This window comes from Micromys minutus, assembly GCF_963924665.1.
Source record: "Micromys minutus genome assembly, chromosome: 8".
Classification (NCBI taxonomy): Eukaryota; Metazoa; Chordata; class Mammalia; order Rodentia; family Muridae; genus Micromys; species Micromys minutus.
In genome coordinates this window covers 20,582,193-20,870,550 of record NC_137977.1, presented here as the reverse complement: position 1 = coordinate 20,870,550, position 288,358 = coordinate 20,582,193, and the positions used below count along the sequence as shown (strand labels likewise).

The following is a 288,358-nucleotide window of genomic DNA, read 5'->3' as shown; positions in this document are numbered from 1 at the left end:
AACTGGAACTATTTCTGGAGGTTTGTGGGGGGGGGATGGGGGAGGGACTGACAGTAGCCACCTCGGTGAGAGAACACTTGGAATCACAGTGAGTGTGAATTACAGATACAAATGCTTTGGGTCTGCAGATATGAAGAATATTCTGTATTAGCAAATAGAACACAGAATGTCTTGGTAGTTAAGACTGACCCTAACATTTACACAGGCTTCACGTGTTACTGAAAACAACACCTTTGCATCCCTCTTCCTGCTGTTTCCTGTCCCCACAGAATTAGTCAGCTGCACTGACCATTGGTCCCAGCACAGTTAGGCAGAGGCTGGTGTTTAAAAAGCCTCCCTTTGTAGTTAGTAGAGATGAGGTAGAGGGGTTGAGCCACTCACACCAAGGATGTATTAATTGGTCAGGCACACCACCTTGGCCAGGCTTGTTTTTTTAGTGAGCATTCAGGCCTCCTCTTCCTCTGGCAAACTCACTGTCCTCCTGCTTCCCCGGTGGATGAGGAGAAGACTCTAAATCATGAAATAAACGTGCAATGTTGAACGCTTAATCAGTTTCTTACAGTGGATTTTAAAAATCATAGGTGGTGTTTTATTGCCATCTAGTGGTCACAACTGGACTTAGCAGCCGAAATTTTATTTTATCTTTTTCTCATATATTAAATGACTTGTGGTCTAGATAATGAAAAATCCAGATTGTCTACAGAGAGTAACCAGAGGAAGGTCAATTTATGGGTCATTTCAGAATGCTTCCCTGATAATCTGTGAATCTGACTTTTCCAAATGAACACATGGGACTCGAACATAGATCCTAACATAGCATCTAAGGGCAATCTTTACATGATTGCTAACTTTTATTATGTACTGGACATCACATAATATTCTGAGTGCTTTATTACTGTTTTATTATCTCTATAAACCTCTTTGAGGCAAGTTCTCTCATGCCTAATTTTTAGAGATAACAGTAAACAATTTGCTCCAAGGCCAACACCCCACCCCAGGCGCATGTGCCTCCCATGTGTTCAGTGCAGGGTAAACATTTACATCATGTTCATTCGAGTCTGCAGTCCAAAGGTCACTAGTACTTTATGTGGAAAACATAGACTTCAGGAATGGAAGTTAGTAAAGATGTTTCTGAGAGGAGTGTCAGAGGCAGCAGGAACTTCAGAGTCCACCGACTCTGAAGTGAACAAGCCTGGGAAGCAGTACCCCTTCCTCCCCCCACCCCCCATGATGGGCCGTCAGTGTGAAGAAGAGTGGGAGTGGGCGTGGCACCCGGAATGATGTAGAGAGAGAAGGGCGTGCATGGATGAAGGAAAACTCAGATGGCATTGCTCATAAAGAATCTGACACCACATTAGGAAGTTAGAACGTTAGCCAGGTGGTTACAGGGAACACTTGATAATTTAAAACTTAACATGTACTGCTTTCATAATTTACCTAAAAGCAAGGTTTTTCCAATGTGGAAAAATTTGAAACCAAGAAAAGCATGAAGCTAAAAGGCTATCCTAAACCATGTTTTTGTTAATATTCGGAATGTATCTTCCCATCTTTACACTACACACAAACAATTCCACCCCAAATAATCTTATACTTAATAAAATAATTAAATTTTTTATAATTGTATCATAATGTATTTTATTACATTAAGTGTCTATGATCAATAAAGTATAAACACCCAAACAAAACTGCAATCATAAGCTCCTATTAGTAAGAATCATTTTATCCTTTGTATATATTCATATATATGTACATACATGTATGTGACATACTTTTAAAACTCATAGTGATTTTATTTAAAATCTCAGAAGAATAATTTATAAACTACTTTTGTTGTTACAGGTTTCTTCTAAATATATTAGGAACAAATGCATTTTATAGAAAAGTTTAATGGTTGCATTAGGTAGAACATCATTATTCAATTAATTTCATTTTTTAAATGTCCTTTTACTTCTGCACAGCTCTGTTCCTGAATATTCCATCCTGCTTTCTTGACCTACTTGCCTGTCTTGGTTGCAGTATAGCAGTTTTGAGCAGTGTAACTGTGGGCACATAATAGTCAAAATATAGTAAATAGTCAAATAGTAAAATCAGAGAACTGTTAGGGTTTTATACCTTAGCTCTCATGTCTCTTGAATTACCAAAGGAACTTTAGAATTGTTGTCAGTATCTAAAGTAGAAAAAAAAAGAAAAGACAGTCACTTGGGATTGCATTGTATCTGTGGATTTAACTGAGGAAGCATCAATAACTTTCCCATTTTTATTTTATTCATAACCATGTAATTATCTGTTTAGATTTCTCTTCTATCCCTGTGTTTTCCTCACACCTATCCTAAGCAGCGAGGATAACTGACATTGTACTTCGAAGTGAGCTTTCAGTTATACACATAGCATGTGGACTAGACACCACTGTATTTCAAATGGTTTTTATCACTCTCTAGACCTAGAAGATACCCATAGACACCACTGCTTTGTTCTCTGGTTTTTGTTCATTTGTATTTGTTTGAAACAAAGTTAATCATTTCATCTGTAAAAGCAATCTGAGGTCTTTGTTTCTCTTTCTGATTGGATGGCACAGTTGACAGAGGTTGCTATCTTAGCTCCCCATCAGGTAGACTCTCTTTCTCTAGAATTGTAGGTCACAATATTCCCTGGACTCTGTAACTTGCCTTTGCCATGGCATTTTAACCCTGAAACAGAAAAGTCACTAATGTAGGAGGTAAAATGGTAATTAGAAGGTTTTTTTTTTCTATTTTGCTAAAAATAGTTTCTCCCAAAGAAACAGGAAATAAGTCAAATTCCTTGAGAGATAAAAAGTAGCAAGCTTTTTTAAAAATAAATAGTTTGAGGACTTGTGTAGTTTTTTAAAAAGTTGATTTTGGAGTTTGAATCTCCACATCCCCAATTTAGCTTTCACATGACTGCTAGCAAATTCTGTCAAAAGAAAAATAATGAAGCAAGGTCTCCCAGGAAAATGAACAGGATTCAACTAATTTTTGAGGTTACTATTCCTGTAGCCTCCAAAAGCAGGAAAGGTACAGTAAGAAAATTTCTAACAAATCCTAATCATGAGCATAGACATGACTCTTACCAAATCAAACATTACAATATATCCAAAGGATAATAAATTAGGACCAAGTGCACTTTGTTGCAGAAACTGAAGATTGGTTTAACATCTGAAAATGAACCAGTATCAACACTTTGCTAAGAGAATAGAAATAAAACTAGTATAATAAGAACCTCAGCAGATTTACAAAATATCCAGCATCTGACACCGGTAAACATACTCAGCAAGGACACAATGTGTACGTCAGTCTGATAATGGGCACCTATGGAGACTGTAACACTACACTGTGCTTAATGTTGAAACATAAGTGAGATGGGGAAGCATGCAGAGACAGTGTGCTTGTATACACACACACACACACACACACACACACACACAAATCCACATGTGCACATATGCACACACACAGGTGCATGTGCATGTACACAAGTGAATGAATGAATTTTAACGTGCTTAGTTTCCTTTGTGATTTTTTTAGGGAAAGGGTGGATTATATCTAGACTTGTTTGGAGGTTTAGAGGTTTGGGGGTGTCAAGATAGATTTACTTTAACTGATTTCCAATGTACATCCATTGAGGTCAGATAACATTCTTTGTATGTCTTTCCTTACTTAATTTTTAAAGATTTATTATTTGTTTTATTTATATGAGTACAATGCACTCTCTTCAGACACATCAGAAAAGGATATTGGATACCATTACAGATGGTGTGAGCCACCATGTGGTTGCTGGGATTTGAACTCAAGACCTCTGGAAGAGCAGTCAGTGCTCTTAATCACTGAGCCATCTCTCCAGCCCTCTCTCCTTACTCTAATTGATTATAAACATAAATTAAATCTCATATTTCTAACTAGGTTGTATCTAACTTTTGTACTACTACAAGTAAGTTCTGCACAAACAGACCATACATTTAACCTCTGTTTTGTTTCTTTACTATTTTCCTAAAATCCTGAAACAGAAGTTTTAAATGAAAGAGTATTTATTTGTAATTTGTACATAATTACCTGGGTTGCTCTTTGTTTATATTCAATCACGTACAAATTCTCTTGTAGGATCCACACTTTTATTACTAGCACATTTTTAATGACTCAGACGTTTCTGTGCTACTGAGATACAAGGATATTTATAGCACTCTTACACGTTTAGACATCTCATTGTTCTTGAATTTGGGACAAATTTCCATAATGCTTGAATACATCCCATGTGGATGCTTAGTAACAAGACTGACCTCGTGAATACAGTGAGTAAGAAAAACTGTCATGGATCATATAGTAGTACTGAATAGCAGTGGGGAAATCCATTAGAGACTATTATGGTCATAACATAGCAATGCCTTCATCCCGAGGTTGTAGCATGTCAGACAAAGGGAGATGTTGGATTAGTTGGGAGAAACAGCAAAACTAGACTCATACTCATCTACTAATTTGGTTAGAACTTAAACTCAATAGTGTTAAGAGAGTATCACTTTTGGATAAAACCGTGCCTTCATTTTTGTTGTTAAAATATCTTTTCTCAATATTTGCACTTACTTATCAAGCAAGGAGTGGTTGTAACTACTCAGAAAAAGGAATTTGAATAGATGAATATATTGTAGAAAGCAACCAGAGGCAACATTTCTAAGGTAATGAAGACTAAAGTAAACGCATGACGTTTGGCTTGATTCTATTTAAGGAGTTCTTTTCACTCGGGATGTTCCGCTGTTTGGAATCACATACCTGCCGTAGGAAGACTTGGACAACTGAGCGCTATCTCCAATCTCATTGCGCTTTTTTCGGTGGCTGTCGGTAATGTTTGTTCTTACGGCAATATTTAAAAGTAAGCCTCTTTTGATGGCCTCATGCAATCAAAGAGAACTCACTGTGTCTGCCCTGAGATGCCCTCTACAGCATCTTGCCTGGCACGGGGCCAGAGCTTGCTGCAGAGTTCAGACAGCAGCTGGGCCTTTAGTCACAGCCTTCCTCGCCCTCCTCCTCTTTGTTCTCTCGTGTCACTCTAACCCGACATTTATTTTCAGTCCTAAGAACTATGAGCATGGTGTGGTGTTCACACCTGTAATCCCAATGTTCACAGGCAGGGGCAGAGAGATTACTCTGAATTTCAGGGCAATCTGGGCTATGACAAGATCTTGCAAACAACAACAAAAAGCTCTACGATATGCTCATAATTTCATATATATGCATATGATTTTGTGTGTGTGTGTGTGTGTGTGTGTGTGTGTGCGTATCACTTACCTCTTGTTTTAGCAGTTTATTTTGCTTTCTTTTCAAAATTCTCAAAGCAAACTGTACCATCATATTAGATTCTCTTCCAACCATTTGTATAAGCGTCTTTGTCCTAGATGTGAGGTAAATAATAGAGGCCAGTGAAGTAGCCAATTTCACCTTATTATACCAAGTGCAGAATTTCCATACAGCACCCAATAAAAGATAAAGGGCACTATGAGTCTTATAAATATCAAGAACTTTTCAGTAGGTTACCTACATGACTGCCTCGACCAAAAAAATCAGATCCACAGAAGTCAGAAACCACTGAAAATTGCTCAGAAATGGGTAAAGTACTGCGTTGCTGTCTTTTCTGTAGAAGCATTGTTTCTCCGCACAATAGAATGGATGGAAGGTGAGAGGGTATCAACTCCCTTCACTGAGCCACTCCTCCTTTCACTGGGCATCTAAACCCGAACTTGAACGCAGGGGCCTTAATGACCTACTTACATCTCACAGGCCTCACCCACTCACGTCACATCAGTACAACTTGGATTTTGATGTAGACACATTCAAACCAGAGTAGGGGTGATGAAGCAATGATTTTAAGTATATGTGCTTATTGCTAGCCTTCCACATTAACTACCAGCCCAATCTTTATGATCTACAGATGTTTAAATCTCTCTTGTGTCACATACACTAGTCATCAAATAATATTGACTCATCCAAATAACCTGAAGCTGTTAAGGACTCCGAGCTCTGCCTCGGTGACCATTTGTCAGCTGTCTGCAGTGAGGACACCGGCGGCATTTGCATCATGTCTTCCTAAGTTCTACTTAGTGTGCCGCCAGCAGCTCACGCTCTCTGGGTAAAAGCACAATGTGTGATCAGGCAAAATGAATATGCTAGTTTCAGTCTTCTCACTACATAATGGCAGTGACCCTGGAAATGTTTCTTACGCTCTGAGTACCGCTGTGTTGATTCTGCCTATATTCTCTTGAACCTTTAAAGGTTTGAAATCATGATAGTGGAAGTATTTGGCACAGATGAGTTCCCTTCCCCCACTGGAGTTAGATTTTTTTCAACTTGCTATTGTCTCAGGGGCTCATCCTTAAAGGAAGCATCAGAAATGTGGCAATGGATCAGCAGTTAAGAACACTCAATGCTCCTGTGAAGGGGACCTGAGTTCAATTCCCAGCGCCCACCTCAAGCAGCTCACAGCCACCTGTTACTACAGTTCAAAGGATCTGACACTCTCTTCCAGCCACACAGATGTCACACACACACACACACACAGAGAGAGAGAGAGAGAGAGAGAGAGAGAGAGAGAGAGAGAGAGAGAAATAGATTAAAATAAAATATATCTTTAAAAGAATACAGGAGGTCCCTTTTTAAGAAAAGCCATTATAGCTTCAATGTGTAATGAACATATTCAGTTGCAGAAACAGAACCTCTGGTGGTTTAAATGAAACACAACTTTTCTATGGGGGTCTCAAAATACTTTACAGGATTAAAAGAAAGGCTGATGGTACAAGATATAGATGACCTTCCCAAAACAAGTATAAGTCACATCTTAAACTTGGGATACCACAGATGTAAGGCCTGTCTTGTGTTTAGGGATCCTTCAGTCTTTTAACTGGGATGCTGTGGTTGCCAGGTTAGAATTACTTTGCTTTTACCAATATCTGAAAAGCCACCAGAAAAAAGCCAGGGACCCCTACATTACTTTCTTTTATTCCTTACCTTTCAGATATTTCAAGAGGTCATCTGATTGGCAGAAAGTAACTCACATAAGAAACATGGATACATAGAAAGTTTGAAATGGTCATGGTTTAAAGTGTTCTTGGGTCCAGATAAAAACCACACATTCTAAACATACATAGGAAGCACAGATGTTAGAGAAACTGTCATGAACTGTCCATTCCCAACCTCGATTTTCATCTTCTTTTCCAAGATAATAATTCATGTTATATCCAAGACAAACTACTTTAAAGTCCTATCTAGAGATCTCAGGCCTCAGAGTAATAGTAATTTACTTCCTTTATGCTCTATGTAGATACATGTGAGCCTGAAATCTCCTCCTCCTCCTCCTCCCCCTCTGCCTCCTCCTCCTCCTTCTCTTCATCATCATCATCATCTTCTTCTTCTTCTTCTTCTCCATCTTCTTCTCCTTCTCCTTCTCTCTCTCTCTCTCTCTCTCTCTCTCTCTCTCTCTCTCTCTCTCTCTCACACACACACACACACACACACACACACATACACACACAGTAACAGTATAAAACATTTAGCTATAAAAACAGAAGTATCAACATAGTGGCACATGTATCCTTGTTATATGTTGGACCATCTTTTGTGTATAAGCCCAGGACTAGTATAGCTGGGTCCTCACATAATGCTATGTCTAATTTCTGAAAACTGCCAGACTGATTTCCAGAGTGGTTGTACCAGCTTGCAATCCCACCAACAATGGAGGGTTTTCCTCTTTTTCCACATCCTAACCAGCATCTGCTGTCACCTGAGTTTTTGATCTTAGCCATTCTGACTGCTGTGAGATGGAATCTCGGAGCTGTTTTGATTTGCATTTCCCAGATGATTAAAAATCTTAAACATTTCTTTAGGTGTTTATTGGTCATTTGATATTCTTTACTTGAGAATTCTTTAAGTCTGTCCCCCATTTTTTAATAGGGTTATTTGATTCTCTAGAGTTTAACTTTACGATTTCTTTGCATATATTAGATATTAGCCCTCTATTGGATGTAGAACTGATAAAGATCTTTTCCCAGTGTGTTGGTTGCCTTTTTGTCTATTGACAGTGTCCTATGCCTTACAGAGAAGCTTTGTAAATTTATTTGTCACCATTTGTTGATTGTTGATCTTAGAGCATAAGCCACTGGTGTTCTGTTCAGGAAAGTTTCCCCTGTCCATAGTAATCTTATTATAATTGCCAGAAGCTGAATAGATCCCAGATTTTCTCAACAGAGGAATGGATACAGAAAATGTGGTACACAATAGAGTACTACTCAGCTATTAAAAACCGTGACTTCATGAAACCCTTAGGCAAATGAATAGAACTAAAAAATATCTTCCTGAGTGAGGTAACCCAGTCACAAAACAACACACATGATATGCACTCACTGATAAGTGGATATTAGCCCCAAAGCTTGGAATACCCAAGATATAATTCACAGACCACATGAAGCTCAAGAAGGAAGACCAAAGTGTTGATGCTTTAGTCCTTCTCAGAAGGGAGAACAAAATACTCACAGGACGGTAACCAATAGCTCTTAATTGAATTTAAAATCTGCTTAACAAGAAATAAACTGCCCGAGCACCCTTCGGCTCCCACCTGTGCTGGTGACCAGAAACCTGGTGCTGGACTTTATCACACACAGCCCACACCCCAGTTGCAGCTCTATACCCCATGTATTCTGACACGTCCAGGATCACAGAATCATAGGCTCGTAGGAAGGGCATGCTCCAGTCAGAGAGACAGAGGCCAGATAACATTAGATATAACCAGATGGCAAGAGGCAAGCACACGATCATAAGCAACAGAAACCAATTTGACTTGGTAACATCAGAACCCAGTTCTTCTACTACAGTAATCCTGGATACCCCAACACACCCATAAATCAAGATTGAGATCTAAATTTGCTTTTCATGAAGATGATAAGGGACTTTAAGAAGAACATAAATAACTCCCTTAAAGAAATATAGGAGAACACAATCAAACAGATGAAGAAATTGGACAAACTGTTCAGGATCTAAAAGTGGAAATAGAATCATTAAAGAAAACTCAAAGGGAAACATCCATGGATATAAAAAACCTAGGAAAGAGAACAGGAGTCACAGATGCAAGCATCACCAACAGAATACAGGAGATAGAAGAGAGAATCTCGGTGGCAGAAGATAGAATACAAGACATTAAAACAACAGTCAAGGAAAATACAAAGGACAAAAAGCTCCTATCTCAAAACATGTACAAAATCCAGGACACAATGAAAAGACCAAGTCTGAGAACAATAGGTATTAGAAGAGAATAAAGATTCCCAAATCAAAGGGCCAGCAAACATCTTCAACAAAGTTATAGAAGAGAATTTTCCTAACCTAAAGAAAGAAATGTCCTTTAAACACACAAGAAGCCTACAGAACACCAAACAGATGGAACAAGGAAAGAAATCCCTCTCATCACATAATAATTGAAACACCAAATGCACAGAACAAAGAAAGAATATTGAAAGCAGAAAGGGGGAAAAAAACAAGTAATATCTAAAGGCAGACCTATCAGAATTACACCAGATTTCTCAACAGAGACTATAAAAGCCTGGAGATCCTGCATAGATGCCATACAGACCCTAAGAGAACATAAATGCCAGCCCTGGCTGCTATACCCAGCAACACTTGCAATTACCATAGATGGAGAAACCAAGGTACTCTGAAACAAAATCAAATTTAAACAGTATCTTTCCACAAACTTAGCCCTACAGAGGATAATAAAAAGAAAGGTCTGACACAAAGAGAGAAACTAAACTCAAGAAAAAGCAAGAAATTAATATTTTTCATCACAAACCCAAAAGAAGAGAAACACACAAACATAATTTCACCTCTGCTAGGGACAGCATTCTATGACAGGGACTTCCAGCAGTGCCTAGAATGGGGACATCTCAGAAACCCATGGCAGCTCCTTGTAAAAAAACATTTGTTTCCACTTCTCCTAACCTTAGCCCTGGACAACAGCTGTATAGATTTCATTTGTGCGTGACTACTTTTCTGTTTGTCTTGGTGAGCATAATTATTCTATTATATCTGACTTTTCTATTTCTTTCTCCTGCTCTGGGAGAGTCTGTAAAACTAGATGTTCCTTGATGTAATGATTCCTGAACAACTGAGACACAGGGGCACAGCACAGCACAGTCCTAATGACCCATGTGTGTTCTCATCTGGGAAACAATGGACTAACTGCACAATGGTAGTTCCAGATTAATGTTTGACTTGCAAAGAAAGTGAAAAAGTTATTAGAAAATGAATTGAAGCCAACATTGGGACCCCAAGAAAGGAAAAAGTTATTGAAGTTATGAAATAAGCTTTGCACAACATTTGAGAATGGTTCCTGAGTAAGAATTTATAGGATGCATAAAATTATATACTAGTAAAACTAAGTCAAAATACTGGATTCTTAGGAGAGTCATTGTGTGCAATGTGCAGGAACAGAAAGCTGGAGGAACTACTGAGTTAAGGGTTAACTTGATTCTCTCTGGCCACGGCCTGGCAGATTTGCCCATGTCATTTATCATTAGAACTTCACAGGAAAATGCAAGTAGCTAACCTCAGAGCTCTGAATTCTGAAGTATAAAAAGTTAAAAGTTAAAGTTTAAATAATGATAACTTTGCAATTATTATTATTTTGACCACAGGCCTGGGAATAGAGGAAAGCTTGAAACTTTGGGGAACAATTGTAATTCTTAATTCTTTGTGGGATGTGGTTATTCTTTTGAATTTGATTTGGCAGTGATTATACAGTGTCTTTTTTCTATGTGCCTTTGGAGCATCAGTAAAAGACTGGGGCAAGAGAAAGGCGAGCGAGTAAGTGAGCAAACTAGTGAGCAAATGAGCGAGAGAGCAAGCGAGTGTGAGAGCATGTATGAGTGTGTGTGTGTGTGTGTGTGTGTGTGTGTGTGTGTGTGTGTGGTGAGAGAGAGAGAGAGAGAGAGAGAGGGAGGGAGGGAGGGAGGGAGGGAGGGAGGGAGGGATGGGAGGACGGAGGGAGGGAGGGATGGGGGGAGGGAGGGAGGGAGGGATGGGGGGAGGGAGCGAGAGAGAGCACAATATATGGCAAACCAATAGCCAACATCAAACTAAATGAAGAGAAACTCAAAGTAATTCCATCAAAATCAGGAACAAGACTAGGCTGCCAACCCTCTCCCTACCTATTCAATATAGTACTCAAAACTTTTGCCAGAGCAATTAAACAACAAAAAGAGACCAAAGGGATACAAATTGGGAGGGAGGAAGTCAAAATATCACTATTTGCAGATGATATGATAGTATACATAAATGACCCAAAAAATTCCACCAGCGAACTTTTACAGCTCATAAACAATTTCAGCAAAGTGGCTGGATATAAAAATTAACTCAAATCAGTAACCTTCCTCTACTCAAAGGATAAACATGCTGACAAAAAAAATTAGAAAAAGATACCATTCACAATAGTAACAAATAATATGAAATACCTTGCTATGACCCTGACTAAGCAAGTGAAAGATCTGTTTGACAAGAACTTCTACTCCTTAAAGAAAGAAATTGAAGATCTCAGAAGGTAGAGAAATCTTGCATGCTCATGGATTGGCAGGGTTAGTACAGTAAAAATGCCCATCTTACCAAAAACAATCTACAGATTCAATGCAATCCTCATCAAAATTCCACCTCAATTCTGAATAGAGTTAGAAAAAGCAAGTCTCAAATTCATTTGGCATAACAAAAAACCTAAGATGGTGAAAACTATCTCAACAGTAGAAGAACTTCTCAGGGGAATCATGATCCCTGAACTCAAGCTATACTATAGAGCAGTAGTGAAAAGAACAGCATGGTATTAGTACAGAGAAAGTCAAGTGTATCAATGTAATGGAATCAAAGACCCAGAAATGAACCCACACACCTATGGTCTCTTGATCTTTGCAAAATAAGCTAAAACCATCTAATGGGAAAAAATACAGTATTTTCAGTAAATGGTGCTGGTTCAACTAGTGGTCTGCATGTACAAGAATTCAAATTAAATCATTCTTATCTCCTTGTATCTCAAGTCCAAGTGGATCAAAACCCACTTTGATTATGCTTAAGTTGACTGAATAGCAGGCTGTGAGTGTTTAAGGGTGGTACAACATAGTCTGAACCCCCCTCAAGAAAGGTTTCCATTATTATAACAAGCATATGAGATAGTCAAAGTATTAAAACAAGAAACAGAAACAAACAAACAAATTCAATTGCATAGGCTTCTGGTTTCAGAAGTTTCTGTCCAGGATGAGTTGGCCATATTGTTTTGGACTTCTGCTGCCACATCATGGTGGAGGTGTGTGGTGGAGTAAAACTGCTCACCTTATACTGACATACAAAAGACAGAAAAGGGGGAATTGGCCATGATTAGACTATCCCTTTCAAGAAAATTTTTTTAGTGACTTAACGATTGTCCACTGGGTATTACCTCTTGATGACCTAAACAATGTCCTCTAGGCACTATTTCTTGATGACCCAAAGACTATCCACTAGGTACCACCTCTTGATGACCTAAAGACTATCCACTAGGTACCACCTCTTGATGACCTAAAGACTATCCACTAGGCACCACTCTTGAATACTCTACTATTTCCCAATAGTACCTCACTGAGTTCCAAGTCTGTAACACATGAGTCATTGAGGAACCTTCTATGGTTGCAAAAAAGTCATAAGCCAGAAAAACAGTTGGGGATCTGAAACCTACAGTAGATGCCTGGAACCAATGAAAGTATGGATTCTACCTTGTAACTCTATTACAAGTACACTTGACCAGAAGAGTCTAATTATGGGTGTATTAGAAAGACTGTCTGGCAGATGTCTCTTATTCTAGTCTATGGCATGTTCAGACAAGAGTCAAGGTTTGTTTTTCTATGAAAAATAAGTAGGGAAGAGAGTGTCAAGAACAAGTAGCCCTCGTGGCTATGTCGAGTGTCATTTATTGTAGAGGTCCTTACTGTCCCACAGATTTGTAGACTCAGAATACAAATACTCAGTGAAAGAGGGGAAGGGTGAGGTCAGAAGTGCAGGATTGAACGTGTGACAGGAGAGAACCATCCCTGTCACTCTGAGCTTTGCAATGCTCTTGTGCAACGTTGTTTTCTAAGTTGGCATCTTTACAAATGTAATTTCTGGCTAGGAACATTCATCCAGTGAAGTAATCATCCCTGTACGATTAACATTACAGCCAAGTAAATTTGTTCATTCTATATTTTTTTCTCCTGTTTTTGAGTCCCACGGTCTAAGTGTGTATTAAGACTCCTGGATGCCTATCAAATCTGGTTTTGTCACACTAAAATATTAAATTCCTAATCCTGCCTAAGAAGTACATTTTAAAGTAGAGGTGAGCAGAACAATTTATGTACAGGGTCAGATAGTAATAGTCCCTTTCAGTTTCGCAGGCGTAGAGGGTCTACTGCAGTTTGTCAACCACTACATTTCAGCAAAGAACCTGTTTAAGACAGCACAGATATGAACAAGTGTGCCTGTGCTCTAGTAAAACCTTATGTACAGCATTTGAGACTAGTTTGTCTCCTGAGCTACAGTTTGATGACTCTGAGTTTAGATAAGTGCAGACAGTAAATGTTATAAATACCAGCTTGTTCTCTTGTGGCATGAACTCTTAGTTGGTCCCTTCCCTTCTCTGCTTATAAAAGGTCCTCCCTTGTGCTGTTTTCCATTTGAGCCTACCCTTCCTTCTGCAGCGACTAAGATCATGTCGATCTTACTCAGACCATTTCTGAACAAACTATCACGTAAAATTTCTCTAACTTCAAACTCTTCTTCACAATGATGGCAAGTCGCTGCCTTCTCCAGTCAGTTTTCGTTTCGGCAGGGACGGCTGGCAGCCTTCCCCAGTGAGGTTCTCATGTGCTACATGTTTCCTGAGCACCTTTGAGCCCATGTGGCCTCTTACTCTCAGATGGAAATTGCAGTCAACCTTTGTTTTGTTTCAATCGCTAACCTGACCTGACAGGGCATAAGCTCTTATACTGAGAAAAAAATAGTATAGTCAATAAAGCTATAGCACATACAACCTACAGCATCCATTAGCCTGTTATGCTCCAATATCCCCAAAAGAGGAGGTGTATGAACCTACCTAGTTGTGAGCATGCCAAACACTCCTTAGGCACTTTTTACACTGAAGACATTACATACAATGCATTGATTGCAATCTTATTTATATAATGTCTAATGGTTATAATGTAATTTATCTGTATCAAAATATTTAAATAGGTGAATAAATATATTTGAATTTTCCTACTTATTTCTTTTCTTGTTTTTGCTTTCAGTATAGTTTCCTAACATCAATATTTTCTATATCGTGTAGGATGTTTTACTACGTACTTGCTGAAAATATCTTAAAGCATATTTTAAATCAACTGAACAAAGTAATAGGAAGCAATAGAATCACACACCACATAATAATACATAACAAACCTGTAACAGAAGAATAGGTCGTGGGCAACTCTGAACTGACCCTCAGATTCTTAGCAGTTGCCTCTTCTCGGGCCTTCAAATTTGTTGCACAAACCTTGTTTCCTCTTCTTCTCTGGTGGTCCTCAAACAGAACTCAGACTCGTCTTTAGTCATGCCATCTCACCTTGTGGGTGGTGGGGAGTGTCTGGACTCCCACTCCATGGATGGCGATGTAGCAGGCTTTTACAGGATAACTTTTAGAGCTTCTCCCCTGTTGAGACATAGTAAACTAGGAGAACCTGCCCTGTGTCCCAGTCATGTTTGCTCCAAGTTTTTCTCCTTTATCCCTTCTACTCATTTTTTCCCTTTATTTTGAAAAACAGGATCTCATTATGTATTCCCGGGTGGTCCAGCCTCAAACTCCCAGAGATTCCCCTGCCTTTGTCTCTCCAGTGCTGGGATTAAAGCCATACATCACCACATCTATCCATACCATTTTCTCTGTACTTAGTCTGCATTGGGAACTGTGCCAGCCCATCTCCAACCACTGCTGTCAATACTTACAAACACCGTGCAAAGATCTGCTCTTAGCCAATACTTACAAACACCGTGCAAAGATCTGCTCTTACCCATGCACTCCGGGGGAGGCTGATGCTCAGTTATGTTAATTGTCCAAAGTCTCTATCTGAGAGGATGAATTGATGTCTGACATTGTACATACAATGTAGCAAGGACTTAGAATATTTTAGGATATGAAGGTTTCAGACTGTTTTCTTCAATGTTATCCTCTTACAGTTTTATTCATATAAGAGCAAGTAATGACCTTCACACTTGGTATTATTTCATTCACTTCACCATAGAAAAGGCTATTTATGGGGATGAGTGAGACCTTAGAATTTCCATAGAACTCAGGAATTCTTCATAAGGAATTCAGATACCAGAAAGAAACAAAGATAGGAGAATGTATTAAAAGTATCTAGAAAGGGGCTGGAGAGAAGGCACAGTGGTTAAGAGCATTTATTAATCTTACAGAAGACCAGGTTGTGGTGTCAAGCACATATCAGATAGGTCATAACTGCCCAGAACTCCAGTCCCAGTGATTCAACTATCCTCTGGCCTCCATGGACACCTGTGCATATGGGGACTACAAAAAACTCATGCATAGATCTTTGTGAAAGTCAATAAAAGGGTTTACATAGCTTTGTTTAAAGGGGGGATCTAGGATTTGATGGGAACTAAGTGTGAAAAGAAAAGGACATCGTAATCTTGTGAAGCCTGAGTCCAACATGTCCTTGGATATCAGAACTACGAGGAAGAACAAAAGCAATAGGCAGTCTCCTCCATGGTGGGCTTTACCTATACAGTTGCTCCAAGCAACTATGTAAGAAGGAGGGGGTTACTCTTGTCTGGTGAAATACAGGGGCACATTACAGGCTCTTCTTCCAGGAATTAGCTACTGTCAGGGTATCTATTCTTCATGCCAGCTTTACCTGGTCTCACACTACTGTGGAACAGCAAGGAAAAGTGTGTTACAGGAAAGGGAGGTCTCTTGATCATGGGGAGCCCTTTATCCTAAGTCAGAGAAAATGAGCTCCAACTGTTCTGGAAACTATACAGAAATATCCTAAATTCATGCATAAAGGCTGGGGGTAGAATGCGGTTCTGGAACTGGATGACTCTAAAAACTCAGAGAGTGGCATCAGGTCACAGTCTTATTTTGTTGACTGTGCTTTCCTCTGTGTTGAGACGTAGACAAATGACAGCCCAGGCTCACTTTATCCCACAGGTCAGCTATCAGAACAAGCCCTTCACTTTCTTAACCCTGCCCCAAATCCTCTAGGGAGCTAAGCACATTGAATAGATGTGGGTCATCTGGCCATCAGTAATTGATTCCTTTGCCAGAGTAACTGTGGTAGACCGATTAGCCAGACCATGCCCAGCCTAAGGCTAGAAGAGCAGGTGGGCCACACTAGAACAAGAACTATAGTTGGAGAAGATGTCATCCCTAAAGTTAAAGGATAAGATTGTGGAATAACGGAAAGTGGGTCCTGGGCTGTCCAAAATAACTTCTGCTTTCAGCACCTGTGCTTCCTTCCAGCACTCGCAGCATTTCCACCCTCCAGTGGGCCTAGCTGCTGAACACATAATAAAGCTGCTAAGAACAAGGAAGACTTGTGCGGGTCGCGTAAAATAAGAAGAAAAGGTGAGCATGTTTTCAAAACCTAGAGGAGGATAGAAGAGGGTCAATAGCACATTGTGTGCCTTTGTCCTTCTCTAAAGCCTAACACTGATTTTGAAACAATTCCTAGTGTCAAACTTTGTGGCCACTTTATTGTTTATATCAAGTTTTCCTGAATCTTGCCTCATTATTTCAACTCATTCTCCCAGAAATCTATCAATATCCACCTGCTGTTGCCCAAGGAGTTTATGCCAGGTGACAGGCAGGTAAGTATGGATCAAGTTTAACTCTCTAGTTTTGTTATTACAGCAGAACCAGAAGTAGGTTACTCACCTCAGACAACCTATTTTCCAGGATCACAGCAAAACAACAACAGCAACAACAAAAGAACAAACCAACCCAGAAAACAAAAACCTCATCCCTAATCCATCTTTCTTTATCCAGTGCTGCATTTCTTTTTCAGTTCCCAATACCTTAACATCAAGATAAGTTGTCACCAAGCTCATCTTGACCTCAGGCCTGCCATGTCTGCTACTTAGGCCGCCCACTGACAAGCACTTTTCCTGTTCTTCCAAGTTTATCTTTTTTCCCTCAAATCCTTCTTTTGTCCTCCTACTAACACCAAACTATTGGCAGACAGTCCTTAAGGTTGAAATTATCCAATAATGTTGGCTCCTTCCCTTCACTCCAGATAGAATTCCAGACTTCCTAGAATTCCCCAAATCCCAGAAATCCCCAGACTTCTCAGATTCCCTCCTGTGCTGCCTCATTCTGTGGTGCAACACACCTGCACACACACCTGCACACACACCTGCACAGGCACCTGCACACACACCTGCACACACACTAGCACCCATAACATTTATTTTGCATGTGCTTCTTAAATCTTGGTAACCTTAACAATTAATAAAATTTTAAAAGCAAATGAGAAGTTTTGAAGTCTTTCATGAGCATCAGGTAAATAGGTGTTGCGAGCATTTTCTCCAAGATATTTCTATCCATGTGACAGCTTTTGTCCTGAACAATTTTTCCAAGAGAAAACAGTCTTGGAAGCCAGAAAGAGAGGGAAATCTAAATACACTAGAGAAGCAAGTGGAGCCGCTTAGCTTTATGTTTTTGATAGCAAAGGGATTTTCTATGGAGAAAAGAAAGTTTATGGAAAGTTCCATGAGTGGAATTTTGAGGCATAAAATGGAAGGTTCCCGATTTTTTCTACCAACCTTGACACAGGTTTAGCTGGATCTCTGAGGTTTGGGTTCTGTGAGATAACTCGGAGTCTTGCAAATATATTTTCTGTCCTTCCTCAGTTTCTTTAAGTCAAGTTTCTGTTTCAAAAATGTCAAAACTGTTTAGTGTCAGTAAGTTGTCCTGCCTGCCTGCATGTTTACATATTTTTAGAAAATGAAACCTTTCCTGATGAGGAAATTTCCAGTTCCTCCTTCCTGGGTGATTTTATGAACTTTAATCTTTCAATGAGCTTTCTACAGTGGGCAAGAAAACAGTGAGACACTAGCAGGCACTGGTATCCCTAGTCAGGAGACCTTAGGCCAGTTTATCTCATTAAAGAGAAACTTGTGGTTTCCTTGAGAAAACCATTTTTCAAGCTCTCTCTTGAAAGTTACTTCCTAGGTTAGCTAAGAAAATAAAACCTGAGTAAATCTCACCCTGGATATAAATGTTAAGCTACAAAGAAACTCTTAGCATCTCTTCCCCCTTCCCCAGCCCCTTTCAGGGTATCTCTGAACTTGACTATTAGATGCTTGTGTTTGTTACATCCTGGGCAGAACCTCACATCTGCAGCCTCCCTGACACTCCTAAGAGTCTGTGGATTGTCTTCCTTCAGTTCCCAGAGAGAAACTGCTTAGGAATCCACTTACACATTAGCTGTGCCAGATGTATTCTTTGACATCAATGGCTTTCTTACCCCCATGTCCTCATCTGTGACCTACTTGCTGTAGTAAAAATGGACTCACAGGTTTAGTCTCAAAGGTATTCCCATTGAAATATAATCTTTTAAAATAGATGATTTTGTATTGCTTGGATTCCCAAACAGGACTTTTAACCATCTTAACCCTTCCCCGGTGGCATAGTGACTTAACATCAGACATGATCTCCTGAACTAGGATTAGTAAACAACTCTGTTGAGACTCTGAGAAGCAGTCAGCAGGGGCTTCCACTCCAAAGAGGTCAAAATAGCACAGGAAACCACTGTCTGTCTTAGAGGCTTGAAAGTGTGCTGATTATTGAAGCTCTATAAAGTAGTTAAAGGGGAGGGGTGAGTTTACACTTCTGTATCTGATAGTAGGAGGGTCTGCTTAGATTCAGTGAGAATATAGCTCCATCTCTCCGTGTCCAAGTGACGAAAACACACAGTTCACACTGGGCACAGACTGGAAGCAAGGCACCGTTTTCAATTGTTTTTTGTTCTTATGATTGCTTATGTATTCTGTTCTGCCTGTATATTCTCCTGTCTGGGTGTTTAATTTTAAGTTTCCTCTCCATGGTGTTGAGTCCTTTGCTGGTTTTCAGACTTTTTGCAATATTCCTGTCACCTAAGTTTTCCTTTTGTTTTCTGTGCATTATGATTCATACTGGTAGCAAAATTACAGTTATGATGTAGCGATAAAAATAATTTTACAGTTGGGTGTCTCCATAGCATGAGGAGCTGTATTAAAGAGCTATAGTATCAGGAAGGTTGAGAAGCAGCAACTCAATCCATTCTGAGTTGTCTTCTGAGTGTTTTATAGCTAGTGAGAGATAGGACATCTAGTCTTACCTTCTGTGTGTGTGTGTGTGTGTGTGTGTGTCTGTGTATAAAGTGTTCTCCTTTTGTGGTAATCATTGTAAATGGAATTATTTGGTTTTTGTTTCATATCACTTGCTGTGGACACATAACAATATTACTAATTATTCACATGGATTTATACCCGGCAACTTTCCAGACTTCATTAAGTAGGTGTGTGTGTGGTGTGGTGTATGTGTGTGTGGGTGTGTGTATTTAAAATAGGGTTGTACCATGCTGCATACATAGCTGGTCTGGAACTTGCCCTAATGACTACACTGACCTTGAACTTGTCACAGTCCTCTCTGCTTTCCCTCCGGAGTGCAGGACCGGAAGGTATTATGACCGTCATGCATGTGCGGGCTACAGAGTTGCTTCTCAGGACTAACTTTGCTGGATCCTGTTTTCTGAAATGTCCTCCGCTCCTATACCTCTCAGTTAATCCCCCTAATATTTCATCCTAATTTCCTGCTTTATAAAACACATTTTACTTCCTAAAGTGTAACTTAAACGTAGTATTTAAAAAAATTGTACTGTAAGTATACATTTTGATGACTCTATACAGTCTTAGTTCCTGCCAACTTTTAAGCTTGGTTTTGATGCGTTTGAGTCTTGGCTATGAGTCAGGCCTCTGTGTTTTATAATAGTGCTTCTCATGGTGCATCCTGTGCACAGGGCAGGGCACAACACTCAGCATGGGTAACAAGCAGCTGCCCAATGCCAATACTGGTGGCAGCTCACATCCTGAGTCCTTAACTTTTATCCCTGTCTCTCTAACATATCTTCCTAATGTATTTTTGAATTAGCCCATCCGATTTCCTATTATATGCAAATAAATAATTCCAAGTTAAAACACAATATAATTTCAGGGTTTTTTTTTGTTGACTTTTTTGGTTTTGTTTTTGCAGAATAGTAGCAGATACTTAATATGTGTTGAGTTGAGCTGAATTAAAGTCACATGTTTTCCTGAGTTCAACTTATCTAAGTAACTTGCCGTACTGATTGACTTTGATATATGCGGTAATTTTGATTGATGTTATTTTAAAATTATTATTTCTCAATATAAAAGGCTTGCTTTTTTTAAACTGAAGAGTTTAGGAAAAAAATTTCATTTTAGTCTATTTTTGTTATTTAATTAGAACATGATTAAACAACATTTCTCCCCCCCCCCCGCCCCGCCTACTCTTCTCATGTCTGACACTCCATTCTCTCCCAAATTTATGGCTTCTTTAAACTTTATAGTTCCATATACATATACATTTACCAATAAAATGTAATCTGCTGAGTCAAATCAGGTCAGGGTTGCTTGCATGTGTGTCTCCAGGGCCGAGCACTTGGAATTTGATAGCCAATTAGAGGGCTCATCCCAGGGCAAGACTAATTCTCCCAATCTCTGCAGTTAACTGTCAAGGAGTGGGCCCCGGTGAGATTTCCCTCATCTGCACCAGGATGTCAACTGTCACTGGAAGTGTTCAGGTCTGGTTTAGGCTGCCATGTTGTTGAGACTTCATGGGTGTAGCTACCCTGTCATAGCTAGAAGGCACAGTCTCAAAGCAGTCTTTCTGGTCCACAGCCCCAATAGTTATGTGAAGTTGGCTGTGTTTACAGCACCACACATGGTTTCCCTCCTGCTAGTCAGGCCAAAGTTTAATTGCTTTACTGTTGGTTATTGCCAAAATGTAAGTGCCACCACTTTCGGTATGACTTGGCACGCTGGTCATTAGCCTGGTTCCTTGTTATCACAGTGAACAGAATTTAGGAAGCAAACATTCTAAAAATTTCAGGGAGCTGGAGATATTTATGTGTCATTTTCTAATTTCTAGATTTATTGCTTCCAGTTGAGAAGAAACTATTGCTATATTGGTTCTGCTTGTGAAAGATTTTTCTGCTTTTCTTTAGGTTTTTCCTGTACTAATTCAGATGGCTGGGTTTGTCCAGGAAAAATAACTTTATAGAGAGATGTTCAAATCTCTTAAACATGTCTGCTTTTTATTTAAATCTAAATAGAAACCCTATATTCTCACTTTCAAACTATTCAAAAGACATTTATATCTGTTGCTCTGTATGCTGGACTCCTTTCATACATGCAGGAGAGAGATACTAGTACATGTCTATGTTCAGATATTGTACTGGGATTAAATAAGTTAACACATGGGATTAAATAAGAAAAAAAAAGACCTTAACATTGTGCTTTGAGTATAAAAAGCTCTTAAATAGGGCCAGGTAATATCTTCTTTGATCGTTTCTTGTCCTGTTGCTGCACGTAGGTGTCTGACACTGAACAAGGAAGCGCAGTGTGAATTTTGTGGCCACCAAGAGCCTCGGTTTTAGAGATCAGAAGATGATCAAATTCTAGTTCAGCCATTCAGTGGCTAAGTGCTTTAAAATCTACGTGAGGGCTCAGATATCTGTAAACTGTGTCTTTCTTGGGGCAGGCTCAGCAGTTAAGAGCACTTGCTACTTGCTCACAATGATCTGTAACTCAGTCCTAATGGATCTGACACCTTCTTCTGGCCACTTGGCATCCATGGCACTACATGTATACACATGCAGCACACAGATATATATGCAGAAAAAACAACCATACACATAAAAACCCAAAACTGTCATACAAAAAATAAATAAATAAATAAATAAAATTGCTACCCAGGAAGAAAAAGAAAAAAATGTAAACTTAAAAAAACAAAATCTTAGGAAGCTGTTCAAAAGATTCAATAAACTATAAAGCATGGGAACTAGCAAGTGGTGTTTAGTGATTCTTTTAGCAAGGCAAATTTAAATTTCTATGGGGTATTATTCATTCTTACTGCAGATCTATCACAAGTAATGACTGCAGTCCCTTCTCCTCTAGGTTCTCAAGATACATATCTTAGTAAATGTAATTCCGAAAAAACCTGATCTTCAGAGTTAGATTTGCAAGAATCACATCAGATCGATAACTTCATAGCCAGAATAAACGTTTCCCTTGTTCAAGTAGATGAAGACCAGAACATTGAGGTTGGCTGCCAAACACCTCCCCTCTGCGTTCAGAGATGTTCTCTGAACTTTCTTATCTGCAGACAAGAAAAACCGTTTGGGTAAAGGTCAATTTACACTGCAGTTGCACGGTTCAGTTTTCCACTCCAGGACCAGGCTAGACAGCAAACCAGAAGATGGCTCATCCTCAGAATGAGAGTCTTTTCTCACCAGACTTTGCAGCCTGTCTTAGCAGCATCTGATTTGGGATCTTCACAATGGAGACTTTGGGCCCTCCTCCCTCACCAGTATCCCTCATCTGTTCTTTCTCCCCGCAACCTTGCACAAACCCTTTTCAATCAATGGGCCATGGCGCACGGGCTTTGATCCAAGCCCACAGGCAAACAAACCCTCACGCTTTAGGGAGCACTGTCTGGCTCAGGCCAGCCCACACGCACGCGGAATCGGTCCATCCTCGGAGGCCAATCGGCTCTCTTCACGCTGAGGCGTCAGCCAATCCCAGCGAACACACGTTTCTCCGCTAACACTCTATGAAGGCCCCCAGAGGGTCCGCGCGGGGCGGGGCTGAGGGCGTTTCTCGCCTTGACCCAAGCAGCCTGCTGCCTTCTCATTGGCTGTGGTCGGAAGGCGCCCCGCGTCTATTGGCTGCTTCCAGCCGCGCTGGGCGGGCTGGAAAACAGCTCGCCGAAACGCGCGGTGTTGCAGGAGCAGCGAGCTACCCTTTCCTGGACCCAGCGACTGCCTGGCATCCTCCCGTACCGGCCGGAAAGGAGGGCGGTCGGCCGAGCAGGGTCGAGCAGGGCTGAGCGAGGCCGAGAGTTTCCTGGAGCTGCCCCCAACAGAGGGGAGAGTGATGGCTGACCCTGAGAGCCGGTGGTCACAGAGTAGCAGGTGAGACCGGACCGGAGCTGCCCCTGTACAAGGGCCGCGAGCCCCGCGGACCTCAGTTTCCTCCTCTGTTAAATGGTAACAGTAGTATCGCTCCCTGGGCTGTGGGGAAGGTCCTGAGGAGCATGCTCCCCGAACACTCTTCAAAGGCTATCTCCTCTCATCAAGTTTCCACGGGGACAGGGTCCTCGAGGGACACTTACTTCCTCAGTCCTCAGTAGCTTGCAAGTCCATGTTTTAACACAAGAAAGCTACTGCTGCGGATTTCCTTCATTTCCGCTTATGGGAGATTATTTGAGGGTTGGAAATTCTGAGCTAGGATAGCAGATAAATACATTGTGGAGGTCAGGCTTTTATGTCAAACTTGGGCGAGTCTGTGGATCAGCTTTCAGAGTTTGTTTTTCAAGACTGACCTGTAAATTCCGATCAAAGAGCTTGCTTTGGAAATTTTGTTCTCTCGCTTATTTGCCTTTGGGATCTTGAGCAAATAACTTTTCAATTGCAGCATCCCCTTAGCGATATTCGCTGGATTTTTTACGGCTGTCATGACACAAACAGAAGCAACGCCATGTGAAATTACCAGAAAGACTAAACACATAGGAGTACATCACTACTTTAAAAACCATTAAAACAAAGAATGAAGGGCATTAAGGACTCATACACTACATTAGATTCAAAATTCAGGTTGTGGTATCATTCGGATAATAATACCATGTTGCACGTTGTAAAGAGTGTTAACCTTGCTGGGCTGTGTGTCGCGGTGAGCATTTGGAAGAGGGTCATTATACACACCACAGAAGGGCATAATCATTCCGCTAAACTGCAAGGCCAGTCTCAAAAGCGAAAAACTACTGTTCTTGACTTGAGTTAGAAAGTTAAAGTGCTGGCTCAAGATGGGTTGGAAACTGAGCGTTTGTGAACACTTGTACATTACAGTGTACAGTAAGGTCTTCGTGCGCTGTCTTGTTGAAGCAAGTCTGTGGCTTGTTCAATTGGCATAATTCACATAAATACTATGTTAACTGATAACTTGAAGGTTAAAAGCTCTGAGACAGAGAACCTTTAGCAAAGTGTGCTAAACTACAAAGAACAGATCGTTTACGGGGATTCTGCAGGCCAGTTTTCTGTATGTGAGTGAGTGTAGGTGCGTGTGGATGTCAGAGAACAACATCGGGGTCACTTTGGGGACTTTTAACCACTGAGCCGTCTCGAGGGTCCTAAAATGTCTCGTGTTTAAAAGGGAACTTAGTGCCATTTCATGGTGGAGTAAACTTGAGAACAACTGGAAATGCTAGTCACAGCCGCGTTGCTGATGCACACACAGCATCAAGAACAAGCCCAGTAGTTTCCACTCAAGAAAATATGGACTCCGAGAACATCAACATGGGATTAGCTTCAGTGTGAAGCAGACAAGGATTGCCTCTTGTCTTGAGGATTAACAGGATTAGATGACCTTTTAGGATTAGATGGAATGGTCGGAGTTTGTTTTAATTAGGTGGCGCCTCTTGTCTCTGTTATGCTGGTTCTCAGTAGAAGGTGAGAAAGGAAAGGATTGCACTGGTGAGAGGAGATTGAGAGCAGTATTTAAAGGCGTTTCCACCGCTGAAGACTGCAGGGTGGTAACGTGTGTGCTTTGCTTTCCGTTAACCTGCTTTTATCAGGAGAAAGCTGACCCCTGGCCGACTCCAGTACGGCCTTCTTCACTCTACAGTGTTTTAAGAGGTGTTCCAACAAACACATTGCAGCTTGTACACTTACCGTGATTGGTCCTGGGTTTCCATGCAGGAATTCACCACTGAGTGAAATTCTTCAAGGATAAAAATAACCTCTGATGTTATATTTACTTCAGTCTCTGCTTGCTTCCTCCTTCAGCATCCTTAAAGGGGCTGTTTGTTGATGAGAGTTTCTAGAGTTTTAGCTTTATAATTGTCATGGAGATTTATTTAAGGGATGGAATAAGTCAGGTTTGAGAGCAAAAACTGTGTCTCATACATTTCCATTGTTTAGAATCGGGTACTGGATACTGGCAAACACTTAGTAGCTTCACCTGGAGAAGCTGTTCATTGTGTCTGGCAATTTTGTTGTTGTTGGGCAGTTCAAACATGATTGGTGTAAGTAGCAATCCATATTTTCTTGGTTGGTTTTCAGAAAGAGCACCACCCTGGGCAGCTATGTTTTATGTCCCCAAAGACTACAGCTAAATGGTGCTCTCTAAAGGAATAGTACAGTGCAGACTATAAGAAAACGCCGGAGGGGAGCTAACCAAGATGGTTGGTCAGTCCATCAAAAATGCATAGAAACAAGGCAGACACGCTCAGCTGCATGTGAGCGGTGTCAACACGCTTCCAAGTGCCTCGGTGAGCGGTATGGGCATGATCACCAAGACAAATGTCCCAAAGTTCCAGATTCTTGCCTTCGTGGGTAGCTTGTGTCGCTTACGTTGCCCTCCTGACTTTGTAAAAGCTGATGTTTGGTTATGATGATGGTAACTGTCTATTCCATTTGATTCCTATCAAATAACTGAAAAAAAAAGTTCTTATCTGCCACCCACAGGAAGCTAGCAGGAGACCTTTGGGTTTACAGACTGAGGCTTAATCACAATGATCTCACTACTGGACAGGTGTCTTTTATAAGCCCTCCAAGACTTTGCCCTTGTTATAGCCCAGCCGTTAGCCCAGCTGTGAAAGTGGTCGTTGTACTGGCTGTCAAGGTGGCAGGCTCCTGAGTGGCAGGCAGTGTATATTTTGACTGGTAGACTTTTGGGGTGAGCTCATCCACTTTCAATGGACAGGTAGGATCGGATCTCTACTTACACATTTTACATCACTTTTATGGACCTCAAGTGTTAGGTAATTGAATTTTTCATGTATGCTTTCTCATCTTTCTACTCGGTTTTAGTATTTGAGATGTTTGTACTCCACACTGTGTGATATTTAAATATAAGCTACAGCTTTGATTTATTCCTGTAACCTTTAGGCTTTAGATCTATACGCCTCAGCTCTGGTTGGAAGACAGAACTGTTAATGAAGCTTCTGCTGGTTTCATTTTTTAGCGATTTGATGGTTGTAGCGGGCAGTTTTGCTCTGCTGACTTTATACAGGAGTAGGAAGGGTAGGGATACTGTAGGAATTACGCTAAGAAAACGGAAGCAGCATCAAAAGACGGTGAAAGAACACCGATTCTTGTGTGGGAGAAAAAAGCCATTTCAGCAGTGATATTAAAAAGCCTACTGTGTGCTGCATGGTGTTGTAGGTGAGTGTTAGTGGAGCATATGAGGAAGACCCTTACTCAGCTAGTTAGGTAGGATGATAAAGAGTAGAATCGTGTATGAGTACATACATTCAGACACTGCTAGGCACAGTGAGAAACAAAAGAAAGATTTAAGTTACTTGAGAAGGCTCTGGTTAGGGTGGGAGCTTTAACTGCAGTTGGCATTGTATTTTGTCCGGTCACACTAAGATTCGAAGTCCAACACTCTAGGCAGAGAAGTCCCAGGTCCAAAGATCAAAAGCCTCCACAAGCTTGGCCTGGGGAGCACAAAGCCCTAGCAAATGAACCCCTGGGTAGTGGGGAACCTTAGCATGAACAGAAATCTCTGGTGATTTTGTCAGACGATTCACTTCACGGCCTTTTGGTTTGAGAATCTGGGCTCACTTGGCATTTAAAAAATAAATTACTAAGAAAATGCTGGGCAAATAGAGATGAGCCATCAGGTCAAAGTTCTTGCTAGGCCTCTGCGTGGGTCTCTGGATCTGCGTGGCGAGAATTAGAGGAATGCTTGAGCCTCAACTGTCTACTGATAAGAGAACCACCTCTGGATCTCCTGCCCTTTGTCTCTTTTCTGTGATTTTATATGAGTGATTTCAATAACAAAAAGTCTTGATTATTATTCCCAGCTATGTGGGTTTTTCTTCCCAAGGTTTCAGGAAAAACCTCTACCTCATCGGGAGTGGGTGGGGTTCACGCTCTCTCAGGAGAATCTATTCGGAATGATTTGACTTATCCCAGTATTTGCTGACGTGAATCTTGGTTTCTAAAACAGGAAGATCAAGATGGAAGGACTGTCTGATGTTGCTTCTATTTCAACTAAACTTCAAAACACACTGATCCAGTATCACAGCATTGATGAAGATCAGTGGCGTGTTGCCAAGAAAGTGGTGAGTAATTCCCGTTTGGGTATTTAGTGTGTGGCCAGAGAATTGTCTGATGACTTTTAAAATCTTGGGAAAAATATATGTGATATGTTTTTTGCTGATATATATGTGTTGGATGGATGTACAGTGATTAATTTAGCAAATGGTATGGTGGGTTATCTTACAGAGAAACGAGCCCAGTAGCTCTTCGTTAGACTTGTTCATAGGTTCATGGCCACAAGAGCAGTGAACAGTTTCCAAGTCAGCAAAGAAGGTGGATCATTGTCCGTGTAGTGAAGGATGGTCATTGAGTGTCTGCACTGACATCAGTCGTGAAGAGCGTGTGCGTGGCCAGTTAGTATTCCTCTTCTCCGTGTGACGTGGCCAAACTGAGAGCCTTACTTAAGTTTAGAATCCAGGCTCTTCTCTTGTTCTCTAGTTAGATTTATATGTAAAAGTCAGATTGGAAATGAACTGGGGAAAATTTGGGAACAAACTCAATACAGTGTAGTCATAATAAATGTGAATTATTTTTAAAAAATGCATGGATAGTTTCAGAACAAAATATTTAATGTTCCTGATGTCATAGACTGAATGCATCAGTAATAGTAAATAGCCAAGTTTGGAAAGGAACAACTCATAACAGCCACCAATATGGTACTACCATTGGACTTTAAAGTCATGGAAACTCTAAGCCACTGAAAATCTTTAAGGTACAAGATGTAATTACAGTTTGATACAGGAGGAATTCAAATGCAGGTATCTCTGTGACATGAGCAGCTACTATCTGAAAAAAATGCTTATGTTGTTTTGCAATGCAAAGTTAAGCAGTCTGAACGTCCGGGATTACTTTTGAATTGGAGGGTCTACCTATGTGATTATCAGCATGTACTGTCTTTGTTTTTCTAGAAAGATGTAACAGTTTGGAGAAAACCCTCAGAAGAGTTCAGTGGGTATCTGTAAGTAATGTTCAGTTTTCCAATTCTCATATACAGGATCAATGTGAAGTTCAGCTTTCATTTTTGTGGTTTTAAGCACTCTGAGCAGCAGTGTGATCATATGAATTCAGGGCCTTAAGAATGGCCAAATGCTCTGTAGGTTGAGTCGGACATCAGTAAAGCAGTAGGCAGACACAGACCTAAGCTTGGGAGCTCTGCACACATAGCCTTGTAACATTGGTGGGTGTGGTAGTACGTTTTAAAAATTATTGTTTTGAGACAGGATGGACTGGAACTCACTATTGTAGTGAGTCCTCATAGTCATGTGGTGCTTCCTGCTTCAGTTTCCTATCTGCATGAACTCCTATGCCTAGGTAGTATTCTGTTAAAAAAAAAATCTCCTTGAAAAGCCCATCAGTAAGAAAATAGTGATTTAAGCATTATGAATATTAAAAACTAAGCATCTTGTTACTAAAATTTGAAAACATCTGCACATGATAAAGTGTTAGTAGCCTTTAAATATTATGTTTTAAAAGAAAATGCTCAAACTATAATACAAATCGACGAATACTTGGCACAAACATAGGCTTATTTTAAACATACTTTGATTAAAATGTTTTTACCTAAGACACAATTCTTCTCTAAATAGTAGTATTATGAGTAACTTTGAATCTTCCTTCTCTCATAGTTAAAGATGAATTATGCCTATAGTCAAGAAAAGCATGTTGAATTTTTTTTCCTAAGCCAGAATGGACAGTTGCCATATGGAATTACATAGAATGTTCAAATCCTTAGGACTCAGCCCTTTTTAAAAATGAATCTGCTGACCCCACTTTATAGATGAAAAATGTTCTGCAGTGCTATCCCAAAGATACTATTTCCAGGAAGATGAGTTGTACTGTTTTTGACTTGAACAGGCAGATTGGAGTTGAGTCAAGCATTGTAAGCAATCTAGGAATTAATTCTTTCGATCAGTAGTTCCCAGCTGAGGTTGAAAAACGTGGAAAGTACTAAGGGAGAGCCATGCTCAGAGACTTGTAAAGGTTTCCGGGAGTGGATAGTTTGCTTCAGACTGGAAAGAAGAATAGATGTTTCTTCAAGAAATGAAGGCAAATGAATTGTCTCTGCTACTTAAACATGGATGAGAAGTTGACTTAGGGAAGAAGTTGCTCCTCTCCAGCTAGAGCATCAAGCTTGGGATGTGGAGCCGTGATTTTGAATGGAGCTTCAGTTCCAAACAGAGAAATTCAGTGTTGCTTGCCCTGGCCTACCCCGTCCCTCCTCGCCTTCTCCTCACAAGGTTTTGAATTTACTGGAATAATATTGTGAATGTTGGGAGTGATACAAGAGAGTTTAAAAAGGGGCTCTATTGGGTTTGCACATAGCTTCTTGGAGTTCCTGTAGGTTGTATACAGTTTGTTATAGTATGCAGCTTTCTAGGGAGAGACCAGTGGCCAGGCTTCAGCTCACACTCAGAAACGTTTTAAGTTAACTGTGTGATAGTTTGAGGAGTGAATGAAGTGTTATCTTGTTAGTATATATCTAATTACAGTGAAGCGGGGTCTATTAATGTTTTGGATTAGCCTAACGTGAGCTTTGTTCATCTTCTATTAAATAATCATTTTCGTATTTTTAAAGGAATCACTCATATATAATCTCTAGAATAACTGTGCATTTGTATTTATTATACATATCTCTTCCAAATCTACATCTAAAAAGTTCCTAAAAGCCAGTGTAGTCATGTGTGGGTTCAGTCTCTAACATTACAAGGGACTTTAATCCCTTTCCGTAATGTCCCTTGAGCCTTAGGTTTAGAAGTTGTTTTGAGATGTATTCCTAAAAATGATCTGAAGAAGGATAACTGCATGCCAAAGTGTGGGGAAAGTCGGGAAGGCCTTAACCTAGCATGAAGAACCACGGGCAGCTAAGGAATGCTGAGAGTAGGAGAGAGACCCAAGGGAACAGCAAGTCCATTGTTATCCAGTACCAAATGATGAACCCTGAAAAAAATCCATACAAGTAATGTATAGGCTGAGCAGGTTATAGTTAGGAGTACATGTGTATGTACTTGTATGCATATAACAACAATTACTGAATTTGAAAGAGAGAAATGAGGTCTGTATGGGAAGGCTTATAGGGAGGAAGGGGAAAAGGAGAAAAATATACATGTACTAATGTTTGGGAGTAACTAAGCCATGGGCAGTATTGAGTGGAAGTTGTGGAATGTCCTGTAGACTGTTTGGGGTGATAATGTGAAGGGACATCACTGTATCTGTGATGACATTATCATAACCTTTAGTTTTCTAATTTGATTGAGGACAAAGGACATAATTTGACAAAAATAATTGGTAGAACTTTTATCTATTAGACAAGTTGTTAGGATTTAATTTTTTTTCCTTTATAAAAAAACCTCCATTAATTTTTGCTCTCTTTTCCAGTGTTAGCTGTACGTTGAAATGTTAATTGAAAGGCCTTTGTTTTGTTTTTTTATCTTCTAGATATAAAGCTCAAGGAGTTATGGATGACGTGGTCAATAATGTAATAGACCATATACGCCCAGGACCCTGGCGCTTGGACTGGGACCGGTTAATGACTTCACTGGATATTTTAGAGCACTTTGAAGAGGTATCTGTTTAGTAACATTACTACAGAGAGAGAGAGAGAGAGAGAGAGAGAGTTTATGTGTGTACGCGCACTTGCATGTGTGAGTACGTGCATGGCGGAGAGACAGAGAAATAGAGACACCACATATGTATATCAACATTTCTATGTACTTATATTCATTACATTAATTGAGAAAAGTAGTCATAGCAAAAATACCACGGGAGAGTCCTGTGCTGCCTTCAAAAAGTTGAGTTTCCCCATTCTATATAGTTCTTTATTTATTCACTTTTTTTTTTTTTTTTGAGAAAATATCTCACTGTATAGCCTTCACTGGTCTAAAACTTACTATGTAGACAAGGCTAGCCTCAAACTCAGAGCTCCACCTTCCCTTACATCCTGAGTACTAAGATTAAAGTTGCATTTCCTAATTTTAATGAGTGTTAGGGTTTCCCCACTATACCTCTACCTTTGTTGCTTACCAAAATTTTCATCATCTTTAATTGTAAAATGTAAGGATTTAAAATCTCAAAGACAAAACAATACTACCCCTGTATTTAGGTTTCCAGTTTAAATGTAGATATTTTCCAGTGTTATTAAATTAAAATCAAAGATCAGAGATCAAAAGTGCTGCCTAAACAGCCGTCTCGCTTGTAACCCTTCATTCTGTATATACAGTAGACCCATAGATTTGGCGTCTGTGATTGAATTGGCCATCTCTAGGTAAGTGCAGACTTAGATACTGAATATTTATGTCTCTGAATTTTTATATATCATTATCATGGTCATAAGGTGTAATTGACATTTAGGAAAGAGATTATCCCTTCCAGAACCACCATGGGAATCGCCATCCTAGTGTGAGAACATTGTGAGTGTCAGTCCGTACTAGGCACTGATCTTGATCTTGGTATACAACTCTGTTTCTAATGGTGACCCCAGTCTTGCCTTTTGTCTTTTTCTAGAATTGTTGTGTGATGCGTTACACCACTGCTGGGCAGCTTTTAAATATTATTTCCCCGAGAGAGTTTGTTGATTTCTCCTATACTGTGGGCTATGAAGAAGGACTTTTATCTTGTGGTAATAACTTACAAATTTTATTATTTCTTTATGCGTGCTTCAGATACAAAGTTTTTACTCTGGGTCTTTCTTGATAAGACTTACATTTTTTAAAGATTTATTTATTTTATATATATGAGTACACTGTTGCTGTCTTTAGACACACCAGAAGAGGGCATCAGATCCCATTACAGATAGTTATGAGCCACCATGTGACTGCTGGGAATTGAACTCAGGACCTCTGGAAGAGCAGTCAGTGCTCTTATCCTATGATCCATCTCTCCAGCTCCAAGACATATTTTTTAACCCTCAGTTATTGCTAGTTTTTGCTTGTTTGTTTATTTGGTTGTTTTATTGTTTTGTTTTGTTTTTAGGCTAAACTCTAGCATTAAATGATAGTGCAAGAATTAATGATCGTATAAGGACGTGGGATCTTGAAGTGTTTCTGTGGAAATGTTTGGGTTTGGGGAGGCAGGAGAGAAAACCTTTACCATTTAATTGAGGGTATATGTTGTTTCATATTATTATTATTATCATGGGGACTTTTTATTTTTGTGTTAGTTACATTTGTTTTCTGATAATTTCACACGCTATTCCTTCCTGCCCTGGCCTTCCTCTGTATGGTGTTTTTCCATATTCACATCTCTGTTTTGTTTTGTGACCCACTGAGTTTAATAACCAGGGCCATCTGTGTGACTGAAGTTTAGAACTATCTCTTAGAGCCTGGTGGGCTCAGCAGCGGGCTCACGAGTGGTAATGGCTTCTCCTCTCCCATAACTTGTTAGTGTTCAGCACTAAGGGGTAGGTAGGGTCCCATGAGCCTCTTCTCCACTCAGGTGTTGACAGGACCAGGTTTGTGTGGGCTCGCTGAAGATGACTTCAGTTGTGAGTTCAAGACTATAGTAGTTGTTCTGAGCTTATGGGGACTTTGAAGCCTCTCCCCCTGAGGCCCTGCTACTGGAATGTTTCCTGGGCCTTCCAGTTATAAATGATTTGTTTAAGGATAAACCCTCAAATATGTCTGTTAAATTTTTATTCTCAGTTACCTAATACTTTGTTTATAGCAGAAACATGACTGGTTCTGAGAAAGGGATCCAATAACTGATATTTCATTCATTTCAAACTTCAAAACAGTTTCTTGGTATATGTACACACACACACACACACACACACAAACACACACTTAATAACTTTAAAGAAAAATGTTCTTCCTTGAATTGTGTTGTCTTTCTACAAAAATATTGCCACTAGAGGCCCCCTGTTTTTAAGGTATGTAGATAAATTAATACTTATGTGTAGTGTACACTTGAGTTGTTTATCTCACTGGCAAGGACTAAAGTTGGGCGTGCCTGTGCCTGTGGGAAGTGGTTCTGCTGTCATGTTTCTTGTTCTTGTCACTTAGTGGCCTGGATGACACTATGTCATCTCTTCTGAAGGGATTAGAATTTCCCTATTACCTATCTTCCAACCCTCTGCCATTGTTCTCTTTGGTAATTAATCATCTTTCTCATTTTACCGCGCTCAAAACTCCTGGGGATTAGTTTTCATTAGTATGGATAGGAAGAAAACTACTTAAATAACAAATCTAATCATATTTTTTAAATGATAGTTTTGGGCAAATACCGGTTACTGCTATTAACGATATTTTTAAAACTGTCTTGTAGGGGTAAGTGTCGAATGGAGTGAGACAAGACCAGAGTTTGTCCGTGGCTATAACCATCCCTGCGGCTGGTTCTGTGTTCCGCTCAGAGACAGTCCGAACCAGAGTCTTCTGACAGGCTACATTCAGACGGACCTGCGCGGCATGATCCCCCAGTCTGCGGTAGACACGGCCATGGCAAGCACGTTAGCCAACTTCTACGCTGACTTGCGGAAAGCCTTACGAAAGGCTTGATGGGCTGTGGGTTGCTGACTCTGCTCTTCCCTCTCAGCTCCTCGACCCGTAGAAGTCATCAGTTCCTGCCTGCTGCAGCCTGTGGACATTGGAGGTGTTGTAGGCTCCGTAGTACAATCCCGTTTTCTATTCTAAGCGAATAGCTGTGTAAATAGGGCATTTACAATTTCTTAAAATTTTTATTTGCACCTCGTTTGGTTGTGAAAGTGTCTGTAAATGGAAAGGATGGAATTCCAAGATGGGGCCCAGGGTGAGTGTTCACAGGGGTCCATCCAGGTGAGTGCAGTGTTCACACGGGTCCAACAGCACCTTAGGAGGAAGCTTCTGCTGCTTAGAAAGTACAAAATGTGCAAGCTCAATGCCGTTCATGTTATTTTTGGAGCTTTTGAACTTTTTATAAAATTATAAAGGTTCCTAATGTAAATGTGTTTCTCTTGCTATGTTCTGTGAGTTTGCTGATATTTTGGACAAGAGGAAAAATTCCTCCATCATCTGTAAAGTCCACTGTTGATTGATTTGTACTATTGTAAGTCTTAGAAAGACCACAGGGGACAAGAATGGCCATTCTGTAACCACAGGCACAAGGCAATACAGTTTAATTTGGATGTCTAGGTGACTTTCTTCTGCAAAGTCTGAAAAAGTACACTTGGTCATTACCTGCGTTTGTCTGGGAGTGACTGAAAACAGCCGGGTGTGTACTGGTGACATCACACCAAGCAGTAGCTCTCACTGACAGAACCAGCTAGTGGTGTCCCCTTGTCACCAGCAAAGGTCAGTGATAAAACAGATTCAATGACTGTTCTATACATAATTCAATTATTAAACTATCACTCAACTTGAACCTACAAACTGCATGCTAAAAAAATTCACAATTTTGATGTAACTTTCATCAGGAATTGTTAGCCAAAGCATCTTTAAGATTCAGCCAGGAGCTCAGATGTCCTGGTATGACCAGAATGAACTGTGAATAGAACTGTCATTCCAAGTCATTCTTTGAGTTTTGAATATCTACCTAGTTTATTTGTAAAATGGACACATGCAGTGACACTTTCCACACACAATTTTGTGTTTGTGTGAGCATGCAGCGCTCAGTGATGTGTTTCAGTTCCAATTGTGTTACTTTTTCTGCACCTCACTGGCCTTAGGTGTTTCCCTTTCCTTCTTTTGTTTGTTTTGTTAGTGGGTTTTGTTGGTGGTTTGTGTTTTTGGTTTAGCAAATATGGAGTAAATGCACTCTGGAAATAATTGCAGGCAGGTAAGCCACACAAAGGCCTCCAAAAGTCGGATGGTTGAGCTGCATGAAGGGCTCAAGGGCATGAAGGTCTAGTCTTCATTTTACGTTAGTTTCTCTAGTGGGAAGTCGGTTCTTTACATTCATTTTGACAGTCAAAAAAGTGAGACTGGCTTTTCTCTTTTAAAAATTGTTCTTGCAACTGGTGATGAAATACACACAGAACGAAGGTTCAGTGCCAGTGTTTTTGGTGGATGAGCCCGTAGTTCTGGACTGAAATGTCGCTTCCAGCATCTACCAGAAGCAGTTCACCCAGAAGGTTTGTGTTCTCAGTTGTCTGAATTTATTGTGACTTCTGAACTGCTGGGTTTGGTTGCTACTGATCTCTTCAGCAATGGGGAAAGAAAAGGCACTTGAGAGTGTCCAGTGAAGATTGTTAATTTTTAACTGTCAAATGTGTCTTCTGTGACTCTGTTTTTATTAGTGTAGAGCAGAAGGTCTCATCCCTCCCCTTAGTCTGTCCATGATTTAAAGTGACAGAAGCTCGGGTACTTTGTGCCAACACTGGCTGCACTGCTGTCAGGGCTCTCCTGCCTGGGGCTGGGTCTCAAAGGATCCACACTTGCAACTAAAACAACCCTTGCGGAAATGTTTTCATTGCCAATGTGAGTTCTGCTGTGGGTTGAGAAGTCATAGGAGCTGTCTGAAACTTGTTCATTAACGTAGAGTTCCCATAATCTACAGTTTTGCTTTGGTAAAAATGTGAGTGTTCTTTAAAAAAAAAATCCAAACATTTAAAGACTTGTGCAGCCATCACCACAATGCAGCTTAGAACGTGTCTGTCACCCAAAAGATCCTTTCGTTCTGTATACACTGTGTGTAGTCATCTAACCGGCGTTTATCTCTGTTGTCAGTGTAGGGAAGAGGATGGGAAAGGTGATGTGAGAACTTGCTAGGCTTTACTGCTGAGAGTAGAAGGGTGTGTGCATGTGGGTGTGTCTGGGTGTGTCTGGGCAAGGGCATGCACGTGTGCAAATTTAAGCTCAGGAACATTTATGTGTTCTAAGTGTATATTACATCTCGTATTGTAATATAAAATGATGTGAGATGAGGAAGATACTCGCAGAGTTGGATGTGCTGCTTCTGGAGCAGTCCTATTACAGAAAAATAATAAAGCCATATTTGTAGCTGAAAGTATCCTAGCAGAGGCTGGGGGAGAGGCGAGTATTGAAAGGCCATTTTGCTGCTCTCGCAAACGCACCCACAGGGGGCCTGCAGCTGCCTATAACTCCAGTTCTGAAGGATCTCGTGCCCTCTGGCCCACAGGCACGTACACAGTGCATATGCACACGTGCAGGAAAAAGTCCACTCATGCATAGGAAGAAAAAATACACAGCTGAAACCCATTGTAGCAATGTTTTCCTTGACCCTATATCTGAAGCATTTCAGTGCGCGGCTGATGTTAAAGGTGCTGTGTGGTGTCTGCTAATTTTACTGCTGCAGACTCGCCATATTGAAGCGCGCCTTAGCCTAGTGAGGCCCGCAGCTGCTACAGTGAGTAACTCGGGCTAGCACAGTTCAGGGAGTGCAGTACCTGTCATTTGCCCTGCTGTAAGATGGGGCAGACAGTTCATGGGTCGCTTTCTTCGGCAGAATCTTTTATAGCTGAGCACTTTCGGGGCTTGCTGCACAAGACATGTACTTTAGAGATGCACATAGATAAATTACTCATTTCCAGTAAATTAAAAATGACTGCCTCAAAGTTATCTTCACTAAAAGTAACTTTTGATGGGACAGTGAAGGAGGAGAAAAAGTATGACCTATCACATTACTGTGTGGACCAGCGTTTCCTGTGGCTTATAACTTGCTGAGGAAATGTCTGTACTCCGGAAATACAGGCCATAGTGTCACGTTCAGGGGACACTGCTCTTTTAAAATGAAATTAGTTTCATGTAAGTGACATTTTGATAGGTAATATTGGTTTTTGTTATTAAAAATCTTGATTACTTTTCAATGATTAAAGCAATACTCAGCAAAAGTAATAGTAGCAGTATTTTTAATTTTCTGTGCTATAAACCTCTGAAGTGTTACTTATAAACTTCAGGATTTCTTTCCTGTTCCTTACACACAATGCGTGTATTTGAAACTCGGGGTTCCCAAGTATAAAACTATATTCTAATTAACAGGATGTTTTCCCTTCATCTTCCCGTCTTTCCTACTTGAGGGATCCTTTGACTAATACTGAAGTCAACTGATGCCTCAAGGTAAGAATGTACCCGAGGTTCTGGAGGAGAGAAAACACCCAGTCTTTGTCCCTTCTTGTGTTCCCTTTGCTGTGGACAGCAGTTTTGTGTGTTTATGAGAGCACAGTAGCCTATGTAGAACCAGATGCTAAATTAAATGCTGGTGTGGCTTTCTGAACCCAAAAGAGAAGCTAACAACCAGAGAAGCTAATGGAAATCTGGATTTGACAAGGACTCCTTTAATACTTACATGGACATTTGTCCTGGCCCTTCTACCCTTCCTTCTTTTCCTCTGGTACTGAGGCCTGGTGCATGCTGGGACAGAGCTCCACTTGTGGCCCCTAGGTGAGCACATTGGACTTTTACAAGTGTAGGGTGGTGAGCTTCCTTCTCTAGCACAGGACTGGGGCTATGGTTTCATCATTTTCTTCCCAGGGATTATGCAAGTACTGCTGTGTATTAAGATTCGTCTCTTATAGCCCAACAAATGATGTACTATAGTAAGATTATTTTTAGGAAGTTTATCATTTTATGACTGTATATGAAATTAGAATAAAGGACTGCTGATATAAATGAGATGTATATTTTTAAATTACACTGGAATATATCTGAATAAAGATTTCTAGACACTCTTGTTAGTCCTTGATCTCGTTTGTGTAAATTAATTTAACCTTAAGTACTGAACAAATGGTTATATATCTAAATTTAGAGGGTGTTATTTAATTACTTGATCTGTTTAAAAAATATAAATGTGTAACAAAAAGTTAACACATGCTAATCTGCGATGTTTCATATATTAGCCACAATACCGTTAAATGTTTATTTGCAATTTGCAACCTCACATTGCAGTAATAAAATATCTAAGGAAATTCGCTGATAAAGGGAAGAGGTTTATTTTGGCAAATATGTCTGGGTGTTCCAGTCCAGAATTCAGTGGCCTTGCCTTTGGCCTCTAGTGGGGGGGTCACATACTATAGTAGTAGTATGTACTGAGGAAAGCAAACACAAAACCATGCTTACCTCCAGATCTAGAATATGAAGAGAGGAAAGACCAGAGTCTCATGTCACTTCCAGAGTGTCCCCTGGTGACTTGTGTACCTCACATTAGGTACCACCTCATAGAACCACTGGGGCCAAGTTTTGTGTCTCTTGGTGGAGGCATTCGGCATCCAAGGGTATCAGCTCTGACACAGTGGGGAGTGTACAGTGACTACAGTTGTCAGACGTACAACACACACTCAAGTGTGCTAAGCTGACTAGGAGTGGTAGATACCTTCATCTGGAATTAGACATAGTTACTAGGACACCTAGAATCTGGGTTATAAAGTGACTGGGGAGTGGTATAGTGATGGAAAATATGTCTCTCAAGTGGCATACACAGTCTCCTCACTGTAACATCTGGCCATGTTACCTGTCCCTGCTGGCTTTGGGGGGCTTGGGTCACTCTCATAGTTTATTCAGTGTCTCTTGTCATGCACCGGAGAGTAAGAAGGCCGCCTAGACCAGATGTCGGTCCTCTGGGCACTGGACTTTACTCCTGACATGCAAGAAATAAGTGTTTATAGTGCAGCACTGCAGCTGGAATGGACTTAAACATCTGGATTTAGGTAATCACTAATGGTTTCCAACTGAAGAGTCTGAGAACCAATATTTTTGCAATATTGCCTTGATCTTTCTGTTAAGACAGAACCGACCAGCGCTGCAATGGATCACAAATGCATCCAAGTTGAGAAGAAGGAGAAGACATAACACTGTCAGTCAGTCTGTCTGTCTGTCTGTCTGTCTGTGTCCCCATTCTCCCTTATAATGAAAGCTCTATAAGTGGCTGGGAGCAAGTGTAAGGATTGCCAGCTTCTTGCCCTGTGCGCCAATGGTGGCTTTAGATAACCAGCTGTAACACTACTCCCAGGTTGAGCTTCGGGGTATATGTGAGGTTTCTCTGAATGCCATGTGGAAAAATGAGGCCCCCACCCCTAACATAGCAATGAAAATATTGTCTTGCTGTGTTAAACACTGTGGAACACTGTCTAATGACAGATGCTACATGGCTATTAGTCCCCTAATTCTTAAGGTGAGGGGGCTTTCCCTCAGGCTAACCAATAGCTGATGTTACATGACATCAGGAAATATTGCATTACTGCCATACTCCTATTGCTGTGAGCAAAATGTCCAGTTTATACATAGGCCTTTGTAAACAAGAAATGACCCAAAACTTAGGAAGAATGCACTTCAAGCGCATCCGGGGAGAGAGAGCACATATCTATCCCTGCTCCTGTGCTGGATGAGAAACGACACTGCTGCCCAGTTCTTACCACTTAAATGTCTTCTGGACACTGCATCAAGTCATCTGAAAACTGGTAAGAAAACGGAGAGGCAGATGTGGGTGGATGGAGAAGGAGAATTTAAAACCACGGACAAAGCGGGCATAGCAAAATAAGAGATTTGTTCGCTAGAATTCTTTCCTGTGGTTTTATAGTCCTTCTTATGTTTGGATTTGAAATCTCGGTATTGGGCAGGTGACCTTATTAAAGGAAGTCAAGAGGTCACAACAACCACAGTGAAGTAACTAACTGCCAAGTCGTCTTGTGGAACACATTGGTTTACTGGGGGAGTTCTTGATTTTCTCAAGTATTTCCCTCCACTTTCTCAACTGAAACTCAACCTTAGGATACCAGTGTTTTCTCAGCAGAGGAGGAGTCTCAGACCGAATGGTGATGAACACGAAACGTGTCAATATAATGATTTGTACTGAAAGCTTTGCAGACTTGTAAGTAAAACTTTATACTAGAGAAAACATGTTATGGTAGTTTTCCGTTTTTCCATATCGTCTCATCTTCATAAGGAAAGGTTAGTTTTCAGATGACTTGATGCAGTGTCCAGGAGACTGGTTTTAGTGGTGAGAACTGGGCCGAACCGTGGGACAGCGGTGTGCTCCCTACTTCTCAGACACCGAGACCTTATGTTAGCAGTCAGCTTTGTAGGTGTGATGCCTTCCTTTGATGGATTTATTGGATAGTCTATTGGGAATAACTAATACTAATATCCTTTTTTAGTATTACTGATTTCACAGTCTTTAGAAGCTGAATGGTATTCAGTGTTATCAGAGAATGGGAAAACAAAGAATAATTCAGCTGTGGATTTCAATTCTGAGGAAAATGTCCATGGTACCCCATGATTCATGGCAACTCTTTAAATCACAGAATGCAAAGCTCTGGTGGGCTCTTAGATGATTTATTGTCACATTGTACATGCAGATTCTTTTACAGATTGACCAGTTGCAAGGTACTGGGTAGCCTCCTTTGGCAAGTTCTGACTGTCTGGGTGAACTTAGTTCCATTGGCCCTCACTAAAGTCAGTCTCTATAATTAATCTGGCAGCATTGGCTTTGCTCACAGCACACATCCTTCAAGTCCTTGGCCAACACCCCTACTCTTCACCAAATGAGCAATCTTAATCCTAGAATTGAGTTATCCAACCTGCATCCAAGGAGAACTTAGTTAGCCGTCAAATGGTGGTTTTTGGCAGTAGAGAGAGCCAATGGCTGTCCCGTTCTTTTAATAGAAAATGCAAACTCAGGTCAGTCACCCACATTGAAGAACACAGTACCTCAACTGTTTGCAAATGGGCATGGTTTTGTTGGATGCTTTGCAAACATGTATTTACATTTATAGCCAAGCCAGGCTTAACACACTTACCTAAAAATATGATTTCTATCTTTGTATTAAGGAATCAATAGCACCATTTTGACACATTTAGAAAATGAAATGTTCACAGCTCCCTCTTAAGACTTCGTGTTAGAAAGTGAAAAAGCCAACCATAGTCTTAGCTGTGGGAATTAAGGTACATTTACCTGCTCCTCCACCTCATACAAGCTCTTGCTTTGGGCTCAATGCCTTGTGATCCAGACTACTGGAAATCTGGTTTCTTTCACATGATCATATACTTCAATAGCATATACTCCGTGTTGTTATTGAAGCTACGTATGACCTATTAATCAAAAAGCCTTCAACACCCATAGCTATAAATTTCATATCTGACAAAGTCTCAACAAGAACATCTCAGATAATGTCATCTAAGTCAGAGAAGCCCATAGCCAGTCTTCCTTAGTGCCCACTAACGGGTTCTGTGTTCTAATAGCATCTTTATTTCTTAGCATCTTTTTCCCTCTCAACTGAGATATAGTCCTTGTCTCTACCTCTCCTCATTTCATTTATCCTGGAGTAATGTAGCCCACCCACTATCCACAAACATCACAAGAAATAAGCAAAGATGTGAAAGCCAGAATAATCACAGTGTAATCTAATTCTAATGGGTAATTTTAAAAAGGTGTCTTGAAGATGAATGGAAAAATAGTGCCTCCAATAAGAGATATAACATTTTTAAAAGATTTTATATAATTTAACTATAAATGTATAGGTTATATACACTGGACAGAAGGGAATGAAGAATTAAAAACCTGGCAGGACCAGCTTGAGGTCTGAAGATTAGCTGTAGAGTTGCAAACATGTCTTCAGTATGTTGGATGATAGGTAAGTACTAGCCAAGTAGCCGGGGTAGGTACCCTGCAGAAGAGCTTCACCTGCATCTGTCCGGAGTAAGAAAGCAAGGAATTCAGATGATAGCTGAGGCTGCTCCACTCTCCATAACACCTCCCTGGGTACCTCAGCCTTTCTCATTATTAATCTCCTCGATATGTGTGTCTCCACCTTGGCCTGGACATTTCTTAATTAAATATGTCTTTTCACTCCTTCTTATCCTTAAAGATTGGTGCTTGTTTCAAAGTTAGCTGCGTTCCCATGAAGCTTTTCTTGCATGTTTTTGACATGAGACCATTTCCCCCTTCCCTACCCTGGTGAGCCTACCTTCTGTAGATATTCAAGAGCTGGCTACATGCAGTTACTTACCTTTTCTCTTTTTGCCAACTAAAAGGTCTCTCCCTGAAGGGAAGTGCTGCGCTTAATTCATTTCTGACTCCCCTGTTGCAAGTAAAGGCTCATCAGTGAAAATTTACTATGGGAAAATAATGCTTAGGATTGGTCTATTGATGGGATGCTTTTGTTGTTAGTGAATTATGCCCTTCCACCTAGGCCAAATATCCTCTAAGCTATGCTATTTAATTTCTAAAAGGAAAAGTAGATATTAATTTTCACCTACTCATTTTAAAGTTTGAAGTATATCAATATCTGCCTTCAAACTCTGAGCCACCCTAGAGTGCTGGCAGATAAGACTGTGGAATCCTAATATCATGTGACCTGCCCCCTCTTGTTCTAGCCACCTGGGCTCAGAGAATGACTCCTGTCATTTGTTCCCATATTCTGCAACATCCCACTGACTATACCATCTTACTGATTGCTGCAACTGTTTAAAACAAAGCATATGCCAGTAATTGTAACTATACCTAATGATGGGCTGAGAAAGGTCTCCTACTCAGTATCTCATTCATGACCTTTGTGTTTACAAAGTTGACAGTCAAACTGAAACAAAAGTCACAAATGTCTAAAGGTCCCTCAATTACTGGGTTACTTGGTTCCCTTAAGGCAGATATTTTGGAATGGGTAACTTGTTAAGGTAGAAATAGATTAGAGGGCCCTCTCCTTGGGTTTCTGGATTTGTTAGAAAACTATGTCCTAAAGGTTCTTTTCACATAAGAGCCACAGCACTCGGGGAAACACGGGTACAGGAAAGGTAGCTTTAAAAAATAAAGGCAGCTGTATTCCTTGAAATGCTGGGAAGCAAGTCATTTTCATAGAACAACACACAACACCCTAAATGGTACTGAACATCTAATTGCTAGGAATCACTTCATTGCATTTAGAGCCAGTGGGTGCTCATCTGAAGCTTGTTAAGCAGTAGGGTATGACATTTACACCAGTCAGCGTTGGCCATGGTTTTCTGGTTAATTCACCTATTCAAAAGTTTCTAAAACATGTTCAAACAATGAGGAATCTTAATGTCCACTTTTAACCCAAGTCATACTAATTCCCTTCTTTAGAAATAATATAACTTTGCATTTTCTGTTCTACACAGAAATTTTAATTTTTGCCTCCTGCTCAATTGTTGTGAGGCCATTTGCAACATGAAACAAAGCTCACCTAACTTCTTAGGAGCAAATAAAGGAACCTAACTAAGACAAAAACCAAGCAAACAAACAAAGCAAAACAAACCGCTACAGTGTGAGAAATGGATTCCTAAAGGTCACTGCAGAGCATGAGGTGCAATGTAAATCTGAGTTTTGTTTTCCCCATAAAGGGCCACACAGGCATTTTAGGTGATGTAGATCGTATGGTCTCTACGACTATTCTAGTAGCTTGCCAATAGATGACACAAAAACAAAAATTTTAACAAACCATAAAATGAGTCTGGCCATTACAATAAAAACTGAGTTAATTATAATTTTATGTGTCCTGATTAGTTTCAGATATCAGCTTGGCATATCCCCAAATGGTATGAGGGAGTCTCGATTAGAGACTGCCTTGGTAGACTGACCTTTGAGCTTTGCTCTTTGCCATTTCCTTGATTACTAATTGATGTGAGGGCTCAGCCCACTGTGGGCAGTACCATCCATAGGCAGGGACCCCGGCTGTGTAAGAGGTGAGCAGACTGGAAAAGCAAGCCAGGAAACTGTTCCTCATGCTTTCTGTTCCACATTCTGCCTGGAGGTAACCATCCTGTGGCTTTCCTCATGAGAAACTAGAACCTCAAGATACAATGAACCTTCTCTTCTACATTGTCTCAGCTATGTCGTTTATCACATCAAAGGAACAACAGCATATATGTATCTCAATGACCAGATATAAAAACGTTTAGAATACTGGTATGATTATTAACTTCAAAACATCACCCTGATAGCCCATTTGTTTGTAACTTCCAGTCATTGGAGTTGTCGGTGCTCAAGTCACTGTGCCCTTTCACAAAACTCATGAGAGGTGGACAGACTTTAAGGGGAAAAGCAATATCTGCTGGACATAGAATAACCATTTCAACCAAAGAACTTAAAATTTAGGAAATGTTTTGGGGTTTATAAATGGTCATAAAATACTACTGAGACTAAGAATGTCATGGCCAGAAAAGACATCAATTATGAATATGCTATTCAGTAACCAATACAATGGTATATTAGTCACACTAATATACACTTAACCAGGCATACAAAACAGGTTAAAAGGAGGCACTATGCAATGATAATTTTTAAATTATGGTCATACTTGTGTCATATATAAAATATATTGTTACCCATGTTTCAAAGTCAGGACAAAGGAAGCCCACATCTAGAAGAATTTTATCATCCATAATTATCAAAATTTGGAGATAGCCTCAGTAAACAGTTTCAAAGAGGTGAAGCTTATTGTAATTGAGTATCTTGAAGTAACCTTTTAGATGAAAAGTTAGATTATTCAATCTGACTGAAGATTAAGTATCTGTCATTTTCAGTGCAATAAATCAAAGCAATTATTAGATTGGATATAAAAATCTGTATCTATGGGTCTTTTACTTAAAATGCACTGAAAAATAATTATGAACAGTGTGATTTTTTTTTTGCATTCTTAGAATTGCTCATCTGTGCTTCTACCTGAGGGAACAAAAACCTGTTCCTCCAGCTGATGTGGCATGTTCCTGCCAGACCACGCAGGACTTCACATTTCCAAACTGAGGCTAATGTCTGGGTGGATAAAACAAAACCTCAACTTGGGACAAGTGGGGGAAGCCAACACAAAGGAACGAACGCGGTTGGCGGAACCCCTGTCCCATCATTTGTCAAGAACAATGCAGTATTTAAAGAGACGTCCAATCCTGCAGAGCATGGGAGAGCTCTACTTTTCTAGAGTCTCACTAGGTCAGATGCTGGGGATCCTTGAAGCTGATTCCTGCAATGTTGTCAGGCAGTCTGGTTTCATGGCAAGATTTTGGCCTCAGTAAGTTTACTGACCTCAGTAAACTCCTGGACCAGATGCTTGGGAACAGAAGAGTTGAGCCTTCCTGAATCTGCCAAAGATCACTTATGAAAATTGATTTTGACCAATCGTAAATTTTTTGCTACTGCTTTCCAAGGTAAGTGAAACATAATTGGACCGGTTCTACATTATTTGATCTCAGGGGCTATTCCCAAAGAGGAATGGCAGAAGCTTGTCCTTGAATGCAAAGAAGAAATGTGAACTTCCTTATCATTGCAGCCCTAGGTGGGTTACTAACAAAAGTATCCCCATCCTGTGTTACTAGCAAATGTATCCCCATCCCATGTTACTAATATATGTAACCCATCCCCTTCTCACTCTCCTTCCCTCTCCTCCTCCTCCTCTATCCTGCTCTCACTTTCAAGAAACTAGAGAACTACTTCTTTATAAGAAAGTAAAATGTCTTAAAATTTTTAGGTAGAAAGCTTTGCACATTTTCGTCATGTGGCTGTAAATACCAACACAGAAGTATATTTGCGTATTAAACACTGCAGAAACACTAGTTCAGCAGTGCTCAGCTGGTAAGAGCTCAAATGTCAGAAATAATGTTGATCAGTCACTTATCAGTGAAAAACATTAAGGAAATTGAATTCTGACCTAATGGACAGCAATTACAAAGATACTACAAGTCTCATTGCATAAGTAATGTCTGCAAACTTTGTGCTTTCTCAAATAAACCTCAGCAGCCAGACAGAGTAATTCACAACCACACAATGGCATTGGAATCCTGCAGTTGACTGCTCTGTGAATGAGCCCAGTGCTAATTCATGTTCGTGACCACTTTTAAAATTATTTTTTATTTGGCTTTATAAAAACAGTCCTAAAGTAGAAGTGTGTTGTCTTTTCTTTTTCCAATTTGAAATGCAACCATCTGCTTTTGTGTAAGAAAAACTTAACCATGAAATACAACGGCTTTCAAAGCTCCAACCTGTAGACAGTTCACAATTATCAGCAACCTGTGTATGATGCCCAAAACAGCCAATAAAAAACGCTGAACTGTCTACATTACAAAATACCAAACGGTACACAACTGAGGTCCCTTTAAAAGGCAAGCTGCTCTTTACAAATCTGCCAATACAGTGACTTTAGGAAATTATTCTAAAATCGGTATGTAAAATTTTCCAAAAGTCTTTTTAAAAAAAAATCTGTCCGTGGCAGTTTGGACCAGTTCCTTCTAAGAAGCATCACAAATGCCAGACGTGACCGCATTCCCATTGTGTGGGTGTCTGGCATATCGCTGCCATTATAACGTTCCCATCATGCAACTCTATTTTCCAGGAGGCTTCTAGAAAGATTTCTTGCAACATGAGGATGATGTCCAGCTTAGTCCAGTCTTTGGAAACTGGATTCTGTGTCTAGGCTGCTCAGTGCTGACACGAAGTGGACCTATGGTAATTTCTGCTAAGTAGGAATTCTGTTTGCTCTCTGACAATACTCAGGCAACTGAAGTGAAGTCAGGTTTCCAGAGCCAAATGTGGATATGCTGGACTCTGACCCGTACACACACAATTTGGCAATGCCTAGGGAAGTGTTACTTTGATGTAATAATGCAGATCACTTCTCCAAACCCATGTCCAGGAGTAGCCAGGATTTGTGTGTCTACACCTTTAACATTTGTATCTGACCTGCTCACTAACTTACCAATGTGGAAAACTAAAAAACTAAGTCAGCTCAGATGTGACTATACAAACTCAGTTCTCACTTTGCTCATAAGAAAAGTGGTCTAGGCTAGACCACTGGCTTAGTGTGGCTTATAACCACCTGGTGTAAACATGCTTAGACTGCTAATTTAGAAACAGTATAAAATAGATTCAAATTATAACATTTAATTTTAATTTTGATGTAATAACGTGTTTACTGAATTAAAATATATTATCAGTCATTTCATATTTTCTTTTTAGAATGTAGCTAATAGAAATTTCAAAGATACATGCATGGATATGGGAGTTGTAGCATATTCTTATAACCCCAGATCGGGAAAAGTTGAGTCAGGAAGATCACTGTGTGAGTGTGAAGTCAGTCTGGGCCACAAAGTCAATTCAAGGCCAGCCTGGGATACGTAAATAAGACCTTGTCTCAGAACTCTTTCACATTTGTAGCTTATTAAACATTTTAATGTAAGCACTTACTACTTTGTAAGCATTCTATTCCATCCCTTTCTTCTTCATTCACTGGTGTGGTAAGAGGGCTTGCACTTTGAGAAACCCACAGGCAGACTTTCTTTCTGAAGAGGGGAAATAATTTCAGATTGTCCTCTGTGTTAAAAGAACCCTGTCGTGCTACATGCCTGATCTTGAAATAAAAACCAATAATGAATGTAACTATCGTCCCTCACTTTTGGGGGGGGGGTGAGACTCTTTGGCTTTGGCTTTTTTGGCAATACAGGGTTTTTCCTTGTAGTCCTGGATGTTTTGGGACTTGCTCCGTAGACCAGGCTGGCCTTGGAACTCTGAAATCCACCTGCCTCTGCCTCCCACCACCTTGTAACTGTTATCCCTTAAATGCAAATTATATTATTTGTTGCAATTAAAAAAAAATTTTTTTGCGACTACATTACTGTGGTGGTTTGAATATAGCAATATTAGGTGTGTAGCCTTATTGAAGGATGTGTAGCCTTGTTAGGAGAAGGTAGTCAGTGTAAAGGTGGGGCTTTGATGTCTCATATATATGCTTAAATCTGGTCATTGTGATCCAGACAGACTGCGGTTGCTACCTTTGAATTAAGATGTAGAACTCTCATCCCATTCTCCAGTACCATATCAGCTTGAATGCTGTCAAGCTTCCCGCCATGATGATAATGGACTGGACCTCTGAAACTGTAAGCCAACCCCAAGTAAATGTTTTCCTTTGTATGAGTTGTTTTGGTCATGGTGTCTGTTCACAGGAATAAAACTAACAAAGACAGTTACCAATTAAGAGTAATATTAGCATGTGTTCTTTCAAATAAAGACTGTCTTTTTTTAGTTTAAGTAGTCTTTGAAATAGATAATACAATTTTAACAAGCCATATAAATGGTGATCATTCTTATAAAATGGCAAAATAATCATTCTTAGATGGAATCTTTGAATGATTGAGTGAAATTTTTGACTACTTCCCTGTGAATGGAACTTGTAAGCATTAGCAGGACTTAGTCTTTAGCATACCAGCTACAACTGAAAACTGCCCATGATGTTCATGTATGTAGGTTATAAAAGAGAGGGAGGGAATTGTGCTTAAACTTTTGAGTACCACCAAGAAAGGATGATGTACAATCATTTAAACAACTTATTCTGAAATCCACAAGGCCTTGGTATTTATGATGCAATTCCTATAGTCTACAGGGTCATTCAAGGCACACAGCCCATGTTGGAATGAAGAAATACCAGGTTGGATTTGAACAGTGATAGGTTCTGATATTTAACAGCCACCTTCTAACAAGATCCTCTAGAGGTCTCCAATCTTCCCATATATGGGACACTCACCAGACATATGCTAAGCTTGATGAGGAAAAATACACCAGGGAACTACTGTTATTAAATGGAAATCTTAACAAGCATTCCTATAGATTAAAACTAAGGAGCCCTTCATGACGCTCAGAATGAGAGCTCCAAGAGGGGAAATTACAGTGGAAGGAAGGAGCCTAAGGATATAAACACTGTCAATTAAAATCAACTGAAGAGAACCGCCCTGGTCAGATATGCCCTCCCAGTCAGCTGCCTGTCAAGGACCCAAATCACAAGATACTCAAAGCACCACATTGTCTCCTTCTTCAAGAGCTATCAAGGGTTTGTGCTTGACATGCTGAGGTACTGATACCCTACCTGCCTGGAGGAAGCCCAGATCTAATTTCAGTTCCTGGTGTAACTGTTTGAATGAGTCAGACAAATTATCAGTTTAATTCTGTGCTATTCATTCTTCTTGCCCCCATTTTGCACTTTAAAAGTGATTTTTTTTAAGTCAAGAAGACTCACCCAAAATATTAAAGTTATTTTGATAAAGTGCTCATTTTAACTCAAACACAAAATTTTAGGTATTGGATTTAATATGATTTCTGTGAAACCTCCCCCAAAAATTATTCTGAGAAAAAAAAATATCATGCTAACTAAGGTTTAATGTTTTGCCCTCCCCAAGGTCTGGTTCAAGATGTGTTTTCATTTTATTTTTGGTTTTGCTTATTTTTAAGGCAAATAAAAGTTCACTCTATGCTTAATTTCTTAGCATATATTCAACATATTTCAACATTATAAAATGTGGGGACCCTTCCATTGGGAAAGGTACAAGCTTTAATAGTGAATTTTAAGCTTATGAACAGTATGTCTATACAATTGGAGGAGAGCATCTTTCTGCTAACATTTCCTCACTCTACAATATCAGTACTAAATGATATAACCATTGAGTGTATTGTTATTAGATTCAGACAGATACTTTGGCATCAATTTGTGGAATGGACTTTTCCAAAACCTGAAGCTTGTTCCTTGCAGGTTGTGTTCATAAAAATGTTCTTATGTGCCAACTATCACATAGGCTTACAGATGCGAGCTTTTGTGAGAAATGAGAAAGAGTTCATCCTCGTCTATCTAAAGCCTAATTATATCTCATTTTACTTAAATGTCTTCCTTCTTTCCTAGGTTTTATACTCTGAAGGGGCATTTGATTTGAAGGGTAGATAAAGGAAAGGAACAGCACAGTTTAAAAAGTAATTTCCCAAGAATTGTAAACAGAATTTTATAATGAGTGTTTGGGGGATTCCTATATGGTGTACTGAAAAATAAGACATCCTCTGCATACACTTAAGGGGACTGTGGACTCAGGGCCTTGTAAGAATGCTTCAGCTTCCCAAGACTGTACGTGGACATTTTTGCATGATCCACAGGTGTCATTTGTACCCAACTATGGCCTACTTTTAATCAACCTACTCGGCCGTTCTGACTCAAAGCATGGGAATGTGTCTGCTAACTCCAGTGGGTTTTAGCTGAGTTCAAAGGAATTGCCCTCTTTGAAGACTGGTAGAGAGTGTAGGATGCCTACTCTCTCAAAGTCGGCCATTCCACTATAGCATGTGCCACCGAAGGCTGAGGATGTTTGTAAAGTGTTGTGTTGTTTGCTAGAAATTTCAAATTTAGCTCATCGGCACTAGGCATCCATTACATGCCGTAGAAAACGTCATTGTTTCATAAAGCAAACACATGCACTGACACTAGGGTTACCAACTGGTATATGTGGTGCTTTGCACCTCGAAACAGAATCACTACACTGCTTATCATGCTTATCCCCACCTTGCTGAAGGACAAAGTACGTAAAAAGCTGGGGTTGGCCTGTGGACCTAAAGGAAGCCAGCTTAGTACTCTGGCAGAATCGCATCCTGCTGCGGAACCCCAAGTCCCACTGCAGGAGTTTCCTCCTCGGTTTTCGGGTCCATTTCTTCCTCCACACTCTTCAGCTTCTCCCCTGAGCCTCTCTTCATTTCTGGGTCATCTGTCTTCAGCCCATCGTCTGGCGCCTGAGGCACCATCCTGGCCATCTCCTCCTCTCTTACTCCTGCCTCCTTCTTCACCTCCTCGGAACTCAGCTTCCTCATTTCATCGGCTGTAGCCTCCGCTGCCACTTGGTCCCCCTCCTGCACTTTCTTTCCCAGAAGATCTGTGTTGTCCTTGACATCTTGGGTTGAAGGTGGATCCGAGCTGCTCTTATGGCTGTCCTGGATGCTGCTGTGGCTGCTGCTGGCACTTCCCAGCCGAGAAGAGGCCACCACAGCCTTCACAGCTGCCTGATGAGAGAGAGAGAGGACAAAATGGTGTTTCCAGGGGCAAATCCCAATTGTAGTGTAATTTCTACTTTGTTTTGTAGGTTGTGGTTGAGTCTTTCAGAGTAAAGTGAATTATACCAAGACTGGTTGCCAGATAAAATATATATACATTTGGAGACAGAATAATGAAACCTCCTTAATTCCACATTAGAGTTAACTATATGAACAATGGGGAGTAAAATGTGTTAGTCCTGGAGTATCTAAAGCTTTGTATTCTCCATTCCTTATATAAAAGGATGCTTAATGGAATTCTAGATCCGTGGTGTGAGTTGGTATCATGGAAATTAAAGAGTTCAGCGCCCAAACTAATTTCAGAAATAGTTAAGACAGTACTATTTAATATAGGTTACTTCAAAAATTGACCATGAATCATCTCCTAGTCATTTAATTTCTATCAGCCTGAGATGCACCTGATCATTCTTTTACTCACATTCTATAAAACAGATGTATTTTGGTGGAGAGTTTCTGTATCATCTCTTTTAGTGTTTGTCTATAGTACGGATTACTTCTAAAAATTGTTTTCCAATTATTAAAGGTTAAGAACTTTCTGTGTATCTGCTTCTGTCTCAGTCAGTTGCTGGTAGAGCCTCTCTAAGGACAGCCATGCCAGACTCCTGTCTGCATGTGCAATATCACCTAAGTAATTGCGTGAGGATTTGGTGCACACCCATGGGATGGATCCCAAGTCAGGCCGGTCACTGGGTGGTCTTTCTTTTAGTCTCTGCTCTATTTTTGTCCCAGAATTTCCTTTAGACAGGAATGATTCTGGGCTAAAAAATTTGAAGATGAGTGGCTTCCCCTGTGTCTCAACTGGGGGCCACGTCTCCTCCAGTTCATCTCCCACTGTTGTGCATTTTAGCAACTGCCATCCCCATTGAGTCCTGGTGGCCTCTCACATCCCAGGTTTCTGGAACTTTCTAGAGCTTTCTCTGCTCCCTGACCCCACTAGTGCATATTTCAATTCATTCTCCTGGCCCTCTGACTTCCTTCGTGTGTCTCCCCACACCAGATCCTGCCTCTCCTCCCCTCTCCCATCCAGTTTCCTCCCTCCCTCTGCTTCCCATGGTTATTTTGTTCCCCTTCTAAGTGGGTTTCAGGTATCCACACTTGTGCCTTCCTTCTTGTTAAGCTTCCTACAGTCTGTGAGTTGTATCATGAGTATTCTGAACTTCTTCACTAATATCAGTGAGTAGACACCATGCATGTCCTTTTTGGTCTGGTTTACATCCCAAAGGATGATATGTGCCAAACACTGGACTGAGGTTGGAGACCAATATGGAAGAGTTAGATGAAGGAAGGACTGAAGGAGCTGAAGGGGATGGCAACCCCATAGGAAGAACAACAGTCAACTAACCCAGACCCCTGGGAGCTCCCAGAGACTAAGTCAAAAACCAAAGAGCATGCATGGGCTGGTTCATGGCCCAGCCAGTTGTGTAGCAGTGGACTGCCTTATATAGATTCAGTGAGAGAGGATGTGCTCAATCTGGTGGAAACTTGATACCCTGGAAGAAGAGATGCTGGTGGGGGTGAAGTGTGCAGGGAGTGGGTTGGGAAAGCACCCTCTTAGAGGCAGGGTAGGGATAGGGATGAAGAACTCCAAAGAGGGGGAACTGTGAAAGGCGGGCAATCTTTGGAATGTAAATAAAACAATTTACTGAAGAAAGAAAGGAACACTTAGAATAAATAGCAGTTTCTTGGTTGGTGCCTTATTCAGATAAGGAATGCTAACTGCTGAGGCCTGGTGAGGTGACTCAGTGGGTTAAGTAACGCCCATGCTTGATGACCCGAGGCCAGTCTTTGGAACTTGAGGTGGCACCTGAGTTCAATCTTTGGATTTAGGTGGAAGATGAGAACTGGTTCCCTCAAGTTGCCATCTGACCCACACATGCATGCTGTGACAGAGAAAGTTTGACACACACACACACACACACACACACACACACACACACACACACACACCAAAACAAAAACACATGTTTTACCTTAAGCTTGCGCCGAGCATTGAATTCTTGAAGCTTCTTCTGGGCAGTATCCATGTGGACAAAGTTGGCTGCTTTACCTGTGACCCATGGGTGCTGGAGGGCTTGAAAAGTAGTCAGCCTTTTCTTGGGATCCAAAACAATGAGTTTTTTGACCTGCAATCATAAAGAAATATAGACTTATTTGACGTTGTGAAAGTCCAGCTGCCCAGTTATCACTAGCACCAAGTCTGAGCACTATCAGAAGAAGGACCAACCTCAGGGAAGCAGCAGCTTCCAGAAGACAGGGTTTTCAGAAGACAGGGGCATACAGCACCACTGGCTCACAGATTTCTTTCTACAGAGCTCCAAGAATTAGGTCCTGGCTCATCTACTGACCAAATGACTCCTGAGCTGAACCAGCATCTGAATAATTCTAGGCCACACTGTGAGATCACTTAGAACTCAAAACTCAAATGATATCGTTCCCTCAGTGGGGACTAAACGGAAAAGGGTTGGTGTTTGAGCCCTTATCGAGTACTATTTTATGACACCTTTGATTCATGGAAAGCGACCAAGTTCAGAGCCAAAATTATAGCTGCTTTAGGATAAAATTAGGGAAATCGTTGGCTGGAAGGGTGCAGCCTGCATGGTGATCCATTCTGGAAGATTTGGTCTTGTCTGTGAAGATGAACAGATACTGAATTGCCAGGAAGATCAACGAATGAAATAACTGCCAGCCTTGGGCGCTAAAGCAGTGTCTGGTGGGGGAGGCACGCCCTGGACTTCCAGCTGCTCTCAAGGCAGTGGTGGATGCTGCCGGGCTGGGAATGATGCGCTCTGATTCACAAGCCAAGAACAAAAGTTTGTTCAAAGATTCAGCAGCCAAGGTCACTTTGTAATTAGCAGAGATTGAAAAGTCAAACTCGGCCTAGACTATGTGGAAGCCCTTTCTGTGGGCTACACCGAGGACTCCAGGGTCTCGCTAGACTCTGGCCTTGTTAAAGAAGACACCCCCAAGTCATTTAAAACCCAAGATCTGAAAACGTAGGAGAGAAAGGAAGGCAGGCTGACAATCTAAAGCAGAAGCAAACACATCTCAGTCTCCATGAAGCTTTTTCTGCATAATGTTTGCTCAAGTGTGAGCATCTAAAGTGCAAGCACTGATTGGTAGGAGGCAGGGATCTCTGGACTCTTCATGGTACATATTTTGGAAGAAAAAGCAGAGAGGCCACATAGGAAGCTGTGGCTGGGGCCCAGGTAGGAGAGGGTGCGGGCTGCTCTGAGTCAGGGGTAGAGGAGGAGAGAAGGAGGTCAGGACATGTCATGTTCAAATGTCACACACAGATATGGACTGCGTCCCTTCCTACTCAGGGAAGCCATGGATCCTAAAGAATCTGGTCTGTAAAGCCATTTTGAGAAGAAAGGGAGTAATATTTGGAGAGAGGAGTCCTTGAAAGGGGCTCTAGAAACTCAACTCAGTTCCAATAAAGTCTTTCTGCCTAGAGTCTTTGTGAACGTGAGCACACTCAGCAAACTTATGACTAGAAAACTCCTGAAACCTTTTTATGATTCAAAATCAACTCCATTATTTTGGCACTTTCTTTTTCTTTTTTTTTTTTCTCCAGAGAAATGGTGGCTGCTATGTCAATTATACACAAGCATCCTTCTGCGAGAAGAAGAGCTCTCTCTGGAAGAGATTTCTTGAATAATAGTGAGCTTCACTGTGGGCCTGAATGTGAGGCAGTACAAATCAAACCATAGAACATTCTGTTATTAGAGTGGCTCTTGTTTATAATTCTAGTGGTCCACAATAGCGTTCATGCTACTGTCAGAGCATTTTAATAAGTTTTAAGTTTTTTATGTGTTCATTCATATCTATTTGAAAAGCCTCTACATTTAGGTAAATAAGCCACATTAAAGCAGAATTCTGTGTGAGCGATGTTATTTGAAAGGGTCCATATTGACCAGGTAGCAAAAATTTAATACTGCTATGATGATTAAGCTAGAAAGGACTGAAAGGATGTCTGTTTTTTTTATTCTGCATAAGGAAAATGCATTAATGTGCCTTTTAAATTAAAATATCTAAAGTTATAAAGAAACAAGAATGTCAAAGGTGGCCTGCTTTAATATATGTTACTATTTTTTAGCTAAATATTATTTCTCTCTAATTTATTTATGTATTTTGGTCACACTTACCAAGTCCTTGGCATTTAAAGACACTTCATCCCACCAGGGGGAGATAAAGTAATATTCACAATTCAGAATTCTCCTGAACATGAACTGATCACCCCTCTCATCATAGAATGGTTCAAATCCACAAAGTCTGGAGGGGGAAAAACAACAGAGTCAAATACCATTAACTGATCTTGCAAGTTTAATCACATTTCTGAAAAAAGTTCAAGTCTCTCTTTCTATATTCCCTACAGGCAAATCTACTTGTACAGGCATGTGGTTGTTTGGTTATAATTTATGACAGATTCCCTAAAAGTGCCCCCGGAAAGTTAAAAGAGTAGAACCAAACTTCTTATAAAAGCTGCAACCACAAGTGCAATAACAGTAAAAGCAGGAACAACAACAACAAAAACAACCAAAAATTAAAATGCCTAATATTATAGACACTGTGGTTATGATTTTCCACCAGATTTTTCTTGACAAGTAAAAAAAAAAAAAACTATTAAGCAGATTGATTAGGCTTCCAGATTAATATAAAATGGAAGACTTAACAATACAGGCTTAAAAGTAGAAGAAATAGAACCCCACAAGAATTAGTAGGTAGTTTGGTATCTTATCTGAGTTTGGATCTCAGACTGAAACAAATACTGATAACACTATAAATTCGGTGACAGTGTGAGGAAGTAAATGTCTCTTCTTTAAGCAACTCTGCTATACATTCAGTGATGATAGGTCACCTGTGATAACAGGAAGATCTCTCTGCACAGCTGCATATTATAGGTTCTCCCATCTAACTCTATTCCCTTCTAAATGGCCAACAGATGTGCCACTGGGCATTGACTCTCAGGTGCACTGATACTGAGTTGGGTTTTCTACAGCAATCTTCACTCGTGTTCTCCCTCACCGTAACCTCCAATTCTGTCACCACATAGGCACAAACTTTCTGAAATTCCTTATTTTTTTATGCAAGACAGCAGCAGGAGTTGGAATAGCATCAAGTGACAAACTAGCTCATTTTATTCACAGTATTCAGCCCAAGGCCCTTGAGATTTCAACATACAGGAAAAATAAACCAATGGGTAAATGTGCTTGAAATATTCTGGTAAGAAGCATTCGAGTGTGGGATTTCTTATGAAACAAATGAGAGGTGTCCTAAGTGGGGTAAAGGTGTGTTTAAGGAGATGCAAATACATAGAGTGTGGCAGGTGGACTTAGATTTCACACTTATTATGATCATCAAATATGTACCCAAATGTGGGTATATTATATAGAAAAATCAGATAAGGAAAAGCCCTGAATACATTCTGCCCTTGAGAAAAAAGATAATGTAAGAAGTAATACTCATTTTGAGAGTATGTTTTCACCATGGTTAATGCAAAAAGCGATATCACAAAAACATCAAAGGGCAACATTAATTCTCATGAGAACTATCAATAACTAGAAAATGCTATACAGAGGCTGTTTGAGGAAAGGTTGCTTTTAGTCACTTACAGGATGTAGGTGATTATCCCGACAGACCACATGTCCACCTCAGGTCCATAGGCACAGCCTCGGAGAATCTCGGGTGCTGCAAAAAAAAAAAAAAAAAAAAAAAAAAAAAAAAAAAAAAAAAAAAAGAGGTTAACTCAAGAGACTCCTTGTCACTCATATTTTAATTGCAACCAGAGGGAAAAACCAAATTCCCAACAAAACTTCAGATCGCACATCCCTGATCATTTCCATAACCACACTAGGATGAATGAATTCTAGCATCTGTTTCTGTAGGAGAGATTGTAGTCTCTCTGTCATGGGTGCATGAGAGTAAAGCTATTCATTAATATATCATATTAATATAAAATTTGATTATTCTTTATTGCAATACGATGATATGACTCAAATAAAATGTGTAGACGTGTATCCTTGCTACAAAACAAGACAAAATGTAAAAAGCAAAAGGAACAAAAACATAAAACCTTATTTCAAAAAACACTTTATACATAGACAAGGAAGAAATGAAAGTTAAGCACAGTAGGGGATAAACAGGCAAAATTACGCTTCCTAGAAGTGGAGAACTACTTGAAGCAGTCTGTGCATGTGTGGACGTAGGGCAAGGACCCAAGCAGAGGACAGGAAGGACATACCAAACTCTAGCACAAGAAGGTTGTAGAGGTGCAGGAAAGAACTTGGACGTGCTTCTTGGCCTAGACAGCCATGTATCTGTCTCCAGTGTTTCTCCCATGTCTCCCTGAGGTCAAGGTCTAAGAAAGAAAGCCTCCCCTATGTGTAGCAAGGCTTACTCTATTAGCTTTCTCTACTGTTGGAGTAGGAGGGCCTTCTCAGCCTTGGCATGGTCCAGGAGTGACGAATATACTGCTCTTCTACATTCTTATTACCCGAGAGCAGTGAAAATTGGAAGCTGGCTGGGTAGGCAGTTCGCAGTGAGTCCTGGGTACAGTGAGTACCGTGATGCACCCAGCTTTTATCTAACTCACAAAGAGATACAGAGAAGCAAAGCACCACCATCTGCAGAGAGATGGGCTTTGGGATCTATTAGCCTAAAACAGTTTTTAGTGCCGTACATGCTGCTGGGCCCCTTAAGGAATGAGTTACTTGATGTGTGCTGCAGTGCCTTGAGGTATGTCTGGGGGACCAGACCTCCACACTCCTCTGAATGAAGCCTCTAGAACTAGTGAACTGGATCTACTGTATTCCTGGGGAGGACGCCATTGTAGACCATCAACACGAGCTCAGCGAGGAGCCTGTTTACAATGGGTTCAGGGTGTACTGGAAAGATGACTGTGGCTCTTCTGCTGGTGGCTTTCAGTGTCACCCCACCCTCCACCCTCCTCCCCTGTAGACTTGGGTTATACAAAATACAGAAAATGAATAGCCAAGCCAGAACCACCTGGAAAGGCACCATGTGCCAAAATACTATGCAGCCAAGCAACAGGACTTTTGAATCCCCAAAAGTTTTCTTGTCTACACTTGAATGATTCCTAGGGGAAAATGTCCTTTTAAGATGTGATAAAGTTAGGGAGAATGCTTGCCCATTGTCAACGTCTTTCCTGTAGGGTACACTTGCATTGCCTAGTGTAGGAAGCCGTTGGCGCCAATAAATGGCGCCAGCTTCCCGCCCATTGTTCAGCCTACAAAAACCTTTCTCCTCGTGTTGCTTGGCAACCACATAAGTCACAGCCCAATCTCAGGGCAAGTAATTGAGCTACAGGAGGATGCACCAATCAGGTAGCAACACAAGTCTCTTAGGCATATATAAGCAGTGCATTTCTCCCCCACGTGAGGAGATTGCGGGAGATTCCACCAGGCAAGCACCTAGAGAGATCCCCTGCTCAGAGAGAAGCTTCCTGCTCAAGAAGTCCCCTGCTCAGAGTGTTGTACAATAAAGGTTGTCCGCAGAAGAATCTGGTTGTTGTTGCACGCCTGTTTCGGCCGACGGACGTGGGCGTGCGACAGCCTAGGTTAATCTGCACCTCACAGAATGAACCTTTACAACTCCCCCTTGTGAGTGCTTTTGCCAAAAGAACTCAGATTTGGCTGCAGTCTCCTGGAGAGCTGCTGTCACCTGCCTCCTAGGGTCAGTCCAACATGGAACAGGGGGGACAGGGGGTGTTTGGTTTGCGATAGTGAATGGTCTGGCCCTTGCCCTCTCAGGCCCATACCTCAGAGAACCTGAGGAGAACTCCATCAGTGCTGGCAGAAGCATGAGACTTGCTGGGTTTGCTGGTTCCTTTGTTTGTTTAAGCTTTCAGATCTAAGCAGACAGGGCTAGCCGATTGCCAAGTTCCTTGGAGTTTTAACCTGTGATCTAGTGAGTGATCCACAGCTGAGCCATACTAAGAAGAGCAGGCCAGCAGGAGGGATGCGCCCCTCAGAGCCTGTTCTGTTTCATTTCTATTTGTTCTGCTAGCCCTGCTCCTGGTACAATACTGACATCTATCTGTCTGTCTGTCTTTGTATGCCTGTCCAGAGCTGCTGAAATTTTTGCCCAACAGAGCAACATCTGCCCTCCTTCACATCCCTCACACACACCCTCCAGTGGCACAAGCTTCCTCTGCAGTGCATTATCGTGCACTGAGTCAGTTTGGGGGTCGGAGGTTAACTGAGGCAATGGGAAAATAAGACATTCTTGTCTTCTATAACAAAGTTCCCTTTTTGTAAAGGAACTCATTCTATCTTAAGTCCAAAAATAAAATGAGCTTAAAAAATTGTCTACACCAATTTCCATTTAAATCAATTAACCATTTAAAATAATATAAAATTCAAATGAATGAACCATCTCAAAAATACTAAGCATTTTCAATTACTAGTTATTATGACATTGTCTTTCTCTGGAATCAGCTGATATCACTTATAACCAATGTTGGTATCAGGAACTGGCTTTATGGTTGGTTGCAGATCGCTGCCTTCGAACCCAGCGATGACAGTGACATCACCTACAGGGGACAGAGACCTGAGCATCTGTTGCCATGGCAATTGCCATACATTCCCAGCGCCCATTTGGTTTACCTCTCTCTTTACCTGCAAATGGTTACATCACAGCCTAAATAAAAGGCAGAGTCTTCCTGTCCTCTGCCCTTCCTTCTCTCTCTTTTCCCTCTTTGTCTCTGTCCTCCATTTTCCCCTTCCCCCACAATAAACCTCTCTCACATGGAACTGCATTGGCCTGGTGTGGCCACTAATCTATTACTACAGCCAACCTATCCAAACCCTTTAAAGAGCGGGAAGCTTTGTCCATGGCTTTTCCAGACTAATTTCGGGTTCCGACACACTAGTCCTTCAAGCCTCCCAGGTATCAGGTGTCCTCATGATTGACTCGAGAAACCTGTGCTTTCCTCAGAGTAAGAAATAATGGAGAAGCAGACAGCTAATTTCTACTTGTGAAGATATCAAACCAGATGCAGCGGCACACCCCTGTAACCCCAGCATTAGGAAGTGGTAGACAGGTGGGCCAGAAAGTCAAGGTCCCCTTCAATACACTGGGAGTTTAAGGCCAGCATGAACCACAAGATACTATAGGGGTAACAAACCCAAAAGTCAGCAGAAAGGCTGTCAGCCTGCCTTCTAATGCACTGAGCCCTTAGCAAGCCTTCAGATTTCTCACCCCATTTTCAAAACAAACAAACTCCTTTCAAGGCATAACCATGTTTTCAAGGTGCACCCTTCGGCAGGGTTGTGGTAGAATACACGTATTCTGAAGGCCAGCAGCTCCATGCTTATGGACAAAACATATAAAGTGTTTTACGTGACAGACAACCAATGTTCTGTTCTCAATGGCCCAGAATCATGTACCGACTTGTCCTGGCTGGCTTCTAATTAACCAGAAGCTGCCTGCTTTCTAACCTCAGTTTATCATTCAAGTTAGCACCTGAAAAGCCACCAGTGAGCTCCCTGCACACGTATCAGCCCACTATAAGAACAGCCAAGCTTTGGTAAATGTTCTATAACTTTCCTGAATGTCAGACATGCCCTTAAAAAGAAATCAACCTGGATTGGATATAAAAACTACATGAAGTTCAAACTGTAGGGTAGTCATTCACTCCCTGCTAGATCACAGTGTTCTCTATGTTTCTTTTTTCAATTAGATTGAAACATCTAGAGATTGAAGATCCACCTAGAAATTGTGATGATTTCAGACAAAAACACTATAACCACTTGTGGAAGTGGCCGATGGCTTCTTCCTGAAACCACAGATGCTAGACTGTTCCTTCTTTCCAGAGGCCCGGGGGAAAAGCTACTGGCACATTTCAGTCCTTGACCGCATCGTATCACTGGTTGGAGTAGGCTTTATAACCCTATCCTACTTACTGGCTTAGACCCACAGAGTGGCATTTGCTATAAGACTCTGGAAGCTACTATTAACTCTTTTGATTGCAATAGATCTGAAGTAAACTAATAAGGATAAAATGATGCATTTCTTCATCCATTCATTAAATAAGTTGTCAAATAAATACTTGTTACACGATAGACACTGTTGGGAGTACTGAGGCAATCGTAAGGAGCTAACGGAACCAAGTCCCAACCATATTATAAATTATATATTATGGCTAGTCAGAGATGTAAACATTGATTAATAATAAACCATACGAAGAGGTGAAAAGTGGTCCTTGGAGGAGGATGACCTTGATAGGAGATAGCCAGGTCACACAGGTCATAGAGGGAGCAAAGGTCAAAGTGAGATGCCTAGAGACATTAACTAGGCCAATGGGGAGAGGGCTGTGGAGGAGAAATGGCAAAGAGAGCTTCAAGTTGAAGGAGCAACTACTTGTTAGTCACAGTCCTGAGGCAGGAAGAAGCAAAGCCTGGCTCAGGACTGCAGTGGTAGTGAGCTAGACTGTGCTCCTGGAAGGCAGTCAGATCTAGTGGTTTCCTTTGAGCTTAAGTCCCTCACCTGCTTTCTCATTAGCAAATCAAAACTCGAGGTGGTTTAGCACAATGACAGTCCATCTTAAAGCCTAAATTTGACTTCCCAGAGTCTTTGATTCCAAAGCACAGGGGAAACCTTTGCCTTGAATTTAGTTGAATTTCTGGGAGCCACAACAATTCTGTATGTTTTTGGCTTTTCTTTTCATCTGTGTGTAGGTAAGTGTGTGGGGCAGGTGCACACGCATTCGTGTGAACATGTGGAACCAGGAAAATCATTCCTCAGGAGCTATCCACCACATTCTGGTGAAAGGCATCTCACTGGCCCAGAGTTTGCTCTGTCTTTAGGGCAGCCTCTGGATCTCTAGACTTTATTTCTAGAGGACAGAACGTAGAAAAGAGCTGAGGAGGGGATACTCATGCAGAAATCTCAAAAGCCCCTTTCTTCTTCCTCACTCTGAAAAACCAGAGAGAGATGCACTTATGGCCCAGTGCCTACAGCTAGACCGTCTCCACTATACATATTCACATCTGTGCCTTATGTAGTCCTTCATTGAGCTGTCTGTATTGGCCAAGAAAATCATTACACCTGTGTAAATTGTGCAATTTTAAAGACTAGAACAGTGGCACTGAGGGCAGAGCTAACAGAGGTGCACACCCAACTGGAATGCATTTGAGTCTAGGGTGGGGTCAAGGAGCTGCCTCTGGTCAGCATGGGTGGTGTTTGCTAGCACTTCTACAGATGCCACACTGGGAAGGGGTGGAGCTCCACTGAGAAGGCATCTCAGGCCTGTGTCCCTCCTCTTCTATCTCTGATACATAAAAACACAGTAGAAGGGCATTTTCAACACAAGTGAAAGTGTCCTGGGTTGGAAAGAATGCTTCCTGTTCTGCAGAGCAATTGATCTCCTGACCCTTGTGAAAGCGAAAATCTAACTCCTGCCTTGGATTTTTTTCTTTTAAGCCGTCCACAAAGTCTTCCTTGACACATGGGCTGCATGGCTTTTATTTTGTGTAAATTCTGTAGCTGACTGAAGACATTTGTATTTTTAAGTTTTTGATAATATTCTAAAGAGAAAAATCAGGGATGTGAGAACAGCTAGTGCTTTCAACAGTAGCCACAGCAGCAGCAACATCAATAACCCTCTCACAGAGCTTAGTGACTTTTCTAAGACTCTTTCTAGCTCTTCAGTCTTGAGGAAATCACAGCTTTCTGATCATACTGGGTCTGCTGATGGCTTCAAACCTATCAAGACTGCATGAAAGTGTGTGAATGCTCGAAAAGCTGTTTTTCAGTTTTCCTGGGATCAGATGAAATACAAACATCAAACCCAACACGTCAATAAGGCCATTATATGAGGATCTCCTTTGTATAAGAAATACAAATGAAAATAATAGTCTTAGAAATCAAGCTTTCAAATGCATCAAGTGTAGTCCACACTGTTTATCACTAAGGGATACATAAAATTTCTCACTAGCAGTTTTCAATCATTCTTTTGAAACTTTTACTTTTTTGTGCATATACTTTCTGTATTAGCATACCAAAATGGAACTTTTCTGTGGGTGTTTGGGGGCCCAAACAGTGCAATTTAAACAAGTCTTCTACCCACTTGCCTTCAATCACCTCTTCCTTTTGACCTCTTTTTCCTCCACCATTCCTCCCTCACATATGTAATAATAGAGCTGAATCCGTGAAGAACTGCGAGTTCTCTGGTACAGTTGCTTCTGTTATTCAAGTAATGTCTTCAAGTCACATAGAAATGGAAATAAAAGATCACTGCTGTGGAGACTGTCTTCCCGAGAAAAGTCTGTCTCTGAACTCACAGAGCAGGAGCGGTTTGGTGATGATGCTGTTGGGATTCTCCTCAGACCCAATGTTCTTGGTCCAAACTTTAGAGCCTCAGTGTAGAGTACACCGACAGAATACATAGATGGCTTCTGCGATGTGGTATGAGACATATTTCTTGGGTGACACCTAAATTAACAGGGTTCATTATTCCCTTTCCCTGTTTATATAGCCTTGGATCACATCAGGTAAATCTGTCAGATTTGTTGACACCTTCAAGGTCAGAGAGGCAGACTCTTTGGTTGCTGACAGGAATAGTTGTTAGAATACCATCTTGTATATTGAGGCAAAAATCTGAGCCTTGAAAGACCCATTTTCAACCTCCAATTCTCTTTTCTGGTGTCTATCCTTCTGTTTGAAATTCTGCATTCTATCTGCTCTGCTAAAGCTGTCAAAGGTAGAGCATCCATTTGGGCTGGCTCCTTTTATGTCTTGGGGATACCCAGCTGCAAAGGGCAAAAGGTACCGATGCACACAGATAAGTACTGGAAAAGCCAGGAAAAGTTAAATACGAAACTTATCCCTCCCAAGTAAGAAGATAACTGGCTGTTCTCTCTGAATGCTGGGAGTGAGGGGTGGGGGAAAAGGTAGTTCCCAACCAACCTGGTAATCATTTGTTACCAGCTTGAGCCAGGCTCTAGCAAAATCCCCCAGAATAGTGTATTTGTTTTTCCCAGAATCCTCCTCCCTCAAAAACCTTGAGCATTGCTTCTAGGCCACAACATTAATCTGTGTGAGCGACACACTTGTACTTTACAGAAGCCCATTGATTTCTATATTATCTTAGGGACAGACCAGATCCTGACTCCCACAACACTATATTTACCTCAGTCATTCTTCCTCCACCGTTTCTGAAATGAGCATTGTTTCTAAGTCAACAGAGCCTGTCGTTTTGGATAAAGCCATATGCACTTTGTAAAGCACTTCAAAGTAAACACACCTTAAACTTTGTTGTACTGATGTAACTGAGTCAACTGTAACTATAAAACTTTTATTCCAAAATTATGCATACTACATATTTTTAAAATAAATGAGCTGATGTCAGATTCGTGAAGCTTTTTGTCCAGCACTGGTACCTAAGTTGGGCTAAACTAAGTTTCCTTCCTGTATTTTTTTCTGATGTCCAAAAAGCCTAGAGACATCCCAAATACCAAACAGTCTCAGGTCTTATGACTTTAAGTGCTATCTATATCCCGACAACACATGTGACTACACCAACAGCCAGGTCTCATTGCTGAACTTCACACTCACATCCTCTTCTCTTAGATACCAAACAGCCTTCTGCACATTTCTAACCCTGCTGCTCCAGATGGCAATCTCATTTCAGTACAACTGTTAATGGCATTCTTCTAGTTCTTATGTCTTTCGTCCTCACCACTCTCCAGCCAACCACCATTCTTGCTGACTTGAAAGACGTGTATGCTTTAACTTTCCAGTTGAGGGTCACTCAGACACTTCTATTTCAGTGAAGGTGGTTATTGATCATGAATGAACATACTGCCTTTAAAGCAACTACACTAGACATTTCTATTTTAGGTTATCAAACTTAGTTTCTTAAATATAACATCTCTATATCTTTCATATTAGTATTTTTGTTAAAAAAATATAGACAGTTAACTTCCTTTGGTGATAGCTGCAAGGACTCTCATTGGCTAGCTTCCTTTGGGGATAGCTGCAAGGACTCTCATTGGCTAGCTTCCTTTGGTGACAGCTGCAAGGACTCTCATTGGCTAGCTTCCTTTGGGGATAGCTACGAGACTTTTTCCTGCTGCACTGTAGATTAACATTAAACTATAAGTTAACTATTTTTTTCTTTAGGCTGTAAAGTGATCATGAGCCTATACCCCTAAAAGCTATTCAAACAGGCATGAATTTCTTGCCAGGACCCAGCATTCTCTCTGAAAAGCTCACTGCCCTCTGTGAGCAAAGACCAGTGTATGCTAGTACACAGGGGTGTTGATTGGACAGATATTAAGCCTGCTTCTTTGACCCAGCCTGCTTCCTAGTCTACTGGCATCCTGTTTTATGCACAGTCATCTCCAACTTTGTAGAAAATGCTTTATAGAAAATGGCACGTTTATCTAGTTTTAAAGGTGCAGTATAACCACTATTTGGAAATCTAACTGGGTATTCAAAAGGTTTATGTGATTTCTCTACCATTTGCTTTTTGCAGTTTACCTTTAAAAAGTATACTGTGCTTCCCCAGAACTGACTATTCATATTCTGAAAACTTGAAACTCAAGTATCACATAGCAGCAAGTCCCAAATCAATGCTTGTTAAATCTAGAGAGAGAAAGAGATAGATAGAGAGAGGGAGAGAGAGAGAAAGAGATAGATAGATAGATAGATAGATAGATAGATAGATAGAGAGAGAGAGAGAGAGAGAGAGAGAGAGAGAGAGAGAAACTAACTAAATGACTGTACAAGAAATGATGTTCTCTCAAGGGCCTCAAACCAAATTCCTCAATAATAGCACTTACTTACATCAGATAGAAAAATTGTGAGATCTGATTAAAGAGGTTAATATTAAAATAGTTAAATTATAGTTTAATGTTAATCTACAGTGCAGCAGGAGAAAGTATCGTAGCTATCCCCAAAGGAAGCTAGCCAATGAGAGTCCTTGCAGCTATCACCAAAGGAAGCTGAGTGACGATAAAATGGTTAATTCCATTTTGTGGTACTGGAGACTGAAACCACGGCCTTGCACAAGCTAGCCGTGTTAAAGTAGACAGGAAACAAGCCTGCCAGTCCAACCCTGAGTGTCAGGTTAGTGCTCACCCTTCCTCGTTTGGGGAGCTTTTTCTTTACGGAGCCACAAGCAGAAGGTAAGGAACTCTCATTTATATGACATCCAAGCATCCATATGCCCCTCACATGGCATTAGTTGAAAACTTGCATTTAGCCACCTACATTTATAAGTACTGGTATTTTTATGATAGCACAGTCACTGTGGTAACACGTAAGAGTGACTGTATTAATCTGTCATGACATAGTGTGCATTTCTAACATCAGGGCAGCCACAGTCTGAATATATGGTATAATTAATATTCCTCTATGAAAGCTCCGAGACTATGATTTACAGGAAAAGGTGCTTGCAGAGTTGCCAATCGCTTCAGATATAGCAGCAGCTCATTCATTAGTTGTTCATAATTAGCTTCCATTCTGGTTTAAATAGAAGCACAACACGTATTTGCCAGTACAGAAGCCTGCAAAGGGGAAAACATTGTTATGCTCATGGGATAAGCATGTGGGACGTTTTTATGTATTAATATTTCATCTGAATTATGCCAATAGGGCTGTCTCAGAAAATAATGAGAGCTTGGCAAATGTTGAAAGAAAATAAATTCTTAACAGCGTCTGGGCTCTGAAAATAGAATTTGAATAAGTACAGACATGCAAATATAAAATATGAATATACATAGTTTAATTAACTAAGCTTATGAATAAGTTAGGCATCAGACAGAAATACCCTTTTACTTAGCCCATTGCCACACTGGTCTCTTCTATACTTTTGATCACATTTTTTGGTGAATGGCATGACAGTTAATTTACACAGATTACACTGTAGCATGTTTATCAGGCACTAAGGCTTCATATAGCATAGATTGAGGCCTATGCTTTTTTGTCCAGTGAAGAGAAACTGAGAATATGCTTAACACTTTATAGACAACTTCAGAATGCTAGTCATTGGTTTCCTTTATCTGGGGGCATAAATCAATATTTTCCTGCCTAGAATTTTGTTTTGAACATATACATTTCTTAGAAATAATGAGTTTTTGCTTAAAGAGGATAAATCTGTAGTTTTTCTTTGGTAACTTTCTTACAGAACAAATCCTCTCTTATTAACAGTGCTGGGCAAAGGTTCTAAGAACAAGACCGAGTGGGTAGGTTTTCCTATTTTTTTACTTCCTGAGATATGACAGATGGTGTAACATAAACGCTTGCTCTCTCAAAGGATGTAATTTGGAAAACCTTCCACTAAAGTAGGAACCATGCACAAGAGAATAACTGACCTTGGATATATCCACCCGAATAGCATGCAACCAGAAGAGCTCACCCTGTTCTTCTCTGCCCGGTTGCATAGCTGCTAGGCACCTCCCTCAGCTAACATAAAGTCTCTGGATTATCAGTATTAGATTTGTCGTACAATTTTACATTTTTGACATTATTAATGGGTCCCATTGGGGGTATGCATGATTTCTTATTCAAACTAACAAATACAGAGTTCCTACAATCTGGCCCTTAAGTCTCAGGAAGCAATACCATCTCCCCTAGTCATCTCATTTCAGAGAAAGATGCTGGGTAATTGAAAATCACCGTAGCATCTAGACCACACACTTGTGCTCGTGCACACACACACACACACACACACACACACACACACAAACATACACACACAGAAAGAGAGAGAGACGGATACAGAGAGATAGAGACAGAGAGAGGCAGAGACAGAGAGACAAACAGACAGAGTTAGAGAGGCACAGAGAGAGAGAGAGAGAGAGAGAGAGAGAGAGAGAGAGACATGTACCACTAAAAGAGCCAACCCTAAACTCTTCACACAGCCTTGCCCTGATTTTCTCTTGGAAACACTAACAAAGGCCAGTGCCTGACCAGGACCTCATTAATGACTTTTGCATCTCGAGCATCTGCTTTCTTTTTTATGTTATCTTATGGCACATCTTATGATGGTGTACCATGTTCCTGCTCTCCAGAACCTGTAAATACCTTCCTTTCCCAAGCTCCCCCTCTGTGCTGTCTGGCAGCAGCACGGGTAATTACATTATAAAATGCTACTTCCATGCAAAGCCATGCTGTCTACTGCACAATAAGGATTTTCTCCAGTCTTTCACTTGAGCTTCATCCTTGACACATTCTATAAATGGGAAATTATCCATGGAAGAACACAGCCCAAACTGATGACACTTTTTATCTGTGGTCAAGGAGAATGGTAGGAAATCTTGAAAGTATATTTTAGATGATTTCTGATTGGTCTCACTTTAAAAGCAGACAATTGTAAGTATTTATTTTTGTAATTAGATCATTTTCTTGGTTTGAAGTCCTGTTGGTTGCTTTTGGTCTAGGTGATCCGCTTCCTGTGCCCTGGTCACAGTGATCTCTGGTTTTTTCTTAGTCTCCTATACTACCATAGAAAGTGGATATTGCCTTCTCCACTCTAAAGCAATATTCCAGTGCATGTCCTTCAGGTCAAGAAACTGTATAAGTAGATATACATTTACACACAATTTGAACCTTGTTTTTTTGGATATAAATATATTGACCTTACTTTTGTTGAGAAACATTGCAAACCTGCCCAGTCTTTATAATACTAATTCAATATATATTTTCCAGCACTTCAGAATCTACAAAGCACCAATTTTCCCCTCTGAGCTCCCAAAATAGTGTCCTGAGGTAAGCAGCCATCTTTGCTACTTTCATCTCTTTCCATTACAGCAAATGACTGCTTTCCTGGTGAGCTGCTGTGTGGCAGCGTGGGAGGATCAATCACTCTTGGCCTCTTAGCTCCCATTTCACCATTACACATACTCTAGGGAAATATGCATGTCTGTAACAATAACAAAAACAACAACAACAACAATAATAATAACAACAACAATAGAAATTAGGTTACCATTGCAAGTTGACAGTATCTATTAATGAACCCATTATGTCAAGGACAATATATTAAATGGTATTTTCTCAATAATACCTAAACTTATTTAAAAGTGGGTCAACTATTCTCTCCAAGGCAAAGCTATTTATAGTTTTGAGATTAAAAGTCAGGACACAGTATGGACAATAGCTTTCTGACTTTGCTGCTTTCTAAATCTTTTCTCTTCAAATTCACTTGTTGTGTCAAGATATTTATAAAACATAGCCTCGGTTTCAAAATATCCTGATTCAAAGCCTTTGTTGAATCACCTTTCCTAATACTTCTACATTCTGTAGCCTGTAATACAGATTCTTTAAAGCACATTTACATTTTAATTATTTGTTTAGGTATGTATATAATGGGGGGTGTTTATGTTAAAACATAAAGTCATTTATATATAATATATGCACCTCACCTGTCTAAATTCTCTGTACCTGTGTTCCCAGGACTCCTTATCCCGGCTCTCCAGAGTGTCAAAGTAATGGCTTCAGGCCTGGCCTTGCACTATTCCCCTCTAAGAGTCTGTTCTTCCTGTATCCACTGAGAGTGCACATGAACACCTCTCTACAGAACTTCTATTTCCCTTCATTATGGAACTGAAATGTCTTTCTTTCTAATATACCTCGAACCAAAGTTAGTTCTCTGCCTCTGAATCCCCGAGCCTTTGGCTCAGATAAATATTGAAATTGCCACAGGGAATCTTGATTTACTTCTTTTGTAGCCTATGAAATCACTGAAGAGCACCACATACTGTGTTTGTACCTGTGACTTCAGAGGTTAACATCGAGTCTATTGGACAGTTAATGCCCAGTGTTCCTTTGAATGAAACAGTCCTTCTTACAATGACCAGTCTATGTCCCAAAAGAATGAACCATTCCCTTGGCTCTTATGGCCCTGAGAAGACACAGCTTGAGAGCAGTCATAGGATTCTAAGAAAACATTTCTTTTCTCTACTTTTCATTGTTTCATTCTAGGGTTGTTCAACTCTTGGGGAATTGTTTTGACCAACTAACTCATCTCCCGGCCATGTTTAGTGTTTTATATTAAACAATGACTATCACATTCTTCATCATTTTTTATGGGCAACTTTTGTTATCTCTTCTCATTTTTGTCTTAATGGGCCATTCAATTATCCAGAAATTACTGATGATAAACAATCATATTTGGTACAACCATTTCAGTCCCTCCCTCACAGCCTTAGACACATGTAGGCTTGAAGGAAGACAAATGGGAGCATATGAATTATTGTAGGCAGAAATAAAATATGTGATACAAGTAGGAGGAAAGGACCCGAGAGACATGGTCAGAAATAGTTCTAAATGAAACAAACCCCATGAAAACCAACCCACAAGCTGCCTCCAGCAAACTGCACAGTGCAGCTGTCTCATGCTCTTATCCCAAGACATGGACTTTGCTTTATTAGCCTAAGGCAGAGGGAATGAGTCGCTCGATCCAAGCTCATTTTTTTTCTTTTGCTGAAATGACAGGTCAACCAGAAGGCCTGCTTGTGCCAAGACAGTTCTGTACCAGCAAGCTGCACCTTCAGTGCCCCAAACTCATTTTTTTCCTTTTTCTTTTTAAGATTTATTTTTACGAGTACTGTATCTGCATATACACCTGCACACCAAAAGAGGGCATCAGATCCCATTACAGATGGTTGTGAGCCACCATGTAGTTGCTGGGAATTGAAGTCGGGACCTCTGGAAGAGAAGCCTGTGCCCTTAACAAGTCATCTTTACAGCCACCAAATTCATTCTTAATGCCAAGGCCTAAATGTCTGTGTTGACTCAAAAATTCATATAATGATATCTTTACTTCCCCCAAGGTGACAGACTTAGGAAGTAGGGTCTTCTTTGCTGTGGGATCAGTCGATCTATTACATGAATAATATAATAGATTTAGCACCTATAGAAGAGGCTCAAGAGGAACATCAAGTCTGTTGCTCTGGGAAGACAAACCATCTGGCACTAACAGAATGCAGGAGCCTTGCCAGGAAACTAATCAGCCAATTTCCTGATCTCAGATGGTCGAGCTTTCAGAACAGGGAGAAATAAGTATCTGTTGCCTGTAAATAACCCTGTCTAAAATATTTTGTTACAGCATCCAAAATGAATGAAGTCACTTAGCAACAGGACCCTCAATTAACTTGGGACAGCACTATGTCTAGTTGTCGGGGACATTGCCAGAGTCCCTGAGAGTACAGAAGCTGTGACTACATATGGTCAATGTTATGTAAGCAGAAGTGCTATGTAGGGTTCACGTCTACCTGCCTATAATGAGAAGGAACACTCCTTTGTTGTCTTGTTTGCTTGTTTGTCCTGGTCATCTTTCTTTCTTGCTGTATATGACATAGAAGTGATGACTGATTCCCAGAAGCCAACTTGAACCGTGAGACCCTGACACTGAGATCAGTGGCACCCACGCGGCCATAGTTGCCGAAACTTTCATTACTGCTTACATTTAGACTCTGGATGTGAGAGTTGTCCTCTACTTGAATAAGACATAGCTACTTTTAAAAACCGTTTTGTGCACGAGTTATACATGCACACTGCATCTACATCACCCCTCCCACATGCTTCTCCCTCCTCTGCTTCCTACTTTGTCCCTCTCACAAATCTATAGGTATTATTGACAACATAAAAACAAAACCTACTGAGTTAGTTCATTTAGCTCTGCTCACAATTACGCAGGACCAGAGCTGACCATGCACAGGCGATCATCCCTGAAGGAAACCGAGTCTCCGTTTCTCAGCAGCCACTAAATGCCTGAAACCCTCATCTAAGGTGAGACCTATGGAACTCCTCTGTCCACAACCTGCAGGACAACTGGCATTGTCACAATGCCAGCCTTACTTGGGCAACCAAATTGCTGAAGTTTCACTTCCTGTTATGTCTTGGGACCATTGTCAAGCAGGAGATGTCCTGGGCCCCTGGATACCACATCATAGCTATTTTGAGTTTTCTGAACTTACTATTAACAAATATGCTACTCAGGTTTAGAAGTCTTATGAACTAGAATAAGAATACTTGGCACAATGTAAACATTTAATGGGAAGATAAGTATCTAATTCTGTGCTACTATTTTACCTATGAAAAACGAAATTTTAAGGATTTTTTTAAATTTACCAGAAAACCACCTCATTAAAAACAAAATTATAAATGTTCATGAACATGGAGACAGAAAAGAGATGTCTAGGCACTTAACAGCAAATATATAAAGTAGGTATGTGAACATGGAAACTGAGAAGGAATATGTGGGTGCTGTGTCTGACTATGTGTGCTTTGACTTTTGCTTCCTACAGAGATGAAGTGACACATCTGAAGTGACACTGTGCGTGGTGGTGGCTCGCTTGGAATAACTGTGCGGCTGAGACAGGAGGTCCACCACAAGTTCCAGGCTAACAAGGATTGCACAGTAAGCTGGAAATCAGCCTGCTGCACAGAGCCGTACCTTCTCTCAAAACACACAGAAAGATGAGATAAAAAAACGAACATGTAAACCAAGTCATTTTATAATAAAGGAAATGATATATTGGCTTATCTGTGTTGGTTTTTAAAGGGGACATACAATATATTGTGGCATTGAAATATCTGAATTCTTAGGCCTGAGGCAGGAACAGTGAAATGTGTGACTGGGGAAGACTCAAAAGGTTAATATTAGAGTGACTTCTGGAACCAAAATTCTGGGGATTTTCAGAATACATATGCATCAAAGAAAGTACTTCAGTTTCCCAGCCTCGTCTCTGTTAAAGTGTTAAGTGTTAAAGTATAAAGTGTTAAGTGTTAAAGATGAGCCAGTTATGCTCTCTGGCTAGCTGTAAGGAAGAAGGTTGTCTGTAAATACAGCTGCTATAGAAGAAGACTTCTAGTAATTCCAGATACCTTCCACCATGTTTCCATAATGGCTTCTGCACATATTTATATAATGTGCGTACAGCGTCCCTTAAGACAGTGACTCTCAACCTTCCTAAAGCTTTGACCTGTTAATTAGTTCCCAAAGTTGGAATGACCCTCAAACATAGCATTACTTTTGTTGCTGCTTTATAACTCTAATTTTCCTACTATTATAAATCATAATGTAAACATTTTTGGAGATAGAGGTTTGTCCAAGGGGTAGCAACCCACAGGTGAGAGCTGCTTTGCTGCCTTAGGTGCTATGGCTTATGGAATTTCTCCAGTGGAGTGAATTCAGGAAACACTGTCCCTGTGTGAGGCAGTGGCCTGCATACGAAACAGGATTAAGAAGTGTTTGCTGAAGAGATGGGTTAATGGCCGAGTAGAAACTGATGTTTGGGCACTCATCCTTCATGCGATGACTCTCAGTTTCTTTTCCTTTTTCCTAGAGTCAAACATTTTAGTTGAGCGGCTGCATACTTGTTGTCTACCAACACTGCTTTGGAACACTGGATTAATGTTTGCAAGCTGTTTTTTTTTTTTTTTTTTTTTTTCTGGCTAGGTTATTGCTATCTTAGTTTAGTTACAAAAAGGACTGCATGGTGCATGCTAGCATGGATCAAAAGCTTTTGTTCAGTCTGTCAATCGAGAGCTCTACACAGGGTGCTTTCAGCTCATCCTGGGAGATGAGGTAAGAGGAGGAGAGACCATTAGCAGTGTCTGCCTCACGGGTGGCTGGAAGACTCTTCTTGGGAAACCCAGCCAGGCAGTGCCCAGGATAACCTAGTTAACGAACGCCATATGTTTTCTTTTCATTGTCTTTTCCAGTTCCAGTTCTATACAAGAAGTATTGTATCATGCTAAGGTCAAGAGAAGGACAACATTCATCCTGGCTCTTGTTATCCACAGTGAATCTCCATAAGCGTTATTCTCTAGCTTTACTGTGCCCCTTCTATAAACTATGGAACTACCCTGGGGAATGCAGACACAGACTGAGGAGTAGTGCTTTCCTCAGTTTTGGAGAAGACTAGAAATAACTCTATCATTCTACTTTATATATTCTATGTCATTTTTCTCTTGATATGGCTGAATGGCTATTTGGGCTGTGAGCTCTAGGAGCAGATGAGGCTGTCCCCATTCCCATTGTCCTGTATGCCATCTAAATAAATGCATCCCCTCTCCTCACACACTCTCCTAAGGAAAAGCAAACAAAGTGAGGAAGCCAGTGGCTTTCATTGTAGTCACATCCTTCTGTGTGCGACCCAGCCTGTATCCCACAGGCTGACTTTCTGCTCCTGCCAGTCTCCCAGAGTAGCTGTGACCCAACAAGTCTTCTGACACAGGTGTCCTACATAACATATCGCTGAGCCCCCCAGGAAAGAGAAAAGCTGGTCCAAGTATCATTTATATATGCTTCAGTCATTCCATGACCAACGCCAAGCCATTTAATGGCCTCATTAAAACTTGTATAAATACAGATATTGGGAGTTTGAGTTAAATCAGGTCATTAGGTAAAAATAGATTTCAATAAAGGTAAAATGTCAGCATCAAAACATACCGCAGTACCCTGGGGTTCCACACACGGTCTTCATGAGCACTTGGTGTTCCACGATTTTAGAAAGTCCAAAATCAGCTGGAAGTACAAGAGAAGTTAGTGCACCAAGACTTTTCTCAGCTTTTATAAGTACCATTGCCTTTCAAAAACAAAACACATTTATCTGCTGACTTCTGATCCAAGGCTGAGGAACACGTAGGAGGAAACCAGTCACTTCAGAGGAAGCTAAAACATACAGTAGTAATTGAAGCATTTCTTTAACTTGAAAAAAAATCATTATCCACAAATACATTTACAAATAATTTATAGTCCTTGAATTTTCTCTAAACCTCAAAAACATTAACGTGTTTCTAATTTTCTCTGTTACTAATTTTCTTAGTAACTATAACTGTGATGTTAATAGTAAAAGTTCCTGAGACAGATGTGACAGTCACTCCAAAAGACAATATAGGCTTAGCGATATGATTCAGTCTTTAATTCACTGGTGAAAAAGAAAGATTTTCATCAACGCCATGGAAATAAACAAAAATATCAAAAGTTTATTTTGATTGAAAATAAACAGCATCACTTCCTAATACATAATAGATTTCAATAGAGGTAAAATGTCAGCATCAGAGTGAAACACAGTACCCTGGGCTTCCACACACGGTCTTCATGAACACTTGGTGTTACAAGATAATAATCTATGCTCGTGTAATGAGTAAAGTATTTTGAGAGGAGCCCACATTATTTTTTATTCACTCCTCAGCATATTACCTAAGTAAAATATCATACAAATTGCTACAGTGTTGACCTATGGCTGGATGACCTCTCTTCAAAACTCTCAAAAAGGTCATTCTTCAAGGAGGCAGGTGCAGATGGGATGCCATTTTAGACTTCAAAGATACACCTGCATGTCCACAAGGCTCCTGACCACATCACACAGGCAGCCTTTCAGAAAGAAAGATTTTCCTGCACAAATTAGTATCTATCCATTAATCTAAAGAGATTTCTTTAAGAATCACATCTTTGAAAGTGTTGTCAAAGAAAATGGAGACCCCTGCTGGCCACTGGCTTTGAGGAGTAGCTGGCTACCCAGCATGCTTTCAGAATGCATTCTTAGATTCTTGTTCTTAGGACACATACATGCAGCCCGGGCTCTTCCCTAGTAGAACAGCTTCATTTTCAGAGGTGGTAACATTTGTAAATCCAGGGAACTTATCGGCTGACCTTTGAAGAAGATGCGATTGGAGAGTAGCAGCCCTCAATCGCTTTAATATAGATTCTGCTGAGGAGAAGTCACCTCAACAACTTACAATCATCTTGGGAAATAAACATTCATTTCATCAAGTATATGGGATATAAAATGGGATTTTTCTCCTAAGGGACTGCTTTCAATGGGTAGATAAGAATAGCCCAGAGTTCATCTTTATAGTTTTTATAAATGTTTATATGGGGTGGGTTTCTAAAGTCAATGCAATATGAGAACGTCTTGTACACATTTTGATATGTTGTCTACACATGAGCATTTTAAGGTACTATAAAGCAAAGCAGAATTTAAAATATTATTTGTTTTGGGTGTTTCTAACTTATTTGGCCAAACCCTTTGTAAAACTATATTCGCTGCAAATACACATATATAAGAGGAAGTTTTTACCCTGATTAGGCAACAGCTTCCTGTGGAAAACAATTTGGAAATATGGTCTGTTAATAGAAACAACTGATTTGGAGTCTACATTCACTAATTTGAAGCAAGTATTTTGTAGTAAATTTCTTTATTATATGAGGTTGAATTCCAAATAATTAGGCAATTCAAAGTTAAGAACCAAATCACAAGTCACATTTTTCACTATAAACTTATTTTTAAAACACAAGGTCCTCATTATTACCAAACACTGAGTCTGGGACTCACTGGAATTTCCAGCAACGGTTCACGGAATCTAGTACATGGTGTCAGGTTAATGGTCCAAGGGCGTCAACTAACAAACCATGTGTTGTTATTCACAGATACCAAGTTTTTGAGAAAACTGGATGAAGGCAATTCTGGAGAGAACAAAATTAAAAATTCCATCCAGCAAATGTCTTCTGCTCTGGAAAATGGGTCATGAAATGTTAGAATTCTTTCTTACCAATTTTGAGTGGTGCGTCAGGGGCTGGAGTTGCATAGAGAAGATTCTCTGGCTTGAGATCTCGATGGACAATCCCATTTTCATGCAGGTACTGCACAGGGAGACAATGAAGTGACAGTTGTGTAATTTTATTGAGGTTCTGGTATCTATATCTTATGTTTTAAGTTCTACCATAATTTTATGGCTCAACATCACACATTAAGATTTTAAAAATGCATATCAGGAAGAAAACTATGCTTAAAGCACACAGATTAGGGGAAACTTTATAAGAGCTGGGGTGCATGTTAGTGTAGAGTGCTTTCCCAGTGTTCAATTTTCTAGTCTGCGAGAGCTCTCAGTGACTTCAGAGACTTTCTCTCTTATCTCTCCCCTGCCTCTACTAAATATGTAACACTAGTTCTGTCCATTTTTAATTCCAAAAATTTCCCCGAATTGCCCTGTTTCCTCGTGTTATTATCCTAATTTGTTCCGTTCAAGCAGTTCTCCAGCAAAGCACAAAGAACTGTCACGTATTCTCCTTGGAAACAGGATGCTGGCTGAGAGGCGAGCTGTGGATGGCTAGGGAAACCTGGGGTGTCAGGTTAGAGCGGTCAACAGGAGAAGAGGCAGTGCGGAATACTCAGACTAATTCCTTCTCTGGTCTCGGCCAGAGTCTCCCGGTTTACCAGAGTGGAGGGACATGAGTAGGCAGTCTCTTTCAGATATGTTCAAATGCACATCATAGCATTTTAGTAAATGTACATTAAACATCAGTTCTATGACACTGGTTTTGAATCTACATTATTTCCTCCTAAATTCAACCCCGAAACCAAAACCATTCACTCAGTTAAAAATTTAATGAAACATGTGACAACAATCATTAAGTAGATGGTTATCACGCAAGAAAGTGATGGCCAGCAGGTCTTAAATACACAAATCATATGCTGAGAGAATACAAGCTATAAAGAAAATGAAGTAGCATACATATAGTCTACAAAGAAAGAGCACATAAAACTCATTTGCATATGGGATTAGAGGGAGTGTCTGGTGTGAGGCAACTTCCCTCAGGAAGAACTTCTGAGAGGAGGCATGTGTGACCGATTCATGTTCTCATTTCCACTGTATGATGCCACGTTTCAGGGAAGTGATTTCAGGCTGGAGGCCACACAAATGTTAGGGTAATTAGATGTTGTATTTAAAAAAATAGCACAAAAATAGTCTGCAGTTACAAAGAATTCAGCAGTAAGCATATATATACACACAGAATAGGCATCAATAAAATGTCTGTCCAGTCTGGCATCTGAGAGGCTGACCAGGCAAGGCTGGGATGAAAGGAGAAGGCACTGCAGTCTCAGGGATGGCTTTCCACTCAAAGACGGAGAAGGAATGGAACTGAGGATGACAGCATCTTACACAATTGCACAGGCAGAGTAAGAGTGAGGCTGGGGACTGACAGTAAGTAAAAAGTGTGTCACATAAGTGGGAGAAGCTGACTTAGGATCCTCGGATGTCACATAAAGCTTGGCCAGAGTAGTGCATCTGAACCATTGCTCCTCTGGCAATGTGAGGGAGAGACGGGAGAATTCTGGGAAGCCAGGTTAGCTAGTCTGGAGTGGGCAAAATGAACAAGAGTCCTCTCAAACCAAGTCAATGATGCTGATGAGATTGTTCTTTGACCTCCAAATATACTCCATAACACAAGTGTGTGTGCGCATGTGTGAGCCCGCATACCCACCCCCCCACCTATACTAACCCACACACAGAGACAGAGAGACAGAGGGAGGGAGGGAGGGAGGGAGTTGGGGGAGTAAAAGAAGGAGTTGACATTGGGATGCATCGAAGGAAAAATACAGTATTTGGCTGCAAATGGAAGGCAAATCAAATATGAAAAGAAGAAGAAATTTAGACAGTTCCCTTTAAAATCCTTTTAATTCACAGATGCACAAGCAATTCCTAGTCTAAGTAGGCATTAAAGTGGAATGTGGAATTTTAAAAGGAATAGATAGATCCTTTAAATATACCTTATCACGTACCTCTTAAAAATATAGCCATCAACAGTTCAAGTTCCCCTCTAAAATTCAAAGATAATACAGCTACTCTGCCTTCAAGGGGCGTCTAGACGTGTAATTAAACTCTCTCCATGGTCCTAACAAAAAACTGTGTCATTGTGTAATGAGAGCTACTACATGGCAATTGGGTTTAATTACAGCTCTGCTGTGTTCGATGGGCTGTGTGTGGTTAATTGATAATGTCTCAGGAGTTGGTAGGAGGAAGTTTGAATCTCTTTAAAAACTCTAACAGGACACAGAAGAACTAGTCATTAAAGAGAGAAAACAGTGTTCTGGCTAGAGCTTTTTTTTATTGGCAATGAAAATTAAAGCACGTGGATTTGTTCTTTTCTGTTCTTCAGAGAATTTAGACTTGATAGACAAGAATTTAAGTAAGAATGTAAATGTGAGCATTCCATGTGTATGTGCTCTGACACCTGCCACTCATGCTGTGTTTATCCTTGAGATCCATATCTTCTCTCTATAGATGACTTCAAAACTGCCCACAGAAGGGAAGCGTCTTGGCCAGACCAACAGGACATTCAGTATGACTGGCCAGGACCTGTCGTATGCCTTGGTCCCTCCTCATCTGGATCTCTGTCACCTTGTCTGTTTCAGTGGCCGTGCAGGCTCCTTGCTTCCTTCCCAGGCTTGGGCAATGTGCTTCACCTGTTTGTTGTTTTCATTTACATTGTCACTGCTTGGTAATTACCATCACGGTCTCTACTGATGTCACTATGCTATTTATCACCTGCCACCCCAGTAAGGCCTTACGCCTGCACTTCTAAATCCCAGGGTAACTCAAGCCAGGCCTGAGCTCACAGCACAAATGATGAACTTCAAGCTGATTTCTCACACCTAAAAACTGAAGTCTAATTTCCCCAGAATAAAACTTAAACATTCTTTAAGGCGTACCCCTAATTTGTGTCTTGATGTCATTCTGAGACAACTGTTAATAAGCACAAGTTATGTGTGATTATTCCCATCTCATGATATATATGTAGTTCCCAGAAAATGTAAAAATTCAGGAAGCTGGGCTGAGAGGGGAAGGTGGCTAAAGCTCATACTGTGTAAGTGTGGGGATTTTCATATGTGCCCTGAGCAGCTGTATCTATCACTGCTCCTGTACAAAAACATGCACAGACATATGCATACATAAATAACTTCCCAAATCCCGCCTCTCCCAGCGGCCCGAGCCCTACAGTGGAGCAGACTCAGAATGCCCCATCATTAACTCAACGAAGAAGCAGAATCACCATGCCAGGAAAGAAATAAGATGCAAGTTTGAGACCTGCAGAAGACAGAGTAACTATCATGCAAAAGCCTGGGGCGAGCAGCCCTAGGGCCCCCCACATTGGGTCTGGGGTAGCAAAAAATGGAATATAGATTTTAGAAAATAATATTTCAGGAGTATCAGAGGAGAGGCACTAACAATATGGAAGTTTGGGAGTGGTCCAACCATTGCGCTGTTTAAGGTATATTAAAATAGACGACTGTGTGTATGTGTCTTTCATTGAGAACCCAGAGCACTGGGTTGGTAGAGAAGAGCTTGCACAGCCACTGCTGGGGAGATAAGAGAAAATTAACCAACTACAACACATGCACACATATCACAAACACACACACATATCACACACACACACACACACACACACACACACACACACACACACACGCGCGCATGCATGCATGCATGCATGCACATATGCACACACCATACATACACATAGACAAAGACATGCATACACACTTAGACATACATATCTTACACACACACACACACACACACACACACACACACACTCACACACACACACATTGCCACTCATCTCATCCCCCAAATCCAGAATTTGCCACTCCTCTATTGAGACATTAAGTCTACTTTTTTCCTCTTTGGATTTGGTAGAATTTTAAGTTGCTTGGAACAAATGGAGTGCAGAGACTGTTTTAGTGAGTTCGAAGGTTAGACCATAAAAAGTCAATGTTGTGTGGGACTGGCTTTGGGTCACTGAACTGCAATGTTAAAAGCTGTGTGTCCCTAAACTCTGCAGGACATGTGACAGATATCCTGCACAGAAGGTAACATGGATCAGTCAAGTTTAGGTTTTCTGTTAGACAAACCCATCCAGGCCTCATGTACCAAACATGATCCTGCCAGAAACGTGAGTAGAGTTTATCTAGGTGACTGATTCACCTTTCCAGACATCAGGCTTCCAAACATGTAGTCTCAACAAAGACTACGGATATTTCAGAACAGGGATAACTACTATCTCCACTGTGTTGTTTCAAGGTCTGAATCAGAATATGCATGCCTTACAAAATGACTGTTTCACCATGATAGCTTGGAGAGAAAGCTGAGCATTTAAGAGCATTTGCTATTCTTGCAAAGGTCTGGAGTTTGGTTCCCAGCACCCACCAGAGGACATAACCATCTGTAACACTAGCTCCAGGGGAGTTGATACTTTTTTTCTGGCCTCTGTGGGCACTTGCATGCACATTCGTGGTTGTATGCTCTTTCACAGACATAAATAAATGGTATAAAGTTCACTTTATCATTTTTATGTGTGTGGGTGCTTTGTGTGCACACATGTCTTTGTACCACATGAGTGTTTGGTGCCTACAGAGTCCAAAAGATGGCATCTGAAGCCCTGAAACTGTTAACTGTCATGTGGGTGCTTGGAATTGAAGCCAGGGTTTCTGAGCCCTTAATGGTTGAGCCATCTCTCCAGCCTAAACAACAACTTTTAAACTTTATGCACAGGAATGTATACATGCACAAATCATACACATGCATGAACAGATACAACTAATACACAGATGTACCATGCACACATGCATGCAGGGATGCCTGTTGGTATAGCAACAGTAACTAACACTCTACAGCCCACAGAGTTAGCACCGGCTCTGAAAACTTTCTGTACTCTACAGAATGAACACTTCCTTCTGCCTTTCATAACTTTTCCCTCACGTTCCTAGTTCAACATTTTAATGTTAATAATACTCAAGTATGTATCTGCCAATATAGAAGCTTCCCTGAGAACAAACTTTCTTACTGACTTTTGTGCCCACGGACTGTAGACAAAAATGTGGGGGATGAAACAGGTTTTTAACAAATCATTTGCAAAACTAATGTGCAAATAGCCTGAATGATCAGAATCAGGGGTTTAGTGAAGCTCACTGGCCTATACCAATGGGCAGACACAAACACTATGGAATGACTGGTTGATCACAGGAGTCTAGGATGTTTAGGTTTCATGTGTGTTTATTAAATAGACAATGGGGTGGTACCTGAGCTGTCACAGAACATACCATCTATTTTGCTGGGAATAGATATCATACACCCCGTAGCACTGCACTGCCCTGTGTGGGCCTGTGTTCAAGGACCTCAGGAGTTCAACTCACCCTGCTCTCTCTTAGGAACATCAGCTTTTGCTACACAGACTAGGAAGTAACACGTGGCACAAGCTGATTAATTCTATGTTTTAAGTACACAATCAAACGTTTAGTATGTTTAGGCCCAGTGAGGAACTGCACAGGTTAGGTACAGTCATTATTTCCCTGGTCTTTCCCACGCAGCTTTAATTCCTCTTTAGGATGTCAGCCTTCTTTTTTCTTTCCTCTTAGTTCACGAATGATGTCACTCTCCCATCTTCTGCTGCACCACTTCTGATAAATAATTTACCATAATCCCTTATCTTACTCTATTATGTCCCCTCAATACCTGTTGTGTTTTCTTTACTTCTGATAAGAATACAAATTATAAGGAGCCTAGTGTCTTTTCTTTCATTGTCTTCGTGTTAATATTAAAAAGTGTTTTAATGTATTTATGTGGGTGGGGGCATGAACATATTACAGCATGCATGTTGTTGTCAGAAGACAACTCCTACAAGTTGGTTCTTCTACCATGTGGTCCCAGAGATCAAATCCAAGTGGTCAGACTTGGCAGCAAACATGCCTCATTTGTCTGCTCATACTCAGAAAGTTGTGTCTAACGTTTCTTTAAATCCTAGCTCCCAAGGCTCTGCATGAACCCTAACTTATATATGACATTGTTCCATAGACTTTGTTCAAATATCAACATTAAGTTCATTTTTACCTTTATGTTTCATCTGGAATGGTGTTTTTAAAGTTAGTTCTTACTTTTGAGATTATATCGTAATATTATTACATCATTTCGCTGTTTTCCCTTCAAACCCTCCCATATGCCCCTCTTTGCTCTCTTTCAAGCTCATATCCTCTCTTTTCCAATAATCGTCATTATTTGCATATATGTATATGATATCTATTTTGGTAGGAATAAATATCATATACCCATATCACTTCATATATATGTGAATATGTATATATGCACATATATGAATGTATAAACTGGAAATTTAGGAGATTAAGTCTGAGTTTCTGTTTCCTAGAACTGGAAAAATACAAAACACGTCAATTCCAAGGAAAGCCACCCGTCATGAGCAGCCAGTCAGGAGCTGCCAGGAACTGCCCTGCCACCTGTCCTGGACCAAACCTGAGCCAAAAATAGTTAATCAACAACAGTTCTAGGAAGTCCTCAAAATTCCCCAGAACCTTGACCAATCCCAAAGACATCCATACCTCTAGAAATAGAGTCAACCAATAAGGATAAAAACCACCTACTCCTCCCTGGAATTTCCCTAACAGGCTTTAAAAGTGAGCCTGTAAACTCACTCACTCAGTGTCTCCATCCTGGTAAATGGTAGACCTCTGCATGTTGTAATTCTGAGAAATAAAACCCTTTTTTTGCTTTTGCATACTATTTTAAGTCTGGGGTCTTTCTCTAGAGATTCGTGGACCCTAGTAAGTGCTATATTAATTAAACTTAGCAGTTCATTTAATATCAACGAATAATTTCACCACATTCATTCATAAATTTCTAAGGCTTCTAACAGCAAAGTAAGAAGCCACTTTAACTTGATCTTTAGCCTGTAATAATCCCTTATATTTGTGAACCTCTGGTAGCTTTGAGAACAGAGCCAGATAGAAAATGAGTCCAAAGTTGTAGTAATATGGAAGGTAAAAATTATCTTAAGAAAGGAGGATAATGATTCTCCTCTTTGAAAAATCACCTTGACCAATCTCAAACCTATTAAACCACTATATCTGTACCTTAATAATGGCTATAGGTTGGGTTTTATCCCAAGTAGAAAATATTTACCCATTTTATGGTCTACTATGTATATACTGTTTATATAATTATAGTAATTATCAAATGAAACAAAATGAACACTTCAAAGCATCCTGAATAGATTAATCATGCAACAATTACACAAACATATCACTAAAATAACCTTTCAGAGGATTGATGTGAAGAGTTAAGAACGAAAGTTCCTGGTTTCCAGATTCTTGTCGCAATCTAGTATTTCACATAGCGATGAAAACAGTGTTCTATGGTTCAGGGAGTATAGATAATGATAATGATAATGATAATAAAAAATAATAATAATACACCATATGTTTAAGAAGACAGAGAAAATGAGTTTTAGTCATAAGCAAATGTTTACAAAATAAACATCTTACCTGATTTTATGATGTGTGTATATAAAAACAGTACCTGATATATTGTTAATATGAATAATTCATGATTTTATAGCTCACTTGAAAATTGCACTGCTTTAGTGTGTTTCTTCTAAGATTTACAGAATAAACTTTGACTTATTTGGTTATTAAGAAATGGTTCATATTCTGTGATGCAATAGTTTCCTATAAAACCTCTAGTTTCCTGTAGAGACTAGTGATCCAAAGATATGTCAGGTTCTGTGGCCATACACTTAAAGAATGTAAGGCAATTCTGTCAAAACTCTGAAGGCTTCAACACAATGAATTTGAAGTTCCTTTTAGATCTCCAGAATCCTTGTACCATACAAAATTTAAAAACATTAAATGTCTCTATCAACTAGGGCATTAATTTCCATTAAACAAAGATCTAGCTTAGCATAATTTCAGATAATCAAAGTGCCTTATGGCTAGGACTTTGAAAACCTTCTTTGAAGGATTACTCTAAGAATTACAGAGTCAATTTAGATATTGGGAGATTATTTCTACATGAAATCCCAAAACCAATTGCTTCTAAAACAGGTTAATCCAAATGAAGTGAGGAAAACCCATGACTGTTTTTTAATAACTTTAATCTTGCCCTGTGTGATAGGCCATGTTCTAAGAGATTTATCAAGCATATTAATTCTTGTAAGTTTATTCCCACTATTTAGTGCATAAAAAATCACAACATTGTAATGTTTTATTACATCATTCATGGGATCTTTGGGGATCTAAATGGCCCTGGAGACCCTAGTCTTAATCAGGGGATTCTGATGGCTAAAGTTATGTTATAAGTTTAAAATACTGAGTTTAAGAAGTCTATAAGACAAAAATGCCTCTAACCTGTAAGCCTCACTTGTTTAAATAACTTCCTGGAGTGATAAAGGCTGTTATTGATGTAAGATATCAAGCGTAGTATTTTTGCTTCTCTATACAAGCTTGGTTGCCCCAAAAGCACAGGGTGTGCATGATCACATGTATGTGGGAGGTATGTAACCTTGTGGGGTTTGTGTTTATAAGCCTTTGACTAACTAGAGGCCATACTTGGGAGTCTGAGGTATGGACCTGGGTAGTGTTCCATTGTCCTGGCCAGTATTTAATAACACTTGCATTGTTTGCCTTAAATCATGTTAGTGGTCTTAGCTGCACACAGTGAGAACTAAGAACGGTAGAGAAGGTTATACTGATAGATACATCACATGTTACTCTCAAGCTTCTCACAGGGCTATTAATATTGTTTCTCAATAAATTGCTTTCAAAGGTTTGATACTGAGAGTTAAAGCAAATCCTCTAACAAGGATAATATATTTTTGGATGGAACTACAGAGTACGAGACAGAGAAGAAAGCAGACATTGGACATGTCTCCTCTGAGAAGGAAATATGATGTAAAACAATGGATCCAAGGGAGGATCTGACAGTTCCTCAACAAGCCTGCCTCTTCCCCATTAGGGAAATGCAGAGCCACTCTCCCAGTCCCCTCTGCTCTCTGCTATGCACAGGGGAGAGTTTTCTTCTTCTTACTATTGTTTTTTCCAGCTTTTGTCTTCACTAGAACTGCGGTCTCTATAGTTACTACCTCTCTGTTCCCCTTTGTTGTGCTCAGTGTGTTCAATACCTTATTTATAAGAAAGATATCTACAACACAGCATTTGGCAATCATCAATAAATGGCCTCTTCCCTTTCTGTTAATTAGACACAAACCCAGTATCTGTACAATGGCAGTGTACTGCCTGGCTGATGGTCAGACCATGATCAGGAGCCAAATGGTTCAGGATTACCTGCTTAAGGTACGAATGTAAGACAAATTAAACCATCCAGGGATTTTTGTTGAGTAGGAATCTGGGAACTGGAATGCTATAAATAGATATCTTTATATTTCTAACATATATTTTATGCATCAAGAGCTGAACATATAAAATGACAAATCTTGTATTCTTTACAAGGTAAAGTAATTAAGACTATTTTCATGGTGAAGTTGCTAGAAAACTCATTTGGAAAGAATAACTATATTGCTATTATCCATTCTTAAAGTCTGTTTTTTCAACTTTTAGTCAACAAAAATTAACGCATGAATATTTATACCATATAATTTTAATTCTCTTATGGGCACACACAGTTTGCAGTATCACTCAATAACACTGCTGCAATGAAATCTCAAAAACAGTCCACTAAAACCTTGTGCCATCCATTGAGATCCACATAAAATTGGAAAGAAGAAAGGCCAGCTAGAGCTTTAAAAAAAAGTGAAGTATCATAGAGAAAATCATTCGACAGAGTTTCATATATACTTCATGCATGAATGTAAAATATATGAGTAATTTCAGAGAGTAAAAGATAATCTCATGAATGTAACCCTTTGGAACTTAATGAAGACGTTACAGTAAAAGTTCATAAAGGGATAATACAGGAGGGATGTATAGCAATACATCGCTCATCACAGGAAATGTGTTTGGGAATTAAAATTTATTATTTGCAGAGTTGCTGAGTTAGTTGATGTATTCTTCAATAACAAATGATTATACTGTATTGGCTCCACTTGACATAAATAATCTGCATTAATACCTATTAAACTGTTTCTCCATCATTCCAGGTATGTAAAAGAAGCTGAATAAGTGAATGAAGAATCTCTTGGATTCTGACAACCACTATAGACTTTGTCTCTGTTTTGGTTAGACAGTGTTGGAGAAGGAGAAGCTGGTATGCTCTTGCAATTTGAAAGCACTGAAAATTGTCGAGTGGGAGTCAGTCCACTTATCCTGACTCTGAAGCTACCTGTACCAGGTAAAAGCAGCCTGAGAGCCCAGTCAGCATCAGCTGCATTAAATTTTATGAGCTTGAAGAGCTGAAAAATTACCAACAATTTATGATAAAAACTAGTAATCAGATAAATGGTATGCACGTGTAGGTATCTATCAGTATTGATACCTGCCTGAGTTAGGAGGCACACATTTCTGGTTTTGTGTGAGATGAACATGGCATAAAGCAACAGAAAAGAGTCCTTGTTTTGTGTTAAATGAGACTAATGTCAATTGTTCTTAGAAACAAAAGTTTTAATCAAAATTAAAACTATTTTCTTTTGAAGTTAATGAAATATTACTAGCTGAAGGCACGTGGACCGGACAAGATATAAGTTTGCTTAAAGGCATGCAGCCAGGTTTAAAACCAAACCTTAACCTCTCTTAAAGTACAATACAATATATTTTGCAAAAAGAAAGCAATGGGAAGTAAAATCTTTGCTTCACCAGGACAATGGATGTCAGTTAGCTGAGGCTAAAAAATAAGGTGTGTTTGAAAAGAGATTAACTTTATTGAAACAAAATCTTCTGAGAAGTATTTCCTCATGTTCAACATAGAAAAGCTATGGTACAGAGGTGGCAAAAGCTACCAATTACCAAAGTTAAATCAAGATTAGGTAAGCAATTTAAACAAACATAAAACATCTAGTGAAAGAGAAGCAGTCATTAAAAGTCTCCCAACCCCCCCCCCCAAAAAAAAAAGCCCAGGACCAGATGGTTTTAGGGCAGAATTCTACCAGACCTTCAAAGAAGAGTTAATACTATTCAAAATATTCCACAAAACAAAATCAAAAGGAACACTGCAAGATTCATTTTATAGGACCATAGTACCCTGATACCAAAGCATGTAAATACCCAACAGAGAAAGAGAGGGGGGTTGATAAGACAATTTTCCTTTATGGACATAGATGCAAAAAAAAATTAGTAAATGGTTGCAAACTGAATCTAAGAACACATCAGAAAGATCACCCATGATGATCAAGTAGGTTTCACCCAGAGATACAGGGATAGTTCAACATATGGCTAAGAAACATTTAAAGAAATGTTTAAGATCCTTAATCATCCGGTAAAGGCAAATCAAAATCACTTTGATATCATAAACCTGTCAGAATGGCTACAAGAAACAGCTCATGCTGGTGAGGATGTGGAGTAAGGGGACCACTACTCCATTGCCCTGTGAGTGCAAACTTGTACAGCCAATGTGGAAATCAGTATGGAAATTTCTTAGGAAGATGGAATTCAACTTATGTCAAGATGCAGCTATACCACTCTTGGGCATATACTCAAAGAATACTTCATATTGCCACAAAGATGCTTACACATGTTAACTGCTTCTCTATTTATGTTTTCTTAAATTTATTTATTTATTCAATATGAGTACACTGTAGCTGTCTTCAGACACATCAGCAGAGGGCATCAGATCTCATTACAGATGGTTGTGAGCCACCATGTGGTTACTGGGAATTGAACTCAGGACCTCTGTAAGAGCAATAAGTGCTTTTAACTGCTGAGCCATCTCTCCAGGCCCTGCTTCTCTATTTATAATAGCCAGAAATTGGAAGCAACCTAAATGTCCCTCAACAGAAGAATGAATAAAGAAATGTAGTACATTTGCACAATGGAGTATTATTCAGCCGTTAAAGGTTAATATTATGAAATGCAGTTATACGGTAAATGGAAAAGTCATTCTGAGTGTGATATCCCAGACCCAGAAGGACAAACATGGCATGTGTTTACTTGTATGGGGATATTAGCTAACTGTTAGTCAATGACAGCTAAGGTACAGCCCTTAGAACCTGCAGAATAGATCAGAGTAAGGGACTAGTGGGGACAGATCTTGTTAGGAAAGAAAAATAAAATGAATAGTTAAGAATAAATGAGGGGTCTGGAACAGGAAGATAAAGTGAGGAGGGGAGAGGGAGAAGGGAATGAGGGAGGAAGTACATAGAGAGCTGGAATTAAGGGCCATTTGAGGAAGAGTATAAATCATAATACAGTAGGAGCTTCATAAGTACACACATATATGAAAGTGAATGTGCCACATAATGGGAGAGACAGAGTCCCAACTTTCCATCTCTTGTCACCAAATGAAACTTAGGGACAAACTACCATCCCGGTTCTGGGATTGGGTTACATTTAACAGCTGTATTAGACAATGGCATCCCATGGGCATTCCCAAACTCGGGCTGTTGCCAAGATTATAGGTTGCTCTCTACAAACGTATAGCAAGGCCCTTTTGGTGAAGATACCAATTCAACTCATTGGACATGAAGAACTCGAAATGTGGTCTTCATAGAACCTTCACCCCTACTGGGATCTTTGGTACAGGAAGGAACTCTGTGGGTTACCAAACGAGAAATACCAAGCAGCCCCAAAACCTTCAGTCTGTGAGGGTGCCCTGCCTGCATGATATATTGCAGTAACGACACAAAGCTTGTGGTAGCAACCAGTAACTGACTTAAGGTCGACTCCACAAGATGGAACCCAGACCAGAAGCTGTGGGGCGCCGCCCACACATTCCCACGCTTCCGTCATTACAAGGTGGCGCGGATATCCGGCTGTGGGGCGCCGCCCACACATTCCCACGCATTCGCCATTACAAGATGGCGCTGATATCTGGCTGGAGTTAGCAGTAAACAAGCCATGTGCGCACAGGCTGGGTAACTTCCGCTTCATGACTTCCGCCTCTTCCCGTGGCGTCATAGGGCCTGGTGAGTTTCAACCAATCAGGGGGCTCCGCGTCCAAGGCAAGGACTGATCCCTTTATAAGGGGGCGAGCTGGATAGCTCTCTCTCTCTTCCCCTCTTCTTCCTCTCTTCCCCTCGTGGTTTTCGGCCGTCTCGTGGAGCTTGTTCGTCTTGTTCGTCTCCTTGGATCTCTTGGTTTTCCCCGTCCTTTTCGTTACGTGAAGCAAGTACCGGTTTTTCCAGATTAATAAAGTTTACCGCAGAAGGATTCTATTTTGTGTGCCGCGTCGTTCTTGCAGGCGAGACGGTTGCGCGGGACATCTGGTGCCTCAAACCCGGGAAATTCGACCACTCCATCGTCTGCACCACAGAATTCAGAACTGCGGGGAGATTAGTTCGGCAAGGTATGTCTGATCCTGGATCTTTCTTTAATTTGGTTTAAATCTTCCACGGCCGTGTGAAGGGTCTGTAGAGGCTCCGGTCTTCGTCAGTGCAGTTTTTATTCTCTTCCTCTTAATTTCCTCTGTGTCCAACGGGGCTGGTGTTAATTTTGTGCTTAAGTCGGACGTAGATAAGCAGAGGCACCCCTGCGTTCCATAAGTCTTTGTAGATAAAAAAAAAAAAAGCGAGAACGCGCTGAGACTTGCCTTTCAGTTTCGCCTTGGGCCGCCACGCGAATAAGCCGCGGGCATTACATCGCTGTGATGGGCTCTTCACACTCGACCATTACAGCCCTGCAGTCAATTCTTAAGCAGAGAGATTTAGAATTGCCCACCCGCATCTTGCAGCGTTTTGTAAGAGAGGTTGAGCGAACGGCCCCTTGGTTTGCAGTTTCGGGGTCTCTCTCACCAGCCTCATGGAACAGATTGGGTAGAGAATTAAACTGTGCACAGAATGCTGGAAACCTCGGGCCCGGAACCATGGCCATTTGGACGATGGTACAAAATTGTTTAAGAGATGAGAGTTGTAGGCCCGCCGTCGCTGCGGGGCAAGAGGTATTGAGTGAAGCGCAGGATAGGCTATCAGAAGCCGAACAGAGTGAGAGAATGGGCGCGCGCAGGAAAAGGTATTATCCCCCTAAGGAAAAAGGACCTCCAGAAACGCGGTATAGCGGGAGAGTAGCTACCCACGAACCTTCAGATTATTATTCCCTTATGCCCTCTAATGTTAGGAGAAGGGGAGTCAGTTTGTACCCTGTAGAAGACTTCGAGGCTCTAGACATTGATAGCCCCGAGACTTCAGATGATGATTATGAGCGAGAAGGCTTAGACCCAGAAGAGGAGGCAGGGGTAGATGAAGGAGCAGCTAGTTATGAGGAAAAAGGATATTATCCTGAGGAGCAGTATAGGCCCACGCGCTTGTCCCCAGTTGTCCCCACAGCGCCCCCTTTACCGGTGGCCCCTCCTCCATACGCGGCACGCACGCCTGTAAAATCCTTCTCGTTCCTCCCGGAAAGGGTGAGAAGACAGATGTGTCTCGCTTTCCCTGTGTTTGAGACAGCTGAGGGTGGCCGCGTTCATGCCCCCGTAGAATATAGTCAGATAAAAGAATTGGCAGAGTCAGTCAGAAAATATGGGATAACCGCCAATTTTACCATCGCTCAGCTTGATAGATTGGCTACCTCTGCCCTAACTCCCTCCGATTGGCAGACAATCGCCAAGGCTGCTCTACCGAGCATGGGACAGTATATGGAGTGGAAAGCTCTTTGGTATGAGGCTGCCCAAACCCAAGCAAGAGCCAATGCTACAGCGTTGACTCCTGAACAGCAAGAATGGACATTTGATCTGTTGACGGGCCAAGGTCGCTATGCGGCAGATCAGACAGCTTATCATTGGGGTGCCTATGCCCAAGTGTCAAGCACAGCCATTAAGGCCTGGAAGGCACTTTCAAAAAAGGGAGGGGCCGATAATCAGCTTACAAAAATCATTCAGGGACCCCAGGAGCCTTTTTCAGATTTTGTAGCCCGCATGACCGAGGCGGCAGGTCGGATCTTCGGGGATCCCGAGCAGGCCGCCCCTCTTATTGAACAGCTTATTTTTGAGCAGGCCACCCAAGAATGCCGAGCCGCTATCGCCCCTAGAAAGGGCAAAGGTCTTCAAGACTGGCTTCGAGTCTGTAGGGAACTGGGAGGGCCACTTACTAATGCAGGTCTCGCGGCAGCCATTTTGCAGTCCCAGAGGGGCCCGCCACGAGCCCCTGATAGACGGGTCTGTTTTAGATGTGGAAGATCTGGACACTTAAAAAAGGATTGTCGGATGGTCTCTAGGGACCTTCCGACCCTTTGCACAAGATGTGGCAAGGGGTACCATAAAGCTGAACATTGCCGCTCTGTTAGGGACCTCAGAGGCCGGCTCCTTCCCCCGTTAGAGAGTCAGACTGCCCAGACCAATGAGATGCCAAAAAACGGGTCACTGGGCCCCCGTTCCCAGGGCCCGCAAAGATATGGGAGCAAATTTTCCAAACCCCTAGGGGAGAGCAAGGTGAGCACACAGACAGGCCAACAAGAATGGACCTGCGTGCCTCCTCCTCACTGGTATTAATGCCTCAGATGGGCGTTCAGCCCATCCCTGTAGGAGCGGTCACCTTGCCTCCGGGGACCCTAGGACTGATCCTCGGACGGGGGTCCCTTACAGCGCAGGGATTGATCATCCACCCAGGCATAGTAGACAGTGACCACTCCTCCGAAATACAGGTACTGTGCTCCAGCCCAACCGGCATATTCTCTGTAACTCAGGGTGACAGGATTGCACAGTTATTGCTCCTCCCTGATAGCTCTAATAAAAAGACTAAGGAAAAGGCAGAAAAACAGATGGGCTCCTCTGGGACCGACTTAGCTTATTTAGCGGTATCTTTGAATACCAGGCCTAGGCTTAACTTGTGGGTTAATGAGAAGAGATTTCAGGGTATCCTTGACACAGGGGCTGATAAGAGTATTATATCCACTCATTGGTGGCCCAAAAATTGGCCGGTTGTAGAGTCATCACACTCCTTACAAGGATTGGGTTATAAGTCCTGCCCCACCATTAGTGCAGCCTCGCTCACCTGGAAAACCCCTGAAGGCCAATGTGGGCAGTTTGTCCCCTATGTACTTCCTCTTCCGGTTAACTTATGGGGGAGAGATATAATGCAACAGATGGGGCTAGTTCTGTCCAATAAATATTCGGCACAGGCTTATGATATTATGGGTAAGATGGGATATAAAGAGGGAAAAGGCTTAGGACGCTACGAACAAGGACCCCTAGAGCCTGCCTCGCCTAACCCTAACAAAGAAAGGCAGGGTCTGGGTTTTTCCTAAGCGCCATTGAGGCAGCACGGCCCATACCTTGGAAAACGGAGGAGCCAGTATGGGTTCCTCAATGGCCGCTTACCTCCGAAAAGTTAGAAGCTGTTACCCAATTAGTTAAAGAACAACTACAATTGGGTCATATAGAATCCTCAACCTCCCCTTGGAATACCCCCATTTTTGTGATTAAAAAGAAATCGGGAAAGTGGCGATTGTTGCATGACTTGAGAGCCATTAATAAACAAATGCATTTGCTTGGCCCTGTACAACGCGGCCTACCGGTTCTCACGGCGCTCCCAAAACATTGGCCTTTAATGATAATAGATATTAGAGATTGTTTCTTTTCCATACCTTTACATTCTCAAGATAGGCCCAGGTTCGCCTTTACCCTTCCTTCTATTAATCATGCAGAACCCGACAGGAGGTTTCAATGGAAAGTCCTGCCTCAGGGCATGGCTAACAGTCCGACTATATGTCAGTTATATGTTTACCAAGCCCTTATTCCTGTTAAAAGACATTTTCCATCATTAACCTGGGTTCTTTATACAGATGACATCCTAGTATGTGACAAAGATTTGTCAATCTTAACAGAGGCTTTTCCCCTATTGCAGCAAGCGTTAGAAAATATGGGCCTACGTATCGCCACGGAAAAAGTTCAGATTTCTGATACTAGTCAATTCCTAGGGTCTGTGGTATTCCCTGATAGGATTGTCCCTCAAAAGCTCGAGATAAGAAGGGATCACCTCCACACTCTTAATGATTTTCAAAAATTACTGGGAGACATTAATTGGCTTAGACCTTTTCTTAAGATTCCTTCTGCTGAACTTAAACCCTTGTTCGATGTTTTAGAAGGGGATCCGCATATTTCCTCACCTAGAAGTTTGACCCCGCAAGCAGAAAGAGCGTTACAGTTGGTAGAAGAAGCTATACAGGATGCACAATTGGTTCGCATGGATTATGATAAACCTTTCTCATTATGTGTTTTTAAAACAAACCGGCTCCCTACTGCAGTGCTTTGGCAGCAAGGGCCCTTATTATGGGTGCATCCTAATGCCTCGCCAGCTAAAATAATTGACTGGTATCCAGATGCTGTGGCGCAATTAGCGCTGAGGGGGCTAAAATCTGCCATCACGCATTTTGGCAGCGAGCCACAGCTGTTAATTGTTCCCTATAATGCCATGCAGGTTTCCACTCTTGCTGCCACTTCAAATGATTGGGCTATCTTAGTCACTTCCTTTTCAGGAAAAATAGATAATCATTACCCAAAACACCCATTTTTACAGTTTGCTTTAACTCAACCTGTAGTTTTTCCCAAAGTAACGTCCTGTAGTCCCCTAAAAGAAGGGTTAGTTATTTACACTGACGGTTCCAAAACTGGGCTGGGGGCTTTTGTGGTTAACGGTCAGGTCTACTCGAGGCAGTACACAGAAACCTCCCCACAGGTGGTAGAATGCTTAGTGGTTCTTGAGGTTTTACAACGTTTTTCGGAGCCTATAAATATAGTGTCTGATTCATCTTATGTTGTTAATGCTGTCAATTTGCTTGAGGCGGCTGGCATTATTAAACCGTCTAGCAGAGTTGCCTCAATTTTTGCGCAAATTCAAAATTGCCTTCTAGCCAGAAGATCGCCCTTTTATATTACTCACATTAGAGCTCATTCTGGATTGCCAGGACCTATGGCTAAAGGCAATGATTTGGCAGACAGGGCTACAAAAATAATTGCTATAGCCATGTCTTCGCCGCTAGAGGCTGCTAAAAGTTTTCACAAAAACTTTCATGTAACTTCCGAAACTTTGCGGCGCCGCTTTTCCATTTCCAGAAAACAGGCTCGCGATATTGTTGTCAATTGCCAAAATTGCAGTCAGTTTCTGCCTGCGCCCCACTCGGGGGTTAATCCTCGGGGCATCCAGCCTCTTCAAATATGGCAAATGGACGTTACCCATGTCCCCGCCTTTGGTAAGCTGCAATATGTACATGTATCCATTGATACCTGTTCAGGAATAATTGTAGCCACTCCCTTATCTGGAGAAAAGGCCTCACATGCCATCCAACATTGCTTGGAGGCTTGGAGTGCCTGGGGTAAGCCAAAGTTCTTAAAGACAGACAACGGGCCGGCTTTTACCTCACAAAAATTTCAACAATTTTGTAGCCAGATGGCTGTGACTCATCTTACAGGTTTGCCGTATAATCCACAAGGACAAGGTATTGTGGAACGTGCTCACCGCACTCTTAAATCATATCTAATAAAACAGAAAGGGGGGGTTATGCAGGCCTTGCCCCCCGTGCCTAGGACAGCAATATCCATGGCACTGTTCACCTTAAACTTTTTAAATCTTGATGACCATGGCCATACGGCAGCTGAAAGGCATTGCCTACCCATGGATAAACCAAAAGAGATGGTAAAATGGAAAGATGTCATAACTAATGAATGGAAAGGACCGGATCTTGTGTTGATAAGATCCAGGGGAGCTGTTTGTGTTTTTCCTCAGGATGAAAATAATCCTTTCTGGGTTCCCGAGAGGCTCACGCGAAAAACGGCAGAGACTCCTGATGACAGCCCTGCTCCTGACGCGGTGGAACCAGAGAGCCAGAGAAGAGACGAGATGGGCGATTCTGTCGGCAGTCCTGAAACCAATTCCAGCGGAACCTGATGCTACAGTCTCCCCTAACCTTTTCACCCCCGATACTAACTTGGGTGGGGGTGGGACTCTTGGGAGCAATCCTTTGCTGCGGACTTGCGTTGCTTCTCTGGCTGGTTTGTAAGCTCGAGGCCCAAACAAAAAAGAGACAAGGTGGTTACTGCCCAAGCGCCTGTCGCTCTAGAACATGCAGCATCAGCCGATATCTGTTTGTCTTTGCTTAAGCAGTAGGTCGCCGGCCAGACAGCTCTTGCACTCCTAGAACTTCGGTTCATTGCACAGGATTAGAGTGTCTGGTTTGAGCAGCCCTTGAGGGATGCCGAGCTTAGCATCGCACTGAGAAACCCCTAGTCGCGGGGTATTCTCCGGGAGATAAGCCATTTGTATGAGGGTTTCCTGCCCCAGTGTCCCTCCCTCAGAAAAACGGCAGAGGACAGGTCAGGTGTACTGCGGGCTACAAAAGGCCTAGCGGTTACTCCTGTACATGGTCTTTATACACCTTAATGAGGATTTGACCTCTATCTCCGCCCTCCTAATATGGGTGCCCTAGGGGGAGATGTGGGGCGCCGCCCACACATTCCCACGCTTCCGTCATTACAAGGTGGCGCGGATATCCGGCTGTGGGGCGCCGCCCACACATTCCCACGCATTCGCCATTACAAGATGGCGCTGATATCTGGCTGGAGTTAGCAGTAAACAAGCCATGTGCGCACAGGCTGGGTAACTTCCGCTTCATGACTTCCGCCTCTTCCCGTGGCGTCATAGGGCCTGGTGAGTTTCAACCAATCAGGGGGCTCCGCGTCCAAGGCAAGGACTGATCCCTTTATAAGGGGGCGAGCTGGATAGCTCTCTCTCTCTTCCCCTCTTCTTCCTCTCTTCCCCTCGTGGTTTTCGGCCGTCTCGTGGAGCTTGTTCGTCTTGTTCGTCTCCTTGGATCTCTTGGTTTTCCCCGTCCTTTTCGTTACGTGAAGCAAGTACCGGTTTTTCCAGATTAATAAAGTTTACCGCAGAAGGATTCTATTTTGTGTGCCGCGTCGTTCTTGCAGGCGAGACGGTTGCGCGGGACAAGAAGCTGATAGGGTGACCAAGAACCAGAGACTAGATAGCCGAGGGACTTAGGGTAAAACTAAATACTATTGATTTTAAAAATAGTGATAAAATTACTCAGTAATATTCCGCTATACCCAGATGAGTGTCTTGTTCAGCTATCACCAGAGAGGCTGCAGAAGATTCTGCAGCGGATGTGTGTGTTCCAACACAGAGAGCCACAGCCAGGTATCAGTGTCATGTATGCAGAGTGAGAGCCTTGAAATATACATTTCTAAATGGGATTAGTCCATCATACCCCCCCCCCGCCCCCAGAGCTCAGGACACCCTGCAGAAGGGGAAGAGAAAAGAGTGTAAAACCCAGACAGGATGGTGAACACCAAGAAAACAAGACCCTCTAAATCAACACGAACACACTTATAAAACCTCAGAGACTGAAGCAGCATGCACAGGCCTGTGTGGGTCTGCACCTGGTCCTGGTATATATATATATGGTTTCCAGTTTGGGTTTTTATGGGACTCCTGAGTGTGCACATCAGTGGGTCTTAGATTCTTGTGTCTTCTCTTGGGCTCTTCTTATGTTGCTTTCTCGTGTCCAGATTCTATGTTATAGTTTTTGTTTTATCATATTTTATTGTATTTTAATTTATTGCATTGTTAACTCTTAGAAGCTTGTTCTTTTCTAATGAGAGACAGAAGGGGAGTGGTGCCAGATTGGAGGGCAGGTGAGGTGGGAGGGACTGGGAAGAACAAAGAGAAGGCAAGCCATAACTAGAATATATCATGTGAGAAAAGCATCAATAAAAGGCAATAAATAAATAAATAAATAAATAAATAAAATGTTTAAAAGTTTAAGGACTGTAGAACATTTGGTGGACTATATTTTATATTGGAATATCATGTTGGCAAGTGATGGAATTGTAATCATTTATATTGGTTGACGACTTAACACATATGGGAGAGGAAGTCTCCATTGAGGAACTGCCTCCATCCTGTGGCCTACTGGGATGTCTATGGGGCCGTTTTCTTGATTATTGATTAATGTAGTAGGGTTCACCTACTATCAGTAGTTCCAACTATAAGCTGGTGAGTCTGGGATACATAAAAGTAGTGTAAATATGTGCCAGTTTTCTCCACAGAATATGCATCATTTCCTGTCTAGATCCTGCCCTGGCTTTTCCCCATCATGGGCTGATATAACCTTCCCTCATCTAGCTAGTTTTTGTTGGTGTTTTATCACAACAATAAGAAACAAGGACAACATCATCCAAAATTTACACAACCCCAAACAACAGACGTTATACAGAATGTGATCATCAATGTGATATTTTATTACATTGTTTGGAAAGTTACTAAATACATGCCCAAGGATTCATCTTGATGCTCCTGGGATTCCAAGTAGAGGAGACCACAGGAGCCTTGGACATTATTATTCCTGTGGAATGTTCAGAGAGGAGGACACCCCTACACCAGAAATTGCTTTTAGATCACCAGTTTTCTAATACTGAGATTCAAAAGGGATATAGATTATCCCCCTGCTCTCAAATCCATTAAAATAATTAGATAAAGTGATCTAGGTTCTGCCTGAGCCACGGATATATTTTATTATACATTTATAAATAAAAATATTTGAATATTAACAAATGTTTTCTTTTTTTTGCTAGTTGTGATTTCTAAATTCTCAGTAATTTCTATTTATGGGTAGAATAGTATCATAATGTTTTAATATTATATATTTGCATTAACTAAAATCCATCATTAAGTTTGAGCAGAGAGACACACCGAGAGAGACAGAGACAGAGAGTGACAGAGAGAAAGAATGATCTCCCACAGGAATAGACTGATTTATATCAAATAAACTATACTCCCTGTTCTATCCTCATATTGCTTAATTAATCTCTCAGAATTGTTTCACTGACACTAAGTAGACCCAAGTAGACATGGTATTCACAGAAACCAGAGACATGTGTCAGAAGCTGATTCTTAATCACCCTCAGCCTCATTATCCCTTCAGGCCTCACTTCACCCCGATTTAGCAGTGTGTGGGTGTGCATTTGATATTCAGTGGAACTCAATTTTGGGAAATTAGTGGGACCAGAATCTTTTTATCTGGAGTACGCCCTTTGTGCTCTAACTAATGATGGAAAATCATACCCTACAATCATTATTAAGATGCACTCAGAAGTTTATTCAAGGAGTTCACTACATTCAAGTAACAAGACATACAACTCAAAGTGGCAGAGACAGTAGGAACTTCTGTCCTCTCTGAGACATGGAGAGGGAGAAAGATCCACTGGAGATTTTTTTTAACCCTCTGCCTTCTATATAATTATATTTCTCTTTATAATTACAAAGACAGCAAAAGCAATTCCCAACATCACATATGGACTCGGCTAAGGCAGGGAAACAGATAAATAGCTTCTCATCATTTGGGCCTCCTTTTCTGAATAAGAAATTTCAAACTTTACAAGCAGGCTCCTCCCACCACAACCCATTGCTTAGGATCACGTCAGATGCCCTGACCCATGCTAAAAGGAAAGGTGGGGAAAGAAGTTCTGGTAACTTCCATCTTTCTAAAGATGCTACATACCTCTCTAAACAGTGAATAAGACATCTGGGTGAGAGATAGATTCTACACATCGGATGATGTAAGGTAAATTATATAACCCTTACAAAATGTAGAAATGTTACTCAGCACAGTACTCAGAACTGAAGACAAATAGTGGTTTAATTTACTATTGGTTCTTTTGTCTTTATTTTACTAACTTCTAGAATCATTCCTTACACTTTGAAGACAATGAAGACAAGAAAATCATGAACAACAGCATGAATTTGGAGTTTTTAAATAATTTCCTGTAAAGTTATTTATACTGTCTAGGATCTCTCAACTTTAAACTCACCCTTCTATAGTCTGCTGTACAGTGCTGGAATCTGACATTTCAGCCACTGTTTGCCCTCTCCTCCTGGTCCCTCTCGGCTTTACTGTGAGTTGGATGTGAGGCTGGAAGTTGGAGGTGAGAGAGCTGCTCACTGTTTGCTTCCTGGGTCAGTTTTCCTAAGTAATGTTCCTAACCTCATTTCTAAAATCAAGCTCCCGTTCGCCTTGCAATGACACGTCACCATCACTCTGGTGGCACCAGTTGCTCTGCTTGGTCATTTTCTATTCCTCTGAGGACATCTCAGTTTCCCCAGCACATGCTGACTGGTCAGTCATTTTCAGAGATCTGAGTTTCAGAATCATGGGCTCACAGGCACCAGCACCAGCCAAATAGTGAGTCCCTGCCATGGGGACACAGTTAATTTGGTCCTCTAAATTTTTTATCATCACAACCATCTCTGATTTGCTCAGTGATAAGGGTGCCTATCTCCACAATACCTTCATCTAGAGATGCACTTTGCCTTTTCAGTTCTTCTGTATCTAGTCATCTACTCTCCACCAACTTATTCTCTAAACAAAGACTGTTCTTTCCTATAAAGAAACTATTTTTACCCCAGGAACTTTTATTTAATCTTTATAATTAGTTCATCTTACAGTTTGAGGCAGAGTGTCCTCTGAAAAAAGCAACTAGGGGAGGAAAGGATTTATTTCATCATGCAATTGCAGGCAATGGTTTATCACTCGAGGGAAGTCGGGGCAGGACCCTGGAGGCAGGGATGGAAGCAGATACCACAGAGGAATGCTGCTTATTCCTTTGCTTTCTCTGGCTTGCTCAGTTATATTTCTTACACAGTCCAGATTCACCTGCCTAAGGCTGGTAATGCCCACACTGTGCTGGGTCTGACAACATCAATTAGTGATTAGGAAAATGCCTCACAGACATGGTTGAAGGTCTATCTAATGGATGCAATGCCTCAAGTGAGGTCCTTTCTTCCCAGATGTTCAAGGATTACAATGAATCCTAAATGACATTAAGGTCCCTTACTGGAACTTTAATTCAGTGACTGGCCAGAAATGTCCTGCCCCAGCTGAGATCCCAACCCAGGTCCTCAGACATCTGGAGCAAGCACTTTACCAACTTCCTATTATTTTGATACTTAAATATGCTATTTTTGCACCATCATGATGGTTTTAATGCTTTTATTTACAATTCTTGGTCACTGTTATCCCACAATTCTTACCCAAAAAGTCTGTGATAACAGATGCAACAGTTCAGCAGGCAAATGGTGGTTTCAGAAAAGAAACTGGCAATGGTGCCAGTAGTAAGAGTCATGGGGCGACTGAACCCTCCTTGGTTGTCCTTGTCATGTAAGGTTGGCTAGAACAACCCGGACCATTGCAAGAGTAACTATGATGAACAGGCCGGGCATCTCACTACATTATGGGGAAAGATCAGTGGGAGCCAGGCTCCCAGTTTTGTGGAATTGGGTGATAAATATTAAACACAGACAAAGTAATGTACAATTTCAAGTACTGTAGGTTCACAAAGACAATAACACATGGTATTGAGCCAAGGTACAATATGGGTTCATGAAGACAATAAAACATGGTTTTGAACTGAGGTAACCTGGACAGGATGTGGACGGCTCAGTTTTCGCACAGTGGGCGGTCACTCTAGAGACAGAACTGTATAGTGGGAACCAGGAAGAAGGATGTAAACCGAGATCAAATGTGACAGAAGAGGGAACAGAGAAAATAGGTTCGAGATAGAAATCAGCTTAGTTCTTTCTCATATCGGAAAAGGGGGCCCATGGGAACAAACACAGAAAAGGAGAGTGGCAGTCAAGTGCCTTGAAAGTGGGGTGTGGCGAGAACCCTCAGTATGGAAGATCGTCCGAGATACTCCAGGATTGTAGGCTGGGCTAGCCTGGAGCTCACTGTATAGCACAGCCTCGCCTCAAACTCACTACACTCTTCTGCCTGCATGGGGTTAGGACCTCAGGCTTCCTCACCACACCCAGGGAGTTCTCATGTGCCAATGTCCCAATCATAGGAATGATCTGCCTGTTTTATCACTGGCATCATAAGTCCAGGGGAGGAGAGAGGGTGTTAGGTAATGGAACTGTGTTGTCCAGTTAGGTTTGGGCAGTGGCATTGGAGGCAAACGGCAACCTGAACCACAGACTAATAATAATGAGGATACATGGTCAAATTCATGTTGTTGCCTGGCAACATTCAGACTGACACATGGAAAGTGACTGCGCCTGGTCACAGGAAGTTGGTTCGTGCAAGGTACACAAGGAGAGCTCCCTTCAAAGTAAGATCATCCTTAAAGTGAGACCACGCTGACTAAAACACACAGGGACGTTGGCACCCATCTGTGTATGAGCGTTTTGTCTTCACACAGGCAAGTGTGCCATGGGTTTGCACTGTTCCACAGAGGCCAGAAGAGGGCATCTGATGACCTAGAACTGGGCTTACAGACAGTTCTGAAGGACTCTGTGGATGCTATAAACTGATCCGGGGCTCTCTGTGAGAGCAGCAAGAGCTCAAGACTGAGCCATCTCTCCAGCACTGAAATCACCGTCTTCTAACAGCGTACAACAGACCACCACCCAAAACTGCACCTCCGATGTGAAATTCCATGTCAGATAGACACGGATATTAAGAACCCACAGTGATGAAAAGCTGCAAAATGGATAGAAACAGAGTGTGGCTCTCAGTGTCAGCCTCTCTCGAAAAAACAGCTGCCCCACTCCCCAGAACACTCCACCCTCCCCCCGTAACTCCACACACCCGCACCACTCCGCACGCCCCAGAAGCCTCTTCTCTCCCTGCTGGAACTACATTCACACCCCACATTTCTCGTCCCATCCAGGGTAAAAGGTTGTCTGATCCAAGCTGAGCCAAATGCAGCTTCTGTCTTAAAGTTTGGACTGGAGAGCAAGTAGTTTTTCAGGATAAGTACTGGAAGGCTCAAGGCAGCTTTTTATGGCGGCACGTGGACGAAGATGTTAACCACATCGCTTTCTGAATATGAAAAATGGTGACTGTTGTACAAGAGGAAGCATGTGAGAACCAAGGTAGTGTGCAAAGCATCCTGGGAGCTCCAGCTGCTCGCCTGAGTTTCTTCACACCCCTCTGTAAACTTCCAGAAGACCCAGCTCCCGGCCGCTCATATCCTATTACTTTCCCTAAGATGAAACATAAGGTCACATGGAACAATTCCTTGGAAATTATCTGCTTGGGAAAATGAGAAAAGTGGCCTGTCATTGGAAAAGCATGAGAAAAGGACTTCCGACGTGGGACACGGGCATCTTTCCTGTTCCCTTTCTTATACTGGCCCATGTAAGGCAGAACGTGTGACACTGAACCAACAGCAGGCAACACGGGTAGAAACAGGAAATGGCTGGTGATCTACAAATACCCTGCTCAGGAGGCTGACGGAGGCTCTCCCACAAGAGCCATGCACTATACCTTGAATTTAAGCTTTTGGATGATGTAATATGTAAAGCATAAAACATGTACAGGGTGTTCATGATAAGCATAGTGATCAGCTTGTTTGTCCAGATTTACACCGTGGAGTAAAGAATCAAGTTAATACTCTGTTCTGTTGCGCTTCTGAGAGGTGCTCTCATGTGTAAACTCTCTCAGCCTTCCCCACCACCATGTTAGAAGAAAATGTTACACCTGATTTAGAAGTGGAAATTAAGGCTTAAGGGAATTAAGGATACACTCAAGCTCATGTGCAAAGAAGCCAAACTCAGCTCTGACTCCCAAAGTGTCTTTAACTGTCGGCTGACCTGAGCAAAGTCGATCAGCAAAAGTCTGAAAGATTAAAAGTAAGTCTTTAGTATATACACTTACAATTTTCATTATTGAACTAAGACCTCCCCAAACAGAGCAGTGATTACAAAAGACAATCTAGCCATTCACTTAAGAACAAGGATTGGAGGCAAATAGAAACATGTTTTAGAAACACAAGGCATAAAACCATCTTGGCGATTATTGAGATTGCGTTCACGGACAGTTGAAGGGAGATTCAACTCTAAGATGAGAAAGGAGAGGAGTTTAGAAAGCAAGTATTAGAAATTAATTCAGAGTTTGAAAACCTAAGAAACTAGGGCAAAAAGTAACCTAGAATGTGGCTGCTTTTGTGTACAGTGACAATATAAATTTGATATGTGGTATTCAAGTAGCCAGGACATATGTTGTTCTCTCTTCTCTCCCCACCCCCATGTGATATGTACATTCATGTATGTGTTAGGATATGCACGTGAGTATCAATAGTAAATAGTATTCTATTGTTCATCTTATTGATTATTTTAACAGTCATATTTGTTCGCTTACTTAGTTTAGTGTGTGTGTGTGTGTGTGTGTGTGTGTGTGTGTGTGTGTGTGTTCATCCATATGTCATAATGTATGTGTGCAGAACAGAGGTGATTCTTTCCTTCTACCATATAGGTACTGTGAATACAACTCAGACCCTGGGACTTTGTAACAAATGTTTTTTATCACTGACTCATATCAGCATCTTTGGTCTTATTTTTTGAGATAGTCTTTCATTGAACCTTAAACTCACTGTAGCTACTAGGGTGGCTGGCCAATGAGGTACCAGGATCAGCATGTTTTTACCCCCAGTGTTGGGGCTAGAGGTAATGTCTTGGGTTTAACATATGTACTAGGTAGTTGGACTCTGATTTTTGTTGCACAGCAAACACTCTAATCCACTGAGCCACTTCCCACCTGTCCCAGTCAGGGTTTTCTATTCCTGCACAAACATCATGACCAAGAAGCCAGTTGGGGAGGAAAAGGTTTATTCAGTTTACACTTCTACACAGCTGTTCATCACCAAAGGAAGTCAGGACTGGAACTCAAGCAGGTCAGGAAGCAGGAGCTGATGCAGAGGCCATGGAGGGATGTCATTCACTGGCTTGCTTCCCATGGCTTGCTCAGCTTGCTTACTAATAGAACCCAGGTCTACCAGCCCAGGACTGGCACCATCCACAATGGGCTGGGCCCTCCCCACTTGATCACTAGTTGAAAAAATGCCTTATTGCTGGATCTCATGGAGGCATTTCCTCAAGTGAGGCTCCTTTCCCCATGATAACTCAAGCTTGTGTCAAGTTGGCACTAAAGCAGCCAGTACATCCTCACACTTGTTTTTCCTTTGGGTGAAATGAGTGGAGCATGTGTTTCTTTCTTTGGGTAATTTCTTAAGATAACAAACTGAAGAATAGCATATTTGGCTGTGGAAAGATTGTATAGATATTTTTGGTTTTGTTTAAGAATGAATTTCTCTCTGTAGCTCTGGATTTCTTGGAACTCTCTCTGTAGACCAGGCTAGCCTCAAACTCAAGCGATCCATCTGCATCTGCCTTCCAAGTGCTGAAATTGAAGGTGTGTGATCATTTTTTTAACTAATTCTGGTAAACATGCTCCTAGGGGACCTGATCTGTATGCTTATAAATAATGTGCTTCAGCTTTATACTGAATTTATGCAAGAATGAATCAAGATATTCTAGCCAGTGACCAGAGCTAGAGAGATGGTCCAGGAGCTAAGAGAGCTTCTGTTCTTCCAGAGGATCTGAGTTCAGCTGCCAGCACTCAGGTAGGGAAGCTCACAACCGTCTATAACTTCAGCTCCAGGGACTCTGACATCATCTTCTGGCCTCATGACACACACAGACAAATGCATGTGTGAGTGTTATGAGTGTGTGCAAGTGTGTATGTGCGTGTGTGAGTGTGTGAGTGTGTGTGTGAAAGAGAGAGGGAGAGAGAAAGAGAGAGAGAGAGGAGAGAGAGAGAGAGAGAGAGAGAGAGAGAGAGAGAGAGAGAGAGAGGAGAGAGACTATACTGGAAGACAGAAACTGGAACATGTTTCAGCTATGAAACAATTACCTGAACTTAATGCCAAACTGTGAAGTTACATATTCATAAATGTGTATTTGCTTCCGCAATTAACTTATAAAGTTGTATGTAAACATATAATTACATCTCTTTTAATTTTTCCTCAAAAATAAAATTGTCAGGTTCATTCTTCTTGCAGTCCATTGATTTATTTTAACAGGAAAGGCGGCATTCTCTGCTTTAGGGTCCATATTTTTCTTATTTAACCTTCTATTTCCAATCAAACTGCATAAAACTATAAAACCAACAGAGAAATACACTGAAAAAATGAGGAAGGAAATGTTAGAGAACAAATTAGAACAGTAGGACCTAATATGAACTCATGACAGAATGTGAATAGCTTGACAAACCTACAGCGCAGCACATCCTTCAGATGTGGGTAGCTGGCCCGGAGTGTGAGTTAATTAAGCATGTTTCCTGTGCCACCTCATCCACACCTGCACTTTACTTCCACTGACATCACTCACTCCCATGGCTTGAATGATGCCTGTAAAAGGCACAGATGACCGATGGTTAAACACGCATAGCTGGTGTTTCTTACTTACAGCAACTGCCTCCAGGATCTGCTTCACCGCATCAGCTGCGTCCCGTTCACTATAATATCCCTTTTCCACAATCCTAAAGAAACAGAAACACAAGATGCTTCTCAGACACAAGCCTTTAGTTTAATGGGTACTAAAGGAAGTTAATTAAATCAACGTCAGAGAAGATACATCTGAACAATTGCAAGAGCTTTCCCAACACCAGGGGGAATATTCCAGAAGCAGCCATTCTAAAATCTCTGCTTTGCCAAGAAAATGAAAACCATTCATTTTCTCTCAGCTTAACCTAACCACTAGCCTCTCTCATTTTAACTTTAAATTGCAAATTATTTTAAACATATGCCAAAGTAGATTTTATACTCCATATACCCTAATTTCTAGTTTATGGGCAATCTTTATATTTGTCTGAAGACTTACTTTCTTTCATGTTTTATTATTTTAAAGCAAATATCGTATACTCAAATGATAATAAATCTTTAAAAATTAAATTATAATCAGTATCATAGTTGTAAAGTACAGAAAATTTTTAATATTATCAAATTTATACCTCATTACAATTTTCCAAGTTCATGAACATGTTAAATTTCTGTTTATTAGAATTTGTTTTTGAATGAAATTTATGAAACTTGGGTACCTAGTTTTCAAAAAGCAATTTCATTTTGTTTTTGTTTCTTTCAAATATCACAGCAAAAACTATACATTCTCAAAGTAGCTGATGTTAATAACTGAATTAAAAACCTATAAAATGCTTCAAAATTGGGAGATAGAGGAGGAGTAAATGTAGAATAGAATTGTTATGATAAAAACAAAAGAACATAAGAAAAGTTCTTAATGACTGTAGTTAGTAAACATACATTTCAATTTTTAATGATTTTCTTTTCCACGTATTCATAAAAATGGTAAAACACAAACTCATAATCCTTTAAAAGGATGAGAAGAGAATCTCCTAATATGCACCACTGTTTTATTATCTGGGCACTTAAATTTTATTTTGTTTTTCCTAATTTTGTACATTGATCATAAGCTCTTCTCCAAATCCTAGATTATGGCCCTGAGATGTTTATTATTTGCTTCTTAAAAATCATTCTCATAAATATTTCCTTACAACACTATATATATTCTCCAATTCATGACAAAGTTGGGTGATTAGGTCGACTTACAAAAACTTTTATTTAAATAGTTTACTATACATATATTTATTTAGTGAATTGGGGTATATGGGGGGCATGTAGGTAGCATGATATCCCTGTGGAAGTTGGAGGACAACATACTGGGACTGAACTCTACTGGTCAGATTTGGCAGCAAGATCCTTTATCTGCTGAGGTATCTCACTGGTCGTGAAATAATTTCTTAGACTACACTTTTTGAATATTTAAAATTTAATATGGTGCCAGAAAGATGGCTCAGAGATTAAGAACACTCTCTTCTCTAACAGACATCCTGAGTTCAATTCCCAGCAACTATATAGTGGCTCATAACCATCTATCTATAATAAGATCCCGTGCCCTTTTCTGGCATGCAGGCATACATTCAGCCAGACCTCAACATAAAACTACACACTAGGTCTAATAGAAGAGAAAATGGGAATAGCTTTGTACACATTGGTATAGAAGACAACTTCCTGAACATAATTCCCATAGCCCACACACTAAGATCAACAATTAATAAATAAGACCTCATGAAACGGTAAAGCTTCCATAAGGCAAAGAACACTGTCCATAGGATAAAATGGCCTATAGAATGGAAAATCTTTACCAACTCTACAGAATCTAACAGAGAACTAGTACCCAAAATATGTAAAGAATCCAAGACATTAGCTACCAACAATTCAAATAACCCAATTTTTAAAAGGAGGTACAGAACTAAACAGAATTCTCAATAGAAGAATATTGAATGGCCAAGAAACACTTAAAGAAATATTCAATGCCCTTAATCATCAGAAAAGTGGAAATCAAAATGACCCTGAGATTTCATTTCTATTCATGAGAATGGCTAAAATCAAAATCTCAAGGGACAGCACATGCTGGAGAGGATGTAGAGCAAGAGGAACAGTTCCCCATAGCTGGTGGGAAGACAAATTTGGACAAACACTCTGGAAATCAATTTGGTGGTTTCTCAGAAAATTTGGAATAGTTCTACCCCAAGACCCAGGTATACAGCCAAAAAGTTGCCCCACGATACCACAAGAACACTTGCTCAATTATACCCAGAGTGGCTTTATTTGTAATAGCCAGAAACTGAATACAATCCAAATATTCTTCAACTGAAGAATGGATAAAAAACATGTGGTTCATTTACACATGGAATACTATTCAGCTATTAAAGACACAGACATCATGAATTGTGTAGGCAAATGGATGGAACTAGAAAATATTATCCTAAGTGAGATAACCTAGGTCCTAAAGGGTATGCATGGTATGTACTTACTTATAAGTGGATATTAGCTAAAAAGTACAAGATAACCATGTTACATTATTAGACTCAAAGACATCAAATACCAATGAGGTCCCAAGGAAGGATGTTTAAATCTTATTCAGAAGGGGAAATAAAATAGAAATTGGAGGTGGATGGAGGGAGGGTACTGAGTGAGGGGGGGTGGGGGTGGGAATCAAGTATAGGGAGAGCCAAGGAGAGAAACCAGAACTCAGGGGACAGGGTTGCATGAAGGGGATCTCTAGAATGTACCAGAGTCCTGGGATGCTGGAAAGAGTCCATGGAGAGTGACTTTAGCTGAGACTCCTAGCAGTAAAAGACATGAAGCCTGAAGTGGTTACCTCCTGTAGCTAGGCAGGAAGACCAGTGGAAAGGTAATGACAGTAACACACCCACAAAATCTTCAACCCAAAATGTGCCCTGCCTACAAGATGTACAGGGACAAAGATGGAGCAAAGAAGGAGGGAATGGCCACCAAATGACTGGCCCAATCCCTGACACTACTAAAGTTATGCTAGTAGATAGGAAGCTAATGTTTAAGTGTCCTCTGAGAAGCTTCACAAAGCAACCAATGGAAAGGATGCAGAGAGCAACAGTCAAACATTAGATAGAGCTTGTGGGGTCTTGTAGAAGAGTAGGGGGGAAGAACTGAAAAGCACAGGGACTCCACAGGAAGACCAACAAAGTCAACTAACCTGTGCCCTTGGGGCTCTCAGAGTCTGAACCACTAACACATGAATTAGACATAGGTCCTTCCTACATATGTACCATATGTATAGCTTGATCTTTATGTGGGACCCTCAATAACTGGAGTGAGGAGGCTGTCCTTGACTCTGGTGACTGCCTGTAGATCCAGCTACCCTAACTGAGCCACGTTGTCTGGCCTCAGTAGGAGAGGATGTGCCTTGTCCTACAGTGAGTTGATGGGCCAGAATTGGAGGGGGGGAATACAGAGTGTTACAGGAAGATGTTTGTTGGGGTACTGAAAGGAAGGGAGCTGTCATTATGATGTAAAGTGAATTAATTAATCAATTGATTTTACTTCTGTAAAACTCAAGAGAAGAGAAAGGGGTTTTTCATGTCAGAGAAGGTTGAGAACTTCCACTACCATGTTACCATTTCTCCACTGTGTGCTTTATGCAGAGTATGTGATCTAACCATCACAAAGGTGACTAGTGGTTTCCCTATACAGTCTTGGGTTTTCTATAGTTATGTTAGAAGAAGAGAATTGTTACAAATATGATGGAAAGTGACAACAGATCATTAGCTTTCTGTGAAACCTTTCAAGAGCTAGGGCCATCCCACTGCCATCGGGACCCACAACCTGCCAACAGATAGCTGAGCACCAAGGAGTGCTCTCACTCCTAAGCCCACAGGTGATACCCCACTTTCTCTCCAATGCCTGTCCAAAGAGAGACTCACAAGGAACTCACAGGGCACAGGAATTACAGGGCTGCTCGGGACTGGACGCTTCTGGTCTTCTTCTGTGCCCAGACAGACCTAGAGCCTTCCCACTGATATCCGGACCCACAACCTGCCCACAAAGATCTGATTATACAGGAATGCTCTCACTCCTAAGCCACAGACCCACAGGCCAACAGGAGAGACAAGATCCAGTTAGAGACAACAAGACCAACTAGCATCACAGATAACAAGATGGCAAGAGACAAAAACAAGAACCTAAGCAATAGAAACCAAGACAACCTGGCAACATCAGAACCCCAGTCTCCCAACACAGCAAGTAGTGGATATCCCAACACACCAGACAAACAACATTTGGTCTTAAAATCATACCTTACAATAATGATAGAAGGCTTTGAGAAGCACATAAATAACTTCCTTAAAGGAATACAGGAGAACACAGGTAAACAAGTATAAGCACTTAAAGAGGAAACACTTAAAGGTCAACAAGCAAACACAACCAAATTGAACAAAACCATCCTGGATCTAAAAATAAAAATAGAAACAATTTTTAAAAATCACAAAAAGGCACAACCCTGGAGATAGAACACCTAGGAAAGAGTTCAGAAGTCATAGATTCAAGTATCACCAACAAAATACAAGAGATAGAAGAAAGACTTTCAGGTGCAGAAGATACCATAGAAAATATTGACACAATAGTCAAAGAAAATGTAAAAAGCAAAAAGCTTTTAACCCAAAATATCCAGGAAATTCAGAACACAATGAGAAGACCAAACCTAAGGATAGTAGGAGTAGAAGAGAGCAAAGATTCCCACCTTAAAAACTCAGTTAATATCTTCAACAGATGTATAGAAGAAAACTTTCCTAACCTAAAGAAAGAGATGTCCATGAACATGCCAAAAGCCTACAGATCCACATAGATTGGACCAGAACAGAAATTCTTCCCAACTCATAACAGTCAAAACAGAAAATGCACAAAACAAAGAACAAATATTAAAAGTGGTAAGGGAAAAAGATCAAGAAACATAAAGGCAGTCCTATCAGAATTACCCCAAACTTCTAAACAGAGACTATGAAAGCTAGAAGATCCTGGACAGATGTCATAAAGACTCTAAGAAAACACAAATGCCAGCCCAGGTTACTACATACAGCAAAACTCTCAATTACCATAGATGGAGAAACCAAGATATTCCATGACAAAACCAAATTTACACAATATCTTTCCACAAATTCAACCCTACATCAGGTAATAGATGGAAAACTCCAACACAAAGAAGGAAACTACACCCTAGGAAAAGCAAGAATATAATCTTGCAACAAACCAAAAAGGAGATAGCCACACAAACATAATTCTACTTCTAACAACAAAAATAGTAGGAAACAACAATCACTACTCTTTAATATCTCTTAACATCAATGGAGTCAATTCCCCAATTAAAAGGCATAGACTAACAGAGTGGATACATAAGCAGGACCCAGCATTTTGCTGTATAGAGGAAACACATCTCAGTGACAAAGACAGGCATTACTTCAGAGTAAAAGGCTGGAAAAAAATTTTCAAGCAAATAGTCCAAAGAAACAAGTTAGAGTAGTAATTCTAGTATCGAATAAAATAAATTTTCAACCAAAAGTTATTTTAAAAAGAAAAGGAAGGAAACTTCATACTCATCAAAAGAAAAATCCATCAAGATGAACTCTCAATCCTGAACATTTATGCTCCAAAAGCAAGGACACCCACATTCATAAAAGAAACTTTACTAAAGCTCAAAGCATATATTGCACCACACACAATAATAGTGGAAGAATTCAACACCCCACTCTCATCAATGGACAGATCATGGAGGCAGAAACTGAACAGAGACATATTGAAACTAACAGACGTTATGAACCACATGGATTTAACAGACATTTATAGAGTGTTTCATCCTAAAACAAAAGCACCACATGGAACCTTCACGAAAATTGTCCAGATAATTGATCACAAAACAGGCCTCAACAGATACAAGAAGATTGAAATAATCCCATGCATCCTATCATATCAACATAGACTAAGGCTGGTCTTCAATAACAACAAATTAACAAAAAGCCCACATACACATGTGAAAGATGAACAATGCTTTACTCAATAAACTTTGGTTAAGGAGGAAATGAAGAAATTAAAGACCTTTTAGAAGTTAATGAAAATGAAGGCACAATGTACCCAAACTTATTAAATAAAATAAAATCAATGCTAAGAGGAAAGCTCATACCTCTGAGTGTCTCCAAAAAGAAACTGTAGAGAGCATGTACAAACAGCTAGATATCACACCTGAATGCTCTAGAACAACAACAGAAAAAGCAGCTATACCCAAGAGGAGTAGATGACATGAAATAATCAAACCAAATAGAAACAAAAAGGATTAAACAAAAAAATCAATAAAAACAAGAGCAGATTCTTTAAGAAAATCAAGAAGATAAACTCAAAGACAAACTAATTAGAGGGTACAGAGACAGTATTTAAATTTTAAAAAATAAGAAACAAAAAGGGAAACATAACAACAGAAACTGAAAAAATTCAAAAAGTTATCAAATTCAAATGCAAAAGCCTATACTAAATAAAACTGAAAAATCTGAATAAAATGGATTATTTTCTAGACAGATACCAGGTACCAAAATTAAATCAGGTAAATCATCTAAACCGTCCTAAAATCCCTAAAGTAATATAAGCTGTCACCAAAAGTTTCCCACCCCCCAAAAAAATTCTAGCAGACATTGATTGAAGACATAAAATCAATACTCTCTAAACTATTCCACAAAATAGAAACAGAAGGAACACTACCTAATTCTTCAAAGTCTCTATAATACTTATACTTTAAACCACACAAAGACCCAAAAAAGAAAGAGATCTTCAGACCCATCTCCCTTATGAACATTGGTGCAAAAATATTCAATAAAATTTTCACAAACTGAATCAAAGAACACATCAAAATGATCATCCATAATGATCAAGTAGGCTTAATCCCAGGGATGCAAGGATGGTTCAATATATAGAAATCCATCAACCTAATCCATTATATAAACAAACTCAAAGAAAAAAAAAAAAACCACATGATCATCTCATTAGATGCTGAGAAAGCATTCGGCAAAATTTAACACCCCTTCATAATAAATGTATTAGAAAGATGAGGAGTTAAAGCCCCATACCTAAAAATAGTAAAAGCAATATAAAGCAAACAAGTAGCTAACATCAAACTAAATGGGGAGCAACTTGAACTAATCCCACTAAAATCAGGGACTATACAAGGCTGCCCACTCTCCCCCTACCTATTCAACATAGTACTGGAAGTCCTGGCTGGAGCAATTAGACAAGAAAAGGAGATCAAATGGATACAAATTGGAAAGGAAGAAGTCAATTTATCACTGTTTGTAGATGATATAATAGTATACTTAAGTGACCAAAAATATTTCACGAGAGAACCCCTAAACCTGACAAAAAAACTTCAGCAAAGTGGCTAAATATATAATTATGTCAAACAAATCAGTAGCTTTCCTCTTCTCAAAAGATAAACAGGGTGATAAAAAAATTAGGGAAATGACACCCTCACAATAGTCACAAAATTATGCTTAGTCGATGTCACTCTAACCAAGCAAGTGAAAGATCTGTATGAGAAGAACTTTAATTCTCTGAAGAAAGAAATTGAAGATCATAGAAGGTGGAAAGATCTCCCATAGTTATGGATTCTAAGGATTAATATAGCAGTAAAAACGGCCATCTTGCCAAAAACAATCTAGAGACTTAGTGCAATCCCCATCAAAATTCCAACTCAATTCTTCATAGAGTTAGAAAGAGGAATTGGCAAATTCATTTGGAATAACAAAAACTGCAGGACAGCCAAACTTCTGGGAGAATAATCAACACCAACCTCAAGCTATATTATAGATCAATCGTGATTAAAAAAACAAAAACCTGCATGGTATTGGTACAGAGACAGGCAGGTAGATCAATGGAATAGAATTGAAGACCCAGAAATAAATCCACATACCTATGGTCACTTGATCTTTTACAAAGAAGCTAAAAACTTTCAATGGAAAAAAAGATAGCATCTTCAACAAATGGTGCTGGTTCAACTGGCAGTCAGCATGCAGAAGAATGTAAATCAGTGCCATTTTATCTCCTTGTAAAAAGCTCAAGTACAAGTGGATCAAAGACCTCCACATAAAAACAGGTACACTGAAACTAATAGAACAGAAAGTGAAAAAGAGCTGAGAACAAATTTGCACGGGGGAATTTTTCCTGAACAGAACACCAGTGGCTTATGCTCTAAGATAAAAAGAAAAAAAAAAAAAAAAAAAAAAACAAACAGACAAATGGGGACCTCATAAGATTGCAAAGCTTCTGTAAGGCAAAGGACAGTATCAAGAGGACAAAGCAACAACCAACAGATTTGGAAAAGATTTTTATCAATTCTACATTTGATAGAGAGCTAATATCCAATATATACTAAGAATTCAAGAAGTTAGACTCCAGAGAATAAAACAATCCTATTTAAAGGGGGGTACAGAGCTAAACAAAGAATTCTTAACTGAGGAATACTGAATGGCCAAGAAGTACCTAAAGAAACGTTCAACATCCCTAGTCATCAGGGAAATGCAAATCAAAACAACCCTGAGATTCTACCTCACATTAGTAAGAATGGCTAAGATCAAAAACTCAGATGACAGCAGATGCTGGTGAGGATGTGGGGGAAAAAAAAGAAGACTTCTATGTTGTTGGTGGGATTGCAAGCAGGTACACCAGGTTTGGAAATTGGTGTGGTGGTTCCTCAGAAAATTGAACTACTTGAGGACTCAGCTATACCACTCCTGGGAATATACCCAAAAGATGTTCTAACATATAAGAAGAACACATGTTCCACCATGTTCATAGCAGCCTTATTTACAATAGCCAGAAGCTGGAAAGAACCCAGATGTCCTTCAACAGAGAAATGGATACAGAAATTGTGGTGCATTTACACAATGGAGTGCTACTCACCTATTAAAAACAATGACTTCTTGAAATTTTTAGGCAAATGGATGGAACTAGAAAATACTATCCTGAGTGAGGTAACCAAATCAGAAAACAACACACATGGTATATACTCACTGATAAAAATATACTAGCCCACAAAGCTTGAAATACCCAAGAAATAATTCACAAACCTTATGAAATTAAAAAAAGAAGGAAGGCCAGAATGTGGATGTCCCAGTCCTTCTTAGAAGGGAGAACAAAACACTCACAGGAGAAATACAGAAGCAAATAGAGGAGCAGGGACTAAAGAAAAGACCATCTAAAGACTGCCTCACTTGGGCATCTATCCCATATGCAGTCACCAAACCCAGTCACTATTGCTGATGCCAAGAAGTGCTTATTGGCAGGAGCATGATGTGGATGCCTCCTCAAAGGCTTTGCCAGATCCATACTGATACAGATGAGGATGCTTGTAGCTAACCATCGGACTGTGCATGGGGACCCCAATGGAGGAACTAGAGAAAGGACTGAAGGAGCTGCAAAGGTTTGCAACCCAATGCTAAGAACCACATCAACCAATAAAACCCCCCAGAGCTTTCAGGGACTAAAACACCAACCAATGAGCACACATGGAGAGACCCATGGCTCCAGTTGCATATGTAGCAGAGGATAACATAGTCTGGTATCAATGGGAGGAGAGGCCTTTTTCCAGTGAAGTCTCATTTTCCCAGTGTAGGGGAATGCCAAGGTGCTGAGCTAGGAGTGGGAGCATCTTCATGGAATCAAGGAGAGGTCAAGGGGCATGGAAGAGGGGAGAATGGGGATAACATTTGAAATTTAAATACAGAGAAAATCCAATAAAAATGATTTAAAAAGAAAAGAAAAGAAACCTTTCTATCCTACTCCAAGATGGTAAAATCATTTATTTCAAGAACTTCAAAGTTTTTTTTTTCTCATGCCCCTTTACTCTAGAAATCCTTCATAACTGTTTTGTGGCACTCCAGGTTTAAGAGAAGTGGCTTGTATGACTATGCACTGTTTTCCTAGTTGTCTATCAAATTTAGTCCTTACATGTACTTTGGTGTAAGTCTTAAGTTGTCACCTAAATGAAGTGTTTATATATATATATATATATTTGAGTATAATATAGGGGCAAGTGCCTGGCATGAACTGAATCTTTGTATGCTCTAAAGCTTTGTATGTTAAACCCTAATTGCCTATGGACCTGTCTAAGGGATCAGCTGTTAGGAGGTAGAGTCCTTGGTGGATATTTGGTTCATAAAGATGGCGCCCTCACAAATGAAATTAGTGTTCTAATAGAGGAAATACTATACTTTGTACCACATAGAAACACAGCATGCAAGCATCTTTAGGAATTCAGAAATCAGCCCATAAACAGAAGCTGATCTACTGACATCTTAATATTTCACTTCCTAGATTCAGAATTTTTTAAATTTTTATTTATTTTTATATGAGTACACTGTAGCTGTCTTCAGACACACCACAAAGGGGCATCAGATCCCAATAAATGTTTGTAAGCCACCACGTCGTTCCTGGGAATTGAACTCAGGACCTCTGGAAGAGCAGCCAGCTCTCCAGCCCTAGACTCAGAATTTTAAGAAATGTATTTTTATTGAATATAAGCTATCTAGTCTAAGGAATTTTGTTTTAGGGATATTTATAAACTAGTACAGTATCTGGGTTGTCTAGTTAATCAGGAAGTCTTTGGATGGAAGAGTGGAATATTAGAGCAAAATAATTCATCTGACATTCTGACAGATGCATTTACTCATTTAATAAATATTACAGAGTGACTATGGTGTGTGGGGTTCTCAGGACTGAATGAGACATGCTCTTTGCAATGATGTGCTCTTTCCTTATATAAGCAGACAGAGAAGTCAATGGTCTAACTAACAGCTGTGGCACAGGCATTGGGGTCTGGCTAGAGAAGTCTGAGAAAGGTAATAATGTAGGTTAGGAATCTCGTAGGAAGAGAGATGTCTGAGATCAGACCTGGACAGTGAACCTAAGATGTCAAAGAGGGAGGGAGTAGGGCCGAGAGTGGATGAGGAATATAAGATCAATGAAAATAGGAAATTTGTTTGTCCAGTAATAGCTCTGATGAGTAAGTGGAGTTTTTATAAGTTGGATAGTAATGTAAGATAATTGTGTCACAGAAGATGCACATTTATGGGTTGCTGCTGGTCTCCTGTAAGCATGTACAGGTATGACTGACCTCCCTTCCTCAGCCATCATTCTTCTACACAGTTCTTGACTCGCCTGTGTATATTCCCACATGGTGATGTCATCCACCAGGGGACCTCAACACTGCATGCTCATGGTTTTACAAATTGCTATTAAAGGTTTTTCCATTGTAAAAAAAAAAAAAAAAAAGGAATAAGGAATTAAAGAGGATTAGGTTTGATTTGGTTCTTGTGAGATTGCATAAAGTAAAGAATCATCATAGCTCTATAGACTCGTACATTATAAATATGGTATGTTGTGCCAGAGCTTATGTGGTGGAGTGATTTATCAGTTCTCTAATGAGGATCAGGAACATCTCTTGAGCACACACAAAGGACACAGAGTTCTGCTGTGTCTTCTACCTCACCTCAACCTTAATCCACACAGTGTGTCTTGGTCCCTATGAGCCTTCCTCTGATCCTCATCTAGAATCATCTGCTAAAAGGAATTTTGTTCTCAGACAATATTTAATCTCTGTCACAGGGTTATGTTTCTCAGCTTCAGACATTTCATTATAAATATTTTATAAGGTGAGCTGACTGCCCAGGAAACTTGAGACTGCCTAGTTAAGGTCAATCACACAGAACTCTTTATGACAAATATGGTTAATAACAGGACTCTGATGATCAGTGAGGATATTAATGGCCAAGCAGAGGAAGATGAAGGTGACGTGTGGACACAGCCTGTGGGACTTGAATCATTCACAGAGTTCAGCAGCAAGCACTGCTCATTGGAGTCTATCAATAATTATTCACAGCATTGTGACTAATCGCCAAATGAATAGATGTCAGAAAAATTTTAGGCTGAGGCCATCTGGACAATCCCTTGGCAGGTGCCCTTATCACCATGAGCAAATGCACTGGACTGGAAGTGATGCCCACTGCAGCCTCCTCAGCTCTAGCCCTGAAGACCTTAACAGTGCTTCCTGAAAGAAACCCGGGAAACAGGAGGGATCTAAGTTCAAACGGTGTAGACCAGTTTAAATATGACTTGTTTTAAACAATATCAACGTGATTCAAATTCAGCAATACAGATTGCTTCATGAAGTGACACACATTCCATTATACAAATTAGCTGACATCTTATTAAAATGACACTGGAACCGAACATGACTGGGCAGTCTAGGGTTTACAGCTCTATACAAAAATATATAAGTGACTTTGATATTCAGAAGTAAGGAAGGTATTCAGTCACTGTGAGGGCAGTAGAGCTTTTGAAAGAAGAAAAAAAAATTTCACCCCTGTTTTTTCTTTTGTTTTGTTTGGTTTTTGTTTGTTTGCCTCTCAAGCTCTATAAAACATTTGGAAAAGGATTTAGATGCAACCAGAACTTTGCAATCATTTTTAAAGTTCCAAGCCTTACAGCTGTCTCCATGACACAACTCCACACCACTTCATGATTATCTAGGCTATAAGGCTTACAGCTAAAATAAAATGTCTCCCAGCACCTTCATGACTACATCCCTAGACTGCACTTCCTACAACACCACAGGATGAGCGAGTGGAAAAATAGCATAAGGCAGCTTCCCTAGGCTCTTTGCTACAATATCTTCTGCCCTGACAGCCTGTCTTCTTTAAGTACCGTCCTTTTTACTTCATTGCTTTGCTGCTCTGGTCCATACTGGCCTCTTCTACCTAGCTGGTGGATTTTCCTTCTTATTTTTTTCTGTTTAATTGTAGGATAAGAAAATACGGGCACTGAGGATTTCTCTCTGAGGCTCTGGCCTAATGCATGACTCTGGTGCATTTGATCCTCTCAGAATAATAGCCACAAATTGAATTGAGCACATCTCCACCCAGGCAGTTAGCAGAGGCACGGCAGATGGAGAGCTCAAATCATGTCCTGAGGCCTCAGACTTCCTGGCACACAGATTAGCTGCCCTACTGCCCTGTGAACCAATCATGACTCTTTCTCAAATGACTGGGCTATCAAGTAGCTGTAGGTTCATGGGAAAAAGACATTGGGCTGATGAAAATGTGTGCCAGAGGATTGAATGTCGTAAGACAAAAGCCTCAAGTAACATGAGTTTCAGGAATCAAATCTCAGTGGATAACAGCACATCACTGTGCTATGACACACAACATTCTATTAAAGTGAGTATTTCTGTGTTTCAGCATAAATGTGTTTTTCCTTTATAGGCTTCATTTACCACTTTAGTACATTTCACTGATGGCATCTTCATTTACATGCTTTCTTCAAGAACCAGAGGGCGTTAAACACATATATTAAAAAAGCAATTTCAGAGCTACCACTGGCACCTGTCATGTGGGAGCTCTAGGGAGGGAAGCAGGTTGTGGATCAATGTAGGCACTGGCTTCGGAGTTGCACTACAGGAGAAAGAGAAGGGCAAACCAAATTGCAGGCTTGGGAATGGGCCCAAGAGATTTCTGGTCCAATTCTTCCATACTAGAGATGAAAATCTGACACAGAGGCTCTCTATAACTTGCTGGAGAGCACATTGTCCACTCAACCATTCACTTGACAAATATCTCAAGACTGTTTGCTTTCTGCCTCACTCAGCATCTGAAATGGAGACTAAGAAACATACTCCCCACCCCATCTCTTGCCAGAACACCGTGCTTTTCGGTGTCATTCCGCCTCGGAAGGTTCCTGTCTCCGTCCTCCACCTGGTAATGTCTAGTTCTGCATATAAGCTTCCTAGTTTTGTTTTGAGTATTTTCAGACTGTGGCATTCTGTACCTGCGTGATTATAATTTTGTTTGGAAGAGGATGGAAATATTAAAAATATCTGAGTCCAAATCAGTTTTCCTTCCTTTTCACCAGATTTGTGTCTCGTGGGCATGGAGGATATGTGTGAGAGTTAACATGGGGGAAATGAAGCCAGCATGGTGAGGGGATGCAGGATTGTAAGTGAGTATGTTGGGCACATTTGAAAACACATTTAGTCAAACTAAAAATGTTGAGCAGTGGTGCTGGAGAGATGACTCAGGAGCACTGACTGCTCTTTTGGAGGTCCTGAGTTCAATTCCTAACGATCACATGGTGGCTTGCAACCATACACAAAGAGTTCTGATGCCCTATTTTGGCATGCAGGTGTACAATCAGATAGATTGATATGCATTGATAAATAATATACATAAATTAAATAAATCTTTCATGGAATGAGAGAGGGAGGGAAGGAAGGAGGGAGGGAGAGAAATAGGTGATGGCAAGACCTTTTTGGAACCAAGGAAAGAAAGACACTGACCCAGATCTACAAATAAGCCATGTGACTTAGTGAGCACTCAGCCCTCCACAGATACTTCTGGACCCTGTCCATTCACTTCTGCACATCACCGTTTCTCTCTCCAAGTACTCTTCCCCATCAGAACAACACCGGAAAAGCAGTGGATCAAGTTGTCCACATTGCTTATAGTCCAACTTGCTCCCTTTCCTTGACACCCTTCCTGCCCAAACAAGCCCTTTCTCTGCTGTGTCAGGAAAAATCCAGCCCTCCTGGAAATCCCACATATTATGTACTACAAAGACTTCCATGTTTTCCTTGCTCACTCAGCAGAATATCTGAGGTTTGTCTGTGGCTTAGAGAGTTTCTATTGCCTGGATGATATTTAGTTGTCCGTTTTGCTTGTTTATTCAACAGCCAGTGACATCTGTCTTATTTCTTCTCCTGTAACAAGCCGCACTCTTGTAACTGCTGTACTGGCCCCAGGGAAGAACAAAGGGAAGCCTGCTACACTTGTTGATACCCATGACCTTTTCTATGCTGTGAGAACAAAAATTCTTTTCTTTCTCTAACCCAGGAGGCTCTCACTGTGTACCAGCATCCATGAAAGAGCAAAAAAACCACCTTATAAGTACGATAGAATTGAATCTGTCAAGAGCAGGAATTTCTTTAACTTATTCTTTCCCAAAGATGCCTTTGATTTCTGCATCGTTTGCCATCCTCTCTGCTTCTGAGAAAAGGTGCTTTTCTTACCCTAACAGATTTATTAGACTCTTGATAACATCGCCAGGGATTTCTCTGAAATGTTCTTCTGAAAACATGCCCCCTTTCCCAAGGACCTCACCTGCTTGGTAGAGGTTGGTTCCATTCCGCTAGAAAATCTATATATTCCCAAGTTTCATTTTAAAACAATAAACAAGTCTCTCACGTCGTACCTTCCAACTACCTCACCTCCACCATTTCCTTTACATCCAATTTCTTACAAAAAGCACACCATGTATCCACTCAGAATCAGAGTACATATTTGCTTCACATATAGCCATAAAACCACAGTATGAGATGTATGTGAAATATCTGCATCTAAAGCATGTGTATAGCAATTCTCAAGTTAACCCAATGTTCGGGTAGGGCAATTTGATACTTAGTTATAATTGTCAACTTGATGGAACCCAGAATCTCCTGGGAGACAATTCTCTGGCCGTATTTGTACGGGATTATTTCGACTGCATTGATTATCTACCTGTGCTAGCACCGTTTCCTGACGGAGCTCCTGGAGTGTGTAACCAGAGCAAACTAAGCAGCGGCACCTCTGCATGACTCTTGCTTCTTGACTGCACACACAATGTGATCAGCTGCTTCCGGATCTTGCTGCCTTGACTTCCTGCCATGACATGTGCTACCTTTGAACTGAGAAGCAGAATTAGCCCCCCCCCCTTAAGTTGATTTAGAGCTATGACAGAAAAATCAATGGAGACAGAAGTAACACTGGACAACTAGTCTGGGGTTTTATTTTGAAGTAAGACATTTAACAATAGCATATGCAGGAGGAATTGACATGATAGAGTAATCATCTGCTTTGGAAAACCCCAGGCTTGAATCTGGGTTGTTATTAGACCTCTAAGCTAGGTGAGTGAATGGAAAATGTTGAACTTCTCTGGTCCTCAGTTATTTCGTTTCTAAAATGTAGATGACAAGACCTGTGTGGTGTCTGTGTTGCTTGGAGTGAGACCTTTGTAAGGTGCCATCTACTCAAGTGCCATCTAGATGCCAGGATCCCAGGGTATAGAAGACATGGTTCTTACACTGACTGGTTATCCTGTATAGAAATCAAGATACCATAGATCTTTGTTTCAGAGGATTAACTTAATGACTAATTTTACAACAGTAATCTTAGTCCAGACTTTTCGTGAATTTGGTTAACTCTGTTATCAACTGTTATCAACCATGGCACCAACCCGAGGAAACAGGGCTATTTCTGTAGGTTTTGGTAGTGACACCTTTCTGAAAAGTCAGCTAGCCTCAACAATATCAGTTAAAATCCCAGGAGTGCTAAAGCAGATAGAAATATGAATCTTGATCGTGTAATTGATAGCAACTCACAAGCTAAGTGCATGGTTCTGAAATACAGTCACCCTTTTCCTTGTCTATAGACGCTTTGTGATTTACTAAAAGAATATTTTAAGTTGTAGAAACTACAGAAAAACAAATTTAGAGTCAGAGACATAAAATTCAAGCATGAGTTTCCAAACACACTAATATGTCCCTTAGTTCATAGTCCTGAAACAAAAGCAAAGGCCCCACCAAGCCAGAAGAGTGAATGGGCTAAGACTAGCCGATACGACTTGGATTCTTCACAGGTAAAATCAACAACAGTTCATTCTCTTGGATAGGATGTGAGACTGAACATCTTAAAGACAACTGTAAGACATCACATGGAAAAAGAAACCCTCTGAAAGACAGGCTGCTGAATTCATGATCATTAATTTTAGCAATTATGGAGAGATGGCTCAGCCATTAAAGGTGAGACTCACAACCAAAACACTTACCTACTACCTAAAAATTTCCATATTTACATAGCAAAGGAACTCCTTTTCATTCTGCTTTCTCTTGAAAGTTTATTATTATTTATTATTATTATTATTATTAGAAGAGAGAAACACACTGGTATTGGTAAAATAATTTTTAACCACATGGAAATGTCTGTGTTCAGCAATAGTGGTCAGGCAAACTCCGAACAAAAAAATAAAACAGAGTGTAGGAAATAAGCCTAGCTAATTACTGCTGGCTATGTGAGCACACAGACCCAAGAGGAGAATGTTCTAGAACCTTCTACTGTAATTTTCCTAAACCAATATACTTTATAACTGGTCTGTAAATACTGATTCTAATATATAAAAATCCTAACTACATACAGGTAAGCAGAGTTTTTACCCCACAGTAAATGGGATTCTTTTTGGAGCAGATGAAGATAGTTACAGGAACCCACACTAGTCAAAATGAACAGACTAAGTGACCCCAAGAGATACATACATAGAAGAAAGGTGACAGGACCCTAAGAACCAGAGGAACAGGATGCTTGAGGTAAGACAGGGTCTTCTAGACATGACAGGAAAGCTATCCCTATGGAGTGTCAACAACATGGTTGCCTAAAGCAGCCCTGTATAATGATAACACCAGTCAACAAGCCAATATGGTTGGGGAATATTTCAAATGATGTCGTCCATAGACAAAAAACTGCAGGCTGAGAGATGGAGAAACAGCTTTCCCCAGAGATGAGGTTATCCAATCGCAAGCAGTCAGCCTTGAAACACATCTACATAGTGAAAGAAACGTGCCATGTATGTAAGCCAATAACACAGTCAAAGTACACACGAAAACACTCAATGAACTTAGTAGGGAGTGTGTGTGTGTGTGTGTGTGTGTGTGTGTGTGCGTGCATCAACAACAAAGAAAAGGACACCATGGGTTTAAGAGAGAGTCAGTGAAGCAGGGGAGACAGAGTAGTAATGAGGTGTCGCTACCGGTACCGTCTCCGACCAGCAGAAAAGGAGCGACAACACAGCGTTCTTCTTAAAGCGGTTTATTCAGGAACCTTACATCATGCCTGTGAAAATCTTTCTGTCCCTTTCTCTCTCTCTCTTTCTGTTTCTCTTTCTGTTTCTCTTTCTCCTTCTTCTCCCCACAAGCGCAGTCCCTTTTATCCATTCTCAACTCCACCTCCTCAGTCCATGTTGCGTGGCTACAGTTCATAGGTCTGTGTCATCTGGCCTGATCTTGAGTCATGGGTGCGCCTGCACAGCTCGCATGGTGGGAGTGGCTAATTTCGAGGGGCAGGAGGAAGTCAGGTGCTAGTCACAAGACTAGGCCGGAGTCCCAAGCATCATCTTGGGACTGCCGCCACACCCGCTCTCCACAATGAGGAAGGGCTGGAAATCATGTAAATGGAATATTCATGTATAAAAGGCTAAAAAATTAAAAATAAATCAAAAGCATTTGAAATTTTGTTTGAGAACACCAGAAATCAGGAAGGATGTAAAGACTCCATTCAATGGAGAGATCTATGGCTCCATATATGGAGCACAGGATGGTTTTATTTAGCATCAATAAGAGGGCAGGCCCTTGGTCCTGTGGAGGCTCGATGCCCCAGGGCGTGGTGATGGTAGAGGAGTGAGGCAGGAGTGGGTGGGTGGAAAAACAGCCTCATAGAGGCAAAGGGAAGGGGGGATAGGATGGGAGGAGGTTCGGAGGGGAAACCAGGAAGAGGGACAACGTTTGAAATGGAAATAAATAAAATAACCAATTAAAAAAACACTTCATTCAAAAGCCAAGGTCTCAGAAGGAAACAGTGCCCTTGGGTATCCTCATTTGTCCTCTGGTGCTGAAGAAACAGCTGACAGACCGAGAAGCTGCTCAGAGCTGAGGGACAGAATTCAGCATGCGTCAGGAGATGTCCTGCTAAGATCACACAGCTGTACCCATGGGTCTTTAAAGGACCTATGAATTTTTTAGCAAAACCAGAAGGGTCTTCAGGGGACTACTTCTTAATCAGCCTGGAGCCTCTTCACACTAACCTGGTTTGTTTTTATGTTAAAAGTTAAATAAAAAAAAAAATCTGTCTTCGAAGAGTCAACATTCAACACTTTATGTTCCACAATCTTTATGTATAGAGTTTGCCATTGGTAAGAAAAACCTTATAAAAAAATAAGCCAGGACAACAAAACTTACAAGAAATTCAGGTACTGGAGTTAGAAGACGAAATTGGGTGGAGAGAGGCTGGAGGAACCTGTAAGTGTAATTAGAAGGCCAAGGATATTGCTGCATTGTCTGAGCTAAAATCCAACCATTTCTGGAGAGAAAGAGAGAGAGAGAGAGAGAGAGAGAGAGAGAGAGAGAGAGAGAGAGAGAGAGAGAGAGAGACAGAGACAGAGAGACAGAGAGAGACAGAGACAGGCAGACAGACAGAGACAGAGACAGAGAAAACTGATCTGAAAACTCCAAGTTTGCTCAGTTTGAAAGATTACTGAGAGGGAAGTTACACTTTTAAGAGATCTGATAATACTGAGAAGAATTGAACTCTGGGGGCTTTATTTTTCCCATAGTATCAGAATTATCCAGACTTTTAAATAAAATGTATAGTTATGACTTTTCTGAGAAAAGGCATTGATTTTATTTCAAAATCCTAAATTACTTATCCTGTGTGTGTGTTTTATTTAAATTCAACAAGAAATGCAGATTCTACCTGGCTTTGACTGCATAGGTTTTCACAAGCATCACAGAACAGATCTTTCCTAGTAAAATACAAGCACCTTGACTAACACACTAACAAGCTTTTTCCTCTATTGGCTCTTCTCGGCTTGTTCACTATTGTTCACTAGTTACTGTTGCAGCCACCACTAGACCAGGAATATATATGTTCATCACTGCAATTCAACAAATTAGAGCTTGACCAAAATGCACAAGAAAGAAACAATGTTAGGATTTTTTTTTAATCTCTCAAGGAAGGAAAAAACCAATAGACTGACTGATAATGCAACATTTATTTTAACTTGATAAAATTTAAGAATAACTGTGAATAAAGCAGCACTGTGGAGAGGCCTAGTCATGTCAACCACGCCGAGAATGTGGACAATATTTGGGGGGGGGGATCTATCTTCTAAAGTCACTGAGGGCCTGCACCATGGTGAGTACTTTATTTGCTCTCGGTCAGTCTTTTAGGAAACAGAAATACTTCATCCATTTCCACAAATTAAATGTATTAACTGCATTTCTGTTTCTATGTGTTTTTTCTAGAGCTAAAATAAAATTCATCCCAAATTCTCTCATAGAAGCTTTGTAAGAAGGGGTGAAGAGACTCTTGATTGCAATTAATTCACGTGAAGAGAGGTGGAGGTAAATCATTAAGTACCGCTGGGAGGTTGTAGCTTCCATGACGGATTCTTATCTGCAACTATTTATAATTATTTATAATTAAAGAACGTGAGATTTCCATCTAATAGAGCATGATTAGCAGAGAAATATGCGAGGTCTCCTTAGAGAGCTTTCACGTCTCCACAGTCAGTAGGATCTCGCCATAAATATATTACTGTACTTAGACAAATACTATAATCATAAAAGTATTCATTTACAGTGGTGTTATTAAAGGAGCCATTATAAATAAATACTAATCCCACCCCAGAGAAGTCTTGACTAAGCACGTGGGAACAGGATACATAGTCCATCCTTATAAGGGTTTGGAGTACCTAAGATTTCTTAGCAACACCGAACAGCTTCCGAGTTGTTCCAGAACTCAGGGAGGTTAAGTACATTCCTCTAGATTAGTTTACCCTTGGGTGGTAGAGTCAGGACTCAGAACTGTGATACTATCAACAAACAATTGTCACCAGAAGGTTACTCGTGCACACCCACAACCCTGTGCAATATTCTTAAAGTGGTCAAAATGCTACAGCTTTAAGGTCTACTTGTTTGTCTTGGTTTATTTGGATGGCTGCAAAGGGACGAATGGTAGACATTTATTTTCATAATTCTGAATATTAGGAAGTGCATGACCAGGACACCAGCAGATTATTTCTGAGGGGTGGCTTTATCAGAGACAGAGGTGACTTCACGAAGAGGAAGGAGTGAGTGTCTGCTTTGGGCTTCTTCTCCAAGGCCGCTAATTCTCTCCATACAGGCTCCCTGATAACGTATCTTCCTCACAGAGGAACCACCTCCATAACTCATCGTGGAAGTTATAATCTGAGAGGAATACTTAAGTTCAAGACCACTGCAGGAGTCTGGAAGGAGTGTCTTCTTTCAACAGTCAAAGCCAATCCCCTTAGGATACCTTTCTTCTCAATAGTCCACACTCAATGTTACAGTGGCTTATTCATTTAGGAAAGACTCATGGAGCTTCTGACAGGATCTGGACTCTCAGTCTTGTGATTTTCCCCATCCAGTTACTTATCTCTACTTCGTTCTTTTACCAAAACCCTTCCACCAGCTTCTCACCGTTTCTCCTACATCACTACCTCATCCTGCTCTCCGCCCTTTCATTCTCTGTTGCCTTGATGAGCACAGCAGAGGGCCCCCCACATCCCTCCCATCCCATCCTGAGGAATCAGGGAGGAGAGACAACTATGGAAGCCTAAAGATAGCTTGACTTTCAATGCTTTCAGGTTTGGGGGCATCCTCTTCTCAAATGTCTTTGAGTTATAAAGTATGAGCAAACACCTCAAAAGACAACAAATGGGCCGAGAAAGCCAGATCTTTCTCTGCAACATGAAACTTTTTACATGGACTTCTATCCTGGAGAAAGTAGGTTATAGATGATCATTTAAGGAATACGGACTTTGATGAGTTTTCAGATCTTGACAGAGAATGCAACTTTATTTTCTCAGAAAGATAAGCTCATCAATCCTACCATTTAGTTAAAACATGTGGTTTTATAAAATTCTACTTTTTGGATGTAAATGTTTGTGAAGGTAAATTGACATAGTGCTTTTCTTTTTAATTACATACTTATTTATTTTACCAATTACAATCTACTTCTCTTCAACATTCTTCTCGAGATTTATTTTAAGAAAAACACCAATTCACATAGTATTTCTATTATAAAAAATAAATCCTAGGAAATGTTCCTTACCATGTTTCTTTTGGTGATACAGAGCAAACATTTCAGTTGTTTTGCACTCTGGGTCTGACTCACCTGTCAAACAGCTCTCCTCCCGTGACTAGCTCAAGGACGAGGCTGATTTCTGTGGGAGTTTCAAATATTTCCTTGAGTTTTATCTGGGGGGAAAATGTAGATTAAGAAAGAACATCTTAATGGCTCATCTCCATCTTCCTTGAAAATTATGGACAAACAATTATCTGTATTACCAATGGTTGAGTTAGCACGGTGAAAGTCCCTTGTTCTGGAACTAGACAGGCAGTTGACCCTCTATTTCTCAGTTGTTGATTTTGTCAGACAGCAAAGTTTTGTCAAAAGTCCCATTACATTTTTGACATTTTTCATTTTGAAATAACTCTCTTTTGAAAACACTTTCTAAATCCTACTCAAATGTTGCAATCTTTCTCCTTCCCTCCTTTCCTCCATCTCTCTTCTTTCCTCTCCATCTCTTCTTCCCTCCCTTCCTTCTTTCTTTCTTTTCCCTAGAATCAGGTACAACACCAACTTGACAAAATTGTTTAAAAGCACCATGGTTGTTAGAGATGAGCAATGCTTTATCTTGGAAACAACAGGTTTGGGATTCATTTGTGAGGTAGCCCTGGGGGTAATCTGTGTGTAAAAGCAGCTTGCTTCAGCAGATACCCAGTCCCTTGCTTGTAAAGGGGTCTTGGACAGAGTTCCGGGAGAGATTGATTGAACACACTAGGGTTTCATCACATTCAGATAATCCAACCAAATGTAGACATCAGGCATTGGAGAATCCAGAAGCCAGCACCGATCTACATGTGAGGGGTGCTCCGCAGTGGCTTCCTCAGAAGGACATGGCGGCTGTGGCGGTGGGTATGACCTGCTTGAGAACTGCTTACTCAAAGCATCCTCATACTTGACTTTGTACAGACCTCTGCTTTAGTTCTGAGAAACAAGGCACCCAGCCCCACACTGTGGATGATAACATTCTAAGCCTCCTGTAACAACCCGCTCTCTGATCAAAGAGCCTCAGTGTAGCAGGGGAGCATTTTTAGCTAGCTCTGTCCAGCCAAGTCTCAAAAGAATTCTGCTGCTGTCATTTCTGAGAATCTTTTCTCACATGACTCTGCTGACAAGGTCCTTCCAACTTCTTCCTGGAATATCAATCTGGGGATTTAGGGAAACGGGCAGCTAGCACTATGGGTCCATAAAGACAAGGCACCAGGTGAGAAGTCAAGGCACCAAGGATGGGGAAATGGCAGGCACAGGGATGTGTGAAGTCTGGGTCCTGGGTGACAACCCATGATTGATGAGTCCATGCTACAGACCACCTTCCTATTGATTATAACTTCCTATTGATTATAACATGCTGTTTGCTGCTGTGTAGCTCAGTGCACCTTTAACGCATATGTCAGGTTGTGTGCCCTTGGCTTTGACCATTGCAGGTCATCACCCTGCACACAAATAAGGATTTCTGGTTTGCTGTTTAAAGTAGATGGTTTAATTTATAAAATCGAGATGCTGCTATGAAAATGATTTTGTTCTTTTTCACTTCGTTGATCTCAAAAAGCTTTCCACGCATGCATTTTCCTCAGTTGCGTCTTGACAGCAGAGCTCCTGGAAACTGGTTAGTTCTCCCATCCACGCGCATCGTGCATTTTCATCTTTGCTTTCTTTCTGAAGTGCGCACACCCCCAAAGGCGGAAATGACTTTGGAAAGCAATGCTTTTTGCTTCAAAGGCCTTTTCGGCGATGGCATATTAAAAAGATAGGCAAACAAAAGAGAGAGAAAGCCAGTGTTTCATTAGAATAAAACAAATTTCTTCATTTCTTCCTCCTTTATGCATGAACAGAGGCATGGTATGCACTGCTAATCTATTCTGATTAGATTGGAGGTGGGGAGGTAGGGCCTTGAGTTAGGCCATGCTGCCTCATAGAAAGGAAGGATGCCTCTTCCCCATCAGCACTGACAGTGGAGGAGAATGAGCCCATCCCCCAGCTTTGGAAAGGATTTGAAATGGTCAGCTAAGAGCCACTTACGATGTTTGGGTGTGAGAGCCGCAGGAGAACTCCTATTTCTGTTCTCACGATCTTCTTGTCCACCTAGAAGGGAAAATGAGACAAACAGAAAAGGGCTCGAGCTTAGAGAAATGTTGAATGTACCTGACATGAGAAACAGCATTAGCCAGATGTGTAAATAAAGTAACTGGAAAGGTGTGTGTGTGTGTGTGTGTGTGTGTGTGTGTGTGTGTGTGTGTGTGTCTGTCTGTCTGTCTGTCTGTCTGTCTGTCTTGTAACAGACACACACATACACTAACGCTAACATACACTAACAGAAACACAAAAAGTCTTATTAGATAGCTCAGAGATTCCAGAACTCTTACATTGGATATTTCATTTATTTACATTTCAAATGTTATCCCCTTTCCCCCTCTGAAAATCCCCTATCTCCCCCCCTTCTATGAGGGTGCTCCCCCTACCCACCCTCTCCCACCTAATCACCCTAGCATTCCTCTACACAGGGGCATCAAGTCTTCAGAGGACCAATGGCCTCCCCTTCCATAGATGTCAGATAAGGCCCCTTGAGCTCCTTCAGTCCTTCCCCTAACTCCTCCATTGGGGTCTCCTTGCTCAGCACAAGGGTTGGCTTTGAGCATCTGCATTTGTATTGGTCAGGATCTGGTAGAGCCTCCCAGGAGACAGCAGTATCATGATCCTATTATCTGGAACTCTTGATCTGCCAGCATCAGCCTCCCTGAGGCTGGGACTAAAAGTATTTGGCAGAAAACACCCAAACCCTCTGATCTGTCCTACTAGCTTGGATACTCTTTCTTCGAACTTAAAGTAAGGGTATTCACTGACAGCTTAAGTAGTTCGACACAGGTGCCTTGCGGAGCACCACAGATATGAAGCAGTTCCTACTCTGCCACTTCTACAAGCTACACGAAAGCAGACTTTTCTTGTTTGTGGACAAGATATCATTGATATGTAAGAGCACCGTTATAAGAGTAACAGCTATGGCCCTTCACACTTGATGGTGGGCTCTTTTCTGATCTTCCTCCAGCTCTTCTCAGACGGATGCCCTACCTCTCCTCTTCAAAGACAAAGTAAAACTGCTAACTAGTGAAGCCCATAATTTATAAGATGTTTTATATGGCATCTACCGTCTTTCCTATCAAAAATCACCATAACTACCATTACCACTAGCACAAGTTCAGCCCAACCGGTCCCTCACTCACAAGAGGCCTTGCCCAACCTCACAGAGCTGTCAATCATTTCCCCATATTCTTCACATGGATGTGCCTCATAATGCAGCCTAACCTGCACATGCTGTCCTGTGTAAGGGCGAAAGCACCAAGGCTTCCTGCTAGAACTAAGCCTTCCCACAGTGTCCTCTCCAGAGCCTGCCTAAATAATCAAGACAATATATTCCTTTTATATTTTAAATCATGAGAGCAAAAATGAGCAGACTCCACTGTCACCAATGCCAAGTTTCTACACTACATGTCAACCCAGGGAAAATTACTGAGATACACAAAGATTTACCAATATTACTTGGTTCCTGTATTGTTATATATGAATCTGTTCTTTCTTTGAACCTTATAAATATATGAGCCACCAAATTTTCTTTCTATTGTAATCTAGAACTAGATTCTATTAGTGGCAATTAAGAGACTCTGTTAGGTTTATCACTTGACATATTGGAGACAAAGTCCATTGAATTTCTCATCTGCAAAATAAGAGATGCTCCCCACCTGTAAGCTCAGGGTTGACGCCTAGTCCCAGTGAGAGATGGGACTCTCTAAATGTCGTATGTAAACACAAAAATTAAAGTGTAGTCTGTGGTGCACATTTGAAACCCAGCTCATGTGAGGCAGAGAAAATGGATCTTTGTGGCCCTAGGCCTGCCAGCCTAAGGTAAGTTTCAGGCCAATAAAAAACTCTTTCAAAGAGGTGAATGGCACCTAAGGAAGGACCCCCTAAATTGCCCTCTTGCCTCTATATATCCACATACACGTGTGCACAGGCACACACATGCACACCCCAACACACATACAAATCATCAACGGACCACTGATCTTGTTCTCATGTCACCATTTATGTCACCTGAGCTGTCTCAAGACCCAGGAGAGTACAGGTCTTTACATGTGTGTATGATGAGACCCAGGAGAGTATACATCTTTACATGTGTGTATGATGAGACCCAGGAGAGTATACATCTTTACATGTGTGTGTGATGAGACCCAGGAGAGTACATGTCTTTACATATCCGTGTGACAAGATTTGTGCTTCATTCACAGTCAAACTGTGAGCAAATTCAAGTGGCAGCTTTCAATAAAGAATGGACTCCACCATCTAAGTCATTATCAGAGGAAGAAAAGGTGGGCTTGAAGAGAAACACAATTCCATGTCATTATGATTCAAAACAAAAACCAATGTCTTTTTTATAAATTTTTTCTTCACTGAGAATGATAAGTTCTTTAAAGATAAAAGAATATTCAGATACATTTTACAAATTTTATATGCTAATTTTCTTGGTTACAACATATAATATGCATATGATATATCTATAGCTTTTCCTAAAATATATAATCTAGTTTTAGAAAACTATCTATACTTTAGTTCCTAAACATATCTATAGTTTTTCCCTAAAAATAATTTAGTCATACTCTATAGTGCTTAATTAAAGAAATTGGTCACTATGTATAAACATTTTTATGATGAGGTAAAATATTTATAAATGTTAAAGAACCCTCATCCATAACTGAAGACCATAATCTAAGTGAAATAAGTCAACTTCACAAGGGAAACAGTATATCTTTCAGCTACAAAATACAAACATGCACATATACACAGGCACACAGACACATGCATGTGTATGCATGTACACATAATATCAAAACGCAAGGAGACAAAGAAAGAGATCAAATGGAGGGGGAAAAGAAAAGATGAAAATAAGTAAAACTTAATGAATATATGTAATATGTATGTATACATACATACACACACATAAAAAAGAAACCCACTGTTTTTACACCAATAAAAAAACTAAAAATATTCCCATTCCAAAATAAAATTTCAACATCATAGATAATAAAGTATGAATAATGATATATGTGAGGAAAAGCTTCATAGCCATGAAAATTGTGGTAATTCATGGGATCACTTAGTACACTCAGGGTGTTTTTTACTAATCCATGCCCAACTATTCCTCTAGTTACTTTTGTGTTTCTGTGATAAAATATTCTTATTAAAAAGCAAGTTGAGGAGAAGAGGGCTTACTTGGATTATATTTCCAGGTGACAGTCTGTCACTAACGGAAGACTGGGGAGGAACTAAAGGGAAAATCGAGGAAGAAACCACGGAGGAGCACTGTTTACTGACTCACTCACTAGTTCATCTATCCCTACAGTCCAGATTCACCTGCCTAGGAATGTTGCTGCCCACAATGGGCGGGGCCTCCCCACATCAATCATTAGTCTAGATAATCTCTTATAGACATAGCTACTGCCACATTTACTGAGTTTGTGCTTCTGTTGAGGTTTACTCTTCCTAGCTGACTTGAATATGTGTCAAGTTGTCAACAAAACTAAGCAGAACAGGTATTAACACTATAAAACAACAACAAAAATATATTCTACATGTCTTTGATGGATATCAGCTTTCAACTCAGAATACTTATTAATGTATGTATGAATACCCCACACAAAATGAATTATCAGCTATAAATTGTCTAGAGAGAGGTAGAGAAGATATGATCTGTCTATTTTCATAACTGACAGCTAATACAGGCAATAACATGGAAGGACAGATTGACTGTGAGCAGAGAAAAACAAGCTGGCTAAGAAACCCATTCAAGTGACTAACTATCATCACAAGTGCCTGTACATCACACTGATAGGCTCTAGGGCTTTCTGTGGAAGAATAAGAAAAGACACATCTTAATATACCCATCTAGTGTTCTGTAACTCAAAACACTTAGAAACTGCTTTAATATTCTCCCTTGGAGACTAAAGTATAGCTGACTTGTCCAATTTGGACAGAGTAAATATAGAGCAAAACCTTTTCCATTTGCAAGTAACTAACACCTAGCTCAAGCTTACCTATCCTGCAGTTGTAAATTTGGCACATAGAAAGTCAGAGATCTGTCCACAGGTAGCCAAATACAAAAGCTCAGATATAAACATTGCCCTCTCTGTTTTTTGTGGCTCCATTTTTCTCTTCTTCTCAACTTGTAGAAAATGTGGCTATTGAAGCCCAAGTTTTTACAATAACACATTTCAACAAAAGGAAGAGCCCTCCTTTCTAGCTGTATGATAATCTCAGTGAATGCACTCACTGTTTTGTTTGTTTTCAATGCATAAATCCATATGTAAGAGACACGTGACTATGACAGGGCCACCCTCTCTTTGGATCAGCTTTGAAAGACATATAATGTTGGGTTGGTGCAGGACCTGAATCTCCTGAAAACAGTATGTTGTCAGACACAAAAGGCTGCTTTGATGGTTGTTTTATTTGTTCTCTTTCTTATTTGCTTGCCTAGAATCATGAAATGGCTACTTTCTCTGCTTTTTTTTTTTTTTTTTTTTTTTTTGCCACATCTCAGATTAAATAATAAATCTCAAATTCTTATTAATTTATAGTAATACTAGCAATCAGTGGACTTAATACTCAAATTATGGCTGTTTAACAGTAAAACATTGACTCTACAAGGAAGAAATTTAAGCTCCTTTTCTTATTAATGCATAGTAATACTAGCAATCAGTAGATTTAATACTCAAATTATGGTTGTTTAACAGTACAACATTGACTCTATGAGGAAGAAATTTAAGCTCCTTTTCCATGAGACCCTTTGTAAATATGCCAAGGACCTGCCTCAGCCTGGAGAAGAGTTCTGAGGAAGAGGTTTCTGAAAACATTGAAAGAAACAACTCCTGGTTACAAGCTGATGCCCTATGCTCTGCTCAAGAAAGCTTTCTAGACAGCATTCTCTTGACAAATCTCTCTCTTGCTATTCCAAAAACTCTCTGGATAGCTCATCTTTTGAAGATCAAAAGCCCAGTCTTTTACTTTACTATCAATTCAGTCATTATCCCAGGTTCCCTTTTGAGTTATCCCATGATCCTATCAGCATCCCATGACCCCAGCTTCTTGATTCTTAGAAAGAGACAGCAAGCATAAATTTTAGCATTGCAAATGAATTAAGAGATCTGCCTGTCTTTGTAAACACAGACAATGAGCTAGCTGGGTGGGATCTTATACTGAGCCCAAACTAGCTCTGATCCAGATTGAACTCGAACTCAGGAATCTGCCTGTCAAGCTGTATCTTCCTGACAAGCTGGGTCATAGTGCAGCTACCTCTACTTTCTGAGGTTTGTGAAGCCCTTCATATAATTCATATTACACCCATATATTTTACATACTTGAAAAATTATATATTTTTGAACTCATGTTTTCAGAGTTCTTTCCCACATCCTTAAGTTCTGAAAGTCTCAGTGTTTACTATTTTGCTGAGACACAAACACATCCTTGCTTCCTAGACTCCTGCTATTTCTAATTGTCGTGGAGTCATTAACCTTGGCAGGGAGAATACTCTCCCATAACCTTGGCATGGAAAACATTTTGCAAAGGAGAAACAAAATGTAAAAAAAAAAAAAAAAAAAAAAAAAAAAAAAAAAGTAATTTTATATAAACAAGCCCTATACCATGCCCATAGCAACCAGCAACGCCCATAAAGACCCACGCTATGCTTTTTTGTTCCAGGACTGGGAATCATGTCACACTGTCCCTTGCATGGCCAAGCAGATTGGCCATAAATCTATACTAAAAACTGATATGTGGCAACTGTGTCCCTGATGAATAAGTCTGACAAACTCATCTGTACCTAGAGCTCTGCTTTCTTACTCTTCATATGTAGTGCGTCATTTTGCCCACTATTTTGATGTTTCTAGTGACATATGTTGAGGGAAAGAAAGCAAGGTAGGGAAATGAGGATTAAGAAACACTAAAGGTAGGAGTTGAAGTTTGGATGAACCAGTTCCTAAAATACTGTGTTATGAAGGAAGAAAATCCATACCTTCAATTATATTCTTAAAACTTCATCTATATCTCCATATAATGGAGAGTCAAGGGTCTCTAAGTTTATTTTTCATTATATATGTAATAATTATCTATCACCTAGGTATTTTATGCTCAGCTTCATATTATATACAATGTGGGTTCTACAAAAGAGCAAGCAAAATAAGGTCTTTTCAGAGGAAGCTTCCAACTTAATTTGGGGAGAGGATGTGTCTATATAGTGCCATCAGAAGATGGTAAAGAATATGTTTTATCTTAAAAGATCTATTGGAGGCTCATAAGATGGCTGGCTTTTTGTTAAGAGCTCTTGCAGAGAACCCAGGTTCAGTTCCCAGCACTCACATGATGGCTCACAACTGCGTGTAACTCTAGATGCAGAGAATCTAATGCCACCTGTGACCACCATGGGCTCCAAGCATATGTCAGTGCACATGCATACAGGTAGGGAATACTCATAAACACACCTAAAAACAAGTTAAAACTCAAACCTTCTGAAATACCATTGTTATTATTAAATATGGGTTTATTGTAAAAAGGGTTTTTTACCTTGACATTTTATAAAAACTCATTCCATTGTTAACAATAAATGTGAAACATGTTGTTAAGTGTATACATGGTACATGAAGATAGTGTGTTGTAGGATGCAGATGATGACCAGTAGGTGATGTCAACCAGTGAGTTGTTGGGATATAGACAAGAGGCTCCAGGATGAAAATGAAAATTCTTTAAGTTAGGGGTATATTATAAGTTTCATGAAAAACTTCCAGTGTACAAGAGGTACTCCACTTGTGGACTAGGACAGATTACTTTCATAGTGGTTCACTGAAAAACTACACAGCCTTTTGCAGACAGACCACTAGCCTCATAACCTTGGCAACGGAGAAGGCGCTGGAGTTGATTAACTGAAATGGTACACATATAAGCATCACATACAGTGGTGGCAATAGAAGTCGGCACAGCCCCTCTCTCTCAGATGGCACTCTATGTATGAAACAGTTTTCAGAGAGCCACAGGTGCAGGGTCCACCTTGGAGCAGGATTTGCTTGAATTTCAAATGAGAGTAATTTTTCCCAATTTGGTTTTGCAGATCATGTCGAAAAAACACTGATGGGTTATTATTAATTTTAAATAGTGTTATAGAGTTTATGCTTTTACCACCCAAGGTCAGCAATAATTTTCTTACTAATGCAAAATAAATACATTTATTTAATTCTTTTAAAATTATAGGACCTAAGTCTCCCAAGTTAGGACTCTTTTTCATTCATTATACATTTAGGACTTAAGTGATACATGATCCCCCTGTGTTTCTGATTAATGTAAAATAAGAGTAGATGTAAGGGGCTGCAGCCAACGCCCTGCAGAGATGGCACAGGTTTCCGGGGCGTGAGTCAGCTAAAACTGACAAACAACTTAAAAGCACATGAGTGAAGAGCAAGGCAAGCCAAAGTCACCGCCCATCTCGGGGCGTAATCATCAGACCACCAGCGAGCAGCCAATCAGGTAGAGACACACTTCCCCCGCCGCCCTCAAGGGTATAAAACTGGGTGTTTTTCCGCCCTTCGGCATCTTCCTCCATTAAAGTTTTGCTGCAGAAGGATCCTTGGGTACCGCGTCCATTCTTGCCGGCAAGATGGTGGCGCGGGAGAAGTAGATAACATAATCCCTTAACAATTTTATATTTTCATATTTACTAAGAAATTTTCTAATACAAACATATATACTAAACAAATACTTAACCATTTATCTAGCACAGATTTCACATTATGATGCCTTTTTAAAATGATGTGTTAGATCATATGTATTCCAGAATATTCAAAACAGCATTACAAAACAAATTCTTCTAGGTTGGTACTTTTTGAGTTCAAAATTAGTTTCTCTATGAAATCTGCTTTGCAAATGGTATGCACGTTTACAATATTTTCTGTTTCACTGTGCCAACTCAAAATGTTTCAGGAACACAGAAGAGCTTTCTGTTGGGTAGCTGAAGTTTTCCCTTTTCTACATTCATAGTCTAAACAATGTTAAATTTAATTTTCATGTTTAGTAAACCAAATAAAATCAGAGTAAATTGTAAAATATGTGTCTAGAATACAAGAAGTTGCCAAAGAACATCCTAGCACTATCCTCTCCCTTGCCAGGATTGGTAGAAAGAGCTGAAGAGGTAGCTATTTGGTCAACCAATACATCTTGAAATTAAAATTTACTTTTATGTTCATTTATATGTTTCTATATGTGTCTGTGTGAGTATATACCATGTGTGTGCAGGTGACCATGGTGACTAGGAGAAGACATCTGACATCTGGAGCTGAACATACAGCAAACAGTTGCTGTTGCCCGACATGGGTGCTAGGAATTTAATTGAGTCTCTGGAAGAACAGCAAGCACCCTTAACTCCTGAGCCATTTCCACCTCAATGAATTTTAATACTAGAAAGACAGACTGTGATTGAGTCACATTCCTGCTTTCCAAAATACAGTGTTTTATTGATGATCAAAAAGAACTTTGCCTACTACTTATGTTCGTGTTTGCTGTGACTGCCAACATAAAACAGATAATCCCTAAATGGCTTGGCCATCTGGGGATTTTCTGTAGAGCTCTATCTCTGCTCTTCTCTTTAAATTACCCAAAGTATTCAAAGAAATACCTTCATTCATTCTTGTAACTGTTGAAATAGCCAATACAAGTATATTTTGTTATACTTTTAGTGTAAAATGTGCTTTTTGAGGTTTATGCATAAGAAATATAAAGTTAGAAGTACACTTAATAAAAGAAGTGTAGACAGTCCCAAAACTTCATGAAACTCAAGATTTCTCAACATCAGAAGAAACTCTTAAGTTTTTGTCAGCTCGCATGGTGAAAGGTTGAGTACAGTGCATGTAGAGAATGCATACTTCTTCAGGAACATCAAAGTCCTCACAGTTGATGAGGCTCACTAAGATTGGATCCTTCATTAAGATAAGTGTGAAATGTACTCCAGAGCTTTTGTCAAGATGCTGACAAGATGAAGGGTTGAAAGACTCAAGAAGAAGGAAGGACTTGAAGGAAAAGAAAAAATTGCTTCTGTGTTGTGTAAGGTGGAGCACTGGGAGAAAAAAGGAGACCCACGCATGCAAATCTCTGCTAGACTTGACTCACTTGACCATGTTACACGAAACCTGGATCTGGAGCCTGAGTGACCTCTGGGTCACCTTCATCAAGAGAGACAGATGTTCATTGTCTGCAATGTCTTCATCAGGTGCACCAGCAGCATTTCCACACAAAATTGGGACTAGAGCTGGCAAGATGGCTCAGTGCCACACAATTGTGGGATTCTATGTCGCATCCCCAGGAGTCTTATAAAACACCCAAAATGGTGGTGCTCACCCAGCCCTTATTACTGAGGAGGTGGAAGTGGGTGAATCCCTGAACTCACTGATCAACCATTCTAGTCAAATCCATTACCCAACCAGTCTCAATGAAAGACCCAGTCTCAAAAATTAAGTATGCAGAGCAACCAAGAAGAAATGCTCAATGTTGACATTCTCTACATGCAAATGTGCACGCACACGTACACATACATATGTGCACACATCCACCTGCACTAATGAACCCACAACAATAGATTTAGTTATCCTTGCATAAAATGAGACTATTCGTCTTGTTCCTCTGTATTCTCTGCCATCCTTGGCTCATATTTTGTTCAAATCGTTTTCAGAGAATGATGCAAAACACAGAATTGTGTTTCTCAAAGGCATTGTCAAAACATGGAAAATATAAATTTCTAATTGATATATAACAAATGTCTTTAAGCTTTCAGTATGACTTTCTTCTACAGAGGTTCTGCTTACTTTTCTGAAACTTGACTGACCTCTGCTGACCCCTGCACACTTGAAAAGAGACTTGACAAGTAGAATTCTGTTAAGTTCAAGAGCAGTCCTAGACCTCAAGGACTTGAAAGGTAAGGACTGCTGCTTAAACATGCAAAACTCAAACGTGGTACACATGCAATCAAATGGAGGATTTCTTACATAAAACCAGTCTCCCCAGTACGTGTAGAATTCTAACTAAGGTTGGTTGTTTTTATCCCTCGATCTTCTTGCCTAAATATGAATCTGGACATGTTGTGACTGTTTTGCTTTTGGCATAAACCTTAGAAGTAACCTGTATTGGTTTCAGTAGGAAATACATCACAGGTCCTGGTCCTTGCTGTTCAAGGCTGTGGCTCCAACATTACCAGCATGCAACCTTTATCCTTCCCTTGTAGTCACCTTCTTTTCACTCTCTGACCTTCTCACTTTGTGCTGGAAATTATGAAAGCCAATTCTTCTCACAGTTATATTACCAGTTGCCGCCTGTTCCTTTCAGACCCTAAAACTTTAGGTGGGGGGAGAAAGACAGAGCCTTTGTATAGAGAACTGAAATTGAATTTGGGCAACACAGGAACAGCTCTGGAAACTTAACCTGGAAAAAAAGCATCTACATTTTGGAAAACAAAGCATTTGGAAGAGGTGGCAGCTCCTCCAGAATGAGTTCCCTATAGGATTCCTTTCTTAGGGCGTTAATACAAACAGTCCTGCTCACAGAAAGTGGGATTTTGCTTCAAAGGGGAGAGTCCTTTTACTGACAGTGAAGGAAACAGGCATAACATTCCTGAGGGAAACAGTAAGCTGAACAAAGTTCATACAAAAGATTCGGGATGATGCCAGAATCTGACAGAAAACAGAGCTGGTACAGCAGTGGGGGGTGAGAGGCATGCGAAGGAGAAAGGCCTCCCCTTCTCCTCCCTTTATTAAGACTGTTCAGGGGTGCTCCAGATCTAGTGCCTCTCATCTTTACAAAGATCTCCCCTCACAGCATACCCTCCACAGTCCTGTTTGTGAAGAATGTGTGTGCTCCCCTTTCGAAGAGCTCCCCTGTATGTGCCCCTGTACCTTCTTACCTGGGATGGAGGCACTAAAATGTCTCAGGCTGCATCTACATTCATGTCTGACTTTTCCTAAGCTTTGAAGACAGCAGCACATCTACAATAAGGTCCTGCTCTGACTCCCGTCCTCTGCAAGGCCTCCTTCTGCACAAAGCAGACAGAATGACTTCCTGAAAAGTAAACCAGGTCATTCGACCCCCTAGGTTGAGTGCCTTCGTTGATGTCCCACTGTGCTTAGGCTGAAATGAAACTCTGCCGCACATCACAGAGTCATTCTTTGGATCAATGTGGTTTTCCTCCCTCCGGAGAGTATTCAGCTCCTGGACTACACTTGACAGCTTTGTGCTCTGTTCTCTTCATTCACCTCACTTGAGAGTATCGTTTCTGACAATTCCACAGACATGGCTGTGGACACTTAGAATACTATCACTTGGGCAGCTGATGCAGGAGAGTCATGGGCTCAAGGTCACCATGGGATGTATTGCAGAATAAAATAAGACACAAACATGATATGTAACCTCATACATATGCCACAAATTGTACCACCCAACTTACTTTAAAACACTTACAAAAGCACACATTATCATCTAATTATTATTCCAATCTATTTCTTCTTTCTTTGGGGGCATTAACTCTACGGCATCATCAGTGAATCTTTTTTTCTGGCAATTGGTAAATTCACTTTTATTTACCTATACCTGATATACAATGATTTATTGAATAGTTGATTAAGGAATGGTTGTTGGTTGATGGATATAAAAGAATAGCTTAGTCCTGGTTTAATAGCAAGTCTTGGTTAAATGAAATTAGGACTAATTAATTAGTTTTCATCCTACCATTTTAGGTCTTAAGAGGTGTGTGCATGCATGCATCTGTGCCCATGTATGTGTATGTATGCGTGCATGTGTGTGTGTTTTTTTTAATAATAATGGAGTAACGAAGCCAAGGAAAAGCATCAAGATTCCCTAAGCATCCACATAGAAACTCACAGTCCCTGACTATATAACACATGTTAGCAATACAGCATATCTCTGTTCTCCGGAGAGAATAACCGTGTATGAAACACAGTCTAGAGATATCAGGTTGATTTACTGATACTTAAGTCCACTGCAGTTAGTACTTAAATCCTGCCTGTTTCTCTCCCCTGTGGTTTTATACAGAGGTTATTCAGCTATCATAAAGGAGACCCCTACATTATTTCCTGAAAACATCCCTCCTTGCTTTTACTTGGAGTAATTCATGGTTTGCACCAAGTACAACGGCAGAGCCAAATTAAAAAGGTGATATGGTGAGTGCTCCTGTGACACAAAGCCTTGACAAGAACCAGTTCTCCACCTTTCCAAAGGAGATGCTCACACCAGCATGGTCAAGCGGTATCGCATGATGAAAAGAGAGTTAATGCCAAGTCCTCTTTCAGGGCTTGTGTTATCAGAGGAGGGGAAAAAAACATATGCCGTGTATTTTAAGTGTAAGATATAGAAAATATGAAAAATAGCTAAAATTGTGACATAAGAAGTTGTCAGTATGTTGCTTTATATAATTTTAGCTTTTTTTTTTTTTAAAAAGGTCTTTTCTATATTTTCAAACCAAAAAAAAAATGATTTGTTGTTTTTTCACTCAAAACATCACTAGTGGCCCAATATCATCTGATGTTATGTCTGTTCTTTACCAGTTGAACTAACATAAGCTTTGTAGTAGTGAAACACCTTTGGCTGTACTTAATTTTCAGTTCACTGTTTCTAACAATTAGATGACTTAGCTACTCTGAGCCCTCTCTCTAGTCATGTAATCTGTACGAGGATGACTTAAGTTTCTTTATGTATAAAGTAGATACATTGATCACAACCAGCATTATAGTGTTATATGGAGTAATAGTCTGTATAGAAACTTCTTGGTCCATGAAAACCCAGTGGATGAATGCTGTTGCCTTCCCTAAGACAACATTTACAAAGCTAACATTTTCTCGTGTTTTGTTTAACAATTTCAAACTCTGTCAAGAGAGGCTAGCATAGAAGAGAGCTTCATCAAATCTATGAGATAATGTTCTTGCCAAGCAGTGACCGGAGGAAGCAACTCATGTGTGCTTTCATTTAAATACATATTTTACTTGACCTTTTCAGAAACTGGAACCAAAATAGCTCTCCTCACTTTAATTTTAAGGAATAGTTAAGGCCATTTCTTATGTTTAATCACAATTGACCATTGGGGCCACACTTCAGTTGTCTTTAAATCAGCCATGCCCTATATATAATTGGGTTCCAGTAATTTCTTCTTAGTATCTTTACTAATTTTATTTGGTCAAGATAATGCTTTGCAAAATGCTTTAAAAATTCTCAAGAGGATAGGGAAACAGTGTGATTTATCTTCCAGCTTATGTTTCTTTCCAACAACAATGGCTTGGTTGCATGGTTCTGAAATCACCCACACTGAGGACAAAAATGCCAGAGATACTTTGAGCTCCCAAGCCATTCCTTTGATCTGTCTTAAAACCAAGTCATCAGCTATCTGTTAGAAAACCAAGCCATTAATTATATTTAAAAAGCTCATACCTTCACCATCTTTTAAATATTGAAATAAAAACTCATTAGCATTTTAAGACTCTTCAATTAGATACTGGAAGTGAATCCTCTACCAAGAGTATGTTTAAACATAAAACACCTCACTGCCCTTAACAACTACCCTAGTTCCTGGCCTGACTGCCTCTTCCTCCCCAAAAGTAAGTACTTCTTAAAACATCCCGACAGCTGCTCTTCAAAAATGCTAAGACCCATCACTTAAAAAATTAAAGAGCATAATCCTCAGCCACAATTTAAACATTTACCTTTATGCCCAAAGATAAGTGTAATCTTTATGTCTCATCAATGTAACTTCTCAACACAACAATCAAAGTATAGAAACCTACAAACTAAAGGCAGAGTGGAGGCACCAGTTTAAACACTACCACACCTGAGGCTCAGAGAACATAGAAAAGAGGGAACAGGAAGACCATAAGATCCAAAAGATCAGAGAGTTTACTGTGAGGCTGTGCCTCCTAGTAATGTCAGAAGCTATGTTAGTAAGGTCTCACCAGTATGATTGCCCAAATGTAAGCTAAACCAGGATGATACCAACAGACACGCCAACCTGGATGGTGGAAAGCCGAGGGCTCAGCCCTACACAAAACATACAGGCAACTGAGAATGCTGCATGGGAGAAACAGTCTTCCCTAGGAAAGAGCATGCCAAATGGTCAGCCCTGAAAACACACACACACATTCACACACTCACACACACACATTCACACACTCACACACACACACTCACACATACACATCATATACATACACATACTCACACACACACTCACACACACTCACACACAAATCACACACACACTCACACACACATCACACACTCACACACATCACACACACACCTCATGCACACTCACACATACACACTCACACACATGTGTGTAATGTTATAGACTGAATAGGTTATATATTCATACATATATATATATTTTTTTCCAATAACAATTTAAGAAAAAGTGGACATGAGTTTGAAAGAGAGCAAGGAGTATATGGGAGTTTTGAGTAGAGGAAAGGAAAGAGAAAATGTTATTATTCTATTATTAAAGGAGTTACAAAAACAGAAGGGGTTCAAAGAGAAAGGGCTTAACCATACTTGTGGATGTTTCTCTGCAGCTCCCTTTTCTAAATGTGAAAGAACAGATCTGTCTTCCATGCTGAGAATACTTATAGCTTAACACCAGCCAACAGCAGAGTCCCACTTCCCCAGAAGGCATCAGACACTTCAGAAACCAGGACTGAAAGAATGACCGTGTAGGCAGTGTGGTTTTCCATAAAGTACCCTGCATGTCCTCAAAAGTGCCACCATAGTTCATCCTTACATCCTCTGAGTTATAAGTTTCATAGAGTAAAAGCTGACACCAGAGGCACTGTATTCATGAGCATCATTCCATGTCAGTGTGCTACCATTTTCTCTTTATGCTTCCCAAGTCAGCAAGACGGAAAGAGGCAGCAGCCCAGGGGTATGTGGTCCATGTGGCAGACCTCTGTGTACTGTGGGGCTTGCTTCCTTCCTGGATGTTTGCAGGGTGTTTATTGGCTCTCCCATCCCACTGTTGAAAATCGTCATCTGTCCCCAGTCATGCGCAGCTGCAAGCATTCCTCCCTGGCTAGGTTCCTCTGCAGACAGCATCTAGCAAAGGTCCTGGTGTGAGAAATTTTTATGCCTTCCATGGAGAATATACCATGAATGAAAAAGCTCTGAAATCCACAGCCACTTGGAAAGAAAGGGCAAAGTAGGCAACTCACTCTAGAAACAACAAAAGATGCTTTTATATATATATATAAAATGCTTATTTTACTTTTATTTATGTATCTAGGTGTTGGTGAGTTAGAAGCAATTTTGAGCCACCCAGTGTGGGTACTTGGGACCAAACACCAGTCCTTTGCCAGAGCAGCAGACCTTAACCAATGACCCATTTCTCTGGCCCAAGAAATAATTTCAAAGAAGAAAAATAAAAGATATCTTTGACTTTAAAAAAAAGAAAGTATTTTCCCTTCCAGATGCTCAGTAGTATTAGGTTCAAATAGAAAATAAAAGAGACTTTTATCTCTGTGTGTGAGCAGATGTTAGTGCGGTGCTTGAATTTTGACTTTGTCTCCAAACAGATCAGAACACTTAGGATAACTGATATCATTATAAAAAAAAATTATTCTAGACTTTTCTGATTTTAAAATCTTAAAGAAAAATCCTGGCACCAAGACAGCTAAAGGGTCATCAACAAAGCACTAATGTATGTCACAGGTCAGATGTCCCCAGCTGTTCTTCTTTTCTTTGTCAGTGGACATCTTGGCTTGCTTTATGTTACCACAGAGGAACATATAAGACAAGATATTCCTTAATAAAAAGGTTCACTTGGTTGACGCAAGAAGATTGGGAGTTTGATTCCAGTCTGTGAAATATAGTGAGGCTGTCTTAAAAACAAACATACAAATTCAACAAGAAGAACAGTGTTCTGGGCCTTCTGAGAACTAGGGGTTAGGAAAGAGTTCAGTGAGATGTGTTCGGTGTTAGAAGGTGGTTGAAGTTAGCTTTACACTTTGGGAAAGATTATTCCAGCCTCATAGGACAGCAGGTTCCAAGGACAAATGAGCATTGGGCACATGGCAGAGAAATGGTTGGGTGGGAAAGAATAAGAGGTTTGGACAGGGACAGAAGGGATGAGTAAACCAACCCCCACCATTACGACTCATTCTATCAATTCAAGTGCTGCTTTATTTGCTACAGAAGAGGGAAGTTTGAATGCATGGAGTTTGCTCTGCCTTTCCCAGGGCTGAGGAAATCTAATCTAGTCACAACCTATAGAAGTATGAGTAGAGGCTTTCACCCTGTGTGTTCATGTACATGTCTGTGCAGTGAGATGTACACATGAATGTGAAGGGCAGACATTGCTGTTGGATGTCTTCTTCACTTCAATTGTTCGATCCCTTCTGTTTTAAGACAGATCTCTCCATGGCCTAATACTGTTATTTTAGCCGTGCAAACATAGTACAGGACTATGCACAGGACACTCTCTTCTGTTGTCTAAGTAAGCTGATGGAAACTACTTCAGAACAAAAACACCAGAGTAAAACAAGTATTAATTTCTCCTCTAAATTTAGTGTTTCATTATTTTGTTGCTTTTTTTATTTAAAACAGTTCATACCTTCATAAAATGGATTTAAAATGTTTACACAATACATGCACATGTCAAACCCATCTGTAGCAGACATGGAATACTTTCTTTTTAGACAGGTTGTCACTTCAGTGCATCCTGCCTTTCCACTTTTTGATCCAATGTAATTAAATAATAAATTTTATTTCATAACTTTTCAGAAGCAATTAAAAATTCTATTCATCAAAAAATAAATAAAAAGGTTCACTTGGCTCTTGGTTCTTAAGGGATGAGGAGTTCAAATGGCAAGGTGAAAGCATTGTGACAAGGATCTCCAGGCTGTATCACGGGTTAGTGTGACATTAGGAAAAGAACTGGCTGCAGACGTGATGGCCTGGCTTCAGAGCAGGCACGCCTCAGAGAACTAACTCAGGGCTGTCACAGCTATACTAATCTCCTTCAAGCTGGCCCAGCAGGATGATGTCATCATCTCATGGAACCGCATCGCTGCGATACCACGCCCTTAGGGACTTGCCTTCCGGCACATGAACCTCTGGAGAATTCACATCCCAACCACAGCGGGGGATAATGCACGAGGCACATTCAACTGCAGCTGTAACTGAATTCAGAGAGGAAATCCACTGCTTGCTTTCTCCACACAGATAACATCACTTGCCCTTGGTTTAGAAGCTGTGCTGGATTCCTCTCTGGGTGTGTCAATAAGGGTTTATGTTTTGATTTGTTTGCTTTGGTCTTATCAGCTTGGCAAGGAACAGCAGCTCATCAGGATCAAGATCTTCATGACTTTGTTTGGCCTTTTCTTCATTCACTGCCTTGAGGAAACACATTTTAAAAGGCCTACTTTAGATTCTCAGAAGTCCTGTCATGCACGTTTCCATGTACTGTGCACAAATCTCTAAAAGTCTATTAAATGGAGCACTCCCACCACAGAGAGTTTTGTACTCGTAGGAGAAGGAGGCAAGTGTGTCTGTCACACTTGGTAATTAGTTGCAGGCTCTGTTCTGACTGGTATTGTGTGTGTTACTACTAGAACTACCAAAGGAACATTCCAGAGTGTTTAATTTAAAAAGTACTAAAATCAAATTCAATACTGAAAGCTATCTTAAATCTTCTAGTTAAGATCCTCTGACACACAAACATCCATTTCCGCCCCTTCTGCTGAAGCTACTTAGTGGCTTTTGAACTCCACAATTAGAACATCTTTAGCATCTCTCTCCTTTTTCCTATATTGTCGGAACAGATAAAATTTTAACCAACTCTGTACCTTAAAATAATTTGAAAACCGAAGAAAAGTGTACATCTCACAACTTCTTGTTTTCCACTATTAACACTGAAGTTTTCTATTCCTCATTAAGATATGAATACTAAGTGCATTTAGGCAAACAGACTTTTCTGTCTCTCTCAGACATCACTCTCTCCTCAGCCAGCCCTATTGCCCCTGTCCAAGACTCATTAGTTACAAGTACAAAGCTCCTGTCCCTTTCATAAGCCTCTGTTTTTGGCTTTTTACACATTTCCTTTCCATAGGTTCAAATTAAAAGGTCAAGATCATTTTAGCTCCAGTTTCTCACTGTAAAAGTAATAGGAGGTTAAATATGGTCCTTTAAGCAGATTGTAGATAGCTAATTGTATTTATCTTTTGAGTATGCTTGGTTTTTGAGCAATACCACCTGTTTAAATGATCAATATCCATCCCCCTTTTACCCTCTCTCCAAACCTGCGCATTGATTTACTTCTGGGTGATGGTGTTCACAAAGCAAAGGAAATAAAATGACTGCCAGCTCAGTAGGTAAGAACATAGAAAAAGCAGAATTGTGCAAATTTTCACTCTTTATATCTGAACAGAAAAGTATGCAAACAAAACCCCTACACATTATGGCAAGGAAGTCTCAACAAGAATGCCTCAACAAGATTTGAACAAGTATGCCCAGCCATCTTCTCTCTTCATTAGACATACACCTAACTGCCACAGACCAAATAGAAATATCTCTGCTCCTATTTCAGGAAACCTAGCTTAATAGCCCCTAGGAAAACCAGTATGTTCCAACTGAGAAAGCTGCATCTCACTTGACATGGCTTGTTATCTGCAAGCTACTTTCCTTAATGTGTGCTAAGGCCTCGACTGTTCGTGCTCTGATTTACCCCCCTTTCCATCACTGACCAACGTGACCTTGCCTGCACTGTCAGAGCTCACAGCAGTGTTTAACCAGAGTGACGGCTTCATCTCTTCTGTGCATCACAGCAGTGAGTAGCTGTGAGGTAGAAGGCGAGGCAGGAGACGCTGTCATTTGTCGCCAGAGCTCACGCCTGTGACCAGGATCTCCCAAGCTCACTTTCATTCTCTACCCTTACGATTTCAACATGCTTAGATTCTACATGTGTGTGAGATCATCTTTGCATGTCTGCGTTCGGTTGACTGCACTTCCTGCAATGTTCTGGGGTTCATGTGTATTGCAACTAAAGACATGATTTGCTTCCTTTGGAAGGCTGGATATTGTTTGACATTTTTGATATTTCCTTTCTTCATTCGCCATTCAAGAAGTACAGGCTGTCTCCAGACGATTGCTGAGAATAGGGCTGTAATGAGCACAGGAAGGGTAGCCTCTTTCAGGTACTGACCGTATTTTAGGGGTTCTATCCAAAGATGGGATTGCAGACTCAAAGCTATTATTCTCAGTTCTGGAGAACCTCCATGCTGATTTCCATAATGACTGTTACAGTCGACATTCCTGCCAAAATCGATCGAGGTTTCTTGGTCTTCATATGCTTAGTAGTACACTTTTCTTAATCATCGCTCTGCTAATAAAGGTCCTGACATCTTGCTATGCCTTTGATAGAACTAGTGGGGCTGAGCATCTTTTCCCATGCCTGCTGCACACAGCCTGGAACCTTGGGGGAGAATATCTGATATCTGTGCAGGTTCTTTGCCCAAATCTGGTTATTTGTTTTCTTGCTAATGAGTTGCTTGAATTTCTTAAATGGTGTGGTTATTATCCCTTTACTAGATACATGTCATGCAAATAAACTGCATTTATTGATTGTTTGTGAGACGGGTTCTGTTTACTGCTGTGGGTGTTCTGGTATTCCCAGTGCAGCTCACAGTAGCTTCAAACTTATGCTCTCCCTTCCTTAGCCTCTGAGTGCTGGAATTGCAGGTATGTGCCAAGATGCTTAGCAGATTTTTTTTTTTTCTGTTGTCCAGGCTGACGCGGAACTCTTGGCTCAAGAAATATTCCCAACTCACTGCTCCCTCTCCAAGCAGCTGCAATCAACAGCGTGGCACCTCTTGTGTACAGAAACGTTTTAGTTGATACAGTTCTTCTAGGTTAATCTTGCTTTTGCTATTTGTATAACCACAACAGCAACAACCAAATAATTGCCCAAGTTATGTCCTGGTTATTTTCTTCTACAAATTTTACAGCTGATATTTTACATTAAATCTTTAGTCAATTGTAGTTAATATTTCTAGTATGTAAGATAAGGCCCTAATTTCTATCTCTTGTTGTGTGTGTGTGTGTGTGTGTGTGTGTGTGTGTGTGTGTGTCTGTGTCTGTGTCTGTGTGTGTGTGTCTGTGTGTGAACATGTGAAAGTCAGAGAACAACTTATAGGAGTCAGTTCTCTTTCCTTCCATGTTAGGTCCAGGAACTGAATTTAGGCTGTGAGACTCAGAGGTTGAGTGTCTTTATCAGCTGAGCCATCTTTCCGGGGCTAATTTTATTTCTTCATAAAGAGATAAAGATTTTAGGACATTGTTTGATGTAGATATAATGTTGCCCCTGTTGTGTATTCTTGGCAATTTTATCAAATGTCACCTTACCTCACATGTGTCTAGGGTATCTAGTCTGTTCTAGGGGTCTCTTTGTTTTTGTTTTTTATTTTTTTAAATCACTATATCATGTTGTTTTGATTATAATTTCGTGGCAAATTTTAATTAAGTAAAGTCTGGTGATAACTTTGGCTTGGTTTATTTTATGCATTGCATTGTTTTGCCCATCTGAGATTTTGTGTGTGTGTGTGTGTGTGTGTGTGTGCACTTCTGGCACCACTTGTGTGTAGATCCCGTAGGTCACTTTGGATAACATGTGCACACTCATTCTTCCACCATTCTTCCAATCCACAAACATAAGGCATCTTTCCACTATGTGCATTCATTGCTGTTTTATAAATTTTAGTGCACAAGTCTTTCATTTTCTCTGTCAAATTCATTTTTAAGTATTTTTATGCCTTTGTAAATGAGACTGTTTCTGTTTTACCTTTTAGAATGGATTACTGTTCAGTGTATAGAAACATAACTAAGTTTTGGTTTTTTTGACTTAATATTGAAGAATGTCATTAATTTTTTTTTACCAGCTCTAACAGCATTTGGTCACATTTTGTAGTCTTCTGTGGTAAAAAAAAATCATGGAACAGGCTGAAACACTGCAGTTCATTAATAATCAGCACAGAAGTTGGGGCTGCATTTAAACCAACGTGGTTTTAGAAGACTTTTAAGGTTGAAGAATTCATAATACAGAGTGTTTTAATTCTGTTTATCAAGAAGTTAACTTATGAAAGAGTGTTCTGTGGACCGCAAAGTCTCCACTCCAAGGAAAATATTTATTTGAAAAAAAGGCAAAGTTTTTAGTGAAATTTTGAACTTTTCTTGGATTCAAGAAATGTTGCCTTTGGGAATGTCTCTGGTGCTTTAGCCAAGGATGACAGAAATGTCTGTCTGCATGTGGCGAACAGTTTATACTAACGTCTTCTGAGTATACTCAGCCACAAAGGTCACCAAGAGTGCTTCTGAACAAGCTGACTTCCATCCAGACAAGCTTGGTAAACTACACGTTGCCACTTTTCCCGAACAGACACAAACTATAAGAAGATACATACATTAACGGTATATCTTCCAGGTTCTGGGGTGGGTGAGCACTGCCTTCAACCATCCAGATATTACTACGTGGCAGCCTGACATGTCCAGAGCAAGATATACTTGTCTGGAGAAGAATTGCAGACCTTGAAGAAATAGAAAAGGAGTGTGTACTAAGATGATTAAGAAGAAATTCCATGTTTGAAAGACAGTCTCACTGGAACTAAGAGGAACTAGGTAACCTGCAGAAGAAAGCAGGCTTCTTTCTATGGTGAAGAAGCAAATGAAGCTTCTCAGTCACCAACAAGAATCATTTCCCAGGCATGAGAAAGATGACTCATGGGTCAAAGTCAAAATTATAAAGACCTCACACAAGAGCCACCGACATGCTTGGCCTTTCTTAGAGACCAGAGCTGGCCTCTGAAACAGAATAGTCCCCAATCCCAGAAGAGGGAGAGAGCAACAGAAGAGACACAGCTTCATATGTGATAGAATAAAGGAAAAATAAAGGAAGAGACAGTCTCCCAGCCGCCCATCCACAGCAGAGGGACCCAGCTATCCACAATCATATGGACCCCACTAAGAGCATCAAACAACCGTAACAAAAATCCATCATCCTGGCATCTGGTCAGACTGTGAACAACAGTAAGCCTGTTGTTTAAGTCCACAAAATAGTGAATGATCTGTTACACAACACATTTACGATACACATTCCTGACCCATCAATGTCAGAAACCTGAAAAGGAGAAATGTAGCTTAATTTTCAAGAAACAAATGCAACTCTGCGGGAATGTAGGCTTGAACACCGCCATGAACAGACACTGATAAAAGCTACTGAAAGAAACAAATAACACCGTTATTTCCAAAGGTCCTATATAAAATCTAGGTAAAATAAAATATTCAAAGTTGCTCATGCTGATTTCAGTTTTGTATCCACCAGTGATGATAAAGTGTTCACAATAGTTGATACTAATAGTTCAAAACATGCTTTGGCCAAGCAAGACTCAGATCACAGGCAATGATTCTATTTAGTCTCTGAGACTTAGCTATAGAGTGGCAAAAACAGAGGCTGGGGTGTGACTCATTGATAAAATGCTTGCCGAACATCCACAAGGCTCTGCATTTGATCCCCAAACCCCAAAAGAAAGAATAATGAATGACTAGATGAATAATAGAATACAGAAAAGCCCCAGAGTGAGAATAGCTGTGGGTGTCATTTTGAATAATTCTGAATTCCCCACTGCTAGTTTTCTTATAAAGAGGTATTAGCGTCTCCACTTTTGCATATGCATCTTTGTGTAAAATGGGTGCATATGGTAGACAAAGTCTGCCACTTGGCCAAGGTTCATCGCTTAGTAAAGAAATGTAACACATCTAGATTCTAAATCAGTTCTGTACATAGATGTCACATATTATTTCTAAAGGAAACTTGGCAAGTACTGTTACACGGATTAGCAGTTACAAATATAAACAGGGCTGGCAGGGGAATAGAGAGACACAAGGTGAATACCCAGAGCATTCAGGAAACACAACAATCGCCTGTGTGCTTCCACAGATGCTATTTCAAGCAGTCCTGTTCAAGAAACCGGAAGAAGGTATTACCTCCAAGAACTAAGTGGCTTGCAGATCTCTCCCGGTGGAGACGTCCTGGATACTCATCTAAACAGTATCTGGAAGGAAACCTGTCTGTGACGTTATTTAGAACATTCCTCCACTTTCCCCTGCGATGTCACAGCCATCTACTCAAATTCTATAAGAATGAGAAGAAAATTTAATTGAAGTGTTTAAGTAACTTACAGAGTGATCAGTAGACCAGAGTTTACAGTTCTCTCTCCTTAAGAGCATAAATTGTGAAAAACACAAAACTTGACAGCAATTACCTGGTAAATATTTACTAAAATTACTCGAGGAAAGTATTTTTTAAAAAGTATAGATAATTTTTCTACCATAACCACTAAGATGAGAAAAGTTAGGCCAGAAAATACTGAGGCACCGTGGGTCTGGTGCTGGTACCTAAGTACAAATCAGAAAAGAGCCTTAGGGCAGAGATGTTTCCATCTAGGCTTTACAAGTATACATTTCCCTACACAGGAAGTCGTGATATCACAAATCTCTTTTGCATGCCACATTTAATGTTATAAATCAGAATAGTAATGCCATATTTAATGTTATAAATCAGTATTTTGTGGTCGTGTTAAAATACTCCAAAAGCAGTATCATCAATTTTGTTCATACAAAAGTACACAGGGTACATGACTTTAATTCTAGCACTCTGGAGACAAATTTGGGCCAACCTCTGGGAGTTGGAGGCTAACCTGGACTACATAGAGAGTTCCAGGGCAGCCAGGGCTACACAGTGAGACTCTGCCCCCAAACAAACACAAATGTACATAAGCAATCATGTGTCACAATCAGTCAATTTCAAAGCTAATGGGATGTCAGAACTACATAGCACTAATTTATATCATGATAAGACATCATTATGGATTTCCTCCATTACACTCTAGGAATTATGTGCATCACTTGCAACATGCTTGCTGTGTCCTGGAAAATATTTTATATGAGCAATCTCATCTCATTTTAATCTTCACTGAAATACTGTGAGCTAGACGCCCTTAAACTTGCTTTATAGCTGAATCAGACTTTGAGCAATGGTCTATAATTTGTATAGTCACACAATAAGTAGCAGAAATACTCAAACACAGTGTCTCTGTCTCCATCTCCAGAGTCTATGATTGGACTTCATGTTGTACAACTGTTTTGAGGGGCAGTCAAAATACCCAGGCATTCTGAGTACCCATACCAAGATGAGCCCTCAGACTGGATCCCAACATAGTTCCTGAAGAAATGGATTTTACATTTAGAAGGATATAATTAACCTTCCCAGCTGTTGAGCCACACAGCTGGAAATTTTATCTGATTTCTGGAATTCGCCTCAGTCTCTAAATTTCCAGGACAGTATAAACTATCAGAGAGCATACATTTCTCAAATATCAAGCTACTTATTTTGAAAACAAGCCATGCAGACTAAGCTTTGGAAAATATATAGATTCCGAGGTATGTTTTTAATGAATAAAGATGACTTTAATCCACATGGGTCACCCCTGAGATAAAACTCCACCATCCCCCTGCCATTCTTTGAAAGTAGAGATTTTAACTCAGACCAAGATGTCTGTGTTGTGCTTAGTCTGTTCAAATTTGATGCTTGAAGTTATCGCTTTCATGCAGTGTCGAGTGTGACTCCGATGTTGGTGCAAAGCTTATTTATTGTACAGACACAAAAAGGAAAGCAAGGTATAATCATATCTGCATGGTCAGCAAAGCAAGGACGTGTCAGGGAACATAAAGGTATCTGCTACTGCTGAGTAATTTTTTTCTTCACACTAGATTTAAGACTTATAAAGTCTATATTAATGATGTCAGTGGCAACTATAAGTAAGCCAATTAGTTCTAATGCTTGAGATAAGGAGGAATTCACGAGAAACAAAGTGGTACTTTCAGTGAGCCTAATATTGCTTGAAAGTAAAGTGTTAAAACCTGGGTCACACCCTGTCAGAGCAGGGAGGAAAGCCACTGCCACTGAGCTGGCCAATTCACCACCGGAGTGCTTAGTGCTAAGGTGGGGGAGAAAATGAACAAGAAGAGAAAAAGTTATTCAACCCTTTTCTTCTCTTGCTTGCTCTTTTATCCCCATCACTGACACAATGAGATAAATGACCATCACTGCAGAAGGTTCCCAAGGAGCTTCTTACTATAGGAAAATATTCAGTGTTGCTTTTATTCAAAGTTTCATCACAAGAGTGAGTATTCCTCTGAGGGAGTCAAGCATCTGCCTATAATGTATGACAGATTCTCCATGAGGAGTAGAGCGTTGAACAGGATATAAGTTTCTTACAGATAGTATATATAAATTAATAATCCCATAAATAACTTAGCATAAATTCTGATAAAAATGTTTAAATATATTTTGAGAAACATAATTATTGTCATTAAATAACTAACTTTAACAGGAGATAATAAACCTGTTAATTGGCATGTTTATATAATAAGTTAATCACTTATAATGGTGGTTATAATGCTGTAATACTTTAATACAATTTCTCCTGTTGTGGTAACCCCCAATCATAAAATTATTTTCTTGCTACTTCATAATTGTAATTTTGATACTGTTATGAATCATAATAGCTACCTGTGTTTTCCAATTGACCTGTGAAAGGGCCATGCAAATCTCAGTGGAGAACCGCAATGACTTACAAGCCAGGCAAATTTCTTTGTATTTATTAACACTTAATATGAAATGTATTAATCACCAGATAAGATATTAGATAGACTATTTTAAAATTAACTTAGATGTACTATCCGATAATGTGATTGGTAGAACTGTGTTACTGCCAATGTAATTAGTTATGATGCTGTCATATTGGGATAGGTGGGCTTCCCACACAGCAGCACTGGTATTCCTACAAGATGAGTGACAGTGTGCCACACCCATTCCCTGGAGAAGAAGACAGGAGGAGGGAATCTGAGGACAAGTTGGCCATTAGGCAACAGAGGCAGAAATTGAATGGAAGATCTAAAAGCCAAGGCACACCAAGGATGGGTCACTGTCACCAGAAGGCAGGCAAGAGGCACGGAGCATGCCACAGATTCTCTCTTGGGGTCTCTGACAATACCAGCTTTGAAGAATATAAATTTATATTATTTTAAGCCACCAAATTATGGTCGTTGTTTCACTATCTCTATTAAATTAATACTGATGGGTGGGTGGGTGGATGGATGGATGGATGGATGGATGGATGGATGGTTGATGGATAGATAATTAAGCAGATAATGGGTCAGAGATGAATCATGAATGGAGCTGGGTATAGGTAGATAGAAGATAGATAAATGATGCATAGTTTTAGGCAGACTAAGCTCAAGGCCTCCTAAGTTAATACTTAATCATAGAATGAGAGTATTAGGAAGTATTCACCCAGGTTATATGTAGTTCCATAGTTGTCAACCAAGTCACATAAAACCTTAAGTCAGAAATGCTTTTAATTGAGACAATTTTATGTGGGCTGACATAAGAGATTACATAAATAAGTCAACCTTTCTGAACACAGCAATCTTTCTGGCCTCGGGTGCAAATGCTTTGCTGAATGCTCTAAGAAAACATCCCTCTGCATTAGTTTGCCTCTGTAAATAGAGTCATAACATCCATTCATTTTCCTTAGAAAGGGGACATTCCATCTCCTTGACCTATATGGAATCAAACGCTGGAGGCAATTTGCTCTTTGTGGCTTAGCCTGCTATTTCTCTCATTGACACATCTCCAAGCATGGTCCATCCTAAAAGACAAAGCCGGGGGTCCCATCTAATTCATATTCAGAGCCAAGGTCCCTCCAGGGGTTTTCTCTTGTTCCATTTGGCACAGGAGTAACTATGTTTGACAGCATCAGCCTCGAAGCTCCACCAGACAAAAGGATCCTAGCCACATGCTCTTCCTTAGCTTTCAGGAAGATCTGCCCACCTCCTCGCTCTGAAGAGATCGCAGTGACCGTGGAGTGTCGACTGGCCTAGAACTTGGAACCAACCTTCCTCTGTACATAAAGCATCGGGGTGCACCAGCAGGTCTAACTTCACACAAACCATTTCTGAATGGTCGTTTTTCAGACTGCTGTGTGAGCTACCCTTTTCAAAATGTCCTTGACGATGAAATAAAGAAAAAGGGAACAACTTGGCAACTTACTAACACTTTAACCAGTAAATAAACACATAGCTGTCAAATCCAAATATAACATGCAAGATTGGTACTAAAACAATCTAATTTATGTTCGTAAAAATTTAGATCTTTACTAGGAAATTATATTTCAAAAAATTTAAATAATGCTTAGTTCAGAAAACTTTTTGATGGATATATTGATATAGCAAAACTAACAAAAATGAATTGGAACATTCCTTTATATTTGGAACTGACTTAAGAAATAAGAACAGTCATGTGTGAAGTTTATGGATATTAATTACCACGTAAAGTGCTATCAATTAAGATTAAACTGTGGGGTTTTATTCACCTGTGTTTTGCTACAGCTTAGAATTCTAACAAATTGTTTTAAAAATGTCATTTTGTTTCTACTTGGCTAAAAGTCTGTGTTGTTAAGTCCTTCCTTCCAGGAAACTGGAAGATTTCCCTTTGCTGGACAATACATACAGATCTGGTGACAATAAACTGCCCTTAGGGGATAGAAGCCTCATTATGCCTGCAAAAGGTTGTCACCTGACCTTGAACTATCTGGCACATATCTGACACAAATTTCTTTGGTCCACTTTACAATTAGGTTTTCACAAACAGACACATGTCCCATAGTAGTTGACATAAAATTTGACAGAGGAACACTGTGCTAGAAAGTGTATCGTGTCTTTTTGTAGTTTTATGTGCAGAATCTAATTCATAAAAAGAAAAAAACTGAAAAGGCCATAAGGTAGAAAAAGTACCACATAGGGACACCATCCAGGATGTGACCTCACCTCCTTCTGGCCCTCTGGCCCTCTCATTATCATACTGAGGAGCCTTAGACAAGGCTTCCTCCTCTGCATTTGAGCTTCTGGATGAGCAGGTCTATCCTGGAAAGTAGCAACCTCTGTCCAGTGGCACTTCTCAGAAACACACCTAACCTTAGAAAACCCAGAAGCTGAGGATTCCCTTCAATTCATTTCGTCTTCTCTAGCACTTTACAGTGCAAGTTGCATCCTCACTCCACACACACACATACACACACACACACACACAACATAGCTCACAAACAAATCGAGGCTCACCTGCCTACTCTGTTGTTTTCCCTCTCCCCTTCTTCTCCACAAATCGAATCCAGCTTAAAAACAGTGACTGTCAAACATCCCACGGTTTCCATCAGACAACAAACCAGCTTGGCTTCTCCATGACCACTTGGGCTTTTTGTCTGGTCTCTTTCTTCTCAGGTCTCTCGGAGATACTAATACATAATGAAATAAACTTACTGTTTTCTTTAACACTTTGAGAGCATAGGGCTTCTGGGTCCCCTTCTGTTTGCATCTGTACACAATGGAAGTAGCACCCCTTGAGGGGGAGAAAGACAAAAAAATAAAAAAGAAAGTGTTACGGTGTGCACATGACTTAATGAGGACATCTTTCAGTGAACTCTTCAATTGAGGACTTCAAACAACATCTTGTAGATATGCTCATGACTAACAAGGAATCATAACTCCTAGACGCTGGGCTCAGATGGCAGAGGCTTTTTACTGCCTTTTCTTCCTGTTGCAAGTAGCACACCCAAGGTCATTGCATTTGATGGGCTGTTAAGGAAATCAAGTTCTCAGGAAAATAGCACTTTTCAAGAATAGCCATACACTGGAATCCCAGGGTTCCTGAAAGTACGTGTTTGGAGTGAAATGAAGCACAGAGCTTCAGGGACAGGGTTTTGAGTTCACCTTTCTCCTCTGTGACGAAACAGTCTGCAGTCTTCACGTTGGTGAGGGAGCTAGGGAACACCCCTCCCCCACACACCCTCCTGTGATCTGTTGAGGAGAGTGATAAGGTATTCCATGTTATTTCCATGTGTGTACTGTCTAGAGGAGAGTTCTTTACCAATACAACAGCATGGTCTGAATGCTTCCGTGCCACGGGTAAAGCAAGAGACTAGAAAAATAGACAAAGGAACTGCAGGCCAAACAGGTTTAAGTTTCTATTTTGAGAAAGAACTTTCTGAAAGGCCTGAAGGAAAGATGGGTTTGAATTAGGCCTTTGAGACTCTGAAGACCAAGCATAAGGACTTCTGATGATACATTCAGCTCGTGGTCCTGTAACTCTACATGAGCAATGAAAATTACAACAGATATGTCCTGGGTACACAAGAGCAGCAGACCTTTGACAGACAGAAGTCACATCTGGAACATCACAGCTGTTGCAAGTTAAGAAAAGTCTTAAGAGACCATACATATGTGCACCAAGGCACAGGGAGTTCTCTAGGTGACGTCAGGGAGGTAGAAATAAAGTTGGCCATACTATTTGTTAGGTGTTATGGTATTGTTTAAAGGTAGACACTAAAGATATATATTATATATAACCAAGGCCAATGACTAAAATAATTATTTAAAATAAAAAAACAAAAAAAAAAAACTTAAATGCAAAAATCAAAATTATATGCAAAGGAGAAAAAAATCAATGGGCTCAACAAATAAAACAGCTGTAATGTAGCAGGTTGAAATTCAGTAGTAATAAGTATAATAAGTTTAAACTTTGTATATCAGTTAAAACATCATTATACTGGATTATAACACCAGGAAAAACTATAAACAAAAACCCACTGGTTTTTAAAGCATATGCTGGTTAAAAAAATGATAAAATGACAAATAAAAGATTAAAAGATTCATGTAGAACTTTAACAAAAGAAACCAGCTACATTAATATCAAACAAAGTAAATCTCAGAAGGTTTACAGGGGAACATTATTTAATTCTGAAAGGCCAAACTCCCTAAAATAACACAATATTCATAAATATGCATGCATCTAACAACAGATCTCCAAAATACATGATGCTCATGCATAGAGCCAAAAGGAGTAAGAATCCCCATAATACACTTGGGCACTAAACATGTTCTCAGCAATTGCTAGAAAGCATAGACAAAATATCACCAAGGATACAGAACACCTGAGAGACATTGCCAACTAAATTAAGCTAGTTTGTATTTAGAGAGAGCTAAGCAAGCAGCGGAATGTAGAATCTTCATTTTATGTAGATAACAGTTCACAAATGCAGTCCTATGTATATGTGAAGACACCATCCTTCAGTATGGAGAGTTCAGCAGAGAAAGAATCAGCCTCTGTCAGGTACAGACAAAATGAGACATGCTTGGGGAAATAATGTGCTGGGAGAAAATGTTCCTAAAACATACCAGATAAAAGGTAAATATAAAAAAAAAATGTGTAAGGAACTTAACTCAATATTGAGAAATCAAACACACAAATTCAAACGGTGGGAAAGGACTAGACATTTCGTAAAAAGCAGACATGCCAAGGCTCGGCTGGGGTAGTCACCGGAGACAGCAAGTCCACAGAACAGGATGTCATGCCCCACCTGTTAAAATGTCTTTTATAAAAAAGATGAACCAAATGAAGATGTACAAGGTAATTTATGTGCATTTTTAGTTGGGTTTAACTTAACACAGGACATATTTGTGTGTGGGTTTAAAACACACACATAAGTACCAACTATCCTTTAAACATCTAAGCATTGGTTCAACATTCCAACACTGAGTATGGTATTGAAAGAAATGGCATTAGTATGCCAAAGAGCTGTCCACTCTCCCACATTCACTGCTGTATCATTACTAACAATCAAGGCATGAAATCCACCCGAGTGCCCACCCTGAAATGAATGTGACAGGCACACACACAATGAAATACCATCAAACTTTAAAAACAAGAAAATTCTGTTGTTTTCCAGAATCACAGATAGACCTGGAAGATTACATTAAAGTAAATAGAGCCATGCTTAAACAGACAAATGTGAGTGGCCTCGCTTGTATGTCCGGTCTAGACAAATCTCACAGAAACAGAACAGAACCTAGAATGGTAGCAAGTACCTTGAGTCCCAGCTCTGGGAAGGTAGTAGCAAATAGATCTCTGGGAGTTTGGGGCCCTGCCTCATCTCCCAGTTCTCAGGCCAGCTAGGGCTGTTTCTTGGCTTCTACTTGTGCTCCAAGGTAAAGACACAAGAGGAAAGTTTAGGAACCAGCATCTGCCAATGAGGAAGAATGCCTGGTATTTGTCTCTCTGGGCTTGTTACCTAACTCAGTGTAAATATTTTTTCTTAACATCTATTTACTTGCAAATTTCATGATCCTTGGCAAGTGGAACAAAAAAAAAAGAGATTAACATTGAGGATTAAAGGGGGGTAGGGACCTGGGGGAAATGAATCAGAACTAAGGGTCTAGGAAAATACCTGGCAGAAACCCCTAGTGAGCAAGCTAATCTCAAAATATAATTTAGAAAAGGCTCCACTCTCTCACATTCACCGCAATATCATTAACAACAATCAAGACATGAAATCCACCCATAACAAATGCCAGGTATCCTTCCTCATAGGCAGATCCTGGTTCCCAATCTTTCCTTTTGTGTCTTTAACTTGAAGTGTAAGTAGAAGCCAGGAGATGCAGTAGGTGTGCAAGGTTGGTTGCAGAGGGAATGGGTTATTAAATGGAAATCACAGTATGATGTACTGGATACTTCCCTCCAAATTATGCATTAGGGTTCTAATAAACCACAGGGAACACCAGAACAACACACCCTCTTATTTCCCTTGGTTACTGCGTCGGTTTGAATGAGAATGGGTCCCAAGCATCTGAATACCCAGTGCCTGTTTGGTGAAACTTTTGCAAAAATTAAGCAGTGGCCTTGTCAAAGGAGGCAGCACAGCAGAATGAAGCCACACTTGGGGACTGTCCTCAGTTTTCCCTCCTGTTATGTGACTTAAAAAGAGTCTGCTTGGGGCCTGTGAGACAGCTTAGCATGTAAAGACACTTGCCACAAAGCACAGCCACATGGGTTCAATGCCAGAGACCCAGGGAGTGAAAGGGGAGACTTCCATGTTTGAACTCAAAGTGCTGGTGACATTCTTACAGGTCCTTCACTTTGTCTCAAACCACTCAGTGCCTCACACTGTGGCCAGTGAAGCTTCTTATGAGTAGTTTAGGTTTTCTCCTCTGTTGAAGGAGGGCCATGCAGAAGGAACAATAAACAGCTTTAGAACTCATGGAATGTGACCCATTTGTAGGCACAATCACAGCAGGTTTGCTGAAAGGGCAGAGCCCAGGGGACTAAATGCCCTGAGGAACTCATGTTGTAGAGTTTTGTCCAGCTTGCTGGCATCACATCCCTCTTACTCTAATAACTGTATGAAGACTATAAGTGGCTTCCAGCCCCTCCCTGAGCGGACTCTCTGGCACTCACAAGAACAGTGTTTGGTCTCTTTCAGGCATTGCTGCCGGGCACATCAACGATTCAGCCACCACCCAGGAAAGAACTTAGAAACGTAGATAGTCAGCAAGGACCATCACCCTTAGAAAGGCTATGGGAACAGAAATTGATAGGTTAAGGCGTTTCTACTAGTGGCTTTGACACAGAAAATCTTAGAGAACAATTTGAAGTTCAGAAAAATACTCTTACTACTTGAGCTCGGGACTGTTTGGGGTCAGGAAGTAATACTGGCATCTGACTCTCATCTGCTGACATGGCTGTCACTGAGGCTGTGCTGGCGACTCAGATGACGTGTGACATCTTGTATGTGATCTAATAAGAATTTCTGACCAGTTGTGCATTCTGAAGATTAAAAGTAGAAATGACTGTTGTTCTTTATGTACAAGTTTAGATTTGTGATTCTTTTAAACCTCTTATAAGAATCCTTTTTAAGGTAAATAATAAAATAACGGATCCTTCCTTTGTAACCACAAATTGCTGTCTGCCAGCGAGAGAAGCTGGCTGAGAAAACTACCTTGCTTGCTCACAGTTCATTAATCTGTAACGAATTTTTTAGTTATGAATGTACCTGGGATCTTGGGAATCATTTGTTTTCTTTACCTGTACTATGTAATGTTACTTCTTGTAAAAGTATTGGAGAACATATTCCGTTTTTATAATCATTCACTAGAAGAAAAATAGAATATAGTGACATTGTAACTTCCATAGTGCTTGAAAGATTTGCTGAGGTATATAAGCTGTGAGAGGAAAAAATAAAGTTGTCCACCAAAATGTGTGTGTGTGTATGCATGTAAAGTGGTTAGAGATTTGTTCCATCCACCCAATGTGTGAGTGTGTGTATGTGTGTGCATATATGTGTGTATGTGTGTGTAATGAGTGTGTATGTTTGTGTATATGTGTGTGTGAGTATGTGTGTGTCATGAATGTGTATGTATGTGTGTATGTGGGTGTGTGTGTGAGTATGTGTGTAATGAGTATGTATGTATACACGTATGCATGTGTGTATGTGTCTGAGTGTGTGTGTATGTATGTATGTCTGTGAGTGTGTGTATGTGTATGTATGTGTGTATATGTGAGTGTGTGTATGTCTGTGTAATGTGTGTATGTATGTGTATATGTGTGTATGTGTGTGTATGTATATGTGTGCATATGCATGTGTGTGTGTGTCTGCATGTGCATCTGATTTTCCCCCATTCTCTTTCATTCTTTTAGCATATACATATTCATGTAAAACAGCCAAAGTTGAATTCCTGCTCAATGTTTAATGTCAGGATATGGTATGAGATCACCTATAGCTCACTCGGTCATCTTTATTCTCCATCCTCAGTGTTTTCCTACCATCCAATACCATCTAATTCATATATTTAATTTATCTGAAAGCCAACCCTCACATCTTTGCTTAGGCTTATTATACCAGTAAATCGTGTCCATCGGCTTTGAATACCACTTATCCAGTGTTAAGCACGTCAGTCCTGCAATCTCTCAGCCCTCAGTTGGCATTTTTTTCAATGAAAGTCACATCCTCGTATATTTTGGTTTTAATGTACATTGCTTTTCTAGTACATTTCAGTGCTGGTACTGAAAGAAGACATAAATTTTACTTATATACTATGTCTTCAATAAACAAGGAGGTACTCAAGTAATTAAAACGAACATTTAGTGGATGTACTTGTAACATTTTCTCCATAACTGAGTTCCAGCTTTCTAGTGAGATTACATTTTTTTTCTTTTGGATAAGAGAATGATTCTGATTTAGAAAGTTAGCCCCCCCCCCCCCCCAGTGTCTGTTAGCTAATAAAATACACAAGTTAAGCCTCGTGAGTGCAAGCATTCAGAGAAGTCACTCTCCAAGACTTCGAGCTTGCATGCCAACTCTGAGGCTGGAGGTTTTAGAGTGTAAACATGGGATTAAATCTGTATGGAAATGAGAATAGTTTGTATAGCTTCAAAAGCATCTGAAATCACTGTGCCCATTTAATTCAGTTGAAATGTATCAAAACAAACAAACAAAAATGTAAAACTAAGCAAGGCTAGTGAGATAGATGGCTCCATAACTAAAGAGACTCGCTGCCAAGCCGGGCAGCCTGATTCAGTTCCAGATAGCCTTGTGGCAAGTTTTGGTATTTAAAAGTAATCATGTTTAATCTATACACACCAAGAAAACTTTGACTATTTCCAGTTACGTTTTGTTTTCCATGTACTTTATGCTTATGGTAATTAGTAAGATTCCAATGCATACTATCAAACCTTTAAAAAAATCAAGTACTGACAAAAATATATTCATATAGTTTTATGCCAAAATGCTTTTAGAAATCTGTACATGTATCTCTTTTTAAAAAAAATAAAGTCGTAAGAAAAAATAACAAAGAAAATAGAATGAGCAAACCATGAGAGCAAGCCAGTGAGCAGTACCCCTCTATGGCATTTGTCTGCATCAGCTCCTGCTTCAAGGTTCCTGTCCTGCTTGAGTTCCTGTCATGATTTCCTCTAGTGATAAACAGTGTTATGGATATGTAAGCAAAATAAAACCTTTCCTCTCAAAACAAAAAAGATGTAAACAGAAAAAGAATACACAAAAACATACTTTGCAAGTGAGGCTAAATGCTGAGAAATATCAAAAGTATGAAATGTTGGTTAGCATACCTTAGGTGCTCGAATGTTTGTAGATGCTTGAATGCACACAGGGCTCGCAATGAGGACGCTTTTTTTATTTCTGCCGTCGCTGTCTGTTATGTCCTTGTTTGTATTCTCTTGCTTTGGTTTGGTTTTTATGGTTTTTCTTTTTCAAGACAGGGTTTCTCTGTGTAGTCCTGGCTGTCCTGGAACTTACTCTACAGACCAGTCAGGCCTTGAACTTGATCCCCCTGCCTCTGCCTCTCAAGTACTGAGATTAAACACCTGTGCCACCAACCACCGGGCTTTTCAATATTGTTCAGTTTTACTGATGGTCTGCAACTTTTGTTTACCATCTCAATGGACAAAATTTGGCTTTCTTTCTTTTTTTTTTTATTGCTTCCTTTCGTGTGTGTGTGTGTGTGTGTGTGTGTGTGTGTGTGTGTGTGTGTGTTTCTCTTTAAATTTGCTTTCTTCTTTCTTTAATAACGAACTACTTCCTTCTTTTTGTTTTTCTTCAGTCTCTTGGAGTAAAAGCTGAAATGACTGGTTTTAAGCTACTTTTCTTTGAGAAGGCAATACCAAAATCTCCCATTGGACACCATTTGAGCAATCGCAAATCTCATTTGAAAATATTTGCTAACACTTTAACTGCTTTCTTTGTGTTATGACTTAATCTAAAAGTGTGCTGTACAGTTTCCAATTACTTAGGAGAATATCTTTTTAATTTTTAATTTAAACTGCAAATTTAACTATCCTGTGCAAAAAAGCACACAGCATAAAGAACATTGAAATCATGTGGAGAGTTAAATTATGCTCTAGTATATGAACTGCTTTGAAGAATGGCCATATGTTCTCAAAAAAGGCATACTGTCATTGAATATGAGCTCTGTACATGAAAACTGGATCAAGGACTGGTACCGTTCAGCCATGTACTCTTAGCTCCTATGTGCTTCCCTTTCTTGAAGCGTATTTTCTATCAGCTAAGCAGAAAACAACAGCTTTCCTATACTAGCAATCTGAATGGCATGCGTTTATTCTATGCCTCGGTATTTAAAGTGCATTTAGCACATATTATAGATAGCACACAGCTGTCTCTTGCATTTGTGTTCAATTTGTCAAGGTGTGCTTTTGGAATATAATATTCAGTCATCTGTAATAAGATCTGTGATGTGTGAAAGTGGACTATTTGTGGGGGGGTTGTTTTGTTTTCTGTTAACTTTTCGCTGTTCTCTTTTCCTCATTTTCTTATTGTCCTATAGACTAAGTAAATATTTTAGTGTTTTCTGAAATTCTATTTTATCATGTCTTGGCTTTAAAGTACATCACTGTTTCATTCTGTTAATGCTTTCAGAACTAGAGTGTATTCAGTATGTACTGTATATAGTTTATTAGAGTTTGTTCACATCTAAAATTGTAAAACATAGACTTATAGCGATAGTTTTATCACTGTCCCTCTTTCTCTATCCTTAAGGTAGTTATAATAATGTAATTTATACATTACGTGTTACAATAATGTATAATACACTCCAAGTATTTGAGTTCGCTTGAAAGAGTCAGTTGTTAAAAAGACAGCAAGAAAAAAAATAAACGAGTCCGTCCTGTGATTTAATGTTTTTGGATTTTTTTTCTTAAGTCTTCATTTATTCCTACAAATCTGATGTTCCAATATTATTTTATTTTAAACTTAAAAGCCTCTTTACATTACAGCGATCCATGTATGTGAATGACTGATTCCCTTAGCATTCATGTATCTTAATTATTTTTACTAGGGGGTGTGGGGTGTGTGCTTCCCCCCCCACACACACAACCTTTGCTGTCAGTCTTCTTCAGGCACCAGTCACCTTGATTTTGAGACAGAATATCTCATTGGGATATGGGCTAGCAGATTAGGCCCCAGCCCACTGCGCATGACAACTGGCTGCGATGCATCAGCCAGCCCACTGCGCATGACAACTGGCTGCGATGCATCAGCCAGCCCACTGCGCATGACAACTGGCAGCAGTGCACCAACCGTATTGGACATCTTTGATTTCCATCCTAGAGTACCCCATGTATGCTAGAACAGGTTCCCAATATACTTGCATACACAATTTCAAAACCGTAACCACTCTAGTTGAGTCTTAATTTTAACCCCATGCTATAGCCCTCACTCTAGGATGTGACCGCCATTCCTCAAATGTGATATTTTCGAAGTGCTGATCAAGTATCTAGGATGCTCAATGTTGCCTACCTTTGGCCAGAAATCTAATGAATATATTTCAGTGGTCCTTCCCTACTCAAGCTCCGTTATCTCTCTGCTTCCCCATGGTTACTGCTACTTAGCCTCATAAAATCTCCTCGCCCGTTGTTACCTGTTGGACCGTCAAAGTGAATGTGGGACGCGCTTGTATGTCCATTCCGTAAGAACCACAGGCCTACCTCATTCCTTGTTCAGTGACTAAAAGCAATGACTTGTGCATTAGATATGAGTTGCTTACACAGAAAGGTCAGTACAGTTCCTGTTGCTCAATCACTATCAAGAGCTGTAATCTTACTGTAGTCTTATTTTTATTCACATTATTGAGAGAACTAAATATTTAAATCAGATATTACTTTTGCAAAAGGGAAAGTTTTGTTTATTTCTTATGCATTTATTAAGAGCGAGTTACAGAAGCTAACAAACATTGTGATTGAAGGAGATTAGCAAATAAAATATCATGAGAGTAGAAATAGCAAATTCCCCTTGGCATCCCAGGCAGCATTTTAAACATCAACAGCATCTGTTATTGTTTCTGTAGGAGAGAGTTTTTTGAGGCATGAGTTATAATTATGTTATAACAAAACACTGCACCCCCATTTTTCTTGTTGAATGGTAATCAAGGAGACGATTTCAGGTCTAAATAATAAATTCATTTTAGATCATGGGCCTTGGCATAATTCTCATTGCTACTTCTAAAGGATTAGTGTGGCTGAGAGCTCTACCAGATGGCTCAGCTAGGCAGGGAAAAAAATTTCCTTTCTCAGCTGTAACTTGAACTTATCTCTGGCATTTGGCAACATCTTGGATTTGATATTAAGACCCTGTATAGGTCTGAAGTTATATAACTCTATGTGTATACACTTGGAAATTCTTTCACTGGACTTTATGCCTTTTAACCTACTACTCTACTGCTTCTTAAGATCCTGTATTCCAAATTCATTTGAAAAGAAATTAGAAAATTTGCCTTCATTCAATCAAGACCTCTTGCTCAAATTTTATTGGGAACTTGGATGTACTCACAGCAGAGGATTAAACTAGGTGCACAGCCCTTTTGTCCACATGAACCTATGGGATTCGCCCAATCACAGGACCATAGCACTGGGGCTGACCAGAAACAAACTTACTAGGCCTTCTTGGCCATCAGGTTGCTCACCTACAAAAGTGGTCACAGCCATAAAAGACAACTTCCAACTTTTTTCAGGTTCTGAGATACTCTATAGAAATAAAGATATGTGTTATAGTTCTTAGATGATCACTCCACCTCTTCCATTTATCTAACAAGGACAAATATATAAGGAATGTTTCCTAGACTTTAAGGATGAAGTATGTTTCTTATTCTCCTATTAAAGATACAATTGTTGCTTTATCATGTGTGCCCTTAGTAACTGACAATAACATTTCCCTAAAACATGGAGGTTAAAACTTAACAGCCTGTTCCAAGTCACTGTCTACAAGAAGTCTGGAATTTTGCTTCCCCCCCTGGTTTATCTAGTCCCCGCCTGGGCCTCCCCAAGAGTCATAAGCATCTCCCTCCTCCCTCAGTTTCTATGAGAACATTTTCTAGTACTTTTCTAATCAAATATACCGGCAGATTTATTCCATCTTGCTGACATCAGAGTTTATGGAGAGGGAAGCCGGAGTCCCTTTTGAGTGTGAATTCTTGTGTCTTTTGGCAGGATTTCTTAACTTGTGGGGAAAAGGTTTATTTTAGTGCCTCTTCAGTAGTTTTCCTACATTTGATTTCTGAGTCAAAAACAGGCAAGAAAAGCTTAAAACAGCCAGAAATTTCATAGCAATTTTCTGTGTTCTTTATCCTCCAAAAATAGGGAGGATTCTGTTTAAAAAACAAAAAACAAAAAGCAACAACAACAAACCCCTCAATTTTAAGGAAAATTGTCTCATTTTTCACTCTGCATGTACCTACAGTTTTCTGGGAATTTGTCTCTTTATTAAATTGTTCTAGATTTTCATATTACATCATCTCTTCCTGTCACCCCTCTCCATCTCCTTCCATGTCCTCTCAACCCAACCTCCTCCTTCTCAAAGTCATAGTTTCTTTTTCTCTGTGTGTGTGTCTCTGTGTGTATGTGTCTATCTGTGTCTATGTGTGTTTAAATATATAAATATAAGCTGCTGAGTCCATGTACACACACACACACACACACACAAACACACACACACACACACACACACACACACACACACACACACACACAGCTTGATAAAGTTACACCTCTTGGGTGAAATTTATCCCTCACAAGTCACCAATTTATAAAAACTCCAATACTGGGCAAGGGAAACTCTGGGATGTTGATCAGGGGAGTCCAGAGATTCCCCAAAACAATATAGAGTATTGCTGTTGTCCTTGGTTGACTTGCAGAAGTTAAAGATAAGTCCCTCTTGCTGGAGACACCACATACTTCTGACAGAATTCAAAGGAATGGAGCTGGAGCTGACCCACAAGCTCCCCCTGAGGACTAGCTTGCCTAGTTCTAGAAGGTGGTGTGCAAGCTTCCGGAGAAGAAGAGCAATCAATAGTCCTGCCCAGTGAGGAAGCCTACAAACTACAAACACGACAACGTCAAAATGTCTCTAGAGGTGGGATGCTGCAACTTACATCTTGGTAGCAACCAGCAGGTACCTATTAGAATTAGAGCCCAGTCCACAGGAAGAAAGTTGTCCAGATACTAGAAACCTAGGACACTCCTTGAGGCTAGTGAAGTCATGGATCCTAGAGGAGAAGCAATTATTTCCAGTTCTCTAAACCAAAACAATCAACTCCCAACTGCATTCTAAATACTTATCTTCAACCCACATCAGAGAGACCAATGTAGAGCGTTCCAGAAAACCAGGAGAGGTTAAAATGCAGAGAACCACTGGGTGAAAGGTTTGACCATAACTGGTGCAACCCTGACAGCTGAGGCTGAGCGAGCTTCACAGCAGAGGGAGCAGAAAGACTATATTAAGGGTCAAAGAACCTGAACGTCTGTCTTTAGGGTATACAGTAGCCAGACTCATAAAACTCAACAGATGACTGACTCGAGAAAGACTTGAACAATGGCCTGCTCACATGCCAAAGTGAATAAGGAATATCTTCCTGGATTTTTCTTAACTACATACACATGTGACTCTCTGGGTGTCGGTGTGCGCATGTGCTCATGACACCATCCCTACGGCTGCAGGGGAGATGCCTTTGACTATCCTTATGTTCTTCCATCAACACCCATTTATAGTTCAGAAGCTAACCTTCCGGGCTAGAGGGAGATCAGTCAACACCTCTCGGAGTCTCAAAGTTAAAAGGAAAAGTCACTTAGGCACCCTAATCTTCAAAGGAAAGGAAACTTCAAAACTGTGCTGCAAATGTCAGATGGACCCTCCTCGGCAAACCTTTGTGGGCTGGGACCAAAGGACAGAGAACAGCTAAGTGGTCAGTGGAAATCCTGAGCACCTTACTGAAGCCACAGAAAGCAGATCACAGAAAAGGAACTGACCTCAGTGTCCCCAGGGGAGCAGTAGCACCTCTTGCCCTGCTACTGTAGAGGGGCCATGGCTAAGGAAAGTTAGGAGGTAGGGATCCAAGTGTCAAGCCAGATTAGAAATGACTGGGCAGTCTATAGAGACCTTCAGTTTCCTCTTTATTAATTATGTTTTCTTAGGTCCATGAAATAATGAGTTGTCCTAAAATGCAAGCCTTAGTGGATAATATGTGATGGAATATTGTTTCTGGCATTAATTTGAAATGGTATTAAATTTCTGTCTAATGAGCCAAAAAGAAAAAAAATAGCAAAAAGCTATCAATCCTAGATCACTGACAGGCCTTCTACAAAAGCAGAAGCGTAGGTCGGACATGCAGAGGAAAATGGACTCTGGTGGGCACGCAGCCTCTCTGAAGTGTTACAGGTGGCAGTCAAGTGCTCAGGCAGAGGCTGACAGTAGCCACACACTGAAAAACGTGCACGAGTCTCTGAAAGGAAACCCGGCAACATGTGTCTAAACATTGCAAGAAGAAATCCCATTCTCCCCAAGCTGGCATTACTTAGCTCTTCCCAAAGGCCTTGGAGAGAAAAGGATCCGAGAGCTGAAATCTGAGAGGAAACAAAATGAGAATGAGAAGGGCTCAGATCATCCTAAGAATCAAGAAGTCCTTAACTTGCAGGACTCCATCAAACTGGGGCATGTCCATGGGTCTTAATGAAATCTTATTTCCTTCCTTCTTCCTTACTGTTTCTAATGCCAGAAAGCCCGGTGAAGGCTAGCATCATACACAGACAATGACCTAATAAATGCAATCACCCACAGGGCCATTATCTCCCTACAATGTCACTGTTCCAAGTCACTCTGAATGAATCGATGCTTGTTAAATGGCACTGGCTAAATACTATAATATCTAAAACGTTCGCTGTTCTCCATAATCGATAGAAGGGCCCATGCCAGAATAAGTTCCTGACGATCTGTGTACACAGTGACCCTCTCGTCTGCTTGGCAATTCCCAATATATGTCTCAAAGAACTGTAACTAAATATCACCCAAATGTACATACATGGTTTTCATTGTTTTTCTTGTATATTATTATTACTGTTGTGTGTTTGAGTGTGTGTGTGTGTTTGTGTGTACATGTGATCACACCACAGCATGCATGTAAAGGCAAAGGATACATTGTAGACTAGGTTCTCTCCTTTCTAGTGTGGGTTCCAGGACACAAACTCAGATCTTCAGGCTCGGCAGCAGTACCCCTCACCCACAGGGCCAAAACATTTACTAAGAAATGCACTGTTGTGAACAGAGAGACCCACCTCGAATCAAAATAGGTGATCTACTTGTTATATCATTTTAAGGCTGAATTCTCTCTGTTTTTTTCTTTTAAATAACACTCTCATGCAGACATTCGTTTTCTGAGAATTCTCATCATCATTAGAAATTCGAAAATACTTCAAAAGAATCGGAGGCAGCCTCTATATTATGTATGATAAAGGTGATCAGAATTATAATATGAACAAAGTAATATATAATATGAACAAAGCCAGGTCTCTCGGAACACAGAAGGAAATTCGGTTAGCAACTATTGTAGAGTAGGTATAGTGTTGTGCTTGGCACGGGCAATTTCATGAGTACCTAATTATCAGGCTACTGGATATCCGTTTTAGAGATGAAAAGGACTAAGCTCAGAGGTTTCTGAACATGCCCAAGGTTATGTACTAGTTAACTGTACAGGGACAGTTTGACTCAGACCCCATTCTGTAACCATGGGACATCTGGCTCATTTGGTGGGCCTGAAAGCCCTTCCTCAGGGCATCACCTCTGTCCCAACAGTCCTGTGTCTGACTGCAGTGCTTGTCCAGGTTGCAGGATGTACCCCTTAGGAATATATACATTTCCTATAATGAACAAGTCCTTTTTTCTCTCGTTTTAGATCCCTTCTTTCCCTTTTTTCCATTTTTTCATTAATTAATTTATTTATATCCCAAATGTTACCCCTTCCATCCCCCCTCACAGAGTTTTTTTTCACCATCCCACCTCCCCTTTATTTCTCAGAGGGTTCCCTCCCCTGGGTATTCCCCCCACCATGGTGCATCAAGGTCTCTACAGGATTAGGCACATCCTCTCCCACTGAGGCCAGAAAAGGCAGTCCTCTGCTACATATGCGATGGGCAGTGTATGTTCTTTGGTTGGTAGCTTACTCTCTGTGAGCTCCCAGGAGCCCAGGTTTGTAGGCACTGTTGGTCTTCCCATGAGGTTGCTATTCCCTTCATTTCCTTCTGTCCTTCCCCTAACTCTCCCATAGGAGTCCTCTATATCCACATGTCTCAGTCAGCTGCTTGTAGAGCCTCTCAGAGGCCAGCCATGCTAGGCTCCGTCCCCCCCATGGGGATATGGAACCTGAAAAGACCACCTCCAATAGGCAGACAGGACCTCTACCTACAAAACTTCAGGCCGCAAATTGCTCCAGTCTAAAAGAAACTCAGGGAGAAAAATGGAGCAGAGACTGAAGGAACGGCTGACCAATGACAGGGCCAGCTGGAGACCCATTCGATGGATGGGCACCAATCCCTGACACTATTCAGATGCTATGTTGTGCTTACAGAACAAGTTCTTTTTACAGAAAATTCATTATTTGGAAGTTAAGGAAGTTGTTTTGCTTCACAGAGAAAATTATTAGGACTTTAAGGAGGCAGATCTGTTGCATGTTTTTACTTCTTTCTCTTGCCTTTTCAAATGCTAATTTTTATTAATAAATTCTGATCTTTCATAATTTCACACATTTATGTAGTGCATGTGGCTACTCCCCCATCCTCTGTGACTTTCCTCCCACAGCTGCTGGTTCCCCTTCTTCATTATGAAGTTCTTTCCAGTAGTTTTTTTGTTTGGTTTGGTGTCCCATGGAGTTTAACTGGGGTCATCTCTGCACCCTTGTTTTGAAACTAACTATCAGAGGATTCATCAGAGGACGCAACAACTGGATCCCATGTGCCGCCCCTGGCTTTCTACTTACAGCAAGAGAATTGGCAACTAACTATTAAAGAAATTAAGCAACTCAAGAGCTGCACATCAATGTGACATCACCGCTCAAAAAGATGCTAAAGACAGAAAACCCTCTTTTTTTTATATATTTATATATTTATAATTGTCGTGATTGAGAAACCACCCAAGGAAGGCAGAAAATTCTCCAAGTGTGCTTTAACTGATAGCTCTATCAAGCGAACAGAGTGTGTGTTGGCTCTGTGGTGCCCTGGTATTCCCTGTGCAACACAATATGCCAGACACTCGGGTTTCTGTCCCTGCATATAGATTTTGCATCTTCTCCTGACTTTCCAAGGGAGGTTCTAGCTTCATTAATACACACCTGTTTAACTTTTTTCCCTGTACAGAGTTCTCTTACTCTTCAAACAGAATCCACAGAGGAGTAAGGCCAGCTGTATCCTGTGCTAAGTAGCACCTTCTTAGCAAGTCTTACTCAGACAGCCTCTCTGCAGGTGGTGACAACCATAAGGCAACAAGCAGCCCCCACTACCAGCCAATTTTAGAAAAATCTCCAGGAAAGAAACTAGCTTTTTTTTCCTCTCTTGGTCTTGGACATAATTATAACTTATTTAAACTAATGTTATATCCCTAAGACTCAGAAGAGATTTTTCTCACCTTTAGTCCTCAGTCCACCAGAAGTACAATAACGGTCTGATGACATTTGATTTGCTATGAATGATTGTTAGCAACAGAGCATCCACCATTTACTGAACCCTAATATTGTCCATTTCTGTATCCTCTGGATTCTCTGGGCAAGCACTTGTCAACGTCTGTGGCAATGTGTCACTCTTGTGGGTGAATCTGTTTATCTGAACTCACAAGACTCTAAGATCTTCACATTTAATGACTGTGCCTTGTTCAAAACTCTAGCATAGATCATAGTCCCTGGTGTATAGGAGAAACTTACTATGAAGTGTTAATAGTATAAAAGAATTATCCAGTCTGAAGTTGAGAGGATGGTTCAGTGAGTAGAACACGTGAGCAGTTGAAAGGAACAGAGTTGGGGTCTCCAGAGCCTACATAATGGTAAACGTAGTATATTTATGTGTACTCTCACAGCAATGTAGAGTGGGGGGAATCCTGAGAACCCCACAGGCCAGGACTGAAAAAGGAGTCAGACAAGGTATAAAGCAAATGCCAACACTTGAGGTTGACCTCTGATTTCCAAAAAAATGTCATGACATGAGTGTGTACAGAGATTTAATAAAAGGCAAGAATTACCCAATCAGTGAAACTAAGCAGAATTACATGCAGACCAACGTGATGTGCAACTGGAAGGCAGATTAGATCTCAATTATGATTTTCACAGTAATTAAACAAATTCGGCTTTAAAATTAGTAGGTATTTGATCTCCCTTTTCCTTTCTAATAATGGGATTTCATGTTAAGAATAGAGAAGCATGCCTAGTGAGTTCAATATCTACAGCTAAAGCCTGGATAAAAAGCCATTATTTCCCATTGCATAAATAATTCTAGGGAACACTTAACCTAATTGACTTCTAAAACTTGAGCCAACTGGGTGCCTTATAACCGCTTCCTGCTCTCCTGTTACACTGGATTTTACACTGAATCTAGAGATGCTTAGCTTTCATTGTGAAGTGATGTTCAAAGAAATTTACTCCCAACACGAAGTCTTAAATTTGATCAACAAACTGGTGCTCGATAGAAAAAAAATCTGTAAATTAATAATAGTAAGCAATGTAAAAGAAACCTGTGTTTTCAGAAGGTCATTAAGTCCTTCTCTAAAGCAACACAATCTTCTGTAATTCTCACTATCATTTTATTTCTTATAAATGCAACATCTTTAGAGTTTTAAAACCTTGTCACACATCTATATCTTTATTAATTAGTAAATATGTTTTAAAATGTGAGCAGTTTTGACGTGTTTATAAGGCAATTTAGGGACCTCAAGAATGTTAGGCAGCCATTGAATACTGAGAGAGGATGACCTATACAATTATTTCATCCTTTAAGGTTTCCTTTCAGTGTAAAACATAGAGCTTAAGGATTTCAGGGCTTTACAATTTAAGAACATTGGCCCTTCAGTGAGCATGTTCAATTTAAATATCAATTGAATAACTGTATTAAATTCTCTTCGGGAGCAAATGCTCCTTCTTCAAACAGAGAGGCATCACTCACATGAAAGCCAGCTGAACCTCAGCTTTTCACCAGTGAGTTATGGTGAGAACAGGGAGGGTAGGAATAGGCATGGAGCAGAGTGGATTTCACCGAAGTCCAACTCCAAACGATTCACCTGGAACAAAATCTATGCCTCTGCATAACGTCAGGGTTTGGATTAAGCAGAGATACCGATACAGTGGTAGAGAGGAGAAACCATAGAAGTTACTTTGCCAGATGAAAAGTTCTCCTGTGGACTGGGGAATTTTAATTTCTTTGATTACTGCATCATGTCTAGACCCACATCTTTGGAAGACTATTTGTTAGCAGGTGCACAATTGTGTCAAGGCCAGAGGACAACCTCAGGGGCTGTTTCTCTAGAGCAATCCTTTATCTTTGAAGACACACTCTCCCATTGTTCTGAAGCTGGCCCACTAGACCAAGCTAAATGGTATGTGGGTAGCAAGGACCAGCCTGTCTGTGCCTCCCAAACTGGGGCTGCAAGTGCATGCCAGGATGCCTGACCTTTCCACAAGGGTTGTGGAGATTGGATTTGATCCTCCTGTTTCTATGACAACCACTTTATTCCTTGCACTGTCACAGCGCCAACCACTGTGCATCAGGGAGACTGCAACTTTTTACCTAGGTCCTCCTTTATACCCTTCAAAGACAAATGATGACTTTTTGAGGACCCAAGAAATCTCAGAGACTTCAGATCTAGATGTAGTCTCAAAAATGGCTAGAACTCTGTTTCTTCAGTCTAGATAAGAGTTGCACCAACAGGCTTATAAATATAGGTCATCAGAATAATACATGTTGATTCCTATCATTTCAAATTAAATAAATGTACATATTTAAATTCATTGTAATGGTCCCATTTCCTGTAGGTCAATCATTCTGTAAAGTATGTTCAGTGTTCATTAAAAAGCTTTTTGTTGTCATTTCCTAGAGAATAATACTTTCAATTATGACAGGAAATGATGTTGCCTGGCATACATAAAACAGCATTTATAATCAGCGTGCATACAAATCAGCCATCCTTTTACAAGCAGTACGTGAACAGAGCAGCTTTTCAGGGTAAAGCCACTGCCGCATTTAAACCTTTCTGCAGTGTATAGACAGCAGTGACAGGTCAACTTAAATTGCAATGTGCAAAGCATAGGTTTCTTGAGGATAGGTAAAAGCCTATATATCAAAATTTGGTCAGTGAGTTTGTGAACACATAGAGCTTCTCTCAATCCATGATGTTTCTCAGGGGTTTCTTTCCCTCAGGAAACAGCATGGATTATTTGCAAACTTTACACATTCCAATTGACATGAATCTAATTTAAATAAGCAGGTTAAATTCACATCAGGAGCACTGTTAGAATATGCTAAAATTATGCTAAAATAATCTCTTTTGCTTTTAATGTCAACATTTATGGTTCCATATTTTCCACAGCATCTCTCTCAAGCTAATATAACATTGCACACAAACCAAAAATAACTGCCAATAGAATGGAGAGAAACCTACAGAATGGGGAGTCACATATACAAGCTTTGCAGCTGAGAAGGAATTTATATCCGGAACGCAAAGAACTCCAAGAGCTCATCATAAAGCCCGAATAACCTAATTTAAAATATGAGCAGTAGAAACAAAGAGAAAGTTCATTTAACGAATGGCATACAGTGACCAATAGGAGCATAAATTTTTTCTAAGTATTAGCAAGGATAAGGAAAATTTACTTTGAAACCAAAATAAGCGAACATCTCATTGCAATCAGAACTGCTGTTATCAATATGATTAAGGATAACAATGGTGGGAGGCTCTATGAAAAGAGAGCATTTCCATACTGTTGGTAGAAATTCGAATAAGAAGGCATTATGGAAATCAGCTTGGAGGTTTCTAAAAAAAAAAAAAGAATTGTTCTATGGTTTAGCAATTCAGCAACTGACTCTATCAAAAGAAAAGAGCACACTGTATGAAGTAGATGTGTCACATACGCACGGCATGACTTCACCATAGGCAATAAGCACATGCAACCTAAGTGCCTGTGAATATGTGCACAACTAAAGAAAACACACACACACACTAGAATACCCTTCAACCACAAACATAAATGAATTCTGTCATTTACAACACATGGAAGGGACCAGAGCAGATCATGGCAAATGAAACAAGCCACACTTCCTGATGATTCAGAACATCCTCACTCTTGCAACCTGAAAGGGTTGATGTCACACAAGCTGAATGTAGAGTGGGAAAGCAGGTTGGGAGAGGAAAGATTGGCTAACTGGTGCAGAGTCACAGGTCAGAGTGGGAAGTCTTGCTGTGCCATTGTGACTTCAGATAACAACAGTAAATGGAGCATTTTAAAAAACGGATAAAGTAGTTGTTAAGGTTTTCATCACAAATGAGTTATCGATACATTTAACCTTGTGTAAGGTATAAATGTACTAAAACATTACATGTATGTCCTTTAACGTGTGCCTTCATTAGGTTTTCTATTACTATGTTGAAACACCATGAACAAAAAGCAAGTTGGGGAGAAAGGGGTTTATTTGGTTTCCATATCACTGTTCATCACTAAGAGAAATCAGGACAGAAACTCATGCTGGGAAGGAACCTGGAGGGAGGAGCTGATGCAGAGGCCACAGAGGACCACTGCTTACTGGCCTGCTTCCCTTGGCTTGCTCAGCCTGCTATTTCATAGAGCCCAGGACTACGAGCCGAGGCGTAGCCCCACACAGTGGGTTTGGTTCTCCCCAACAATTCACTAATTAAGAAAATGTCTTCCAGGCCCATCTACAACCTGATCTTATGAGGTCATTTTCTTAATTGAGGCTCCCTCCTTTCAGATGGCTTTAGCTTGTGTCAGGTTGACATAAAACTATCCAGCATGATGTGGACAGTTTTTGGTTGTATCTATCAGTCAAAAATACTTTTAAATTAAAAAATCAATTATATTATTTTCTTCAGCTGTTTATCTATTACGTCTATCTACCCCTATAATATCAATAGTCAAGAACTAGAGTATTTTTAAATAGAAATAAGAGGATAAAGGCACAGCTCAGTGCTAAGTTCTTAAGTGGCATGCAGGACCCTGGGTTTGATCCTTACTACCACAAGACACTACAGAAAAAACAAGAAAGATTTTCCTTTAGGAAGAGAATTTGTTCAAAAAGCTTATAGATGCAAAGATTACATTTTATACTAAAACTGTGTGTGTGTGTGTGTGTGTGTATGTGTGTGTGTGTGTGTGTGTGTGTGTGTGTGTGTGTGTGTGTATCACTGGGTGTTGTTTCCAAATTGTAGCCCTAGAGTTTCCAAAATGTGAATTAACAGGGAAGGGAAGTCCTACATCATCAAGACAAAAGAGGCAGCTCAGTCAGACTGCAAGCATCCTCAGCTGCCAACACTGCAGATGTGCTCTTCCTTGCTCACATGTTTCTCTTTCTAAGTGGGTGAAATCCTATCCTCCAATCAAAGCAGCTTCACCGTTCGGACCTCAGCGTGCAATCCATTGGCCTGTGGTTTCTGTAATGCTGGTTAACTTCACCGCCTCGTGCGTTGTCTCAGTTCACACTCTCCTTAACATCCTTCCTGGTTGCTACATGGCATACGGAAATGACTGGACAGCATGGAGTGTGCAGGGAAGAAGGCTAGGTGAGACCCCTCAGTCCCTTGGGCTGAACTGGAGAGACTGTATACGCGTTTACTTGGTGCAGGGCACCAAGAGAGGCTCAGTATAGTAATTCCAAAATGTAATACAATAAGCAAATGAAGCAACCAAAAAGAAAAACCTGTACTATGTCAATTCCGGTCCTATGAAATAGGAAATGAAGACTATTGGTGAATGCTGATCATAGAAATAAGAATGGCTACTAGACACCTTTTAAAGTGTAAAGGGGAACAAATGAGATTAATTTAAATGATACCTTTAATAATACAGAATATCTAAAGATATTCAAATACACCCAGTGTAATCTGTAGAAACCCAAAATATTCTGATTTTAATATGTAATCACTATAACATTACTAATGATAGTTCACATTTTCTTCTGCCATTCTATGGTCTTTGAAACCTATCATTTGTTTCACACTTAATAGCACTTCTTATGTCTGGCCAAATACATTTCAATAGCTCGGGTAGTTGCTGTGTGGGAAAACTCAGACTCTAGTGTATCCCCAAAGTAACTTGAACTTTACACACAATGTCCCAGGAAATCATGAACAAAGGGGTTGACCGCTGTGTCTAGAGGAGAGTAGCTTGTGACTTAGTTTATGTCTTTATTTACGCCTAGGCCTCAGAGTCTCTCATCCTCCATTACTGAGGTCACTCTGTAGCTTATTAGTGTTTCTAGCTTGAAAGAATCTAGAATAACCTGGGCGGGGCCTCTGGGCACAGCTGTGGGAAGAGCCTTTCCTTCGGCAACTGATCGTGAACTACTCAAGGCAGAGGAGACACTAAGCATGTGTTCCTTCTTCTCGTGTTCTAACTGTGGATGTAATGTGCACAGCTCACTCCAGCTTCTGCCCTGGGACTTTCCTGCCACAAAGGACAGAAACCTGGTGTTGGGGCTGAAATAAACCTTTTTCTTCCTTTAACATGTTTTGTCCGAGTATTTTATGACAGCAACCATAAACAAACAAACAAACAAACAAAAAACCCATCAAACAAACAAACGAAAAGGAAACCCATGACACTATTTGTCTTATAGTTTCATTGCTGTGAAGAAGCACCATGACCTTGGCAGAAAGGAAAACATTTACTTTGGGCTGGCTTACAGCTTTTGTGGTTTAGTCCATTATCATCATGGTGGGAAGCATGGCAGCCTGCAGACAGACTTGGTGTTGGAGGAGTCACGAGTTCTATTTCTTGATCCAAAGGCAGCCAGGAAGAAAGTCTGTTCTGCAGGCAGCCAGGAGGAAGCTCTTGTCCACACTGGGCAGAGCCTAGGAATCCTCAAAACCTCCCTACACCATGACATGCTTCCTCCTACAAGGCCACACCTCCTGATAGTGCCACTTCCCTGGGACAAGCACATTCAAACCACCATGCCCTTCAACACCCCACAGTTCCCAACAAGTGCTCAATTCCAGTTTTGACCCATCTCCAGTAGCATTTCTCTCTTGTGGTCACAACCTCAGCCCTAACCATTGCTCTACCCTCAGGTCGAGCATATCAAGTAAAATGGGCAGTTAATCCCACAGCATATTTTTGAAAAATATGTAATGGTCCATATTTCAAAAACTGTTGTTTCTAACTAGGTTAGTAGTGCATACCCTCAAACAGAACACTCAAGAGGGCAGAGGCAGGTAGAGCTCTGTGAGTTCTAGGTTAATCTGGTCTGCGTAATCAATTGCAGGCTAACCAGAGTGAGATACACAGTGAGATCCTGCCCAGACAATGAAAAAATTGTCTTAGTTTACACTTCAAGTTCTTTCACTTCTATAATCTGTATGAAGCATATAATCTTTGAGAGGAAGGCGGTTCTTTCTCGATGTCTGACAGGTTTACATGCCAACCTTCCTAATGCTGTGACGCTTTAATACAGCTCCTCATGTTATGGTGACCTCCAACCATAAAACTATTTTTGTTGCTCCCCCATAACTGTAATTTTGATACTAGTTATGAATAATAATATAAATATCTGTGCTTTCAGATGGTCTTAGATGACCTCTGTAAAGGATTATTTGACACCCTTCCCTGCCCAAAGAGGTCATAACCCACAGGTTAGGAAACACTGCAATAAAATCATCATAAATTGAAAATTTTGTAAGACTACATTTATTACATTTAATATGAAGACCACGACAGTTCTGTAACATAGTGTGCAATGGAAGACCAGTTGCTCCTTGGAAAGGTGTAGCTGACTGGGAGCCCTGTCTGACAGAAGCTGATGGCCAGTGTTCTGAAAGAATATCGTACACCATTTAACTAGCCCACGTACAGGCCAAAATTCAAAATATGGTTTCTACTGAGTGACTCTCTCTGCACCATCATAAATCTGAAGGTAAGCCAAGCCACAGTAAATTGAATCCTCGTAAGCTGGAAGCTATTTGGGAAGTACGCCTTACGCAGGCCTAGTTGCAGCTTATTTTTCTCAAACGACCTCCAGATCCATCTTTTTCAGAGTCAGGCTGTGTGCTCCTTCTAGCGTCATACTACACTCTGCCCCATTTTCTGTCTCCCTGAAGCTGCTATTCATACCTGTGGCTTCCTTCCTCCTACATCAAGGTCAGTCGTAGACAGAAGCACTGGGCCTACACTAACTGTACCATAGCCACAAGTCACCTTCCTACCTGGTGCCTGGACTACTGTGGAGGGAATGAAATCTGGTTTTTTCCTATTTACACAGTCAATCACACTACTGTTTTCTCTTGAAACAGCCGATAACCACGGCCACCACACTGCCCCAACCCAGACAAACAGACACACAGCCATTTTGTTTAGCACATTTTTATAAGGAAGTTGGTATTTACAGCTCCTTTCTGCAATACCCTCCCTAACGTAGAAGATGGGCAGAGTCAGGATCACAATTCTCTTTCTATTCGATTCCGTTTTGTTTTCCATTGTGGTGGCTTGTCCGCAGGCACTTTCCCATTCCCTGAGGTATCAGCTTCCCGTGTTCTTCCTTTGGATTGCTCTGCACTAGCATTTTCCTGGCTATAGCCTTGGTTTTATCTTGACAACTCGGACTTTTAAGCTGTTGAGCAAAACTCAAGTGAAGCCTACTCTTGTGCAGTATGACATTTAGATGCCGGTCCCCTGTCTGTTAAAGGTACTCTACCTTCTCGACCAGCATCTGAGAGTGGGGAAAAGTCAGCACAGACCCAGAGAATGGGGCCCTTTAGTTTTCTCTCTGGATACAGTGTGATCTTGCAAAGGGGATCATTCACAGTACTCTAAATTAAGACCGCTGTCTTACTTTAACAAACCCAGTTTTATTTTATGATTTCCTATGCACAGATTTGATCATGCATGCTTCTAGTGTTGATTTATTTAGGAGAGTTTTAAAAAATAAATAACGATGAAGTTTAAAAACACCCTCTGAAATGCAGGCCAACTAATAAAGTGTTCTCAATGTAGAGAAACCTAAAACAAACTTCAGCAGTGAGGTGCTAAGTGAGCGCTGCTGCGGCACTAACTCTAAAGCACACTGTGAGATGAAACGTCCAATTGCAATCATAGGATGCCACATACTGCGCGAGGCACATCCGAAGTCCAGGGATGCTAAAATACATACAGCTCATGTGCCCAACTGTAATAAGTAACAGTGCCTGTTAAAGGAGCTGACAACTACAGGTAAAGGGGCTTCTGATTGAATTCAAGGGGCTCCTGACACTGGGAAGGAGTACTCCTTTATTCCTATAGGAAGTTGTGTGGTAGGTATGACCTCCAGATGTTTGTGTTGACAATATAAAAAAAAAATCTGTTACATTTCAAAGCTCTGTTTACCGAACAATCCCTGGATGGGCGATATAAGGTTCTTGGTGGTAGTATAAAACTTTAAAGGACAACAAGCATCTAATAGACAAGATTATCGAATATCACCAATGCTAAACAATGTATCATTTTAGCTAAAATGGATTCAATGTAGCTGAACTGTGCCTTCTCCTTGAAACTCCAACATGGATGGATTAGAGCGTTACAGAGAACCACAGATGACATTTCACGTGGGCTTGATACAGTTCATTGAGCTATTGTCTCACTTGTCAGGGTGTCTCAGGAGGCAACACTGCTGGGTGGGGGTGGGGGACATGAGGAAGCATCAGCAAGTTTGAGTTGCCCACACAGTCAAGTACTAAAGACTAATTGCCTGGTGTCCAAACAGCCACAAACTACTTCTGGGGGAAGAGAAAGGAAGACATCTTCCTGCTTCCCGTAGGGCTTTAAAGTTCTTAGACTTAATCTTAACAGCGCTGGAAGTTTACAATGGCATTTTAACTGCACAGACATTGAACAAATTGGATTCTAGTTTGTGTTTTAACATGTACAGGGCATCCATGCCTTAAGAGAGTGTGGGATATGCGACCAGTAGAAGCAACCAAATGTAGCGTTTGTATCCAAACTCAGTAACTATAAGAATTGGAGGTCTCTGCTTTATAACCTTACAAAGCTTTTCGTTGGTACCAGTTTCACTAAGTACAACCCTTTTCTCAGTTCATGGTATATATACTACCCACACCTAATATATAATGGTTTAGAACTGAACAGTCCCTATCCGGTGGGTATTTGGTAAAGATCTAGAATTGCTGCTATGAAATCAGAAGTGCCCCACCCTGAAGCCATCAGATTCATCACCTAACTGAATTTTCTAAAACCTTCTATTTGTTTCCTCAAAGAACCAATGTCCTGAGGGAGTGCTCCATTCATCTGAAACGCCCACTCAGTAGGTGCACATAAATGTTTGCACTAGCCCAACTTTTTTTCACCTGTGGTTTACTTATTTAGCTATATTAATTTGCACACAGTTACTGTATGTACACTTGACAAATTATCATTTATAAAAGATGCTCATTTGATAAGGTAGCCACAGAAAGCAAATAGGAGATTTAGACAAACAGAGATTAAATGCAACTGACTTCAGAGATTAGAATTTATTATCTGCCCCTTAAAAAGTAAGATTTGGAAAAGGCCAGTAAAAGTGGTTTAGAGGTTAAAGGCTCCAAGCCTGATGACCTGAGTTTGGTCCATGAGAAAAGTACTACATGGTCAAAGGAGAAAACAGATTCACACATGTTGTCCTCTGACCTCCACATGAACATCATGACATGCAAGTATGCACACACACACACACACACACACACACACCTTTGTAAAATTAAAAAAAAAATCTCATACATATTAGATGCCGACCACAGTCCCCTTCTCTTTGTCCCCTTCTGCATCCACTCCTCCTCTCCCTTCAGAAAAGGGCAGCTTTGCAGGGATACAACCAAACGTGGCATAAGTTGAAATAAGTCTAGGCATATACCCTCATATTAAGACTGGATGAATCGACACATTATTAGGAAAAGGGTCCCAAAAGCTGGCAAAAAAAAGACAAGAACAGCCTCTGCTCCCACGGCTAGGAGTCCCACAAGAAGACCAAGCTACCCAATCATAACATGTGCAGAGGGCCTAGGTTGGACCATACAGGCTCCCTGAGGGTTGGTTCAGTCTCTGTGAACCCCACTGAGTCTCCATTAATTGATTCTAATAAGTAAGAAAGATTTCTTTGAAATGATTTTATGACCCACAAATTCTGGCCAAGACTCCCTAAAGAAAGCTGTTATCAATGAAAACTTTCTTGTCAGCTCTTCTGAGGTCTGAGCTGTCATGGTGATTATGAGGGAACTATCTTCCTTGGACTTCTAGCCTTTCAAATACTTCCTGAAGGGAAGTCTGGTTTCACAGAGAGGAAGCTTATGTCTAACTGCCAGATGTTCCTTCCCTCCACACTGCCAATAAACACACTGATATCTGCCAAGCCCCAGGGATGGAGGTAGAGTGCTGACACACAGCCAGAGCACTGTCAGTTTCTAGAAAAAGTACTGTTCTGTGAATTGTGTATTTTTCTTTTTAGAAGTGAATTTTCTAAAAGAACATATCAATTACATCTTAGACCTACAACCATGTATCTATTATTAAGAGAGAGAGAGAGAGAGAGAGAGAGAGAGAGAGAGAGAGAGAGAGAGATAAGAAAGAAAGAAAAAAAGAAAGAAAGAAGGAAGGAAGGAAGGAAGGAAGGAAGAAAGGAAGGAAGGAAGGAAGGAAGGAACGAAGGAAGGAAAGAAAGAAACCCTTCTATGAAGAAAATCACTATAACTGACCACATGGTAATCAAAGACACAACAGATCCAGAATTTCAAATTTTGACCCTGTGCTTTACCTTTATTTCCAAACATACTATAGCAAAAAGGCATCTAAAAGACTGATGGCTCAAAGGCACATGCTCTCCCTTGTGGTCAACCAGAATAAGAAAGAAGAAGTGGGAGCCTGGTGTCGGAATGTTCCAGAATGCTGCAGATGCCCTCCGGCAGGAAGCTCCTGATACTTTAGAGCAAATAGAAACTGCCTTCTTTTCCCGTGCATGCCCCAACAGACATGATTCCATGAGAGTTCCACGTTGGTCCCTATATATTTCTTAGAAAAACAACTATGGACAGATCTGAGTTGGTCTTAGTCTGCGCGCTGACTTAATTATGACTTTCACTGGTTTCAACATGGGAGCTAAGAGGCAGACAAAGTTCATCAGGACCACTTCAGATCTAGAGAATTCTTGAATTTAATGTGAAGCAGAAGCCCCATACATTTTTCTTTGCTAAGTCACCATTTTTAGATCAGGAAGGGAGCACAGTGATGTATAAAAACGAAGTGTTTTCCGCTAGGACGGACCCACGCAGACCCACCGTAGTGGCTTAGATGACATACGTTGTTTGTTTCACTGTCACACGCTTAGGTAACTGTACAAATTCTACCTTCCAGCTCTACTTTAAACTTACATGGGAGAGAGAAACAGGCAGTAAAATCTGGGGGAATTACCATGAAGAATCACGGTGGAAAACCAAAGCAAGTGGGACCCCATTAGAAAGCCACGGTAGCTCACAACATATTTTTTTTTCAAAATAAAACCTTTATTATTATTATTTAACATTTGATAAGGTACAATGCTGCTACTCCCCATTGTGTGTTATCAAACATCTTTTTTTTACTGTTTCCAAGGTACTCATAGAGACTATAGTCAAAGAATGAAAACAATGTTTTAAAATACCTCAGGACAAATACTTCCCAGAAATTTAATAGACAGATGTTTATGTCTACCTCAGATCTAAAATGGTCTGACCTTTGTCTTCTCTTCTACAAAGATTTTTACTGTAGAACCTGAAAGTCAAGGTTGATTTGGAAATACACTTTTTCTGTATTCAGTATATGAATATTTCCTGTCAGAGCCAGGGACAACTTTTAGGGAAGCCTTCATTTATTAGGTAATTGACACCGAGACTAAACTATTGAATTACTGCAATAAACTCTTATTATAATTATCAAAAGCCTATTTCTAATTGTGACCAATAATTCTAAATCTGTTTTTGTTTCATAACTTGGTTTTACTATATCCCTCATCAAGAATTTTTACTGAATATCTCATTCACTAGCAGACAATCTTAATAGTTCTTAAAAAGTTTGTTTTTCCATATGACTGCACCAATCCTCAACAATGGCACATGCATATCAAATTCACAACATATTTTTAATTTGGAATTTAAATACTTAAGACATTTAAAGTGGGATATTTATAAACATCTCTAACCATTTCATTTAAAAATTTACAGACTTATCCAGATACCAAAATGTAAGCAGACACCTTTTCAAAACTTCTATGTTTAAACTACAAAGTACAAGCTCAATACACTGTTCATAGTGTAGTGGTCACAGTGTCATCCTCATAGGTGTTTAAGGTACAGACCTGGATGGTTTATTATAGTGAGATGTAGGCACCCTGAGGTTAGAGCTATACCCTAGTTAGAGGACAAGCCAGGGCACCAGAGGGCTTTGGCACCCAGCCTTAGCATCATTTTAAAGGCGAGTGGGTTGCCCAAGTCAAGCTTTAAGTGCCATAAAAATATCTTATAAAGATATTTCAAAGTGATGGTTTTTGTTTTACCTTATTTTACTTTAATGTGTTATGTTTTACTGTTACTTTCTCGAAGCCTCTCTTTGCTAATGAGAGCCAGAAAGGGAGTGGAAGAAAGAGAAGGTGGGAGGGCCCAGGAGGAGTAGAGGGAAGAAAACTAGAGTCGAGATGTAGTGTATGAGAAAAGTCTATTTTCAATACAAAGGAAAAACTGGGGAGATAAAATATGTCTTGGCAGAAGGTTAAAAAAATATTTCAAAGTATTTTTTACAAATTAAATTTATAATAATCTAAGGCTAAGCATGAATTTAGCATTTCCACGATGTACTTAAGAGGGGGGGAGAGGGAGGGAGTGAGAGAGAGAGAGAGAGAGAGAGAGAGAGAGAGAGAGAGAGAGAGAGAGAATGAGAGACAGAGGGAGGGAGGGAGGGAGAAGGGGGAGGGAGAGAGAGAGGGAGAGGGAGAGGGAGGAAGGGAGAAAGGGAAGGAGAGGGGGATGGGGAGAGGGAGAGGGAGAAGGAGAGAGAGAGAGAGAGAGAGAGAGAGAGAGAGAGAGAGAGAGAGAGAGAGAGAGAGAGAATTTTAGCTATGGTCCCTTTTCTGCATAGTGCTAAGGAGTGAACCAGAGATTCACTGGCTGGTGCTCAGACACCAAAGCTGCGTCCATTTAAAGTCATGCTCCTGTTGGTAACCCTTGAACAGAGTGTGCTTCTACTGCACTCCCTAGTTCCCTAGTGTTCTCTCCCTTCCCCTACCTCCCCCTCCCCTACACACACACACACACACACACACACACACACACAAACACTCACATAACAGTATTTTATTTGTTAATAATCTGTAGCTCCTGTTCAGTTTGGAAACAAATACTCGAGTAGAGATTCGGAATTCGATCATGACATTAGTATGGATGTAACTGTAGGCCAACATGCTTCAGATACACTGTAACATTCGAGGGTGACCTCATGGACAGGCCTGTGAGGAAGCAGAGTCGTTGGTGCCACACTGTCTTTTTGAGTGTTTTGACCCAGTGACACATGACCGAGGCTCTGCGATATCACTTTGAGAGGAACTAACTCCAGTGCGGACACATAGCTCTAAATTTCCCCGCAGACTCCAGATTTAAGTGTATCGTGCTGTGGAGCAAGGGATGGCGTGTCCATGATAGCTTTCATGATTTCTGCCTTAAGCACAAGGACTAACACGTTTTGATAACATTTATACACTATCCATATAAAACACTACGTTTTCAAGAGAGACAAATGCAAACTACAATCCAACAGCAGATAAGGAAAGGCCATTCTAAAGAAAGCAGAGTTTTACACAGGGCTTAAAACTGCTGGCTAACTATTGTCTTAAGAGAAACTTCAGAAAATGCCGAGTTCTTAGGAGCGTTGTAGAGACGTTTGGATGAATGAAACCCGCTCCTGCTTTTTTTAATATTAAATCAAACCAATGCAGTGTGTTTGTGAATACCAAAAACAAACCCAGATTGCGAGGGGGGTGAATCGGAATTACTCCCCATTCTGTTGCTGTTCGTATACTCTGACATAATGTACACCTCTCCTCCCACCTCACATGTGATGAGTTCCTGTTAAATGCTTGGGGGAGTCAGAGAAACATGGACGGGAGAATCAGAGAGAGGCTACACTGTTCAGTGAGAATTTGCAAACTGCCATTTATTGCTGAAGAAAGAATGAGCACGGTCCCCACTCAGTAATGGCATCCAGCAATGACCGCTCTCTATCTCTGACATAAACACGAGTGATTATCTAGAGGGTATTTTTTGTTTATTTCACAAATATTCTTTAATGTTATTTGTGCATAAACAACAAAACCATGTTTTTTGAGATGCATTCCTTAGAATTTACTGGGGAGACATAAGGAGGCAAATGACATTTTCTTAATTTAAATGACATTTGGGCTCTATACACCCAAACTTCATGATGGAATTTAAATCTTCATGTGCATTCCCCTTATTTTTATGTGTTTTATATAAATCTCTAAGAAACGTTATTTTAGCTCGCAGGGGTGCCAGATGAGGACCTCTGTGCCGGGTGGGAGCACCATTCCAAGGCAAAAGTTTTTTCTGAAGCTATATAGTGAGGGAGGGAGGAGCCGGAGTGTGGGGTAACCCACACTGTCTCCCTTCTGACCAAGAGCTTCTCTTGACATCAGACTACATGGACCATCCAGTATTCACCTAATGCACAGCCTGGAAGTGTGGGGTAGTTCATAGCCTACTACAGACCAACAGCAGGCAGGCGCTGATGGTTTGACTCCGTTCGCCATCAGTGAGGCCGGGAAAGGCGGGTTGCTGTTCTTGTAGAACAGTTCTCTGACTCTAAACACTATGTTCAGCCTAGTGGCAAACTTCTCAGAGATATGCCGTGTTCCCAGGATCCGTTCCGCTCTGCTTTCTTTTTGTGGGAATCTTAATTCCTAACAAACCTGTAGCATAGGGGTCCTTTGCCTGTGCTCTACCAAGGGCAAAGAAGGCAAAGAAAGGTTGTAACCAGTCTATTGACTTCATAAAAAGAAGAATCTAAATAAATGGAATAGTACTCCACTGGTAATAACCAGAAAAGGCTTAACTTTCTATATTGAAATGAAAATTGTCAGGGAAAACTTCAAATGCTTTAATTTAGGGCTATGGAATATGAACCACTTGCTGAGCCATACAGTGTTCTAGGTTCAGATTCCAGTACCACAAAAACAAACAAACAAATGAAAATTACTCTTAATTTATTAAGACAAGTCGGTAGGTAAATTCCTTCTTGCAGAAGTTTGGGTCCCTAGCATCTCGATAACCCCAGCATTTGGACGTCAGAGCTAGATAGATCCAGGAATAGGTCTGGCTGCAACATCAAGTTCCAGGTTCAGTGAGAAACCCTGTTTAAAAGGTTAACGCAGAGCTAGAAAGATGGCTCAGTGGTTAAGAGCACTGATTGTTCTTCCAGAGGTCCTGAGTTCAATTCCCAGTAATCACATGTGGCTCACAACCATCTGTAATGGGATCAGATGCCCTCTTCTGGTGTGTCTGAAGAAAGCAGCAATGTACTCACATATATAAAATACATTTTAATAAATAAATAAATAAATAAATAAATAAATAAATAAATAAATGGTAACACTGAGCAAGGAATAAGGAAGTGTTTTACTGTAAACTTCTGGCTTCCATACCACCCCCTCCAGCAAACAGAAAAGTAATATTATTTAGTAAACAATTATGCAGTACTGTGAAGACTTTCATACCCTGGAGATGTGGGGAGGGTGGGTGGGGTACAAATAGAAGAAAAAAAACATAATTTTTAAAATTAAAATGTGTATCCATTTTGAAGATCAATCTTACTTGAAACTTTTGCACACGTACTCCTAGTAACAAAACAAGATGCTTAGAACACCACTATTTGTATGGGCTCAAATCTGGATACAAGCCAGGGTTGCTGGAACACACCTGGCACTCAAGAGGTCTAGGCAGAAGACCTTGAGTTTGAGACCATCCTGAGCTATACAGTGAGACTCTGGAAAACACAAGAACCTAAAACTAAACAACAAAAGGAAGCCTTAGTATAAACAGAATGAAATCTGAGAAACAACCCAGATGTCCATCATGGAAGTGGAAGATAAATCAAGATATACTTTGATAAGATAAAACTACATGATAATAAAAACAGATGGATATAAAAGAGCCCCCCCCAAAGCAAATAAATCTTAAAGACTTAATTTGAGGGAAAGAAACAGACCACAATAGTATACAGTGTGTAATTTAATTTATGCGAAATTCAAAACAGACAGAACTAAACAACATTATTTAAGACTGTATGCTCAGCAAAACATGAAGCAAAGCATAGCAGGGAAGTTGATTATCAGACAACGAAAGGCATTTGATTAGAAAATGTCCTGCCAGAGCCTCTGGGCACTCCTCAGTCCCCATTTCTCTTCCTGGGTGATACTTTACTTAAAGAGTTCACTGGATTCAGACTATATTTTGTATAATTTTCTATATCTGTGTTTTTTACAATAAGAGTCATAAAATTTTTTATTGCTTTCTTATGAGAGATGGCTATATTTTGAACTTAATAACAGTGCAATCAAATATGAATCAGAATATTCCTTCTACAACTTTAATAGACAAGCAAATACAAAACCAAGCACAGATGTCTTCACATTTTAACAAAAAGAACAATGACTCTCACCTTCATAAGTACATACAAAATGTAAATTTTTCTTTATCTCTAACAATGTCTGTTACCAATGACATGCTTACATTAAAAACTGAGGACATACAATATAAAGGATTCAGTACCTCATACAAAATACAACATGGAAGTTACTTTCTATTGAAACGTTTACCAAATGTGTCCTAGTCGGGGTTTCTATTCCTGCACAAAACATTATGACCAAGAAGCAAGTTGGGGAGGAAAGGGTTTATTCAGCTTATACTTCCATATTGCTGTTCATCACCAGAGGAAGTCAGGACTGGAACTCAAGCAGGTCAGGAAGCAGGAGCTGGTGCAGAGGACATGGAGGATGTTACTTACTGGCTTGCTTCCCCTGGCTTGCTCAGCCTGCTTTCTTATAGAACCCAGGTCTACCAGCCCAGGGATGGCACCACCCACAATGGGCTGGGCCAGGGATGGCACCACCCACAATGGGCTGGGCCAGGGATAGCACCACCCACAATGGGCTGGGCCCTCCCCCTTGATCACTAGTTGAGAAAATGCCTTACAGCTGGATCTCATGGAGGCGGTTCCTCAACTGAGGCTCCTCTCTCTGTGATAACTCCAGCTTGTGTCAAGTTGACACAAACCAGCCAGTACACCAAAGCTCAGTTGTGGCTGTTCTTGCACGTGTCTTCATTTTCACTGATTCACTTTATACCCAGCTGGTTGCGTCCCCTCCTGGTCATTCCTCCCACAGTCCTTTCCCTCTCCCACTTATCTTTTCTTTTGAGCAGGTGCCCCCCACCTCAGTAAGCCCCAACCTAGCACATGAAGTCTCTCTGAGGCTAGGCTCTTCCTGTCCCACTGAGGCCAGGCAAGGCCAACTAGAGTGGGGGCTATCCCAAAGCTGCTGCCTCCTTTCTACCTTATCTTGTCTGATGGTTCATATCTGCCCATGGTTCACTCAGAGAAGCACTTAAACTTTGCCATAATAACCAATTTATACTTCTCAAAAGAAGGTTAAAGTAAGGAAATTTGCACTCTCTGTGGACCAGGGTATCTGAGGTTTTACAAAATCTAAATATATCAAAGGCTCTGTAAGTCCACTCCTACATAACGATTCACATGTACCTATCAATCAGATATTGTCAACACAGAAATAAGACTGAATTACCTGTGATTCTCCAAGTATCTCTGGATAAACAATCTTGCAAAGTATGCAGTGGGTAAAAAAGAAAAGGAGGAAAAGGGGAGTTTGAAGGAGAAAGGTTGCAGGAATAAAGGTATAAAGGGAAGGAAAGAGGAATTGCCTACACACACACACACACACACACACACACACACACACACACACACATACACAACCCGGCTAACAGCATCAATATGCACAGAAACCTCACTTCTGGCAATGCTTTTAAAGGTGTTTATAGAAAAATTAGAAAAGCTAATAGGTATCATATTGCTAATAGCATGTGATACATTATGTTGTTAAGTGCAATTAAGTTGCTAAAATGCTACAACATTCTGATTCTCATTGAGTAATACTGGCAACTTCTAAATCCCATCAGCATACCAGTGTCTGGAAAATATAAATTGAGTGACTTGACTAATGCTCACCAACACCTGAATAGCCTAGAAGAGGAGAGATGATGTGTGTGTGCAAGCACGTGTGTGTGTGTGTGTGTGTGTGTGTGTAAATCAAATATAAACATAAACTATTCAGTGGCATATGTCTTCCTATGCTTTCTGCAATCTTCTTTTTTCTTTTTCCTTTTGTTGTACTAAGATCACCCAAAAAAATGATTTTGTTTCTTTGGTTGGTTGGTTGGTTGGTTGGTTGGTTGGGTCTTGTTTTTTGGTGTTTGTTTCAATTTCATGGAGTAGGCTTCATTTTTATGTTCCATTAAAAAGCAATTTTTATTTTAGTGGCCAACATTCCAAGTCTATTGTGTGGGTGGGGAATGTTACAGAGAGAGAGAGACAGACAGACGGACAGAGATAGATAAATAGAGAGAGGGAGAGAGAGAAGTCCACAGGGTATGTCATACAATTATAACATCTATGGATTTATACTCAAGTTCTGTGTGTGAGTTTTTGAGAAAAGATGTCATGCTTTAGGTGGGCAGAGACATAAATGCCTGACTGCGTGCTTGCTAATGAACAAACAGTTCTAGAAAAGTACAAGCAGGTTCAACTTGCAAATAAAGGACAATGACATCAGGCAAACGAAACACTGATGCCCGCATCCTCGGTGCTTCCTGACTCATCGCAAGCCTTAAACCTCCACAGCTCTCTTCATTGGGCACAAGTAGGGAGCTTGGCCAGCAAAGGATTGTGAGAGACAGGCCACTTAGCTGACATCTAGACAAGGCTTGTGGCTGTGCCTTGTTAGAAGTCCATGCTCAGCCGTGCTGACATGACAAGTCCAGCACAAGGAAGACAAGAGGCCAGAGCGATGAGGGAGGACCTAACGCCTGTTATTCTAAATCGATATTATAATTCTCGTGGCACTGGACTTCCAATATCAGACTGCCCATAAAAAGTATTTTGATTTAACATATTGACTGATGTATGTTTGATTAATTCCACTTTTATACATGTGAAAAACATGACAAAGTCAAGTACAAAATATGTGTTGCTCTCAGCTCTTAGACTTCCAATGTAGTGGGGTTTAGGTAAAGTTAGATGCTATTTAAATGGTTTGCCATGAAAGTATTATGTTTAAATCAGGAGAATCTAACTTTCACTCAATAGCTGCCTTGTTGTTAGTTCATAGATTGGTTTCAATTACACATTAAAGTTTACTTATTTATATGATATTATAACTACTTACAGATACATACTGCAAATATTATTACACAATTCACATATAAAAACTTTTCTTGTGAAATGAGATGCCAGAAAGGGAACAATTTAAGTACAAAAATAGGAATGAATTGCTATAATGTTATTTTGTAAATAAAGAACTAATTATCAACTGAAACAAACTAAAGAACTATATTTTACCAATTTCAAGATTTTGTTTTCCGTCTTGATCTATATGAACATCACAGAGTTGGCTGGTTTTTCACAATGAATACCATCATATGGTTGCAGTTGCCTATACAACAGACATGATCCTGTCACCATTAAGAATGTCACAGATGTCCTTGTAGGTTAATGGAGCATCTTTTAGGTATATATATGCCCAGGAATGGTATAGCTTGGCCTTGAGGTAAAACTACGCCCTATCTTCTGACAAACGACCAAATAGATTTCCAGAGTGGTTGTACCGACAGTGGAGGAGTGTTCCCCTTGCTCCACATCCTCATCAGCATGTGTAGGTGTGAGCTTTTGACTTGTCCAACTATGTTCATGGCAGCGTTATTTGTAATAGCCAGAAACAAAAAAACAACCTAGATGTCTCTCTAGAGAAGAACCAATAAAAAAAAAAATCTGATTCATTTATGGGATGGAATAATATTCAACCACAAAAAGTACAGAACATCATGAATTTTGCAGGCAAATAGAACTAAAAAGTATCATCCCGAGTGAGGTAATCCAGACCTAAAAGGACATGCATGAGATGTTCTCACTGAGAAGTGGGTGTTATCCACAAATTACAGGATAGCCATGCTGTAATCGGCAGACTCGGAGAAGCCAAATAGCAGCTCAATGGAGAATGTCTGAATCTTTCTCAGAGAGGGAAACAGAACAGATATTGGAGGTCAATGGAAGAAGAAAACTGGGTAGAACAGGGGATGGTAAGAGGAGCAGGTAGCGAGTGGTGGTAGAGTTCATATGTAAGGATAGCAGGGGAGAGAGAAGGAAGATCAGCGGGGGCGGGGTAGCAATCTCTAGGACACACCAGAGATCTGGGTTGGGGGAAGGCTTCAGAGGGTCTATGCAGGTGACACTATCTGAGACTCCTAGCAGTGAGAGATATAGATCCTGAAGTGGCCACTTTGGCAGGACTTGCAGTGGACTGATAAGGACAGAAACCCACCCACAGAAACCTTTAACCCAAGATGTGTCCTGCCTACATGGTGTGCAGGGACAAAGATCGAGCAGAGACTGGGGAGATGGCTCATCGATGACAGCCCCAACATGAGACTCATCCATGGGAAAGCACAAGTCCCTGACACTATTGATGACTCTGTTAAGCTTGCAGACAGGAACCTAGCGAGACTGTCCTCTTAGAAGCTTGACCCAGCAGCCGATGGAAAGAGATGCAGAGACTCACACCCAAACACTAGATGGAGCTCTGGGAGGCCACCGGAAAAGGATTTAGGAACCTGAAGAGGAGATGGAAGACCAATAGAGTCAACTAACTAGGACCCTTGTGAGCTCTCAGAGACTAAATCACAAACCAAAGAAGGAGTACAGGCCAGACCTAGGCCCCCTGCACACATGCAGTAAGTAGATGAGACATTTGGTCTTCATGCTATCCCCAAAAAAACTGGAACAGGGGCTGTCCCTGAGCCTGTTTCCTGTCTGCCTGCCTGCTGCCTGCCTGCTGCCTGCCTGCTGCCTGCCTGCCTGCTGCCTGCCTGCTGCCTGCCTGCTGCCTGCCTGCTGCCTGCCTGCCTGCTGCCTGCCTGCCTGCCTGCTGCCTGCCTGCCTGCTGCCTGCCTGCTGCCTGCCTGCTGCCTGCCTGCTGCCTGCCTGCTGCCTGCCTGCCTGCCTGCCTGCCTGCTGCCTGCCTGCTGCCTGCCTATAGATCCAGGGCCCTAAATGGACTGCTTTGTTCGGCTTCAGTGGGAGAGGACATGCCTATTCCTACAACAACTTGATGTGCAGGGAAGGGTATGTGTGTGACATCCAGAGGGGGGCTTCCTCTTCCCAAAAAAGAAGGGGAAGGAGAAATGAGGGGAGGATTTGCATGAGGGGGGCACGGGAAGGAGAGGAAGGGCTGATATTGGTTTGTACAATGAATAAAAATTTAAAAATAATTTTATTTTTTTAATTAAATAAAAAGAATGTCACATGTGTACTTGCTTCTGTAGCACATATACCAAAATTGGGATGATGGAGAGCTTACTGAAGCCCCTGACTAAAGATGACACACAAAATCTTAAGTATTCCATTGTTTAAAATGCTACAGACCTGTCAGATACTATTGCTCATATGTGTAATCCCAGTACTCAAGGCACACTCAGCCAACTCCAGCCATGCAACATTGTATCCAGCACAACTTAAGAGGATCATAGGAGGAGCAGGAACAAACTCTAAAGGCAAACTGAAACCTGGCTTCCACATGTCTGGACCCTCCCAGTGGGTGAGAGCAAGAACATGAGTGGCAGGCACAGGAGAAGCTTGGAAGACAGTGCCAGAGCATCCTCTGAAGGATGCTCATTCATTAGTGCCTTGGCGGCTCACAGGATGATGACTCAAGACGAAAAATGAGCATTAGCAATTCAATCAACTCAATCAAGCAGCGATTCAAGCACGATTTAACCATGAGCGTGAAGAGGTTCTCAGACGTATCATAACCAACGCTCTTATGTTTTCCTTCCGATATTCACAGAACAATATGATTAATAAAATTATTAATTAAACTAACAGTAGATTTTTTTCTAACTGAATATGGTAATAATGATGGATTAAATATGTTTGAAACTCAGGAAAATGCAAGGAGAGAGACCAGACGCACATTGCTGAAGGAAAAGGTTATTATAAAAATATACATATTTACTCATAAAGCACAACTCGAGTTCTTGGCATGCAGTTCTCTGATGATGTATACAAAAACTTGTAGACATTTTTAAAAATAAACTGAAAGATTTAACGTTATTACAAAAGTTAACTGTGCTAGAATAGGTAAGAGAACCAGAATCAAGAAATATAGAATACGGTCTTAACTGAATCACTTCGGTTTGTACATGTCTTTTAGACCATTAGGTAAGATGATTTATTTTTTTCTTATTTTCCAAAATTTGCCAACATATTTTTATAATTGACAAAAAATTAACAAGTAATATAGTGTAAATACTATACATTATACATTTTATGTATGTGTAGATGTGTGTGTGTGTGTGTGTGTGTGTGTGTGTGTGTGTGTGTGTGTGTGTCAGCCCAGCTTCTTTTGTGTGAGATGTTTGCTGATGTCAATATTTCAACTCCACCTGTGTGCCTATTACTCTTAATGACAATATATTTATGCTTAAACACTTAGGAAATATCTTCTTTTGTCTTAAGAAGAAAATAAAGACAGTTTATGTTCATTTTGGGCAATCATTAGTTAAGACTCACGTGCAGGAAGAAAAGGTTATCAAATGTAAAGGACAGTTAATGTTTCTTTTTATTTTCTGAGAACTTTGTACATGTGTGTGATGTGTATTGATCGCGCCCACCCCTGATTTCCTCTCATATAATTCCTTCCTTGCCTCCTACACCACTTCTCTCTCCCAACATCACGGCTGTCTATCTGTCTGTCCACTTGAAACTACCATCATATGTATGGTTGTGTGTAGCAAGGACTTTCCCCTAATGAATGAAGATTTCAGGGGACTAGTCACTAGGTGAGAACTTCCAAGTTGGGGAGGGGGGAGGAGGAGAAAAGAAACTTAACGGTTTAATTTAGTATGGCTTGATTTGTGTTACCTGTTGATTTTAAACCAAGACTGTGTGGTGTTTTCCTTCACGTTCCAGAGAAAGGTACGGTGGCAAGGCACCCCAGCCAGCCACAGAAACTGGATACATGAGGCTAGTGTGGCAGCCATGGGAACAGAGTGTGTTGAGTGGAGAGATTTCTGGAGCTCCAGCAGAGAATCGAACGAGACCAGGCTGGGCCCGCCGGTGCCCCGAGGCGATAGTGTGGGTTTTTGGAGGCCATGGAGGTAGTGAGACCTCCGGGACCAAAGAGTAGCTGAAGTTAGTGTGGGATGGTGCATTGTGGTGCATTTTTATTGGTATTTCACACAACAGTTGTAGGATGGTCTAATAGAGCATAGGTAGTCTTTCAGGGGCCACATTCTTGAAAACAAAACAACTTTCTTCCTCTCTCAGTTATCAATTGCCAACAGCTCCTCGAGCTAGACTCCATGACCGCCTGCCCTGTACATCTTGTCTGACTTGATCCTGTGTGGGTTTCTTGTATGCTATCACAACTGATGTGAGTCCATGCCAGCAACTGTCTTGTGTATGTCCTGAAACCCATTTCACTGTGATTATCCACTCCCTTTGGCTTGTAAAATCTTTTTGCCCCTCTTCTGCAATGATCCCTGAAGCTTGGGAAGGCATTTTCCAACATTTAGGCAACATGTATCTAGATAAACTGATCAAAAAGCAAACTGTCCACGAGCAGAAATGTCACTGAATGGTTGATGAAAGTATTTTTTTTAGCACTGTAATTAAAATGTCTTCATTTTCCATACTAGGCTTCAAACTTAAACTTCAAAGTGAAACAATTAGAAAAGTATATAAATAATTGTATTTAAATGCCACATATAATCACATCAACTTGATTACCCATCTTTTTATCTGTGGCCCAGTGGTACTAGCCACATAGCCCTATTAGCCTTGTCCCCTTTGAAGAGAAACATGAAGACAATAATGTAATACATTTGTTGTCCCAATAACAAAAATTTTTCTAATGATTTTGTGAGAAATATCCATTCTTTCTTCTACCTAATTTTTTCTAATAACACTTTTATTTATTTTTTGAAAATTTTATACATATATACGATGTATCCTAATCAATATCTAACTCCAACTCTTCCTCTCCAATCCTCCTCCAACTCATTTTAAAGTTTTGTTTATTCATTTTTATTCATGTACATGTCATTGCCTGTATGAGTTCATGCCCACAATGTGCAGTATAGGTCAGAAAAACATGGTACGTCCCCTAGAACTGGCGTTAGAGGTGGTTATGAGTATCTACTATAGGTGCCAGGAGCCATTACCAGTATCTCTGGAAAAAAAATGTGTGTTCTTAGGCACTGGGTCCTCTCTCTAGCCCATTTGTGCTCCTTTGGGAATCGTTTGGTGTTTGTTTATTTATTCATAATGCACTGAATGCAGTTAGTGCTGACTGTATGCACCTGGAGATAGTTGTCTACCGGGATATGGGCAAAAGCTGGTTGTCATGCCCCCAAAGAAAGGTGACTTTTCCTCCAGAAGCAACCATTAAACTGCCACTAACTCATCAGCTAGGGGTGGGGTATCAGGAGCTCTGCCCCTTCTGTGTTAAAATTTGACTTCACAAATTTCCTTTTGTGTGTGTTCAAAATTTCAAATGCCGCGAGTTCCTATGTAAGTCATAAACATACTGTGAACCCTTCCTCATCAATTTGTCTCCTCAGATGAAATACTTAAGTACACATCTCGGTCTTCTCATTTCCCACAGGGTTCTCTGAGTTATGTGATGAAAGACTTAACTCTTTTCTTCTGAAACACGCTCTTCGTCCTTCTATGGAAAGTTAGGTGGTGTGTGCTTCACCGTTTAGAAAGGATGATTGTATGAGGTTAACCACGGATTGGCAAAGAGACATGACATCGCTCTGGTTTGTCCTGTGTATCACGTCAGCTGAGGTTGAATAGAGGCTGGCAAGACGGCTCCGTGAATAAGGAAGCTTGCAGTTAAATACTGACCACCTGAGTTCAATCCCCGGAATGCACTGTGGAAGGAGAGACAGGGGGATTCCTGCAAGTCACCCTTTGGTCTCTCTCATGAGAACGTGCATGCTCAGTCCCTTCCCTGCGTGCTCAGAAAAATCAATACATATAATTTTAGAAGGACTGGGATATAGTGATGAGACTTTATTCTCTTTTAAGTTAGAAAGGCAGGAAGGTAAGCTTTGACATTATTCCTGGTAGGAATGGAATAAAGACTGGATTCTGGGAATAGATCCTAGAGACAGTCTGCCACGTTTCTCTTAGAAATCACTGGTTTTCCAGGCTCACTAATGGAGGAGTATCCTTTGTGCCTTGACACCTGCCAAACAGTGACCCAGAAAACAAAGAAAGGGAACTCCTCAGCTCCATGGCCAGCATCGAGGACACAGCAAAGCACAGCCTTGTCTTTATCTTCCCTTGGGACCACGTAGGAAAGCACAGAAATAGCATGGCCAAGCCACACCCGAAACTTAGCAAAAGCAGCCATGAACTTCCCAGGGCTCCCCATGGCTGGTATCTTAGCAACAGTCCAACCAATACTAACATTCAATTAATATGCGGAAGAAGTATATCCAAGCACTCTAAATTTCCACTCTGTGTTTTAATTAAAATCCTCAGAGGTCCACAGTGAGATTATGGTTCGTCTCTAGTTCTCCTTCCCCGAGAGTTCTGCTCACTGTCAACTTGCATACGGTGCTCGCTGTGACACAGTTACCATCTGTTTAAATAACCCACATCCCAGAGATCTGCACAGCTGCCCACGTCTCAGCAAACCTTTCCGTTTCTAGATCTAGGTCAATCCACCTAGCATCTTAACGGAACAGTTGGCTTTTCTTTAGAAACAACTGTATTTAGGCTTTGGAAGTGTTCACTTTTTCTTTATCAAATGTTTGAGCATCTGCAAATACTTTAATTATAAGAGAACAACACTGTAGAGGGAAGGCATGTCGGTATTAAAGGGCAGAGCTCTGGAGGTCGTTTATAACCTGGCAAGTAAGTAGGTCACATAACTGGGAGGCTTATTTTGAGTCTCAAATCAAAAGGACTCTCAGTGATTTCATTTGTTTGCCTCTGTCTGTCCACTGCCTTTGGAAAGCTGTGTATCAGTATAATGACTTGCTAAAGATAGTTTTTAATCAGACGTTATCCCCATCATTCCTTAAATTACCACCTGCTGCTTTTCTATCAGCATCATTTAAAAGCTTGATCTGTTTCAATTGTCTGCCCCCAACCCTAACAGTGATGTCTCAGAATTTTACAAATAAAACTAACAACTCCAACTCCACACTTCTGGATCATGATTCTGCATGGACTTCTGTCTCTTCAGGCCTCCATTTTCCTATGGCCACTGAACTCATCTGCCTCATGAAAGGCAAGAGCGGTTCTGTCTAATCGGCTCATCTTTGTCATTCCAAGTTGTACTAACATATCAGTGAACTCCAGTCCACAAGCAGACATGAAAGATAAAAGGTAAATAGTATACAACTCCTGCTAATAAGTTACCAAAAACCCATTAGAGATTGCATTCAAAGTACCCATACACAACCACAATGTACACTCATGCATTTGTGTGTAGATCCACTGCAACAAGAAATACAGTGTCCAAACTTTAGGCATAAGAATTTGTTATTCGTGAGTTCTAAAAGACAAGCAGTTGGATAATAATGGAAATTGAGGTTTGCTAAAAATAATTGTGTTTTTTTTACCCCAAGTAGAAAAGTTAAATTTTGCAGTTATTTTCTATCATATAAAGGAAGAAGAGAATTTTCAAAGAAAAAAATTACACCTCCTCTGCCCATGGCACATCTGGACATGGTTTCTTTTTTATATCCTTGAGTATGCAGCATCTGGCATCACTGTAAGTGGATTTGATGGTTCAGGGCTGGAGCGGATTGGCAGGAACCACTAAGATCTGCAGAAGTGGCCCTAGTGTTGCTATGGTGACAGAGCTCATCTTTCCAAGTGGCTCAGTCAGGATTTCTCATAATGAACTATTGCTCCTGGGTCTGAGACCCAGAGAGCCTTCAACCCTACCTGGCTTCAGTCTTTTTTTCTCAGCAGATTCTTATCCAACCATAAGTTCTTAGGTCAAGATTCAACCAGTTCAAATTACGACTGAATCCAATTCAAACAAAGAACATTGTGGTATGAAGCAGATTTCATTCAGATAAATAGCAAGCAGGGGTCTCTTGTACTGTATATTCTGAGGGGTGCCATTTATACTAAGGCAGTGGTCTGTGGGTGCAAACGTTCGAACACTTTCCCAATTGTCCCCCCAAGTCATGCTGCAGTAGTATAGACCACCGTTGGTGTCAGCCAACCTTACAGCAGCACTTTCAGGCCTTTCAGAAACCCCTTTCATAAGAAGAAAACAATCATTTTAAACGATTATCTTGGAATCTTTCAATGATTACTCAAGCCAATTTTCTTTACCTGTTTGTTTGAAAGAAGAGAACTGAGAAAGAATTTTCTGTTTGTGCTTTGAATGAGGCCAAAATCCACTAGAAAGACCCTTAGTAAGCCTTGCTAAGAAATAAACATTTATAAAATTCCTTGTCCTTGAGACTCACTGTAACAAATTGACTATAACAAATTGAATTGCTGAATAAAAATGTGTGCATTCAGCTGTGCAGTTTTCCCTTTATAGTACATGAGCTGCACACATCTCCTGGTGCACTGCACAGCTGCTGCACACATCACCTGATGCACAGCACAGCTGCTGCACACATTGCACTGCACAGCTGCTGCACACATCACACTGCACAGCTGCTGCACACATTGCACTGCACAGCTGCTGCACACATTGCACTGCACAGCTGCTGCACACATTGCCTGATGCACAGCACAGCTGCTGCACACTCTGTTCTTTCAGCCACTTGCTTATTTACATAGACATAAAATTCTATGTGTGCATGTTTGTGTATATCTATTATATGCATGCACACACATATGAATTCATATACATACAGCATATATGTGCTTTATATGTGTGCATGTATAACTCAGGGTTATAGAAACATATCCCACTTTGCTTATTTCATGCTTATGAGTAGCTTTTCCCCAGAAATTACTCAGAATTATTTAAACCTCACCATAAAAACGGTTAAGATTGTTTTCCTTCATTTCATGGTGAAACACACAATTGTGTAAACCTATAAAATGCGACCATGAAATGGATTTCAGTGTCAATTTGAAGGAAAGCCAGGTATGCAAGTCTTCCCAGTGGTCTGTAGTGACTTCTATGTGACCCCATAAGTCTTCCCTGAACAATCACAAAGCACGAGACTCATTTCTTCAGACTGTAGGCAGAAAGAAAATCCCTCCCCTTCAGAGTATTAAAATCTTAGTAACAACAAGGCATATTGAGGAACACATTAAAATATTGTTACAGTTACTGTGATAGTTAATTCTTTAAGTTCCAAAAAGAGAAATTTACCATGTATTAGCTTTTCTTTTTCCAAGTTACACCACACACTAACATGATCAAATAATCATTAACAAATCATATTTGCATGCCAATCATGCTTTCAGCTGTCGAATGACCTCACTCCTAAGAAACCATCTACAATCATTTGATCCTTTAAGCATCCGTGATATGAAATGCATGGAATGGTCCGTGCAGTGTAGGAGCCAGAGTTGCAGAGGGGAAGAGTGGCTGATTCATGACCAGCTACTTGAACTTGTGCTCTGTTATTACAATGTCTGGATCAGCTGCAAGGTGATGCTCTCTTCACTCCCAGAGCCGTGCACATGATGTTCCTTATGAAGAGAGACTTCACAGGGAGTTCTGAAGGAGAGTAATGATCAAATGTCTACAAGTCTGCTGAAACCACAACAATCCATTCACTAGGTTTAACGCCACTTGCAATCCTAGAAAACCCAACATGGGGTTCTCCCTGATGGATGATGATCCTGATGCTGTATGACACAACACAACTGCATGGCAGTGTTTGATTTAACAGATAGCTTTTCAGCCAACTGCTACATGATCAAGCCAAGGACACGTTCTACTTTCTATTGGACTCCATCTTGACGGGTTACCTGCCTGTGGCCTCAGAAACCACACTCAACATCACTAGAATCCAGATACCTCTATCATTCAAGAACTTCCAGCCTTTTGTTATGTACAATCTAGTTTCTCAAAATGTATCTGCCCTGTGCTAATATCTCACCGAAAATAAAATTAATGTAAGTTTTCTACAAAGCACAGCACAGCTGTGTGGATGCAACAGAGAGGAGTGGAATTCAGTCGGTGGAGGTTTTAATCTGAAATGCTCAATCCTCAAATTGCTGTCCATGAAAAAGTACCAAATCACATGCTTAGTTTTAGGATAAAGTTGCTTACAGACTCTGAAAGTTAAAAGAAACTAAACTCTTAAGATAGCTAAGGACCAATCTTTTAAAGCTCTTTCCCCCAGAAAAGAACATTCAGGCTTGAACATCACTGATACTGACCTATGTTTGTGAAAGAAAAGTTAGCAGTATGTCTTAAGGTACTGATGAAGGGACAGGAGCAAAAGGACAAGACACAACTCACTAATGTTTCCAGTCCTCCCAAAACCATCCCAGGGGAACATTTAAATGGCAGAATGCAAAATATGAACTGAGAGACGCCTTGAAAGAAAATAAAGTCCTATTTAAACATTTTTTCTCCTAACAGGGTCTGCAACAAGGAATCATTTGAGCAGAGCTGAGGACATGCTTGAATACTCTCTGACAGACCGCGTCTTAAACACGGAGGTGAGGGCTAACCACCACCGTCTAAGCATGAGGGAGGCCATAGAGTGAGGGCAGCACAGATCCACCAACACTAGCACTAACTGGTATCATTAATAACATCTAAGAGAAGCAGGCAGTGAAAACATAAACTTAAAGGTCTGAAATGTACTACCCTGAAACCAAAATTCAACTTCCAACGTACAGTGTGGCTTTAGCAAAATTCCACTGTCAGGTATAAGAGATTCTAAGCTATCATCTAGAGGGAAAAATCGGTACAGGAAGGACTAAGTAAAACAAAAATTGAGTGCAAGGGGCAAACAGAACGTGTATAGAGACAGACAAAGGAACCAGCCAAATCCACGGCCACTGCAAATAAGTACTTGCTGCAGCTTTTAAGAGACACAGTAACAACTCAGCAGCCAGATCACAAGTGAGAGGAACAGAAGAAATATCAAGGAAATAATGAGAAGGGGAAATAAAAATGGTATAAAAATTACTCTTTCTAAGGAGACTATAGTTACTGAATGGCTACCTCTTCTCACAGGAAGTAAAGGATAGGCTGGAATGTGTGTTGAAGTTGGATGTCTTCCTCTAGAAGAAGAGAAACAATAAGTGTTTGCAACCAAAATCAATTCAGACTTGATCAATGTCAGTGATTTTCCAGCCAGATTGGTGTTTAAAAAAAATAGGTTATTTGCCAACACAAAAATAGGACTATTTACATGAAATCCAGATGGCTTGGAAAGTCTACATTTTAAAAGGGAAAGGGATGCGAGTGAGGAATAAAAGCTATGTTAGTATTAAAAAATTACAGAAAGATTGTTTTGTAAAAAAATTAGGATAACCCCAAAAAGCTTTACACAATACATTTTAACATGTAGAGAACATGCAGAAAGACAGCTAACACTAAAGCCTTCAGGAATGCTGTATGGAAGGCTACTACCTCAGAAGTTTCCTAGAATATATACATATATGGAAGGAATTTAAACCACATCATCATATAATGGGGGAAGCAATGTTCCAGCTAGACATCTTATGCCACCAGATTAAACCTCCAGAGCCAGGAATAGGTTACATCTTGCTGAGATTTGGGCAAAGGGAGTCCCATAAAAGACCCTCCCAGACACCCAAGGTTACTACTTACCGTTCATTACCTCACCTAAGGCCCTTTGCTGAAGACACCATTTACTTACGTTATCAAAAATGGAGACATGAAGCCGGTGCACACAGAAAGCTTCACGCCTACTGACCTGTGTGCATGGTGCTCAAAGGTACTTTGGCTGCTACGGCAGGGTTTGGGGAGCAGTAATGTCAATACCACAGCTCCGAACTCTGTCTCTCACCCACAGCAGAGACCTGTCTGTAAGACCACAGTGTAGTAGTGGCTCAGATGTTACAAGAGCCAGTCACATTTTGTTGAATTGAAAGCCTACTCCATGATATGGAATCCATACCTGGCACTGATAAAGTGGCCAGCAAACTGAGACTAGTTAGGTCATAGGTAGACCTAGGGGGAAAACCTACTGTTCTGCTAAAGGAACATAGGAATAAAACAACTCCTAGAGATGTGTTGCTATATCCATAGATCAGAGCATCACTCAGCCCTCATCAGAGAAGCTTCATGCTGTACGTGGTAATTAACAAAGATCCACAACCGGACAGTGTACAGAAAGTGATGTAGTTTGAAGCACTCAGCCATAAATGGAGGTCTTCATGAAACCCCTCCCCCGCAAGGCTCGGAATCTGTACAGAAGAGGAGGCAGAGAGACTGGATGTGGCAGTGCACATCTTTAATCCCTCAGAGTCAGGCAGATCTCTGAGTTTAAGGCCAGCCTAGAGTACAGAGCAAGTTCCAGGACAACCATGGTTACAAAGAGAAACCCTACTGAGAGGGGGGTGCGGAGGGAAGAAGAGGAGAAAGATGAGGAGGAGGAGATGGAAACATTGCAGATGTCTGTAAGTGTATTATGTGGTAGAGACACAATGAGATTGATACACACATGAGCTCACAGAGGGTGTGGGGGCACTCATGGGACCCTCCCATGTTCTAACAAGACAAAACTCTCAGCACTGTAAAACGGAAGTGGACACAAAATCCCACCCAGAACCAGGGAGCTCTTTGCAATCAACTGACGGGCAAGGGAAAAATCAGTTTGCTCCAAAGGAATGTCACTAAGTACTCCAACAATCCTGTAATGCCTAGGCTTAGTTGGCCAACAAAAATAGACTCCATTGTGTGTGTGTGTGTGTGTGTGTGTGTGTGTGTGAGTGTGTGTGTGTGCATGTGTATATGTGTGTATGCGGTTGTATGCACTTTTGATGTTTTATTGGTTTTATTCCTTTTAGTTTTTTATTTTTTGTTGTTTTTCTAATTTTTTATAGAGAAGAAGAGAACGTAATGCTGTCTGACCAGGAAAGTAGAAGGATCTGGGAGGACTTGGAGTGGTGGGAATATGATCAAAATAATCTCTCTTACTATGTGGGCATCAAACCCAAAAAACCAGGCTTACCAACAAGCAACTTTTCTTGCTATGCCATCTTGATGATTCCTAAATTAAGTTTTATATTAGTCATATAGGTTTTCACAGAGGTTTATTCTGTCCAAGCCACTCTCTTAAGCTCTAAGAATGTATCAGTGAACAAATTCTGGAAACAAATTCTATGGAACTTATAAATATATATTGTAAATGTAAACAAGATAGTGTAGATATAAATAGCATAAAATATAAAGGAAATTGTAAGTATAAATAAATTGTTGTGAATAAAAAATAAAATGGACTATTACTAAAATAATGGGAAAATATAAAAGTTATAAAACCAAGTTCTAGGACAGGAAAGCAGAGAGAAAGGCAGCACACTTCCTGCGGGCTGGCTCATGCAAACATTAAGAAGAGAAGTAAACACAATCAGTTAAGGTAAAACCCGTGCAGCCAGAACTGGGTACTGAGCGGAAGAAAGGGGGGATGGGCAGAAACATCAGGGGCTTCGGATGGGCTCCTTTTTTTTTTTAGATGAAGACTTGAATGAACCTGGGGGATAAGGCAAGAAAAGGTCTAGGAGTAGAGAGCGTAGACAGAGAGGGTGAGTCTGTACTCAGTGAATTCTCAAAATATCCACATCGGGAAGGAAAAAGCAAAGAATGAGGAGCCCACACCCCACGGTTCCCATCAGGGGAGCGGTTTTCTTCTAAATGCTAGATACCATGACACTGTTAAAATGGAAAATTTATACTCTGGCAGACAGGATCTACAGGGCACAGAGGTTAATAAATATGCCGTGTCTGTTAGCACTTTTATTGTGTTAAACATACATAAGACAAAGTTTAAATGTTCTGTGTGCTTATCTCTTTTTACACACACACACACACACACACACACACACACACACACACACACACACATTTGTAAAACTCAGATGATAAATTCTAAAGAAGAAATGCTGGTTTTTCTGGAAAGGAGAAGAGTGTCCAAAGGGAATTTGGAAACTCTATATACTTTTAAAAGTATTTACTATGTGTTGTTAAATTTAAAATTAGATATATAAAGACAAAGATTATAGTTTGCTATCAACAAGCTTTTGTGAACCTGAAGACTTCCTCTTCCTGAGGCAGGGGTCGGAATCCTTTGAAATCTGAGAAGTATAATTCTCTGTAAGTGGCATCTAAGTGTGCTTTGAGAGCAGCCATTTCTGAACCACTTCCATGTAAATACAAAACGCACTTGTGGCTAAGCCATTAGTATGAGATGGTAAGTCTCTAATGGGCTAATGGGTGTCATAGTAGAACTATGACTATTTACAAGACAGTGGCTTCATTATTTATACACACAATAATATATTGTTAGACACAACATCAGAGGAGCATCTAAACCTACAGACAAGTGAGTCACAGTCAGGCAGCCATTTCTAGGATCTCTGCCTCAGGGAAATACAGATTTAGATATGGTGCTTGCGCGTGCCTTCCTAGAAAGTCAATCCAGGAGGTACATACGGATGACTAAGTTGAAATCATGGTGTCCCGAGCTTGGCTGTGCATCAGGCTGGGAAGAGGTGATAGGCATCAGTTATTGTGGGGTGTGGATAAAGTTCCGAAGGATTGTGTGCAGCTGACGTGAACACAGCAATGTCAAGGTGTCTCAGACCCATGGGAGAGTCAAAGCCTCCCTTGCGTCAGGCTCAGAACAGGAAAGTCCTTCTGATGCTTCAAGTACAGATGCTATGAGCAACTGACATTTAGCCAAAACCAGTAAACGCAGAAACAAACAACCACAGGTTCCTCCTTCCGGATGACTGACTGCAACCTGAAACTGCTCCTCTGAGCTCTCCTGAAATTAACCAGCCTGATTCCTTCTTATTCAGCTGTGTTTCACAGACTCACCTCCTCATCTGGCTGCATATGGTAACCCTAAGTCCCCGCTCAGCCATATGTAACAGATGTGCTGAGTTTCCAGGCAGCTGGTGCCTCTTTATCACAGAACACATCCACCCGATACCCACCTTTATTCTTCAAATGTATCTGTCCTTTGTTCATTCCCTGGTCATTTCTGTGAGGTCGGGTGCACAGCCATGTAAGTCATAGCAAATAATGACTAAATATTTATAGCACTCCGTGGTGTTTTGAATGAAAATGGCCCCTTAGGCTCTTCTCTCTGAATATTTGGTCTCCAGTTAGTGGAATTGTTAGGGAAGAATTAGGTGTGCATCGTTGCAGAGGTTCTGTTACTGGGGTAGGGTTTGAGGTTTCAGAAAATCCATGCTTTTTCCAGGGCCCTCTCTGTTTGTGAACTGAGATGTAAGCTCTCCAGGATGTGAGCTTTGAGCTGTAGCTCCAACGTCTGGGCACCATGCCTTTACTCCATGACCATAGTCTCTGACCCTCTGGACCGTAAGTCTGACTAAAAACTCTTTTATAAGTCATTTGACCATGGTTCTTTATTAAACTTAGAGAAGAGTAACAAAAACACCTGGTAAGTGAATATTCTTAATTCTAGATAGCTAATATACTACATTTATACAAAAGTATAAAACAGAAAAGTAATGCTAAATCTTTAAAATAATCTTTTAGTCTCCTGTAGACTCTTGGGCTGAAGAGGTAGCTCAGTGGTGAAGAACGCATGTTCCTCTTGCTGAAGACTGGATTTTGGCTCCCAGCACCCACTTTGGGTGGCTCCCAACTGCCTATGATGCCAGATCATGGGGCACCAATGACTTTGGCTTTCACATATACCTGCACTTATGTGTGCATACCTAAACACACACAGATACACATAATTAAAACTAATAAAAATAAATCTTTCCTTTAAAGTTTCCTACAGACTGAAAATATTGATGGCGGTCTTCTTTCTAACAAAGGGACTCCTAGAGTAATTGATTTCATTTCCTTCCAACTAGAACTTAAGATACTTTTTAAATGTGTTGAGATACTTGAATAATTTTATTTAGAACACTTCCAAGTAATTATCTTAATTACAAAGGTAAAATATGTAACACTGCCTAATTGCTAATTTGCAATTACAGCCATAGTGCATGTCATGAATATGTTAAGCCAAGTTTACATTTTTGTGAGTTTTGATGTAAGTTATGGTGTCTAGATTATACTTCTAAAATATAATGCTCCAGTCTAAATTTATATCTAGCATCCTAGCACTGATTAGGTATATATCACTGAGCAATGTCTTTAAGTTCTTTGTAGGCAGTTTCCTAACTAAAAATTGGGATGATAAACTCTACTCCTAGTTATTACAATAGTATTCAAGTGACTTCATAATCGGGAAATATTTAATATCACTATTGGCATTTACATATTGTTTATCATCTCTACAGGAAAATACAGATGGAAAGAATGGATAGAATAGAAGGAAAAAAATAACAGTGGTCCATAAACTATTACTTCTGAAGTAATAAGATTGGCTAGTGAGCTCTTTAGCATTATTAAAATCCAGAAATCAAACTTTTAATCAGACTTTCTAGAATATATGGCCTTCATATCTAATTATCTCAGTTCTAAATTTATTCAAAAATATGTATACACACACACATAAACAAACACACAAATGCATTCTCAAGGACTCCCTATGAGCTAAGGATTATGGCTAAAACCTGTATCCAAGAGAGGAGATTTATCCCAGGTTCATTAAGGGTTCTTTTGTCTGGTCGATAGGCAGGGAATGATCCCTATGTCTGAGAATACTACTGAAGTCTGGGGGAGGGACTGGACATAGAAGTATACACTTATAATTCCAGGACCTGGGAAGAAGAGGCAGGTGATTCAAAAATTCAAGAACAGCAGTCTACACAGAACATTCCAAGCCAGCCAGGAATGCATACTAAGAGCCTATCTCAAAAACAAAACAAAAATAAACTAATCAAACAAAACCCAAATAGAAGAAAAATAGTAATGGCATCCAGTTCAAGAAAACAAAAGGTAACAGTGTCCACTTTGTTCTGTGCCTTTATTGGGCCTTGACTACGGGGTATATAATAACTTTTATGTCACTTTATATACATACATACATACATACACACACACACACACACACACACACACATACACACACACACATGTTTCCTAGAAAGAAAAAAATGAGCACAAAAGAGAAAATGGTGATTAAGAGAAAGGGGGAAATTGAAGTAAAGACAAAGCATAAGTACATGTAAATTTTTAAATGTAATCTTCTCAGATATTGTAGTAAGTCTATACTTGTCTGCTAATTCACATGTGCAACAATGAGATCAGAATCTCTATACAAAGGTATGCAGTGAACAACCAACACAGTCCCAGTGAAACCCAGATTCATGCTTCTGTCATTTTGCTATAAGCCAGCCATCCGAGCTATCAAACAATGTATCAGGGACTCAGACAAATGGCTGTGAGCGTGTAGGTGTCTGGTCTACTCTCCTTTGCTCAATACATGTGGTTAGAGGCCTTGAAGGAGACCACATTCCACCTTCTTGCCAGGTGGACTTTTTCTCACATGCCCTCAATCTGAATTGAAAAGAAAAAGCCCAAACCATATGTCTTATTAATGTCCCTGAAGACCCATAGTTTATAAGATGTATGTGTATGATCCAAATTCAGTTGTCTCAGACATTAAAACCTGTACGTCATTGAAATATTTGTTTAGAATATAGCCATGGCGCATATATATATATATGTGTATATGTCTGGCTCCTAAAAAATCTGTGTTTCCATGTTCCTTGCTTCTTTATTTATAATATCCAGAAATTTAAAACAACCCTGATGTCCCTCAACAGAAAAATTGATAAATAAAATGTGGTGCATTTACACAATGGAGTATTACTCAGCCATTAAAAGCACAAAATCATGAAATTTATAGGTAAATAAATAGAGCTAGCAAAACAATCGTTCTGAGTGAGGTAACCCAGACACAGAAAGTCAAATATGGTATGTATTCACTTACATGTGGATGTTATCTATTAAATCAATGATAACCGAGCTACAATCTGTAGAACCACAGAAGCCAGCTATAGACTAAGAGACTGGGAGTAGGGATGTAGATCTCCCTAGGAAAGGGAGCTAGAATAATTAGCTAAGGTGGTGGGGTTGACTGGAGCAGGAGGATTAAGTGGAGACTGGTACAAAGAGAGGAAAACAAGGGAGGGAATACAGTGAGAGAAAGCTAAGATTCAGGGCCATTTGAGGATGAGTGTGAACATTTAATACAGTAGACATATATTTAAAATAGATGTAATATGAAGGCCCATTAAATTAAACTGCAAAGTAATGGGGGAGACTGGACATCTCTTGTCACCAAATGAAACTTCCAATCCTGAGACCAAAGAGGTCCCAGAGAAATCCCCAAACAACCCGTCCTTAGACCAAAACTATAGGTTGCTCTCCAAAAACTGAAGGCAAAGTCCTGTTGCTGTAGACAGTGCCCAAACAACTCAAGGGACATGTAGAAATTAAGGTGCTGTCTACAGAGAGCCATCATAGGGACATACATGCTAGTGTCTTTGGTACAGGAAAGTACTCTTCACACTACCAAAGGAAAATGTAAACACCAACCCAACCACAACCCTTTGATCTACCATGGTGTCCTGCCTGCAAGATACATTAGCACAATGCTGGCATAAAACTTGTGGAAGTAACCCACCATTGTCTTACTTGACTTAAGGCTCACACCATGAGATGCAACACATACCCATAATATATACACAAAGCACATAGAGGGTGAAAAGATAAAAATTTTAAAAAGGAAATACTAGGTAAGATATAATATAAAAGTAAAATCTTAAAAGCATGACACGACATTGTAAGACGAGGAATCTCTGGAGATGCCACTGAGTTGGTTCATTTACTGTTGGCCCTCTATTTCTGGACATGGAGTCTACCCTTAAGAGAAGTTTGTTACACCAGTGAAATTTCCTTGGAGAAAATTGAATTTTCATGTGCAAGTGGTTATCAACTGAAGAGAGCTTTTGGGTTAGGAATGGGATCATGTGTCCACTTCTTTCAGTTCTAGGGCCCCAGCTGGTGCTGACCCACGAAGGCCCTGTGCATGCCTCCGTGGGTTCATGTGTACACTGAGCGTGTTGATTTAGAGGGCTTTGCTTTCTAGCTGTCTGTCTTTCTGCTCTTATGCTCTTTCCAGCTCCTCTTCCTCAAGATTTGATATAGACATCCCAGTTGAGGAAGAGTGTTCCAAGATCTCCCTTTCTCTTCATATTGTCTGGCTACGGATCTCTCTGAATTTCTTTCTGTCTGCTGTAGGAGGAAGTTTCTCTGATGATGGCTGAACAAGTCACCAACCTATGAGTATAGCAGAAAACCATCAGGAGTCATTTTATTGCTATGGTCTTTTTATAGAACAATGGTATCCAGTTTTACCCTAAGTCTCTAGGTCTCTAGTCTCAGGTTCTTGGTATCAGCTGACACATGGTTTTATTTTAGTATCATCCCTTAGAAGTATGTTTGTTGTCTAATGAAAGACAGAAAGGGGGTGAATCCAGATTGGAGGAGTGGTAGGTAGGAAGTGGGAGGAAGAGAGGGGAAGCCATAGTTAGTATGTATTTTATGAGAAAAAAAATCTGTCTTTAATAAAGAGGGGATCTAGGTTGCCGAGTGGAGACGTGGATGACATGGAGAACAGTGGGAGAGGAAGAGGATGTGCTTTATAGAATGTAAGGAGTGAGAAAGAAACAGACAGAAAGAAGCTGGTGGGCACAGAACCTGAAGAAGTGGAGGCCTAAATGCTAGAGAGTAGGTGTGTTGGCAGTGGAAGCATCGGAAGCTGAAAGGAGCACCTGTGATCACCAGTCAAACAGCCGAGGTCACGGCTCTGGCTATGGAGCCAGACTATCGTTAGGTAGATGAAGAACTCGGAGGCCAAACCTCAGGGAGAAAGAGTGACCTGGTGTTCAGCTGCTCAATGTGTGAGAATAAGTAACGTTGAAGAAAAAGATGGAGAAAAAAAAAAAAAAGGACAGGAGCAAAATCTGTCATTTTAAATAATGTCAAGATGTATTTTTACTTCCTCTCACAGAAAGCTAAATTTTCCATCAGACTTTCTGACTGTACAGCATTACAGAAGAGAAGATGAAAAGTCTGCAATGTGCGGATATCCTTGCAGGACTGGAGGAACAGATGAAAGATGTTTGCAACTTGGAAATACCAAATGCACAGGTCCATATTCTCCCATTTATGTAAGGAGTCAGCTATTGAGGACATAGTCATACAGATACAAGGAACTCTAAGACTCTAGAACAGTGGTGCTCAGCCTTCCTAATATCATGACCTTTATTACAGTTCCTCATATGGCGACCCCGACCAAATTATTTTTGTTTCAATTTCATAACTGTAATTTTTCTACTGTTATGAATCATCTTATGAGTATTTGTGCTTTCTAATGATCTTAGGTGACCCCTGTGAAAGGGCCTCCCAAAGGGATTGTGACCCACGAGCTGAGAACCACTGCTCTAGAGTCTGGTTAGTGACAGACTAACCCTTGTGTTGTCTAAGGCACCATTCCACATGCCCATACATGTTGCAGGCACAGAAAATGTACATCAATGGGTAAGCTGAGAAAGAACTCTAGGCTCCCCATACTCTCTATTGAGCCTTGGAGGAGTGGGGTCCAGGATCTGGGATTGGTTCTCATGGTATGATTTAACTGGGAATCTGTGTGTCTAAACACTGAAGGTTCTTGTCCCCAGTTGGTTTTTAATCAATCAATAAAGATACTATCAGCCAGTGGTTGGGCCAAGGGAGACAGGAAGAGACATTTAGATTTGTTAAAGCTAGGAACTGGGAAAAAGGACATAGGGAATCACCATGAATCGGGAGAGAAGAATGGGAAGTAGGAGCTGCAGGAGAGAAAACCAACCAGCCATATGAATATTGGGGTGGGTGATCACTGGCCACTTCCCTGCTTGGGCCTGGGGTAAAGGGAAGGTTTAGGAGTGCCTAGCCTTAGAGCCCTCAAGCTGGGAACACAAAGCAGTGTTCCAAATTACCGCTACAGTCCAGAGATGCCCTTATGGACCAAGGAGAAGGTGAAGAGACAGTAAGGGCCTGACAGATGGGATGCAGTACTCAAGCTTGAACTGCACGTAGAGCTCACAGAGACTACAGTCCCATCAAGTCAACAAAACTAGCCACTGGACAAGGGCACTGGATGATGTGCACTGGTCACATGATCCTTCTTTTTCCTTATAAGAATTTATGAGTCCTGTCAGAGAAGCAAATGACGAAAGAAGGTAAAAAAAAATAGATTGGATACTTACATTAAAGGGACCTAGCTATGTAAATAGGCCACTGACGTCAGAACATTATGATTCTACAAATTGTCACATTTAAGGCCTGCCTTCCCAATTTCTCAGACTCAAACCCTTCCCAAATCCTAGCACTCCCCGCGGAAGGTACAGAGAATACAAAGGGCCTCCATTTCCTTACTTTCTTGACAAATGTTCAGATTTACAATTCCAAAGCATACACTGAAATACTGAAGTACATTACAACCGAATTTCTCACACCCTTGATTTGTTTATTCTAGATACCTTCCCCTACCTCATCAGACAGTCTCCCTGCATCAGAGTCAGTGGTCCCTGCTGCTTTTGATTCTTTGCAGGTCCCTGACAGTCATGAAATTCAAGTTGTATGTACTTGGTTTCCAAAACCTTTCCACTAAATCTCCAGAATAAAAGAGGCCAGAGACAATCATGGCTGAGCTCCAACTCTTTAAAATGAAGCAGAGATGACTTAGCTTTGTTCTGTCATTTATCATACATAGGTTTTCTCAATTACTGATCATGTCATAAACACATATAATATGATTTCCATTTTCATTAATCTCTTATTCCATAGAGTTTTCATGGTTATATCTGGGTTTAATTGCTCTCAAACCCAATGAAAAATTTCAAAAGACCATTCATTTAATTTAAATATTCCCATTATCTTTTTGAAAATATTAAGACTTCTTTGTACAGTTTAACAGAACACACACTAAAATAATAAAGAACATTCTAGGCCTCGGACTTCAGGTGCTTGTTACTTAAGTCCAAGCTCCTGTGTTACCATAACCTCCACTGAAATGTATTCCACCCTGACTTTCTCCCTTTAAAAATCTTACAATATCCTCCAAAAGCTTGTGTGTTAAAGGTCAGGTCCCTGATGCAAAACTTAATGGGCTATCTAAAACCCCCGAAAACATTAAGAGGTGTGGCCTTTTGAAGAAAGTGGGTCTCTGGGGACTTGCCTTGAAGGGTAGGTATCCTTGAACCCTAGTCTCTTTCTCCGTCTCTTTTTGTTTCCTAGGTGCTATGCGGTGAACAGGGTTTTTTCACCAGATGTTTTTGGCTATGATGTTCTGATCCAGCACAGGAGCTGAGGCCATGGAGTGACCACGAACTGAAAATTCTAAAGCTAGTCCACATGCACTCTTTCCCCCTTTAGGGTGCTGGTTTTCTGGGGTGCTCCGTTGCGGGAGTATAAAGCCTACGATCTCTCTTTGTGTTCCAGTTCTGTCATAGAGCACCTCTCTTTTAATCAGGATGTTTCGAAATGGCTTCGGGGGGGGCGGGGGGGAGAGTGACCATTTCTGTATGCACTGAGAGAAAACAGAAAATCGGCTGTGTTCATTAGAGACAGACATAGGAAATAATTGCTGGTTCCTGGTGGCTTTATTGCTTAGAAACTCTTTATACTGCAAAAAAATCAGTATGTATAAATGAATGAATGAATGAATGAATGAATGAATGAATGAATAGTGAGCATCAGTATGCACCTCCACCCCTCCCTCCCATAAGGCACCTCTTGCATTGAATTGCCCAGGGTTTAATGATGACAAGCAGCCTATAGGGTGGAATTCTCTGAAGGCTTCTCTTGGAAACTATAGATAACCTGATAACCTCATTTCTGGAGAACAGCAGCGTGAAAACCATTGCTGCTTATTAGAATCATCTACCACACTGACAAATAAATAATCTGAAGGCCATAGTTTCTAATCAGTTAGAACACATGTATGTGTTCATCAGCAACATAGCTCCTAAAAACAACACTGCAAATCCTACCAGTAGTGATAGTTTTCAAGTTTTCATTCTGAGGCTGTTCTGTTGGTGTTCTTAATATGTTAATTTTTATATCTCTCGTGTCTTTTAGAACCAAGAATTTTAATGTAGAAGGAATGCACGGATGCAGTGTTCAAGTGGTATTACATGAACTACATCGTCTTGAATTTCAATTACACATATTAGTTTTAATTTATGTATATGTAATATAAACACCTGAAAACAATAATACACCTTGCAATACTAAAGATATCTAAGGCCCAAATTACAACACTGGGATAGCATTTTCTGATTAGTAACCCAAAACGTCTTAGCAAAAGGACTAATCCCAGGTGTGAGGCAGAAAATATACAGATGAACTTTAGACACATAAGCCAAGCAGCAAGAAAACTTTCAAAGACCAGAGGGTCACAGCAAGGATTCAGGGAGCAAAGAGTGTCACATTGGCTGGATATTCGAAGTGAGGTCAACAGCTGGGAATGCTGACAGAAGTAGAAGGAAATAGGCCCTAGGACTTGGAAACGTCCATACTTAATTACTAGTTTGAGAACATACAGGTAAAGAAGAAAGGTTGGCAGAGAGCAGGAAATCATGCAGGCTGTTAGCACAGGAAACCATAGGAAAGAGGGTTTCAAGAAAGCAGGGGACACTAAACGTTATTCCTGCAAAGAATTCAAATAATGTAAGGACTGACACACATGTAATGCCTAGATGCCCTCCAGTCAGAGATACAGCATATGTTCACGAAAGGGTCTGGTTAAGATGCGAAAACCAAATATAGTGTGTGAGACATATGGTCTGCAAGAACATAGCTGAAATGTCCAATTTAATCTTGTGTGTGTGTGTGTGTGTGTGTGTGTGTGTGTGTGTGTCACAGACAGACAGAACAGGAACAAAAGCACTTACTAAAATGATGTGGTCAGCTGCACTTACCTCTTGGGCAAGCCTAATAGCACTAACAAGGTGGGCGTGCCCACCAGATGAAGAAACCACTGATTCTCAACCTCAGATCTAAATGTTTCACCTGTGGTAGAAATATTGACATTTTAAGTACTCAGAGATCTTAGGACATGTTCTTAAATGCCTGAGAGAAGAAAAGAACATCCAGCTGGCCATGGGTGGAGCATGCCTTTAATGGCAGTTCTTGGGAGACAGAGACAAATAGACCTCTGTAAATTCAAGGCCAGCCTGATGGGGTCTTCAAAGCTAGCTCCAGAACAGGCAACCAAGCTGCGACACAGAGAAATCTTGTCTGGAACAACCTCCCACTCCACTATGCCCCCTCCTCAACTTGTGCCAAAAAAAGAAAAACAAACATGCAGAATCCTGAGTATATAGCAGAGCTGATAGAGATTATTCATGATTATAAATGTAAGAACCTGAGAAGTAATAGAGTTGGGATAAATGTAGCAGTGGAAATGCTCATAGTGGGGACCACTTGGACCTCACTTCATTCTGTACAAGGGCCTTGAACAGGTTTCACTGGGGAAGTTTCTACTCTACTTTTCAAACTCTGGCTCTGTCCCAACTGTGGCACTGCAGACTAAGGGATTAGTTCCCCTGTTTTCCCAGTTAGCTCTCACTCAAACTCAGCTAAAAAACTCTAAATTTCCCCTTCTAAAGCATTACTGTGCTAATGAATCCTACTTTAAAAAAAAAAAATTCCTAAGGTCCTTCCTCCCACCAAAGAAGGTTGAAATCATCCATAATAGATTGTCTTTCTCAGACTATGCAAATGCTGTTGCTTAACCAAAAAAAAAAAAAAAAAAAAAAAAAAAAAAAAATCTCATTTCCTTTCCTTTGCAATATCCTCAGTATATGACACCTCCTGTCAGAATCTTGGTGATTTTAAAGTCTAAGATACCGCTCAGATCAAAGTATCTCCTGTTCAGCCATCTCTTGGTGATAACTCCCTTCTGTGAATCCTACCATACATCCTGTTCCCTTCCTGGAATTTACGAGATACAGCATGTTTATCAGAATAAACATTTCCTCTCTACTAAACTCAATCCTTGAAGATATGGTAAATACCATGCCCTCTGTGTTTGCCTCTTAATGAGCAGCAAAAAGGCCTTGAGCCTGGCACTTGCTGAATAAGGTCTTTAAAAACAGGTATAAAACACCAGGTACTAATAGTAAGGTGTCTTTAGGAAATACACACAGAATAGATTTTTAAAAAATCTCAGTTGAATTCATTAGTTATTTCACTGAAATATTTGCTAGGCTTATCAGTCTCCCATCAAATGTTCTTGTGTTTAGGTTACAGCAGAAGAAAAATCAAGCTCTGTGGTCTACAGGGTTCACACTCCCAACAGGGTTCACGTAACACAAACACAAATGAACAAACAGGGTACTTGTATGGAATTACAAATATTACGAAGAAAAGAAGCTAGACAGTAAGATACTGGATAATCAGGGAAATGTTTCTTAAAAAGGGACATTTGTGCTCAGATCAGTGGTCATAAAATGGCAGGGAATGGAGACCAAGAGTAAAGAAGTCAAATCAGAACCAGTAGAACAGTTTCAAGAACGGAGCGTGGTGGGGGTGGGGGTGAGGGCGGTGTTGGGGGAGGAGACTGTTGAGGTGAAAGTGAGAAATGTTCCCTTTAGGTTCCTGTATTTAAGCACTTGGTCTTTAGTTACTGGTACTGTCTGGGAAGGTTATGGAACATTTAAGAGGTACATCCTCATTGGGGAAATAAGCCACTGAAGATAGACTCTTGAGAGTTTATAGCCTTGTCCCTACTTCCTGCCTGAGCTCTCAGCCTCCAGTTCCCGCCATTATGGCTGCTTACTGCCAGCACCATTAATAACTCTGGCCCTCTGAAACTTTAAACCAAAATAATTGTTCTTCCTGAGGTTGGTTTTAGTTATGACATTTTATTACAACAGAAAAAATAATATGAGGGTGGGGGCATGGTAAGATGTAAAATTGTTAAGACGTAGTTGGGACCTCAGAAGCTTGGAATATGTCCTAAGTACCCTGCAAAGCCATGGGAGGGCTCTAAGGCTACTGAGAAAAACAGTCTTGTCTGTCTTGCATGTTTAAATAAAAACTGGGTTGTAGTACAGTAATCAATGGATGGTTTCAGTATCTATTTAAAATCTGGGATGCTGACTAGAATTAGGAAAGAGACAGGAATAAATATGGCAGCAGTGGAGTTACTGATGCCTGTTGAATCATACACTAGCCACCCTGTCAACGTTCAGGTTCAAACTTTCTGTTTTTTTTTTTTTATTCTACCTAAAAGTGCTGATCACAACATCAGTCACGGTGTGCAGTGCTTAATAAAAGGATCGGTAGTATTTGGAAATGATGGATAAAATCTTTCTTTATAATAGGTATTGAAAATTAATCAACCGTCTTTCATGGAGTAAAGAAGGGTGCAGGGCAAATCATTTGATGAAGTTAAGAGTGTACCCAGTATCCAATGAGGTCTTATTTACCAAGATGGTGGGATGAACATCTCTCCATGCTGTTACACAAACTGCTTACTTTTCTCTTTAATTCCTCTACACGCTGGCTTTGTATGACTCACTTATATTAGAAAAAGTTCAGCTAAGGTGTTTGATTATTGTTTTATGTTCTGGAAACACTCAACCTGGTAGATACTTCTTCAGTAAAGAGAAAGTAATAGAGTGATCAGTCAGACCACAGTATCCACCCTGTGATGTGTACCTTCATCTTTAATAGTGCCTCAGAAGTGGGGAGGGGGGAGCTAATATTTTTAAATTTTTTCTTCAGTTGACATAGCCTTCGAGGGGAATTGTTTACCACTACAACATATTATTAAAATTTACATTTGAGTAAATTTCATGAATAATGATGACAGGCCTATTACATGACCCATTTTATTGCTCTGATAGAATTAAAAGATATGTGAAAGTAAGCTAAGTAACTTAGCCACAAATTCCCCCTCATTACTGAACAGATGGTTTCTTTCCAAAGCCTCTGACCTCTGTTCCTTTCCCAGTGGTTTACTTTAGAAGTGTTGCCTTTATAAAAATTCATTCTCTGCCTCTTGGAGATGTAAATCTTCTATAACCCAAAAATATCTTTCTCAAGGACCAGGCACTCATCTTTCCTGAAATATAATCATAAAAAAGACTGAGAAGGAGGATACAAATTTAACTTCAATAGATACCAACTGGAAAAAGCAGATGACCTAATGACACCTCCCACTTAGGTCTTCCAATATGAGCACATCAGTTCTCAGTGCTTAAAACTCTCTGGTCTTACTTTCAGTGGGGATAACCTATCTCTCTCTCTCTCTCTCTCTCTCTCTCTCTCTCTCTCTCTCTCTCTCTCTCTCTCTCTCTCTCTCTCTCTCTCTCTCCCCTAGTACAATAAACTTAAATTCAGACTTACCTGCTTAATGTGATTGATGGAATTTTTCTTAAACACACCAAAGTTGCACAACGAGAACCTACCTACCTTGAGTCTCTACTAGTATGGAAACACAGTGCCCCATAAACCCCTGATAAACATTACTGAATGGACTTAAGGAAAACCAAGCAGATCTAAGACCCTTAAAGTACGAACTCTCATAGTTAAGGACTTCTTATGATCAAAGATGAAGACATAGAAAGAAAGAGGAGACTCACTGTAAATATTTCTCCCTGGACAATAGATAAATGAATGGACAGAAAAATACTTTTAAGAAAAGCTTTCTCAGTCAGTAGATTGAAACATAGTAAAGACCCAAAGGGTCGAGGCTGATTTTAAAAAGGAAGAGATTAAAGGAGCACTGAGTCGTGGGTAGAGTCTTATCCCTGGAGGGGTAAGTGGCAAAATCTGATTGTGACTAACACACAGATTGGAAGAACAAATGCAACCATGAAGAGGTAGAAGACAGTCTTTAATAAGATAAATGTGGAATTAAATGGAGAATGCCTATCTTTTAATATTGCATGTACTCAAACAACTGTGCAGTGGTGATGTAGAGGAAACGAGTAGAAAGAAAAGAGGACATCACAGAAGTGGCAAGGTCAGGACAACCGAGACAGTTATGACTGTGACTATATGGTGTTGTCCTTAAAACCCCAATGGGCCAGAAAGGAAGCACCCTGGAGAAGAAGATTGTTCCAAAGACAAAAATACTGCTGCTATTATTTGAACACATTATGCTCCATTCAAGTTTCATGTTGAAATTCCATGTCCATTTTAAAGTATGGGAACAAGTAGCCTCTTTAAGGGGTGATTAAAGCCCCGATTTTGTGAACTGATTAGTTCATTCAGGTAACAGTTTAATCAACTACTGGAGTTTGAGTTTCTTTCCTTATCTTTCACTGTAACACACACACACACACACACACACATTTCAGGGATTTGCCAGGAAGGAGACCATCAGTAGATTCTGTAACTCGACCTAGGAGTAAAACTCAGGACACATGAACCCTGTAACTTCCCCAGTTTATGTTATGATATTGATAACAACAGAAACCGCAGTAAGACAGGTGCACTCTTAGATCGGTTTAGCTGAATAATGAGAACTGCACTTAAAAACAACCGAGTGCCTATTACACATACAGACTGCATCGTCACTGGGGCTAAGATGGGAACAGAGTCTCAGCATCTTCACAGGATCCACCATTTGTAAACAAACAAGGTGGTCAATAATAAGAGTATAGAACTACTTCTGATTAACGCAGTAATTGGGTTGGGGAATATTCATGTCACTGCATCTTCAAGATACAGTAGATGGATGAGACCAGGAGGAAGTCTGTGGTGTACAACAGTACATTTTACAAGACGGTCTCAAAAATGCAAGTGAATGTTAAAATTGAATATTTATATGTTCAGACATATGGTTGTATCACAATATAAAGCATTTTACAAAATATAAATTAAAAGAGAGATTTTCTTTTTAAAAGATAAATTCTAACATTGAGAAGGAAGAGGAAATTAAGAAGAGACTCTAAGGTCAAAGAAATAGTGATATTCAAAGAAGCTTCCACCAGGGAACTTCTTGATAAACCCAAGAGTGAGATCACCCTGAGCAGGAGTATACATTTAATAGAGGTTTGTTTTCAGTGCTAACACACATGGTCAAGAACCACACCCAAGTGTCCATCACCAGTCACGAGAAGGGAATCCTTGGCTGTATGGATGCCTTCAACAGGCAATCCAATATGGTAGTGGAAAACACGAAGGAGATGTAACCTGAAGTCCCTAAAGAAACAAGGGCAAGGAGAAAAATTCTAAACCTGTCTATCACCACATCTTCATGATCTTACATGGGGACTTTTCCAAGAAGAGCCTGCAAACCCATTCATTTTTGTCAAAGTAGAAGCCTCTTTTCATTATTGGAACCTTCTCCCTGTCCTTTAAAGACCTGCCAATATTGTCCATTTTTAAAGATTAAGGAGAGGAAATGAGGAAATAACATATATTAAGTTACGTGTGAGCAAAGGGGAAAGTTTGAGGGCTTCGACAAAGATGGTAACAAAAAGGACATGAATAATGTTTTTATTTATAGTGTTGGGAACAGGAAAGAAAGACTGGCTAGAGGCATTGGGCAGATTATAGTCATCTCTTTGGAAGACCTATAATATAAGAGAAGATAAAGTGGGAGAGAAACAAACCGTTGGGGAAGATAAAATATTCAGATTGGAAAACCAAGCCTACACTTAAAGAGTCATGAGGGCCTCAAAGATATATTTGAGATGAGGATTCTAGATTATAATGTAAAGATACAGGAAAAGATGGAGGATACAGATAGAACTTTTGGAAAAGACCAGAAAAAAGAGCCACTAACAAATGTAAAAATATGATGCTTGAGGTTTGGAGCAAGGTTCCTCAGAAGACATAACGTCAGTGGGGTCAAAGGGAGAAAAGTTTAAAGTGTCTGTATGAATAAGACTTTACACAAAGTCTGAACTATCTAGACTTTATTTGTATGGGTAAGATTATGAGGTTTTAGACAAAAGTCTGGTAACACAAGGGTTGAAACACATTCCTACAGAGTTTGCTTAAGAAAAAATGTCTCCTGTGTAGCTTTAATATCTGGTGACATAGAGCCAAAACTAATCTGAACATAGAAGACCAGAAAAGATCAACAGAAGAAAAAATCCAGGCATGGGGGCACACACCTGCAATTCCAGCACTCGGAGGTTAAAGGAGGACTATCTGGAGTCTGCAGCTATCCTGGGATACACAGTGAGACTTTCTATCACTACAGCTAGTCAAAACACATGGCTGCTGAGTGCAGATTCTTCCACCAAGTTCCCTGGCCCAAGGCTCAGGAGACACTGCAGAAGAGATGGCAGAAAGAACCTAAGAGCTGGAGAACAGAGAGAGTACTGTGACATACTTTTCCTCTAGGTTTAACATGACCACGTACTAACAAATTCAACTGCTCATATCATTGTACAAGGTCAAGCAACAGTATCATTCGACATTCGAGCAGACAGCTAAATTAGACTCGGGGATTCTCATGGGGGCAAAGAGGACAAGAAATGTGGGAGCGGGATGTATTGGGGAGATGGTAACCAGAGAGAATGGGAGTAGAAAACTGGGGGTAGGTATAATCAAGATGCTTTGTATATGAGTATGAAATCATCAAACAATAAATGAAAGGCACACTGAAAAGTATTTTTTAAAAAGAGCCAATCTTAAAACCCATAGAGATAGGAAGGAAAGTGGGTTGACTAACGTCTCAGGAATTTTATTTAGAATAGGGAAGACATTTGTTTCCTCTTCCAAAGTTCTTTCCAGCCATTTTGTATAATGGCAGGAAAAAAAAGAATTTACAGATATTGTGCAAGTGAATATAATTGACATGTTGTTGCTAAATGGCTTATAAACTGAGCTATTTTCTGCTCAATTCATCTAAAGCTTCCTGGAAAACTCACATCACTTTTGATGGATCTCCAACTGTATTGCTTCCTGACACGTCAGTTTTGTATTTTTCTATTTCTAGAGTCTGTCGGGTTGCTAATGATGTATGAAAATCGACTTTCATGCCCAAAATGAGTTCACTTTTAGATGAACTTCATGAGAAACACTTTATTAATATGAAAAGTTATCTTGTAATACATTTTGGTTTCATACAGTGAATTTCTTACCTAACCACCTTTTAATTCAAGCTGGAATATTCAGGAGATCCCATACATGGGTACAACATTTTCTTAAAAATGTCACCATTAACAGGGTCTCACTTCCTACTACCCCAGCCTCACCCCAACCCCCAGCTCTACCCCAGCTAGAGGAGAGTGAACCTTCTCATTCCAAGAGACTGTGAGCATGCCAAACTTCCCAATGATCTTACTATCATGAATTTGATAAGAAAATTTTCTAGGTCATTTGGGGCTAAAGTCATGTTTTTCTTTCCTCGGTGTTCTCCAAATCAAATTACATTCAGAGGATCCACTCTTTTGACCAATGCTGTTTGCCCCCTGCCTCTAAGTCTGGAATTTTCAGTTTCCAGGTGTTTGGAGACACTAAGTTGTCGGAGGTAAATATTGCACTGTAGGGGAGTGAAAGCCACAGAAATTAACGTACAGATGTGGCATCCCTTTAAGGATTGTATACTCTCCATCTAAGGAGGAGGAAGAAAACATGTTTATTCTTCCTTCTCTAACACCTTGTTCTGCGTGTGTGCTCTTTGTGAGCCAGAGGAACAGTTAGAATGTATTCAGATACTGCGTTCCCTAAATGCTCGGATGACCAACAGGGTATTATTCTCTTCTTTTACTATTTGAATTTGTGATGAGCACTTTACAGCTCCCACAATAAGTTTAGCTTTGTTTCTCTGAGGCTTTATAAGGTGCTTTGACATCCATAGATTGGCACACATACATCTCTTAGCTTGTTTCCCAGCCTGCATCCACTTTCGGAATTTTTAATGAAGGACCAAGTAGAATATGAATAACTTTCATTACGATCATAACATTTTAGAGCAGAAAAAGGTTAAAGCCAAGTACATAGGAACACAGAATGGTAACTATGGGTAGATAATGGCTGTGTTAATTAGCTTGATTCCAATGATCATAGGGGGCACAGATATTAGACATCAACTTTTACATGTTAAAGACATATACATTTTACAGCAAGTAAAATATCAAGAAATATCAAGCGGTATATCAAGAAAGCTGTTTAAAGAAGTTTCAAGCCCATTCTAAGTGAATACTGCTGGAATTTCCAGTAAAGGGAATTGGTTCAAAAGAAATGCACTTGTTTTGTGGGTTTCTACAGTACTTCCGGCACACTCACTTTACGTGCCAAAGGCTTCTGGGGAGTAGAAGACCATACATACTGCTTTCAAGTATGCCTCTGGTAATGAATAAATTGTTTAAGATAGTGAGATTGTTACCAGGAATAAAACTATAAACAGCCCTTTAAAGAATTGGACAGCAATATTATTCTGGTATTTAATGTGTGAATATTATTGCCTCTTTGCCAGCCCTGAAAATCAATTCCTGAATTTATTACCAACATTTGTAAAGCTTGATTCATTTTTCTTCGGGTTCCTTCTAAGCACTGGCTCATTTGGGGGGAGTAGAGAAATAATTATAGATCGATATGAAGGATAAAAATAGCTCATTCTTCATCCATTTCTCTCGGGTTATATTTCTGCATAACTTTATTACAATATAAAACCATAGCATTGGCATTATTATACTACATATTCTAGTTCTATATCATGTGCTTATATGTGCACCACCACAATCAAGATCCAAATGTATTACTTCAGCATCAGGATATTATTCTGGCCACACACAAACCCCTCTATCCTACCACTCCTAACCCCTGGTAGCTACTAATATGTTCTCTATATCTAGAATGTGTCAGTGAGAAATGCTTAGGTGTATTACACCATAACTTTTGAAGTGGCTTCTGCTCTTCTGTGGCCTTTGAGATACACCTAAATTAGCTCAGGCATCAGTAGCCCATTAGCGGTTATTGTTCTTTTACGAGACATACAGTTGGATTCTGTGATCAACTGACTAACAAAAATAATGTGTAGTTTATATTATATGCATTATATTGTGTGTGTGCGTGTCTGTGTGTGTGTGTGTGTGTGTGTGTGTGTGTGCTCTTAGGATGAATAAATTTACCAACTTGCCTTGGGAAAGTATCTTAATATGTATACTATAAGTGCTAAAATAGTTTATTTCCTATCTTAATGTCGATTCCAGCCTGTTACCCACAGTATGCAGGGGTGGGGAGGATGGCTCATGAAGCAGGATAAAGCATTACTTCAGTAAGAAGAAAAATGGCATTTAATTAGAATGCTGCCAAGGCTCCAAACTATCCCAAGACAGTGACATAACAAAGTCACAAGCGTAAAGCTTCTAAACTACAAAACCAAAGAATAGAATTTGCCAGAACAGTTTGTGAGTTTGGGAATTCAAAACACTATTCGCAAGACAATCTCAGTGAAGGTTAAGGTGCTATGGGAATCATTTCTCTAAGAAGCAAGTAATAAAGATATTAGAGAATTTTAGACAATAATTGTTTTCAGACTCCTTTGCATTTTCACAGCCACTGACCTAACCTAAGTTGCCAGAAACAATAAATAGTTTGGGAAATGCAATGAAAAAATGTGCAGAAAATTTAAAGAAAGAAAAAACCAGCCTACTCCACACAGAAATAAACTTTCTGGGCACGAATCAAAAAAAAAAAAAAAAAAAAAAAACCCACTCCGAATATAATAAAGATAGTTGCAAACATTTTCTGCTTGTGAACAGAAATGTAATTGCTTGGTGCGTGGGAAGACTTTTCCCATTCAGCTCAGCAAAATCGGCAGATTCAATGGGGAATGGTGGCAGAGAAGAGACAAACCAGTCATAGGTAAAACACAGAAGCAAGGGCTGCATGGCCGTCGGAGGTGTGCAGCTGTGACCATGTGCAGCAAACATGCAGCTGTGGGCCACATGCAGAGACCATGCAGCTGCGCATGAAGAGAACATGCAGCTGTGGCCGCGTGCATCAGACATGCAGCTGTGGCTTTCAACCTCCAAAGGACACTTTCCGGACATGTATTCGAGTCAAAGCAAGGAATTTCTTTCTGTGCTTAGACGATTTTAAGCATTCTAAAAGCTCCATAAACCACCTCTGTCTGTTTTGTTGTTGTTTGGGGTTGTAGTGTTGCTGTTTTTGTTTTTTAAACAGTGGCTATATGAACTTCGGCTCAAAGGCTGGTGAAACTTCGTGGCATCCTTCTGCCGTCCGTGAGCTCCCCGCAATGCTGGTGCATGCAGTGCTTGGCGCTTGCTTTCCCCCAGCATTCGTGAGATCATTCTCATCAGGGTCAACCTGGCTGTCACGGAGAGCACAGACAGGCCCTTGCCAAACCACAGTAACCCTGGGGGAAACCCTGACACTCAACAGCAGTAATGTCATTACCCAACAATTGACACACTTAGTGGTTTCATTTTTATCTACCTCATCCCCGAAATACCACAGGTAACCAGTGGCACATGGCTCCGGAGAAGATGCAGACAAGAGTTTAACATAGGCAACTCCCCCAGCTGTGAGGGGCTGGAAACCATAGCTGACAGACCTCCTTCAGTAGTGGGTGAGACAGACAGATTTATGAAGAATCTAGTTCTTCGGTTACTTTTCAGTTCTATCAATTTATTCCCATTTTACATGAGACATTATCTCTGCCCTTCTATAAAATGTGTATCTTGAAAGTGATTCAGTTCTTGTCATAACACAGAATGAAGGAGTTAAGTGGGGCCTCTTCTCTGTTTTATCAGGTGCTGGGTCTGTCCTTAACTAAGAATGGGTCCTAAACTGAGTTTTGACGTCATCATAATACACACTGAAATACCAGCGAGGCCTCCTGTCGTCTGTGAGGGCTGCCACCACAACCTTTCTTGGAGCCTCAGTGCTTCAGCCCTAACTATACTTCCTGTCAAGGTATCTCTCTCAGACTCTCATATTTCCTGTCATGTCCTCAGACCGTGGAGAATCAGCAGGCAGCTCAGCTAGTTGGGTGGGTACTGAGCTCGGGTCCTTGGCTTCAACTCCCCCACACGCCTTCCCTCTCCTTAATCTACAGAAGACTCATTTCTTAAGCTGTAAGTTTTTCTTCCATGAGCTCAATTTTCAAGACTTTAGCTGTGGTAGTTTCACTGGAGTTCTAAATCTGAGCAAGATAAGACTCCCAAAATACAGTCAAGATGAGAAAATAAAAAATGCTAACTTATAACATAAAACCAATTTATAGCTTAAATGACAGAAATGCATTAGGAAGGGTATGTGTAAGTTGTTTTGTCTTTACTACATAGATGTGATCATGACAAAGTCATATGTCAGATAAAGAAATATGGAATGCAACATACGGATTTCAAATATTGATGCTGGGCACGCAGGCGCAGGCCTGTCATCTGGCACTTGGTTGGGGGGGGCGGGGAGAAGGAGCAGCTCAGAACCAGCTGTGACTGGCAAGAGCGAGGTCAGCCAAAGCTCTTTAGATCCGTCTGAAGAGAACAGGAAGAAAGAAGACAAGATGATCTAAAATTCAGTCACATTGTCAATTAATGAAGATTCCTGGAAACAAACAGCCAATATACTGCCACCAGTAGCTAAATCTTGATTTTTTGCAAAGTAGAATAAAATCGGGACCGCAGAATTATATTCAAGCCTCTTAGCAAATGTGCCCCACTCCTCTGTTCATTTTCCTCCTAGAACTATTATCATTTTCCCCGGCCCTGAACATGGGAGCTGGCAGTTGTTGGCGTGTACCCTGTGTTGTCCATTCCACCTTTTTTTTAATGAAGAGTAAATAACCAACCGTAAGACAACATTGGAGTTTCCAAGGAAACAGGATGGAGAGGGGGGAGATCTGCCACAGTAGCACAGGCCAGCTCTACCCAGAACTGGAAATGACTCCTCCTCCAAGCTCCAGGGACAAGAAGAATGGCCAGCACCTGCTGTTAGTCTGGGAGGTCTGCCCAGCAAAGGAGTCAGCTCAACTCCAATGCTTCCGCCCCTAGCTGCCAGCACACAATGATGCTTCCCCACAGGAGGAAACTCGGGGACAGGGGACAGGGAGGTGCACAAAAACTAGGTGACAAAAACTAGGATAGTACCAAGGAAAATGAATGGGGGGAGGGTTGCAGTGGAGGGAATGCAAATAGCCAGATATACAGGGACATATGTCAAAAACCATCAAAGGTCAAGTGACCTAAAAAAACTTTAGCGACAGAAAGTCATACTGGACAAAAGCAAAACGTCTCGGACAAAGGCAGCCTGCACCAGTATTCCTGTAAGCCTGGTCATTCAGACCTGTCATCAATAGTATTAATGTTGCTTCTGATTGTTGTGATTGCCATCTTGGTAAAATTGTGCGTGCCGTTGAATGTACTTTCCTACAGTGTTATAATAATAACCACACTGTGGCATGTTTCTGACTCCATTCTTACCCTGAATGGTCAGAAGGATCAGTGATCCAAGAATTTCCCAAAGCAAAAACGAAAACTACCAAAGCAAGCAAAACGCCGGGCCGGTCAGATTGCTCGGTGGGCGAAGGTACTTGTTTCCATGTCCGATGATCCAAGCTCGCCTCCTGGGAAACCACAAGGTTGAAAGAGAGAACCAGCTCCTGCAAGTTGTCCTCTGACCTCCATAGTCAGGTCATACATAGAATACACTTGTATGCACACACCTGTGCATATATACACACAAATTCGTGCACACAAACAAACAAATGGATAAATAAACTCTAAAAAATGAAGAGGAAAAAAAACCTTACATGTCCCAAATAATTTAGTCAGCATCTTTCCTGAAAAGCAGGTATTTATATGTTACCATGCCAGGAAATTACTGTTCATTTTCAGCTTAAGATTGATCATGTCATAATAGATTTTTAAAGTAAGGATTATGCTTAGGTTCCTTTGGCCCCTAATAACTAAGACTCACTGGATTCTACTATATGAACTCTCTTACTACTGTTTCCCCTAAATTCAACCTGGTGAATGGAGAGACCCACAGACACTAAATAAGAAAATGATGATCTTAAACACTTCATGAAGACCAAGAATAGAGGCAGACCCATTTCTCTTATTCCACATGTTTTCATAATAGGCAAAGTCTAAAATGGCACCCATCCATCACGGTTCGTGGTACTTCATCTTACTTCTGCATGAGTCCCACACTTTCATACATAAATTACACCAAAGCAGCCAACCGTGGAGTCTCCAACATAAATCAGCTAAAGAAGCCAAGGTTTCCCACACCTCTCCAAATAGTTCCAGCCTTAGAAAGTATATGACTTCATATTTGGGGGCAATTCCCAGAGCTGCTGTGGATATGGCAGTGTCTTAACATACTATAACCCTGAATGTGTCTTGGCATCCTCTACCTTTGCCCCAACTCAGTTGCCTTCTGTTGCACTCTTGTGACTCAAGATATATTGCAAGTGTAAATCTGAGAACATGTACGCAGATGCCTTCGTTTGGACTCGATGCCTTTGCAGCAGATCCGCTGTGTTAATTTAAAGAAGAGAAGAATAAAGACTTGAATGCTGGAAGGCAGCTAAGCAACCGCTCAGGAAACTCCACAGTCACTACCACAGGCACATACCCCACATGCTCACCAAGCCAAGACCAAGCACAGACTTCCCTCCTCAATGTGCTTACGAAACAGAAACCCCTCATTACCGAATTCCTACTGAAATGTCCTTTCCGTCATGGCTCTGTCCCACATCTCTACACGTTTAGATGTGATAGTTTAGAAGCATTTAGAGGGGGAGAGAAAAAATGAAATAAAGACAATGAAGAGAAAGGGGAAAAGATTAAGGAAAAGTAGAGACATTGGAAGACTCACAAGAAAGTGCTAAGCGGGCCCTCAGATTGATTCTTTAGAGTAAAAGGTTATAGCTAGGTCCAGCCCTGCTTCCCTTCCACGATGCTGACACAGTGGTCACCGCAAACAAACTGCCTATGCCTTGTTTAACAACGATTTCTTTGAAGGTTCAGTCCTGATTTTTTTCCAACAGATACCACATGCAGATTTTTATGATTTTATAACCATGCTGGTTGCCCATGCTAAGAAGACTCTGCAAAATAAGAAAGGCCCTCACCCAGGGAAAAGATGTACAATAGTGATGGGTAAAGAAAATGAGTATCTAAAGAGCGTCAACCCAATATGAGGGAGAGTCCATTCCGTGGGTGGTAGAGCCTTCAGTGCATGATCATGAGAAATGCAGTCTTCACATAATGAGCTGAAATATGTGTACCAGCCTGGTGCCCAGTTTGTGTCTGAGCCAATTAAAACAAGCTGGACATTTAAGAAAAGGCCGTGATTAAAATCTTCCTTCTTCAAATTAATGCACCATACCTTCGGTACTTAAAGCCCATCAGTAGCAAGTACTCTGTCCCTGACTCCTGCCAGATGCCTCTCTGCAACTCGTGAAAATATTTCAAAGCAAACCTGTCAAGCCGGGGTCATCGGGTTTATGTGCATAGCTAGTTTTCTAGTAACGTGACTTCATTATATTTTATGCCTTTTCTCTGGGATGTAATAAATTTGACAAGGAAGTCACTTCAGACAAGGCGATATGACAGCTGATGGTTCTGAGTCTGGTAATCTTTAGTCCAGACCCAGGCACTTACTCTAAGTATACCACAGTCAGGCCACTGTTCTGCCAAGCCCTCAGCTCTCTCCAGTTCACAGTACACAACCCCCCAAGGTTATTATGAAAGCTGAAGACACTTTAAAAATGTGGCCCATCCCTGGCTATCTATCTCTCTGTTAAGTGTCAGCTGCAATTGTGTGTGATTTTGAATTCTCAGTCAAATATGTAGAACATTTTTGTCTCATATGAGTTACTAAAACCTGATTTTATAAACAACTATTGCTAGATTGAAGTTGTAAGATGTAAACTTTACAAGTAGGAGGAAATGTTGACAGAAATAAATAAATGAAAATTAATATGTGGTTAAACAACTATAAATCAAAACAAAATAATGAGACTAATGACCACTTCTGGGTAACAGAACTAAAATTAATTTCTATTGTTAGCTTTCTTTCCTGTGATTGTTCCTCAGAGGTTTAATATACATTATCTGCTAAAACCCTTTGACTCCACCTCATTCTCTTTAAAATCTTGCTACTGTTTCCTTTCATTTGCCTATTTTTCCAAATTCTCTTCTCTCAAAGATAATTTAGTATTTTATAATTACATGGGCTATTTAGATATACTTAATATATTTATACAATCACATCTATTTAAAGTAAATACAGATATCAATATATCATACTATGTATAAAATAAAGCACATGATTTAAAATATTTAGATTATTAATCTTACAATACTCTAAGAAAAAAATGTTTTAATTTTTTTCATATGTGCACCTTATGTGTTTTATTTTCTGTTATCCTGTATGTACATATGTGCACAGCATGCATGATTGGTACCCAAGGAGGCAAGACTGGAACAGCAGATGCCTGGAGTCACAGATGTTGTAAGCCACCATGTGGGTACTGGGACCTGAAGCCAGATCCTCTGCAAGAGCAGCAAGTGCTCATAGCCACTTAGTTGGCTTGCCTTTTTAGCACAACTTCTCAACTCTAAAAATTTTGGGCTCATCTCTGCTCTTAAAAACCTTTAAGCTGTACAAGATTGGACTTTATTCCAAGTCACTGGCGAAGATCACCTTCTAGGCTTTAATTTCATGTTCAATAATAAAAACAATGAGAATCTGACTAATTGATCTATATCTTCATAACTATACACAAATGAAGTTTAGGTGATCTAGCTAAATTCAGTCTAAAGGGTTATTTTAAAATAACATCTTCAAATTCAACCAATAACTAGTTCAAAGTTTGAAATGGATTCTGTTTCCCAAACCTGTTTTAAATAGTCACATCACCCATGCCTAGTGATTAGGGTGGTCCCTGGAAAAGGAGGCTGCTTTGAGGACTGTGCAGAGATACAAAGATACAGCTGATAGACCTGCAAGTGATGGCCATCCACGTCTCTAACGCTCCACTCCTTTTCAGGGAAATTTGTCTGTGCACAATGTGACTTGATTCAAGGCATAATTCCTGACCACATCTAGATTCTAGAGCACAAGATGCCACTGATGGATCAAGAGAGAGAGAGAGATCAGCTTTGCTTGATCTAATAATGTGCCATGACAATAAGGGGGTTTATAAATAGCTCTCACTTGTAAGGGAGGCATAACCTATCACCAAGTCCTGCTGAGAGCGAGGCCAAGAGTTGGACAGTGTGGGAGAAAGCCAGAATTTTAAAGAAAAAGGCAGACACGCTTTCAGGAGCTCACTCTCTCCTGTTCTCTTTCATTTCTTCTCCCAGAGGTTCAATAATCTCTTGAATGCAACAAAGTTACAGGCTGCCATAATGAAAAGCAAAGGTAACATGAGATTATAAACTGTTGCTCCTGCCCCATTTTACCAGCTGGTTCCTCCCCAGGTTTCAAAGCTCTAACAATTCCGTTTCTGCCAAGGAAATATAACGGCACTGAGAAAATATGAAAATGATGAGCCTAAGACTTAATAACCATTTATCTAAAAATGTTTCTCAGCAAACATTTATTAAATTTCTACTGAATGAAAATGCAGAGTACGATCCCCAAAGGCTTACGATTTTGAAGAAAGTGGGCTACATACAAGACACTAACACAGAAGCGTAGAGGTTAATAGACTGCCACATGATTATAATCAATCCATTTTCCTCAACTGCACTTTAATCCGGGGCAGCCCTGTGTATTCAGGAAAAAAACTAATGAGAAAGACAATAAAATGCCCTCTATCAAGTGTCTCTGAGAGACAGCTAAGAGCCAAGAAAAACACAGTTGAGCACCTGGAAGATAGAACAAATACCAGAACTGTATTAATGTGGTATCTTTTCAAATTTATCTAACTTCATATCCTTTTTTGGGGTTTTATAGTTATTAATATCTGTGACAGCTACTTGGCTGTACTAAATGACATATCACCTGATTAAACATAGTCCCTGTGTCTCTGCAAAGGTGTTTGTAAAGGTGGAGGGAGATGCAGAAGGCAGCACTGAAGTGAAGGCACTGCCCTCCATTATCTGAGCAGGTCTTGCGCAGTCAGTTGAAAATCCTTAATAGCAAGCCTGGGGTCTGCCTAAGGAGAACGCAGTTTCACTTCAAGATCCAAGCCTGAATTCCTGCACACTGAGATTGCTGCCAGACTCCACGAGTACACAGCCAACACTTGGTCATACGGTAGTGATATAGTCACTTGTCTATACAGAATGACAACTAGAACATATGCATAATAAATGCATAATGTTAAGTTTCATCAATACTTTTAGAAATAAGGTATAAATATAAAAATATAATTCATTTAACATAATTATATTTTAAATTAATAATTGGATAAGTATGGGAATGTATGTACATTTACATATATATGTTTTAGATACATACACTTTTATATATATATATATATGTGTGTGTGTGTGTGTGTGTGTGTGTATCATCTAAAAATGCTTCTCAGCCAACATTTATTACACTTCTACCGAGTAAAGATGCAGAATGTGATCCATATATGATATATGTATGTATCAGGGTTTTTCTCTGATAAAACTCCAAAACTTACCAATGAAGTAGTACTTATATAACCTTCTATGGGAAATGCCATGAATCCCTGTCTTCTACAACAAGGGAATATTATCTTCCACAGACACCTATTTCAGATGGAAACCATCAGCATTCTCTAAGGCCACGGTCCTCAACCTGAAGGTCGAGACCCCTTTGGGGGCCGAGCAACCCTTTCACGGGGGTAGCATAACAGATATATTGCAAATCAGATATTTACGTTCTCAATCATAGCAATAGCAAAATGAGTTATAACAGTAAAATGGTTTTATGGTTGGGGGTCATCATAACAACTTGAGGAACTGTACTGCAGCATTAGGAACATTGAGGACCTCTGCTCTAAGATGTCTACTTTAAGTTCCTTCCCTGACTTCCTTCAGTGATGAATACAGTCTCTAAACTGAACCCCCTGCCTCCTGTGTGGTTTGAATGAGCACACGCCACATAGGCTTGTATATTTGACCACGTGGTCTGCAATTGGTGGAGCGTTTGAAAAGAATTAAAAGGAGGTGTTTCCTTGTTGGAGAGGTATGGCCTTGGAGGTAGACTGTAAAGTTCCCTCTGCTTCCTGCAGTGAATCCAGATGTGAGCTCTCAGCTGTTCCTGCCATCATGCCTTTGCTTGCTATCCTGGGCACCAAACCTCTGAACCCATATGTCCATTAAAGGCTTTCTTTTATGGGTTGCTTTGATCATAGTACTTTATCTCAGAAACAAAAAAGAAATGAATACACTTCCCTAAGTTGCTTTTTCTCAATGTGTTTTATCATGGCAACAGAAAGGAAACTATTTCCAGTGTCTTTAAAGCAACAAAGCGAAACTAGCCCTAATTGACCTCAAGAATAAATTCAACTGGTGTGCTACAGTTCTCGAAGAACTTAATTCACTTGTAGGGAGGGGCTTTCGGTGTCCCTGTTAGCAGCTAGATCATAAACAATGACCTATCTGGGTCAGTACATGATATATTCTTCAGAACTATGGAGTTGGTGGGTTTCTATGAGGCCATATTGATCTACATTTGAGTTAAAGGCCAGACTTTACATAGACTATCTGAAAAGATTCAGGGCTACTACAAAGTTCTTGGGAAGGGAAATCTCCCTAAGCAACCTGTTATCGTGAAGGCTAAATTCTTCAGCACAAGAGCTGAAGAGAAAATAAAGGGTGTTGGACATGCTTGTGTTCTGGTAGCTTAAAGCTACTTCAGAGGTTAATTAAATGCTAACATTTTCCATGAAAAACAGACTAAATTCAAATAATGCATTTGTAATTATAATTATAATTAATATATATATATATATATATAACATTATAAATATAATTGTAGTTGGAGTATTGATACTGTCCTCATCTAAGAGAAAACAAGCTCACAACACATACAAGCCCCGTAAAAGTATTAGCTGCCATAACCTGGTAACCTTGACTGATTTATTACTACATCTGCTTAAATGTTCAATTTACTAAACTCAAGAAGAACATTCAAGAAAGGATTTGTTTTGTCCTACATTTTAATGTCAATATCCTTTCGAAAACTGATGGGCCATTTATGTATTTGACTATTTTCTTCAGTTGGATTGTATAGGTTTAGAATCTCTGTCTAAATAACTCCAGACTGCAACAGGGCGTCAGGATGCGAGCTGCAAGGTCAGAAGGGCTGGGTAACAGGGTTTCTCCAGGGGGAACGCTGGCCCGAATGGAGTGAGGTCAAGTTCAAACTGCTGCCCTGTGTCCAGTGGTACTTACTGCAGTGTGTCATTAGGACAGCGCCCTTTGCTTCCCCCCAAATGAACACAATACCTAAGGAGCAGACAGTTCGCTTTAAACATCCGAATCTGTGGCAGCTTCTGGTAGATAAGCAATTTTGTATTCTGAAATAATTTAGGAAAGCTGTGGGAGGAAAAGGCAGAAATGGTTGAAATCCAAGTTTCTGAAAACGGCATCTGTGAGGAAACAGAGCTGAGGACCGGGAGGGTTGGCATAGCTGGGACGCACCTCACCCATGATGGCTCCAGCACTTCCCACTCACTGTCCCCGCTACTTGGGAATAAATCCCCACTTGCTCCTGCTACACTCAGAGCTGAGCCCATTTCCTCTCTACTCAGCTCCCACACTCCAGCCAGTGGTATCTGTATCCACCCCAGTGGGCCTGGAAAAGTCTGCCTTACCACAAGCATTATTAAATATTGATTTTTATTTTTATTTAACATATACTAGGGACTGTGACGCATATAGAAACCAAAAATCTCAGATGGGTCCAAAGGTAGAAGCAGACTCTGGCAGCAGACGGTAGCAGAAATATATATATATGCAAGGTCGCCTGTCTCAAAGTCAAACAGGGCTTCTCCAAGATGACAGATACCATCTATCCTACCCTGAGAAAGGGAAAGGCATTCACAGTTTTGGTTGTGAGCCTAGCCTTTAACAGCTGAACCATCTCTCCAGCCAAGAAAAGACATTTATAAAGCAGGGTCTTCAGTCTGTCTGTTGTTGACCCCAGCTTCGTGTGTGCGCTTTTCTCTGCTCGTGTGTGTGTGTGTGTGTGTGTGTGTGTGTGTGTGTGTGTGTTTAAGTCTCTGTCTCTTTGTCTTCATCTGTCTCTCTCTTTCTCACATGCATGCTAATGTGTGTGTGTGTGTGTGTGTGTGTAAGTCTCTGTCTCTTTGTCTTCATCTGTCTCTCTCTTTCTCACATACATTCTCATGTGTGTGTGTGTGTATAAGTCTCTGTCTCTCTCTGTCTTCATCTGTCTCTCTCTTTCTCACATGCATGCCCGTGTGTGTGTGTGTGTGTGTGTGTGTGTGTGTGTGTGTGTGCAGCTAGGAGGAATGGTATAATAATGCTGTACTTTATCATGAGGTAGCATGACCTATCCTGCATGCAGGAAATAGCTGGTAGAGCTGAATCCCAGGCTGAGGGTGCAGACAAGTGTGAGAGGGATGGACGAGCAGAGAAGCTAGTGTGTGGAAAGGAGAGCCACCGACCAAATGGAATCAAAGATGTTAAGGAATTTGAAGCTGAGGACTGACATGTCCTCAGGAACATCATCCTGTAACCTGAGTGGGGAGTCTCACTGTCTAGGAACGAGCTCCAAATAACTGAACTAAAAGAACTCATGCGTATACTGAAGAGGCGAGTGGTTTAAAAGGAATGAACTCCCCTTCCACTCTAAATGTTACACAAACAAAGACAGGGATAAACAGTGACCACACATTAGGCAAATCCAGCAAGCTGGGCAAGTTGGTGAGACTAAAAATCAAGATGGACTCCCCCACTTAAGTACTAAGTTAGAGAAGAACAGTTCCTAAGTCTGGGTACTAATGAACAGGATTACTTACGTATAACAAGTCTCTACTTATCCATATCAACATGCAGAGACCCACGATACTGCTTAATATATCCTTTCCAGGGAGTTTGCTAAGACTGTCCTTCTCCTTTCTAAGAAAGGCAAGTTGTGTCTATTCTGGATCTACCTATTTCACTTGCCAGTGAAGAATGCATTGTTCTGAATAAGGAAACCAAAGGAATCTTTGATAAAGTGTCAGTGCAAATAAGATCTCAAAGCAACAAAAAGGTTAACATTTCCTAATTTTAACATCCTTCTGAGAAGTAAAGAGAGCTGTAAAAACCATATATAAAGAACCACCTACAGCAGTTATTTTAAACTGGCCCAGCTATCCTTTTCCTAGCTGCAGAAATGGAAAGCCTTAAGGTCACACTGCATATTCTTTTCCATTTGTGAAATAGAAAGAACAGGGGTCACCCACTTGGAAATACTGAATAATGAATGCCCTTCCACTGGGAGAACAGGAGCTGAGATCCTTGGGGGACTTGTGCTCCCAGACAGCTCGTTTGGAAGCTGCAAGAGCAGAAAATCTCCAACACATTTCAGAGCTTTGGAATCTTTAGACACACACGCAGTCAATCAGCAATCATCCCTCAACCTTTACAGAGAAACAGCTCCAAATTAACACCAACAACAGCAATGCATGCTGGGTGGTGCATAATTAGAACACTAACTTCATTCACTTATCATCTTCTGTTAACTGATGAAGTCGAGGATCCACGAAGACTTGCCTGAAATGGCATTGTGTAAATGGATGGATTGGAATCCTGCTTCAGGTCTTTCTAATGCTGACGACTTGTTTTTATTTACTTCAGAATCCCACCAGTCTCAAAACTGACATACAGCCATTTCCTTGACTCTCAGCTCATGGTCTTTCGAAGCCTTATCAGAGGCCCAACTATAAGCTGCAATGCTGTGTGTTAGCTACTCATTAACATAAGAAATATGAATCTTATTCGTGGTAATGTACAATATAAGATATAAAACCAGCAGCAACAGTCAGAGAAAGCAACACTCGGGAAAATAAAAAAAAATAATTAAAAAAAAGGCCAAAATTTTCCTAAAATCAAGCAAAACGCTGGTAGCTTGCCCTCAGCTGACCAAAGGAAGCCCAGAGTTTGGACAGCTGGAAACGCCCGTGGAATAGAAGGGGAAAAAAAACGTGGTTGGGGACCAGAGAAACACAGGGTCCTCAGCTCTGAGAGAGATGCCCAAAATGGTCACGTGATCAGCGCCAGAATGTTGGATCCAAGTTCTGATGGGAACATATGATAGTCAAGATGGGCCAAGTTTTATTATTTTTTTTAATAGCTGAGCTTTCAGTTGGCACCAGAAAAATCTCGTGCCAGCTGCCGAGGAAGTAAAGTACCAGGAGCTGGCAGGCAATGGGACTCGCAAAGCCAACAGGTATGGGTGCACAGTGTGGTACTGAAGTGCTGGCACTGAGAGGAGAGAGGGGAGGGGGAAGAGAGGGGGTGGAGAGAGGGAGAGAGGGAGGGAGGGGGAGGTAGAAGAAGAAGAAAGGGGTGAGGAGAGAGGGGCGAGGAAAGAGGAGGGGGAAAGAGAAAGAGAGAGGGAGGGAGGGAGAGAGGAGAGAGGGAGGGAGGGAGGGAGAGGTAGAAGAGAGGGGCGAGGAAAGAGGAGGGGGAGAGAGAAAGAGAGAGGGAGGGAGGGAGAGAGGAGAGAGGAAAGAGGAGAAAGGGGAGAGGGGAGAGGTAAGAGGGGTGAGGAGAAAGGAGAGAGAGAGAAGAGAGAGGAGAGAGAAAAGAGGAAGGAGAGAGGGGAGATAGGGGAGAGGAAGGAGAGAGACAGAGACAGAAAGACAACGACAGAGACAGAGAGAAAGGAGCATGTGACCACAGAACTCTTCTCATCTAGGGTCTTCAGAGGTGGCAATGTGCTAGAAAGCTCTCTTCTTGTTAAAGAAAAAAAAAGAAGAAGAAAGTAAAATCAAATAAAGAAGATCAATGTGGTAAGGAAATTACCTCAGTTTCCCTAGATACAGCATACAAGGAGACTGCAGCCCTGAAGGAAGTGGGTTTCTGACATACATTCCCTGACATCTAAGGACAGGACAACGGAGGCTATCTGTGAAGGGAGGACACTTTCCTCAGTCTCTGAAAGCAGACAGGTTGTGGAGAAAGGAGGGGTGCAGAGATGTCTCAGGCTGCCTCAGGCTGCCATTACAAGTATCCCAGATGGAGTGACATAAACAACAGGCATTTTCTTCTCTAGGTTCTGGAAAGTGGAGTCTGATACCAAGTGCCATCCTGGCTCTGAGGAGGCTTGGCTTGCAGACGTCTGCCTTGTCACTGTGTCCTCAAATGACAGAGAGAGGAAAGGGCACTCAAGTTCTCTCGTTCCGCTTCTCCTGAGGGCTTATTCTCAACAAGGTGTACAACACAAACCACCTATCACAGGCTCAGATCCAGGTGTACGAGCCCCGAGGGCTATGGCTTCAGCTTCAACATGCGTGGGGAAATAAAAACATCCATTCTGCAACATGGGAAGACATGGAGGTAGTGAAAGGAACCTAGGCTCTGATGGAATGAAGAAAATGGAGAAAAATCGGGGTGGGGTGGTGGCAGTGAGGTACCAGTGGGATTAGGTGTAGCTGGATTAAATAAACAAGAAGCATGCCTTAGCAAGTGTGGCCTGCTTCCATGTCTTGGGATCCTATCCTTCCTGCCCATAGTTTCCTCTGCCAGCTTCTAGCTGCCAAAATAAAAGTGAGAACACTGGAATTTTTCAGAATAAATTTAAGCTGCATAAAAATCAGGAAGATGGAGCTAACAATTTCACTTGAACATAATGTTGAGAAATGATTTATTTCTTTGAATTAAAAAAAAAAAAAACCAGCACCAACTGAATGGCTTTTAGATGATATCCCCAAATCACTATAGACACAGAATAGACTCTATACTCTTTTCTCCTTCATGGTCTTCTCACAGGCTTTGTCCTACTGTGACTGGGAGACATGTCACAAGACTGTGTGTTATAGGACATTTCTAGCTGGTAATAGTCACAAACCAGTGTAAGCCAAGCTTTTTAAAGAAGTCACTTTAAATACAAACCTAAGGGGGACAGACAGAGCGGAGAAATGCTCCTTCTTGCCAAATTCACCCTGGAAATCCCCATGGCAGGTATTTGTATAGTTGACGCAAAGGCACAAGCATTAGCAAACCTAACAAAGGGCGTATGTGGCTTTTAAAGGATGGGAGGGTCAAAAGGCACACAATTAGAATAAAACTACGTGAGATTGCCCACAGCGTATTGTGTAAGCTCTCAGAGCCTCCGGATTCACTTCCTGAAAGAGCCACTCTGTTTCCCAAGCCAAGAAAACATCCAAGGTCTCCATAAAGGACAACACAGTTACCTGACATTTCAGAGATGGGGTCCTGCAAGACATAGTACACTAAGCCTCTCTGCCTCCCAGCACAAGGATTCTATATAACAAAGGTCACCCATACAAGGCCATGGTTACCTTGACATCTCAAAGAGGGGGTCCTGCACAGTAGGGTAGGCTGATATGACAGCTGTCCCTTTGGTTCAAGATTTACCTGTGGAAATCCTACTGGTAAATGTGGCTCACTACTACATAAATCTTTAACAAGTATTTTCTATGTCATGCGTATTGTACTAGGTGCTGGACACAGAGCAAGAAGTTAAAAGAGATAAGCTATAGGCTAAACCCTTAGCCTACATTTCTGAGAGGGAGACGGGTACATGAGTGTTGAAATTGAATCTGGGAGGAGCTCAGAGAAGGGAAACTAAAATGAACACACACACACACACACACACACACACACATGAATTTTGCTATGTGCTAGACTAGCAAGAGGCTGCTATAAGGAAATATTCCTAAAAGAGATTCAAATCCTGTTCTCTTTTCTTGAAATGCTCTCATTTATGTAACATGTATTTCATATGATGTGCAGAAACATCTCCTAAATTCTTAAAAATAAAATAAAAAAAGCAGGAATGGGTGTAAAGGACAGACTTGGTGGTGTGAATGACAGATACATCAACTGTGGAGGTTCTTTGCCTGGGGAGCACACACTCTGGTGGCAAAAGCACAGGACATTTAGTATGATCCTGTGGCCGAACAGAAATGGGAGAAGCTTTGGCAGGCACTGTGGAGGACCAGTCAAGAGACGTCACTTCGGGCCCAAACAGTTTTGTGCACAGACCACGCATACAAAGCTCATGGCAGATCCTCTCAGCGGCGATGAACTGTTCCACAGCTTCGCCTCGAGTTCCTCATCTGTAAGATGGTGCCTGTGGCTAACATTCCCTAGTAGTATCGGCAGTGTGCGGAAGACAGGAGACTCATGCCAACGTTTTCCTGGTGGTGACGAGAAAGAGAAGCAGTGGTAAAGGCGGCTGACCGGCAAGCTCAAGTGATTACTGGAAAGATTATAAACCGGACCTAGTGAGATACACACCCTGCCCACACTCACTTTGGAATCAGCGTTCCCGAGTCATATGTACTACTCATCTAGGGAGTGCTATTTAGTCCACACAGTAGACACAGACTTCTACACATACAACCTGAGTTAACCATCAGAGCGTCTCTGAAGGCCCAGCCCATCCCCCTTTTTACAGATGACATTAAGGAACAGTTTTATGTCCACAGAATCATAACCGTCAGCTCAGGAAGCTATTTTATCCTGGCCATCATCGTCTGTGTTCCTAACAGCAGGCCGCCCCCCCCACCTCCCCTACTCAATGGTCAGTATCTCTCTTCACTCCAAGGAGCCATGCGGAGAGGCTGCTTACTCAAATATCCATCCCGAGAATCATTTCCTTCATTTCTGTCAGCCTGGGATGAGGACCACAACCCAGCCGGACCCGCCACTCCTTGCATCATGGTATTTGACAGAATAGCATTGGTTTTCTGGAAAAGGCTCAATGGTCTCCTCGGAGGTCCACCTCACTTACTCCGCATACATTCGAAGGAAAAGCTCTCGGTGTTTTTAGTCTACCTCTGGCTCCTGGTTGCACTCACAATTTTATCTCATTAAATATTTAATTAGCTATACATTCACATTAAAAAAAAAAAGAAAGAAAGAAAGAAAAAGAAAAAGAAAAGAGGGTCCAGAACTCCCGAAAACTGAGAACTCCCGAAAACTGAGAACTCCCGAAACTGTTTCCTCTATAGGGATGGGCTATGACCAAACACTCCAGACATGACTGATGCATTGAATTGTTGAATTCTATGACTTGGTTTTTATAAAGCTTTACTTCCTTGGTGATATTCCTGACAGGGACCTTTGGAAAGAATATATTAGTCACGAAGATAAGTTAGTGGAAATATACCTACATCTTCATAAAGAATGAACTTGAGTCTCCATTGTGTAAATGTACCACAATTTCTGTACCCATTTCTCTGTTGAAAGACATCTAGGTTCTTTACAGCTTCTGGCTATTATAAATAAGGCTGCTATGAACATTGTGGTATATGTGTCCTTGTTATATGTTGGAGCGTCTTTGGAGTATATGCCGAGAAGTAATATAGCTAGGTCCCCAGGTAGTACTATGTCCAATTTTCTGAGGAACCACCAGACTTATTTCCAGAATGGTTGCACCAACTTACAACCCCACCAACAGTGGAGGAGTGTTCCTCTTTCTCAACATCCTCACCAGCACCTGCTGTCACCTGAGTTTTTAATTTTAGCCATTCTGACTCCTGTGAGGTGGAATCTCAGGGTTGTTTTGATTTGCATTTCCCTGATGACTAGGGATGCTGAGCATTTCTTTAGGTGCTTCTCAGCCTTTCAGGATTCAGTTTAGAATTCTTTGTTTAGCTCTGTACCCTAGTTTTTAATAGGATTATCTAATTCTCTAGAGTCTAGCTTCCTCAGTTCTTTGTATATATTGGATACTAACTTTCTATCAGATGTAGGATTGGTAATGATCCTTTCCCAGTCTGTTGGCTGCCATTTTGTCTTCTTGACAGTGTCCTTAACCTTACAGAAACTTTGCAATTTCATTAAGTCCCATTTGTCAATTCTTTATCTTAGAGCATAAGCCATTGGTGTTCTGTTCAGGAAATCTTCCCCTGTGCCTATGTGTTCTAAACTCTTTCCCACTTTCTCTTCTAATAGATTCCTTATCTGGGGATCCACCCCATATTCAGTCACCAAACCCAAACACTATTGCTGATGCCAAGAAGTTCTTATTAACAGGAACCAGATAGCGATGCCTCCTCAGGGGCTCTGCCAGAGTCACAAAGATACAGCTGAGCATTCTTGCAGTAAACCATCAGACTGAACACAGAGACCCCAATAAAGGTGCTAATTTAGGACTGAAGGAGCTGAAAGAGGTTGCAACCTCATGGGAAGAACAAACTTATCAACCAAGCAAACCCTCCACAACTCCCATGGACTAAATCACCAACCATTGAGCACACATTGAGAGTGATATATAGCTCCAGTTGCATATGTAGCAGAAGATAGCAGTGTCTGGCATCAGTGTGAGAAGAGGCCTTTGATCCAGTGTGGGTACATATTCCTAGTGTAGGGGAATGCCAAGGCGCTGAGGTGGAGAGGATGATTAGGAGGAAATGCACCTTTGTGGAGACAAGTGGAGGGAAGGGGGAGGGGAGTGGGATAGAGGAAGGGGATAACATTTCAAATGTAAATACAGAGAATATCTAATAAAAAATAAACTTGAAGTAGGAATGCAGGGAGCAGTCTGGGAAGAGTTAGAGGAATAGGGGAGAAATAATCAAAACACGTTGTTTATAAAATGATTCGAGGATAAATATAAAATAAATATTTAAAAATTAACTTGAACAAAACTTGATAGAAGAACGGCTTTGTATATCTGTTAAAGTCTCAAATACCACAGACTGACTCGGTGACAATTGTCCTCTTAAGACCGTAAACCAGGTAAGGTGCACCAAGCTCACAACTGCAAGAGTCTGATCAAATGTCTTCATTGAACAACACAGGGGGTTCGAAGTGGGGATAAATCACCGAAACGCTGAGGCAGCAACAGGTGCATGAAGCCTGCCATCTCCTTCCCTCTGTGTTCTGGTTTTTTACCATCAAGTTCTGTCTGTGGTCCTGACATAAGTCAGTCTACTCTCGCCTTCTTTTTACTTTCCAGAGAACCGCTTCTACATCTGCTGAAGTTTTCAGCCAGACAGCCTCGAGGTGAGTGTGACATACCCCTGGGGGGATGACAGGGCTTCCCATTCACTCATCAAGCTTAACACCCTGGCACCACCTGCAATGCCTCAGCGATGCTTGGGAACACTCACCGAAGCAATGCCAGAGCAAAGCTTCTCATGAATCAAGTTGCCTAATCCACACGGAGGCTCTTGCAAGCAAACACAAGAGGCTGGTTCTCCTAGGAGTTCCTCCTCCAAGCCTGATCGTCATCCGTATTGAATTACATTAATTCACCATCTGAAGAATAAACTGTCTCCCTACACTCCGGGTTTGTTTTCTTTAATTATGATGGTAGTAAGCTCTTATCAAAACCCTTCATCTGGTAAAAACTGCAGAACAAGCATTCGGGGCACCCACTTCCTCTTCCTGTACCAAAACACACCTTGCAAAATATTATTTCTGTTTTGCTCATGTTTTGCTCTGTTGTTCTGCTTTAAACCCACTCTCTGAAAGTGCAGTGGTTTTTTAAATGCAAATTAAAAAATTATTCAGTATCTACTTACAACAGCAATTTATCTGTAATTTATTCTTCCAATAAAAGTTTTTGGGCATAGGTTCCCAAATTACAATGTTACCTAACTATGATTGCCATATATGCCATAACTCAAATTTACTTTGCTTTTCAAAATATCTAAATGCTAAAATACAAAAGCAAAACTTAGAAAAAGAAGCAGATACATCCACTAGTATTTTATTACAATAGCCTTTTTATCCCACATCCTAACACATGGGTATCCCAATTTAGAGATTAACTTAATGATCTTTATTTATTACAACTAAATAAGACCAAGTCCATTCAAAGTAAAGTAATTAATTCCATTTTTACAAAAGATTACTTATTTAGGGGCTGTGGAGATACCTCAGTTGATGAAATATCTGTCTGACAAGTTTGAGAGCCTGAGTCTGAATCCCCAGCTTCTACACAGAAAAGCCAGATGTGGTCAGCCAAGTTTGTAACTCCACTGCTGGGGACATGGAGACAAATGGATTCCTGGAGCTTGCTGGCCACTAGATCTAGCTAATTAGTGAGTGCCAGGCTCAGTGACAGACTCCTTCAAAAGATAGGGTAGAGAGTAATAAAGGAAGATACCTAACATGCACACATGTGTTCTCACGTACACACACACACACACACTTTTTAAAAAGAGAATAGTTATTTAAATAGGATCCCAATTTAAAGACCTTAACTTAGCCATTCTGAGATATACATATAGTAGAGAGAAGAACTGTTTAATACATAATTAATATATGTTAGTAAACAGAAACAATTAGAACATATTAAAGGGGGTGGTTGGAGAGATGGTTCAGCAGTTAAGAGCAATGGCCGCTCTTAACTGGAGAACCACTATTCAATTCCCCAGCACCCATGTGGCTCACAGTCATATGTAACTCAGTTGCATAGGATCTGATGCTCTCTTCTGGTCTCCATGGGCATCAGATACACAGTTGGTACACAGGCATACATGTTGACAAACACTTAAATACATAAGATAACTTTTTAATTAAAAAATAGTAAATATTTTATCAATTGTTTATTTAACATTTTATTATCACATCAAATATGACAGAATATGTTACCTATTTGCTTATTATCTACAAAAAAAGCTTTTTTTTCTTATTTATTTATTTATATAATTAGTTCTTTAAGACGGGGTTTCCCTGTACAGCTCTGGCTGTCATGGAACTTGCTCTATAGACCAGGCTGGCCTCAAGCTCACAGATCTAACTGCCTGTGCCTCTCAAGTCCTGGGATGACAGGAGTGTCACACCACCTGGCCCCAACAAACTCTCATCAATAGTCTTTGCATGTGACCATCTAGATGGCTGTTTCTACCTAGTAATATGTATTAATTATGCACTAAATAATATCTCTATGAAAATTCAAGTTAAACACATTCAAGTAAAGTTTTGTGACTTCAGAATTCAAAACCATTAGACAAGGTAGCTTTGGTGTCAAAATCAAACAGAAGAACTGAAACAGACAAAAAATGGATGGATGGAACTAGCTACATAGGTATACCTTTGTATAGCTCAGTAAGATTAGAAATAGAGCATGCGTGCCTTCAAAAGTCTGTTTACACATTGAAAATGAGCATTATGTTTGTGTTTTTTAAGTGAAAGAGCGATTCAATGTGGTTCCTTAAGCTAATGAAAGATTGGTGCCATTTTAACACCAACTCCTCGTGTTAGGAAAAGGTTGAGACTTGGTTAAAGTGGGCCAAAAGACAACCGCTGTTTGTTGTAGAAACTACAACAACTCTGGAAAGTTTTTGATTTTTTGGAGTACAGTTTTTACACTTTGAAATGGTTTTTGTTTTGTTTCAATAATAAAGAGTTTGTGCTGTGGGCATTGCATGTGATTCACTGCAGAGTAAAGCATCTTTGAAATCAAAAGCATGTATGCCCCTATTTTGTGCACTTAGCTCAGCAATGCAGAGCTAAACTGGCTTCTCACAGTCTAGCTAGCAGATCTCAGTCCAATACTAACCCCTTTCTAATCTTGTTACAGAGTATAGAAGGTGTTTTATTCTGTTTCTTTCTTGCTTTGCTTTTAATATTAAATTGTCCTGGTAATATCTGTTTTACACATTCCTATATTTTATCCTTATCATGGGTTAGTGATAAGTTCTGAGATCCATAAACCTTGTCAAGACCCAACTGCTTCTTTGGACACCTTTTTCCTTTTTCTCTACAATGTTTCCTTTCAATTGCCAAATACCTGTTTGGGCTAACACAACTTTCTCTTCCCAAGCTTTACCTGGCATTGTGATATGCATGGTTTGTAGTTTTTAAAATTAAAATGTGCATTGTCATAGTTAACACGGTGATAAAATACCATGACTAAACACAGGCTAGGAAGGAAAGGGTTTACTTCGTCTTACAACTATCTAGACATACTCCACCATGGAGGAAAGTCAAGGCAAAAACTCCAGACAAGAACATGGAATCAGGAACTGATGCAGAGGCCATGGAGAAATGCTGCTTTCTAGCTTGCTCCTCATGGCTTGCTCAGCCTGTTTTATTATACCATTAAAGACCACCTAGCCAGAAGGGCTCTACTGCCCCATGGGCTGCTCCCACCCTCATCAACTGCTTACAGGCCCATCTTATGGAGGAATTTTCTCAATTAAAGTTTCCTCTTCTCAAATCATCCTAGCTTGTGTCTTGATGGGGGGGGACTAAACAGGACATACATCTTGAGATTTTTCTACCTTTTTGGGGGAGGGGGTGCACATTTGGTGCTCTTTGGTACAGATATACATGGTAAACTCCTAGAGAAATTCAAGGTTCACTACACCCACACAAAGACATCTGCAGCCACTCAGTAAGACAGATCACTGTTGGAAAGATTGCTATGGCCCAGCTGCTGTGTGTGATGGTACACACCTTTGATCCCAGCACTCAGAAGGCAGGGGCAGATGGCTCTCTGAATTCAAGGCCATCCTGGTTTACAGAGTGAATCTCAGGACATCTGATTCTTATATACCCATCTTGTATTAGTCTTTTTCATTCAATTTCTTCCTTATGGTAGTTGCATAAAAGGTGTATATTCTCATATTGATAATTCTTATGAGTAGAAGCAGTGAAAATAAAAAGTAAGGTGTGCTCAGATATATGGATCCTTCTATAAAATTAGGAAGCCTGCATTGTGGTGCCACAAAAATAATTGTAAGCATAATGTTTAATAAGCTCTGTGGCCGCAATACGTCAAATGTACAAGGAGAAGCAGTAAACCTATGATAGTGTTTGATTAAGAGTCTTTGCTTATGGTGCGTAGCTCCTTTGTATTCCTTTGTTAAATAAGAACATTAGAAAATATAAAATCAACGCCAAATTCATTTTCACAAAATCAATACTAAACTCTAAGTTGTAACTTCATTGACTCTCAATATTGAATATTTCCAAAGTAAAAAGCCTTACCTTACCTTAGGAATAGTGTATATAAAATAAAGATGAATTGTTCCTTTCCATTTGCTAAAAAAAAAAAACAGGTCTCAACATAAAATTACATAGCAGAAGCAACGAAGGCCAACATACTAATACCATGTGCCTATACATATGAAAACAATTACTTGGACCATGTTCCTTCTTCTTAGGCAGGAAGCCTATGAAATCAGTAGCAAAAAGGAAGCTTAAACTTCATATGACATAAGAACCAAATAAATGAAGCATCTATTGTAAATTTCAACATCCCTCTCCAGCACAATTTTAGTACACCTATTAAACATAACAGGCTATGTAAAAACAAATTTACTTATGCATTCATCTCTTTAATTTTATGTTTATATTGAATTAGATTAATTGCTGCTGTCTTGTTCTCAGTAAAGTTTTTTTTACATGCGAAAGCCTTTCACTCTGGTTGCACACATGGCCAGCACACATTACCTGAGGTCTCCTTATTCAAAGGCCAGACCTCTAACCAAAGAGAAGGCATAAAGGTGTGGAATTAAATAGTAAACAATGAGAACACATTAGCACCCTTCTCTGTAAAATGGCTTGCTAATTCAGAACAGTAACCAGTTCTCCTAACTCGCTGCCAGCCCTCCTCCCAGTGCCCAACGCTTCAAATGTTTCTCCCAACCTCTCCTCCCTCAGTTCCCCAAAGGTCTGCATGAACATCTCCCGGGTTTTTTTTTTTCTCAACTGTCTCCTAACCATATCTTCTCCATCAACTACCTTCTCTTCTTACCCTGCTATCCCTTTGCCCCCCAGACTCCCTCAACCTTAGCCTCTACCAGCCCCTACACACCCCACCCCAACTTGAGCTGGCTTTTTTTTAATCTCCTATTCTATTCCCAGAATCCAAGAGGCAACCAAACAAGGTCATAGAGTCAAACAGTTCTAACAGCTAAGAATCCTCCTCACCCCCATCAGCAGGGTTGGGGATTGGGGGTGGGGACAGGCTGGAGACAGGGTTGCTCTGTGTAACAGAGCCCTGGCTGTCTTGGACTAGCTTTTAGACCAGGCTGGCCCCAGCCATCCACCTGTCTTGGCCAAAGCCTCTGCCTCCTTGAGTACAGGGAGTAAAGGCCCTGCAACACCACACCAGGCCACCTGAGAATTCCTAAAGGATTTGTTGGCTAGCAACTGGGCATCCTTTAAAAAGCCAGGCACACGAGATAAATCGAAGTACACTTACTTCAAGTGTTCGGTCATTCCGATTGCCTCAGGAAGAAAAACCTTTGTCAGTGCACTATGGCTGTATGCCCCACTAATCTCTGCTACTCTCTCTTCGAAGGAACGAAACCATCTTCAAGCGTGTGGCCTTCAGCGTACGAACACTGCTGCCTGCAGCTTCATATTAATGTTCTGCTTACCTTCAATTTGCTTTTATACGATCTGATTTATTATTTCAGTACGGTGAGAAGGAGCATTCTTGCAAGCAAGTATTGAAAGCAAAAATTAAGATAAGATTATTTAAACAAAAGCATTCAGTAAGGTATAGACAGTGGGCTCTGACAACAGGAGTTTTAATGGTATCACACAGCAAAGGGTTACTGTTGTCTGTAACGGATACTCCATTTAATTTTATTTAATTGTCTATACAACTAAATAAAAATTGTGCAAAAGACTAGCTTCAAGCATCTGAGACAGTACTGTTTGTGTAGGAAGGAGGCCACATTTGACCACATGAAGATACATTTTTGGTTATCACAAGGTGGAAGGAAGATTTCTGCCAGTGGGTAGAGGCTAGAGACATTGCTAAACATCCACCAAGGTATGGTGTGGCCTTAGAAAAAAATAATGCTATCTGCCCCAGAAGTAGCACAGAGCCCACGTTGAGAGCCCCTTGCTGTGTATTCCCCTTGCCATCATTACAAACTATCTTTCCCCAAGAGACTGTTCCTTTGCTCAATTTTACCTCTGCCACTAACGACAGAGGGAGGCTGGTCTCTGCCATTCAGTGGCTGGTGTCAAAGGATCTGTGATCCCTGTACGTCGATTCTATGCCATCAACACCTTCATTCCACCTCTTAATTGAGCCACTGGAGCCATAACTCTGCAGATGCCTTAGTAACATAAATATAAGAAAAGAAAAGCTAAGGTAAAGATTAATAGAAATGACAGCAAAAAAAAAAAATCACTCAGGGTTTCAAGCAAAGCTGATTTGGTTGATACGGTTACTTGACTTAGTTAAACACTGTATTTATCATACATACAAATCTAACCTTGGGATTTTAAAAAGCCAAAATTCTTTATGATACACAACTTCTTCAGGAGTTTTTTTTTTTTAAATCAAAACCTACTTCTTAGTCAGTGACAATAAAATTAATACATAAAAGGGAAAAAGAAAAAACATCAACAAAATATTAACAAGCAGCAGTTGAAACAAGTTACAAGGCCAACACTCAATACTTGACTTTCAAACGCGTTACTGCAAACAGTAAAACCCACATGTATTTCTGAGGGTAAACGGTCTACAAGAAAATCCTTTGAAGCCATTTTGTGGTTCCCTTCCTCTCTCCCCTCGCCACTTCTCATCTCCAAAAAGGGTTAAAGGCATAGAACACGTGTGTCAGGAGAGCACATAGAACACGTGTGTCGTGAGAACACAGAACATGTGTGTCAGGGGAACACCCAGAACCCATATGTCAGTTTTCCAACCTCCGACAGTAATAGCGTTTATAGCATCCACAGCGTTCATAGCATTCATGGCGCATAAGGACAGAGATCCCATCACAGCCTCCCGCTGACTTAGAGCCCAGGAAGTCACGCTGACTTAACCCCTGTCCTCCTGTGGTGAGAGATCATGAAGGTGAAACTGAGTCCTAATCATTTCGGAGCCACAGAACATGGCCAGCAGAAGCATGACATTGCTGCTGGCCACAGGGCAGCACGTGTCAGCACTTCCACCGTGGAGAAGGGAAGCGAACGCTAGATGAGACTGGGATCTCGATCATATATGTTTTAGGGGAAAGACCAGTTACAATATTTTCCTTTTCTTTCCCTCGAGGCACTAGAGAAAAGCCAGATCATAACCAAAAGCTTATGGCACACGTCTGTAATTCCTGTTGCCAAGGGGCCATGCAGGAGGGTCTCCTTTGAACATCAGCCTTGACTTGTTTTAACAAACAGATACCAAGAAGAACCAAGATTTAGAAGGAAAAAAGAAAAGGATATACCAGTGTCTGATCTACTTCATTCCATCCAGTCAGTCTCTTCTGAATTTGTTAGTTAGATTTGCTTATTTACTGGAGGCGGGGCATACATGTTGCAGAAAGCTCATGGAGACCAAAAGGCAACTTTTGGAAGTCAGGTTTCTTCTTCCACCACATACTTCCCAGGAGTTAGACTCGGATTATCAGTTCTGCAGCAAGGACCTTTACTCCCTGAGCATCTCCTCGGTCCCCTGAGTCAACCTCTGTACAAACCATTTGCTGAGCACCTGCTAAGGGCTAGACAATGAATATGCAACAGTGCTAAGGCCAAACCTGTGGATTCCGTCCTGTGAGAGACGGTATTCTCTCTCTTGTCCAGCCTATAAAGCTTCAGCTTCTACTCTCTCATCTGGGGTCCCGCCCTGCTCCTGAGTCAACCATCCGTGCAAAGAATCAGCTCCGTGGAGAAATCCATGACCACACTAAGAACCCAGATTAAACGGAAGATGCGAGCTCAGCAAAGAGGCTAGAGCATCAGTGGAGTGTGAAGCAGAGCAGTGGTCAGCAGCATGTCACAGACAGGCTGTGGGACCTAAAGGACAGTGTAAGGGGAAGGCCTGGACACATGGACACACGGAAGGGCACACGAAGGTAGTTATCAGAAGAGAAGAAAGAAGAAAAAAGACAGAATCTGAGTCCTCACCAGTCATATCATAAATTGTCCTCTTAAAATTCATATGATGATAAAATAATAAATATGTGTTTTGTGTATATATATATGTGTGTGTGTGTATATATATAATCACAAATATGTGTTATGTGCATATATATAAAAAACATAAATATGCATGTACGTGTGTATATATATATATGTATAGATGTATATATAATTGTAAATATGTGTGTATGTGTATATATATAAAACCATAAATATGTGTGTATGTGTGTATATATATATATGTGTATATATACAAAATCTTAAATATGTGTATGTGTGTATAAATGTGTATATATATAAAATCATAAATATGTGTGTATGTGTATATATATAAAACCATAAATATGTGGGTATGTGTATATATATCTGTGTGTATATATATAAAACTATAAATATGTGTGTATGTTTGTATACATGTATATATATAAAATCATAAATATGTGTATGTGTGTATATATGTGTGTATATATATAATCATAAATATGTGTGTATGTGTGTATATATATAAAATCATAAATATGTATGTGTATATGTGTGTGTATAAATATATATATATATATATACATATATATATATATATATATATATATATATATATATATATCAGAAAAGTAACAGTGAAACTCTCTAGGGGACAAAGAAAACTAATGGGAGTGTGGATTGTGAAAAGAGAGGCAAGGGATATAGAGGACATGTTCAATGTAATATGTGTGCATGCATATATTTTCATACTTCATACATCAGGCAGTTACCATGCACAAATGTTGAAACCTCTCCTCTGGTGTGGCAGTAGGAATTATGATCTTTGGGAAGTAGTAATGTTTAGGATGAAATCCTGAAGATGGAGCTCGCATGACAAGATGAATAATCTTATGAGAAGAGAGACAAAGGAGCTTAGAGAAACTGTTTTTGTTCTAGAGAGCTTTCTCTCTCTAGCCCTGTTCCCTTCTATCTCCTGAGAAGACAGAATAAGGTGGCCACCTTTGAAGACAGGAAGAAAGCTCTCACTGGGGAAATCACTGAGCCAGCCTCTAGGTTTTGACCATCTATCCTCCAGACCTGTGGGGGGTGGGGTGCTTGTGGTATAAGCCACACAAGGATCTTGTTGCTGGAATCCAAGAAAACAGGGCTGAGATGGACCAAGAGCACTGGCTGAAGCCCTTCCAGAAGAGACACACTCACTGCTCCATACAGGAAGAACCTCCAGGCCAGAGGTGAACTCACTGTTAGGACATAGCTCTTTCATTCTCCAAGTCTCTTCCTTCCACACTTAAGCTTCCCCTGACAGAGACACACACATCCCCATCTTAGTTCAGGTTCCTGGGTACCCATGGGGAGCTTTTGGAGACACCAGTGTTTTCTTGAAAATCTGCAAGGGAAAATCCAGTAAGAAATTGGAGGCAGGAGAAGAAGGAGGAGGCAGAAAAGGAGGAAAAAGAAGAGGAGGAGGAAGAGGAGGAAGAAGAGGGGGAGGAAGAAGAGGAGGAAGAAGGAGAGAAGGAAGAAGGAGAGGAGGAGGAAGAGGTTTCCTCACAGACCTGTGCCAGATGTACACTACTCAGGGCAATGTCACCAAATGGTCCGCAAGATATTGTATTAAAGAATTCTGCTTCACACTGTAGTCTGGTACACCTACATTTATGTCCAAAACCAATATTTTCTAACTGAGCCACAACTTATTAGTAGGATGTTAGATCACATGAGTTCAGCAAATATTTTGAATGACACAGAAAACAATGAAACAGCATAAAACATAAAATACTGCAATATATTGTTGACATAAAAATAAGCATTATTTGGTGACATTGTTTCTATTCTATACATATGATCATACATTACATTATTAAAAGTCAATTTGGATTCTAAACAACAATAGGGACAGATAGATCTATCAATAGATAGATAGATAGATAGATAGATATAGATAACTGAGTTACCACATAAATGCATTTTAACTAATGAACTTAGTCTGGTGCGGTCCTAAAGGTCACCAACCTAAATCAACTATGGTAAAAAAAATCCAAAATAATTTAACACATTTTCCTTTAAGCAAGTGGTCTAACATTCGGTTTTCTGGATTTGGGTATTTGGGAACACAGTTAAGTCCATTAGAAACATCCTTTCAGTATGGTATGAGTGAGTCTACAATAAAGATAGGTCAGATCTGAAATCAGGATGTGGGTTAGGATATATAAGGCCAAACCTTCACCACAGAGCAGGGCAAGCCAAGGCCTGTCTTTCCATTCACCAAACCGCTGGCAGGAATGTAAGCCAAAGGTCAGCTCTCTGCTCCTTTAGAAAAGCTTTCAGGATGCCATTCTCTCAAATCACTGGGCAGAAGACCAACAGCTCTCTAGGTATAGATCCCTGCATAGGATGGTGGCCAGCTGATATTTTAAGTAGCCTTGTTGGTATATTGTGACTTTTGTAAACTTAACAAGCTCTGCAAATATCAAAAAATATTTTCAATTAAGATTTTAGAAAAAAATTACTTGCTTGACACATCTGAGTAGCTCATTCGTGCGTGTGCATGTACTGCCAAACAAAGTTGTCCCTGCCTCGTGATGGATGGCTGCACCTCAAGCAACACCGGCCTTCTATATGCCCTGTCCAGGATCACATTCTCCACCTGTGTGTCACCATCCCTTTGACAAACCTCTATCTCCAAAAGTATTTACATTATCATTCATAGCAGCAACAAAGGTGCAGTTATGAAGTAACATGTGGTTGGGGTTCACCACAACATGAGGAGCTGCATTAAGAGATACAGGGGAGGTTGAAGACCTCTGGACCAGGGGCTTCAGGAACATCACTTTCCAGACACAATTTCAGGGTCTACTGTCTGTGTGGCCTTGAAACTAACTTTCCTGAATTTGGGAGTCACTTGTTTATAACAGTTTTAGTAGATGAGACCAGTCTTTAAATTCATCTAAAGAGGACTGTCTGCACTGTGAACCACCGTCTTAGGGGACTGTAACATGGTGCCCCTCACAGCATGAGACTGCTACAGTCTGAGCACCATACTGACAACTGTCCCCAACAGAATCATGCGCTTTGGCTTTAAGTCACCATCGCCCACTGGCCTTGGTCTGGCCCGAAACAGAAAGAAAAATCTTGAGATCAGTCAAAGTGAGTTCAAACTGATCAGCAGTGCACAGAGCAAATGGCCTTTTGTGGGTCGATCACCGTGCACCTAAGTTTTACTGCTTTCTGGTTCTATAGATATTTTTTCAAAAACAGTTACAGATGGAATACCAGTTGGTTCACATTTTAGGTTTATTTCATTGAGAAAAAAATAACAGATTATGAAGTGAAAATAGTTCTCGCCAACACTGCCCTCTATGGAGAATTTACCCAGCATTATAAGATCCTGCTGAGAATGAAACAGAAGGACAACTTTCAGTGGTTCTGGTTTTCTTCCTAGAATATTTTAATTTGGTGACTGTAGGGAAAAATATACATATATATATATATATAGATGGACAAGTCTTTGAAATGTATAATAGACTTATATGCACAACTCCACATGAATGGCAAACTGTAGGGCCAAATTAAAAACAAGCAAACTTCAAACTCCTTCCCTGTGAGATCTACCACCCCGTGCACGTGCACACTCTGACGTTCATTTTTCCCTGTAAATCTCCCCACATCTCAAGTGTTTGGCATGATGGAGAGGCTTATTTGTGAATTAATAAGTCAGAATCTGTCAGGGGCTTATGGAGTGCTGCTCAAATGTGCTGTGGGTCCATCCTTTCCAGGCAGCCTCAGGCTGCCCTTCCTCCATATCTTACAACTTCTAAAGCACCAAGTTACCAATTTTAAGGATGCCTTATCTTTCATCAGAAGTTTGTACCACGGGCAGCACATGCACAAGTATAAGAGGTTCCTGAACTTTTTCAAAGATATGAACTGCTATCTCATTTTAATATACAACAGCCCCGATGAACACCCAGAAACGATTAAAAAATGGATGTGGATATGTACATTACTCAGTACACAAATAGAGCATTTAATGAACTTAAAATTTTTAAATTTGTTTTTATGAGAATTTTAAAAACAATAACAAAAATAATTAAATTCCTTTCAAAAGTCTTACCTTTTTACACACCACTAATACTCAAGTAAAGACAAATCGGAGTGAGCAAATCCTTCCCACTAAGTACAAACACCCAGAATCCAGTGCCATCGTCTCTAGTACCATCAAAAATATTAAAATATATAAAAAAGCTATCCAATAAACTACTACTAGCAAAAGGAGGACGAAAATTAAACTGCAAAAAAAAAAAAAAGTTACTTGACAAGTTGAAATGCTGTTCAGATTCCCTAAGACAAAAAAATTAAGCAGCACTGAAAACAAGTTTCCTTATTATGTGTGCGGACAACAGAAAAGAAGAAAAACCTACGGAAAGATAAATAATGTTCAGTGGCTAAAGATCTGGGAACATGAGGAATCAATCCCGAGGTAAAACTGCTAGCCGGTCAGATCTTCAGAGCAGGGAATTGGGGGGGGGGGGGGCTCTGCTTCCCTTGAGGAGATGGCTTTTTGCTTGCATGATTTAAATAAACCACTCTAGCCCACGAAAGGCAGCCGACCTCTTCTCAATAATCAGCCCTGCCTGCCCCCCCCCCCCGAAGCTGCTTTCTCTTTAAAAGCTCACTACTTCATTACTCTGCCTTTAACTCTTCTAAATGATTCATTCTCGCCTTCTCCTGAGCACACGCGGCAGGGAAGCTAGTATTTAGGTTAAATTCCTAGTGCCACTTGCTTTGGAGAGCTTGGTGAGGGGAGGCAGGAGGACGTAATCTAATAAATCCACCGCAATGTTGAAAAGCAGACTGCAGCCCCCAACCCAAAAAACTAACTAGACACACAAGTCCCTCTGACAAACTAGAATCTGAGCAAAGCCACTAATTGGGAAAGCAGAGTCCACGTGTGGTGAGAGGTATCACCTATGTGGCAGCCAGTCCCACGGAGGGAGGGCGGGAGAGTCTGGCGGATGCTCGCAGCTGCACCGGCCTATGCGCTCCCGGGAGAGCCTGGTTGCCTCGGTCTAGAGCTCAGCTCTTGCCCTGACACTGACTAGGCTGGGGAGAGATCAAGAAGTCCGACACCCTCACCCTCGGGAGGTGTCGCAGCGAGAGGGACAACTAGCGTGCACGCTGCAGGCGTTCCCAGCCCCAGCCCGCGCCTCCACGCTCCGCCTGGTCCAGCACCCCTCGCCTTACCGTCCCAGCTCTGACTCCACCTCGAAGAAATCGCTCAGAGGATCCCGGTTAGAGCCGTCGATCCAGTAATCCGGGACGAGGTTCTCAGTACTGGCGGCGACCGAGGAGCAGGGCGAGGAGGGACAGGAGGGCACCGTGACTTTGAGCATCTTCGCCGCGGGACTCCGGAAGATGCCGCCGCTGCTCGAGCTGGAGCCGCCGGCCGCCGCCTGCAACACGGGAGCGAGAGGAGGCGTCCTTCAGCGCGCACACGCCCACCGCCGCGCCGGGCTGCGGCTCGCCTCCGCGCTCGGGAGCGAGGGCGGGCGGAGATGCTGAGACAGTGAGAACCAGGGCTAGGGAACCCGGAGCCGCCGCCAGCCGGCAGAGACCAGGCTGGGAACCGCAGAGCTCAGGCGCCCTCCCCCTTGCTCCCGCCGCCCCACCTCCGCGCCTCCCTCCCGCCTGCCCTGCCAGCCCCCTCCCTGTGCTCCTCTCCCTTCCAGGCTGAGGCTGCCTGCCGCAGGGCCACCTAAAGCGTTTGCAAATACAGGAGCCTGGGGAAGCCACTAAGACCCGGGCGTGCATCTTCCTCCTAGCCCTTGGCAGGAGCCAGCAGCCTAGGAGACTTCTCAGTCGGAGGCGAGCTCCCGGAGTGGAAGGCACCAAGTGCTTGGTGAGAAAGAGACCTGGTCATTGTTGGCGCAACTCATGTTTCCTGGTGCGAGGCTCCAAGCGGGCGAGTCCCTTCCACCTTGCACCAGCTAACCAGTCACCCCTTGTTGGTCCCTATGTCAACGCTTATATGGATGATAGAGGAGGGTGTCCTGTGGTTGCCAGCTCCTGGCAGGCCGCCTTCTGCTGGAACTCAGTGCACACTGAGAAGAGGAAAAGGCCTGGGTCCATGCTGACCTGACTCACCTTTGATTGAAGTCTTCAATTTGTCATCGCTGCTGGTGGCCCTGTCGCCTCTGGCTCTGCTGGAGCTCCTAAAAGGGCATACACTTGGCTGTGTCTAGTTCAATTTCAGCATCTGAAGGCCAGCAGCTGAAAGGGCTCAGAGAAAGGCTCCAGAGAAGCCAACTAGACAAACCTGCCTCAAGGCAGGACCTGTCACGATTGACAGAGAAGGTTGCTACAGTTAGATCTTTTCTCTTCCCATGAGCTGTACCCCATCTTAAACATTCTAATGTCCACTCATCAACTGCCATGGCGATATTAAGTACTGGCTAAGATACCTTTGGGCTTTACTTCTAGGATGTCAGGAAGGATAAACAACAATTAGTCATTACATTGTAAAGTGTAGTGTGTGGGGGGAGGGGGATGTGCGCGTCACAATTACTACATCAGTACAGAAGCATATAGGTAGCTTCTGCATCATATCTGATTTCCAGATAAGTGACTTTAGACCATTTATCCATTGAATATTGCAGAGTTATTACGGTGTTTTTTCCCCTACCTTTTCTCCAATGTGCACAGGACTATTCCAGCAGATCACCATTCCTAAAAGCATCAGTCACAAGTATGTTCCAGCATTTCCCCTCATTTGTTGAGATAGCACTTATTAGAATACTGGTGAACTCTCCATCATCAAAACAAAACAATCTGTTGGGAATCAGAAGTGAGAATTTAAAGTTTAATACAAAGCCATTCCTTGAAGGGGGAACGGTGAACAAATGCTCAAAATCCGATGCTCTACAAGTAGCGAATGTATGAAAAGTTCATTCAAGGTCCTGTGTATGCTGGATATTTGGTGAGAAGCTAAAAAATGTGTTGCTTAAGTGAACAATTTCACTAATCTTCACGTTAAAATATTAATCTCATAAGCAAAGCAAAATATTAGTCTAAACCCTGCTTCCACAAAGTAAGTGTCCCTTAGCTGGCAATGATGGTTGGGAGAAGGGGCATGAAGTATTTGCTAGGCTATTCAAAATTGTTGAAGCAAGCCCCTCAGAAGCAGCAATGGCTGTAAATGTGTGTCTGCTGTAAATTATTTAATAGCCTGGGTCTAAAGCCAGCACACACATTAGAGAGATGGTAACCCCACCGTTTTCTTGCCATTTTTGAGGACAATGACTGGAGAAAGAGCCGATGTATAGTACAGAGGTGACCATAGAAACTAGATTTACTTTTGGTACAAGATTAGTCATTTGATAGGTATTCATTTCACAAATGACATCTGGGGAGAGAGGCAACAAATGAAAGTTTAACAAGTTACACCATCATCACCATCACCACCATCATCATCATTCCCATGTTTGCAGTTTCACTGCTAATGTTTTCAATTAGCTGCCATAACCAGAAGTATTAGATGGAAAATTCCAGATATGAACAATTCCCTACTCTACTAGATGGCACAGCGAACTCTCATAGCCTATTCTGGCCTAAACCAGATACAAGTCACTCTTCTCCCGAATGCATTCCCCCTTTATATGCTACTCTCTGGAGTCTGTTACTAGCCTCACAGATCATCGCATGTGGTATGGGAAAGGCAGAGTTCATGCAGAGTTCAGAGCTACCTGTAGTTCAACACATCCGCTGGAAGCCTTGAGATGTACATCTTGGGGAAGAAAAGGGAGAGGCAATGTATTTTATTTAATTCATGAAGCTGTCTTTCTCATTTTAAACAGATGACTATAAGATACTAGATGTTATTTTAAAGCAAGTGAAACAAAGATTAAATACACAAAATTTATCATTAAATGTATCAGAAAACCCCAGTGCTCACTCAGTCTTAAACTCATGAACAAGCAGTAAGAGGCTCTCGGAAGATTTGGAAGACCTGAAATCCAGACTTGAAGTAGGAAAAGCTCATAAGAAAAATCTAATTCTTACCTCAGGAGATCAAGAAAGGCTTTGAAGCAGGAGACAGAGAACAAGACATTGGATGAAAGTATCTGTCACATTTCAGCCGTTCCAAACACACCGTCCCCAAAGAATAAAAGAATGCAACAGATTTGACTCTGTAAATGTTGAAAGGTGGTAAATTTTGATATAGGTCAGATGCTACAGCTGATGACATATTCAAAACGAAAGTTAATTGGAATTCTTGGAAGTCAGCAGTAAGATCTCTGTATCTCACAAAAGATGCTGACAAATTATCGCCTTCTATCTATCTATCTATCTATCTATCTATCTATCCATCGTCATCCATATAGACATTGCACAGTTCTCCTCTGGAAAATAGTGCAAACAAGAGTCACTGTGGAATAAACCAATAGCTGGCATGCTAAAGGAAGAAAGAAGGAAAGAAAGAAAGAGGGAAAGAGAAGAAGAAAAAGGAAGGACAAAAGGAAGAAAATGAAAGAAGAAAGGGAAAGAGAGAAAGGAAGGAAAGAAGGAAGGAAGGGGAAAAGAGAGAAAGAAAGAAAAAAAGAAAGGATGGATGGAAGGAAGGAAGGAAGGAAGAAAGGAAGGAAGGAAGGAAGAAAGAAAGGATGGAAGGAAGGAAGAAAGAAAGAAAGAAAGAAGAAAGAAAAAAGGAAAAAGAGAAAGAAAGAAGGAAAGAAGGAAGAAAGAAATAAGGAAAGAAAAGAAGGAAGGGAAAGAAAAAGAAAGAAAGAAAGAAAGAAAGAAAGAAAGAAGGAAGGAAGGAAAGAAGAAAGGAAGAAAGAAAGGAGAGAGCAAAAAGGAAGAAAGAAAAGCCCAATTCCTGTTTTCCTGCAGTACGAGAATCAAACTGAGGACCTTGCACATCGTGAGCAGTGCACTAACCCTGAGACGGGTGACTGATCCTTGTGATTTCTGTGAACTATCCACTATTAAATAGATTCATTAGCCACACAAAGAGGCTGTTTACTCTGTGTCTAACATGTAAACAGACAATTTCTCATCCTGATAATGGCTGAGTAGGTTGTATAACTCTCCTGTGTATAAAAACTGTTCCCTGAGCTACGTATAACATGTTAAGAGCAAGAACCAACTGGGATGAGGTGGAAATGGTGTCACCCACAGAAGAACCTTTTGAGTGGATTTCAGTCTTCATATCTTAAAATATGAGACAACAGACAATTCTGCACAAATCAGATAGTGGAAACAAGAAAACTGCAGAAAGGATGGGCTGCTATGGAGAAATTACAATTTATACATAATCTGTACTAAAATAATAGGTTAATCTTACAGTATGGAAATGTGTGCTAAACTTTAATAAAACCAGAAATAAATCGATAGGCAAGAAAAAAAAAGTGTATGGCTTCAAGTGTAAGTTACACCAATCTGGGCTGGAGAGACAGTTCAGAGGTTAAGAGTACTGGCTGCTCTCCCAGAGGACCCGGGTTCAATCCTCAGCACTATATGGAAGCTCACAACTGTCTGTGACGCCAGTTCCAGAGGATCAGGCACCCTCACACAGACACACCTCCAGGCAAAACACCGATGCACATAAAATAATACCAATTTTTTTAGTTACACCAAGTCAAATATGTGTTTGAGTGAAAAAAAAATTAAGAAATAATTTTTATGAATATAACAGAATTTGAATATTTGCAGGTGACCACTGATAACATCTAGCATATATTTTTTAATATCTTGACACACAAAATTAGATAAAAATGTGAATTGGAAATTACACAAATTAATTCCAAGATGGTCCATAGCCTGATCCTAAGAAAGATTGAAAGCAGAAAATATAAACGTTTAAATAATTTAAATAAAAATAGTTATAATGAGAGGAAAGTTGGGGACTCCTACCAGAGGAACAAAATATTCAAAAGAATTATTGGAAGTTTTAGAACTGATGATAAATCATCTGAATTTTAGAAGTTTTATAAAAAGGGCTCAGGGAAGAGTTGCAGTTTACAGAAAGAAGGGTGGGTGGACTTAACAGTATTTCTCATGCCCAGTAGCTAACAGAGAGCTCGGAAAACTTCACCTCTTCACGTGCCTGGTTAAGCTCCCCTCCCACTGAACTATGGCTGCCCTAGCTAAAACACAGAACATGATGGAGGTACAGGTCATAAAGGCCCAGCGGATGATGTTTTTCTCCCTTTGTTTGCTCATTCTGAAGAAAGGACATTCACAAGTAGACGCATGCAAACTCCTAGAAAGTGGACCCAATTCTTTAGCTTAGTAAGTGAGCTACCCCAGGAGTATTTCCCAAAGTCAAGTCAAGCCATGGATGACGGCAGCTATAGCAAGCATCTGACTACAAGTTCATGGGAGAACTGAGCCAAATAATTCAATGAGAGTTGATCATTGAAGGTAATTCTGTATACACAGAAATCACCAATACTGTGTCTTAAAGGAAGTAGATTTTAGATTAGTTTTTATTTAACAATGAAGAACTAATAAAAAACTAGTCACTACCTAACCCAAGAAAAGGAAAGAAGATGCTGAAAGAATGTGTAAGAACCAGGTTGGCTGGACAACACCATGGCTTCTTACAGATGAGACTCATGAAGACATGAGACCAGGGTGGAAAACCTACTTGGAAAAACTATAGCCTGAATTTTCCATTAGATTTATTGAAATGACATTAGTTATAGATCCAAAAAACTCAACAAACTAAACAGCAGAAATAAGGCCATCTGTGTCAAACTTGGAGTTGGGAGGTGTTTTTGTTAAGTTTTGAATGTATCTATATTAGACATTTAGGAAAATAATGATAGAAAAAAAAAACACATTGCTGCTCATCCAAAACAACACAGCCTCTTAAAAATCCAGCTGTAATTTGATCTGTACTGTCAGGTGCATGTCTTCCACTGGAGTAGAGCCACTTTGCCAGGGGCTACATGTTTTTTTTGAAAAAAAAAAAAAAAAAGAAGTCTTATTTTATGTGTACGGATGTTTTGTCTGCGTGTCATGTCTAAGTGCGACATGAATACAGTGCCCATACAGGCCATTAAAGGTCACTGGATCCCCTGGGACAGATAGCTGTGAGCTGACATAAGGTACTGGGGACAGAAATCTGGTCCTCTGGAAGAGTAGCAAGTTCTGTTGACCACCAAGTTCTCTCTCCAGTTGGGAAGAGCTGCACTATTAAAACTGACTTTCCTCCCAGCCATTACCAATAGTTCAGTCTAACCTCTCTTCACGATAGAATTGGACCTGTCTTGAGCTCACACAGTCTTGCGTATGCCACACTACTGAATACTTGTAGGTCCAGTCCTGCTGTCCAGAAGACACTCCCCTTGCAGACCTCTACTGGATCCCCTGGGACAGATAGCTGTGAGCTGACATAAGGTACTGGGGACAGAAATCTGGTCCTCTGGAAGAGTAGCAAGTTCTGTTGACCACCAAGTTCTCTCTCCAGTTGGGAAGAGCTGCACTATTAAAACTGACTTTCCTCCCAGCCATTACCAATAGTTCAGTCTAACCTCTCTTCACAATAGAATTGGACCTGTCTTGAGCTCACACAGTCTTGCGTATGCCACACTACTGAATACTTGTAGGTCCAGTCCTGCTGTCCAGAAGACACTCCCCTTGCAGACCTCTACTGCCTTTGGTGATTACGTCTTTACCTTCCTACTTCTACAAAAATTGTTGATCCCTGTAGTTGATCAATTCAAAGTATCCCTATTAAGCTTATGAATGAATGAGATTCAGACTATGGTTATTTCATTTGGCTTTGACAATTACTGTGGGGAAAGCCCTAATCTTCATTTCCTGCTGCCTGGCTACTTCTCTAACAGAGTACACCACATGCTTGCTGCCTCTCTATTGGTCATGGACTCATGGTGGCTTTCTCTTCTCCCAGTCTTTTTTACTCCCCTCCCACTGCAACCCCCCAAAACAGGTAACTCAAAGCTCACCTAACCCTAATCCCTCCAGAAATTGGCTGTAGCCACTTTTATTTATCAGATACTTTTAAATTAAGAAACACAGTTTGCACAGCAAAAGCTGGTAAGCATAAGAATTCTTTCATAGACAACTAGACCTTCCGGTAGAGAGTTTAGCATTACAATACATAGCAACAGACTAAACCTCAAACAGATCTTTCAGAGAGGGGCATGTGATACAGATGCCTCAGTTAGGGTCAAGCGTTCCACAGTTCCTTATTCTCTGAACTGTGGCCAGTTTGTGTTAATCACCATCTACTGCAAATAGAAATTTCATTGGGGATTAAAGAGATGACTCAGTGGTTAAGAGCACTGGACACTCTTCCAAAGGACCCACCTTCTGTTCCCAGCATCCACACCAAGGCTCAGAGCCACCTGTACCCATCCAGACCTTGGGGTCTAATGTGTTCTATTCTGGAATTTTTATGATCGACACACACATGGCACACAAAGACACAAACATGGAGAGCATACACACATACACACCACACACACACACACACAAATAAATGAAAGTGAAATGTAAAAATCAAGTAGATTTCTGCACACTAAGCCAATGACAAGGTGAATATAAATGCTCTATATCCAACAGAATAAAAAAGCACAAGAGCATGCTTCTCAGAAACTTCGAGTTTTTATTTCCTCTTCTTGAAGTTACCAAGTGTTTCTGACAGAAATAAAATGAGCTAGAAATAAATGTTAAGGTTACATCATTGATGAGAAGCTTCAACATTGGCAGCACATCTGTCCACACCTTACCGATAGAGGCAATTTTAACAAGCTTTTTCTGCATAAAATCTAGTCCTTTCTAAAATACATTTTAAAAAGAATGAAGTTGTCTCAATTTAACTTAAGGCTTACTGTGAAGCTACAGAAATGAAAAGATCTGAAGGCAGAAAACAGAGCTTAGCAGAAGGAATAGTCCTAAAGCGGATAGATGGGACTAATTCAGTTTTAAAACAATTTGAAGCATTAAATGAACAAAATTGCGTATTTCTAAAAAGTGACAACAGAAAAATTGGCCCCCAACATATTCTTTGCATCACAAATTATTGTGTATTATAAACCTATGTGTCAAAGCTAGACTCACAATAACACTCCTGGAAGAAAATAGTAAAAAAATTATCTCCTAGAACCACCTGTAGCTTGAGACATCTCAGACAGGACTTAATGAGGTCTCTATTCTCTAAAAGAAAATATTTAAAAGTTAGAGTATAACCAATTTTAAGATTTTTTGCAGAAAAAAGTGTAATTAAGAACGTAAAACAAAGCCACAAACTGGGAGGTAATATTCTCAAAAAAAAAAAAAAAAAAAAAAAAAACAAAAAAAAAACTTGATGAAGATTATATATCTATAATATGTAAATTACTTTTGGAAGTAAATAAGAAGAAAGCAAAAAAAAAAAAAAAAAAAAAAAAAAAAAACCTCACTGGTACCATGTAGAGAACAACAAAGGACACTGAAAAAATACAGTGTTCTTTGAAAAATAAATGGGCTGGAGAGATGACTCTGTGGTTTAGAGTACTGGATGCTCATCTGGAGCTCCTGGGGTCCATGTCACAGTGCTCACATCGTGGTTAACAAACAGCTGTGACGCCAACCACAAGAGAACCTACATCTTCTGCCTTCTGTGTGTACTAGCCCACCTGTGGTTCACAGACATGCATGCACATAACACCATACACATAAAATACAAATAAATCTAAAAAACAAACATGAAGAATAATGAATACCAGGCTAAGGTTGTATTGAACCCTTCAGAAAAATAAGGTTGTAGGACAATGAACTAGTCTAAAAATCCAAGATAGGTACCCACTGGAACATGACATACAACCCATTAACCAGTCTCTGCTGACCAATACAAGATACACAGAACCAACACAAGCAAGATGCTAAGAAGCTTCTCTCTAACCTGCGTGCAGATGCACTGTGACCAGCCACCCTAGTTAGCCTTCCCTGCCCACTGAAAGTAACATCTTCCTTGCCTTGAAAGACGTGTCCCCCACTGAAGTGGAGAGGGTGGTTGGGAGAGGGAGCACCTCAATGAAGGCAATGGGACAGGGAGGGAGAGGGGAATGGGATTGGAGGAAGAGGATAACACCCAAAATGTAAATGCAGAGAATATCGAATAAAAAATAAAAATGTTTAAAAAATTAATTTCCGTTTTAAGGTATTTAAGAGGATAGAAACTTAATTTTTAAAAAAGATAAGAAGAAGAAGAAAGAAAAAGTAAAAAAGACTGTGTTCCTTTACAACTGTAAGCTAAAATATCATTCTGAGTGAGGTAGCTCAGACCCCAAAGACATGCAAGATATGCACTAACAAGTGAATATTAGACCAAAAAATTATAGAATATCCAGGACACAGTCCACAGAACCTAAGAAGGTTAACAAGCCAAAGGGCCCACGTGAGGACACCTCAATCCCACTTGGGGGGGAGAAGAGAGCAACAGGGGTGGTGGGGAGTGGCAGAGAGAAGGGACCTGGATGGGAGAGGGGATAAGGAGGGGAAAAGAGGAATAGGATCAAATATTGGGGAACGGGAGTAAAGCCCTGGGGGGCAGCAGAATGAATGGAAACAGGCAACCTTAGGAGGTAGGAAGTGGGGGGGACCCTCTAGAATGTACCAGAGACCTGGGAGGCAAGAGATTCTCAGGACTCAAAGGGAGGGACCTGAGATGAAATGCCCAACAGTGGAGAAAGGAAAGTTGTAGAGGCCACTTCCAGTAGAAAGGCAGGATGGGGTTGCCACCCCACAATTAAAAATTCAGACCCAGAATTGCTCCTGTCTAAAAGAACTGCAGGCACAAAAATGGAGAAGAGACTGAGGGAAAGGAGGTCCAGTGGCCAGCCTAAACTGGATCCAACTCAAAGGGAGGCTTCAAGTCCTGACACTATTACTGAAGCTCTGGTGTGCTGGCAGACAGGAGCCTAGCATGGCTGCCCTCTGAGAGCCCCCAACAAGCAGCTGAATGAGTCAGATGCAGATACTTATACCTAACCAATGGAGCAAAGCCGGGGACCCCTGTGGTTGAGTTAGAGGAAGGCTGGAAGAAGCTGGGGAAGAGGGTGACCCCATAGGAAGATCAGCAGTCTCAACTAACTCAGACCCCTCTGAGATATCTCAAACACCAGTCACCATCAGGCAGCATACACTAGCTGGTACAAGCCCCCTCCCCCAACTCATATACAGCAGAGGACTGCTGGGTCTGGCCTCAATGAGAGAAGATGCACCTAACCCTGGAGAGACTTGGGGATTCTGGCAGTAGGGAGCCTGGTGGCATGGGGGAGGGGTGTGGGGATATCCTCTTGGAGATGGGGGAGGAGGAATGGGATGACGAACTATCGGAGGATGGACCTGGAGAATAATGACAGGACTGTAAAAAAGAGATTAAAGATAAGAAAAAAGGGGGGGTCTTAACAATCATTGATAATGTGACTCAAGGGACCCCAAGATTTACTGTCTAGATGACTGTCAGATTTAACCCTCCCACTGGGAATGTCTTGCATCCAGCGACTGGGCTTAGAGACCCTGCCTCCATTCCACACATCTCTACCGAAATACTCCATGCGCACAGCTCTCAGGAAGGTTCGATGAGACCTCAGGATGGCTTCTCCCTGCCTTGTTTATTCTTTACACAGATCACAGTCACTGGTCCTGATCAAAGTCAAGAATCTTTCATATTCTGTCTTCTCTATACCAGCAAATACTTTTCAAGGGACTTCGTTATGAACAGTTCACAGAAAGTGACCCAGAGGAACAGGCTCTGAAGTTGTAACTTTAGAATCCTGTCACCTGCCCCTTGGTTAACAATAACTATCCAATTGAATGTGTGGAGTTTGATGGCTCCTGGAATATTGTGACAACATGTTGTGATTACCCTTTGATTGTGTAACAAGTTGCTGCACTGCCTAAGGGCCTAAAAGAACTGTTGTCTCTCATGATTGGGCTCAGTGGGGCACTTCTCCAGGCATCAATGAACCTGACTGCAGGTGCAGTCATCTGGGACCTTAATTGGGCTCATGCATGTGGATAGAAGCTGAGGCTGAGTTCAGCTTCAAAATTACTAGGATGTCAGTGAGTGGGCTGTTCACTGCATGGTGGCAGGATTCCAAGAGGGACATTCTGGACAAGAGCTCTTAATAAAAACGGGGGGAGGAAACTTTGGGGTCACTTGAAGGTTGGGCCAGCACCTCCCAGAGTGCAGCCTTGCTCGCACCCTGTCCTGCTGTTCCAAGCAACTTGAAGCACGGACCATACTCCAGAGGAGAAGAAATACTGTATGAAAATACTGTCTGAAACTACATGGAAGGGTTATTCTAAAATTTGTGGTTACCTTTATGTTGCAAACTTAAAACAATAGAGAGAAGTATCTATTATGACAACTAATGTTGAGATGACAATCAATTAAACACACTCTTTCAAAATACTGTAATTCCAAGTAATTTCAACCAAACTTCAAGCAGTAGATATTTCCCATACTAGACATAAGCTATTCCAGAGCAGGGAAAAATATGAAAAGCTTTGCAAATCATTTGATGAGAATGAAGTAACTCTATTAACAGAACACATGGTGTACAAGGGAGACATAATTGAATTGATACATAATTACTTGAACATAATTGTTAAAACCCTAAAGTAAATATAAACACACCAAAGCCATCAGAAAATTAATGAGACTACAACAATCAAGTAGGAGCTGTCTCTATCACAGGCATTTGCAAAGAAAAAAAAAAATTCAGATGTGACTTACTTAGGCTTGATCAGGAGGCAAAAGTTTGAGAACGTTCAGAGACTAAAGATAGGATAAAGAGATGGATCAGTAGTTAAAGGCACACACTGCTCTGGCAGAGTATCAGGGTTCCATTCCCAGCACCCACAATGAAGGCTAAAAAAGTCTAAAACTGCAGCACTTTTCTGGCTTCTGTCAGCCTCAGGCAAGCATGTGAGACACATGAATACATGCAAGAAAATACTTATACACAGGACACACAAGTACCTTTAAAACTAGAATGTTGTTGCACTAGGCAGTTACGACACTAGACACAATTCATACGTCATCACACTGGTTTAGTCTTTGCTTTGTGACATTTTGCTCACCCATTACATACCTCACCTAATGTTGGTCTCCTTCCTCCTTCATGAATGGGTAATCAGTCCACCACCGTGTCAGCAATGACTCTTACGGATCCGTTACCTCATTCACTCCAGTTATGTAATAAGTTCCTCACTGATGTTTGATTTAGAAGGGAAAAAAAGTCTTAAAATGTATAGTTAAAAAATAATTGCATAACTGAAGCTTTCAAAGAACACCTGATTATACTTAGGAAAATAAACAAAATGCCATTGACAGTAAAATAAGGAGAAAACCCGTTTTGATAAATTCAGTGTGTTTTTTTAATGATTCAAAAGTAATCAGCCAGAAAAGACCAAAAGGAAACAGTTTCGATCCAATAAAAGTTGTTTACACAAATTCTACAGAAAACATCATAATTAGTGGCAAAATCTAGCAAGCATTCTAATTAAGACAAAAACACACAAGAGATACCTGCCACATGGTTAAGGTGATGTATGAAGTCACAGAAAAAGAACACACACACACACACACACACACAAACACACAAAATAAAAACAAAAAGACAACAGTAATATTCTTTCTCTCTTTCTCTAAACATCATCCAGGGAGAATAAAGGTCATAAAAATATAAGATATTCAGAGAATGAAATTCTATACCTACTTATATATTTATGTCTAATAGCTTCTTATACATGAACAAGAAGGCACCACAACAGTAAAAAAATAATAATCTAAAAAGACTCAATGGGAAAGAAATTTTCAATTAAATGTGTGTACATGCTACAAGATCTATATAATTAACCATATTGAGTTTAAATAGGGAAATAAATCTGTAAAATTAAATAGAATACATAAGAGACTCATGTGTATAAGAATTTATGATTAATTTGGTCTAGCAAGTAGAAAAATAGATAATCATTAAACTCTAAGAAAAAGTTATCAATGTTTAAAAGAACAATAAAGTATCTCTACCTCATATCACCTACTAAGACAAGTTTGATGATTTTGAGGCACAAAAAATTAGGCAAAAATATAAATGTGTTAGCATATAGTGCAGACTACCTTCCAAAGCCATGGGCTATGGAGCTTAGGCAAGAATTCAAGGTTAGACCACTAAGGCTAGAGAGTTTGTAATAAGTTCTATTTATTACAAATAATAGATTTCACCTAAGTGACCTTACAGCTTCTGTATATTCGGGAGAACAGAAGGAATAAAAGGTAAGTGGCAGAGACAAATTACTGCAACACGCCCAGCAGGCAGGGTAGTAATAACTACAACTTATAAAGCCCACTATGATTTAGGCAAAGACAAAGAACTTGATGTTAAAACGAGCAAAAGATGTCATGTGGCAATTCTCAAAGGAGAAGCAATTTGGTACATAAACACAGAAAGGACATTCATTCATAGCAGTAATCGTCTGTGTGTGTGTGTCTGTCTGTCTGTCTGTCTGCCTCTGTGTGTCTGTCAGTCTCTATATGTGTGTGTGTGTCCGCCTTTGGGTGTGTTTGTCTCTATGTGTGTCTGTCAGTCTGTCTGCATCTCTGTCTGTCTGTCCATTCATGTGTTTCCACTTCTAGATGGCAGAAACTGTCTTATTTAAGAATGATAATAGGGAAATCACCATATTCAGAGCCAGTCTTTTCATATTCAGACAAGTCTTTCCAATGAAGAATTTGGGAAAGGCACTGAGGAGGTAGACCTTTTAGATCTCAAATTTCCTTGGCCTTGCAATTTTGCCTTTAGCAGCATATTTTCAAAAATACATCCAAAAATGTTCAAGGGCATTTACAGCTATTACGCATATTAGTGAAACTTAAAATATAGAAATGTCCACTGATGTACAGTGTGGGAAGAATTTAATTCATGGCTCATTTAAAGAAGTAAAATCTACCTATACATAGCACATCAGAGAGTACCAAGCGTGTTTCATTACATCGAGTATCAAAATAGGAGACCATTTGTATTAAAAACTAAAAGCTCAGCATTACAGAGCTAAGTGCAAATGCATGGGAAGCATCAGTTCAGATGGAAATGGTACCATCAGTAAGGAGGTAGAAAGGTGTATTTCACTTAGTAGTTACATATGTTCAGGGTCCTTAACAGAGAACATATCCGTCTGTCAGTAAGGCCAGTCAGAACAGGAACATGCACCAACGGTGGAAAGACTTTCCCTTTTGGATCTCTAGACTCATTTTGTGATGGACGAGTTGGTCCTCAGTTTGGCTAGACCATTCTTTTCTGTCCTATTACCTGTAGTTTGAGATGGGGCCAAGTTTTCCGTGAATGTAGAAGAAAAGCAGGGGCACATTTGCAACACGGATTACTCATCAAAACAACCATCTCAAAAGCCACCACAGTCGATGCACATTTATCTTCCTTTGCACTTTTCCCCAATGGAATTGAGAGTTTTCCTTTCTGAAACATCTAGTTGCTAAGCAACACTTCCTTCTCTGTGGAACATGGCTGCCACTCCACACTCACTTTTGAAGGTCCTCATCTTTCTCTTTGTTTTCTCCTGGCCACCATGATTCTTACAGGCTCATACAACTTTCTGGTTCTTCTGTGGATGCAGTGTTCCCCTCAATCGCTCTGTAAGACATTAAGGTCTTGTGTTTTCATTATTGTAAACTTGTAATACAAAGGACGAAGACAAGCATTCCCCACTCTCTGCTATCACAGCAACCTAGAGATGGCTCACTGTTGGGACTGGAGTTTGAAGATGGCATCTTGAGTCTTAGAGCTTTCTGATGATGACTTTCAGGTTCCCAATGTCTACTATAATTTATTCATTCTCCACTGAGCTGCTAAGGTATTCTCTGCCATGTTTTGAATATTGGGAATGAAATGGTCTTTACCACCAAGAAAATAATATTCAAAGGGATCATATGAATTCATGTCCTTGTCTTGACTATTCCAGATATTCTATTCTATCTTGGTCCAGTTGATGGCTGAATATTGAAGCAACTTCACGTGTACAAAGCCTCCACTTGGCCTGCAAGAAATCCCAGATGCAAGATGTTTTTCTCCTCTTGCCTACAGGGCCTGATGGCTGAAAAGGATGGGCCTTAGAGGATGACCCAAGCCCTGAACATTGGGATGAGAAGTTAACTCTTCACTTCTTTGTATGTATTGACTACTTAGACTCTGTGTGATAAATCGCTTATTGTTTGAGCACTACCACCGTGAGGAAATCCTGCCTGGTTTTACATATTGTTTCTGTTACTTCCTAATAGAAGCTTAGGCAATTAATTCCACTTTTGTAAAATAGAGATAAAGGTATTTCTATCAACTAAAATTTGTATAAATTTGACATAGAATAGGTACTGAAATGGATGCTCACAAAAGTTTCATTCTTGGTTCTGTTGATTCAAGACTGCCTTAGTAGTTCAAGATAGGAAGGAGAAGGGCTTCATTTAAAAGGAACTATATTTGTCTTTCAGTAACTCCCAAGAACTCAAGATGTCATGTGTCCACCATGTTTTGGTTCTGTGATAGTCAGTATCAGAAGAAGATTCATTATTCCCAGGAGCCCACTGCCAGGTGAAGGAAGAGCAAGAAGCGGCAGCTAGTAAAAGGCAGGATTTGTTGTTGGGGGAGTCAGGCATGGATGGAAACAAGAAAAAACAAGAAAACACTGAGAGCACCCAACAGTGTAGAGTAATAGGAGATACTTTCTGGGAATGGAAGACAGGCTTTTTTAAGAGAGAGAGAGAGAGAGAGAGAGAGAGAGAGAGAGAGAGAGAGAGAGAGAGAGAGAGAGAGAGAGAGAACTAGATGAAGAACAAAATAAGCACCATTGAGAATTGCAGTATTGTCATGGGATCTCCAAATGCAGAGATGTTTCAAATCATGGGGCCTGAAAATAAAGAGACAGAAATCGTAAGGGAAGACAGAAGCAGGTTAGAAAACACAAAGTCAGAATAATCACATAGTAGGAGATCAGAGGAGAAAAACGATAGGCAATAATTGCACACTAGAGGGAAAATCTCTAGATTAAAAAAAAAAATGTGTGCTACACATGAAAAACCGCAAGCTGGCATGGAAGGCACACAACTTGTAAAAGACAACACCTGCTTCAAATGAGTTTCAAAACAGAATTAGCTGTGCAGGGAAGAGGGACTGACATCAGGTTACTTTTCTGCAGTCCTCGGATGAGGAGACATTTAAACACCATCTGCAGGCTACGACCTGATTAGCAAAACTTCACAGACGCTATCAGCTCAGATTTTACCTAAGGAGAATATTCAAGACAGAACGCTACCCAAATAAACGAGTCCCAGTTGAAATCTTAGCATAAAGAAGGGCAAAGACCAGGAAAGATGGATGGGGATGAGCTTTGCAGTCTATCCCTGCATGCGTGAAACTGGAGTGAGCTGGGGTGATGGAGGGCTTTGAGATAAAAGTATTCTCTGAAATAAGGTAACATAATAATCTCCACCAAAGTTCCGTGCAGTCAACAAGAGGACGAGAAGTCAAAAGGCCCTCATTATCATTGAGCAAGAGGAAGAAATGGACACCGTCAGGAATACTGTCTAATGATGGCATGGACCCGGGTGTGTCCTGGGCTACTCGGTCGGGTACAAGAATTCTGAGCACATAGGGGCTGTCGGGTTTCTTGTTATGGGACTCTGAAAGCCAACAATCCAACACAGCTCCCGAGTGCATCCGGGAGCTCCACTGCTCCATTTGCTCTGTTCCCTTTCTTACGGATGGTGATACCACGATCTCAGCACGGTTGTTTAACCTTCAGGTGTAGTTCGCCCATCTTTGGCAGGACAAAGAGGATGGTCAGACAGCATGGGTTGACTGAGTACAGTGCCATTTTCCTAGAGGCTCAGTCAATAAATGTTTCCTGTTTGTCATTAGAAAGTGACGCATCAAAAGAGAACACGAGCAGCCGTAATTTCTACGCCTTCTGCCTCCTCCGAGATCCGCACTCTGTCTCATGCACAGGGAAGGAGAGCCAGGCACACACTAGCAGTGGCCACAACAAAGCCATTTCTGCTTTGTTTATTTGTTCTGTGTGGGAATTTAAATTTCAAATGGCAAGCTAACTCACAGAAGAATGAATAAATTTCAGTGAAGTTAAATTTTCAAAAGGGGGGGGGGGAGAAATAAAGAGTAATTTAAGCCAGGCAAGGGCATGTAAACCTACCTACAATTCCTTCTACTGAGCAGCCAGAGGTAAGAATACCAGTTCAGTCTGGACTAGGAAAATAGTGAGAATCCAACGGAATAAATAAATAAATAAATAAATAAATAAATAAATAAATAAATAAATAAATAAATAAAAATGGAGGTGCCAGAGGGAGAGATTGCATGGGTAAAGCACAAGCCACAATACAAGCATGAAGACCTGGGTTCAACGTTCAGAACTCACATAACGCTTTATGGGATGTGGTTATATACCCAGAATCCCAGCGCTCGTACAGATGCAAACAGGTGAACCCCTAAAAGATCATCAGCCAGCTGGCCTGGTATCTACAGTGGAAAAACAACAGTCGTTCCACATGAGTCTAACAAGAGGAAAGTGAAGAACAGCCCTGGAGGTCATCCTGTGACCACACAAGTGTGCTGTGGCATAAACACCTACCCCTCCACATACACAAACACACACACACATGAATACATACACACACATACACACATGAATACATACACACACACATACACACATGAATACAAACATACACAAATACACACACATACAACACACATATACAGACACACAAACATACATACACACACACACACACACACACAGGGCAAAAAGGGAAAGAGAGCTTGATCACACCAAGAGAAACAATAGAAAAGAAGCGATAAAGTAAGATTTATGAAAAATATTAAGTAATCTTGAAGGATATTTGTAAGTTCTTGCTTTAAATAGGAGTAGACCGATACACTCCAATTTTGTAAGGGGGAGGGTGGAGAAAAGGAAGGAAGGAAGGAAGGAAGGAAGGAAGGAAGGAAGGAAGGAAGGGAAACAGAAAGACAGACCCAGATCTGTTATTAAGAAATATTCCTAAAGTGATATGCTAAAATGTTCGTATTGGACAAGGCACATTTTATACACGTAGAAACCCAATCACTGCCCAGAAAAGAAAACCCATCACATCCTGACGACAGACACAGGTTTTGAAGCTGTAAGAGACAATGACTAACAACTAGGTGATAATGGTTGTAATTCTGGAGGCAGCTGGCAACAGCAGAGGAGCCTTCCTGTTGTTTGAATAGTTAGTTCGGCCTGTAAACAAAATGCTGATTTTCTGGTAGAGTTGAACGGTATAAAGGAGTGGAAGGAACCAGGCAGACAGGCAGACAGTTATAACCCTGGAAGGAACTGCCACGCCTGAAATGAATACAGGGCATTCCTGACCCACTTTCTTTCCCACCAGAACCTCGGTCACAAAGTAGGTTAACAACTTAACAACGCTGGATTCTGCCTTCTGTATTTCACGATTAGGGCAGACAGTTCTATTTTGGGACCTATTGGGAGGTCAAAACTCTCTATTCCTGAAAGTTCTTCTCATTTCAGGAATGATCCCAGCTTCTATGAAAAGCTAAAGTATCTTTACTAACACGTAAGAGAATTGCTTTAATAAATAGACATGTTTTCATTACAAAGAAAATTTATGATTTTTTGGCTTATTGATATCATTCATCAAATATGTTTAATGAAGTAAATGTCCCGAGAAAAGTGAACTAATTAGTCTTTTTTTCTCGTTATAAGACTGTGCATGAGTGTTCACAGGACTCTTAAATTGTTGCCCTGGGACGAGGGCACAGTGCCCTTGCTGCTTGAGAAGTCTGTCAGGGGCTTGGGAACAGAAGTGATGCCATCACTTTGGTCACTCTCTGATCCCTGGATTTCTAAAAACAAAACATTAACCTCTTCGTCAGCCTCCCTGGTCTCCCTGAATTGATGACGTTTTGGATCCATTTTCTCCTGAACTCACCCCCATCTGTTTATTGAAACAGTTCTCACGTGTAATTTGAACATGTAGTCGTTAGTCAAAAAGTAAAACCACAATGAAAGACCCTGAATCTTACAGAATATGGAGCTGTGAATTACATAATCTAGTTTTGACCTGAAGCAGTAACAAAATGCCAACACAGTGTTTTTAATCGAATATGTACTGCAACTATATACAAAAAATTTCAATATTATGTGTAAAATTGCCAGTGAACATGGTAATTTAATATCATTAACCCATCCTTTAAAGAAACAATTTAGGCTCTCTGGGAACATGTCTTTTCCTGCCCAGAGAGAGGGTCTGGTAACTGTCATCAAGACTCAGGATATACCCACAGATGGCTGAGCTCCCAAAACAGCCTCACAAGCCCTCTCCCACCCGAGCCCACAGAGACAGAGCTGAGTCACTGCCATCAGAACTCACTGACTGCCCACAAAGAGCCGAACACACACAAGCAATCTCCCTTCTGAGCCCACAGGCCCTCAGACTCACAGGAGAGACAAGCTCTAGTCAGAAACAACAAGATCATCTATAATCGCAAATAAGATGGCAAAAGGAAAGCACAAAAACCTAAGCAATGGAAACCAAGACAACCTGGCAACATCAGAGAACCCAGCTCTCCCATCACAGCAAGTAGTGGATTTCCCAACACACCAGAAAAACAAGATTTAGACTTAAAATAGTACTTTATAATAATGATGAAGATCTTCGAAAAGCACATGAATAGCTCCCTTAAACAATTACAGGAGTTTTCCCCAAGCTCAGGACTTGAAATCCCGCCACTTCCCAACCTGGAAATCTGTATTCTGGAAAATTCTGTTTCCAAGGAACCATGCATAAGTCTGCCTCCCACTCAGTTTTTTGCTGCTTCTTACCAAGGCAGAGGCAAACCCTTGTCTGTTTTTCCCAATAAGTCTTTTATGTAAGGTTTGTGTTTCCTGGTCCAGCCTCAACACAGGATCCGAGTTCTCAACAGGAAGCAGGGATATCTGGAAGGACATAATAAATAAACACAGACTACTTTTTGGGTACAAACTAGCAGGCAATTTTCTCTCCCATTTGCTTGCAGCCTGAGCCTGCACACACTCTGTCTTCTCTTGCACACTCTGCTTTTCTCCTGAATGCTTTTCTTTTCTGGAACTCTCACACTCTGTTTGTTCCCCTTTCACTCTCACACACACTCTTCACACACACACCTCACACACATGTCACACACACCACACGTGCTCTCCTTTTACTCACACGCACATTTTCCATACACACCTCGAACACATACATCTCCCACACAGCACATGCACTCTCCTTTCACACACACACACACACACACACACACACACACACACACACACATGCACACGCGCACACACGCACACACCTCACATTCTCTCTTCACTCACTCTTCTCATGCTCTCTCACCTTTCCCTTGCCCCAGTCTTTTGCTGATACTCCAAAAGCAGGTAGGAAAAAAAGACACTGTATAATCATTGCCAAATCAACTTAAAAAGAATAACCGTACCCCACAAAAAATTAAGAGTTACAATTGTTCCCTAAAGTTTCAAGCTTCCCCTATTCCCATGCCTGTGGTCAAAATAATAATAATTGTGAACTTATCATTATTTAAACATTAACTTACTAAACTTCAGAGCTCAGAGCTCTGAGGTCAGCTACTTGCATTTTCCTGTGAAGCTCTAATAATAAATGACATGGGCAAGTCTGCCAGGCAGTGGCCAGAAAAAATCAAGTTAACTCTAGCTTTCTGTTCCTGTATATTGCACACAATGACTCTCCTAAGAGTCCCAGTGTTTTAACTTAGTTTTACTATTGTATAAATATATGTATTCTGTACTTTCTTATTCAGGAACCACTCTCAAATGTTGTGCAAATTTTATTTCATAACTTCAATAACCTTTTTATTTCTTGGGGTCCCAATGTTGGCTCTAATTCATTTTCTAATAACTTCTTCAAACTTTCTTTGCAAGTCAAGCATTAATCTGGAACTACCATTGTGTAATTATTACATTGTTTCCAAGATGAGAAGGCACAGCATGCACCTGGGCCATTAGGACTGTGCTGTGCTGGGCCCCTGTGCCTCAGTTTCCAATAAGAATAAGAATAAGATAAGAATCATTACATCAAGGAGCATCTACTTTCACAGAATCCACCAGAGCAGGAGAAAGAAATAGGAAAGTCATATACAGTAGAGTAATTACACACACCGAGGCCCAACTGAAAACTAGTCATGCACAAATGAAATATATACAGCCATTGTCCAGGGCTAAGGTTAGGAGAAGTGGGAACAACTGTTTTTTACAAAGAGCTGCCACAGGCTACTGAGAGGTCTCCATCCCAGCCTACTGCAGGAAGCCTCTTATTTTCAGATGGTGGGTCCCCTGGAGGGATGTGTGTCCTGCTTCTCGGGGTCCCAGACACCATCCTTTTCTACAAGGAGTTGCTGCAGTCTTCTGAGATGTCTCCATCCTGGCCTGCTGCTGGCAGTTCCTGTCATGGTGTACTGTCCCCAGCAGTTGTGCAGTATAAATTTGTGGCATTCTCTGGCTCTGGACTTCCAGAATACCCTTCCTTTCAGAACTGTAACACGTATGATAAAAACATAGGTTTGAAGTCCCTGAACACAAGGGAAACCAGACAAGGCAATGTACACTTCTGCAATCCCAGAATTCCTCTCTGGGGATGGGAGGGGGAGTGAAGTCCTCAGAAGCTTGCTGGCCAGCTAGTCTGGCACGGGCAGCAGGAAACACACATTAAGCAACTCAATACCCAACACCGGAAATGGCCGGCACTAATGCAAGGGTCTTCCTCTGACCTCACATGCACACTGCAACCCAGGCACCCACTGAGATTCACATATTACAGAAGATCGTCTAAATTTTTTGAAGAGTTTAGGAAGGAAAAAGGTGACTGTCCTATATAGAAATATGTCTCCTAATAAAATTTATTCTGAAATTTAAGTATGGTTCGAATTTCTGCGGAATGTTTCCATAGCAAAGAGAGGTCCTATTAATATCTGAGAAAGTACAGGGGAAGCGGAGAAAACGGGTGCTTCACAGAGGAAGATGCTATTTGGATTAATGGGTAGGTGGAAACATCCCGTTCAGTTCTTTCTTTGGCAGTCCGCTGTAACAAACTGTACTTCCATGCAGACGGGTCTATTAGAGCAAACTTCTCATTGCAGATGTCAGTGCTTTTGTTGTCTTCTGATTCCTTTTCTCTTGAATTTCAGAGTTTTGTAAAATAAGACAGAAAACCCATCAGAGAAAAGTGGAGTTAACTGCAACCCTTAAGTTAGATATCCCAGGTTCGTGCAGCGGCGACAGCAGCAGCAGCAGCAGGGACAGCAGCAGCAGGGGCAGCAGGGGCAGCAGCAGCAGGGGCAGCAGCAGCAGGGGCAGCAGCAGCAGGGGCAGCAGAAGCAGGGGCAGCAGCAGCAGGGGCAGCAGAAGCAGGGGCAGCAGGGGCAGCAGCAGAAGCAGGAGAAAGCAGGTGGATGAAGAAGTAATGATTTTAATGTTTAATCTAACATGTTTTATCTCATGCAACATTTTCAACTTCGACAGTTTTAGGATTTTTTATCAGCGTCACTCAACACAGCTTTTAAACCGAGTGACAAAATAAAAGTCCAGCCCTCCCTTTCCCTCTTCGGGTGTAATCGGACTGGGTCTCTCCAGGTCAATAGGCATCCCTACGCACGGGAGTGGACTGTTCCAGGTATGCCCGACTCGATTCTCCCACGTTCTGTAGTAAATCGAAACCAATGTGCAATACACTGCAATGAATGAATACAGGGACTTCACACAGAAATCCAGTGATTCTGAGGAAAGAGAATGAATCATTTCCTGGACAAGTTTTTGCGCATCAAAAGCAATTCCTGGAGTGCAGGGTTTACACGTTTTCTGCAAAACAGCAGCGGACGTGCTGAGAATTGATCACGGCGTACCCGCATATCATCCTCAGATGAGATTTATTGTTCTTGACATAAACTGACATCTATCTGCTCTGTTGCCCTGTTCTGGTTTTCTCTGGCTTGGGTTTAATCTTATTTCAAATCCAAGAAAGAAACTTATATTAAGATAAACGGATTACGCTAGATAATGAGAACCGAACAGAAAATCTCGCACCCGTCTGCAGATGCAGGGCCATTAGAACGTGTCATACTCTGACAAAGACTCCCCATCTGTCCCCAGCTCAATTTTACCTGGGTGTTGTTTTTTAATTAATCAAAATAATTACATCCTGAAACTCGATGGTGCTTACAACAAACTCACTCTTAGTCTACTCTTTTCAAAAAGAATTTCCCAGGGTATTTTCTCAGAGGAGACTAAATTAGTCAAGCAGACAGATGGGTGAGATTGCAATCGTATAGGAAATTTTCTGATTGAAGAGGAGGTGGGGGACACTTGTATTTGTATTCATTCCCAAATGACAGTAGCGGATAAACTAAAATTATAAATAAAGTTGAAAGTGATAAATTGACACACACACACACACACACACACACACACACACACACACACAAAGATAGAACAAATGGAAAACGCCATAGCAAGAAAATATAGAACTGTGCCTTGGCTGGACGAACTTCGAGTTACAGAGTAAGGCAGTGGCCCCAGTCCTGTGCTTCTCAGTAACACGAGAAGGCTGGGAGTCTGTCAGAACGGCAGTGCTGGCGAACAGGACAAAACTCACGCTCGCCCATCCCTCCTTTACAGATCCTTCCTTTGGGATTAACTTGGTTTCTTCAAGTAAAAAGGACTAGTTCTATTAAAATACTGCTGTGGTTGCATATGGTCTGCAGGACAGATAGCTGCTTATTTACATAGAAACACAGTCTGGGGTGGTGCGTGCCTTTGATCACAACACTGGGGAGGCAGAGGCAGGTGGATCTCCTGGGTTCAAGGCCAGCCTATTCTACATTGTGAGTTCTAGGACAGCCAAAGCTACACAGAGAAACCCTGCTTTAGAAAACAAAGGGGCCAGAGGTACCCACATAACTTCACTCCCTCCCCCGTGTAAATGCATGTCTGTTAATAGAATTGGGGTACATGTGGTACAAAACAGAGGTTTGTGCAGCCTGCTCACTTCTGCCCGTTGTGAGAAATCGGTTTCTGCTCAGGACCCCCAAAACCAAGTTCTCAGCACAAAGGAGATTTACTTGCCCCAGAGTGACAGAGGACAGGGAATAAGAGGCAAAGACGGGAGGTAGAGGATGAGGGGGAAGGGAAAGAGGTAAAGGGAAAGGGATCAGGGGTATTTGTCCAGAAGGGGAGTGAGACAAAGGACTGCTTCTGGATAGAGAGGAGACAGCATGGCATGTCAGAAAACGGCAGTTTATAAAGGTACAAGGGGAAAACCAGTGTCAGGATGAAGTGTTTAATTTTAACCGGGCATGCTAACTAGGTGAGCTAAAGGGGCTTTGAATGGCTGGGCTGCAGTACTTTTATAACTGGGCCTTGGCAGTGAGCCTTAGGAGGAGGGATTAGCTAAATACGGGAATAGATCTTGGGGTCTAGCCTCAGGGATGTGATCTAATGCTTTTATTCATTAGTTGATTGATTTTTAGCGAGGCAGAGGGAAAGGGGAGAAGGGCAAGGCCTGACAGAACCATGATCACTGCCCGGAGCCCCTTCGGCCATTCTCCCTAGAACCAATATGGCAGAGTGTGGATCATTAAGTTAACAGCAAAGAACGAATTCAAGTTATATGATGCCTATTAGTGACTTTTCTTACTTGTCTGACAAAATACCTAACAAAACCAGTTTCAGGAAGGAGGGGCCTGCCATGGCTCACACTTGGAGGGTATACTCCATCTTAGGAGGAGGTTATGGCAAAGGCAGGTTGAGGCAGCTGGCCACACAGGTCTTTGGTTAACGAGTAGGCTGATGATCATACTTAGTTTGCTTCCTCCTTTTATTCCAGTTCAAGACCTCAGCCCATGGCACGGCACTGCCCATGTTCAGGATGAGATTTGTTTCAATGGTGGTATGAAACTTATCAAGGTATGATGAACCATCATATTCATCTTGGCTCTGAAGAGTAAAAAGTTGTCAAAGGACACTGATTCCTTGCCCTAGGGCCCTCGCCTCTGCAGGTAATTACTCCTGGAAGTTTCTTGAGATTTGAGTTCCCAAAATAACCACAGATTGTCCGGATGACCTCTGTGGAATGTTTCTACGCCCTAGGTGTGCCTCGGTGTACGGCTAAAAAATGTATGATTCTTCCCCTTTGAATTTCCTCATTGCCCCCTTTGAATTTCCTCATTGCCCCCTTTGAATTTCCTCATTCCCCCTGTCCTCCCCCTCTTTTGTGATTTTTGCCTTTATAAGCCCGTTACAAGTTCAAGCCAGGGTCGAACTCCTCTACCCCTGTGTGGTGTATGAGTCTCGACCCCAGCATGCTGGCCTGAGATCTCACTCTGTTTCACTTTCAATAAACTTCCTCGTGTGATTGCAGCAAGTCTGGTCTCGGTGCCTCGCTGGGTGCGCGCCTCTCCTGATATTTGAGTGAGGGTCTCCCTTCGGAGGTCTTTCAGCTCATTATTGTTAAAGAAAAAAGTCAACTAATGAAATCTTAATAGATAGAGACCTCTGAGACTTCAGGATATTAGAAAAAAAAGTGTGTTTGATTGGATTGGAACATGACAGGTAAGAGATCAGAACACAGATGAGAGAATCCCTGTGTATCCAAAGGTCATGGCTCTTATTTCTACCTAGGAGTTACAAACAAGTGACCATGCCACCACCTTAAACCTGCTCCTATCAACCAATCTGCTTCAAGACATACACACATACATATACTCACACACACACATGCACATATACACATACATACACACACATACACACACACACATATATACACATATACACATACATACATACATACACACAGATACAGATACACACAATGCACATATACACATACACACACATACATACACACACAGATACACACACATGCACACATACCCACAAACACATACACACAGAGGGAATGTCACACTTCAAATTCTCAGCTGGTTTCTAATCACCCTGCTTTTCCAGGTACCTCAGGGGTAAACTCCTAGTTATCAAGAAAGAAAAGTTCCACAAATTGTAGTTCCAATTTCTCTAATATTTTATAAATTTGCTTGGCTTCAGCAAAATTAAATGTAATCTCTTTCTACTTTCTTCTACTTACTCTCTTGGTAGACAAAAATAGAAAGCCAGGAAGAAGAGGCAATTTCTCCCTTAGATTTATTATGGTATTAATTTCATATCAAAAAGTCAGAGAACTTGGACTCTAACTCACAGAAGTTAGGTGATTGGCAGCCATATGTCACAGTAATAAAAGCTTCTAATACTGCTTTGTCTGTTTGTTTGTAGTTAATGCCCCACCTATGTGCTAGATTATAGATTTTCTCTCCTTTGTTTCTAAAAGCTGGACCTGAGTATATTTTTATTACTTTTCTCCTCTCCCCTCCCTTCCCTCCCTCTTTTTATCTAATTTACCTGCCAAATCAGAGGCTAACACCCAGGATGTTATATCCCTTTCTTGTCACTATTGACCTTTATACAAACGGCTTTCTGTCAGGCTGCTCCCAGATGTGTTTCTTTTTTTTTTTTAAGCTTTTTTAAATTATATATATAATATAATTTAATATAATATATATACTGTAGCTCTCTTCAGACACACCAAAAGAGGGCATCATCTCTCATTACAGATGATGGCTGTAATTGAACTCAGGACCTCAGGAAGAGCAGTCAGTTCTCTTAACCATTGAGCCATCTCTCCAGCCCCTGTCTTTCTATCATTCCATTCTATCAGTCTATTTGCTATCCAGCAAGCAGAATTTAATGAATTGTACATAGATCATGTCTATAGACAGTGGATGTTTTCATTTTCTTTAGATGTCATAGTCCTAAGTGTGCTTCTTTTCAGTCCCCTACAAGGCCTTTTCTGTCCCCACTTGATTTTCTTCTGCTTTTTGAATCCTCTCTTTGCCCTTCTCTTAGAGTAAATTCCCAGTAGGCAGTCTGTAAAGCCCATTTATTCCTCTTTGCATGGTTTTCTCCCATCTGTACCCCGTTTGCAGGATGCTTAACTCTGCCTGGCCTCCCTCCAGCTGTTGTATCTAAACTCACCTGCTCTTCCTGGACATTAGCAGTCTGGCCTTGCTTCTCTTTCATGCTGGAAAGCAAAGTCAGAGCAGATAGACCTAAGTCCCAGCCCCAACTTCTGCAAATGGGGTCTGGGGTTTTTGAATTAAGAAATGAAAAAGATAGTTGTTTTACAAGGCTGTTGTGAGAAGGACACCGAGTGTGAAGCAGCAGAAAACATAGCGTAGAAAAAGTCTTCCGTAAGGTTCTGTGTATTCTGGACTGTTCGGTACTCTGTACTTGAATGCCCACTCTCCAACACTGTTTTGGGGGACTTGAAGACAAGGGTTAGCAGTTAAGAGCATTTGTCCTTTTACAGTACTGCAATTTCCTTCCCAGCAATCACTATGGGCATCTCACAAACACCTGAACCACAGTCTTAAGGGATCTAATGACCTCTTCTGGCCTTTTCAGGCACCTTTATAACACACACACACACACACACACACACACACACAAACACACACACTCACACTTTAAGCCATTCTTGAGGAACAGCCTTGTTTCTCCCCAGGTATCTGCAGACTTGATGGGTGTTGTGCAGTTTCCTTAGAGACTGAAACATTCATCTATCAGGGAAGCTCCTTAAACAGAGGATAAGCTCAAAACAAAAAAGAACTTCAGGAAGTCCCTGAAACTGACTGGATTCACTGGGTCTGTCCTTGTCAGAGTAAACAATAAAAGTGAAGAGTCACTCTTAGAGAAGCCAAGCTTCTCAGAAGACTCTCAGGTACAAAGAAGATCCTGAAAGAGCACCAGGTGCCCAAGACAAGCAAAAACCAGCTGAGCTGCTTGGAAGCGGTCTAAACCAACTAACATATGTAGAAAGGACACTTTCTAGCCTGTTGAGCTGCTGAGATTGTGCAGTGTGCTCAGGGTGTGATGACCAACTTTATGTTTTAAAGTTAAAATTGTCTGTTCTTAAAAGAACTATAAAGCAAAATTGGGCTTTCAAATGTTACAGCTGTCAAGGGTTGATTTTTGTAATTTCTTGGTTGTCTTAGTCAGGTTCTCTAGACTCCAGAATGTATGGGTAGTCTTTACATAGTACTTGTTATGATGACTTAGTCCATAGTCCACCTCCCCAGATCTAGTAGTTTCTCAGTCCCACAAGGTTAGTGGATGCCAACAACAGATGTGCTGGCAGGTAAATGCAGTCAGGTGAAGAAGAGCAAATCTTCCCTCTTCCGATGTCCTTGGTCTCAACCACACCTGGATCTGGGACTTGCTTTGTCTCAGATGACCTTGAACTCAGAGAACCACTTGCCTTCATCTCCTGGGATTCATAGCCACTATGCCTCAAGATCTCCATGCCAAGATCCAGGTCAGAAACTTTTATCTCCCAGCCTCAAGATCAGGATCACAGGTGAGCCTTCCAATTCTGGACTGTGGTTCATTCCAGATACAGTCAAGCTGACAACCAGGAATAGTCACTATACCGGTCTTGTACAACTTCAGCAAAACTATTGTTTATGTAAGGTAATAATAGGTCACAAGTTTAACTGCTCTTTCTGCTTCTATAAACAAGCTTGTTTTGCCAGAGATAAGCAGGGTACCAGCAAGACATTTGTTTGCAAAACAGAATGCAACCTTCTGATAACAAGATATGTGTTTGCATGTAAACACAATATTGTAGGCTTAGTTTTTTTTTTTTTTTTTTTTTTTTTTTTTAAATTAGGATTCTTAAACACTTCAATCTCCCTTCTAGCCCACTGACCAGAGGTAATGGAGAAATAAGGTGAAAAGGGAAAGAGGGTTGTGGACCTGTTTAGAAGTA

At 40.7% G+C, this 288,358-nt stretch overlaps 2 protein-coding genes across 2 annotated transcripts; one reads left to right on the top strand and one right to left on the bottom strand.

Moving 5' to 3' along the window:
• Positions 1-23,158: 23,158 nt before the first annotated feature.
• STARD4 (StAR related lipid transfer domain containing 4) lies at positions 23,159-33,897 on the top strand (the record flags this gene model as incomplete). The annotated part of the gene is made up of 6 exons (XM_080919910.1): positions 23,159-23,278; positions 27,318-27,432; positions 28,318-28,367; positions 30,845-30,971; positions 31,910-32,024; positions 33,668-33,897. The coding sequence occupies exons 1-6, from the start codon at positions 23,241-23,243 to the stop codon at positions 33,895-33,897; spliced, it is 675 nt and encodes a 224-aa protein (XP_080776036.1). The 5' UTR covers positions 23,159-23,240.
• Positions 33,898-50,641: 16,744 nt separating this feature from the next.
• Positions 50,642-259,793, bottom strand: CAMK4 (calcium/calmodulin dependent protein kinase IV; the record flags this gene model as incomplete). The annotated part of the gene is made up of 11 exons (XM_080919972.1): positions 259,621-259,793; positions 158,419-158,497; positions 129,946-130,008; positions 127,975-128,057; positions 106,023-106,095; positions 76,652-76,742; positions 74,547-74,621; positions 56,734-56,809; positions 55,267-55,393; positions 53,092-53,244; positions 50,642-51,070 (listed from the first exon to the last, which is right to left on the bottom strand). The coding sequence occupies exons 1-11, from the start codon at positions 259,767-259,769 to the stop codon at positions 50,642-50,644; spliced, it is 1,398 nt and encodes a 465-aa protein (XP_080776098.1). The 5' UTR covers positions 259,770-259,793.
• Positions 259,794-288,358: the final 28,565 nt, after the last annotated feature.